We start from the raw sequence: 205,909 nt of genomic DNA, 5'->3' as shown, positions 1-205,909 counted from the left end.
AGTAACAAGAAGGCAAGGGAACAAATTGTTTTTTCATTAAAAATAATTGGATAAGTATCGTACCAGCCGTGGGAACCTGAGAGGGGAATTGGACTCACATTCCTCTGGACAGCACAAAAAATGCTCTGAAGTGGCTTTTTCCACAGTACAGGGAAGAGGTGTTTGGAGCAGGGGGCTGCCTTCAGCTGCCTGCAATTACCCCTGCCTACAGCTGCCTGCAGAGGAAGGGCACAGATCCTACTGCAGCCCAAGTCAGGAATAGGATTTTGACCCTACTGACTTGTGTTATAAAGCTGTAAAAATGTAGCCAGCCTGGTGGCAAAATGCTCACATCAATCACATCTCTAGCAACTGTGCAAGCATATGTTTGGTGCAAGATTCCTGAAACACAGACGTTTCTTCAGGCCTTTTTATGGGAGTTACATCCAACCGTTCAGAGCCTAGCACAGCCTCGTGAGTCTTCACGCGTCTCATCACCACGAACAGACCTCTGGGATCATCAGCTAAAGCAAGAAGTGCTGCCTCAGAATTGCTTGACATTGGTGTCTTCATGGAGTTCATCATCAAAATATCCAAATATCTCACTGGATAATTCACACACAGAAAGAGAGACTAAATTCATCAAATAAATTGTCTACAGGGGACAGTTTCCCCTGAGCACGGGTAGAAAAAGCTGCTGGAAACAGAGAACAAAGTGTCAGCATCTCACTTTGAGATGTGAAACCAGAGCTGACAACACTGTGATTTATGGAGAACTAAGGCCTATTTGGGGAGAAAGCAGTTTACAGGAGCTGTGCCAGCAGAGGTGAAAACATGGGACTCCGCTCTGCTCATCATACAATTGCAAGGGCTAATATTTTATAAGTGTAAGAGATAGGCAATGACCTTCCCCTTCAGAGTCTAAAATTGTTTCTGGGTTGAGCCTTTTACAAACAAAAAGGTATATATTTGTCTGAGTACAATATGTCTAAGACCTTATCTACAACCAAGTAATTCACTGGGAGAAGACTTGGGTGAAAAGATTTAAGAGCACCGCTCGCCTTGTATGAGCCTGCACTTACAGATACTCATTTAGGAGCTAAGGGTTCACCTTGACCTAGAATATACAACCACGATAACAAGAGATTAAATATAAGGCTGCTCCAGCGCACTACACAGCATGCTTTCCCCTTGGATGAGTGTGTTGAATAAAGATATTTTGAATCATGCCACTTGCATGACATATTCCTGAAAATTACGGCCGGTTCCCAAATTCACTAACATCTCCTCCAAGCTACGGCTGTGCCATCAACACGGCTCTGGTGAGGTCCAGCTAGAGTGTCCAGACTTTTCTGTGGTAGTCCTGGGGACAAAACTCCCATGAAGACGTTAGCATTGCAATTGCCTCATATTTTTTCTGCCAACTTGTTGTATTAACCAGCCGTTTCCTTTGCCGATGTGGTTTATTCCCAGCTGGGAACACAGTGCCTTGACATCACTGAGGCAAAGCAAGCCACGTTGAGACGTGACTTTAGTCCATCAGCACCAGGGGAGGACTTCAGGGTGAGGAAGTCACAAATCCCACCTGAGGCTTCTTCCAGCCATGGAGGTCCAGAGATTCATCTTGGCTGAGGTGGTCTGGGACATGAGGAACGTTGCCATGGACTTCACTGGAGGAAACTTATGATCCTGAGCCCCTACGTGGATGGACGTATCTGCACGGGACCGTGGATGCTGGACTAATACAAAAACGCTGTTCTGGCTGGCTAAAGCATGCTACTGCAGCAGATACAGGTGTCTCTGGGCCAGCTGGTGTCCTTGTAGGAAGGACGGAAAGGGGTATTTAAGCAGCCTCTGGCTCCTCAAGGGTGGGAGTCAAAAAGCCCATTGCTGGCTCTTTATGTTTGGCTGCTGCTGGAAAACTCACAGATAATGATTTTAAAACCTCAGGTTATACCCACGATTAGCTTGCTGTGGTGGCAGTTTCAGTCCCAACCTCCCTCCTGTCCTTCCTGTCCTGTTCTCTGCAGCTTCAGTTCTTGGGCAAAGAAAGTTGCCTATGAAACATCATAGTAGAAAAGGTGCAAGTCTTGTTCTGGCTCTGCAGAGGGGATTTCTGTTTGACCGAGCTGGGACATATCAAGCATTATGTCAGGGTGGAAGGCAAGATATCAATGCTGGGGGACTTTGTGGTGCAAGAGAGACGTAGGAGTTCACACGCCATCACACACCATGATGACTAAGGGCAGGGTAGTGCAAAATCCAAATATTCACAGACCGTGGAAAGTATATAGAAACCAAAGGATGTCATGGTGCTCCTGGTAAGATGGTGAGGATGGGCAACATCTCAAAATGTGGGGGGCAGGAAATGGATTTGGCCATAGCACGTTGTGCCACCAGGTAGGTAGGGTGCTGTGTGGCCCCACTAGCTGGTGGCAGGTTCCCAAGGTGGCCTGTTCATGGGGCATTTATGGGACATGCTTCAGCAAGGTGGCAGAGGGTTGTCTTTGTCCTGTCCAGACCCCAACTCTCCTTCTTTCGACCTCACTCTGAGAGGAGGATGGAAGATCTGGCACTTAGATATTTACAAACCAGCTGGGAAACAGTATCACTGTTTCTGGTTCCTTAATCACATAAGCAGTGAAAAGAGTTAATCGTCCCTGAAGCTTTCCCAGCAAATGTTCCTTGACATGCCATTTTCTGCACATCTCAGTGATAGATAGGGAGTGAGAAGTCACTTTATGACAAACCTTCTCAATTATTTAATAAGGCAGATTCTAATAACTTGGGGAAGTCCCCTAGAGAAATAAAAGAATAAATACAGTTTCCCTTTTATTCTCTGAATAGCTGGAGAGGAAAATGGATTGTCCCCTCTCCCGTTGCCTGTCAGGTTTGTTTCTGGGCCAGTGATTTTCTGTATTTCTGTCTCCATATTTCTGGCTCTTTGAACTGCAAGTGAAAACAGTAAATGAAAATAAGGGTGGTTTTTTTTCTATAAATGTGGTCAAGAAAAGTTGCTGTTGTATCGAGAGCAGGAAGAGGGCTGTGAATAAGGCAAAATGCTAGACTGTGAGGGAGGCGGGCTTAGCAAGTCTGATGGACATTTCCTTCCTTTTGGTGTCTCTCTCTTCAGATTATAACTTATTTTTGGACGAGGGTCACTGCCGAGGGTCTGTAAGGCTCTGAGCAAAAGACGACTTGCCAGGTGGAAGCTCTTCTGTCTATTGAATTATGCAGAACTGGATTAGCACTGTAACACTCAATAGCGTGCTCATGTAAAACCACTGAGTCAAAGGATTATATAAGGGACCCAGGGATTTGACTTCATGCCACAAACTTGCACCAGCGGCACAGCCTGCTTTCTGTCACACACTACGCTGCACCAAAAAACCACGCTGGATATGGTAGAAGAAGTACTCAGGCACCTCTGAAAGTCATGCGGGTCTTCATGCAGCTACATAACGAGAGATCTGCTCATTTGTGCTGGGAGCGGGGATCAGACTTGGGCCAGGGCAATTACACTGCTAGAATTGCATGTTTTGCTATCCTTTATTTCTCTTCTCATTCACTTTGGGGTGGGAGCCAATTTACAGCAGTAGCACGTCTACAGCAGAGTCACCACTTTTTGCATTGCAAACATACGTGCATATGCACGGTAGAGAAAGTAGACTATGCTATATGCTGGTCTCGGTCCAACATATCTGTAACATCCCTCTATATCTCTTGAAAGAAACACCAAGTTGGGCATGCCAAAAGCAGAGAACATAAATCTGAGTGTAACAGAAAGTCACTTGCATTAAGCCAAGGACACCTTCAGCCTGTTCCTGATGCCAGTCCAAAAGCCAGTTGCTGCCCAACCTTCCCCTGCCTATTTAGAAAATAGGAACAGGAGCCGGGACTGTTAAATGGTTAATCCAGACTGTTTGTTGAAGATATGTCTCCACAAATGTTATACCATCTGGTGCTCTGTGAAAGCTGGAGGAGTGGGTGCTGTATTTTCATAACAATACGCCCTTCTACTCTCACTGATTAATAACATGAAGCTATTTTTTCTTTGTTCTTTTGTATTTTAAAATATTTGTATAAAGGCTTTTCAATGTGAAATCCAGTAATTATCTTAAGAGCTGAGTCAATAGGTTCTTCGGGCAGAGAAATTACACATTAAAGTGAACAGTAAAAAGCTCAAAGAAAAGCATCTCTGTACCAGGCCCAAGATCACCAATGTCCTTTTTTTTGCCCCGGTACAATTATCCCCATGAGCCTTTTACCAGATGCCGTTTGGAAGCAAGAAGGCTGGATGCCATCATTGAGGAGCTGCTACAGAAAACTGGGTGCACGGTCAGCTCACGTCCACCCTAAATCATGGGAAGTTGGCTTACACCATCCCAATGCCCACACTGAGGCTGTGGCCACATCAAACCAAGGTGGGTACCTTGCCCTCAGCCTATACCTTTAACCTGCTCCAGGAGGGACAGAAGAGACCCGCTGCTCTGCACCGCTCCGCCTCCTGCCCGAGCACCCCCTCTCCCACTCCATGTTCTTCCCACAACAGCTGGGGGAGCTGCTGCAAAGCCTGGGGCCATGGGGCACGAAGGGACCTGCAAACATCTACCTTCAAGCCTCCTCCTTGGGCTGGTGGCTGCAGAGTTGCCCTCCCATGAAAGCAATGTTTCAGAAACGCCAGGGAAGGAAAAGCTAGAGAGTGAACAACGCACATCCCAAACCAGGAGGTGTCGGTGCTCCACCTACTTCCAGTGGTCCCCAGGCAACAAAGGAATGAAAACTCCTGAATTCAGTTATAATGCAAAAAAAGCAGAGGGGAAAAAAAGGTCATTCCTGATATTAACTGAACTGAGAGTCAATCTTCGTAATGCCCTGTGCTTGCAGGTGTATTAACACCAGCTCCCCTTTAGCTATTGATAAATGTAACGTGAGTGAGAGATTTAAACCTAACCACAGACGCTTCGGTGTCAAAGGTAAAAATCCCTCTTTAATTCAACATCTAGAAGACCCAGCTCATCGAGGCAGAGCCTTTTTAGTTCCAGCAGATGAACAGCTTATGAACAGGGAGCACAGCTAAAAATGTGCAACTGGAAGATGATTTAAATAGTGCAGTTTATAGTGGATACAATTAATAGGCAATTTCTCATAAAGTTGCCTAGAAAATGTAATTTTTTTTCCTGCAGGAAGCTCTTTTTCACCAAGGGGTTCCAGTTTTATGCTGAAAAACCAAATGAAATGCTTTCACCCCTCCAAACTTTTTTCAGCAGCTGTAAAAGGTAGAAGTTTAATTTCAATGAAAGCAGAGTTTACCCCACAATTGCCCCGTGCACCAGCAGAGCCTGGGAGGAGAAACATCAAATCCTGGGAAACCTGTGACAAAATTAACAGCCACCCCCCATCAGCGTAACTCAAAATATGTTTTCACCCCTTCACACATGGCACCAATTGGATTTAAAGCAGAGGGAGGAATTCGCGACAGAGCAGCACATCCAGCATCAAATTTGATCAATCCCTTGGTTTCCCGTAAAATATTCATCCACCTGCCCCTCCAGCAGCCGCCCACCATTTCCAGCCTCGGCAGAATTTCCCCTTTTCTTCAGAATTTTGTCTGCCTCTTCTACCTGTTTTGTCGTGACAAAGTTTCCAAGTACAAATGAAGTGACCCTCATCAAGCAATAAAGAAACAAATCCTCCAACAGCTATTTCCTATCTGACAGTTGGTACGCGAATGCTTCACTGGCTTTACTGTTTAGCCATGAAACCTTCATCATAAGTGTCATTTGGCTTTAACTTTGCAATAAGGTAATTATAGCACCGTGCTTATTAAAAACAGACTCCATCACAGCCGACGTTGACTGATGTTGGTTAGAGTTGGAACTTGACAGCCAAGTAGGATGAGCAAGTGCATCAGGGTGCTAACGACATTATATTGCAAATGCTGTTTATTTTCTGTCAGCTCTAAACTATGCAGTAAATAACACATTATAAAAAAAAAAGAGATCCAGAAATAACATTAGGTTAAAATGAAACCATCAATTATCCTCCTTTCTTCAGCTTTTGGAAGATTTTTCTCTTCTTTTTTAATTTTTTTTTTTTATCTTGAAGCATTTGTGCAGGTTTATTCATTAATTGCTTTATTCTGACTCCTCTGTTCTGCTTCAGTGCCCATAAATCAATGTAAAAAAGATAAAATACTACCATTATGAAATGAGTGTAAAACCATATTTAAATAAATTTCCTTTTGCACACATTTCCTCCCATCTTGGCTCCAAAAACATCCGCTCCCACTGAGATTGAGACCAGTTTTCCTACCCCAAAGCGTACCTGGCCTGTCCCCTGTTTCAAAACCCCCCCAGAGCAGCGTGCTGGAGGGCACGCCACAGTCCCACAAATCATTTTCTCCTAGCAGCCACAAAGGAGGCTCCAGCACCAACTTTCTCCAACATCGAATATCTGATGAATGGTGATGCCCACAGCATGACCACTTGCAACTGCAGCCGGAGACAGCCCTACGTATTCCTTACCAAAAAAGTGGTTGTTTCCAATCAGTTCTTTCCCAGAAGGACATTTGTTGTTGGAAATTTTTGTGTGATTTTAACTTACAAGGTGGTGGGGTTTTTTTTAACCTTTTAACATTTCCCCTGCGGGAGATGATGGGGCAGGAGCAGGGGGAACTGGGAAGGAAGCAATGATGCAGGTGAAACACCTTCCCTTCTCCCCAGACATACAGAAAGAGAAAATACAAATTGATTTTAGCTTAAAAGCCAAGAGGAAGAGGGTGGGGGTAGAATTTAGTATTTGTTTTTCTCAGAGTTTCATAAGAAAAAAAATTAAAGGCTTTGCAAATTAAACTGGGGGCAGCGTCCCTCCTTTTGGGCAGCAGGACGGAAGTTGCTTTTGGTGAAACTGAGCCAGAAGGTTTGCATTTTGCAGGACCAGGTGCTGGAAATGCGGGACCACTTGGAGAAGGAGATGTAAGAACAAGTACAACAGATTTCCCAGCTTTGAGAGACACCTGTGTTTTCTGGAGGAAGAAAAAGGGCGTTTTCACAGGACTGTGGCTCTCCAGGGCAGGAGCCATCGGCTACACAGTACCTGATGGTGCAGACACAGACTCCTGAACAGACAGGCAAAACTGGCTTTTGGTTAGGAAAAGCTCCACCTTACAGCTTGCAACCCCAATATCAGACCTGGGGAAAGAGATCTGTGGATGTCAGGATGTAAACTGAATTAATGCTTTGGCATAATTTGTGAAAAGGCAGAAAGGACAGAAGTTGCTTTTGCATGGAGACCTGCAGTTTGAGAGGACCTTTGAAGATCAACATCCACATCACAGATGGGGAAACCAAGTATTGTGGACTATCTTAACGCAAACTGGAGCACTTTATATGCCTCCCTCAACTGCAATTAAAGGATTGAGACACTCACAGAAACAAATCAGGAAAAATGCACTTGTCACTTGAACTACCTCTGCCTGGAAATTTTTTGAAGTGCTAGGATCAACAGTGAGCATTTTTGTCCAAGTCTAGTAAGGTTTTGAAAACATTCAATGTCAGTAATATTTTATCTAGGCAAAAGCACTCCAATAACATTGATATGCCTATTCCACCATTTTCAAAATGATTCGATTTCTCTTACGAAAATTTTTAGAATCATAGAATCATTGAGGTTGGAAAAGACCTCTAAGATCATCGAGTCCAACCGTCAACCCAACACCACCATGTCCACTAAACCATGTCCCTAAGTGCCTCATCTACTCATCTTTTAAATACCTCCAGGGATGGGGACTCAACCACTGCCCTGGGCAGCCTGTTCCAATGTTTAACCACTCTTTCAGTGAAGACATTTTTCCAATTATCCAATCTAAACCTCCCCTGGAGCAACTTGAGGCAACTTTTTTTAAAAGTTACATGCATTTCCTAAGGAAAAAAAAAAATAAAATTCCAATTTGAAATAAAGCTGTTCGGTCCTTCTAAAGCAAATGTGTTCCTGGAATTTGTGTCACAAAATGTCACTTTTACTCCCTTTTGTTTCAGAATGGAAATATTTGAAGCAGCAAAATTTCTTGGAAATTAGTTTTCTGATTGCCACCCAAGTGTAAATTAAATGCCAGCTGATCACATTGCCATTAATACACCTGATCACTGCCCCGTGGAGATCTTCTGTTCATAGTTCCATCAGGATTCCCTTCCTGGGTGCAGGAGAGGTCAGGAAGGGAAGCATTCCTGCTCTCACACCTGAAATAAAATTGCAGCTTTGATAATTGAAAGGTGAACATATTCTTCCCCTGCTAAGTGGTCTCCCAGGAATCTACCATTTCTGTAGCAAGGTGCCCTAAGGAGGTTTGCAGAGACTTTGATGGGGTTGACCCAGCCCTAGCAGCTTCTCCATCCAGTTGTACCTGTCCAGGGCAAGTCTGTCCTGAAGGGAGGAGAAAAATGGTGTTTAAAAATACACCTCACTTGCTGCATAGGTGCCGGGAAGCATCCTCCTTTGCGCATCCATTCATGGTGAGAAGATGCCGACGCCGAGGTGCTCCTCTCTGCGGAGGCCCGCAGGGCACAGCTCCCCACTGCTTGCTTCTCTCCTCTAATGATCAAGATCAAAAGGTCGAGGATGCTAAATATTCATCACAAATTGGGTTTGTTTGCACAGAAAATACAGCCCAGTGTGTTTTCAACATTACCTGACAGCTTTCTTCAGACTAAAATGATGGGGGGGACCTCTTTGCTGTTAACAATACAGGGCAAAAAGGTCAAAGAGAAATCCAGCTGCAAATTACCCAAGTGACCACAAAATAGACCTTCTTCAAGTCCCCGTTCCTATGAATGGCTCATCAGCCTCCCCCTCCTTCTATGTTATTTAAGATGAATCCAGGAGGAGTTACGGTCAAGCTCTCTGACCTTTTGGGGCAGAAGACAGGGAATAGTTAGGCTGGTGTTTGACAAGCAGCCAGCACTAATCAGAGTAAATATTACTACTTCTCATCTGAAGAGTCTTTTCTGCAGCTTCTAAGGGTCAGTTACTATTTTAACTTGGCTTATTCTGCCATGAACAGAATTTGGGATGAGATACATGCCGGTTCATCTCAAAACTCAGGGGTTTCATGGGCCCAGAAGCGCTGCAACAGGCAGAAGGCTTGGTCCCAAGAAGTGCAAAATAGTTTTTGTTGAAAATCTCTTTTAGAAAAACTGTTGTTGTTTCTTGTGAAATTGTCAACTTTCAAGCATACTTCTTACAAAAGGGCTTTTGAAGCTACATTTTTCTTCATTTTAGAAACATTTCCAGGTGTTAACTGATGGAGGAACTTATTTTGAAATTAATTTTTATCCCATAAAAGTAGATCAAGTTAAGACTTGGCAACCAAACACAGCTGCTCCTAAATTGTCTCTGTATTGATTCCAACATGAAATACTTAAACACAAAATATGGAAGATATTCTGGAAGGTACGTTGTTTCAATGCATCTCAGATAGCAGCCAGAACGGCTGGGCTGAGTTTTCTTCATTCTTGATCATCCCCCCTCTTTTTTTTTCCATTTCTCTTTTTCCTTTTTTTTTTTCCTTTTTTTTTTTTTTCTCCAATCTCTGACAGCCAAAACCTTAGATAGGTCTGGAAATCACCAGCCCAGCACCCAAAGATGGGATCCATCACATCATCTCTTCATCCTCTTTATGCAAAGTTGCTTAGACATTTTCCTCAGTTTTTCGTATAGAGAAATGATAAAATACCAAGCGATGAAAGCAGCATGTGCAATTGTGCAATCTATTTCTCATCTTCAGAGACATTTAACTTCTCTGAATTCTTAACCAAGAGCTAACTCTTCATTCATCAAATTCAGCAGTCATTTCAGTTGATGCAAAAATATCTTACACAAGTATATTTCCTTATTTTCTGTGGTTGAATTCTTGAAAAAAAAAATCTTTGAGGTACCTACTGATGCCTTTCTTTTAAGTAAGAAAATCCCAACACTTGTAAGGAAAATCTCTTTCATGAATTGCACATCATTGTGGACTATTTCTGGAGTTGCACTGCTGAAGGGGATGCACTCTGTCCAGTCAGGAGTCAGAGATTCACATAGATGCTAACAGAGAGACATACTCAAAGGCACACGTGTCTGCATCCTACCCATTTGGAGATCACGTATTAAGTGTCTCCAGCCAGCTGGGAGACTCCTTTCCACAGTCCTGTTACATACCCTTACAGAGCTGTTACGATTATTTCCCAGCTTGGGACAAAAGTCTGTGTGAGTTCTTATGCAAACAGTCTGTGTCTCCTACAGACCATTAGCTTCTGTATATCTAACTTGAAAAGCATCCCTATCATTTGGATCTCATTCAGTTCATTAAAATCTCATTTCACCTTCAAAACTGCCAAAACTCCTTGCAGTGGAGACCTGGGAATCTCCTCCTGCATCCTTCCCATCATTGAACAAAACTGCAGAAGTACTGCAATACCTTATGCTATTAGAGTTGTAAAGTAGTAATTCAGTATTTTTTCCCCGACTTGCATTTAAAAATATGGAGGCAACTGAGAATACTTCCAAATATTTAAAGCAGGAGTTTGAAAACTATACTCATAGATCATCACTCTATTCTGCCATGCAACTATGTTAGCACTGTCTGGGGAATAGTCTTGGTCTATCGTATTTTTGATCATGAGCTTTTCTATATAACTATGGCTGTTTGCATTTATTCATCAAAAGAATAGATAAAGAGTTCAGAAAATGTTTATATTTTCTCCTTGTTGACTCTGGTCTTAAAGAACACATCTGAAATTCCTTTTTCTGCAGGCAATAATGCCACATATCTTCCACTGTCCCTATCACCTGTCTGCTCTGTAAGGTGATTAACTCTATGATCACTATAAAAATGTTTTATTTAGCGGATAATTGTAAGTACTGGTATCTACTGTTTCCAAATCTCTTGCTTTATTATCCTTGTTCAAGAAGGTCTTAATATTTAAGTGATTTACTGATCACTTAAAACGCCAGCCTAGCCATTAGGAGGTACATTTCACTATGCATTGCCTAATTTTATAGTACATTATTTCTTTATAAACAGACACATTACTCTGAAGCATTAATTAAACCTCTCTGCCCATTATGAACTCCATTTGGAAGACAACAACATAACCAACTGCTTGCCTTGATGGATGGGTCTGCAACTCCACGTTTTGGCTCACACCAAAGAGCTTCCCAAAGAGCGGTGCTACCGGGAACGGGGAACATTATGCCATGGAGAGAAGTGATTTGTGGAAAGAAAGCATCTAATGAATAATACATGGCATTTGCACTTCAGCAACCCAGTTTGCTAAACTATTTTGCATCAATAACCTGGTACTAAAAAGCTCTGTTTATTATTGCAAGCCTCTAAGGCTTTTTGAAATAGAATTACATCAGCCGCATTTATAATACTTAAGGTTTGGAGCAAACTGCAGCTTGCTACATCACTGGAGAGGGTCCTCTCCCAGCAACTTCTCTTGAACACATGCCTGGAGTGACTTTGGAGCTTTTCACATTTCCGCCACAAACACATGACATTTAGAGCAAACATAGAACAGCCCATCCACCACCCCCTTACTTTTTGCCAGTGCCCCTGGTCAGGAAGCCCTCAGGGCACAAGCATTCAAGATCCAGGCAGACTACCCCAAAAAGCCCTCAGTAAGCAGAGGCTGTCTCCTCGTCAGGCTTTCTACACAAGAGAGATTAATTCAGCCTTCCCATCCCCTCCTAGCACCGTCACCACCGACACTCTTGAAGGCTGCTTGCTTCTTGCAACATGGGTACCCAACCCACAGTCTCTGCACCAGGGTCACTCCCCAGTTTCCAACATTTATGGACTCCCAAGGCTGGAAAAAGCCCCAGCCTCTGTGCCTGACCACTCCCAAGTGATGTGATGATGTGTTGCTCTGGAGCATACCCCCCCCCGCTTCTGATTTTCACTCCAAGCTAGTCATATTTAGAAGATGGCCTGCAAAGAAATAAAACTCCAGTTCTCATTACTAACTCTACTGAGTCTTTCGGTCTTCACATATTTTGTTCTCAGGTTGAGTTGTCTCAGCCAGCTCCCTCCTGCATTGCTTTGGAGGCCACGACAGCCACTCCACATATTTCAAGAGTTCAGGACAGCATCGTGCCCTGCTGTGTCTTAACATCCCCATTAAGAAGTCAACATTTACCGACAGTAACCCTGCAGACGTATGCACAGATGTTCCCTGTATTTAGGATGGGAAGTAACGGTGGTTTCTCAGGTACCACTGTGTGGAGCTGACTGGGAAATGTTTTAATAGTGCCCGTTATTGCTGAAAAAGCAAAAAAGCTATTAAAGGTTGCAGAAGTGCTGTCACAGTTGGAGGACTCTTGGCTGAGCTGAACCAAAGGCCATCTCATGGGGATTCGATTTATGATGAGCACAGACAATGCCAGGAGCAGCAGCACACATGCCAGCCAACAGAGGTCGGTGCTACGCGTCGGAGACAAAGCAAATCTTGAAATCCACTTGTTGGAAACTCCACAGCAACACAGAGCACCCTCATCCTCTGCCCGCAGAAAGCAGCCCAGATGATTCCCAGTTACCAGAGCTGCGCCACATCTCAGCGACACCCAGAGCTCCACGCAGACCTGGAAGAAACACAAAATGCATTAAAACACAAAGGCAATGCAAGAGAGCTGGCAGCTCATGTTGCTTTCCAGCTATCTGCAGGCACCAGAAGAAATGAGCTGACAGAGAAGGATGCACCGGCAGGGCTTGATGCAGACCTTAAAGGAGGAGGCTGAACTTTTTCCTCTCACAGCACACAGACAGCAGGCACTGAAACGTGTGCATGGAGCACACAAAAGCCATCCCACCACCTTCCTCACCATCCTCATTTCCTTGGGTCCCAGGTGCAAGATCACTGGCTGAAGTGTATTCACAAACAAACCCTAAGCACGGCAATCTCCCCAGACGTGAAGGGAGCTCATTTGGATTCAGCAGGACAGCTACAAAAACGGCTGCAGGAAGTGATAGTTCAGGAGTTGGAGGCTTGGAACAGAGATAACACTGTGGGGACATTCATCTTCTGGCGACGGAGGAAAACACAAGGGAGGAAAGCCAAACTGCCGCAGAGGCGGACAGAGCTGCTCCGCTGCTTCCCGCACTCACCCCAACTGTTCAGACCCACACCAACAACTGATAATCCCACCAGCATCCCGAATCTTCCTCCAACCCCTCTAGAATGTATGATGTACCACATCAAAACAACGTAAGTGGAATAAAACTACACTCCCCGTTTTCGGGGTTTTTGAGCTCTATGCTTATGATGCAAAAAGCCTTCAAATCATAAATTGCAGTCCTCTTTCATCAGTTACATAATTACTCTGCTACCACTAATTAGCAGCTGACTTTAAACATAACTTTTATCCCAGAAGACATCCCCTGTTCGAAGCACAGCTGAAAATGCAAGTCAGGCACCGCTCTGGCTCTCAGTTCCAGTGTGCTTAATAATCCTCAGGACTGGTCTTCCTATATTCAGAAGCTGTTATAGCGGCAAGCCAAGAAAAACCCAGAGCAACATTCAATCTGAAATTAAGAGGAAAAGCAAATGCTTAGGGAAAATATTCTCAGCTGGACAAAAAAAGCTTACCTGGGCCAAACAGTGACAAATTGCTCCCACTGCTGTCAGACTTGGAGAGACCTTTTTAGCAGCAGTAGAGGAATGCACTCGAGAAATGCCACATTATACTCAGCAGAAAGATCTGAGATTGATGCAATTAAATCCCTAAAGGTCTAAGGGTAAATGCAGCCGCAGAAATGAAAGCAGAGGGTGATCTGACTCCAGATAATTAAATGTCCCTTTTGATGCCAATAAGATCAGAGTCCAAAAGTGGAAACCTGGATCCCACCTGCAGCCAGCAAATGGAAGGACGGTGGGGAAGGCAGCAAGGCAACAGCGGGGATGGGACCAGCCTTTCGCAAAGACAGCCTCACCCCCAAACCATCCCCTTCCATGAGGCCCCACACCGAGTACAGGAGGGGGGCCAGGTGGGAGGAGGTCTGCAGGGATCTCGCACCATGGAGAAGGAGCAATGTTTGAGTGACAACGGCAGAGATCTCACAAAAGCCATGCAGCTTCATACCTCCAGCCAACACACAGAAGAGCGTAACTCTCCGCAACACACTGTGAATGACTGCAGAGCAAATGGTCAACGTGGAGAAGCTATTTCATCCCGAGAGACAGATGTTAGAGTGTTCTCATCAAGCCAAGACAGAGACCTCATGAGCAGGGCCTGTGGCAATGCCTGCAAGGTGGGTGGACAGCTTAGAAAGGCGTTTAGCAGAGGTGAGGGACAGGACTATCTTTCTAATCAGATATTTCAATCACAAGTGCATAATTCCAAAATTTCCTGCTGGAATATTCCCTGTAAAGTTCAACATAACTGCAAAAGGTAGGTATCGTTTGCTACACAAAAATGAAAATGATACTTTAGCTTAGCACCGCTGTCAAGAGAAAAACAGCATGGTTAGAGTCCTGGTAGCTGGATGGTGGCATTGCTTGAACATCCGGAATTAACCATTTCCTTAGGCCCAATCAAGCAAATTATTCAAGCATGCATCTGTCTTTAAAAAACAGGAGTATTAGAGTTGAACTTCCCAAGTAACTTGCTGAACAACAGCCACTGTAACTTGAGTTTCAAAACGAGCTCCAAAGCACAGAGACTCATGTTCATCTCCATCAAAAGCTGGAAGCCTTCTTCATTGTGCAAAAAAGACCGTCTATGAATAGAGCAACTGTAATTTCATTTCAATGAAAGAACAGGTTAATCAGCATTGCTGGATTCAGCACAAGTTTCCAGGAGAGCTTTTTTTTGTCACTGCGTGGAGGGGCTTGGGCAGCCCTTGCCCACAGCACCTGAGCCCAGAGCACGTCCTGGTACCCTTGATAGCATCTCATCCCCAGATGCAAAGGTCAACCAGTTTCCAAGAACTGCAGTGTGTTTCAAGAACACCTACTTCTCCCGGAGAGTCCTTATTCTGGACTTGCACTCCAAAGTTGATTTCTAGGCTAAATTTCAGAAACATTTAAAGTAATGCCAGTAAAAATTAAGATACTAATAAGAGAGGATTGCTTCCACTGCAAAAAAAGGCATTTTCATTGAACTAATGAAAAACAGAGGGAAAATCCTTTCTCTACCTGAGTCAAAGTTTTCAGCCAAACTGCAAGTGGACTATAAGGAAAGTCACTGAGGATTAGTCATTAGTGACCATTTCAAGGAAAGCAAGTCATACAAATCGCCCCTTTCTTCCCCAAATAATGCAGTCCCGGGCAAATGGGGTCTTCCCTCCCCTCCTGACAGAAACACGAGGTCACGGAGCCGAATGCAGCAGCGTTTCGTACGGGGAGGTCTGAAACGCCCGGGGAGACCCACACAAGCCCCAGACCAGACCTGCCCCTCACCAGGCTCCTCTGCGGGGGCTGCAAACCCCTGCGGCAGGCTGAGCCAGGATCTGCAGTTACCTCCCAAACACCCTCCGACATCCCCGAGCGTGGGGAGCGGATCCTGCATTACAATTCTCTGCCGTTCCCTGAGCACGGCTCCTGAAGCCACAGCTCCAAGAAGGGCAGTCGTCACCGTTGGACAGCGTTTTGAATATCAAAGGTGCTCGAGAGACCAGCCGAGCGCAGACCAAAGAGGGTGGACGCCTCCAGCCAGAGCACTGATCTCTTTTTTTTTTTTCCCCCTCTCTTTCTTTTTAATGATTAAAAATGATTAATGAAACAACTTTGCCGCCTGCTACAGCCTCCTCTCAGAAGATGTGTGATCACAAGATGGAGCTTTCCCAGTCAGCTCTGAGGTCAAAAATGAAACATCCTGAAATACCAGTAAAAAACAGTTTTCTCTCCCCTTCAAGAATTCAATATCTAGAAATATGCACAGTAAAGGATTGTCCACAGCAAGGCTCGAAGTCTATACTTAGACTAATTATTTGCACCTTAACTACTTTGCAAACCTACAGAGAGAACCAACTTAACTATTTCCCCATCTGAGGTTTTATTTTATTAATGAAAGCGCTACCAGAAGAATGACATGTTTATTTTAATGATTCCGTTCCCCTAATTTATACAGCGCAGTCGCTTAGGCACCGTGTAGATCTGCAGATCAGCAAGTGAACCTTGTTAGTGTGTATATGCAATTCATACATACAGGCAAAAGCACTAACTAGCTTGATTTGCTGATCGGCAGATTTGTAAGTTATTTAAATGACTGTACAGCTCTAATTCATTAAAACAAATTTAATGATTTTTCCCATCAGCGTTTTCATACAACCCCTCACTCCCCTACAGAAACAATGGCTGTAGGGAGAGGTAACTCAATAGCATTAAACCTCTGCCAACAGGGAGCCATGGGATAAAGATTCCAAATTGCAGGAAAGAAGTAATCCCTGAACCAACTGTACCCAGCCAGAAGCACCGACAGGCAAACGTGGACCCTGCAGGCAGCTCAGCTCCACCACCATCTGCCAGCTGCTGCGGGAAAGCTGAGTACCTGCTTTCAAAGATGCATCTCCCAGCTCATACACTGCTTTATATTCTTCTCTATCCCTTGCATGCCCTGCTCAAACCTCTTTGCAATCTTATTCTCCTCCATCAAACCCCTGAACTTGTATATTTTGAGTGTGCAGCTCCCTTCAAATATACAATTCCAGGTGGTAATCTCAGCCCTCAACAGTTTACCACAGGTATATAAAGTAGCTATCACTTATATTGTGTGAGCGATATGTGGCGGGGGCACAGAGCCTCACAGAGCTCTGACGACCTCGCATCAAAAGGCAGAAGATGATGAAAAGGGTAAAAGCTCCATAAGGGAAAGCTACAGCTTCCCAAACAGGCAGGCGGCAAGTCTGCAATGAGGGAAGCGGTGCCACTTGCAGCGGCTGTCAGGAAGGGGGTTTTTCTTCCCCAGGAAAAAAAAAAAATAAATAAAAATGCAGACACTGAAGATAATGGTAACAAATGGGAAGACATTTTCCTTAAATTGTGATTACATTTGCTTCTGCTGTGGTTTGTCTCCCTCACTTCTCCAGATTTATTCCCCCCCCCAAAGAAAAAGGTCAAAAGTTCTGAACAAGGAAAAAACTTTTATCACATCTGAAGCTTTCCTCAGAAAACTTCGCTTTTTAGCCAATGAGAACTAAAAATAGCAAAGCGGTCTCATTTTCTTAAACATCTTCACATTAGCTCTGCCTGAGGCTGCTCAGCATGGCAGCACCTTCCAAGAGCTGCCCCCAGCAGAGCTCTCCTTGGGAAACTCGCAGTGTTTCAGGCCAGACGGGGGCTGCTTCACCCATTTCACAACCACGAGGTCAGCAGGACCGCTCCAGGCCACCTCTGCACAATGTATATTCCCACGGGAACCAGCACCTTCACCTACGGCCACAGTTACCCCAAGCACAGCTCAGCCACTGCCTCCACCCCGACACAAGCAACATTTTTCCCTCTTAAAAGCCGAGAGCTGCAGTCAATGCAATTCCCGCCTGGATCCCATCACCAATAATCACCCTGAAAGCCGTGGTTTGCAAGAGGACCATGCACTTGGTGAGCACAGGTACATCTCATCCCTCCCACAGCTCACTCACAAGCTCACCTGCCCCATCCAGGCTGCCTCTACCTGTCTGATGCTCAGGCTCCCCGGGCTCATCACGTCCTCCCCAAAGGACTCGTGGCTGGGGTACGGCCAGGTCTCACGCTCACATTGGGCATTTCCTCGGGCTGCTCTGGAGTCTTTGGAGAAACCAAAGCCAATGCCTAACTCTCTCCCCAGCCCATACACCCAGGCTGCCTGGCCACAGCTTCCCACCAAAGTCACCCCAAGGTGGGCAGCGGGTGCTCAGCCCCCTCCCTTTCTCCAGCTGAAGCCCATAGTTCCACCCTGTCATCCTCCCCCTCACAGCTCCTGCTGCCACTCAGGTGATGTCCACAGGGAAGGACACATCCACACATGCCTTTCACTTGTCTCAACCCAGCTGGGATATGCAGTAGGTTGTGCCTGGCCCGTACCCACCACATGGGCTTCAGCTGTCACCTTCAAACCATCACTCACAGACACAGGTCATGGTTGGGTCTCCCATTGTGAGACTCTTCTCCTGTGTTCTTCAGCCAGCTCCTGCCTTCAGCCTTGCTCTGAATTACAGGATCAGGGGGTTTTTCCCAGATTCTCCCCAGCCTCACGCATCTCCCACTGATTTTTCCTTAATCGCTCCAGAAAAAGCTTCACCTGCCACTGCACAAGTGGAGCAAAGAGCCAACATTACATTTATACACCAAGAGAAAGGTGCATTTTGGCCATCCCAGAAATAACAAACCTGACCTGTGGTCACCAGGGAAGGAGGAAGGGCAGGGAGGTGCCTGTCCAGCACTGATGCATTTGGGAACTGGCCACACGGGAGATGCTGAAGCAGGAGGTGAGGATGAGCAGAGGCAGCAGAGGCTGGTTGGGGTGAGCTCCTGGGACTGAGAGGTCCCAGAGAGGCAGGATGGGATAGAAGAGGGGAGGGTGGTTTGTGAGATGGACTCCTCAGCGTTGAGTTGGAATTGCCACGTAAGAAAAACACCCTGCAGAGGCAGAAAACCACCCATCCCCATGGGAGCACAGCCCCAGCCCACGTAGCCAGCGGGGACTCACCATAAAGAGGGAAGGGTATCGTGGGCTGGAGGAGTGCAGGGATGCAGCAAGCTCCCTGGTAGGACAGGGGAGAGGACCTGGCCAGCACAGGGGGAATCAGCACGGACAAAGAAAGCATTTCTATTGGTTTACAACCAGTCCAATTTTTAAAGTAAGGGAAGAAAATTCAATGCTCTGACCCATCATATTAGAGCAGCCTGCAAAGGTTTCTCTGCAGCTATACCTTGCGTGCAGATGGCATTTAAGTTGGCTTATTCACAGTGCTCCAGCCCATAGTGGGAAAACCGCGAGGGAAGCAGGTCTTGCATTGAGCAGGTGGGGTCTTGGGGACCCACCAAACCCACGAGTTAAACCTGAGCCCCAGGCTGATGTACACCTTGGCACAAATATATTGCAACAAGATTTTGGCCAGCTATTTTAGTGCCTTCAGATGGTCTGAATGCCCATCTGTGCCCTGCCTCCTTCCCTGCTTCACCCCTTACCTACAACTATAAGGCTGCAGAGTCTCTCCCTTCCCTTCAATTTAATTTAATAACCAATTTAATTTATTAGATGACATCAGCCGTCCTCACAGACATCTCCTCTACAAACCTTACCCAAATGCATGCAAAGTCAGGATGGGAAACAGGTTTGCAACTCCCAAGAAGGAAGAGAAAGTTTCCCAGTTCCCAGCCAGATCAGGGAGAATATTCATGCACTAAAAATGTGCGAAGTGTTCTGATAACTACTGAGGGATTCATCAGCGCAGAACGTGATGTATCAGCACAGACGGTGGTGTGGACACTGCTCAGAGACTCATTTCACGGTTCCCTGTGCCCTCTTTGATTTGCTAAAAAAGGGAGTAGGCACCTTGCAGAAATTAATTTATACAGAGTATAAAAAGAGGGGGAAATACCCACTAGAAGGCAACAGAGCAGCAAACACTGCCTCTCCAGATACAGACACTGCAGCAAGAAGGTGCGAGGCAGGGAAGACCCACACGTTTTGCTCAGGGTTGAGCCCCAGCAAGCACAGCTCAGGAAGAGAGTTTCCATGTGCAGAGCATCACCAGGCTTTAGGGTCCAACCCAAGCCACCAGCACTTCTTTTGCACTTGTTTTAAAACAAGCCTTCAAGTGAGCAGAAGCAATATAGCTGGTTGCGCGTCGCTGCTGTGAAATGCATTAAGCCATTTGATTTAATAAATGATGCAATTACAATTATACATATTAAACATGACAGCCCGGTGTACCGCGAACTACCAAACAGTGTGTTTCAGAAAAGCTGCTGTCAGCTTACGCTGGGCTAGATGAATTAACCAGGCACACCGAGCATTTCTAAGGGGAATCACAGATGTGGTACGTTCAAGTGTCCATCTCTATTAATTCAGCCTGTGCTTTGATTTCCACCTTCATGCCAGAAAATGGGATTCCCGCAAGGGAAGGCACAGAGCACATTGGCAGAGACAAACCTCTGTCGTGGTTTAATCTCAGTCGGCAACTAAGCACCACGCAGCCGCTCGCTCACTCCATCCCATGCGGTGGGATGGGGGAGAGAATTGGAAGAGCACAAGTGAGAAAAACTCGTGGGTTGAGATAAAAACAGTTTAATAATTGAAATAAAATGATAATAATAATATGATAATAATAATAATACACAAAACAAGTGATGCACAGTACAATTGCTCACCACCCGCCGACCGATGCCCAGCCAGTCCCCGAGCAGCGGCCCCCCCGACCAGCTTTCCCCCAGTTTCTGTACTGAGCATGACGTCCCATGGTATGGAATGTCCCTTTGGCCAGTTTGGCTGTGCCCCCTCCCGGCTTCTTGTGCACCTCCAGCCTTCTCAGTCGGTAGAGCATGGGAAGCTGAAAAGTCCTTGGCTAGTGTAAGCACTGCTCAGCAACAACTAAAACATCGGTGTGTTATCAACATTGTTCTCATCCTAAATCCAAAACACAGCACTGTACCAGCTACTAGAAAGGAAATTAACTCTATCCCTGCCGAAACCAGGACAACCTCCCAGCACATACACATCCCTCGTACAAGACACACTGCTAGTGATGAGCGTGGCAAGTCTCATGGCAACCCTGCAACGTCACTTCACTCCATCCTTTTTAGGTACTGATGTGCAAGAGACATCAGTGGGATACAGAGAAATGAAAAAAAAAAGTAACTGAAGACACATTCTCCTTCTGCCCCAAATATCATATCAGATATGAGCAAGAGCAAGTTTTTTCCAATGTTCTGAACTTTGCAGAGATGCATATATACAGTACAAACTCCCATGAACTAATGCACCAGCTTCCTGCAGAATAAAACCAGAAAAAAAAATTGTACTAGATATTTATACTAGACTCTTGCTACCTGTTTGCTGTTGTTGGGCAAGGGAATGTTGTCCCAGCAGTCAGAACAGGTTAAGCCACTTACAAACTTTTGGGATGCTCTTCTCAGCCCCAAAGCAGTCTATTCCCACACTGATAAAATGTACATGCAACTGCCGCACGACGCTTTGCAGACAAGTGCTCTCTGAATTAGTCGGGAGCGGCGCTCAGAGCTTGTCCATTCCTCCTTGCAAGGACGGGAACAGGCATGGCCACGAGTGCAGAGGAAAGATCCTCTTAAATTTGCTTTTAAAAGTGTTTGTCAGGTTTCATAGTCATCTAAATGAATGAATCTGATTTTAGCAAAGTAACAGAGTGATGAGGACTGGTGGATTCAGGCATTTTCGTCCTCGGGAGTCCTTGATGAGAACAGTTTTTCTTAGCAATTTTGTTTGCTTCAGCCTCACCCATAGCCCCTTTCCTCCATCAGACAGTGACAGTCCCAGCCAGGGGCGTCCCAGGACCTGGGACCAGGGGGATTCTTCAAATTCCCCCTTCAACGTAAAAATACATTTCCTGAATAGTTCAGCTGTCTCCAAACAAGCCGCTGACACCGCGAGCATGGAGAAAGCAAGAGCCACTGCAGGGCCCATTAATCAGGGGCTCCAGCACTGCAAGGGCTGTAATCAGAGAAGAAAACGCCAGATGAGAGTTTCTCATTGCTTTTGATAGTCAGCGGAAAATGGCCAAAAAGCCAAATGAACCAGCTCATTTTCATTTCTTCCACAGGCGATTTCTTCCTCTGGCAGAACTGCTCTTCTTGCTCCATTCAATAATTTCAACATTTTTGAGACAGATGACTAATAAATAAGGAAAGCCCAGAGTTTACCTCTTCCTGTAGTACAGGATAATTGTACCGCAGCCTTCCCTGCATCGGTACCTATGGAAACCTCTCCCAAAACCAAGGCCAACAAACTCTTCATGAGATCATTTGCAAAGTGCAAATGAAACGGGGCATCTGCTTTTCACCATTTCTGCCACAAAAAGGGCACGCAGCATTTACTTCAACCGGGTGGTTAGAGCAGAGCAAGTGCGAAACACCAGGCTTCCCGCAAAACGTCTGCCCTCCTGTTTCTGCAACACAGGGATCTCAAACCAAAAACTCTCCAGAATTCCCTCCTCGGACACCGTGATCCCACACACGCTTGCACGAGTCCTGGGCAAAACCAACCGTGTCATTTTTGTGAGTCACCGTAAGCCTCCAAGGGCGCATTTCTGAGCAGCCTTAGAAATAAATAGCAATAAAATGCCAGCAGCTTTTGTTGTCCTGTTTGTTTAGGGTTTTATTTTGCCTTGTGCTCCATCTGTGTCACTTTCCTATTGCACCACTCCCAAGTGGCAGCATGTCAGCGTGTTATATTTTGGGGGGGGGAGGGAGGAGGGAAGGGGCAATGAGCAGCCTCTCTGGAACGCTTTCATTTGCCATTTTATTATCATTGAGAGCACCTACTTCCAGATGGAAATGCAGATTGGCATGAACTGCAAGCCTTCGCCGCTACCTTCTGTTCATTCCTGCTTTGCCAGGAAAGATTATGTCCCCAGACAAGCTGGAACTTCACGCCAACGGCAGATAGTCCCATTGAATTAGTCCTTCCCAGGTTCATCTTAGCAATTTGCATTAAGTTTTGCTGTTTGTTTACACAGCCCATGGTCTGGGTCTTCAGATCTATAAATACCATCCTGCACTGGGATGTTGTAAGACTACTTTTTTTTTTTAATGGAGAAATAGGATATTAAGATTCTTTTTAAACAAGTGCCTTGACAAAAAAAATATCGCCACACTTCTTTTCTGCAAGGCACTTCATGTGTCATTCCCTCGTGGCAACAGCGGAACGAGAGTGCTTTGCAAAGTTTAGTTGAACTCAACTAAACCCGCCCTGATTTCAGCCTGGTACTCCAAATCCCAGTAATTACCGCCACATATTTCACCGTCCTCCAGTGCATTGCACAAATTGAAAAATATATTTCCGTCTCCCAGCTCCAAGTATCCTCACTAATAGCCAACAGTGAAAATAATCATCATAGCGTGGCGGCAAAACCAACATGCAGGCAGCGCTTCAACATCGTGTGCAAACGAGTGGAGCATCCAACTCAACCTTAAAGCGACTGGACTGAGAAACGCAAATCTAAAAAAAGGTAAAATAGACAGAGAAGTATAGCCAGTTGCCACGGCAACAGCAAGATATGAAAGCAAGAACTGATGGAACCTTTACAGTTATTTAAATGCTTATTATAACATTATGCAAAATGGCTGAGTAAAGAAAGCAGAGAGGTTAACGTACTTATAAGAAAAACAGTCATTGCGGGATGAGCAAGGTAACAATTTATAAGTCAGAAGTAAGGCCTTGTTTAAATTGAGCCATTTGAAATAATGACATAATTATGCCCTCCTAAATTAACAAGGGAAATTTGTTTTGAAGAGCGGAGAAAGGAGGGAACTCTCGTTGGGCCACAGTGCTGGGTGCGGAATCATTTCTCACCAAGAGCTGCACAAGTCCTCCTCCAGCATCTCATCTTCATACCCCTCAGCCCCAGCCATCCCTGGGCTCCAGGGAAACGCCTCAGGGGCAAGACCTGAGCCATACCAGAGTCTCACTGCGGTCCTTTGGCTTTTCAGCATCTCCCATTTGGATCCCTCCCACTTTCCCTTCCAGTAGCCGCTCTGCTCTGAGCAGTGGGATGACATGAGGTGAGCACGGCCATACATAAGGATGAAGCAGAGATTTGGAGCCAGGACTTCCCCTGAAACTCAGGTTTGGTGCAGAAACAAGTTATCGTCACCCATGGACGACAGCAAATCCAGGCACATCAGAGAGCAAGTTCAGCATCCAGAATGACCTACCATGTCCCCCGGTTCCAAAATGTTTACCCACCCCCTGCACAAGCTACATGGTGCTCTGCCTCCACCTCTCTCATCGGGCCAGAAGGATTTATTATCCTTCTTCCTGTGAAAAAAGGAAAAAAATTGGGACTTACCTCTTCTTGCCCTGTAATTCACCCCAAGCCTGGAGCAGGGCTGCCTGGTGTGGACTTTTCTCCAGAGAGGCTGATGGGAGTCGAGCAGAGTAAATCCCATTACGGTCACGCTCAGGCCTTTGGGCTCGGCTCCTTCCTATAGTCATTTGTCAAGTACTTTTCATCTGAAACATGATTCTCGGATTCAATTACTTTATAAAGTCAATATTTTAGGTCACAGCTTATGCATCAACAAAGACATCTACAGGGATTAGAGTTTAACATGGTGGAGCTCTAAGTAATGTTCCCTGCACTGCTCCAGTTAAAAAAGTCAGTAAGGTAGGTTTGTTTCCCCCACATTTCACTCTCAGAGGCTGCAAAATTATTGTTCACTTTTGTAAATTTAAACCATCGAGAAGGAGCAAACGTTCCTGGCTTCATTATTTCCAGAGAGATAAGACAGGATTGCTCCACTGCCTCCTCTCCACGTTCTTGGCAATACTTTCCTCCCGCGGAGATAACAAACAGGCACAGGTCAAGCAATTTGCTCAGGATGGGTTTTGCTCATGCAAAGGGCCAGCACAAGGTCTAGAGCATCACTTAACCCCCTGTGCAGAGGTGGATTTCTGGTATCAGAGATGGATTTTTGGTATTGGAGAGTCCTCCAGTCTGTGTCAATTTTCTAAACCTCCCAACAAGGTGGTGCTCGAGCCGTACTGTTAGTACCAGCAGTGTATTTCTAAACCCAGTGAGAATGAGTCCTAAACCCAGTGTCTAAACCCTCTGCAGGAGGCTGCATGTGCACCTAATAAAACAGAAAGCAGTGCATTTTGGGGTAGATTCTGCAGTTAGCTGAGGTCTCACAGGTACCTGCTAGAGGGGCCAAAGATAACCCAAAGTCAGAGACTTACAAAAACCTGAAGCGTTTTGGCACAGGGGGGAGAAAGGAGTCATGCTGAAGACCAAACCTTACACAAAAAACCAGAGCACGGGCGCAAGGCAGCCCAGGTGAAAGGTAAATGCTTTCATGAGCTGGTCTGGGAGAGAGACTTCCAACAGCCCTCGTGGAACAGGGCATCGTACAAAGCGCTGGTAAGAGCTGACCTGGGATGCTGCACGATCCAGACCACGCAGCCAAAAAGAGATGCACGTGACCTGGAGCACGAGGGAGGGTTAGGAGGAAGGCTGGGACCCAGACGGGAGCCTCAGAGTTTGGTTCCTCTACCCTTGGAGAGGGCAGCCAGCAAAGGAAGAGGGCAAAAGAACAACTATTTAGGCTGAAAGACAATGTTATCGGGGGAAAATATCAGGATAAGCTGATCACAAACACAACCAGGCTGGAAACTGAGAAAGTTTCTAATGATCAAAAGGAGAAAGTCTAGAAGAGCTTTGTAGAGAGGGACAGGAGAGAAGGAGGACGTCTGCCTAGTTTTTGGGTGGCTCTCAGTGGGTTAAGGAAAAGCGGTGAATGCAGCTGTGCTGCAATAGCAGAGAACAGGAGCTGGAGCCTCCCACCCTCTGCTCCAATATTTCAGGCTTTTTTACTAAGCAGTACAAATATAATTCTTCAGGGATTTAATTAAAGGCTTCAGGCAATCTAAGGGAAAAAAAAAGTTTCACATTTCATTTGGGATGGGGGCTTTCTCCCTCCTTATTATGAAACTTAGCTCAATACTAAATTAAATATTTCAAATTCTTTTTTCCCCTGAAATCATCTGAACAGTAAATTTTGAGTCTTTGTTTAACAGGCTGTCTATTGATTTTTGCCAAGGCCACAGTACTTCATAAATCTCCACTGAAGCCAGAAAAGCATCCAAATAAAAAAAAAAAAAAAAAGATTAAAAGTTAATACAACTCAGATCACTTTCCAAGAAAAACTTCCAAGTCCAGAAGTGTGTTTTCAGCAAACAGACCCTGCAGAAGCCAGCCTGCTCAGCGCTCACCAAGGCACAACAGGGCCACGGTGCTCAGGATGGTCCAGGAGCAGTTGTCTTGGTGCACAAATGCATCCATTGCAAACCCAGCTGCAATGCCCGGACTCTCCCACAGCATTATCGGGGCTTTGCAAGAACTGCAATACCTTCCACATCAAAGCCAGCAGCTCAAATCTCTGCAACACCCACCGTGCACAACATCTACAAACAAACAGAGCCTCAAGTCTTGTTTCTGCTCCATCAGGACATACGCAAGACCTAATCCCAGGGTGCTGAGCCACAACTTGCCCCAGGCAGCCAGGAGGTGCTTTCGTCCCATGCCTACTGGGCCAGCATTGCTGGATTTTGGCTAGCATCACCAACCCCTCCTCTCCTCCCTTGCAGATCAATGAGGAGGAAGAAGAGGGATGAAGGTGCCTTTATGCCTTCAGCAAAAGGAGGAAAAGCTACACCAAGAGAACCCGTCAAGTGTATTTAATTTAGGCTCATTAGAAAGGGAAAACAAGTCTGGCCAGTTAGCTGAGCAGCTAATCAGGATAACACACCATGGGCACCTTAATGGGATGGCTTCAGCTGTGGTTAGGGCTAAATCACCTCCTGGGGCTGGGCATAGCATCGCAGGCACGACTGAGGGCAGGCAGTTGGCCATCCAGGCCACCCACCCAAAGCGTAAAACCGGCTCGGGCAAGAAGAGACGGAAATCCTCAGCCCCTGCAGTGGGTCTCTGTGTCTGTTTTCAGGAGTGCTTTAGCAGCTTGTTATCACCGAACACTCAGGGAAGACTGTTCAATTAACAGAAGTCAGTAAAATTAGAAGATTTAACAGCAGCAGCAACACCCTCCTTTGACACTCTTTACCCATTGATAAGGTTTGATAAAGCTGTAAGCTTCACAGGCATTTTCTGGCAAATGAGCCATAAAATAGGATAGTTTAAGTATTATCCCTAAATAGTAAACCTTCCAATTATGCTTGAAGAAAAATTACTATATCCTGCTAATTATAGCATCCATAGCTTGGATTTGTTTGAAGACAAGCTCACTTCATTTAAAATAAATACCAACTTTGAAGGCAAAATAGGGGGTGAAAAAGGAAGGAAAATGAGAAATGAAAGACTCGGAGCATGCAGAGCGACTGAGCACCCGTGTGCCATGGGTACGTGCTGCAGCCAGCGCATACCACCACTTCCACCCAGCTGTGGCTGCCCCCCATCTCCAGCAGCCCCCTCCAGCCAGGACCAGCCTGGTCCAGATCCAGCTGCCAGCAGCGTCGTCCCACCTGCCTCCCAAATTACCGCCGGCATGCACGCACATCACACCCCAGCTCCATCTGCATCTGTCGTGGTTTAATCTCAGTCGGCAACTAAGCACCACGCAGCCGCTCGCTCACTCCATCCCATGCGGTGGGATGGGGGAGAGAATTGGAAGAGCACAAGTGAGAAAAACTCGTGGGCTGAGATAAAAAACAGTTTAATAATTGAAATAAAATGATAATAATATGATGATAATAATAATAATACACAAAACAAGTGATGTACAGTACAATTGCTCACCACCCGCCGACCGATGCCCAGCCAGTCCCCGAGCAGCGGCCCCCCCGGCCAGCTTTCCCCAGTTTATGTACTGAGCATGACGTCCCATGGTATGGAATGTCCCTTTGGCCAGTTTGGCTGTGCCCCCTCCCAGCTTCTTGAGCACCTCCAGCCTTCTCAGTCGGTAGAGCGTGGGAAACTAAAAAGTCCTTGGCTAGTGTAAGCATTACCTAGCAACAACTAAAACATCGGTGCGTTATCAACTTTGTTCTCACCCTAAATCCAAAACACTGTACCAGCTACTAGAAAGGAAATTAACTCTATCCCTGCCGAAACCAGGACAATCCAAAACAGGACCCCATCCCGAGGCTCTCTGCCAGTTGCATCTCCAAGCTGGGACCTGCAGCTGCCACGGAGGCAGCTGCTGCAGCAGCAGGACGCCCTGCACGTGTCAGGATCTGTCCCAGTTTGGGTGACTCTTCTTCTCCTGCCCTTTGGCTCCTGCCATCGTTGGTAAGACGAGAAGCCCAAGTGGAAAGCAGAAGGAGGAGCTGTGCATCTGCAGAGAGCAAATGGCTCTTGGCAGCATTGCAGACCTGGTTTAGGGGTTCCCCAGGACAAGGATGGGCTCTCTCCTACGTGAGATGATAAAGGCAGCAGGATTAAATAATGGGGTTAATTCTCGTTAAAAGAAGAAACCATTTAATAATAAAACTGGTTTTTAGAAAATGCCCAAGCCTAGCTTCTGTAGCTGCTCAGGAGGGAGACCCCAGCAACACAATCAGTGCGTTACGGGTGACCAGGACCCAGAACAGAGCCAGGCTCAAAATACCCGCAAAAATACATTTATTCATCGCAAACTCTATTTTTAAGGCCATTTCCTCCCAGACAGATCAGCAGGAGGTTTGAGAGCCGCTATCGGCTCTATTTACAGCAAGCTGGAATTAACCTCGGGACCTTCTCTGCTCTCCAGAAGGCATCACCGTGCCCAGGCAATGGATCAAAATAAGCCCCACGCTGAAATGCTGCCTGCGGTAGCTGAATTATGGGGACAGCCAGGGCCACCGCAAGCCGCCCAGACACAGGCATAAATAGGTCAAAAACAAAAATGCTATTGCCTTGGTTCATTAAATCTGAGTGGACAATAGCCAGTGTTAGACTGGGGACAAAGGGCTTTTCGAGCACTTTGGGTGTGCTGCTCTGAGGTTTGCTGGTTGTCACCTGCAAAATTTGTTGTACCACGTCACATTTAATTTTCCAGCAGGATTTGGTGTCCTTGAGCAAAAGCAGCCAGAGGGGTAAAGAGCAGTAGGCACAGGTGAGAGACCCATCACCGCCGATAGAAGAATTAAAGCTGTGACCATGCCTGGATGAACCAAGACAGATATTTTGATTTCTCTCATTGAAACATCACCTCTGTGTCCTGCACCCACTTTAGTCGGGGTTACAGGGAAGCAGATAACATAATTTCATTTACTGGATGGGCAAATCTAGACTCAGCGCTTTCTTTTCCAGAATGAGCAACACCAAGGTCTTTGACCCTTCATTGCTGCTTTCTCACAAATTTAATGGAGAGCTGGTGAGGCCCGAGGTGTCAGGTACCGGCTGCAGGTTTGACGTAGGAAAAGCGATCTAAGCGTGGTCAAAAAGAGCTAGTTTTCATGAAACGTACAAAAACATTACTTTGGGCTCCACATACTGGTCCTTTTGAGTTAAAAATTGTTATGGGAGGTCACAGAAGAAATGGTAATGGGTTTTACCCCGTGTCTCCTTTTACTCTTTCGCGGGGCACAGGGACCAGGCACGCTGGGGAGAGAAAGGGGAACTGATGCAGAAAAAGGCAACAAACAGAGAAAAGCAAAAATAAAACACAAGCAAGCCAGACTTTTTCCCCTTTCAGGTTATTTTTAAATAAAAAGCTTAAAAAGAAACTTTTAACCTCTTTCATTGTTCCACTTCAACCTGAAATGTAACTACAAAACTGACTCCTCTGCTTATAAGCACTAATACTGTAGTAGTTACGAAGGAGAGCAAAGCTACTGGGCTGACAGATACAGCTCACAGGATTAGGGGGCCAAAGGCTCAGCACCCGTAACCACAGTCAATAGCCCCCTACTACTGCAGGGACATTTCCATCCATGCACATTTTCAGGAGCACAGATATCCCCACCCACCCAGCTCGTACCCATCTCCACTGGTGGCTCTCAGAGCAAATTTCTGGGCATTTTTACCTTGGCTGTGAAAACAACAAAAAAAAATTGCTTTCTGCAAGAATTCTGCAGAAGGCTCTGTTTTGACTGACAATCCTGTCCACAAACTCAGTTGCCCAAAACCAAAACAAGCGAGGTGTGCAAATGGAGCCAAGGAGAAATTGTTCCAAAACAAGAAAGGGTTGAATATTCATGGAAACATTTTGGTTGCATCTAATCTATCTTTATAACAGACATTTCACTCCAGCACGCCAAGGCTGGAGCTCTAAACAGCAACAGCAAGAAGAAACATAATTAGCATAAGGGATAGTAATTAAGGATGCAAATACAGTAGACACTGCGCGGTAATTTCATCAGGAGGGTGGGAGAGCACCAACGCTCCCCGGGGAGCGGGTGATGTGCTCCCCTTGCCTGTTAAACACCATTGCACGGTCACGCACACTACACGTACAGGCGTAGTAAGTGTTTCACTCTGCTTGCACAAATAGAAACACAGCCCAGCACACATAACGAGCTGGGAGATTTCATCACGCAGGGAAGGAGGGAGGCTGAACTTCATATTCCCAAAGCATGTTTCCTCTGAATTGCTGTGGTCCAAGAGGTGACAGTGACGGCTTCATACTGCACTGAGCGCAGCTCAGACGAAGCCCTGCAACGGTACACGAGGTTCCCCCAGCTCATCTTTTCTGCAGAGCTAGCTGCCTGGCTCAAGCCACATGCAACGTACATCCTTGTGGTACCTTAATCCTGATATGGATGCATTTTTCTGGCAGCCAGCCCGTGCCATTAAGTCATCAGGTTACGTGGCATCACACGTTGAAAGTGTCTGATCCCTTCAGTGATGTTCAGAAGCGATTACCTAAACAGCATGTACAAATCCCTCATTTGGATGCATAATTAACTGGTGGGTACATAAATGCCAGGTTTATGTGCTTGCACGGGGAGCAGAGCGTATAAATGTGGGCTTCGGCTGGGCTGTTAAGGCAGCCAGGTCCAGAAACGGAGCTCGTTACAGGAGGAAACAAGCAGGGAATGAATGGCACGTGCCAACGGAGACTTTTTAAAACAAAAACACAAAAAACCCAACCTGCCCTAAAATTCAAGGTGGCTCAGCACACTGCAAAACCAGGCGGTTCGTGGGAATGGCTTGTTTTTATTGACTCTTGCTGCAAAACAGTGTAAAGTGTGAAACCAGGAGGAAACCATCTCTTGCAAAGATTTATTCTGCAGTGCAAAACAGCAATATCCAGAGACGGCAGAGATCCTCTCCACACCCAGGCTCAAACACTGCCAGTGCCCTTAAACTCTTTGGGATCTTCCCAATGGGCAAAATATTGGCTGAACAGGACAGGAAGCTAAATTCTGCTAAAAAGAGCTCTACGTTTTTTAATATCCACCCAACCCTCCGAGCCAAGCGACAGCCCTCCCGTAGAAATGAATTGCCCTCATCATAAAAGTGCTCGTACTTTCTTCTAGGATTTTCAGAACCTTCTTGCACGTATACATCACATGAAGACCGGCTATTTTGAACGCACTGAAAGTGCGGACTGCTGATTTTTAATATGCATTGCATTTTATGGCTCAGCTACCAGGTTAATGTGCAGTGTCAAGGATTTCAATGGGACTATATTTATAAGCATCATTAATTCATATGAGTTCATAATAATCCCATAATAAGGAATTAGCAGCATTCTGCTTTATCCAAGGTGCTATTAAGATATATATCATGCAAAGAGTAAGGCTATTCCACAAAGCAAAAATACAAAGGCAAAACAACTTCAATAGCATGTTATTATTAGATACTGAACAGTTAGAGAAGAAGAAAAGCTTGTTGAACAGAGGTGGAAGCTGTATTTTATGTGCTTTCCAGTATCACCGCTGCTGCACAAGGAGGGATAAAAAAACAGCCTTTAAAAGCCAAGGGCACAGGAGGAACATCGAGTCTTCACGGGTTGCTGGAGGGGAGCCCTGCGATGGGGATGCCCCGGCGAGCAAGGCATGGCACCTCCAGCCCCTCTGTTATCGACACCAAGCCCAAGCAGTCCTCACCCATCCCCACGCCACCCAGCCGCAACCCCAAGCAGCACGTATCGAGCAACAGGAGAGTTCGGCACCTTCCCAAAAAGTTCGTCCAACTCTGAAAAATAGGCTCCAGCCCTGCTGGGGATCACATTAGTTATGCAACATTATTCAGCCAGGAGCAAAAAACCCTCCAGTATGCATTATTTCTTAACTGCCACTACGTACTCTAAGAGGGAAGCGTTCAGGAGGAATTAGGAAAAAAGCAGATAAATGAGCAGGGAATTTAGGACTGGGCTCCTGGGAGTGGAAGTGAAAAAACCCCGCAGCATTCACCATAAAACCCACCTTTCAGGCTGAAGATGACAGCAGTCAGCTTTGCTTTTCCAACTCTGGGAAAGGGATTTCCTTGGATTGTTTCGCGGTTGTTCAGTTTGGGAGAAACTGAAGAAAGGACGCCCAGCACTGCTCCAGTTCCTACCGATGATGCTGAGCACCGTCAAGCAAGAAGACTCCTGCAAACATCAGCATTCACAAATCACTGTTATGTTCTGTTCAAAACATTGCTAAATAAAAACCAGAAAGGGGAAGTGAAATATTTCACCTACAAAATCTCAGCAAAAGCTCCGTGGGGATAAACCTGCATCCATATGTCTGAGATCTCCTAAAGGGGGTGGCCGCAGGAATTGTTTTAGCAATGTACCAAAATAGGCATCGGAGTCGCAGCACCCGGGGCTGTTCCCTGGGTCTGGCTAATTCGCTAAATCAGACATAAGCACTGAGTCAGAGAGCAAATTTACCTCCAGCTTTGCAACAAATTAGCAGCATGCAGATCAAAACCACGCTCTTGTTATTCAGCTTTCGGGAAATGGATGGAAAAGTCATTTTCTTTGACAGACATAGGGACCGGTGAGCTCAGGCACGGTTTCTCCAAAGCCCCGTGCCACACCGCTCACTGTCCCAGGCAATTCGCTGCAACCCCCATGCTGAGCCCCCCCAGGCCATCTTGGACACCCGGGCAACTCTCCCCTCCTAAAAACTTCCTCTCCACCTTGTTTTTTGGCTTCTTTTTTTTTTTTTTATCTCCAAACAAGTTGCTACAGCAACCCCAGCATTTTATCGGCGCTCAGGGGAATATTCATCTCCAGTTCAGCTGCTCCATGGAAACACATCTCAGCAGCCCCTCTCTCCATCCCTGCTCGGAGGGGGAGAAGCTGACTCCACCACTCCGTGCCCACTGGAGCACGGGGTCCACACCAGCTGGGCAAAGACAGGGGGGTGGGAGGTGATGTGGAAGGACCCTCTCAGCTTGGGGGAGCACCCAAAAAAACCCTTGCAATGACCAGCCCAGCGCTCACAGCCTCTGCAACGCGGCTGCGATGCCCACTGGGAGCGGGCAGGAGTGGGGGCCCCACACTGGCACTCCGTGCCCATCGTAGGAGGGATCCTGTTAGAAATAATTCCACAGTTGGCTGAAATTTTAATACTTGGTCCATAACCCGCTGAATGCAGCAGGACACGTATCGTCTAGCATTTCCCAAGACTTCATCCTGCAGTGTGCGCTGCACATCTGCCACGTGTTTGGAGCAATCTCTTTGGGGACCAGCCCATTCACGGGGCCATTGGAATGACGCTTGCACTGATGTTACACAGCAAAACCACATCATCATTTTCCACGGGGTCTTTGAATACTCAAGTGATGGAAACGAGATGTCAGTTCTGCATCCAGCCATGCCCAGTGGTGCACAAAAAGAGACTCGTACATGCATGCACACACCAGCACAGCTGTTGCAGATGCAGCCCCACAGCTCGCTACCACAACCGTCTGCAGGACAGCCAGCATGACACAGGCAAAATGGCAAAAATTGCCATTTCCAAGAAAATTAATGCGGTCCCTTCATGTGTATTCTGCAGCACCCACATCTCTCCCTTGCACCACAGTCACGATGCTTTCCAGCAAAAACAAACCTGGTGGCTCTAAAGGGCTCTCCAGTGCTTGGTTGGAAAAGACAATCCCAAAATAATCCAAACGTGCCTCTAAACTGGGAAAGCTCCTTTGTCTTAAGGTGCCATTGCCCTTTCTGACTGCAGAGCGGGCGCGAGACCGGGTCGCCCACCACCAGCACATCACACCGGAGAGCCCTCTGCCTCCGACCCACCGCAGAGCAACTCGGTCGTGGGACTTAGCTAACCCATATAACATTATGTTAGACCATAACATCAAGCAGATATGTAAGTAATTACTTAATATAAAATTATTAACATGAAGTATACTTCTTCAGACTCTAAAGGCAACTTTATAGCATCACGCAAAGCTCTCCCCGTGGTGGTGCTCCCCGTCACTGCCAGCACGGCACCAGCAGTCTCAGGGTCACCCTTAGGCTCTGCAGTTTCCATGACATTTTTTTGTATATTTAAATTCAAGACACTGTTAAGGTTTCCTTGGCCAGGGCCAAAGTTTATTAATATTCCAAGCAAAATACTCAAGCGCTTAAAAATAAGCAGAAATGAAGTGCTGTGCTGGCCTGCAGATAATAAAATAATATATCTGATCATGCAAAAGTAAAAGCAGAGTTCTTCCTCTTGATTTTGCGTAAGTTTGGGGGGGGGGGGGGGGGGTATCATCTAAGGTTTCGCTCTCCCAGTTTCCCAACTTTCTGCTTTTTTCACAGAATAAATGAGTTCTATCCACAAGACGTCAGTGAAGGCAGGAGGACAGGAGAGGTACCTCCTTCCAGCCCAACTAGAATGGGTTTTCCTCTGTTGTTTCCCAGCCGCCTTACTCATATCTCAACATACTTCTTCTCTATGTTACTAAGAAGTGGATTTTCAGCCTGTTGGAATTTAAGATAAAATTAATATATTGGCAGATATCCACAGCAGCCTCTCAGGTGTTCATATTGAAAATTATTATTTTCAGCAGTTCATGGCTCATTTCTTTAATATTAAATATTAAAATTAGTGTTGTGGCAGCTGGGGATAATTTCCCAGCACAGAGGAGAGCACAGACCTGGAAGATGTGAGGAATGAGGCTCTGCTGCCATCGGACGTGTCCAACCTTGGGGCGTCCCGTGTCTGTACCACTGAAGATGACTTTGAACGGGGCCCCCCGACCCAGAGACCAGTTGCAGATGAAGCAGAGGTGGGGATGCTCTTCTTCACTTCCCCTGATTGTCCGTGTTCAGCTGCCATCGGAGCAAGATGCTGAGCATCGGAGCAAGACTCTGGGCAAGATGCATGGTCTGAACCAGCACCACTGGTTTCACATCTTCATGCTATACCCTTGAAGTCAAGCCAATTTCTCTCTTAAGCACTTAAATCTCACCATCCCATTGAACTCCAGACAATGATTTGCCTTAAAAGCTGCACTAGAACACTAGAAAAGTGAGATCTGGCAGAAAATGTTATAAAGGACAGGACTGGAAACAGCACGTGCATGGACCATCTCCCAGTTACCCATGCTCATGGCTCATGACATGAGCCGGCAATGTGCGCTCGCAGCCCAGAAGGCCAATCGTCTCCTGGGCTGCATCCAAAGCAGCGTGGCCAGCAGGTCGAGGGAGGGGATTCTGCCCCTCTACTCTGCTCTGGTGAGACCCCACCTGCAGCACTGCGTCCAGCTCTGGAGCCCTCAGCCTAAGAAAGACACGGACCTGTTGGAGCGGGTCCAGAGGAGGATCACAAAAATGATCAGGGGAATGGAACACCTCTGCTATGAAGAAAGGCTGAGAGAGTTGGGGTTGTTCAGCCTGGAGAAGAGAAGGCTTCGGGGAGACCTTATTGCAGCCTATCAGTACTTAAAGGGGGCTTCTAAAAAAGATGGGGGCAGACTTCTTATCAGGGCCTGTTGCGACAGGACAAGGGGGAATGGCTTTAAACTAAAAGAGGGGAGATTCAGACTAGATCTAAGGAAGACATTTTTTATGCTGAGGGTGGTGAAACACTGGCCCAGGTTGCCCAGAGAGGTGGTGGATGCCCCATCCCTGGAAACATTCGAGGTCAGGTTAGACGGGGCTCTGAGCAACCTGATCTAGTTGAAGATGTCCCTGCCCACAGCAGGGAGTTGGACTAGATGACCTTTAAAGGTCCTTTCCTACCCAAACTATTCTATGATTCTATGATTCTGTGCTGGAGGGTATTTAAGGGAAGTACGTGGGTGCATGGAGCGGCACGCTTCAGACAAGTGTTTGGATTTGTTTGGATTTGGGGTGGCATCCTCCTGGGTGACCTGGCAGCAGGGAGGAGGACAGCCGCCATCTCCTCTAGTTACTGGGGAGAAAACAAGTATTACGGTGGCCACAGCCCTCTGAGAGGCAAGAGAGAGGTGGCATTTTGCTTTAATTCACTCCATCTTCATCCCACCATGCTGCACAGCCACCATGTCATGCCACCTCCTGCCACGGCGTGGGGACCCATGGTCTTCAGCGGGATGAAGCACCAGGTGCTGCACAGAGCTGCTTGCTTTTAACTGTGGTCGCGATGGAGGGTTGATGCCACAGCTGTCCCTATGGTGCATCTCTGGGACACCCAACTGCTGCGTCCATCTCAGGTGTTCCCACAGGGAAGGTCCTGCTCCTGGCCACCCGCCCAGCCTTCACAGCAGAGGCAAATAATCTGCTTTCCTGGGAAGTTGGGCAGGGAGGCACAGCCTTTGCCCCATGCTCCTGACGGCCCCCATGCAGCACGGTGAAACAGGGACGGGACGGGCACCCTTCCCAAAGGCCATAAATGCCTGCAGCCTTCACGCAGCACCGAAGCATCCTTCTGCACTGTAAATCACTGGGAAACATTAATAAACAGCTCCATCTACTGACATCCTCACCTCCGAAATCCAGAGCCCCATGGCAGCCCAGATGCATTATCCGGAGGCACCTGTGGAGTCGACTGCATCCTGCTCGGGCCAAGCAGGTGCCGGCTTTCATCCCAGGCACAGCCCAGGTACAACCCATCACAGCCCCATGGGTCCCTTGCAGGGGAGCAAATCTCCCAGAGCAGCTCAGTACCGCCTCCTGACCCAGCTCTATTAGAATTCCCTTTGAATTTCAATTAATTGACATTAATTAAACCTATTTTCATCTCGTTGAGCGAAATGTAATATCTCTTTCATATTGTATTTCAGCCAAGGAGATGAATATACATGTGATTAAAAAAAGCTCACAAGCCAAGGAGCTGAAAAGCAGCATCTGAGAATGAGCAGCCTCATTACACCTGTGTAGCACTGGGACATAAAAAGACGTAGCCCAGCCTTCGCAGCCCAGAAGCCACCCTTTTCTTCAACACCGAGCACTGTGGTCCCTATGCAGCCCCCGTTGGAGGACCAGAAATGGCCCAACAAACCTCTCTCTCACATAGCATCTTCCTCCAGGGGCTTTCACACCTCTGAGAAATGAGGCCAAAATCACAAAACCGCAGTCGGAGGCACCCAGAGACATCGCTTCCTCCCCAAAGCTCATTCAGTAACACAGCACAGAGGCAGCTCTCCCTCACCTCCGAAGCAACTGGCCCTCCACGCCCATTTTTCCCTATGCCTTAAGGTTAAAAAAAAAAAAAAAGAAAAAAGGAAAAAAATCGTGTAAAGCAATGCAGACAAAGAGGACAGACAGATTTGGGTTCAGAGAATTTGATGGAATTGCGACAGTGCATTCAGACTGTGCATTTATTTTATAGACCATTTATTTTCACATTTGTCGCAGGTCCTTGGGTTACCCTAAAAGCATCCCTAAAACCCCAAGCCCCTTCCCTGCCCCAGGGAGACATAAACGAATAATCCAGGCAGGACATCTGGATTTCTGCAGTTTCCCCTGTCCTTGAGGGACATATCCTGCTCTCTCCTCTAGCGCAGAGCAGGATTTAGCTGTGTCAGATGCCCAGGAGCATCACGGTGATCAGTTCACACAGGGATACAGTGACTCCAAGTCCGCTTTGCCACCACATCCACCCTTCGTGGCTTTTTATTTTTCATTGATCAAGCCCAACCCATCTCAGATCCCACATTTGCAGCCAGGCTCAATGCAGAGGGGAGGGGTTTGGTCACTAAATCCCACGGGCAGCATCCCCAGGACACATCTACGTCTCCCAAAACCCTGGGCACCCGCAGGCTTTCTGCTCTCCATCAGCCAAAATGAAAACCATGGCTTCTTTCTTCCACATCGCTGCTACCAAGCAGCAATCGCAAAGCACCCGTGGGAGTAACGAGCTGCACTCTGCACGCACGCTCTGCCAGGGGGAAAGCGTTATTTACAGCCAACAATGGGTTGAAAGCTTCAAACCGCTTTTAAATTTGGAAGAAGAGGCTTGCACTTGGGCAACTCAAGTGTGGAGAAGTCGCTCACGTGGAGGAGGAAGGAGGTGACTCGGAGCCATTCGGATTGAGCATCAGGGCGGTTGCAGGGATGGGAAACACAGGGGTGGAAAATTAAGATTGAAGAGGAGGACATCGACAGGACCACAGGTCACTCACAAAAAAAAAAATAGCCTGTAAAAATCTGTCTTTAGGGTAAATAGCAAAGTGGTTGGAATAAAAGTGTCTGAGCGTCCGTCCTTCCCCACGCAACTGCAAGGATATTTGGGTGGCGGCAGCCGTGCGGGGACTTGCGTTTTTCTCTTGCAAAGGGGTGTGTTTAAAAATCCCAGCCCAATATATAGCTTGATGCAGTTGAATGTATCCTTATAGCTAGTTCTGATTTATTTATTAAAGCATTTGTGGCTTTTCCAAGCAGCTCAGGGGTCCAAAACTCCATCTGCCAACAGGCGCGGGCTGGGCGGTGGCTGCTGCAGAGTGGAAATGGCATCCGCTCAGTCGCGCTCGCTCTTTCCAGAAAGGCTTTTGCCCAAAATCTTCAGCCAAACCAAGAAATGCCTGCAGAGCAGATGGCGAGTACCGTCTGGGGGATTTCCAGACTGTCTTTCCCCACTGTGCTGAGCAGCATAAGCTCTTCAATAGGTCTGTTGGCATCCACCATATCTCCTGCCTCCTCAGGAACCCCCTTCCCACGTGTCTGCAGGATTAAACTAATTCAAAAACCCTTCAAAAAAGGCCCAAAACCCTTAGGAAAAGACCCAACGGTGACCTGCCATCCGAGGAGATGCCCAGCGCTCCCTGGCTGCAGAAGACACCTTGCGTAGGCACAGCGGGCTCATCGCCCTTGTCACCAATGTCACTGACGGCAGCTGCGCCGCCAGCCCAAATGCATTTCCCACTTCGGCTATTTATGGCAGAATATAGAGAAACGTGTCAGAGCCGCTAAAACCCCGGCAGAAGCATTTTGACCTAATTATCACCCTATAATCTCCACCAAAAGACCTGCAGGGACAGGGTTGTGTTAATGCAGGTGAGATATTAAAAGCAGAGGCAAGCAGCTCGGTGTCCCCGATGGGCATCGCTACCCCCCCGGGGAGGCGGGGTCCCCCCCGGCTCCTGCCACAGGGGCAGCTCACGTGTGTGCCTCCACTTCACAAAGCTTCACCAAAATATTTGGGCCCAGGGAGATAATCATATTGGGGAAACACCCATGTCCCCAAGCTTGAGAGAGAGAGAAAAACTGCTGGAAGACGGGGAGAGAGGAAAGCTGGATCCCACGTTGCGGCAGAAATCCTCCCAGCAGTGCTGTCGTGAAAACATGCTTTGAGCATATTTTCTCAGGTGAGGTGTCAGTGTCTGCACTGAAGAATAAAAATCCTGAAACTGCGCGATTTTCCAAAACAAGCTTCAACTCGCACCACCTTTGCTTGGAGTGGCATGAGGGGCAGGTGACTGACGGAGGATGCTCTTCCTCAAACCAAAAATCCCTCTAAACTGAGATGCCAGGGCTGTATCAAAGCTGTCCAGGTTCCTATCCAGGGCTTAAGTGTTTAATCCGGGTTTCATCCACACACGAGCGATGTGTAGCAGGAGCTGGGGGGCCATGCAGCAGTGCAGGGCTGGCGCACGCCCGAGGACCGCCGGGACACCCGCACCCGGGATGGATTTTCAGCCCAGCAGAGATCACAGCAAACACAGAGCAAGAAAATGTTCCTTATGCAATTTTAACTCCATTTCACAAACTTAGTTTCATTTACTTGTTAAAGTTTAATATGTTCCTGGGAGATGGGGGTAGGGAGCTGTCGGCGCTGCTTTAACTCTCCCCATGGCTCAGCTAGCATTTTTTATTTGTGTTTCCACTCTCAACAGATAAATCTGCTTTTATCTCCTTCCTAGTTATCCAACAGCCTAAAAAAAATGCAGAGGCAGGAGGAGGGGACAGACATCGTGTAGGAAACTCGATGGCAAATTTACTGCAAGGAAACAGAAAATATCAGGAGGTGATTCTGCATCTTTGCTGAGCGTGAATTGTGCATCGCAGGTCGTTAGAAATATTAATTAAAGTGAACTGAAAGTTAGCATTAAGAAACCCTCAAGGGATTTGACCCCCGGTAACACCCAAACGTAAGTTTAGGCTACAAAAAGCAAGGGAGGCCCCCAGCTCCCAGGGCCACCACAGAAGAGCCGGGCTCTAGCAGTACAGCCGATGAGCTAAAATGCAGAAAAATAGGGAAAAGATGTGCAGCGAAGTGGTAATGGATCTTTTCAGTAAGGGCTGTCATGGACCACCTGAAATTCCCTTTGCCATTTCTCTCTATAAATGTCATCCTCGGGCAGATACTTCGCTATAAAGGAATGATTTTTTTTTTTTTTTTTTTACTTCTGCATAGAGTAGCTGTTTGTTTGAATGTATAAATAGTCACAGCCTATGTCAGGGCTCCCGAGACGGCTCAGCTGCTAACTTCTGCTCCCTTGCTAGCGGCCTGCCTCGATTTTCTCCACAGATCACCCCTTCCCATCCTCCATCCCCCTCTCCTGCTGAAGCGCAATGAGTTTCGCTGAAAAAATTTAGCTTTGACCTATGCCTATATCAGGAGTTATTGCTTTTTGGATCCAAAGGGGTTTTTTAGGGCACTAATCCTCCCGTTGGCAAGGGGGTGCTTGGCGTGCCGGTCCAGGCTGCAAAAGGCTCATCAGGATTCACTGCACGGGGCTGGGGCTTTTCAGGAGGGAGAGTTTAGGAAGCGAGGGAAAGAGCAAGGCAATAAACACCTCTCTAATGGGCACGTTTGCGACGGCAGCGGAGAAACGCACCAGAGGCATTTTCTTGTCCCCAAGACGGCAGCCGGAGTTTACCCTGTACGATGAGCCCCTGCAGCCGTTAATGACTGAAAGAGCCACTTCTTATAATTAGATTTTCATAGGTGAAATGAATTTAGGCAGGCTGCGGTGAGTGATTACGAGAGTTAATGATGGTCTCTTTCCATGCCTGCAAGGATGCTCGGGGAAAGCTGCATCCCAGTTATCTTCACCAGAGGCAGGCGCGGCGTAATTCAATATATTTTTATGCAGTGAGGAGAATGGACTTCTGGTAGGCTTAACATACCTACAGCCCCTTACGGGCACAAGTGGTGAGAGACGGCTGCGACTGGGGAGTAAGATACAACACGGAGAAATCTCTGCCATCCCAGCGCGTACACATACGTCATCCTCCACCACCGCCCGGGCAGGCAATAGCAATTATTTACCCTCATTAACATCAGCTTGCTTAGCACCAGCCTTATCCCTTGTCCACCTGGGGTGCGAGATGCTGTTTCCTTAGCCCCCGCCAACACTCCTGCTCTTAGAAATACCCTTTATTGGAGCAGATTTGGCGTCTGTTCCGCACACTGCATTTCCGATGGGGCGGTAGGAGCTCCCTGGGAAGCCGCACCAGGACCCATCAGAGTTTTCTCCCCCACAAAGTGCAGGCTGGGTCAGGGCAGTTTTCATCTGTCCATGGGAAGATGTAGTTGATGGAGCATCATTTTTTTAGTCTCCCTCCCTGAGCGGCTCTTAGGAAGAAATAAAGCAGAATCGCAGTCGCTCCCACTCTGACTCCTTCCACAACTGCAGACCCAGTGTTTTATGGATGTTACAGCTCTAATATTCCTTTCAAAACAGGCTGTGGACATAAAAGGCCAGTTTGTCAATCCATCAATCGCCCGGGGCTAAGCTGCTAATTCTGCTGTGTTGTTGTGGTTTGCATTGAACAAGCTGGCTTTCCAAGATCAAAAAATCTTCTACATCAGCACAGGGTTGCAGCCGCAGCCCTCCCCGATGCCAGGACTCCCCCCCTTCCCTGGGAGCGGGACAAGAGGGTGACAAACTCAAGGATTTAGCATGCTTAAATACCCCCATTTTCCTTATTTCTTCTGGAGCTTGTAGTCTCCTTTGCCAGCATCACGTCACCCAGCATAACACTGGGATAGTGTTATCGGACATGCCAAAACCCCTTCTGCCAAAATCCATCCTCCGGGTCCGATTCATCCAGTGCAGGACAGGAGAACGGCTCTGCAATGTGGATTTTGAACTGGGGGGTTTTGTATCGCTCACTGCATCCCTGTGCCCCCAGCTCCAGCTTGGGGACCTGTGCCCAGGCTGGCACCACACTGCTCCCGTTTGCTGGAGGGACCCTCCCCTGGGGACGCTGTAACGTGACGGTCGATGCCAGGTTTCCCATGGCTTTAGTAGCCTGGAGCTGTTAAACCACCCACCCTGCTCCCAGCACAGCGCTGCTTTGGGCTGGTTTTGTGCTCCCTGGTACCAGCTTCAAGCACAGCTCAGGAGATTTCCAAACTGCCAAGCAGAAAATGAGAAATAATCAACTCTCAGACCTAGTAACATACAAAAATTACCATTTTTCTTTCAGATCCCATTCTTGCTCCTTCTGTCTGAAGGCCACCTCCAGCGGGATGCTCCCGAGGTGCTCCCTCGCCTTTCCCCGCTCTCCCACCACCTCGTACTTCCCATGAGTTTCTATCCCAGAGTAACTCTTTCAGGAGGCTGTAAAAAGCAGTTTTATATTAACTCGCTTAAATAGCTGCCCAGACTCCATCTTCGAGCGAATACAGCATTGTAGGGCTCCTGCTGGAAACATAACGAGCACTTGTGGGGAAGTTCATGTCTTGGGGAGAAGGGGGCTTTAAAAGAAAAAGAGAAAGAAAGAAAGAAAGAAACTCTCTTTCTGCAGTGGTAGTTGAATTAGACCCCGTCGAATGCCAGCCTCAAAGCATGGAAACCGGCACTGAATAACCGCAACAATCATCCGCACCTGTCTGCTGACCACTAACTTTTAAGAGAGAGCTATTTAAAAGCAAATTGTTGGATATTCCTTCACCGGCAGCAGCTAGCCGGCATTTAGATGAAATGGCTGCCCTCCAAGAAAATAACAAAATAATGACAGAAAAGCAGCCGGCTCTAAATACAACAAAGCACAAGAAGACAAAGTCAAGATTAAAACTGCTCTCACGCTGGGGGCGCAGGCTAGGTTCATTGAAGTGATGTATTGCTGTTCCTTCTCTTGCCCAGAGCAGCTGCTGAAGCTATAACGGGCCAGGTACAAATCTTGCAAGCCATGTCCTAGCAAAACATCTGTAATAACTGGGCTTTTAGATATAGGAGATGCATGAAACGGAGCACCCCAGGCTCTGCGGAGAGCAAAGGGCTCCGTTAGTCGACAGCAATGCACAAAACTTGGAGGAGACCTTACCAGGCTGTTTACTCCAAAAAAGCACATGAAGGCAACCAACCAGGTTTCCACTAATCCCAGGGGTGATTCCTGCAGGCATGGGCGTGGGAGAGCACCGCGGCCTTGTTGGAGGTGTCCGTCCCCAAAAAGCCTTGAGGAGGAGAAGTTTCCCCACTTGGCTGCTGCCATTTTTTTGTCAGCATTGGCTGAGCTCATCCCTTGCATATCTTTGAGTTGCAAAATATTAAAAAACTAGTATTTTCTCTGTTTGTGGTGGCCCTTGCTCTTCTGTGCAGTTTCTCTGTCTAATAAGGGCTTTGCACACACTTCATCCTTTGCCGCAGAGGAGTGTTATTAAAAGGTGTCTCTCCTCTGCTCAGCCAGCTGTCCTCATAAAATGTGGAAATTTAATACCTCTGATGAGCTCCACTCTTCTGTCAAATAGGGTAGGAATTGGCCAGCAAGTTAGAGAATTAAGGAAAAACTCAGCAATTGCATTCGTTTCATTTTCTTAGGAATCCAAGCTGGAAAACACGGTCCAACCTACTAAAGAGAGAGCAAATATCTGTCCTCACAGTCAGCTCCCAGACCTGGGAGGACAGGGAGACACCCCGAAGTGCCGTCCCATGCACACACACACTGCCCTGCACACATATTTCGTGGGTGACCGTCTCAAATGAGGCTGAAACACCCAGGATCATCATGAACGTGTGTGTGTTTGCAATGAACTCACATTTTTGAGCTTATCAATTTTCACGTGAACAGTTCTTTTGGGTTTTGCGTGGAAATCACTGGTCGTGCAGAACCAGCATAGACCCCAGGTGGCTTTAATCCACCAGCCAAAGCTCTGCTCTGACATTCACACTTTTACACCATTTGCGCTAGAAAATAAAATTATTCCTGTCCTAAACCAGCTGAAAAGAAGGGCATGATCACTGGCAAAGCCCCTCCTGGTCTCTGATGGTCGGTAGCACGAGCGTTAAACCAGCCAAAAGCATATCCACATGAAATACATCACCCACTTCTGACTTCTGAGGGTTCAGATCCAAAGCCGACCCCAAACCATGGCGAGTTTAATGCCAGCTCACAGACACACTTGGAAGCAGCCCCAATACATCAGCTGTGAAGGAAAGGTGTGATTTTCCCTCTGCCAAAGAACTTTGAACAAAAATAGAGGTAAACGAGTCCTCGGTGAGCACTGAAAACAGCTTTGGTTCCAGAAGCATCCAGCTCACAGATGGGCCACCTTAAAAAAAGAGCATTACCACCGAGGTATAATGAAAAACGGTGCCGTTTTATTTGGTATATCACGAGCTGCATCTCCCTGCTGTACCCGCTGTAACTGGAGTGCTGGTTGTAGCAGGTACAGCCATATCTGTAAAATCTTCAAATGTTGCCTCCAGGCAAGCAGTTAATCTTCTTTCCCTTTGTTGATAATATTTTTTCTGTAGGTTACATCTGTTAAAATGCAATTTGCACTCCCCAAATCGGAGGACAGGCTTCATGACAAGGAGTAGACTCACGCCGAGATGCTGATGTGCTTTTTCCGTCTCCCAGCCCCGCGACGGCGGCCGACGGTACCATGTATTACATCTCTAACACAATAAAGTTTCATTGTTCATTAGGACGGCTGCAATGAGGCGTTGGCGGAGCGATCAAATAATTGTTTCTAAAAGCACATCTTTACGATACCTTAACGTGATGCTTTAAAGCATTGCTGGAAATTGAATGCAGGGGGTAGGGGATTTCAGCCTGTGAACAGCATTATGCTATAAATGTTGAAAAAAAACTAGAGAGATCCATAGGGCTGAAGGTGATCAAGAAGTTACTGAGCTCATCCACTTCCCCAGCCAGAATCAACTTCATCGAGTCATTCCCATGAGATCCTTGTCTGACCTGTCTTAAAAACCTTCTATGACGAAAAGGGCACAGTCTCCCTGGCCATCTATCCCAGGTCCATCCTTCCTGCCTGCCTTCCTGCCCTCCTGCCTGCCTCCCTTCCTCCCTCCCTCCCTCCTTTCCTTCCTTCCTTCCTGCCTTCCTGCCTTCCTTTGTTCCTTCCTCTCTCCCTTCCTCCCTTCCTCCCTCCCTCCTTCCTTCTTTCCTTCCTTCCTTCTTTTCTTCCTTCCTTCCTTCCTTCCTTCCTTCCTTCCTTCCTTCCTTCCTTCCTCCTTTCCTCCCTTCCTCCCTTCCTCCCTTCCTCCCTTCCTCCCTGCCTGCCTTCTCTTCCTCCCTTCTTTCCTTCCTTCCTTCCTTCTTTCCTTCCTTCCTTCCTGCCTTCCTGCCTTCCTTTGTTCCTTCCTCTCTCCCTTCCTCCCTTCCTCCCTTCCTCCTTCCTTCTTTCCTTCCTTCCTTCCTTCCTTCCTGCCTTCTTTCCTTCCTTCCTCCCTGCCTGCCTTCTCTTCCTCCCTTCCTTCCTTCCTTCCTTCCTTCCTTCCTTCCTTCCTTCCTGCCTTCTCTTCCTCCCTTCTTTCCTTCCTTCCTTCCTTCTTTCCTTCCTTCCTTCCTTCATTCCCTCCTTCCTTCCTTCCTTCCTTCCTTCCTGCCTTCCTGCCTTCCCTCCTTCCTTTGTTCCTTCCTCTCTCCCTTCCTCCCTTCCTTCCTTCCTTCCTTCCTTCCTTCCTTCCTTCCTTCCTTCCTTCCTTCCTTCCTCCCTCCCTCCCTCCCTCCCTCCCTCCCTTCTGTTAGTACAAATGCACAAACAAAACCAGCACTGCTGAGCAAACTTAAAGCCTGAATTGCTGTTTCTGCACCCGGTACGGCACGTGGGTCTTCCACCGGAGCCTGGCACAGGCGACCCACTCCTGTTAGGGGACTCACCCCCCACCCTCTTCCCCAGCTCTGCTCCCCGGTCCTTCCCCACCCTGCATTTCTGCTGCCGATCGCTCCTGCTGGACGGTAAAACCAGGTGCTTCCCTCGCTGACGGCCATTCTGGATTCCTCAGACCATTCTGTTAGAGAGTTTAGTTCCGCGTTAGTTTTCTGGTCTGGTTTCCCTGCACCTCCCAGGCCGACGCCAGCGTGGCGGGGCCATCCCCAACCTATGTTGCTTCCAGTGCACCTGGTGACCACTTCCCCCGGTGTCCCTTGGTTTGTGTTTCAGCTTTTCAAATTTTGTCGCCATTTGTTTTCATCATTCTTTTCTGCTGATTTTTAGTAATCAGGCCTATTGTCTACTTCATATACGGCTCTTTTTTGACTAAGACCAACAAAGATTTCTTTGAGGAGTTGCCCATACTCCTTAGCACCTTCCCCAGAAGGTCCCACCTGCCATTCCCCACAGCCACTGTGCTTTGTCTCCTGGAAATACATCATTTTCGGTTTGGGCTCTTCTTTCTTTCATTCCACAGTGACTTTCAGCCAATTGGCTTTTCACCTTCATTAAGCCAACTCACCCTCCCCTTTCAGCTAGGCCAAGTCTAGAAGCTCCCCTTTCCCAATCACTTATTCCACCTTCTATTATACCTATGAAAATAAAAAATTCCAGCTTCTAATCACTTGCAGTTCTTGTATTTCTCAGCTGACGTCCTGCCAGATGGGGGTTTGCACCCGCTGGACACGAAATGGTCTGTTAATTGTGTTTCCCCAACACACTAAGACAGAGCAACTCCCGAACCAGCACATGTCCATCAGCTATGTGGGTTACGTGTAACATGATAAGAAGAGAACCGAAGCTACTGCTTGTTCAGAGAGAAGAAAAAAGCTTAATGGCACGGGATTTGTCATAGGTGACCAGCAACTCAAGTTCACGGCCACCACTCCAGCACCGTGCTAGTTACCTTGGCCAAAAGATCACAGCACTGGGGCCACCTCAGTCTGGTTTAGGAGGCACCACTGTCTGCTCAAGGAGTTTGAGCAGTAAACCTTCTCGGACACATTTGTCCTGGCAGCAGCTGAAAGCAGCGGTACCTCAGAGGACAGGTGGATCCCGGAGCCCGTCATTCACAACCAAGAACAGCTTTCAATACCACCTTCATGGAAGAGCTCAATTTTGAAACCAACAGCCGGGCTTTAAATCAGAGGCATGTCCTTTTGGATTATTATCATGCTTCAAATACTGCCAGGGTCACACGTACCCAACTTTAACATTTAGTTTGGAAGATGACTTCTGCTCAGCTTGGGTTATTTTGGATGCTGCATTTTGGGCAATGAGCTACCTTGCGTTCTCTTTGCTCGCGACGGGGATGAGATAGCCCAAGCATGCAGCCAACACGGACATACACCAGCATCACACACGAGCAAGCCTTGACATCTGCCTGGAAGGGACAGTGCCATCCAGTTGACGTGAGCTCTCGTTTTGGTATTCACAGGAGCCGAGTGTCCATCTCAGGTCTGTGTGTGCTTCTCACAGCAGGAGATACGAAGACTTAACATCTCTTCTCCGAGAGCCTGCCACCTGAGAGCATGGGAAAAGGAAAAAGCAGCCAGCTCAAAGTCCAACAAAATAACCAGCTAGAGAGACAACTAAGTGGACAACTTTAAGATGTATAAATTATCACCACTTGCCTCAGTATAGTTAAAAAAAAAAAAAAATCAATCTTTATAGTTGGAAAATGACAGTAGCTTATTTAATTTATGACAAAAGCAAAGACAAGAGGAGAATAGCATTGAAGATTACACTTGCCGAGTGCGATGCTCTCCTGTAATGTAATGAAATGAGTTAAGAGCAAAGTGAATTAGTGTTACAGGCTGACCTCATCCCGCTAATCCTGGAGAGCAATAAGAAATGGAAGGTTGTATTCGCCAGCTTGGCTTTCAAGGTCAGTGAGGACCAAAGTGGCCACTCTCCTCTCCCTGTGATTTTAGCATTAACTGAGCGCCTGGCTGTGATCCTCATATTTTATTCTAACAAGGAGAATTACTCCAGTGCCTTTGGCAGGTGGGTAACTCCTTCGGGAGCAAGGAGAGCATGAGAATGAGGGGCTGCAGGTATCAAACCAGCTCCCACGCTCAGGTACCTGGTCATCTCGGTATTTGGTACTTTGCACCGAGCAGATTGATAGGACTGCAGCAAGTGGTGGCTCACCTCGGCGCATCCTGGCCGCGTCGCTCGTGGACTGATCCTGAGGTGGTCACCATCCATCCCGCTCTTGGCTCCTAAACGATTCCTATCTCCCTCGTGTGCCTTCGCTCAGAGAAGTTATGGATACTTTGAGTTTTGTTTCAGAACTGTATTTCTCATGCCCTGACAAGAACTTACCCCTGAGCAAACTACATACAAAGTTTTGATGGTGGTAATTAGCCACCTGCTGAGCTGGATGTTTCTGCTGGTAAGATCGTCCGCCGCAGGGAGGAGCAGCTCGAGACCCTGGTACGAGACACTGACCGATGAGGCGCTTTGCAGATTTATGTACTCTGGCTGCAGCTCCAGCTGTGGCTCGGGGCTGAATTTCACGGTGTGCAGAACGCTGTACGCCACCGATCCACCACCCAGCCTGGGGACAAGCAGGCGCTGGTTACACCCGGAGAGCTGTTCCTCCCGCACACGGCTCCGTGAGATTGCCCCGTAATCAGGAGCTAAAGGCTGTCAGAGGATGGGGGTCTGGCAGGAGGGTTTGTTCAGGGGAGGGTGCTGCTGGAGCATACCTGGTCTTCTGCATTATCCAACAGATAGAGAAGAAAGGTGCATGAGGATGGGCGCTGCGACGCGTTTGGGGACCGATAAATTTACCGGCTCAGACTGCCAACGGCTGTGATGGAGCCAGTGTCAGAGCAGCTTTCTTGCGGAGAAAGGCTGAAGTACGCGGCACTGTCTCTTAAGATGGACACCTGGGCTCGAAGCTGAGCTGCAGGAAATAGAGCAAATGCAGCATTTCTCTCTGTGATGCACACAGAGGATCCATCCTTCTCTCATTTTCATGACCGTAACTATTGATCTCACTGAGTTATGCCTGAGCCGTGATTGAAGAGGAAGGGAAAAGGGGGGGATCATTTCAAAGTCAGTGAGAACGCTGCTTTTGAGAGGCAAAATCACCGGACCCACCGAACAGAGCCGTGTCTCTGTATGCAACAGGGTGAGGTCCAAAATAGGAAAAGGCAGGATAAATCACCGATGCATATTGTCCTGTTTACAGCTGGGAGGGATCAGGCACAGATGACTCTACACGATGCTGTATGAGGAATAAAACCATTGCAAACAACCAGGGAAGCTGCAAATGTACCTGCAGGAGCTCAGCACCTGCAAAGCAGCAAGTCTCATCAAGCTGGTTTTTAAGCACTCAGGTTTTCACTTGTACTCATGGTTCCTTAGCTTGCATGCGCAAAAGCAGTGATGACCTACCTCAAGGACAACCCATATCGCCTTGCACATGTGACATTGTCAGAAATGGCAGAAAGCGAGCATTTCCAGCCGTCCTTCAACCCCTGTTTCTGAGCATTCCCCGTTCATCCCATAGATTCAAAGAAATGTCCACCATCCAGCTGATATCACTGCAAAAACCTGATGGGAGCAGAGTCTAGGACAAGCGTTCTTGCAGGACAGGAGCATCTCGCTCTCAGAGCCTGCATCTGAGAGACTTTTACACAGGACACAGGGTCAGATTTGGGCAGGAGCCTTGCCACAGCTGCCAGCACGCCACCCCAAAGAAAGGCCACCAAAGTCCTTGGATCTGGCTGCAGGCACTGGGTTTGGGGGCCCTTGAGGAAGGGCATGGGTGGCTGGCCGAATTCCCAGTAGGAAACGTGGCTTCAGTGCAGCTAAGATTTAATTTAATTGCAAAACTCATTATGTGCAGGAGCCTAGAGTCCTGGGTAGCCATCATATTAAATATGAAGTGCAAATAAATTTTACTACCAGGGGTTTTGCTTGGTTTGGGTGAGCACTCAAGCCTATATACCTTTTGGAAACTTCTTAAATCCCCAGATCTCCGCAGCTAATCCTGTGAGATCACCAACATGACTTTTCCAAGCCTGAGGCAATGGAGACTGTTAATCCCTGAGCGTGCCTGGAGAAATTTGGAGGCTTCACGGCAAAGCCTCACAAGGAGCATAACTAATCCGTACACATCTGTGTGAGCTGGCACAGGCAGGACGCAGGAACAACCACAAAACCACGGATGAAATGCAAAGAGTAAATTTATTTTCGTTACCTCGCCAGCCGGGGGATCCCCGAAGCAGCACCCGGGCAGAGGCACACAAGCAGGGACGCGGGCACCGTGCAGCTCGGTCCATGCTGGAGGATCAGCGAACCTGCTGGTTTCGCCTGTTTGTCAGGGATTCGCGCAGGCGTAGTTTACCACTGCGCTTTGACCTTTCCCACAGCAGGGCAGGAATCTCAAGCACGTTCGATAGGGTGCCTCGAAGTCTATCACAGGCCCGTGTTATCTAAACACAGATGTTCTATTTGTCCAACACACAAGGCTAAACAACAATTAGTATGATATATGTGTTTTTCGACACCCCAGCTGCAAGTCACTTGAGCGTGTTTACCATCCTCCTCGCCAATCTTCCGTTATTTTCCCACTTTCCACCCCCTCGCTCAAGGGACCACTTCCTCTGGGGCTGGCGACGCTGGAGGTGTCCATTTGGGCTTGCAGGGTGTAGGGCAGGGTAATTTACAGAGGCACGTAATAAACACATATAGAAAAAGGAATAAACATATCTCTACAACAATTCTTTGAATCAGGTGTCCCACCCACCCTGTCAGGGAATTAAACCACTCAGCCAGCCAGGCACCACCAGCAGACTGTTTCATTTGATGCATTAAGTCCTGGAGATGCTGACTGTTGTCCTCTACACTGTCTGATTCAACAGTTATGTTGAAGCAACACATGCCTTCAAAATCGGAGCAGCGTTTATGGTCTCAAAGGAGATAGTACACCGCCAATCAATTTTGTAATGTTCCTTGACGTAGAGCCGTTACCTACTCAGAAAAAATAGCAATGAGAAACATTAATATCAAAAGCATTTAGCATAGGACAATTCTGTAATACAGCTACTGGGGTTGGCACGCCAAGGAAACACGTTCTCAAAAGATCGGCAGCTGTTAATCCTCCCTCAATACAAGAGGCAGATGAGTTAGTGATAGTAGAGGCCAACCAGATCCAAGTATTTACATGTTGATCTCTCGTAAACGTATCCAGGGCATGTGCCTGTAGTACAAGACTACAAAGCACGATGAGCCAAGCTGTGATAAGGGAGGAAAACAGGAGTATCATCTCCTTCCAATAATACATACACCATTGCTCCAGCTCCTTCAGCTAATATCACTCTGGGTTTGATAACCTGATGTGGGGTAATTGCCCACACAGACTGAAGAGCTATGGCTTGTGCTTTTTCAGACTGAACTTCAAGTCGATGTTGGGTTCGCAACACCAATAACACCATTCCAATGCCATCTCCTCTAGATAAGGCACAGGTATTTGTCGAAGATACCTGAAATACAAGAACTTGAGAATCTGATATCAATAGAGGATGTAAAATAAGAGGAGAAGTTGGGGTACAGAACTATATGGCATTCTCAGGTGTTATTATATGAATCTTCACGTCTAGACTAATAGGTCGCGGTCCCACCACGCAGTCCGTCGGTGTAAACAATTCCATTTCTCCAGTAGTTACTATTTTGGGAGAGATACCATCTGGAAGAATCTCAGTCCTCACCATGTTTTGTACTGGAGGTGGTGCAATACGATCATAGGGTGTTTGATTACGAATATTCCGGCTGTTTAACAAAAAAACCTGCTTTAGTAAGATGTGAGCTCCAATGTCGTAAAGTTTTAGTACTGGTTAGCTTTTTTAATTGTTCTTTCAACATCCCATTCATTCTTTCAACCAAGCCATTAGCTTGGGGATGGTAGGCAATGTGGAATATCCAATCTATCCCTAGCCCTTGAGCCCAATCTTGGACATTAGGTCCACTAAAATGTGTTCCTTGGTCACTCTGTATTTGGTGAGGAGGTGCGTATTGATGACTGAGTTGTTCTAATGCTTCAATTGTGTTATGTTGATTAACATATTTGGTGGGTTTAGCAAAAAACAGTCCTGACACTGTATCCACAGCAGTGAATACATATCACCACCCCCTCGACAGGGGCAGGGGGCCCATGTAATCGACCTGCCAGGTATTCAAGGCCCATTGACCCCGTTTTGTCTTTCCCCATGGCCTATATAATGCCCTTAAATGTAGCTGCGTACAAATAGTACAATTATGTGCACATGCTTTATACATAGCCATGTAATGGCTATCGAAAAGAAAGCATTAGCAAGGTCTATCACCACCTTCCAGGGTTGTAAATTTTTGCTGATTTCTTTCTATAAGAGTAACCATGTCTGGTACCGCAACTGCAAGTGGGGGGGAGTGAATTTATTCAATTCTCTACAATCTGCAGGCTTTCTCCAAGTGCCGTCTGGTTTTCAAACAGGCCAAATAGGATTATTAAAAGCAGTCACAGTTTCCTTAACAATTCCCACTTGTTCAAGTGCCTGAATGGTTTGAGTAATTTCCTCCTCCCCCCCCAGAATACAGTATTGTTTTACAGTTACCACCTGGGCAGGCATGGGCAGGACAACAGGATCCCACGTCGGGAATCCACGCAAGACGGTTGTAGTTCAAACAGCAAATCCCGCTTGCGAAGTCCCAAAGCAGAAGCGACGATTTAAAGTTTCAACTGTTCGTCCTGCCAACACATCAATACCCAAGATATAGTCTTTAACTGGGGCAATTGACACTGTCATGGTAAATGGAGTGGCATTTCCTATTGTTAAGGTAACCTTAGCTCAGAGGGCAGGGGTTGGATTTCCCCCTAATCCACAGATCTGTGATGTGGCTTCTTTATTATTAATATTACCCTGCAATTACAGCAACCCCAGCTCCAGTATCCACCGGAGCTAACACATGTAAAATCACCCCCAGAGCGCCACTCTATAGTTAAAGGAACACAGGGGCATCGGTCCCCCTCACGGTAAGAGGCTACAGTGGCGGCAATTTTGGGGGTCCTGCCAAACCTTCATTTCTGCTGTTTTGGCATTTGCCAGGTAGTGCCTTGCCTTGAGGTGGCAGGCGGGGGGTGGAGGGTGGGCGCGGAGTTGGCGGTGGGGCCAGGGGCGATCGGCTTTCTTCCGTAGACGTTAACTTTGGCCATCGGTGAAACATTTCTGACGTCGTGATCCCATCTATTTCTGATTGTGGGAGAGCGACTTGTGCAAGATTATTCCACATTTGTTTCCTCGTCACCCGTGATGTGACTCCTTTCGGTTTTGCCAGCTTTCCTTTATCCATCACCCACACAGATGGTCCCGAAGTTACAGCCCCAGTTTCCCTCAAGGTATTTGCTAGGGTGCCTACATTACCCATAGCATTTGTGACTGCTGGTATAATCAAGGGTTTTAGTGAGGCAGGCACTCCTCTCAAAAGCTGCATTTTGATCCTTCTCGTTACTGCTACCCTGTCCGGATTGAACCCCGTAATCAACGCATGAGCCATGGCTGTTATCAAAACGTTCCCAGGCACAGCAGAGTAAGATGATAAGCAGTACAGCAAGCAGCGAAAGCAAAAAGCAGTGACTAAGGAGCACTAGACTCTAACACACAGTAAGGCAAGCAAGCCCCATGGCAAGCACAGAAGCCTGCCGATTAATAGCTAAACAGCAATAACAGCTGTAAATTTGATCTAGCACATTCCAATCAAATCTGTCATTATCTCCAACCCTTCGAGCCCCACGTTGGGCACCGAAAAGGACTGTCGTGGTTTAACCCCAGCCAGCAACTAAGCACCACACAGCCGCCCGCTCACACCCCCTCCCCATTTATTAGCAATACACGTTATCAACCATTCTACAGTATCTTGCAGCCCATGGCACTGCTCTGCTTGAACAGTAATTACTTCTTGCGCGATTGCCTTTGCATCTTGTAAAGTCCCGACTTCCTTTTCCAATTCTCTCATTTTACTCCGTAATGCAACAACTTCATGGTCAAGAGCTCTAAGACTGGTGTTGTGGTTTAACCCCAGCCAGCAACTAAGCCCCACCCAGCCGCTCGCTCGCTCCCCCCAAAATGGGATGGGGGAGAGAATCGGAAGGGTAAAAGTGAGAAAACTCGTGGGTTGAGATGAAGACAGTTTAATAGGTAAAGCAAAAGCCGCACACGCACGCAAAGCAAAACAAGGAATTCATTCACTCCTTCCCATGGGCAGGCGGGTGTTCAGCCATCCCCAGGACAGCAGGGCTCCATCACGCCTAACGGTGACTTGGGAAGACAAACACCATCACTCCAAACGTCCCCCCCTTCCTCCTTCTTCCCCCAGCTTTATATACTGAGCATGACGTCATATGGTGTGGAATATCCCTTGGGTCAGTTGGGGTCAGCTGTCCCGGCCGTGTCCCCTCCCAACTTCTCGTGCCCCCCCCAGCCTGCTCGCTGGTGGGGTGGGGTGAGAGGCAGAAAAGGCCTTGACTGTGTGTCAGCACTGCTCAGCAGTAACGAAAACATCCCTGTGATATCAACACCGTTTCCAGCACAAATCCAAAACACAGCCCCATACCAGCTACTGGGAAGAAAATTAACTCTATCCCAGCCAAAACTAGCACAACCAGTAACTAGTAACGATCTTAATTTCCCCGCTAACTTGCAAGAAGAATCTGATGCTACTTTCCATGGCAGCCCGCACATAGCTGTTTCAATTGTCTTGGGTGTAACCACCGCCCCGTCATCTATTTCAGGCCATGCTTCCAGCAGAGCCCACATAGCCAGGGAAGTGGCCACGGGGGTCCAGTGCCCAGTACTGGGCCATCCCGGAATATGAGGAGTCACCGTCATGACCTCCCCAGTCCCCGACTATTTAGCCAGCCATGGGCATGGCTGTTCCTGGATCCTGCCGACTACACCAATGTGTGAGCCGGCACAGGCAGGACACAGGAACAACCACAAAACCACGGATGAAATGCAAAGAGTAAATTTATTTTCGTTACCTCACCAGCCGGGGGATCCCCGAAGCAGCACCCGGGCAGAGGCACACAAGCGGGGACGCGGGCACCGTGCAGCTCGGTCCATGCTGGAGGATCAGCGAACCTGCTGTTTTTGCCTGTTTGTCAGGGATTCGCGCAGGCGTAGTTTACCACTGCACTTTGACCTTTCCCACAGCAGGGCAGGAATCTCAAGCACGTTCGATAGGGTGCCTCGAAGTCTATCACAGGCCCGTGTTATCTAAACACAGATGTTCTATTTGTCCAACGCACAAAGCTAAACAACAATTAGTACGATATATGTGTTTTTCAACACCCCAGCTGCAAGTCACTTGAGCGTGTGTTTACAATCCTTGCCAATCTTCCGCTATTTTCCCACACCATCTCCTTTCAGTGGGTCCAAAAGATGTGGAGATTTGCAATAAGACGTCCTGGCATATTTGCACCATTGCAAGAGTTCAGGCCATGGAAGGAGGTTAATTTGGCATAGCTGCTTTGTGCGTGTACCTCCCAGACCACAGGGAAACGTCCAGAGATGCCTTGTGTCGTGAAGACCCAGGGCAATGCAATGTCAAACCACACTGGGCAAAGCATGGCACGCATCCTGGCCAGAGGCAAGGCAGAGAAGTGCGGATGCAATTTTCCCCTAAAATAAAAGGTTTTGAGCCTGATCTTCACCCTACAACACAGCCGCCTTGTGCAGACAAGCAGAAAGCGGGGTTTGGAAAACTCCTGGGGAAGCATCAGCCGAGTGGGAGGCAACCCCATCAACACCACCCCGCACAGCCGTTTTAAGGCATATTCCATCAGAATGACAATTAATGCACGGGTAAGGCGAGGAAGCAGCCTGGTGGGACGGCACGACTGCCGACACGGCTTTTAACACACTCAGCCCTGGCTGGGCTGGTCCCGGAGGCACACGGACGTCTTTTGCCCCAAAAACACCGCTTTTCTGGTGCCAAGGTTCACTACCTGCTCACGCGGCTCTGACCTTTGGCAGCATGCGATTTCAGGCTGCAGCTCTAGAAATGTCACTGCTGCTTCTCATTTACATGTTTCTATTAATCATTTTCTCCCTTCACACGCAGCCTAATCAATGGGGACAAGTGCGCAGTCCCTCAAACCGACTCCTATTATTCCTCATTACGCTCTTTGTTCCAACCCTCTGCTTCCCCATCTGGTATTAAACCCTGAGACGCCCCATCCAAGCTGTCCTTTGACTGTCTCTGAATGGACAACTATGCTTTAGTTGTGTAATCAATTAGCCAGGAACCGGACCACTGGCTCGGATACCTTCTTAGAGCAGCCTTAATTTTGATTAATATCTCTTCATGACTTTAAAACCGTATAGGCATGATTCCCTATCCAACCATGCTTGTTAAAATCATAAATCAATCTATTCCATTCCCTCCAGACGCACCAAGACCTTTCCAGCTGCAGCCATCCAGCTACCGCCGCCGCAGAGCGTTATTTACTGGGTTTGCTTCATCCCTCTGCAGAGAAAAAATCCACTCACCGAAGCCAAAAAAGCCAGAAATATGTGTCTATTTTAAAGTAATTAAAAGTTATCTCCTGCGGGCAGTACACTTTTGAACACCTCTATCCGTGCTGAAGAGGCTGGGAGCAAACGCTTTGCTGCTCACCCAGAGGGTCACCCCAGCCACTGTCACCCAGAGATTTTGCCTGTCATCATCTCCTTAGCACCTGCCTAGAGGGGAGGCGGAGGAAAAATACACACACATGCATGTGCTCACATACCTATATATAAAAAAGTGTCTCAGCTTTAGACACCAGCCAGTTTAGGTCCTCAAAAGCCATGTGTCGCAGCTCAAGGTCCCATTTCAGAGCCCCAAACCCGCCCATTTTATGCCTTCTTGATGCTCAAAGCCCTTCCCATCCCAATTACACTCAGCCTGCTGGAAGAAAAACACCAAAGAAATAATGTTTCCTTTTACATTTTCTGTCTTTTATTCCCTTTTCTTGGTCTGGGCTACCAAGGCACGGGTTTTGGGGGTCTGGTCTTCACAGTGCAACCCAGGGCACTGTCACTGGTAAAGAAGGAAAGTAAATGGGAAACCCCGAGGGTGGCCACGCTATAAAAGTGCTCTGCGGGGCTTTCAGACCCACGGTCCCCCAGAAGGAAAGGGGACACCCCTTAAGGTGGAAAACTGCAAGTGGGAGAGACACGTCATCTTTTTGATGTATATTTTGAAATATGGCACTGGCAGGGATAAGACAAAACGATGCTGCTCTGTAATAAAAGACTCAAGGGTTATTTGTCAGTTCTCCATTCCTTACCCCAGAAACTGAGTTTTCAGCCAATGCTTTGATCAGTTCTCAAGCCAGAAAAGGTAAGTTTTTTGTGTTGCAGGTTGGACAGCCACAGCTTTAGTCAGCCCTCCGGGGAGGGGGGCGTTGCTCCATCCCTTTCACCCACCCCCCTGGTACTTTTGGGACCGCCCCTCTGCAAACAAGCCTGCTCACTTAAAGTATCTTTTCCCCTTGATTGCAAAGATATAACTGTCAAAGGTCTAAATATCAAATTGCAAAGACACATCGGGGCTGGTGTGGGTGCAGCAGGGACCATGGCCAAGTTCTGGGGCAGGATGGATGGATGGAGGACCTCAGCTGAAGACTGAGGCTGGCCTCAAAATATCCCAAGGGGGCTGGGGGACAGAGCAAGGTGCTAATTTTAGTTTTTGAGCCCATATCCATCCAGCAATCTGATTTATAGCCGGGCTGCAGCAGCTGTGCCAGGGGCCAGTGAAATGCAGCGTGCCCCAGAGGGACCCGAAGGCAAACTGAGACGGGAGGTTTCCCTGGAGCACCTGGACCACGATGCTGGAGCAGGTGTCTGCAGGTGGGAGAAGACCCAAAGCACCAGCAAAACCATTTCATCTTCCAGTTTTCCTCCAGGGAGGGAAAGTCTCTCCAGCACAGGGACGGCAAAAGGCACAGCCAGAGGGAAAGTCTGCTGAGGCTCCTCCAGAGAGGACTACGTCTGGGTAGCTGAAAGGAAGAACACTGCAAACCCACCTAGCAGCCACATTTCAGTCTGGCTGCGGAGAAACACAAGGGGTTTAACCATCACCTGAGAACAAAGTCTGAGCCTCTCGCCAGGGACAAGCGACCCAGCAGAAAGCGCCTTAAGGTTCGTATGAGTAATGGTCCGTTTTCGCACCATCCCCACGAGAATCCCACATCCCAAGTCTGCTTAAAACAAATCCCTGTGTTTTTTGCCACGGCAGAAGGGACGCACGGGACCAGCCGCCCAGCAGCGCAGATGGGACTTTGTGAGCCACATAAAACTCTGTGCCTATAAGACTTCTCTGCAGTAATTTGTTTTAAATGCCAGAATATGCTTCAGGAGCTCTGACATTTGGGGAATAAAAGCAAGCGGTGACCAACTCCCCTCTCTTCGTTTGCTCCTGTAATCGGCGTTACCGGCAGAAGGAAGCACGGCCATCGTGCAGGGACCAGACCCTGCAAGCGCTGGAGGAGAAAAGGTCCATTCGAGATCGGTTCGGTCGCCGATGGGTGCAGCATCTCACCCCGCTCTCCATTCCCTCCAGCAACAGCAGCCCCTCGCTTCTCCCCTGGGAAGTCCTGCCTGCGGCGCGCTAACATATATATTAAAAAACTCCCCATCCAGCTCTCAGATAATAATAATGTGCTTTGCTGCATTTATCACTGCTACTGAACTACGCCTACTAATCACCATTTAGCGTGCCCCACACGGCTCCGTTTTAGCTGGTGTCTCAGCAAGCGCCGCCTCACTGCGGAGGGATAATGGATCTTCGTAAGCGGAAGCTGAACCTTCAACCACGTGTTTGCACCAACCATCCCAGGTGGGATCCAAACCCCTCCACCAGCTAAAAAGGGGAGGGACACATTTCTGGATGTGGGTGATCCTAAAATACCATCTCCCTTCCCGCTACTAAATCTGCTTGTATCAGAGGAAACATTGATTAGCCATAACTTCATGTATCACCTCGCATAGCGGGAACGTCAGCATCTGCTCATGATCATTCAAGTCCAACCCAAACGCTCCCAAAAAATGTGGAAATGGCCCATATCCCTACAAAATTCATCATGAGCTCTACGAGTGGTGCACAGTCGGACCTGAAAATTTTTTGCCTGAGAATACCCAGACTTGTGGGACCCACTTTGTCCCACAAAGTCTTTAGAAGGGCGAGCCATCAGAGGTAGCCCAAATCCTGCGAGCCCGGCACCGCCCCGAGCCCCCGGCCCCAGCCCTGCCACACGCTGGGATGAGAACCTGGGAGAACCGAGCTGGGCATCGATTTTGTGCCGCCGGCTGCCGTGACACCTTACATCAAACACTCGGAAAGAGCAGGGGAAACATAACCGAGTTTTACGGCTCGTGCGAGCACACCAGTGTCGCAGACAAGATGCCATAAACTCAGGGCATAACTCCAGAGGATTTTCTGCTCTTTTAAGCCACAGACCATCTATTTGCCAGGGTTTGTATAGCGCTTACCCAGGGTATACGCAATCAAAGCGGTGATAAACAATGTCTGCACGCTCACAAAAAAGTATATATCTGTGTTCCTAGATCTTCAAAAATCAACTAAACAAAAAGTGGTCCTGAGCAAAGCTAAGTCCCCAGGCAGGAACCGGCTGCTGGGTTTCATCTGCTGTTCTGAGCAAGGTAATGTTTTTCCCATCATTGCAGGGGAGTTAACGGAGAAGCAAAAAGTAATTAAGCCATCAGAAGGCACTGCAGACACATTAGGATCCCAGGTGCTTGGTTAGGAGGGGATTTCTACAGCATATGTGAAATCCTAGTTAAAATTCTCACGTTTTCTGTATGAAATCCCAGTTCTGCAGAGTTACTGCAGACACAGGAGGAGGGGGATGGAGAAGAGCACGGCAAGGAGGCCGTGCTGAATTAGCAAAGTCTCCACTGCAAAGCGTGAGGCTTTAACTGGAGGCAGAACTTCAGCTATGCTTTGTCAGATGGCATCCAAGAAATCTCAGGCTTTGGCACCAATTTCCCCTTGCAGAGCTCACCTACGGGCCCCTCCTGGCAGAGGGCTTGGGGGAAGCATCGCACCAGTGTTTTTGGAGGTGTTTTATTCAACGCAAGCACGAGCTGTCAGTGCAGCAAAAAGGGCCCCTCGCTCCCACGTGCCTTTAGTCTGATGAAATATTAACTTTAAGCCACCGTCACCGCCCAACAGGCTTCTTTCGGTCTGGCGCCAGAAGAAATCCTCAGGCTGCGAAGGCACGACTTGACACAGCTGTGGGATAAAGCCGAGCAGCTGAAGCTGCACAGAGGGAGAGGACGGGCAGCTTCAGCCTCTCAAGTGATGCAAGATTAGGAATAACTCATTTTGTATGCTACAAGTAATTAAATCGCTCGGTCCTGCTCAGCAATGCGGGTATCGGCATTTGGCTTTCAACCCCTCTCTGTGCAGAGCCTGTCAACAGCCCGCGGTGGCCGTGTCCTGGGGACCCCTGGCTGGGGTGGGACAGGCAGGACTCCACGGTCAGGCAGCGGTGGCCGATGGCCCAACGTGGCCGCTGCCTCCATCCCGGGGGGGACACAGCTCTGGCTGCGCACTGGGCTGAGCCACCACCACTCTGTCCCCTGTCCCTGCAGGACCCCTCACCGCGGTCGGGAAGCGGCCCGAGTTATTTTTCCCCGTGACAGAGCCCAGGTGGTCACCCCTGCACCCCTCAGTATTTCAGCTCCTCTTCTGCCCCTCTCAAAGCCTTTTTTTGGGGTTGGTTTTTTTTTTTCCCCCGAAAAATCACAGACCTGAGCTGGATGCAACTCCTCTGCAAATGCAGCAGACCTGATTTCTGTCCCTGCCGCCACCTACTTCCCCTGCTGCTCAAAAAAGCAAGGAGAAACACGGTGCATATCGCAAAACAGCCCCAGCAGGTCCCAACAAGGCCTTCACAGCCTGACAAGAGCTCACCTGGAAAATCACAGGTGGGGGCACACAGATACACAGGCAAGTGCAGGGCGATGCTCTACCTCCGGGCGATTTTCAGCCACCGTGTGATTAACGGCACAACGTGCCACAGTGGCCGCGGCTCACCGACCGACCCCGGTGCCGCCTGTCCCATGGGAAGCACGCATGGAAACCACGCAGGTTTCCCTTCAAGGCGTATAAAATCGTCTGCTTCACAAGCTGCAAATACAACACGCTCCCTCGGGGCATAAATACATTTTCTAAACTCTCACGCTTCTGGATTCATCCTAATTACGAGAGTCTCCTGGACTCCACTATCAACAGCGAGGCAGCGACCTGGAGTTTACTCAGCACAATATTATTTAAGACTTAACGCTGAGCATTTGGTGCAATAAAGTGCTGTTCTAACTGGTCTGGCCTCGTAAGACCAAGGTATTTGAGAACGGCAGCAGCCCTGTTGCAAGTCTAGTCAGCACTCTGAGCATCAGTGCCATTACAGGGTATAAATATACAGAGGCTATCTGAGCTGAAATTATAATAAAATATTATACATTGCTCAGCAAGTCGATGCCTAGAATACAGTGGAAATCCTGCTAACAGAGAAGACATCAATTTGATTTTTAAGTTTGTTTAAAGCAGTTTTAACACTAAGCAAGTAAACATTTATAACTGAATAAATAGTTTTCAGTTTAGTCAAGGAGCATTCAGTGGATGTTGGCATAAATATTCAGTTATGGAAATTATTTGATTGAAATAGATTTTACATGCCATAAATAAACATTGTCTGTGATGAACACACACTCCCAACAAGCGGCACGAATTAGAGAGCCACTGATGCCTAATGCCAGTCTTTGAAAATGTTTTATTTAGAAGCACTTCTGCTCACCACACAGCCAGCCAAACCCCATCTGCCTGGGGTTTTCTACATGTTCATCTCGCCACGTTATTAAACGCGCGGGGCAGAAGCGCGGCTGCATGGGCAGCGCGGCGGGTGCTGCACCCCTGTGCCCGGGGCGGGGGGGGCTCACCCAGGCGCTGGGATGGGGCAGGTTTAGCAGAGGACTGTGCCAAAGGAGCAAACAAAATTGTAAACCGGGAGCCTGCGATATGTCAGCATCGCTGCGGAGCCGGCCTGTTCGGTGTTGGCCACCTGCAGAAATCAGGGGTGAGAAATCTGTGTGTTTTACCAAAAATCTGCTGTGGCTTCAGCGCTAGCAGAGCTACGGCTGGATGCGGGCGCAGGAGCGATGCTCTCCCCCGGGCAGAGAGCATCGTCCTAGCACTCAGCACAGCTTTTAGCCACGTGAAGTGACACACAGATGCGAGGTAGACTTTTCTAAAATATATTTATGAATAAATGCCCTCAAGTTCAGGAGTATATGTGGTGCCGGACTGGATGGGGATAGCTCTGCACAACCTTGTAAAGAAGCAGATGAGCTCAGCGTTAAGTTGGAGCAAGTCAGGGGTGACCTGACCAGGGACAAACAGCACTTTCCTGTTTTGGCTATGTTTTTAAGCTTTCTCTCCAAAATGACAGCATGTGCAGGACCAGAGCACGAAGCTGGCAGTGAAGCTGAGCCCAAAGCCGAAAAAAAGAAAAACCAAACCAAAGAGTAGGAAAGGAGAAGCAAGAACTGGAATTTCGGTTCTGATGTCACACCTGCGACACCACCACGGTCACACAGGACCTGAGCAGGAGCAAGGAGAGGGGCAGAGCCGTGGGCTGTGCCCCAATCCTGCCGTCCAGTGCTGGTGCAGTAGCAAGGATACAAACACAGAGATTTCTCGAAAGAAAGCAAGCGCAGGGCACCCACAAGACAAACTCCCTGCACGCTACGGCTTATCGAGAAAAGCCGCGTATTTCTGGACACAGCCGTTCAGGCACACCACGCTGCAGGACTGTGTCTCGCCCAAGCCCTCACGACGGCGGCGAAACCACGGGCGGACTGTGCCATCTAGCTTCTACACTCAGACACGGACTGCTACACTGGGTTTTCTTGCACGCACCGCTCAGCCCTACACGCTGAAGCCGCACGTGTCCGGTGATGGCAGAAACCCCCGTACCTTTGGAGTTGGAGATCTGTACTCTGCCGCAAGCCTCTCCCCGGCACAGACCGCGGGGTGGGTGGATGGAGAGTCTGGGTAAGACCCTGCCCAGAGCCACTCTTGGAGAAAGCCTGCCCGGCATTACACCTGAGCATCACCAAGTGCCATCACCGGTGATCTGCAGAGCCGGCGTGGGGTGACCCACTGGCATACCGCAGAGGAACGCGTCCACAGCACCTTCACGTGGGCAGTAACTGGACCTCATCCCACGCCTGGACCATACACCCCCTTGCATCTCTCCTGGTTGACCCTCGTGCCACCTGACCGACGTCTGGCAGACAGGAGAGCCCGGGGCACTCAGAAAGCTGCATTTGGAGCAGCAGCTCCTACCCTGCGCCTGCTCAAAGCAACCATGGCCAAACACCCCGTTTCTTCACAAGACTCCCAGGTCCCGTTCCCTCAGCCTGGGGCTGGAGCGATGAACAGCTTTAAGCTCAGTGTACTCCGCTCCGAGCATCGCCTGCGGCTGACACATGTTGGAGCAGCCTCCAAGCCGCCCCAGGTGGAGCTCGCTCCTTGCAGAAATTCAGTAACATCAATATTGGGAACATCCACGTCCCCGGACAAGCTGCTGTCCCTGCTTCAACACATCTCACGGTGCAGAAAGTGTTATCCCAGTTCCACAGCTGGGGAACTGAACCCCGTGGCAGAGGAGCAGCTTGCAGAAGTGCAAGGAGCCAGAACCTGATCCAGGTGACGGGGATCCACCTTGCTGGGCCTGGCGCTCACCTCGAGACGCTGCAAGTAGGAAAACAGCCTGAAGATCACCCCCAGCCTGGTCCCACAAGCCACTTGCTGCAATAAACCAGATCTGAGCGAGTCAAAGACCCCCTCTGCACGCAGGAGGGTCATCATGAGGCACAGGCTTTCACGGCACCCGTGCTGCCACAGCTTACCTGAAGGAATTACGCTTTTTTCCTATCCGAGGATGTCAGACAGCTTCATTTTTCTAGCCTAAGTATGAGTTTAAAAGCCAGTGTTTTACCCAAAGCCTTGCAAATTCCTCCTGGAGACTCTGACAACCGTAGATTTTATCTTGTGCATAATTCAATGCAATTTAGTGTTTTTCCAACAGTCCAAATCCCCTCTAAACTCTATTTCAGCAATTAGAGGTTCATCTCTTTGAGAGCTAAGACATCGCTATCTTTTACTTGGCTCCAAGTAGGCAACGTTATTTCCCTACAGGAAAACATGTATTAGTTGTTCGCTATTAATGCAAAGTCCTTGAAGAGTATTTTGATTTTACCTGTTCTTTAGGGGAATCAGCAGCTCTTTATAAATCATTTTGCTTCCAAATAAGTTTGAGCTTCACAGCTGTGCACCTTCAGAGTCTGTAACCATCAGCTTTAGGAAGAAACAAAATGCAATTTTCACGATGAGCTCAGGAAATTCAAGGTTTTGGCACCTAGTCTTCATTGTATATTGGGCAATAAATACCTAGTTAAGACAGCAATAAGGTAAAAAGGCATTACAGTTTGTGCTACACCACCTTCACACTAGACTTAAAAGATGGGAGCAGTAGAATAGGAAAAAGGCAAGAACATTTAAAGCGTTTACAAAATTACAGGGTGACAATTCAGGTATTTTAATGTGTACAAAGTAATTGAAAAACATATTTTAGCTTTGCTTTCAGACAGGAAGCTGCTTTTTCAATTGCTATTTGGTACAGAGGGGGTTTTTATTGTTATTGTTTTCCACCACGTAGATAACACAGATGCTCTGGCACTTAGCTCTCGGGACCAGATCCTCAGCTGCTTTAGAGCAGCACAATTCACTGCCCTGCAACAGCACTCGGACGGGGCAGAGAAAGACGGTGCCCCCAAAGCCGTTTCACCATCAAAGGAGCTTTGCTCAGGAAAGAGGGACAGATATCTACAACTCCCTACCGGACTTGAATGCCTCTTGCAGCTCCGAGTGCCCAAATAATAATTCTGATACTGCTGCCACTTTCAAAGCTCTCAGGCTGGTACCCAGCATGGGGGCATCCTCCTGTCACCAGCACGTTGGTGGGGACAGGAACACACAGACGTTCCACACTGGGAAGTGCCACAAGCACAGCTGTGCACCTCTAACAGGTAGCAGGAGGCAAGCTGAACACAGCTCTGTGCAGACTCCAGCAGTGGGAACTGCGAAGACCCTCCCCTCCCATTTTGCATCTTTACTGATTTTGCATTTCACTGAAATTTTACACTACGCACATTAAGAGGCACGCGAAAAGAGCACGGAGTAAAAATGAGAAGCATCTTTCATAGTAAGAAGAGGCGTGACTGGTGTTACCAGGTTCGGGTGTTGGCGATCGCAGTGACCTACCGTCTTCAACACAAGCCCTCGGGGCAAGTCCTCCGATTTCTCCCTGGTGTCAGGACACTGCCCCAGACAGCACGGCTCAGCACACAGAGGGAATTCGCTTCTCTGGACACAGCCAGGTTATTAACACACTCGCAACTGCTCCCCCGCGCAGGCAGGGGCTCCACACGATTGCAGCGTGCGCATCACACCCTCCTTGCCGGAGGATAAGAAGCTCAAAGCTCTCAAATACAAGGCTGGCGTCACATCCACCCCTTGCATTTCATGCTTCTGCCCAGTTATCCTTGTCCATAGGGCCCGAGCGACAGCTTAACCGAGTGCTGCCAGCTCCTCCGCCTCTGCAGCTCCCCAGCAGCGTTCATGGCGATTCGCATCAGCTGCTGAGAAAGCAGCTCTCGCACCACAGCTCCCCATTCTCCGCTGGGGATCGGGAGCAGCCAGCAGCAGACAAAGCTGACCGGTTTACTCACTTCCTTGAAGAACAACAAACCTTTCTGACTGTAGCGTGGGTTAAAAGAATGCTTAAGAACAAAAGGCTTACTCTTCTCCAGTAAGAATCCCCCTAAGATAAGAAATTCAGTAATTGGTTAGAAAGGCGATTAGTGTTTTCTGATTTTTCAGTCACACTGAAGCCAAACAACTGCACCCCATAGGATTTAACTCTGTGTATCAGCAGAAATTGGAAAAAAAAAAAAATAATCACCAGAGGAACCAAATCTTTTATTTATTTATTTGGTGTAGAAGCTCACCTTTACACTGAAGAGTTTCCAGATGGGAACCAGGGATTTAACCATTTCTCATTCAAAAGAGAGACAGGCCCAACAGCATCCTCCAGCTGCAACGAAGCTGACCCTTCCCCAGTCCAGCGCCAAACCTGGATCAGCACCAGCCAGAGCTCCCCACGTGACCCCAAATCTGCACCCCTACGTGCCACACAGGGCTGCCTGCGGTCGCAGGAGCAGCAAAAAGGAACTGCTTGCTCATCATCCTCCTCCCCGGCTACAGCAGGCACGTCACAGCTGGCCAGCGCTTTCATGCACGATGGTCTGCATGGCATTTTGAGAACGTTACTAAAACGTAGAAACCCTTGCAGGAATCTGTTCAGTCTAACGCTACTGCCTCAAGGCAAAGGGAAGATGGAAATCCTCTGAGCAAGCCAGCCCCATACAGTTACCTTTTAACTTTTGTATCAGGCTTTAACTATTAATTTATCTTATTTAGTATCCCAGGATTAGCTGTTCTTTCCCAGCAGCTGCCTGCGGGTTTGGTCCCCTCGCAATGAAGCCATGGCAGCAGCTCTCAGGATAACACATTTTCCCCCCGGAGGTAGGTACTAACCCAGCTAGCTGCTTTAACTCACATTTTCACACTTGTTTTGTGTTACTTAGCAAGTATTTTTCCAAGTTTCATTACATTTAGCTTCAGATAATTCCTAAACCACTGTCGCCAACTGACTGACCACAGCAGCACGCAGCTCAGCGCAAGTTTATCCAGCCAGCTGGGGAAAAAGCGGCTCGCCGAGCTCCGTGCTGCTGCTGTCAACCCGCGGCATTATCCCCACAGCCCTTCAGCTTTTGCTGTAAACACGCCTCAAACCCCTGCTCAGCTGCTGCACGTCCCCAGAGGCCCCTCGCGGGAGGTTTGACATTAAAGCTCACTGAAGACCAAAAGCTGTGGTGCCAGGCATGCCTGCCTGCTTCTGGCAGCTCAGTGCTGAGCTCTCGCCCCCAGGATCCATTAGATCTCTGCTTCCATCAACACAGAAACCAGAACAGGCTCCGCGATAATGGCCTCAAGTTGCGCCAGGGGAGGTTTAGATTGGACGCGAGGAAAAATGTCTTTACTGAAAGAGTGGTTAAACATTGGAAGAGGCTGCCCAGGGAAGTGGTGGAGTCCCCATCCCTGGAGGTATTTAAAAGATGAGTAGATGAGGCACTTAGGGACATGGTTTAGTGGACATGGTGGTGTTGGGTTGACGGCTGGACTCGATGATCTTAGAGGTCTTTTCCAACCTCAATGATTCTATGATTCTATTCTATGATTCTATGACAGGAAGGCACGGCCGCGCTTCGGTTCAGTGAAGTACTCACAGAGGGCAAGGATGAGGGGGCAGTGCCCTCCCTGCCTCAGGAGGGAGGCTTTACCACCGCAGAGGAGAAACACTCCAGCCACCAGGCCAGTGTCTGGGTTTGTTCCCATCCCCTCGCCACCCCACCTTGTTCAGTTTAATTTAATCAACAGTGGGACAAAAAAAAAAAGAAAAAGGCTATTAGGGATTCCCAAACCAGACACAGAGCACTCAGCCAGAAGGGATCAGCCCATTTGCCATTCCAGGCAGGATCAAAACATTCATCTAGTCAGTCGTCTCACGCAGAGCGGTGTAGCTTCGGCAGAGATGCTCCAAAACCAGCCTGAACAGCAGCACAGCACCCTGATGCTTTTAATCCTCTCAGAGGGAACTAGAAGGCCCAACTCCAGGCCTTCGGCACACCTGGCAAGTGTTTCTTCGCCCAACTCTCTTCAGTCTTATCATACCGGAACCTTTAAGTGGCTGGAAACCTCAGAAAATGCCAGATGAAGTGGAAGCGGTGTGGCTCCAACCCTATGAATTCACTTTCTTCAGAGGGAGGGAGGAGGTTCGGACTGCACAGCACATCACACATGGGCTCCAGCAGACACCCGCCCTGCCCGAAGGCTGCCACTAGCTCGGGATGCTGTTACCCTGTCTGGTTTTGCTATCAGTCGTAGCTTTCCCCACAGCTTCTCACCCCCCAAAAGCACTAGACCTCCTAACAAGCGAGGAAGGCTCGGGCAGAGTTTGAGGCACAGCTCTGCACCACAGACACGCTGTAACGTCACCATTTTCCACATTAGGAAGAGCAGCGCTTGCCAGTGTCTAAGCCGCTTGTCTAAGTCCGGCATTACTGGCAGCTGCACTCCAGTCCAGCCCGGCCGTTCACCTCCCAGTCGTTTTCAGTGGACCATTCTACTGCCCTGCTTGCAAACCCGAAGGCTCAGTGGCATCACGCAAGCATCAGCGCTCGTGAGATCTCCTGGTTTTGCGTGGGAAAGCCGAGGACACCAGGGCAGGCTCGTTCAGACCTGTCCCCAGCGCAGCACCCACCCCTCCGGGAGGACCACTGTGAGGGAGCGGAAGCCCCGTAGCCACCAAAACCTTTACAAAAGGCAAATGCACACAGGCCAGTCGGGCAGGGAGACTATTTATTAAGTAGGGCCGTGCCGAGATGCTGTAGGTGTGTCGGGGAGGCCCGGGGAAACCCCGGGAACTTCTGGCGACAGCCTCATCCTCCCGGCGCTCAGTCCAGCTGCAAGAGAGCGAGAAAGGCGAGAGGCGTCAGCGGGAAGCGGCACACCCGCCCCTCCCGCAGAGCCCCGGTGCCGGCGCTCACCTTAATGAAGCCGATGTCCTTGGCGTACTGGCGGAAGCACTGCCGGCACATGTTCAGGCCGTACTTGCGGATGAGGCCGTGGCGGTTGGAGCACACGCGGCTGCGAGGGGAGAAGAGAGCAAGGCCGGTCAGGGCGGGTAATGGCGGCGCGGAGGAAGCGGGGAGGGGCGGGGGGAAAGGGGACGGAGCGAGGCAGCTGCCGCAACCCAGGGAGCCCAACGGGCACCCGGACGGCCCCGGGGCGCGCACTGACCAGGAGCGGGAGCCCTGGCCGAACTTCCTGGGGTGGCTCCAGTAGAGCTGCTGGTGGCCCATGCCGCCTGCCGCGCGTCTGGCTCCGAAAGGAAGATGGCGGCCCGCGCATGCGCTAATCAACCCTGCCCCGCGTCCCGGCCTGCACCGCGGCGCGCCCGCCCGACAGGGCGAGGAAGCGGGCGCGGGGGTGAGGGGCGGCGCCTGCGCAGAGCGGCCCCGCTCCCCCCCACACCCCCGCCCCTCCGCGGCGTGACGTCGGCGGCCTGACGGCAGTAGAGGCGGCAGCGCGGGGCGATCGGCGCCGGGCGCGGTGGCGCGCGCCTGTAGTCCCAGCTACTCGGGAGGCCGAGCCCGCCGGATCGCTTGAGCCCAGGAGTTCTGGGCTGCAGTGCGCTATGCCGAGCGGGCGTCCGCGCTAAGGCCGGCATCAATATGGTGAGCCCCGGGGAGCCGGGGGACACCAGGTTGACTAAGGAGGGGTGAACCGGCCCAGGTCGGAGACGGAGCAGGTCAAAGCTCCCGTGCCGGTCAGTAGCGGGATCGCGCCTGTGAATAGCCACTGCAGCGTAGCCTGGGCAACACAGAGAGACGCGGGCTCCTTTTGCGCCGACCCCCGCCCGCCTTTTGCCCCCCGCCCACCCCGCGCCCTACCGCCTCCTGCCGGCGCCCTACCGCCTCCTGCCGGCGCCCTACCGCCTCCTGCCGGCCCGCGGCGGCGGCGACGCGGGGCCTGCGGGCACCGCGCCGCCCCCTGCTGGCCGCCGACGGCAACCGCGGACCCTGCGCGCACCGCCCCCTGCCGGCGGCCGCCGGCACCCGTGCTGTGTGCGCATGCTCCGAGTCCGGGGGGGGGGGGGGGGGGGGGGGGGGGGGAGAATTGGGTTTTAAAAATCGGATTACAGAGCAAATTTTAAAGCCCAAGTCCCCTCCTTAAAAAACAAACGTGGAAAGCCGGTACTGAAGGGACTCACTGATTTTTTTTTTTTTCCCCTCCTAACCTAATTCTGGTTAATGCGGTGAAAACTGACTCCCCGGGCAGGGGCGAGGCGAGGCCGCTGCCGGCGGCAGCGAGGGCAGCCACGTCCCCACCCGCCGTGAACGCCCTGTTGGCACCGGGGGGCTGGTGTCCGCCCGGCTCGTGCCCTCGAGACAGCAGTTCCGTTAAATTCAGTGGTATTACTCCAATTTCTACCGCACCCAAGCTTAAAGCACCTCTTCCCAGATGCTGAAACGTCACTGTCGGAGATTCCCAACCTGCCCTGTCTCTCTACCTTTTACCTGTCTCCACTTTTACATCCTTACAATGTGAAGAATGTAATTAAGAATACAAAATTCTTTAATTTTTCAAATTTTTCACTTTACTGAATTTCTCCCGGTTATTTTGGTGATGAGTTTTTCCATAAGGCCCCACGTTCTCCTGTTGTTTAGAAAGTTTGAGCTACCGTTATCAGTGGAGGATGACGGGCGGCACCGCCATCATAGAATCATAGAATCATTAAGGCTGGAAAAGACCTCTAAGATCATCGAGTCCAACCGTCGACCCAACACCACCATGTCCACTAAACCATGTCCCTAAGTGCCGCATCTACTCGTCTTTTAAATACCTCCAGGGATGGGGACTCCACCACTGCCCTGGGCAGCCTGGTCCAATGTTTAACCACTCTTTCAGTAAAGAAATTTTTCCTCACGTCCAATCTAAACCTCCCCTGGCACAACTTGAGGCCGTTTCCTCTCGTCCTATCGCTTGTTACTTGGGAGAAGAGACCAACACCCACCTCGCTACAACCTCCTTCCAGGGAGTTGTAGAGAGCGATGAGGTCTCCCCTCAGCCTCCTTTTCTCCAGGCTAAACAACCCCAGTTCCCTCAGCCGCTCCTCATAAGACTTGTTCTCCAGACCCCTCACCAGCCTCGTTGCCCTTCTCTGGACACGCTCCAGCACCTCGACGTCCTTCTTGTAGTGAGGGGCCCAAAACTGAACACAGTATTCGAGGTGCGGCCTCACCAGTGCCGAGTACAGGGGCACGATCACTTCCCTGCTCCTGCTGGCCACACTATTTCTGGTACAGGCCAGGATGCCATGGGCCTTCTTGGCCGCCTGGGCACACTGCCGGCTCATGTTCAGCCGGCTGTCGACCAACACCCCCAGGTCCTTTTCCGCCAGGCAGCTTTCCAGCCACTCTTCCCCAAGCCTGTAGCGCTGCATGGGGTTGTTGTGGCCGAAGTGCAGGACCCAGCATCGAAACCAACCAAACGGCAACCGCACGTCACAGCGGAGGAACGCGGCTTTTTAGCCAAGCTCGGTTTCCCAACGCCCACGACCGTCGTTTCTGGTGGTGTTACCCGAGCCTCTTCTAGCAGCAAACCCACCCTTCAGCTGACCCAGCCCCACCACGCTGGGGACAGGAGGCCATCCCTGAGGCGACGCTCTCTCACCGGCAGTCGTTTCTGCTGCCGCTGCACCGGGCAGAACCCCAGAGGGAGCGCCGGGAGCGCTGGTACCTTTGCAAACGAACACGCAGAAGCATTTCTTGTAAAACTTGTATTCCTCTGTTACATACATTGTAGAAATTGTCCAAAAGGTTCGCCTGCGGTGCCGGACCTGCGGCACAGAGCCGCTCGCCCCGGTGAGCAGCCGTGTCCCGCCGCCGAGGCCGAGCAACCCGCCTGCCCCGTTCCGTGTTCCTCACACCCCGGCCTGGGCTCCTCGCTGCTGCCAGCGCGGGCGGTGTGCCGCACCTGGTGCCAACCCCCGCTCACCGAGCCCGGGGGCCATCGGGGACCACAGCGCGCCCACAGGGGTGCTCCGCCGCGACCCCTCGCACCCGCCGTCCCCTCAGCTCGCCCATGCCCCCTCACACCCGCCGTCCCCTCAGTGTCCCCTCACGCCCGCCGCTGCCCTCGACCCTTGCCGCCGAGCCGAGCCGAGCCGAGCCGGCCGCCTCCTCCAGGGGGCGCCGGCGCACAGCCCCGCACTGAGGGCCCCTCGCTCGGGCTGCCCGGCGGCTGCCGGTGCTGCCGGTACCGCCGCCCTCCCTTCCCGCCCTGTGACCGCTTCCGCCGGGCGGCTCCGCGCCCCCTGGCCGGCGGCGGCGGGGCGGGAGTCACGGGAACCCGGCATCGCGGCGGGCGCCTGTGCGCGGAGAGCGCGGGAGGCCCCCGGGCGGCGCCGCGGCGCCCGCCCGCCCCTGAGCGGGCCGTTGGTCGGTGGCGGGGCGGGCGGCGATGCGGCTGCAGTGCGAGGTGGAGGTGGTCAGCCGGCTCCTGCCCACCTGCGGGCTGCGGGGCCGCGGCCGCGGCACCAGGGCGCTCCTCTCGCTCGGCCGCCCGCCTGGACGGGCGCGGGGCGGCGGCGTTTACCTCATGGTGTGCACGGCGCGGGACCGGGTCGGTGCTCGCTACAAGGTGGGGACGGCGGCGCCGGGGGGAGGGGGGGGGGACCGGGACCGGGGCGGGTACCCTCGTCCCGCCGCGGCTGCTGAGCGTCCTCTGTGCCCCGTAGGTGCAGGAGAACATCGAACGGTTCTTCACCCGGTTCGTGGAGGAGGGCAAGGCCACCGTGCGCCTCCGGGAGCCCGCCGTGGACGTCTGCCTCAGCAAGGTGGGTGCGGGGGTCGCGGCTGGCGGCCCAGGACACCGCCGAGGTCTCGGTGCTCTGCCCGTGCTCGAAACCGAGCGGCGTGTGGAGGCGGCAGGGCGGCTCGCCGGGGTGCTGGACGGGCCCCAGTGGGTCCCCAGGCTGCCTGCTCGGGGGTCCGTCTGACAAGTGCCACGCTGCGACCAAGTCTCGTCTTAACAGTCGTCTTTGCCCTGCCGCAGCGTTGGCACAGGGGACGTGAGCGAGGCAGCGTGAAGGAGCTTGGCTTTGTATGTCCTCAACAGGCTACAGCAGGAAGGGAAACATAAGGGAGCTCGCTCATTTTGTGCCAGGAAGGCTGAGCCCAGCTTCTTTGCTGGGCTGTGTTCTGATTCTCCTTTCTGCTCCCTCTGGAGAAACAGCAGGAGCGGAAAAGTCCATTTTTCATGTTGTTCTTCATCTCCTGTTTAGAGAGAAACAACTTTTTTCATCTCTCTGTACAATATCTTGCTCTTTGGCCGTAAATTCTGTGAAACGGTTATTGCTTGCAGTCTTTCTAATGAAAAAAAAAATGGAGAATACTCTTGTCTTGGTGGACAAGCAGCGTGCCCACTGTGGTTTTCAAAGCTGGAGACACGTGGTATGGATCAGCGGTACAGGCACCATCTCGCCTTAATGCTTAGCTGATAGTAGGGCTCACCGATGTATTTATTTACAGTTCGTGGAATATTTGGAAGCTGTAAAGTGTTTTTAATAACACTAAACTCACCAAAAATATCACATATATGTTCAATTTTTATGTTGTTAAGTTTTTCTTCTGTGCCCGTTCCAGTAATCTGTTGTAGCCTTGTAGAAGAGGAAGGCAGGACAGCTTTTCTAAAACCTTGGAGTTAGGATGTGTAAATAAAAGCAAATAATATCGATTGCTTATTTGGAAAATCATTTTGACTTTCTGTTGCAACTGTGATTCTTTGGCCTGAAGGAGAATCCTTTAAGAATTTTGGTGATGTCAGACTGAGCAGCTGTAATCATGAGTGGTGAAGCTTACTCCTTCACAAGCAGTACGCTTTCTCAAAGGGCCTAAGGAGAAATGCACAGGGTGTGTTTAAACTGCAGCTGCAACGGGCACTGACAACAGTCTCGCCCCAGTGGAGTGGAGCTCGGGGCAGGCTGCGAGGTCTGCTTGAGAAACAAGGTGAATGAATCTGTACTCGGGACAGTGACTTACTGAAAAGAAAACGAGTATGTCCCAGAAAGAAAGAAAAAGCACTTATTTTATTGGGAATAAGACCGATAACGGAATATAGCTGTGGTAGCCCAAGATTTTGCAGAACGTGGCACAGTGCTATGGTGATCTGGAAATACCTTGTCTGTGCAAGAGTGAAGGCTGTGGTGGTAAGGAAAGCAGCCTTAATTTGATGAAGAGAGCAGTTCGCCTTACAGGGTTAAATAGAAAAGCAGCAGTGTGTGTCCAAATCCAATTAAAATAAGTTTTTCTTGTCAGAAGCAAATGTGCTATGTATCTTGCAAACAAGAAAACTCATGCACGTTGCATTAGATCCAGAATAACTTCTGGTTCTACATCCTTTACTCTGAACATTTCTGCTGATGTGTAAGAAGTCAAAAAGTTTTTATCTCGGAACAAAGGTACAAAAAGCAGGCCTGTTGTAAGAGGATCTACTAGTAGTATAAAATTAGAGAGCAAAGGTCTGTGTCTTAGTGCTACAAGATCTGATTTAGACCACTTACAGGGCCTGTAAGGAAACTGTGTGACAGACATTCTTTCAGTGTGGGTAGTAATTTAGTTAAGAACTACATCTGTTGTTTTCTGTATGAGAAGATGGTCCATGATGTTGTCAGACTGAAAAGAAGGTCTCGACTGAATCTAATTAAACAGGAGTTAGAATAATGACCAGAGTTGCTCTAAGGAGGCTAGATTCTCGCTCCCCATTTTTAGCATAAGGCTTGCCCTCATACTGTCAAGCTTTGGGAACAAATCCACTGAATTCTTCCAAAGCCAGTGATACTATATGTTCCTCTTAAATGCTCCAAATCCGGAAACCCAATTTAAAATTACTTTTCTGTAGTGTTTCTGCTAGTCTTTCATAATTTCATTAGAGAAAGGCTTCTTAACTCTCAAAGGTGGACAAAAGCTTTGTGGGAAAGAGATTTCCAGGTATGACTATACCGATTGCGTGCAACTACTGTGCAAAACCCCACTCTTTGTACTCTGCCAGGCGGTGCGATTTGCTGCATTCAGCCACATCAGAAATTAAGTTGAGAAACGTCAGTCTGGAGCATTCAACCCTGGAGCAAAAATACTAAAGTCACTGTGCGTTTGTTTTTTTTTGTTTTTTTTTCCCCTTCAGCAAGCCTGTGCCTGCTGCATTGCACGCAAGGTCGGAAATCCATGTAATCTCTGATTGCCTTGTCATCATTCATTTAGTTCTGAAACAAGGGATGTGTAAGGCATCAACGCAGATTAACCTCTTTTCCCGACATCTTTTCTGCCATTGAGACTTCAGACTTGGGGCAGAAAATTGCATCCTGAGCTCTTCCAACTAATTCTTTGCTTTTTTTCTTAGATGTGTCTTAGTATTTTTCTCAACATACTCGAGGTTTCTCAACAGCAGGGTTTACAGATACTACATTGCCTTTACAAAGCTATTGTGGAGGAAATGTGTCTCAAGGATCCAAAACAGAAAGTACTCTTATTTTGAAGGCATGTGAACAGCCCATAAACTTATTCTTAACAACCTAGAGCTTTTGGCTACAAGAAACAGGTATCTGTTGCCTCTCATGCTTTGAGATCAAAGAAATATTGCCTGTAACTCAATTCTAATGTATAGTTATGTATTTTACTTGATCTTTACAGATCGGGAGGACTTTTTCTCCTTAATTCCAAATTTAGTTAGCTATTTATTACCCTCGGAAACATGACAAATCTGCCTGTAGTTACGGGGAGTCCCATAGCTAAATGTTTTAGTTAGATTGGCTGAGATAATGAATGTTGGTGGTCTTGGATACAAAGGTGTTTGGCATGCAGCTGCCCCGTGTCTGGAGGGTATCACATCGGGAGTTGAAAGAATAGATGTGCATGGGATGCTTAAGGAGAACAGTCATTTTAGGTTACTGATGCAGTCAAATATGTTTGACCTTTATTGTCTTTATTTATATCACATTTAGCATCCAGAAGTCTCCAAGATCATTGCTCTGTTGTGCTAGATGCTTAATAGCGTATTATGTAATCTAGTTCTGGATGCTGTAGAATTTGGTATAAACAAATACATTTAGGAGCAAAATTGTCTTTCAGGTGCAGAAATGGGTGTCACTAGGCTTTGGCAAGTTACAGCTGGGAACAGAGTGCAAACCTCTCGACTCTCAGAGCCATGCCAAAACTCCAAGTTTGTTCTTTCCTGCAGTGAGAGATGACTTTTAGTTGTATGGATGCACCGTGCTTTTTATTCTATAATTCACTTTATAGCTTAGTGTCTGTCAGCTGCACGTCAGCTTGAGTAGAGACTTGCTGGGAAATTTCAAAGAGAAACATGTGGTCACCCTGTTATTCATAAAACTTAATTATATCAGTACAACAAATGTATCACAGCTTTCTTGACCTTTATTTAAAATACAGGTCATCTGATATCCCATTAATTTGAGACTCTATCCTTACTGCCATTATATTATACCCCACCTAAAACAAAATTAGTCAGTTGTTTGCAGGACTGCAAATAACTATCCTCTTGTTTGATGCTGGCACAACCAAACAGAGCTCTGTGTGACCAGAAGCACTTACTTAACCTGCCTTGAAGCTTTCCACCTTCCTTTATGTTAAATTTAACCTCAGCTTCCATCCGTTTCCTTCCTCGCAACTTTCAGAAATGATTGCCCCAAGTTTTAGATCTCCGATTTCCCTGTCTGTGTTTTTATAAACTGTCCCTTCATCATGTTGCAGGTTAGGAAGATCACAGTGCATCAGGCTTTTTTTCTGTACTTTATTTTCAGCTGTGAATTCAGTGCTTTGTTCCTTTTCTGAGTAATGCAACGCAGTTCGTTTGATCTAGATTATTCAGAGGTCGTAACTTCTCATTCAAATTGCATGCCATTTGTTCTTAAATACTGTAAACAGCACGTCAACCTAATAAGCCCGAGTTGTTTCCCTTTCCCATTTCATTGCCCTGCTGAGTTAGTATCTCCTGATACATGTACAAAATAGTTCAGAAAGTGTTAGTACAAATGAGCACAAGAATAATGAACTTTTAATTCCACATTTGTGTTTTCCTGTAGGCAAATGCCAGCAATTTAAAGAATTTCCTTTCAGCTGTGAGACTGGCTCACCAAGGGACCGACACAGGAGCTCTCCCGCTCTCAGCTCTGGTACCAGCAAAGACCTCGGAAGTTGAAAAACCTAAGACAAAAATGATCATAACTTCAAGAAGGGACTATCCTCTCACCAAAAACTTTCCTTACTCTCTCGAACATCTCCAAGCCTCGTACTGCAAACTCGCTCGGATCGACACACGTGTGCTTTGTTTGAAGAAACTGCGAAAACTAGACCTAAGTCATAATCATATTAAGCAGCTGCCAGCTACTATTGGTGACCTGATCTGTCTTCAAGAGCTTAATTTGCACGACAATCACCTGGAGTCCTTCAGTGGGGCTCTGTGCAACTCCACCCTTCAGAAATCTCTTCAGTTCTTGGACCTCAGCCAAAACAAAATTAAAGCACTTCCAATTCAGTTCTGCCAGCTGCGAGAACTCGTTAATTTAAAACTCGATGACAATGAGTTGATTAGGTTGCCATTCAAGATTGGCCAGTTAGATCATCTACGCTTTCTGTCAGCAGCTCGAAACAAACTTCCTTTCTTGCCCAGTGACTTTAGGAAACTCTGTCTTGAGAACTTGGATCTCTTTGGAAATCCTTTTGAACAGCCGAATCCGCTTGTTCCCAACATACAACTGAAAATACCATTGACTTTATTAGAGTGTGCTGCAAGAGCAACCGTAAATTACAGGTAAGAGTAGCATGGTGGGTAACACATTGCACCTACTCCGTTTCAAACCTGTCGAGTCTAAACTTTCCTGACTTGGTTTTTTTTCCTGTCAGTGGCTATTGCTCCTCACCTATTAAAAATCACATGGTTAAAGTTGCTTTGAATTCTACTTGTGAAATAGTTCCTTTGTTATACAGGATAATGCCGTAAATTAGTGACTTGGAAGCATTTAGAGAAAGCTATAGGTTGAAATGTTTTTATCCACAAAATGGGGGTACCGTAACAGAGTATTCTTGCCCAAGCATGGGAAAAGAGAATCAGTTCTACAACCCTGAACCACTTCTGGCATTTTGTATTGAGGAGCTTACATTACAGTGGGTTTTGTGGCACTGATCGTACTTTGTGTCGGGCTCTAGCTTGGAAATGGCTTTCAAACATGGTTGCCCTTCATCTTGCGCTCACATTAAAGTACACTAAAACTGTGTGTGATACCCATTAGCCTGTCGCTGTCCCTTCCCGTGTGAGGATAGCGTGCTGGCAAAAGGTTACCTTCTACCATACAGCTCCTAGTTACAGACATGGGTCGGCCTGCCTCTGCTTGAGATGGGACCTTACGCAAGCCGAGTAGTGTTAGAAAGGTACCGCGAGGTGGCATCTCAGAGGGGAAGCGTCACGCTGTAGTTGGCATGACCTGCTGCAGGCTTCTCCCTACCTTAGGTTTTCCTTGAGCTGTTAATTTCCTTTGGTGTTGGAGCGAGGGTGTTCTGGCCTATGCGGAGAAGCCCAGTTCTGAGGTAATTTTAAAATTATTATTTCACCAAGTAATCATCATCCTTGCCAGGCTGCTGTTTGTCATCAGTTTTCTCCCCTTCCCTCACACCGCTTACACAGCTCTGCCTGCGTGCCGCTGCCTGTGATCCTTCCAGTACCAGCTGCTGCTACTCCCACCCCGTTCTGGGTGGAAAGGGAGCAAGAAGACGGAATAGAGTCATGGGTACAGAAAGGGGTCGAGAGACAGACTTGAAGTGTTCCTAATCTACGTTCTGTGCCCGTTCCTGCCTTGGGGGTGGGGAGCGCCCCGTAAACCTGGGTTAATTGCTCGGAAGTCTGTGCTAAAGGTGTCCACAGGCATGCAGGGCACACCCTGGAAATGAGCTGAGCAACCAAATGTTCTGGTTCAAATCTTATCTGCTTCTGACCTTGCTGGTTTTATTAGAGTAATTAAACTCCACGTGTCTCCTTTCCCAACTTTATATAAATTGCAGTGGTTTTGATATAAATATTATTAAGGCATGTTTTTTTTTCTAGCGAACAGAATCCCTCAACTGGTTAGATTTTGGTGCTCAGTTACATTACCGGAGTACCTAAGGATACCTAGTCGTTAACCCAGCCCCTGGCCCCCATGCAGCAGGCTTTAAAAAAACCGGCACCACACAGAACAAAAAAGGCTTTCTGCTCCAGGAGTCTCAGTGAGACAAGGGGCAATGGAAACAGTCCCCTTGCCCACGGGTCTGTGATTATTAGGAGACAGCGTTGGTCAGAGCAGTCCTGATTATCTTAAATGGAAAAGAAAAAAATCTAACAAGTGGGCAACAGGCATTCCGTCTGACATTCACTGGAGGTGAGAATTAACAAAGAATGGGAAACAGGAGTGATGATGGGCTATAAAAACTTCGAGAAAGGAAGAAAAACAGAAGGAGGAAAGACAGGAAAGCAAATGTTTGGAAATCAGTCTTCACAGTGGCATGCTGGGCAAGTACCAGAGCTGTGATTATGCTTGTCCTGACCGGAAAAAAGGATGTCCCAAAATTGAAGTGGTGAAAAAAAAAAAAACCACAGGAGTCTTAGCTATGTGAATGATGGTGTGTAGAAAGAATTGGGAATATGTAGGTGTAGTCGGGATGTGAGTCAGTGAGACCTATTCTGGGAGTCTCGAGTGACAGCTGGGCACCGGCGATACCCACACTTTGAAGTTAACTTGACAAAGTACTTCAGGGAAATTATTTGTTTTGTACCCCAAACACAATGCCACTCTGCTGCGAATTTAAAAAGAAGCAATTCTTGTTCCTGTCACTGAATGTCATTATTGACGTGATGGACGCAGAGAGCGGTGTATCAAGAGAACCCTAATTTATTGTCTGCAAGGTTAGTACTACTGTAAAAAGGCTCATTTTATCTCCCGTTTCCTCTGGATACAGTGTTTTTACGCTGCTACCACTTCTTCATGTTAGAGAGCGAGGAATAAATTGTGGGTGCCTTATCAGGCCAGGATGAAATACGGTGATCATCCTGGATAATGTGAGGGAAGAGCAGATATGTACCCAGTTGTCTCATTATTCTTGATCTTCTTTGTAATTCTCTATCTCTAATTCTCTACGGCTGTGATACAGGCTGTTACAATTTGTGTGAACTCCCTAGTTCTTACTGCAGTGTCTTCTGGAGTTCAGGGCCTCGCTACTTCGGGGTCAGTAACACGGCTGCATGTTTTTAGTGACTGTCTTGGAAAGTGGCGTTTAATTCCTAACCAGGCCAACATTGCAAGTGGCAAAATTTCAGATTTGCGTTGTCTATGATCCCAGAAGGACGTTTCTTCCACCTGGTGCATATGGCGTGTCACTGCGTTTGAGTGACATTGGTTAATTTTGTAGTGAATTCACACGTACTCCTCTTGTTCAACAGAATCCCTTATGGTTGTCATCTCCTTCCTTCTCACCTTTGTGAAGATCTGGAAGTGGCTAAAACATGCCAGTGTAGAAGTGCCTGTCTGAGCAGCTTCATTCAAATCACGGTGACCATGAATCTCCATCACGTAGCTCACACCGTGGTCCTCGTGGATAACATGGGAGGTACGGAAGCACCCATCATCTGCTACTTCTGTTCTCTAGACTGCTATTCCCAGTTCCTGGATAGGTACCTGCAGAGTAACGGGTGACCATTCACGGGCGCAAAAGCTCTGCCTGAAGTTCTGTCCGGTGACGGAGGAGCCTGAAATTGTTTTCTGCTTGTTACCCACACGTGCTGTCATTGGGCATTTGCTGCAGATAGCAAATGTCAGCCTTGAGGTGAGGGGGCACTGTCAGCCTGATCCGGCGGCCTGACTCTGTTCCTCCACCACTAGAATCTCCCTTTGGTTGGAATAAAAAGCGATGCTTAGCTCGAACGAATCTTCCTTAGAATGTATTTTGCTTTCTTTTTCCTATTACTGTGACTTTGTTTGGAGTATCATGACAATTTTCTTTGTTTCGTGGTGTAAGTGGTTTCTTCTTGTCAGGAGAAGGAAGGTGAGCGTATATCAAACTGCTTTGCTTACTTACACTTGAGGCTCTGAACTCTGCCTACAGGAGACAACTGTGTTGACTTTATCACTGGACTGGACTCTTCCTGACTTGTTTACTGTAGAGCAACTTGGTAGGCTGCTGTGAGAAGAAATGACGGTGTGAGCAGTTCAAAACCGGTCGTGTAATTCCAGGTGCTTCTTTTTAAAAAGTTCTGTTACAGCGTTCTCACTTCAAGCAGGGACCAGCATTGCTGGATTTTACCAGAGCAAATGTGTTTGGTTTTCTCTCTTTGTTATACAAGAAATGTCTTTTTCTAAATGTGTGACCTAAACTTTGTTTCTTAACTCTCACATTTTAAAGATTCTTGAATTGTTCACTGTGTCGACTTATTAAATTTTGAAACCCTTCTATGTACATGTGAATTGTGTTTTCTCTAATGGTTTTTTCACCCAGTGTATTCTAGGGATTAGCTCCCGGCCTTTTTCCCGGTGAAGGTACCGAAATACTTGAGAGTACCCGCACCCTTATTTCATGTCTCGTCAGCTGGTCCCCGGCTGGGGAATTGAAACAGCATGGAACGAAAGTCCCTTGAGAAGTCTTTAGGTGTCCCATGCCCTGGAACACGTGATGGCTTGGAGGGAGTATGTTACGCTGTTATTTTTGAAGCGGTATTGACTGCCCGGGAGCGAATTACACACTTTGCATCTCTTCAGGTCATAGAAAAACACGCCACTGTGGCAAGTATATGTAGTTTCAATGGGAAAACAAGACATCTGTAGTTACCGAGTGTAGAACTGATCTAGGCTGGGCTTTAAGTGACAGCTAGATGTGATGTACAGCGTGAGGAGCAGCCTGAAAGGCGGCAGCAGGCTTTGGAAGAAGGTACTGGCTTGCAGGTATCATTTAACGTCTCCTACGCGAGCACAGCCTTCATCCACGTTTTAAAAATCATCAGTTTCAAACTCTTCACTAATCCGAGACATTCACAGCAGAAGTAAATATTGAAGCACTCCTGCTGAAGGGCTTTGCTCTGACAAGGCCAAGAGATGCATTTTCCTGAGGAAGAGGAACCTTTATTCTAGAAATAGAGTGTCATTGAAACTTTGCGCGAACGTCAAAATGACTGTGTTCTCTTCGTACAGTATTTGTAAAGCAGTAACTTTTAAGCAACTACAGGAAGATTTGGATGAATCATTCCTTCTATGTTGCTCTTCAACTACAGAGAACTTGTGAAGGAGGAAGCTAAGTGTGCCTGTTTACCTCAATACCGATCTTTGGAAAGCACTGCAGATCTAACCCCGGGAGGTTTTAAATAGTCATATGCTAATGCTGTTGTAAAGGGAGAGAGATCCCGTCCCGATTGCAGCAGCCTGAAGATTACTCATTTGGAAAAACACCTTTTAGGTGGAGTGCGTAATTAAGAGGAGGGAAGTGGAGTAGACACAGAAATTTGGCCACCAGTGGGACTTCTCAGGAATTTTAGATGGAGGTGCAGATGTGTGGGTGTCTGTGCAGCGGCTGAGAGCCTTCCAGGGGAGCCAGCTGTGCTGGGCAGAGGAGGAAACCGCACCTGCGTGGCCCAGGACGCGAGCAGCCTGCTAGCGAGGGGTGGGTAGGCTGTGAAGTCCTGTCCAAGCCCTGCTGTGCTGGGAGAAGGGATCAGCTGGGGGGTTAAAGGCCAACGTGAAGAGGAGTGCAGCCTCCCTTGGCATGAAAGGGAGGCTCTGAACTGTGGGAAAGGGCTTTTTGTATGGGAATATTTTGCTGCCAGCTCTGCACGTACCGCTGGGGTTTTTTTAAATCCCATCTGTGCACACTGGGCTGCCATTACCTCTGAAGCGAATGTCATCCCCAAAACTGACTTGGCTTCCCTTAATCCTCTGAAACTACAGCAGCTGACACAGCATCGAGGAGGGCGGTAGGGTGCCGGAGCCCTGTCCTGCAGAGGTTCTTCCCCAGCCATCGCTGCGTTAGTACCAGAGCGCACCTTCTACCAACGCAGCGACATCCCCAGCATGCTGTCATCTTGCTGTCTCCACAGAGGTCAAACGTGCGGAGGAGCTTTCTAAACTCCCTGCTTTCCCACCTTCCAACAAAAGATGAAGGGAAGTCTTGTGCAGCCAAGCAGAGGGGTCGGAGGGGTGTACAATATCCCCAGGTTCCCTTGGGAATCTGTTCCAGCCGACTTAACATTCTCAGTGTCTTGCAATCCCCCCAAACAAGCTCCCTCCGTGCTGCAAAGCATTTGTCTCAGCAGGGTGAAGTTCTCCCATTGCAGCTTCATCCCAGAGACGGCAAGGCGCTTGATGAGTTAGTTGGGGTTTGAGTCTTGCTGGCTGCAGAGGGATGAGCAGCCGGGGCAGCGGCGGCGGCATTGCCGGGGCGGCTGCTGCAGCGCTCCGTGCCTGCGCTCTGCCGAGCCGGGGCTGCCTGCTGTCAGCCAGCCAGGAGGTGGCGAAGGAGCCCAGAGCCAAAGCCGTTCTTCAGAGTTAGGTAAAGCCAAAGCAGAAATCGCTCCTTTCAGGAGCGTCTTCTCCAGCGGTTTTCCTTGCCTGCCAGCAAGACAACTGCGGTGTCTCTTAGATCTCCTTCAGCTCGCTTCTCATCGGCGCGCGGGGCTCATTTGGGGAAAAAGCCAGCTAGCAGGTGTGGACGCCATTGTAGGCACAGGCACAGTTCCGTCGTCTGATGCTGCAAGCGCAGGAGCGTGCGTGACCCAAGTGCTGTGTCTAGGGCTTTTCGTAGAGAAAACGGGACCGGGCAAAAATTGTTCTCCCAAGAAACTATTCTACCTCATTTATCATACTTGCGAGGAACTCTGTAGGGCCATTTACATGGCATTTCCTATTTGTAGCAACGCGATCGGATTGAATCAAACCGACTTTGTGGCAGAGACCAGCCTCCCTCTTTTAAGGAGTGCTCTTTTTTAATGCCTCGCTTGAAAACCACCAGTTGTGCCCAGGTGATTGGGAGAAACTTGCTGGGTTATGCAAACCTCAGCTGTAGTCAGCAAAGGTCAAGCTGTGAAACCCTCAGTAAAACCATGTCCCGAACGGAAGCATCGCCCTGGTCCCTTCTGTTAATGTTGTGCCCGAGACGTCTGGCGTTTGCCTCAGACGTTGCAGAGTCGAGTGCTGCGGGGCTTAGTCTCATCAGGTTAAAGCCACGGATGGCTCTCACCCAGAATTTGAGGACGCTGTCTAATGTGAGATGCTTTTAAATGCAATTGAAACCTGTACTTACCCGTCTCGTCTGGGGGAAAAAGCCTTGACGGCCGATCTCGATTCAATACTCCCGAATGCTGCTGCAAGCTGGGCTAGCGGCAGATTGGATCATTCTTTAATTGGCCGGACTGTGCTTTGCCAATGCCACTTTGCGTTATCCGAGTGCTTTGCGATCTTTAATGTGTTTATCCGTATGCTGCCTGGGTGAGAGGGAAGCTCTGTTATCCCAACTGGACGGTAATTCGGTTGCCGGAGTTTTACCCACGGCTGTGCAAGACGTTAAATCTGGCTCTGCGGAGGCCGCCTTCTTGGGGCAAGAAATACTTAAAATTGTGGAAATGAATATTGATGTTAACCCAGACTGAAAAATAAAACAACCCCCAAACCTGCACATATCGGTACCACCCTGCGCAGGAGGAGGAGGAGGTGGTAGCAGCCTCCTGAAAACCGCGGTTTAGAGCTAGTAAGGGATGAGGCGCAGCGGAGACCCTCGGAAACGTCGCAAAACCCGTGGCAGGGTGCTCGTGAAACACGGGGCCGCTGCCGCAGGCAGGCAGAGACGGTCACAAACTCCTGCTAGACACGGCTGGGACGTGCCAGCGCTGCCATTCGCTCCGCAGCCGTGACGGGTCCAGGGCCTCCTGGAAACCCGCGCTGGGGCTGCCAGCCGCCACCGCCCCCAAACTCGGCTCGGGGACGGCCGTCAGGTTTGTGAAGCTTTTCGAAGCAAAACTGGCACAATTTCTGTGAGCACAAAGTGGAGCCGCGGGGGGTAGAACTCTCCTGCTCCTGCAGGTCCCAAGGACCTGCGTGGGTGACGGTACCGGAGCCTCAGGAGCACGCCACGCCGTGGGACATTGCACAAAATGGTCACCAAAGTTCACAACTGGCCCGTGCCCACCGAGGAGAGGGGCTGGGACACAAAGTATAGAATTACAAGAGTAATTATTGCAATTTTTTGTAATTGTAGAATTATTTTATTATATTCTTGTAATTCTAGAATGATTGTCTTATTATGGAATGATTGTCTTGTATTCTTGTAATTCTAGAATTATGTAGTATTCTTGTAATTGTAGAATTGTTATGTATTACTCTTGCAATTCTAGAATTATTTTCTTGCATTCTTGCAATTCTAGAATTATTTTCTTCTTATGCGTTATTCTTGCAAATCTAGAATAAATTTATTCTTGCCATCCTAGAATCAATTTCTCATTCTTGCATTCTTAGAATCCTAGAATCACAGAATGGTTTGGGTTGGAAGGGACCTCTCAAGGCCATCTAGTCCAACCCCCCTGCCGTGGGCAGGGACATCTTCAACTAGATCAGGGTGCTCAGAGCCCCGTCCAGCCTGACCTGGAATGTTTCCAGGGATGGGGCATCCACCACCTCTCTGGGCAACCTGGGCCAGTGTCTCACCACCCTCAGCGTAAACAATTTCTCCCTTAGATCTAGTCTTATTCTTGCCATTCTTATTCTTATATCTAGTCTTATTTCTTATTCTTGCCATTCTGAAGTTGTATTATTCTTTCAAGTCTAGAATGGTTCTGTCTTATTCTTGCAATCCTAGGATCATTTTCTTTTCTTATCCTTGCAATTTGCAAAGAAATTTCTTCTCTTATTCTTTGCAATTCGTGCGAAAGCGTTGATTTTCTTGGGTGTTACTCTTGCAGATCTCGAATTATTTTCTCTTCCGTCATTCCCGCAAACCTGGGGTGGTTTTCTTCCCTTGTTCTCGCGGTTCTAGGATTGTTTTCTCTCACTCCTCCAAATTTAGAGGGATTTTCTTCCCGTGGCCCCGCCGTTCCGCAACGGTTCCCCAACCCGCCGGCTTGGGGCACGCTTTGGCTAATCACTAACCCCCCCCCCCCACACACACACACAATTAACGCTGACCAATCAATCTGCAGGGCAGCCCTCGGGGGAGAGGGGGGCCGGGGCCGGGAGGCGGGCGGCGCTGCGGGACGGGCTCGGCCGAGCCCGTCCCGCAGCGCCGCCCGCCTCCCGGCTGAGGCGATGGCGGACGGGCGGCTGCGCGGCCCCCGCCGGCGGAAGCGGCGGCGAGTGACGGCGCCGGCGACCAATAGGGAGGCGGCGGCGGCGCGCGCGCGCGTGGGGCGGCGGCGGCGGCGGCGGCGGCGGCGCGCGCGCGCGGGCGCGCTCTGCCTGAGGGAGCGGCGGCGGCGGCGACGACGACGGCGGCGGCGGCGGCGGGAGGGCGGCGGCGAGCGGCGGCCGCCGCCGCCGGGAAGGATGCGGCTGCGGATCTACAAGCGGAAGGTGTTGCTGCTGGCGCTGGCGCTGGCCGTCTGCGCGCTGGCGCTGTGGGGAAGCGGTGGCGGAGGCGGCGGGCGGAGGCGGCAGCAGCAGCAGCAGCAGCAGCAGCGGGGCGGTACCGGTACCACCGGGGAGCCGCCGCGGGTCAGCGAGCCGCCGCCGCCGCCGCGCCGGCCCGCCGCTAACGCCTCGGCTGCGTCTCCAGCACCGCCGCTGCTCGCCGAGAACGGGACGCTGAGTTACCGCTCGCTCGTTTACCGGCTGAACTTCGACCAACCGGTGCGGAACGCCGGGCGCTTCCCGGCGCGGTCCGCCGCCGCCGCCGACGTGGTGCTGGTGGTGCAGGTGCACGATCGAGCCGAGCACCTGCGGTTGCTGCTGGAGTCGCTGCGGCGGGCGGCGGGAGTGGAGAACGTGCTGCTGGTGCTGAGCCACGACCTGTGGGCCGAGGAGCTCAACCGGCTGGCGGCACGCGTGGACTTCTGCCCCGTCCTGCAGGTCTTCTTCCCCTTCAGCATCCAGCTCTACCCCCGCGAGTTCCCCGGCCACGACCCCCGCGACTGCCCCCGCGACGTGGGCAAGGCGGCGGCCCTGCGCCTGGGCTGCATCAACGCCGAGTACCCCGACTCCTTCGGGCACTACCGCGAAGCTCGCTTCTCCCAGACCAAGCACCACTGGTGGTGGAAGCTGCACTTCGTCTGGGAGCGGGTGCGGGCGCTGCGGGAGCACGCCGGGCCCGTCCTCTTCCTGGAGGAGGACCACTACCTGGCGCCCGACTTCTACCACGTCCTCAAAAAGCTCTGGGCCCTGCGCGAGCGGGAGTGCCCCGAGTGCCAGATCGTCTCCTTGGGCACCTACAGCCCCGTCCGCGGTGGCTTCGCCGGCCGCGCCGACAAGGTGGAGATGAAGACGTGGAAGTCCACCGAGCACAACATGGGCATGGCCTTCGGCAGAGACACCTACCAGAAGCTCATCGAGTGCACGGACGCCTTCTGCACCTACGATGACTACAACTGGGACTGGACTCTGCAGCACTTGACTGTCTCTTGTCTTCCAAAGTTCTGGAAAGTGCTGGTTCCCGAAATCCCCAGGATCTTTCACACGGGGGACTGTGGCATGCACCACAAGAAATCCTGCAGACCATCCACCCAGAGTGCCAAAATCGACTCTCTCTTGAACAGCAACCAACAGTACCTGTTTCCCGAAACGATGAGTGTCAGTAAAAGGTACTCCATGGCACCCCTTTCCCCTCATGTGAAAAACGGAGGGTGGGGAGATATTAGGGACCACGAACTCTGTAAAAGTTACCGCCGACTTCAGTGAGGATCGTTCTCGCAGCCTTTTTCTTTTTGAGTTGTCCCATACTGTCTTTTACAGGCACACACGTGTATAAAAAGCATTTATGAGTTGGTTTCTGCTTTAATATGAATAAACATTCTTGTAAAAGGTGTCCCAAAATAGTAATCTTTCATGTTCGGCAACCAGGTTTTGCAAACAGGTTACTTGCTGCTGCCGGGCCGCTCGGAGCAGCGTCGCAGCCCCTGGGCAAAAAGTGACGGCTGCCGTCTTTACTGGGAGGAGGAGGAGAAAACTTGTATTTAAGTGCATCTTTTCTGGTGCTTACAGTGCTCTGGCGTGAGGTTTTTTCCCCCATCAGAGCGGTGCTGCCCGCAGCGCCGTGCTGGGGGTGGTGAGGAGCGGGCGAGGGGACCAAGCCCTCCCGAGCTCCGGCCCCGGTGGGAGCCGGGCTTCGCACGCCGCCTCCGCCGGCGGTACCGGCACCTCCCACCATCCCGCCCGGGGTTGCTTCATGCCCGATACCTGTGTCCTGGTTTGGTTGCGATGAATATATGAAGGAAAAAAAAAATTTCATTGTTTTTATTACAATGTAGATAAATACATGATTTTTTTAGTTCTGCCGAAATAAAATTCAGTTGTTTTGTAATACCAGAGAAGTTCTTGATTCTCACAAAAAGATGATGTCATCTCGTCTTGCTAGAAATAAAGTCAGGACTGGGGGGGTGGGAGGTGTCTTGTCTTTAATCCGGAGGGCTGAACACATGCCGTCACCCGTTTGAGTAGCGTGCATTTAACTTCATTAAATTTTTAATGAACTCACTAATTGAGGCAGAATAGAGTAACAAATGGGTGGCACGACACCTCTTTTGTTTGGATCAAAAAAAAGTTCGCTTTCAAATTAGTCAGCTGCGTAAAACGACCAGTAAAAAATACTGCTGTGTAATGGAAACACGCTGAACTGGAGCTGAAAGCCGTGAACGGGGGAGAGCAGAGCCGTTCGTTAACATCGAACACTTCCTCGCCTGTTCCGAGTCTAGCGGCACGGCTGCTTTAATGGCACTCCACTTTGAAGCACAACTGGTAGCAGTAGCACACGAGCAGCTTTTTGTAGAACAGAGGAGCACGTTAAAGGAAACGCTACGCTAAGGTGACAGGCGTGTGATATTTAGAGGTAGATTTTATGCTGAGAGATTTGGAGAGGAAAAAAAAAAAGCAGCTTTTTTTTTTTTTTTTAATTAGAGAAAATGGGGTTGGTGCCCTTAGGACTCCGGCTACAGCAGTTACTTACGAATGGAAGGGCATGCAGCAAGGCTTTTCTTTTACCACCATTTGTCACCTGCTTTACAGGTTGCGAATATATCGGTTAAACGTTCATTTGAGAGAACGCCCAGTTTTGTGAAATACTGCCAGTAGTATACGGATGCTTATTGTGACCACGATAAGATGCTCTTTTTTTTTCCAGGGGTAATTTAACTGCCAGGATTTTGTACCAGCTTTGGTACTTGCTCCATTTTCATAGTTTCACCGAGTCAGAGCTGATGCTGCAAAAGCCAGGCCTGTGCCTCAGCCCGTCGACACCTCCCACAAGGAGCTGCGCGACTGTGTGACAGAGCTGATCGGGGTGAAACTTAACCCAGCAAACCACTTACCCTCCTTCAGCTGGGTCAGTGTTGTGCTGCCGTAGAGGGCAGGGCAGGTGCTTTTGGCCGCTGTGGCTTCCGCTGAACTTACTTAGAATAGAGCTTACACCATGTACCCCCACTGCACGCACTCGCATTTAACGTAGAAATGGAAGAGTAATTCCAGAGCAGCTGTGAAAGAAGTCAAAGTTAACTTTCTTCTAAAGCACATCTGTGTCTCGTACAACTCAAAAGGAAACAGAAGTTATTTCAGAAGCAGTGAGAAAGGGAACTGAAAGTTTATTATTATTAAATATGTTCTTTCGGTTATCGCACCTTAGAGAGACGGACCAGCAAACAGCACGCTGAAGCTCGTGGGGAACTTTCTGAAAAGTAAAGCTAATCTGGATAAAGTGAATCCAATTTACAAACTGTACATACTTAGTAGCAGACGTGCAACAAGAGAGGATGTTTTTATTGTGCAATTGAATTCGTTCGGTTGACAGATTGGGGTATGTTTGGATGCCGTGTTCTGAAGTAATGTGCTAGGATGGAATACATGGTGTAAGTGTTGATTATTTCTGGGAGACTAATTAGAACTTCTCCGTGTAATTAGAAATTTCATTTGATTGCTAAAAATCAGTGCAAGTCTAATCTTGCAGTTATCACAAAATGAAAGGTTTGAAAAATGATGAATACTGCTCATTTCTAGGTGGACTAAACACAGCAATTCCCGAGGGAGCCATTAGAAAAAGGATATATACAAATAATCCCTGTAATGTAGCAAGAGACTAAGAAAGTTATGTAAACAATAAATATAAGATTCCCCTTCAACTGCATCTTTCTTGTAAGTAAAACTATTTCAGCCTATACATGTGATTAGAAGATTCAGACCTATTAACTTCAGAAATTGTTAACAACGTAAGTATTCTATGTTGACGTGTGAACAAAACAGTTTCAGTAGGAACCTGTGTTCTACTCTTAGCCCTGAAGTCATAAACCAGCACGTGGAAGTCGCAGTAAGCCTCGAACAACAGAAGGAAATCCCAAAATAATTAAACTAGTCCAATTCATACAGCAAAGAATTCTGAAACACGACCGGGCAGTGCGTTACGTGATCCCTAACGATCTGCACGCTCCCATCCTGCGTGCTCACTTCTTGGAGAACTGGGGAGGCTGGCCTGCTCTCCGAGCTGCGTTGGTTCCCCTGTGCCAACCCTGTGGGCGCAGCCGCTTCATCCCCTTCTGCTTTCGCCCACCCCTCCAGCAGAAGGCCTGCTTGTTTTTCAGAGTCTGCGGCCACGGCCATTTCGCCTACTGCAACGGCACTTTCTAAATCTGGTTCCTTTCTCCTAGATTCGCCAGGAATCGCTGAACTGGTGTCAGAAGGTTCATGCTGCAAACAATGGTGTGAACTACAACCTACTTTTCCTATTGTTTCAGCTGTTGCAAAAGATGTGGAAGTTTTGTTGGTTTCTGCAGCACGTTCTTCTTCAGCTGTGTCAGCTGCAGTACAGTTTGTTTCTGCCTTTGCTTGGGGGTAGTCGCCATTCGTCTTTTCAGCGAGATCCCCTCCTGAGCTGCTAAGCGTTTGTTGTTTTCCGTCACGTTCAGAATGGACTGCTTCCTGCGGCTGTCGAGAAAAGAAATGAATTGTTTTATAGTCGAAACGGACTGGGCACACAAAACTGCTGTAAAGACAGGCCAAGACACCTGTTTCTCCAACATCTACTTCCAGAAAGCGGAGTCAGTGCGGTGCTGAGGTTTTCCTGATCTTGTACCGCGCGCGTGGGAATGAGTGGCAGGGAGGTTGTTTGCCTCCCAAGGGTTTCCTCTGCAATAGGAAATGCTGCTGGGCAGCTGCCAAGTGGCCACAGCCTCTGTCGCAATTAACAGCAGGGAAGACTGGCAACTCACCACACCCTGGCTGTTGTTTTCTAGAACTCAGGGGCCACAAAATCAGCCAAGGGATCTTAAACTCTCATTGCAAGAAGTGTGCTTTAACCTTGCGATTAGGGAAATCACCGTCCTGTCGTATGTGAAAGGTGTAACTGGTAAGTGAGCTGTCTTTCTCAATCGGCCTAAGCGAGTTAATCCAGGAATTGCTACGGTTTGCCTCAGGAGAGTATGAACTGGGAGACCCGGTGCCGTCTAAATAGCAGCTACCCACTTTCACCATTAGCTATTGGCTGCTTTAGCAAAAACCAGCTGGTAACTCATATGTCCCTATCAGTGGACAGTCAGGATCAGGCAGGCATCTGTCCAGGAGCAGCTGGATTCATGGATTCAAAGATTGAGTCGCTCTCTCACACACCCAGCCCTCTCTGACCCTAAAACCAGTGCTCACTCCAGCAAGAAACAAAAGAAACACTAATAAGTCCTTCTCAGCACTGGATGATTCTCCTACATGAATGTCCAAGGGATTTAAGATATCTTAGCTTCCCTTTCTCGGGTACCAAAACATCCACATTTGCTCTCCAACAACCTGAATTTTAAATTTTTATGTACAGTCCACACCAGCTACAAAAGTTAAGCCTGTCAAGTAATGCTGGAGCCACTATCTTTAGGCTAAACTCCTCGGTCCTCCACCAGCATAGTTCCAGAGGTCACATGCTTCATCTGAACTTGCTTTCCAAGAAGCTGTCTACTCATTAACTATATCTGCAGTCTCCAGTTTATGGCCACAGAAGTAACCTGATCATCCCTGCATATTATCTTTCCGTGTTTCCTTTAAGAAAAGTTTTAAATGAATTTCTGATGCAGTGTCTGCCAAGAAACCCCAATCGATTTGGGGGCTTTACCTCACATTTTCCTCTTCACAAAACTAACTTTTTGTTCTCTTCATCTGTCCATCTCCTATGTTGCAAAGGGAGGTCATTTTAATCCCGTGGCAGACCTCAGAAACAGACTACCTTGTATCCTTTAAGTAGACAGGGTGACTGAGAAAGAAGGGTAGCCTGAATGAGACGGCATGCTTTAACTGCGGGCTCCAGTACATGAACCCAAACTTTTGGGTATTTGAAGGACGTGGATTATTCACTGCTTTATTCTGGTTTTGTTCTGATGACATCTGCCCTGAGTTGTTTGCAGCACGTTGTCATCAGCTCTGACCTGAAAGCGCTTGGAGTCCCTCTGAATGAGGGATACTAGGTAGTTACTTAGTGATTTTTTTCTTTTAATACCAGCGAGAGATTTAGCGTGTGCGTGCCATGCTGTATTCCTGCAAGGAGAAAGCACTGTCTTTAACGATTGTATCGCAGTTCTCCATCTTCCCAATGAAGTATAGGAGGTTTCAATCCCTTGGTCACATTAAATGGCACAAACGTGAACGCATGTTTCTCAAAACTGACATATATACTTGCAAATATACCCTACTCCACGGTTTTCCCTGCTGTATCAAGACAAAACAGGAACAAAGGTGTTTCGGTCAGATTTGATACGATCTTGCTGAAGTACATAAATCAGTCAGCAATACGTACTACTGCCAGAGAGATCCTTACCTTCAGCCTGATTTGAATTCTGTCCTCAGTAACATCAAGCACTTCAATTAACGGCTGACTTTCCAGCGCTGATTGGGAGCAAAAGGAAGGGCATAAAACAGTGCCTAGAAATCCATCAACGTTTTCTTCACTGACAAACAATCTTTCCTAAAGAAAAGAAAGAGCAGGTTATGTTCTTTTCGTACTACACCTCAGCGGTACTGGAGCAAGAAACTCAGTCCAAACAAAGCCAGGACACTGATTCACAATACAAGTTTCACAGCACACTCATGTCTCGATAGAGAAATTCTAAGTCGGATGTTCAGAAGTAATGAGGTGAAATGAATTGGAGACCAGTGCTTAGCTCATTTCAAGTACGGATCTGCATCATACACAAAGATAAAAGAAGCATATGTTTTCTCTCTTTCGATACGTGACAAATATATAGATTTAGACTCCCTCTGAGGAATGATTTGCACCAACATTGTTCTACTGTCCTCACCTGTCTTAACACCAGGAAGGTGATGTTAAGGATCCATAAAATCCACCTTTTATGGATTTGTTTCAGTGTCTGTCTTTAGGAAAACGCAAACACCTCCTTGGACTGTCACTGCAGGATCTTTGAACCCTCAGGCTTCAAGATCAGACCTTCTAAAGCAAAGGCTATGAAACATGCATGGCTATATCCATTTCACATCCATCCACGGAGGCTCCTCAGATCTCCATTTAGGCAAGTGTAAACACCAGTTGGAAGAAACAGAGAGGTATCCACAGTTAAAGACGACAGTCTGGGACATGTTTTGAGGCTGTTAATATGCAGTTCACAAACGATGTGAAACATGTTGCTACAGGTTTAAGGATTTGAATCAGTTACAGGTAATTAAAGGTCCTAAAATATATCCTGGAGGGGCTGTTTCATAAGAACTGCAGAGCTTTCCCTGTCCTCAAATTCTTCCTAAATCATCTACTGTAGGCCGCGGGTAAGGACAGACATTGGCACAATAAAAATTGTCTAACCTAGAGGACTATTCTTATGTTCTGTGAATTACCTTTCCCGTTTAACAATGAACTGTTTAATTGGAAATAGCAGGAAAAAGTTGCAAGCCTTCTACTTTAAGTCATACTTTTAAATTTCTCAGTCCATTTTTGCCCTCTTGTCAACGCGATGAAAGTTAAATTCAATTATCACTGACATCTTGCGGACTGAGAAGCAAAAAGGCAATTCTGCACATTTTTGGCCCCCTGTGGATGTAGCCTTATGCACAGCCAGATGCCGCACAGTATCTAAGGTACAAAATTTAACTGTCATCTTAAAAAAAAAATTCTGTATGGGAAAAATAAAACAGAGTAGTATTTTTTCACTATTTAAATTAGAAATCACAATATGGAAAGTCATAACATACCTATTGCTGGTTTTCAAAACCAGAGGACTGAATTCATTTTCTATCCGGAAAGATTACAAAAGGCAAACATCCAACATCGGATGCTGAGACAGTTTGTGGAAAGATTAAACTACAGCAGGGCTGCCCTGACAGAAAACCCTCTAGTAACGTACCTACTGCTTGCATTTTTGTATAGAAAGCCTAAGCATCCTTTCTTGTCTGCCAGAGAGGGACCCTGCCAGTGCTTCAGGCTTGCAGAAATATTCTGCAGAGTTCAAGAGAAGCTGTCGGAGTAAAGGAACAAGGCAGGGAGTACAGACGCAAAATCCGTGCAGCACCGAAACTCCCCCAAGCTCATGAACTAGATCACTGGCAAGGCCTTGGGCAGCTCAAGAGATACATTTCCACCTCCGCAAGCATCGCTTTGCCCACACATCACAGACAGAACAGCTCAACTTCCCTTCCGCGGGGTTTTCGGCACGCTGCCAAGCGCGATGGCGGTTCAGCCCGTCCTGGTATCCTGCCTTCGCTTAGAAGGAAAGTGCAGCAAAGCACCCTCTGCTCCAGCACGACGACTCTCCTCACCCAGCCGAGAAACTTAAGTCACCTGCCAGTAATTCACCTTTAGCTGACACCTCCACTCCTTCACACTCCGTGTTTTCATTTTAAGAGCGAGAACGTTTTCCTAAAAGCTGGAGACTTGCCATTTGAGTGAGGATTAAAAAAAAAAAAAAAAAAAAAAAAAAGGCCAGTGTTTGTTACTGTTTTTCCTCCAAAATAACTGCTACAAGATCTCCACATCTCAACACCCTGCTTGGGGAAAGAACGACCGTGGGTTTTGCAGTCAGCAATCTTCCTTCGATTCTCTCTCCTGGACTACTGTGACTGTGAGCAAGTCTCTTTGCCTCCATTTTTCCTATATAAAATGAGGAAAACAGTATTTTTTTCCCTCTGAACCTGCATTTGTTTTGTCTAGCTAGAGCATAAGCCTTTTGTGAAAGGACTCTCTTACTGTGCATTTGTGCTCTTAACAAAGTTGGTCCCCGACCTTGCTCATGTCCATAAGCAGCGTAACAATAAAAAGAAATCACAGGCACAGGAATCGGGAGAGGAGATGCTTGAAAAGCCAACAGGTAATGAAATGTTTTCTGTTAGGTCTAAATATTGCAAATCACATCCTTAGATCGCTTTGTCTGAAGCAACTTTAACCACAGGGTCACTTGCAGACGCTGCAGAGCCGTTGCCTCCGAAGCCAGCGCCGTGGTGAAACAGCAGCAGTGGCAAAGGGAGCGCTCTGCGGTGGGGCTCAGCACCCAGTGTCCCATGAAACGCAGGAACGGCTTCATGGAGGTATTTCTGAAACAGCAGGAGACAGTTTATGCACACCAAAGCAGAGATACAATGAAGAAAACCGGGCGGACCCTTAGGAGAGAACGTGAGGCTGAGAGCTCCGTATAGAAACTGCCTCCGCAGGTCAGGGGTGCGAGTGCCAGCGCTGCGTGTCAACCATGGCTACCAGAAAAGAGCGACAGCCTTTCATCCTCAACGCAAAGACGACTTTGCACTTTGGCAACCAACCCAATAAATCTTTCTGACGGTTTTTTCCCTGATTAAAAGCAAAATAATTTCTCTTCTTCACAGAAAATACTGTTAAAAAAGAAAAAATGAATGGAAAGTCTATTGATCAGTCCTTTACAGGAGGATAAAAAGTAACTGCTGTGACGATGTTCCTATCATTTTGACTAATTACTATAAACCAATTTGACCAGGTTTCGTACCAGCTCGACACCGTATTCCCAGAGTACTACACTTCCATTTCAAGTAAGTATTTAAAACTTTATCACAGCATTACCCAGTGGCCTGCCATAAATCACAGTACCTTGTGCTGTATGAACAAGCAATGCTGTTTGTTATCAATATAATGATTATCATTAGCCTGTTCAGACAGCCAGCAACTGTTAATTCAGACTTTGCATTCACGGTGAGTATACGCTGAAGCGTTTATATTACTGCAGATGTTATCAAAGCACAGACCTTGGCAAAAAATGATTCAGGAATTTATTTTAAAGCCTGTTTGCTCTGGCTTGGAAGAGCAGCAAAGGACAACCATCTGCAGATGATTTCAGTGACCCTGTAAAATAATTCTTCAGTTTAAACAGTTTATTTTCTGATATTTATGATACTCTCTTAGCAACTTAGAATTAAATTTGTTTTTCCCTGCACATACTGTCATCTGCTGTTTGGTACACATTCGTTTTTCCCTGTGACTAAACTGAGACCAAATTAACATAAACGTTAGCAGGAATGACTTTGGTTTCTAGAACACTTCATCATTCAAAACCGTCCTCGTATCGCACAGCACTGACAGCGCGTAGCAGCAACGGCTGCAACACCAGCAGCCACAGAGCAAAGCCGGTCCCCCCACAGCTGCCCTTTAACACTCAAAGAGTTTGTTCTGCATTACTTTATCCAAACTCGTAGCCAGTTACCATCCAGAGTTACCTCCCACACAGGCTGCAACAGTTTTAAAAGCGGGACAGATTTCAGGATTTGCACGTCTTCTGTAATGAGAAGCCGATGCCAATATGAAAAGGGACTTGGATCTAGGGATCTCCCAGCCTCTCAGTTTGCAGGGTCCCATTGCAAACCAGCTCAGCACGAGAATCTGAAGCTCTTAAGTTTTGGTGAATGAAAGTACCTGTACTCGGGGTGAAAACTTTTATAAGGTATTCATGACTGCAAAGATTAAACAGCTCAAAAGAAGCTTTCATGAGCTTAATCAGTAGGTTAATAATGTTTCCTGACATAACTGTTTTGTGTAAGTATGTTATTCCCATAATGCATCTACCAATTAAAGGGCTGCAACAAAGCAGCGTGGCCAGCAGGTCAAAGGAGGGGATTCTGCCCCTCTACTCCACTCTCGTGAGACCCCACCTGCAGCACTGCGTCCGGCTCTGGGGCCCCCAACGTAAGACAGACACGGACCTGTTGGAGCGGGTCCAGAGGAGGGTCACAAAAATGATCAGGGGGATGGAACACCTCTCCCATGAAGAAAGGTGGAGAGAGTTGGGGTTGTTCAGCCTGGAGAAGAGAAGGCTTCGGGGAGACCCTATAGCAGCCTTCCAGTACCTGAAGGGGCCTACAGGAAAGCTGGAGAGGGACTTTTTACAAAGGCCTGTAGTGATAGGACAAGGGGCAATGGCTTTCAACTGAAAGAGGGGAGATTTAGATTAGCTATAAGGAAGAAATTCTTCGCTCTGAGGGTGGTGAGGCACAGGAACAGGTTGCCCAGAGAAGTTGTGGATGCCCCATCCCTGGAAGTGTTCAAGGTCAGGTTGGACGGGGCTTTGAGCAACCTGGGCTAGTGGAAGGTGTCCCTGCCCATGGCAGGGGGGTTGGAAGTAGATGATCTTTAAGGTCCCTTCCAACTCAAATCATTCTATGATTCTATTCAGAAATTAGTTTGGTTTATAGCAAAAGCAAACTAATTATGTTTCTTAATGCAGTTTGGGAAAGAGTTTACTTTGGAAAAAATCAAACAATAAGTTTGTTCTGTTCTCCTTTTCTGTCCTCTTCTGACCTCCCAAAAAACTTGCCAAGAGTCCTGAAACACTGAGCACAGAATTAGCTGAACCAAAATAAACTGTCGTAGGATTAAGCACAACAGTCCTAGTTTCTAGCATCATCTTCTAAGAAGTAACCCCTAACTATTATATTAACTCTTTATAGTAGCTTGGAAGTTGAAAATTATAAGCCTGACTTTCAAAGAAAGCATGTAACACAACTCAAAATAGCTTGGAAATAAGGGCAAAACCTAGACGCAGCAGTACAGCTAGCCAGACTGCCCCAGCCAGCTGAGACCCAGCACCTTTGTTTGACCTTGTGAGCATACTGCAGCTCTCCGGTACAGATTTCTCCCTGAAAGGTGGCATAGGCTTAAAACGTCTTATACTTCCCAACACAGCTCTCTAGGTTTCACGCTTGGTTGACTCTCAAACCAAGAAATACATTTATCCGCAAAAGCCCCAATTCTGAGATCACCGAGCACGAGGACAGCCCCAGCGTGGCCCCAGGCAGCGTGCCCATGGCAGCACATCTAGTCCACAGCCCTTTCCGCATGCTCTCAGTGCCGGGAGCAATGCAGCCCTGCCACCCACAGATGACTTCTTTTCCCGGGAATACGTGGCCTCTTGGCAGCCCCATGCCAGGCGCATGTCCAGCATGGCTGGAGAGCGCGGGATCTGTCTGGGTGCAATAGACCTGACAGCGCATACAAGACAAATACCGTGTTCAATGAGATAACGAGAGGATTAATTACAAAGACCGAAAGTCCCTCTGTTGTAAAGACAACTAAAAATAATATTGTTCCCACGGGGTTTTTTGTGTAAACAGGTCATAGCGGGTGTTTGTCTTGGAGGAGCTGCCCCACAGCAGACCTGTTGCCAAAGCAGAAGACTTAAGTCCAGGGGTTAGAAAACAACACGTGACAGTCGGTGCATGCAGCAAGCAGAGGTCACAGGGCTTCAGCGTTATTTACCGGCTGCTTTCTGAAGGAAAAAGCAAGAAGAGCTTCAAAAGGATCTCCTTCACAAGGCGCTGGTGGCTGTGCCAAGCAGAAAAATCACACATCTTTTTTTATGCTCAGTAACACACTCGTCTAAAACATTCTCCATGAAGGCATCAACACTCACACAGAAGTTAAACAAAGCTTTTGTTATGGCTATGCAATTCCCTTTTAGATACCTATGTTAAGTAAACCTCACAAACAGCATAACTCATGCTTAGTTCAAACCATGAACTAATCAGGAATGCTTAGTATAATATTTTTCAACTGTAAACGTTAAAAAACCCCCATAATCTCAATGCATAGTAACGCAGAGGAAACACTGCTCCCTGCTGTTCTCTGGAGCCCTGTGGGGGTTTACGTGAGTTAAATCTTAATATTCTCCATAACAGAACATGGGCTTTTATTATAAAAGGGATGGGCTGACTGCAGTGATTCCCTGCCCAGCGAGGGGGACTCCAGGAGGGAAGCACTGACCAGGAGAGTGAGTGCACACATCCTCTGAACAAAGTCATTTCAGTCCACTGAGAAGGGCGGGAAGGGTGTGGATCAGCATGAAAGGGAATTATTACTTTAACCAATCTTTTTCTAATCACGTGAAAATGAGCACACATGACCCAAAAACTGCAGGCAGAATTAATTATCTACCAAACGTGTTTCACATGCTAGTATAACTGAGCCTCCAAGTCTCAGTAGCTCAGATACACCCACCAGAAAACTGGCTTTTATTTCTGTTAAGAACTGAGCATTTAACCCCAGGAGACCAAACATTAAAAGACGGTGCTTTACAAAGACATGATTTCATTAATTGCCCAACTCCAGCTCTGCCATAAACCAGGACATTCTGGGACATGTTGTTCTCGGAATCCTTGCCTGGCAGGCTTACAAATTTTATTAACGGTTATTTAACTCTCAACCATTCTTTTTCATCATTTACTCCCCGGGCTCTGTCATCTTAAAATGAAGGGGGAACTCTCCAATGCAGGAGTTTCCTAGGCCTGAGCTCCCAGGATTTGAACAAATGGAAGTGAGAAATGTAGAAGGCGTTAGTGGATGAACTGCAATAAAGAGTAATGGCGGGAGCACAGCCCACAGCTGGTACTTCGAGGCAAAGAGCAGACAGTGAAGGCAACTTCCTCAGGTCATGGGTCTCTATTCCCCTGGAAAAACAGGGCCTGGAGTGAGCCCTGCAGAAAGATCAGCGCTGTGTGGTCTCTGGTGCAGCGATTAAGCACAAGGCCAGTGACAAAAGGTAACTTTTAAACCCCTGAAATATGTGACCCTGGTCCACGAAGTCCAAAGTTACAGGATCTTTGTTTTTATAGGACTTCTGCTCACCGTAACAAGTGTGTGGATGTTACGGTTTAGCCAAGGAGCGAAACTACTCAGAGAGAAAGAGAAGCAACGGCTGCAACCGCTGACAAGAAGTTAGGGCTCAGAGTCAGCAGAGAGCTATCTATTGTATGGGAAAGCAGTAAAACCAAAGCAACATCAAGAGCTACCAAACGAAGGAATACTTGCAATGACACAGTTAAAGTCCAGGGAGGACTGTTGCGCTGTAAAGACTTGCTCAAAATAAGCACTTGCTGGGGTGGGAATTCAGACTGCTCAGCATCTATGGAAACTGAGCTCTAAATATATCATCTTTCAGCACAGGGATTCAAACATATCTGACTACAAAAGGAAAACCAGTCCTTGAAATTCTGTTTCAAGAATGGTGTCCTAAGGACAAGCTCAACTCATTCTTCTACCAATATCTGTATCAGACCAATTTCCAACAAGAAAAGAGGCCAGTGCGATAACAGGAACATCACAAACACGCAAGGCAGGACTGTGCAATTACCGGCACCATTATCGTACGTGTTGATCTGGGCAGAGGCGCACAGGCAATCAAAATCAAGCAATACGCGCTGCACTACATCATAGTCCAGGGACGAGGCTGCCGACGAGATGCATTCTGCTCACGCGGTGAAGAATTACCACAACACATTTTCCTGGCTGTTTGGCAAGTTAATGGGAGACAATTACACAGGCAGCCTAACAGGGTACTGTAACAGCCGCTGTGGCACGAGCTATCACCGAGTTGGGCAGATTTCTGAAGTAACTAACTCAGTGAGGAACCTGTTCCATGAAACAACACAGAAACCCTTGGTCTCCAGTAAGAACCAATTTCCCAGAAGACAGCGGAGTGGGAATGTCATACCCGTAAAAAACACTGGCCTCTTCTTTCGCCACGCACTATCCTCTGGCGATGCTACTGTGGGAGAAGAGATTACAAACAAGCAGACAGGAACGCAACTGGGAGGTGCAGGATCAAATGCCTGCTCGCCTTGGCCACTGAAAGCTCCCTGAAGTGGGAGCTTAAACAGGGCACTGCTACTGCATGCATTCCTAAAACACTCTTCTATGACTGATGCAACTCCTTGCAGATCTCAATGCAAGAACCGTAGCTCTGATTTATAGAAAGAGAGTCAAAGCAGAAAAACACCAGAGATGACAGCAGACAAATTGAAGAAATCAACATAAGTAGCAGAGAAGCTACCACAAGCAAATAGTTAATGGGCAGAAGACAGCATATAATAGTAGCTCTAATTAAATATTAATTTTTCTCACTTCACTCTGAGTGAATGCAGCTATCAGCGCTGGCACAGGCACTTTTGGGAAATAGCACAGTTAAAAAAAAGCAAACAGAACAAATGACTTCTGACTATTTCAGCTGCTTCAATTTGCAGGCCCGGTATCCAAAAGGACCCCAGAAGAAATCAATCTTTTTTAGCCTGCTACATGAATGAATGGCTGGGAGGCCTATGACTAATGCCAAATCTCCTACTACTACTACTCCACCCAAAACATTTTGCAATATATAATAAATTCAGCACATTCAAAGATTTTTTAACTCCCAAAAATGTGATATTGACAAAAATTCCATCACTGCATCCCCATTTAACAACTTTCAATTAAAAGATGTTCCCCTAATCATAATAATGAACATACCAAACACTTTCCAATCATTAGACTGAGATCAAAGCATGCAGAAACGTCCATCAATCACAGTACTAAAGAGATACTGCAGCAGAATTTCCTGTTCCCAAACTGAATTTTCAGCTGTATCTCCACACAGAGTCACAGAAAGCTGTTGTTTTCCCTTAAAACCTGCATTTAGGCCTCCACGCCATAAAACAACAAGCAAGCGCACGGACACACACCACGGTACGTGATGAAAGAGATGGATATTCAGACTCTCTGAAAAGGCAGATAAAATGCCTGTAGTTCCTACCCCGTGCCTTCTGTACCTACACAGAAAACAGGCCGTGGTTTGCACAATGGCTTACTTGACGTCGCATTGGCACCCAGCACTTGATCACACCAATTAACAGTAGTGCCGAATGTTTCGTGGCCCCACTTGCACAGACTTGCAGGTTCCTGATCCAGTAAAAGCAAAGGAAATGCACTGCAAACAGTTCGGTGTAGGCGGTTCTCAATAAATTCATCATCTTTGATACTTACCCGAAACAATCAGCTCCTCCTTCAGAGGAGTTGCTGTTACAGAAAAGGTATGCTGTCTGCTAAATGGGAACTAAAACGTGAAGATTCAGCTGCACATACACTAATTGGATAAATATCTTTCAGAATCCTGAAGTATTTTCTAATTTCAGGGATGGAGCAACTAAGATACTCCAAGCCACCATCCTAGCGGATATACTTTAAGCCTGCCAGTTTTCTGGACTTGCACTCCCATGGTACATGATCCAACCTGCAAAGGATTTTATTGTTCTAAAATAAAGACAAACTCAAAATCACATGGCTGAAAGGTTACACAAGAATTGTGCAGACTTAATCCCTGCTCATGATAAGTCATTTGAAACTCTGAGCTTACAGAATAATGTAGTTCTCCACAAAACTTGTGTTTCTTGATGGCAAGAGTGCTGAGCATCCCCTTGCGGGGACACTGCCAGTTCTCAGCAGGCATGCCAACCTCCTCCCGCCACAGGGAGCATCGCTGCCTAACGACCCATAAAATAATAAAACATCTAAACTAGAATCATATTCAGACTGGTAAGAAGAGAAGATGAAGAACTCGCCCGGTAAAATGGCAATCGACAGCAGTTCACAGCTGCTGTTTGCTGTACTACTCTGGTTGAACTAATGTTCCTGGGGCTGTAAATGGGAGTTCTGTCCTCAAACACAGACACAGTACACTCACTCCACACACACCTGCATTTCATGACACTGTATGCATGGGTGTGTACACCTGGTGTATTATAAACATCTCCTTTCTTCATGTGAATAGGCTGCATGAGCAATTTACATGGCCTTGAAGGCTAACACTAAGGACGTAGGACAGGCTCCATTTTCACTCATCATCAGAATTTCCCTTAGAAAAAAATCAGTGCGGGAGGCAGACATCATTTCAATTCAATTCAAGGACGAAGATGTCAGCTCCGTGACATGACCTTCGTACTGCTCGTACAAGACTAGCACTAATTAGGTCGTTCCACTTACATCCGGTAACAGCCCTCTGAGGGAAGCAGTTTCCGTCACTACCAACTTCTTCTGAACTCAGACCGATAACCTAACAGCTCCCTGCGACATCAGTCGTAAATGAATCCAAACAGCAGAAGTCACACACTGCAGCGAAGCGGTGGCACTCTGGGGAGCATGATGCACCAACCCTGCCATTTTGAAGCCATTACCTGCAGACCAGAGGCGTCAAGGCCGAAGCAGAACTTCTCCCAGGGCCCGGTGCTCCCGGGGGCTTTGGCGAGCCCGATAGCAGCGTTGTAGGCAGACACGCTAACGCTGGTCTCGCGTGATGCCAGCCTGTTTGCGGGAGGAAACTGTAGGAAGAGGGCATAGGTGCCTGTGTCACTGGAGAAGCGGAGGCTGTAGTGGTTCGTGCCCATGTCCTCGCTGAGGCTCTGGGGCTGGATGCCGGGCACATGCAGGAGCAGGGTGAGGGAGGCCTCATCCTGCCGGCACTGGAAGGGAGGGCACGCGGCGGCCTCGGGGCTGCCGGAGCCCTGGGCAAAAGCCATCTCACCGGGGCTGCTCTCTGCCGCCGGCGGGGCCGGCCTCTCGGGAGGGCACGGAGTGGCGTCCCCGCCGGGGCCGCGGGGCGCGGCCAGCTCGGGGCTGGCGCTCGGAGCGGGGGAAGCGGCGCGGGAGTAGGGCGGCGGCGGCGGCGGGTCACCGCCCGCGGGTGGCTGCGCGGGGCGCTCGGCGAGCTCCCCGCCGCCGCACGTGCTCCGGGCCGCGCCGCCGGGGCCCGGGGGAGGCACGGCCCCGCCGCCCGCCTCAGCCGCCGGCGGCTCGCCCCGCCCCTCCGCACCGGGCTCGGCCTCCTCCAGCCGCTCCCCGCCCGGGCCTAGCGGTTCCTGCGGGCCGAGCTGCGGCACCACGGGCAGCGTGACCAGGAGCTGCCGCTGGGCCTTGTCGAAGGCGGCCCGCCCGCGGTTCTCGTCCACGTCGTAGGGGAGGCGGAGGCGCAGGCGGTAGGCGGGACGCTGCGAGTCGAGGCGCAGCTCCCGGCCGCGGATCTCCAGCGCGGCCTGGGTGGCGGAGCGCAGTAGCGGCAGCTCCACCGTCACCACCAGCTCCCGCGGCACCGGGCTGGGCGCCGAGTCGCGGCAGCACCGGTAGTCTTGCAGGTCCACGTAGGAGCGGTGGCGGATGCTCCAGCGCGGCGTGGTGGGGCCGGCGGGCCGGGCCGGCGGGGGGGCGGCGGGCGGCGGCGGGGCTGCGGCGGGCGGGAAGGGGAAGGGCGGCAGCGGGGACTCGCCGGCGGCGGGCGGTGGCGGGGCGCCGCCGGGCAGCGGGGTGCGGATGACGGGCGCCTGCGGGACGCCCTTGTACTTGGTGCCGCGGAGGACGGCGGCGTTGGCGCGGTCCAGCTGCACGGCGCAGTGGCGCTCCACGGCCTCCAGCGCCGTGTCGCTGAGCAGGCGGCGGAAGCGGGCGCTGCGGGCGGCCAGGCGGAGCGCCGCCGGGTGGAAGACCACGTCGTAGACCAGGCGGCGGCGGCCGCCGCGGCCCAGCTCCTCGCGGCCCGGCGCCAGGCTGTAGGGCAGGGCCCAGCGGTGGCCGCCGGGCTCGGCGCGGGCCTGCGGCGCCCCGACGTGCGGGTTGCTGCAGACGTTGAGGTAGCAGCGGCGGGAGCCGGCCTGGCTAGTGCGCAGCACGTAGCCCGCTTCGGGGTGGACGAAGCGCACCTCCACGCCGCGTTCCCGCTCCAGGGCCGCCACCTCCTCCTCGTACAGCCGCCTCTGCTCCGGGTCGGCCAGCTCCGCCGCGTAGTCGGCGAACAGCGCCCGGAACTGCTCGTCGCGGAAGGCCCGTTGGAGCCGCTCCGCCTCCTCGGCGCTGAGCTCCAGGTCCTCCAGCCGCCCCGCGCCCGCCATGGCTCCGGCCCGGCCGTTCTCGTTGCTGTGGAGACGCCAAACAAGATGGCGCCTCCGGGCCGGCCGTGGTCGTTGCTATGGTGACAGTAAACGAGATGGAGGTGCCGGACCCTCCGGCCAGTTGCTATGGAGACGCCAAACAATATGGCGGGCCCTCCCCCAGTGGTCTTCCTGAGTCCGATTCCTCTCTGCTTGTGAGCCCGCCGTTCTGGCCTCGCTGAGCCTTTCCCCTCCTTTCACCTCAGTGGCTTCGTGCTGGCTCTCGGCCCTCACCCCGGTCTTCCACAGGGGTGGCTCTCCACTGTCTCCCGCTCATCCCTCTGCAAGGCTCGTGTTCCCTGCCTGCCCCACGTCCCTGAGCTAGCACTGCCTTCCCCTCCTGGCTGAGGGTCGGGGAGCACATTCAGAAGTGCTGGCGCAGTCTCTCCTGTGGTTTGGGTTTAGATCCTCGGCAGTTCAGCTTCCACCTCTTGTACCCAGCTTCCACCCACACCCCAATGGCCCCTCCAGAGCCCGTACCCCGCTGTCCTCCTCCCCCTCCTGCCCCCTGAGCCACGCTCATGTCGATGCCAGCACAGCAGGAAAGGGTCTGTGAAACAAAACAGCCGGCGCTGAGGGTCCCCTGTCTGCTCTACACCTGATTTGGGCACTTTGGGGTAGCACCAGTCTGGTCCCACGGTCTTGATGCCCGCGAGTGGCTGGAGCAGGTTTTTGCTTAGTTCCGTTGAAAAGGGACCAGGTCCACGTCCCGACAGGCTGCTCTCCGCTGTAAGCTAAACCGACTGCTGATGCAGAAGTTAGCGCTGCCAGGCCCTGACTCTTTCCCACCTTCCTGATTGCTCCTTCAGCAAGATTTCCTCCTCCCTGCCTTCTGCAGACGTTTCAAAGGACCACGTCCTTGTTCCTCTTACCTCTCCCCGCCCTGCCTGCATAACATTAGCCGCAAACAGATTATATACTGCCATTAGTAAATAACGCCTCGCAATCTTCTCCAGACCTTTCCTGTCCAAAGAAAAACCCCAGCCCGCATTTCCAGTATCTCCTGTAGATAACTAGCTATCAGTTCAACTCAGCGTGGTGAAAGACAAAGTTCTCCCTATCTTTAACTTCTTTTTTTAAAAGCTAGATATTTCCTGTTTGATATACGTGCTTCTGGTTCCTCCAGTTGCCTTCTTTTATTATGCTTTGCCAATTAATCTTCACCGTGACTCTACATTTCACTAAATTAACACCAGTATCGTTTCCTGTAAAAGTTTATTTGTGTACAAAATACACCATTTTTGGCTTTGACATTTATTATAAACAGTCCGTGATACATCATAAAAATCAATCCATCTCAAATGAGTGCTAGTTGGCTTTACAAAGGCTCACTCCCTTTTTGCAGTCTCGCAGAAATTCAGAGACCCTGAAGCTTGCTGAAAATACCAAACAAAAACAGTATGTAGTTTTTAAAAAGCAACTTCACAATAAATAACGTATTATTCTATTCCTTGATTTATGAAAGACTTGATAAAGTTCTGAACTATTTAAAGACCTAAAGCATCTCATGGTGCGATATTTTCTATATTCAAGTAAAGGTTACATGGGTCGATGTAGTAGCAATTCCCTTGGGAGGGTGGGGGGTGTTACACGCCCCCGTTTGAGACAAACGCAACCTCTGCCACGAGGCATGACACTGAATCAGGCAAGGCAACTGCGCTTTTCCCATTGGGTTCTGCCATCGTTATTTCAAACAGGCAACTTTTCATCACAGTCGTAAGCCCTTTCATACTTTTTGCTGTTGCAGCTGGCCTTTCTTCCAGGCATTGGAAGACCACAGTCGGAATGAGTAAGTACAGGTTTAAAATACATTAAATCAAAGCATGAAAGTGGCTTCCGGGCTTGACGATGATCACAAAATGAAGCAAGAATTGTTCCTAAGTGTAATTAACCTATGTAACAAGCATCATCTCCAGAAACGAATCTGTTTCCCAATTGGGTCTCAATTATTGAAAATCATATAGTACAGTCTATCTTTCCTTTTACTTTTGGATCATGCTTCTCATCATTGTTATTTGACTAATTTCTAAATTTATTATTTTAGTTCTGGGCGTTTGGATTTCTTACACTGCTAAGTATGAAGCGTAAGTCTATGTTAAACTGCTAGAACATTCACTCTGTTTATATAACCGATTTTCTGTGTTCTCCTGATAATCAGAAAGTCAGCAAATAAGAAGGTACTTCCTTTTAAATGAGAAACTGAATATATTTACCTGTCTTCAACTGTCTTGTTGGAGGGGTAGAATACCTTGAATGAAAATCCACTTCTTGGAAATGAACCCTGTAAAGAAAAATGAATATACCACGCTTGTCTAAGTAAAATACTGTACAAATAGTAAGAGACACACCTGGATGTGACTGCACCCCCTTCTTATTTTGGTAAAGCATAAGGAAATCTTACAGGATTTATGCAAAGACAGTCAGTGTTGGTGACAGTGAATGGGTCGTATTTATCTGCAATGACGAGCATATCTGGCACAGGATACACCCTCAGGGAGTAGTCATAGGCCCAGTACACAGGGCTAACGTACAGCGGAAGTGGCGTCAGATGTCCTTGTGATAATACAGTCTTTACAAACTGCAAAATAAACATAAATAGTTTGAGCCATTTTCTACAAGTCAAACTCGTTCCTGCAGATGCTGATGCCCTGTTAATAGAGAAGCTTTGAACCTGGAAATATTTTTTGTGTATTTCCGATTATTAGCGATTTCTAGAGTAAAGCAGCAACTCCCCTAGAACAGTCAGCTGCTGTGTGGTTTGTTGTGTTGGGTTTTTTTTAAATACACAAAGTCCTTTCTAAAACATATCAGCCAATATTTGAAGATGTCAAAACTATTTCATCGATCAGACTCTCCAGCAAACTGTAGAATCTGCTTACCTGTTCCTCCAGGAAGTACCAACACTGCCATAACTTCTGTGGGTTTTTTTTCCCCTCGTGGCTTTCCTCGCAGTGCCGGTTAACCACATGACCCACACTTAAACAGAGTCTTTTCCCTGAACTGGGGAAATCATTCGATTCCCAAATGATTTCAATTCCTTTGGCTGTTCTCAGAGCTGCCCTGCTCCAGACACCAGCTGCCCCCTTTCATTTGCTTTTTCACTTGGTAAATTCCATCCAGGGTATTTTGGTTCCTGAAACTCTCTCCTCAAGCCCCTCGAAAGCTTTTATTATCTCTAATCCACCACGTAGGTGCCATTAGGCTCCGTTTTCCCCAAAGGGCCAAAACCACTACAGCAACTTGGTGGAAGGGTCTGCTGTTGAAAGAAAATGATGTACCAAGCAAAGGCCCAGTTATTCCACTAATACTGTCCGAGGCCTAAAGCCACTATTAATTCAATCTCATGTTAGTAACAAAATTTCCCTCTTTCATTCATCTTTTTACGCCGATGGCTGAATTAAAAAGCTAATGACAGGCAGAAAAGGCAGAGAAAAATTGAAGTATGCAAAAGCAACCCAATACTCTTACCTGCAGAAAGTGTTGCAATACATAATTCTACATTTCCTTCATGATTCTTTCCCTTCCAAGCATGAGAAAGCCGTGTATGAGTACAGGGAAGTGGTGGCCGGCAGCGTACACATACGTGTATGCAAACGTGCACACCAAAAGCAAGGTGCATCAGTGTCCACAATGGCTTCCCTATGTTCACAAGGAAACTGAGCACTGTCGTGATGGAGCAAAGGAAGAAAGAGCTAAAAGAAGTTTCTGAGTCAAACAAACAAACAAAACCCTATAAAATAAATAGAAACAGACTCCATCCATCACTGCAATGAGCCAGTGCTGCCTGGATCATTCTCATTCAATTATATCAGTAAGTCACATCAACTGCTGCTGTGCATTCATTAACTAGAATCATAACTCAGAGCGCTGTGGCCATGTCTCAAAAGCAGGATTAAGACTTCAAGTGAAAAGGCAGAAGCAGCAGATGACCTTTCGGAAAAGTGACATGCTGCTTTACTGCAAATGTCACTGGTTAATTGATCAAATCTTAAAAAAAAGGTAATTTGTATTAAACTTTGCCTTTAGGAATCAATGTTTCTTGGTACGACATTCATTGCTGGTGCACATACACCAAGAGTCAGCTGTTACGAAGTTCTGCGTTCAAGGGCACCTGCAGCAGGACAGTCAGAATGACTCAATGCCATCAATCAGCATCATGGTTTCAGTTATTTTACTGTCAAGACGGAAACGAAGGTACTAATGCTAAATGTATAGATCCTTCTTACAATCCCTCTTGGTTACTCTTGCAACATGTCGTGAGAATGCAGATCAGAGCACCCTAAATGCAGACCTGCTGATTAAAAAAAAGAAGTCAAGGAGATCTTAGCAAGAAGTGCTGAACACAACTCACTCACGTGGTTGGGAATATCCATGTTGCTGCTAGGGAAGCGGACACAGTTTCTGCACATTTTGTTTACCAAATCTTCACGAAAGATAATTATCTCTTGGGTGCAATATTGAATCCTAAATGGAAAACATTAATGAAATTAAATAAATTGAGATGAAACTAAAAGATAGGGAGCTGCATTATAAAGTTGATCTCCCTCTAATATAGCAAAATGAAAAAGCACATTTCAATTAAAAGAATACTTTCCCATCTTCCCTTCTTTCTCCCCAGATTCAGAAAAAACATGATGCTTTTGATACTCGCTATCAAACTTTTAGCACTACTTCCTTTCATCACTAATTTATTTATGTATTAATGTATTTAAAACTAGTTACAATTAATGCAAGTGAGGAATTCTAATAATTTGAAAAATTTAAGACAAATTTTTCCAAAATTTGTAATTTTTGAAAATTACATCTGCACATAAATTAGTCATTCAGTTAAAAAAAAAACAACAACATGGAAAATAGCAGTAAGTTACACTGTCACCTGCAGGGATTTGTGGTGAAAACTGAAAATGGCACCAGCTGTCTGAATTCCTCAGTAATATTTTCAGCCAGGGGAGGTCTAAAATAAATAGCAACAGATGTATCAACCAAGACTCTTACCTTCTTTAACTATTTAACGCAAAATTCCAAAATTTGAAAAAGCGAAGCAAACTGACCTTGGTAAAATAGAACCAGGACCAGGGTCTTCGGGGCCAGGAACAAACACAAATCGACTACTGTAAAAAGTTCAACGTATCACTTTTATACAAAATGATCCTAGAATTATCTAAACATTGGTTACATACTGCCGTTACCCCACAGATGCATGCAAATAAATAACCTATTCTGGGGCAGAGATGACAGCTCTTCCTGGCCTTATGAACCACATAAATCACGGCTAAGGCATAAGATACATATCCACTCCTCACTAAAGTGGAAGAAACCTTAAAAACCGTTCACTGTGCAAGGGGGACTGACTGACCAGGTTGTGCAGCCTGGCTCAGGACTCGGTGGTAATGGGCTCCAGGATCTCATGCAGGGACCCCAGATAATCTGGCAGCGGCACACCAAGAAAGCCCCACCGGGACACAGGACGGAGGATCAGTACAGGAGATGATACCTTTGCTTACATCTCACACAGAGCTCAAGAGCTGCAGGCTGTGGCCTTTCCCGCTTTTGGGGCCCATTCTAGGAATTAGCTCTACTTAGGGGCTACTGTTAGGAATTCGAAGATCGGAAGCCAGAAGGGATAAGCCTGGCTGTCTCCCTGTTTCACTTCCCTTTGTATATTCAAATCTCTGTAAAAGGGACTTAGTCCTCCAGGCCTGGAATGGGGCTCCCACAGAGCAGGGACACAAGAGGGGATAAATAAAAGATTGCTTTGCAGGACTGCGTTGCTTTGGTTAGTTCTCAAACGAACAGCCGTGGAGAACTGTGTATGCAAGAATGGACAAGATAGAAATGAGATGCCTCCACGTAGGCAGCAGTCAGTGTTTCAGATGACACTTTCTGGGGCTGGTACAGAAAGCCTGTAGGTGCTCGTAGCAGCATCAAGACTTCAATGTCAGTTTATAAAGCAGCACTGCTTGGGCAGAACCCTGCTGATTTCAAGGGAATTCCAGGGAGAAAAAGGGCTCACTCAAATAGCACTTTTGGGGAATCATGGGCCATGTTTCATCCATGTGGAAAATGTTCCCAGGAGAGGCAGTTTCACTTTTGTTCACTCTAGCAGCTTCCATGACCAAGCTATTTTAGATAAAATCAAAACCTTACACCGCTCCCAAAACAAACTTACAGGCCTGTTGCAAGACCAGCTTTCTATCTGATCATAGCTGGCTCACAATAATGAGAAAACATGGTATCTGTTAGTTTCTTAAAGTAATTAAAGCAAAGGTTTCACAAAATAAACACATTTCCCTTTTCATAGCACTTTGCTGTGTACCTTTTATGAATGCTGGGATATTCACAAATAATATCTGCAAGAGCCTTCAAAGAACCTAGAGTCAGGGAAAAAAAAAATCTATGATACAACACCTGGTTAGACAATAAACACAGATTATATGAATCACCCCTATACTTCAATACATTAAAAAATGTCTCACTTAGAAAATAAGGGTATTTTTTCTGCTCTCTTAATTTGTTTTGCCACCATTATTTTAATTTAATATACATGTCCAACTGTATACAAAGACTTCCCCACCTTTCAGTGACTGAATCTGATTTTTTCCATATGGTGCAGATGAAAAATTTCCACAAAAGAAAAAGCAGGTTGGAGGTGCAGAGGAATAACCTGGGAAAACAGAGTATCTGTGAGTATAACATCCATTCACTTCAGTATCTGTCATCATTCAGCCTCCAGTCCAGTCCACGAAAGGCAGAAACTGAAACAGCACTTCAGGCTCTGCTGCTATTAATACACCTGAACTATTTTCTTGATACAGGCTTTTGTTAGCTTAAAAAGGATGATGGCAATGTACAAATGTCACTTCAAGGGAGCCCTCTGTTATTTACAGGCGCAGTTCCAGCAATATTGTTTCTGTGTATCCAACTGACTACTGACCCAGTCATATAATTACACAAAGTATAATTATAATAAATAATACAATTTAAAAAATGCACTCTTTCCTTAAAGAGAATAATAGCAAGTAGGTAGCAATGGATTACTGTTAACCTCCATGCACCATTCCATTTCAAGGGCTCTACCAACGTTTAATTTGCTCTTTGGCATTATAAAGGAACAGTAACTGGAATTGCCTGAGCATTTTAAGAATCTGATGAATCCTCACAATTATCACTAATCACCCAGAAACACATGCTTTATAAAAAAAAGAGTGAAAAAAGAAACCCGATTCCCATCCCTAAAAGAAAAATAAAAACATCTACTCAGGCATTCATCTCATGCTCCAGGTTACTCTCCATTTTCCTAACATGCAGTACCAGACTTGGATTTACTTCACTATTTTTCAATCCAGTTGGTAAGTAGGACAGAATTGTTTATACCAGAGAAATGGCTCATCAATGTTTTTTCCTTGCTATTCCACTCAGCTATTATTTTTAGTTTATAACTATGAAGCTTATTACTTGCCTATTAAAAAAAGTCTCAAAATAGTAAATGCAATGTATGCGTCTTTGCCAGCTGAGTTCAGTATATTAACCTCACTGACTGAAGTCCCTTTATTACTTCAGCAGACACTATCTTAGGTCAAGTTCAGTTTGCTTCAAGAATCTTGCCAACTTTGATCAAGATAGCGAATTGGTTTCATAACTTCTGGATGAGTGTGGTAATTTGTGTCCAATTTTCTTTAAGGGAGTAGCAGTTTCCCACCCTTAATTTTATGTTGCTTGTTTTTAAAGCAGCCACCCTCTCACACTTCCATTCTACCTAAGACAGACAGGACAAGCTGTTCCAAAAGTGCTCTGGAATACAAAGAAGCAATTCACAGATCTCACAGATGCTTGCTATCCAAATGTTGTCAACATTACTAATGTAATGATGCGTGGAAGAAACAGTTCATATTTTAAGAGTAACTGACATTTTTTCACTGGTAGAACCAGAAAGCATTCGAGGGACTGCTCATCTCCAATGAAGTAAGAAGTTTTCTTTAAACTAAGCCTAGGAAGAACTTTCACGAGCAAGGAAAACATTCTTGTCACAGCACATAAAATGGCTACTGTCCAAAACAATATTAGTACGAAGTGATTTATGAACCGGAAGTATCAGCTTGCAAAAATATAATACAATCCAATTTTTAAAACTGTTAGAGAAAGATCCAAAAGAAATATAATAGCAACCATGAAATGCAAATAGCTGTCACTAAAATTAGAGTGAGACTTCACTGGCTTTGGGCTTGGATTCAATGGGATCCTACCAAAAAAAAAAAAAAAGCAACAGTTGGGCTTATTCTAGCTTTCTCAAAATGGAAGTTCATCAAAAATGCACAATACACGAATAACAAGACTCTCGAAAATCGTTGCCTAACTTTTTCGTTTAAAAGTATACTTCCGAAAAAAAGGTAACCAAACCACTATTTCACAAAAGAGCACATTTAGATCACATTTTGGCAATAAAGTTGGCCTAACACTTAGCAGATCCTAGAAAAGATCCAAAAAACTGACAGTCTTGCTGTCACGTTGTACGCTGTCCAGCTTCCCCTGCCTGGACAGGGATGCTCACGTGAGCAACCACACGATGAAGAGTTCACAAAGCTACACCAGCATAAAAGTAATTCTCCAACAAAGGCAATCAGTTTTCTGCTGGGCTATTCCCTGAATTAGCTCACCATGGGGTCAGACTTCCCAGCCCATGCCAAGGAGGGGACACAGCTGGGGATCAAGGACTAGCTAGCCATCAGACTGCCTTGCTGCACTTGCCAACTCCACCCGTAAATGCTGCTAAGGACTAAGGAGTATGGTAAAAATTCTTTAAAACAAGGCTCAGAGTCAAAGCAGTTCTCACCTACCCAAAAACATTGTGTGAAGCTTTTCCAGTACTTCTGCTTGGTCCAGCCATACATCAGAAAGAAATACAAACATGGCATCTTCATTTTCATCCTCCAGCTGCTTTAGTTTTGCAGAAGCCTTTACTGAAGCTGAAGAAGGCCCTCCAAAGAAGTTTACATTCCCATAGAAGGCTCTACATCATTAAAATATTCAAGTTAGTTCTGTTTTCTTCCCAAATAGTTAGTAGTTTTGATTATGACTCACTTAAGCCATTTTAATTATTATTATTATTATGATAGATAGCTCAGATGGCATCAATAATCATCTAGTACTTCACAGAGAAACCAAGGAAGAGAAATGGCAGTCACCTGGATATAAAGCAGGGGCGCTGCCCTGCCATAATTTAACAGATCATCTCAGGGTAATATTTATCCTCGGTTCTCCCCCCCATCCATTCCCTGAGCAACAAGGAATTTCTTACTCTCACGTAATAGTTATCTAGTTCTGCAATTGAGAAGGGCTTAGATCCCAATTGTTATTATATGCAGAACCCAACGGCCTTTGGAAGGGTTTTTCTGCTAACGCTACAGGCTTTAGTACTGGTCCAAGTAGACCAGCAAGTCCCAGAATTGCTTCCTTAAAATTGTATTTATTTTGAAGTATTTGGGGAGGGGGAAGAATAGCACACTTTAATGTCACAGAAATTATAAAATAATAATGCGCTTACTTAGAAACCCATAACAAAATACGGAGTGAGGCTGCTGAAAGTCAGTTTTATACCTAGTGGTAGCAGAAGGCTCAGTAGGCGGAAATCCAAAAGCATTCACATGAAAAACTTCATCTTCATACCAACCTAAGAGATTTTTGAACAACAAAATAACCTTTAGCTTTTCTAACAACATCATGTCCTAGACATTAGTCAGACAGTTGGCAGCTGTGCTGCGTAGCTAGTCCCAGCCTCCATCAATCCCTCTCTTGTGATAGCACCAGTCCCTGTGCTTTTTAGTGGTGAACCAGACCAGGGAACTAACTGGCTGAAAAAAAGGCTGAGAAAGAAACCCAACTATTTTTTTACCCCAGACACTTCTTTGAATGGATTTGCTGCACAGCCACATAAACAACCTTCTCAACCCAACCAAGTAAGAATGTAGGGGAACAGGAATCATTTTTGCCGGCCCTGCCCCAGAAGAGTCTCCATCAAACGGCACCCATTCTCGAGAACTGTCCCACCTGTTAGAGGGACAGAAGTAATAGGGTGATACTTGTCCCCACTATCATTCTTGGTCTTGACTTCTATTTAGTTTATTTTACAAATTTTAAACATAAAATACATTATTAGAAAATAGACTGGGATTACGTATATTGCACAGAGTAATATCCTACAAACAGAAATGACCGTAATTTTGCTAAAACATGTCCAAGGCTTCAAAACTGCAAGCCCTTGCATCGTCTTAATGAGAAGACTCACCAAAGCCTCTGAAGGACCAAAGCTTTGCCAACAGAAAGCAGCATTTTCAGATTGTTAAATCATACTGTTTGGTTATTCTAGCCTGTCTTCCTAATCTAGTCATATGTCCTCCAAGCATGTTGGAGCCAGGCTAACTAAGGCCAATCCTCAAAGCTGCTACAGATGCTCACATCCCACCGACATCGCTGAAAACCACAAATTTCGCAGAGCTCCGTTCTCTGCCTCCAGAGCCCACGAAGTAACCGGAAAGGCTTATGGCCAAAAATCGCAGTCACAAACTCAGCTTATGGTCAAGCCTCATCAATATGAGACTTGTCTGTTCAGCCACATCTGGCAGACATGTAACTGCAGCAACAGCCATTAACAGAGTAATTTATTACAAGCTAAAAAAAATAGTCTGCTTTACCTTCTGCCAAAACAAAGCATGATTCAGTATATAAACCACTGTGGAACTGGTACAGAAAGGTTAAGAAATATATTTTTCTTACATCAGGACTCTTAAACTAGTTCTTTAGCCAAAGTTTGCTTTCCAGGTGGTGTGATACATTTGGACACTACTGACAGTTCACAGGCTGCCTTAAGAGCTAGGCAATCACCTGGTAGCTGAGCAGGTAAGCTCATCAACAGCCCACAAACAGGAACACATGCTAGGAGGAATACTAACCTAGTCCTAACAGTCTCTGTGAAAGGGCCCTGAGCTGCAGCAACCAAGTGATTTGAAAAGAAGGAAAAAGTCAGAGCTGCAATTCTCAACGCGTAATTTTTAATGGTCAGTATTGATTTATTATTCCATCTGAAATTCTCCAGGTCTATAGGAAATTTCTTCAACTCTTACATCACAGAAAAAGGATATTGCTTTACTAAGGTCTAGCTGGACGACTCCTGTAGGGTCTTCTAGGAAAAATTTCCCCTAAAAAACAGGATTAATTAATAAAGCAAAATATACCCAAACACATAAATGCTTCAATCAAAGCATCTATCAATCAGCACTTAGAAATAATTTAGCCAGTTTTAATATTGTAAGCTTAGAACACACTGACAGAACTGAAAACAGCGTAGTTTATAGTAAGTGTATCTTAGCACCTTCCCTTTCAGCTGCTGCAGTTTGGATTGCTGGTGCACACACACCCCCAGTCACAGTCCAATGCAATGGCAAGTCCAAACACAGTCATTGGAAGCTCCAGCATTTCAAGAAGGGGCATGCCTAGAAAATGTAACTGGTTCTGGTTGCTGACATAAAGCGTTAGAAAATTCTGTATTGAGAAGAGAAAGACATCTTCCCTCACACACTAGCATCAGCTGCTTGTGGAAAAGCCTCTTCTTAGGGAATGCATCTTGCGCCACTGACATTGATGTGAGTTCTGCCACTGACTTATATGACAGGATAAAGTGGTGATATATTTAAGCCTTCTCACTTTCTAATATAACACTGAATGAATGGCGACCTAGATACTCCACGATAAAAAGCAACCTACCTCCTTGAGCTGAGTTATCATCCCAAGCACAATCACTTCTCCCACTTTAGCTGCATTGCCCAATAGAGTTTCTATTGTTTTAAGCTGTAACCAAAGGCAAAAAATCACATAAAAATTAAATCAAACTCTCCATATACCTATTCTTAAGCAACCAAGGCAAAGCACCACACAGCACGTGTTTACATAAATACACAAATGAGCTATGAGAGAATTCAGGCTCATTACAAAAATCAGGGACACATTTCTGAATGTCAAATGTAGCACAGTTTAGGAAAATATTTCCAATAATGGCTGCTAGCATAAAGAACTGCTTAGCAAGTAAATATTTATTGTAATTATTTTCCTTACAAGTGCATTAAAACTGAAAAGAACAAGGAGCAATTTCTGCTCTTGCCTAAGAATGTCAGTTGTAGTAATTGGATCCTCAGCATGATCCAATCTGAACCACAGGGCCAGCCTGCACCCATACAGCAACACTAATTATTTCAATCGAAGAACCTGAGATGGATGACAGAGAACACTCCAGAGTAATGCAGGTGACATCACATAGCATGCTGTCTGCGGTTTCTGCACAAACTTAGTTTGGTCTGTCAAGCTGCAGTTAAGAGAGAGAATCCTCCCACAACACCAGCATAAGCAATGCATTTGCCACTGCTGACAAGGGAGGATAGGAAGCAGTCAAGGGAGAAAGATGCCTATAAAGCCTGGATGGAGATGCAGGCCCGACTCAGCTAAGGTCAGCTGCTTTTTTCTACATGATGGCATGCTCTGAACAGGGAGAAACAGGAAAGTTGAGCAAAGCAAGAGCTGTTATTTGGTACCCAGTGATACACACACACGTTCATCTTTTTTTAAAAATACGTGCGAGACCATTTAATATGAGAAAGCTGAGATTGGAACAGAACAGACTAAAGTTATGACCTTACTCAATTGTAGGTTAGTGAATTTAGTGCTTATGAAAGAAAGCAGCAGGGAAAGTATCCCCAAGCAGTGGGAAGCAAAGTGTAATAAGCTGACCAGCTAATGCCCTTCCACCTCAGGAAGCCACTTTTCTCTTGCACTTCATAGCTGCTTTTGAGTGGCTGGTCATCATGCTGATCTGAGCCAAATAACTGCATTTTTGACACATAGGCTAAAAATGATGGAAAATAACTCATTTCCACTGATTACCCATATTGGAAGTAAAACTAAAATGTCACTGGAGAACTATTACTGCATTAAAGTGTAACACAAGTACAGTTCCCTTTGCAAGAAAAAAACCCAGATTTTTTACCTGGAATTTGCTCCTACTATCATCAGGATGAGCAGCAACTGCTGAAGGAGTAAACAACTCATGCCTGTGAGTCCTCTGCAGAAACCAAAATTGAAGTAATCCAGTTTAAAAACAAATGAGCACTGTCAAAAAGCCAGTTCATTACAACCACTATACAAAATACTTTTTAAAGTTCTCTATTTTATCCAGCAACGTTTAATTTGTCGAGCATAATCAGTTCTTTTGACAAGAATTTGCTTCTAAGAAATAGATGATCAATAATACTGGACAATAAAACTAAGCCCAAAAAGTAACAGCAAAGCACCTGTAATGCTTTTAAAAGAAGTTATTTCTGACTACCTGGAAGGAAGGGGTGAGAGAGCAAGGGAAGGTAAACTGTATTAAATGCTCACTATGTGGAAAAGAGCAGGTTATCTCTTCAGGGCAGGGCCTATTAAAAGTAAGCAATTTTTTTTTTTTTTTAATAACCGGAGCAAGCTACACTAACAGATAAACTGCAGAGAGCGTGAAGAAAATACATTGTAGAAATTTCCGCCTCTTTCACTGTTTTTCATGCAGTCTGAAAGCCTCCCCTTGAAACAAACCCATCGCTACCAGCCCATGTAACACACGCAGTAATTCCTATCAGCAGCCCTCACCCACATAGTGACCTGAACCTTCACTTTTCTGGAGGTCGGAAAGGAGTATGTATGACAACCAAACACAAAACCTGTACAACAGAGAGTCTATGTGAAACCATCAGGCAAAGAGATGCAATAGCACAATACAGTCTAGGAAAAGGAGGCTTCAGGATATACCCTATGGAAACCTTCTGCTGCTGTTTTGTGTGAGTATGCCAATTCCAGCAGGTTTCACCAATCCTGATCACTGTTTGTATGAACTAAAGCTTCTTCAGTTAATGGTTAACTGGTCTTCCAGAGCAGAGGTTCCCAAATTGCAGTACACATACTCCTAGTGGCAGCAAATCCCCTGGTTGATAAGAGAGTTGTTGCTGCTCTGGGGTATCTGACCCTGTGCGTGCAACTGCCACACGGTCCAAAGGACAAGCAGTTTACGCAGGCAGCTGGGTGCCTCCCGGCTGCCTGTGGGGCAGCACAGGCAAAAAGCCGTGCTCACTGTCTGCCTGTGTCCAGGCACTTTGCTCACACTTCAGGCCAGGGTTGCGCACGGGCAGTTAGGTTTGTGCAGTACCTGCCAGCACCGAGCGGGATCTGTGCGGTGGATCAGTCCACTGCAGTTAGTGCAGACACCCGAAAAACAGCTACCAAGTCATCTGATCAGCAACTCACTCCCCATCCCATCACTGCTCCCGCTGGGCTGCACGACAGAGGCAGGGCAGAGCACAGCACGCAGTAAGCAGGCAGGTGACATGGGGCTGGATCCCAACTTACTGGGTGAGTGGAAGAAAGGAAAGAACAGGGTTGTGACCCTGTTCTGAGGGATAATCAGACAGCGAGTGCTGAGAGACTGACTCTTTCTGGCTGTGTGCACAGCCTGGTCCAGAGCCACTACCTACAGCTGCTGTCAGTACCTGCAGCTACTGTCATGGTGGTGCAGAGCAAGTCGTGTTGGGGAATCCTGTTCTGAAGTTGCTCACAACACAAGACAAGATGCATGTGCCACCAAGAGGTGGCAAGGGGTGGCTGGCTCTCTCTGGGCATTTTGAAAACTGGAAAAATAATAAATTAACTAAACCGGAAGCGAGTTTCAATGCTTCAAGGAGAGCCTGAATGAGAGCTTCCCGGGGCTTCGGGTTTGTATTATCTCAATAAACACCACATACAATGACATACTAATCAAACATAGCACAGAGCCAGACTACAGGAGGGAAAAGAGAAAGACACATGTAAAAAACCATAATCCCTTCTTACAACATGATGCTAAAATGCAGAAACACACGAATCCATCATGCTGTATGGTGACAGTTGAGAAGACTGCTAAACCTTAGTACAGATCCTGTTCTTATTCAGATTTTATTTAAACTGTACTTCACAAAAGCACCTCAATGCAAAGCACTGTTGTACATGTAAGAATATCAAAACCAACATTTTGTGTATTTTGTTAAACAAAGCAAAACTTTTTCTGACCTGTTGTAAGATGCAGTAGCGTTCACGAAACAACTCCGCCTTATCTCTGGCAGTTCCAAATAAATTTGGTACAGGGAAGTTGGTCATTGACAGACTGCAAGAAGTTTAACACAATCAAGATTAAAAAAGGTACATTCCACACACAAAAATGACCTATTGATCTAAAAGTTGTAGGAGGCTGCAAAAGCTATAACACTACTGCATAATTTATTTACTCAATGAGGAAGATTTCTGCTAGGGATCCTGTGTTTCTGCATTTTGAAGGCTACATCCATTTAATTTCCCTCTAACTCACAGGCCTTGAGATTTATCTTTCCACCTGAATGGGACTCTGCAGGAATCAGTTTTTAAAAAAGCAGTCTTTTAAGTGGTCATGAACAAGAGTATTTTCTTCCTCTTGCTTAGCAGATTGTCTTCGTGGAGTTCTCTGCTGCCAATAGCCTGGAAAGCTAGAAAGCGGCACTGGAATTAAACTCCTACTGCAAACACACGGACTGCTTTTGCTGGACTGGCAGAATCATGGACCAAGGCTAGAATATGAATTGCACATTACATGGAGGTCGCTGCAACCCCTCACAATGTACACCACTATCCATTCCTCAGCTAACATCACTTCAAGCTTTTTAAAAGCACGGCCTTTTTTTGGCTCAGCAGTCTGGGCTGCTTGCTGTTAAAGGTAAATTCTTTAGCTAGCAAAATATTTACAACCAATTCCTCCAATTATTTCTTCCTTTCTCCAACCGCTGGAATCAGCAGTTGCTCCTAATTTTTCTTTTTTAGCTTTTGTAGCTCTCCTTAGAAATCCCCCAGGGCTTCAGGGAGTTACAAACTACAGTCTAAGAAATAAATACATACAACAGACAGACCAAATTTATTTAAAAAAAAAGTAAACAGCCAAATGTGGAAAAAAAACCCATCAAACTACATTTAGTGACATATGTCCTTAGCCTTACTGTCTCTTTTATTCATTAGATGGCATAAACATGGTTGGACATTTTACTATCTGATAGCCACCAAAGTTTCAGAGCCAGTAACCTCATAGGCAGCACAGAATACACTGCCACAGGAGATACAGGTCCCCATTTCAGTTTCATCCTACCAGCCTAGGAAAAACCCAATGGCACATTTATTTATGAGCCAGCATTTATCATAGAGTCTGACTAGCTCTTTAGAGACTAAGAAACAAAATCATCTCACTTTCTCACTCAGGCTTGAAATGAGCAGACCCGAGAGGGAAAGATTAGAAAACAGACTTTCAACCATATAGAAATGAGGCTTTTTTCTTAAAACAAGAAGTGGTTGAAGCTTAAAATATGCAAGACTTACGGTAGAAACTTCTTTCTTTCTGAATTATAAATATAACGTGGAATATCAAAGGCTCCAATAATGTTGAAAACATTTTCTCTGAAATAAGAATACATTTACAACATTATCTGAAGTGGATGAAACAAACAGTAACAAAACATGTTGAATAAAATTATATTCATTTTATTCACTATCACGCTGCGTTATCACCGTTTCTCCTGCATCACTCTACCTATTGGATACTACTGCATCTTCTAATTCAAAAAAGGAAACTCTTCAAAGTTCATTTTGAAATGAGAGAGGGGTGCATCTCCTTCCCTTACCATCCTCTGCTATCTTTTTTGATAGGAGAACAGCCTTGGCACGGTTAATGTGAATAGGTTCAAACAATGGACACGCACAACTCTTCAGACTATTAACCGAGTTGATACATCCCATTATATTCACTGGTTCAGCTCTCTCTTCTGATGCCTCTCGCTTCCCTCTTACTGTAAGTGGATCAAATTCATCAGAGTAGATAAAATTATCCCGTGAACCTTCACTAAGGCTTACAAGCACAGGACAACCATCACTGCCTGTCAGACACTGATGTCTTAGGCTTCAGAGTTCATTTCTTACAAAACTTTGCCTTCAAGCTTTCTGCAACATAATTCAAGAGAGTTGTACAGGTGGGCCCTGTGATCTGTAGAGCTTTTCCCTTCAGGACTCTGTACTGAGAATCTGTGCATACAGATTTCTCTTCACTTCTGGAGCAAAAAATACATTAAGTATATAAAGCGACACAAAGAAAAGTCACACTCAAACCATCTGCATCATAAAGATTCCAACGACAAGGAGAAAAGTATAAAACAAATTTGCTTCATACTGAGAAACTGTGGGATCACAGTATCTAACTGACATGCCTAGCAAACCATTTATTTGCATGCTTTGCATTACGATGTCAATACACAATGTAAACACTAAAGGAAACACATTCATCATAATCACAAATAAAGTTCTCAGAAACTCAAGCAATTGCTCGCCACTTTGTTATCAGAGAGTGAAATCAATCACGCTTTTCAAAAAACAGCCCTGCTATACAAAAAAGCAGAAACAAGCACCATGGAGAAAAACTTTTCCAAGTGCTTTCAGAAAAGAAGTAGCTTATGAAAGGCACAAAAATAATCTTAGATAATTTTGAACTAGAGAAAAAGGAAATAAAGAAATTAACAGAAGTAACAAGTTCTCTCTGCATTGTAACTATTGGTTTATTTTATTGGTTAATATTCAACCTGTATCGCACGTAACACATAACCATAGCATTTTAATTCCAGAATGTCAGCATTATATTTAGAATCCCCCGGAGGCCTATCCATGAGAACAAATTTTCTAAGAAGGAACATTACTAACCTTCAAAGGCAGTACCAGGAAGACAAAAGCACAAAGCAATTACTGCATGTGTAGCACTGCAGAAAATGCCTGACATTTATTTCCCAAGAAGAAATAAAGCAATGCATACCAACTCCCATAAACCTCAAATTAAAAAAAATTGTCACCGTACATAGTTTCATCTGATGCCTGGCTACATTCTTGGACGGCTGCTTCCACTGTAGATTGTTCAATCATATTAGATGACACTGAAAAGAAGATTTCAAAGGATTAAAACTGCAGCCTATGGAAAGTAGTGAGTAAGAAAGTAAGTAGGTCTCAAATATTTTACAAAAAATGGTTCGGTCTTCTCAGAGGAATATATTAAACAAATAAGCATATTTTCAGTAAGCTAATGACGCGCTGTTTTCTCTTTACAAATGGATCACTTAATATTCTTACCAGAAGGCTACGTCTCTAGTGAAAAAATAACCCACACACATACTGTGCCCACCATTAATTCACTAAACATGGAGAACAAGACAATTATAGTTTATGCAAAGCTGCCAAATATACTACAAATGTGTTAGATCTGAGCTTTCACATTCTGGAGGTTAATTTTGTTCCAGAACATTATCACACAGATTGCTGTTATAAATAAGTATTCAAACAGTTTAACACAATTCTGGAGATAGGCACATTGTTGTCTTCATGGATTTAAACTGATAATTGAAATTAAAAAATATTTCTGAACACTGATGTTTTGGTGAATTTAAAGGGAAGACCAATCAATGCAGATTCACAAAAGGACTTGGTCAGCATTTCCAAGCCTAACTGCTGGGCTCCTGGAACAGAAACCAGTACCTGAAAACCTGCCCCTGAGCTCCCTATTCAGGGCAGGGGACGTAAAATCACAACTCCTGTAAGACAGTGATGAATAGCAGAGCAAAAGGGGCACAAAGAGAGCTAGCAGGAATCACAGAAGAGACCAGCATGTCTGAATTGCATCTCTACCCCTAACCTCAAACAACTCACGGGCGTTAGCTGGACAATATGGGAATTTACAGCACAAAATTCCACCCTGGACAAAGACCGGTGTTGGCGAGTACACTGACGGCATGTACTACAGTGGCTTCTTGTACAGACTCAAATTTGTTCAAAATGTGGATGTGTTAATTTGCACCAGCAGGCTTTATGCTAGATGAGGACCAGTTCTTCAAACTGCTTTTACTCCCTGTTTGATCAGCTATGATCTGTTATCCCATGGCTAGAGTAAGAACATAAAGCCGTAACTTCTGTAGTCTGTGCTCTAGTAAAACTACAAAGCAAGCATGTGCCCACCTTTGATTTAATTCAGTTTAAATAGGATAGGCTGGGAAGGTTTCCTGAACTCATCTAAGGCCTAGTATTTATTTTAGATCACATTTATATGGATTTGAATCTCCTCGGCCAAAAACTGGAATTGAGCCCGTTTCCTAGTTCTCATGAGCTCTGATCAGTAAACACACATATGTCAGGCATCAGTGCCACCTCCATCAGTCACATTCTTTAACTAAAGGTGATACAACTCCTATGTTTTGTGCTGTCAGATTGTGTCAGGTGTATTTTGAGCTACTACCCCATGCCTTTCATGGCGCTTAGGAGCAGTGACACTGGATCTGTGTACCTCAGGACATAGTGTCCCAATTAAGCAGGAGGTAGTCCCCAGACAAAATACTCCCTGCCAAGATCATGGAGTTTCAGGCATGCTCAGAACCAAATGGGTCGCAAGAACTTTACCAGGAAAAGCTCAGCTCTTTGAGTGTCACATGTTTTTATGGGATTTTCCAGGAGTTTTCTGGATTGCACTTTTGGACCCAGTAATTCATGGAATTTGATGTACTTTCACATGCCAAGCAGGTACAGCTTCTCCACTGCTACAGTGCCCCAACTGTTATCAGCACCTTCTGCCCAATGTTACTATCACGAGATCAGGTTGGCATAACAGAACATCAGCATCTGCCTTGCCGCTTCAGAGAACATCCAGGTGATGGCTAAATTCCATCCACAGCTGGTTTAAGTTAATATGCTGGACCACTATACTGGTGCACTTGCATCTCCCACTCCACTTGGATGCGAGGGCAGTGATCTCTGAATGAAGGAATGCAACTGTTTCTTTCCTGCAGTCACGGCTAGGCTCCTCAGATTATAGCTGCCAACAACCCTAACCCTTTCCCGGACCTGGACTACTGAATAACAAGTTAATTCATTTCTCATTACTTCTTTGGTTTATTTTAAGATTTAAAATTATAGTTTCAGATGCAAAGATGTCCACACAAACTCAGCTAGGTGCTTTTAGTAACTGGCATGGAAAAATTTCACTACTCTTGGAAAAGTCAGGAGGTACCAGGCTGCCAACTTTTTAAATGGCAAAATTATACTATCTTTTGCTGACATTACAAACTTCAGCATTTAACAAAACAAAATGTCAACAAATACATTTATCTTTATCAACCCAGTAGACTAGAATGACACCTTAGTGCATACGCCGCCAGTAACTCTGTCTTTGTCTAACTAACATTGTGAGCGCAAGGTAAACTTAGCAAGCTTAAGAAAAAGAAATTGTTTACTTACAAGGCTGTTTTTCAACGGCATCAATGACATTTTCAATTACATCGTCAAGTTCTACTTCATCGATGGACTGAAGAGCTTCGGTAAGATACTTTAGAGCATCCCTAATTCCAATGAAGAAAGTCAGCTCAAAAAGGAATTAATATTCAATACAGTGTATATAAACTATACCAATTTTGGCAGATGTGCACATAATCACTAAACGGCTTGTGATTAAAAAAGTAGAAATAATTAGTACTGCCTAATACTGCACTAGTTTAAGTCAAAGAAAAAAAATCATCAGGATTGAAAACATCGAGGATAGATTTTCAATCAAGAAGCAGGTACAGAGAACCTCATCTTCATGCAATCATAGAAAGACACATGTCAGAAGGGACCTCTAAGGTCTCCTGGTCCAGCTTTCTGCTCTAATAGGCCAGTCACATTGCTCACAGCACTGTTCAGTCAAATTGTGAACATCTCCAAGGATGGAGATCTCTCAGCCTCTCGTGGCCCTGTCCTGGTGCGTAACTACTCCCCTTGTGAACAACTTTTTCATAGGATTATAGGAAAGTCCACATTAGAAGGGACCTCTGGAGACCATCGGGTCCAACCTCCTACTGAAACCAGGGACTTAGATTACGCCATCCAGGGCCCCATCGAGCCAAGTCTTGAGTATTTCCAGTGAGGGAGATCCCATCACTCTCTAGTCAACCTACTCCAAAGTTTAATTGTTCTGACAGCGAAGATTTTATTTTAAGCTTGTGCCCATTGCCTCTTGCCCTGTCACTGTGCATCCCTAAGAAAGTACCTCTGTCTTCTCTATAACCACCTTTTAGGAAGATTGGGATTAGATCCTCCCGAGCCTTCCCTTCCTGAGGCTGAATAAACCCAAATCCTTTGCATTTTTTCCACATCAAGTCTAATCATCTTGGTGGTCCTCCGCTAGACCCTCTCCATTTTTTTAATGGCTCTCTTGAACCAAGGTGACTAGAACTGGACAAGTGGGATTTCTTCTGTCACAATCTGTGCCTGCTGCCTCTCACCCCTTCTCTGTGCATTGACTCCTTCTCGCTAAGTCCCTGTTGGCTCCTTCTCGCTAAGTCCCCATTAGGCAGTTGGATCATCTTTACCCTCTTTTCTGCAGACTGAGCAAACCCAGCTCTTCCTGCTTCCCTTACACACCACGAGCTCCAGCCCATGACCACCTTAACAGCCCTCTGCAGGACCCGCTCCAGTTTATCAGTATCTCTGAGATTGGAGTTATTTTAATGCTAAATAATATGAGAATTAGAAATCCACTTCTTCCTTGCACTGCAGTCTTGCAGTTAAAGATAACAACTTTATTATTAATGTCATATGTCGGCCAATCAAAACTGGCATTTTGGTTAACAGCCTGACCTTCAAAATGTCTCAGTTCATTTAACTGTGGGAGTTGGGAGCTCTGAACTTGGACTTCTCACTAATGAAATTGCCAGGACATTGTCCAAAATAATCACATCCCATCCACACCAGAAACAAAATGGAACTAATATTAACGCATGATCTTGAAAGGAAAAATATGAGCAACGGAGCCCCAGGCACTCTTATAAATCATGACACCTTCAATCATGACACACTGCAAGCAGAAATCACTTTTCTTTGACCTTGCGATCTCTAATACACGTTATTATGTACCTTTGGAAATGCCATTTCTTCCTCTAGTAAGAAATGGTGAACACAGAACTGCCAAGTGCAACTCAGGAAAGAGAGCCCAGAGTTGTCAGAGACAGCGGCAGACAAAAAAAAACCCAACAAAACATCCAGCACCACCATCGGGGAGGGTACCAAGGGGCGACCAAGGGCGGCTTTTGGCGCTACCTAAACCCGCGGCAGGCGCTGCAGTGGGTCGGGTCACGGGTGGAGACGGATGGAAGAGGCCCACAGCAGCACGACAGGCGAAACAACAGGGCTTCGGAGGAGAGACTCCGAAGGCCTCTCAGTGCGGGGGCGAGGAAGAGGAGGGAAAGGCGTTACCACATCCCCGAGAAGGCGATGCGGGGGGGTGCGGGCCCGTCCCTGACCAAATCCCACAACGCGAGACCCTGGGGCGCGCCCCGAAAGCGGGAAGTGGCCTTGAGGGAAAGTATGAGAAGACCCCCCCGGGCGGAGCGGGGACCGGCCCGGGGGGCCCGGCCCGGGCAGCTTGTCCCGGCGGGCCGGCCCCGGGCGGGCCGATCCGCCGCGCCCCCCGCCACTCTCCCGGCGCTACTCACGCCCGCAGCAGGAGCCCCCGCAGCCGGAACGCGGAGCCCAGGCGGCGCCGAAGCCGCTCCGGCTCCATGGCGGGAGGTTGGCGCCAAACGGCGGCCGCGCCGCCCCCGCCGCCCTGGCCCTGCCCCGCGGCGGGCGGAGGCTCCGGGACGGCCCCGCCGCGCCCCTCGGGCCTCCGCGTGGAGAACCGTGGGGCTGAGGTACGCCCATTCGGGAGCGCGGGCCGGCTGGCGGCCCCCCGGCGGCCTTGCTGTGTGCCCGCGGGAGCAGGAGAGATCCCCAGGCTCAGGGCGGGCGGTGTCGGTGCCTCGTGTTTTCCGACGTCGTGGAAGAAGGGATGGCTGCCACGTCGCCCGCCCCGGGAGCGGCACCGTTTTGTGCCATGCTGCCCACCTGAGTTAAGGCACAGTTGTTCTTTAGTGAATTTCACAACAAAAAAGGAAGATAACGCTAAAGACGCCAAACACACTTGCCGCGGTTGACACGAGTTACCCAATACAATTACCCACGGTATTGTTTTGTTGCCTTACAGGCAATGTAGCTCACGATACTTCTGCCTCCTTTTCTTTCCTCGTAGGCCCTGGCGCAGGCAGCACTGCACCTCCAGTAGTCCGGAGTCTCTCCAGCTTCAGTTTTACCCACCATAAAACGTCCATCAAATATGGCCGGCTGTGAATCAGTCTTGCTTGTACTCCTGTGACTGAGCCTTGTTTTCACCCGTTGATGTCTTTAGTCTGTTAGATGGCATGGGATGTTTCTCTCCCATTCTTCATCTCACTCGTTTGATCGGTCTCTCCTAAGGTTCACCAGCCCTCGTCGGGGCTGTTGGCAGCCCGCTGTAGTTCTGCAGTCGGTTGCTTCGTTGTGAATACCTTTCGTAACTCTGCCTTTCCTTTAACTACTACTTTGTAGGGCTCTTTCCTAGCTGGAAGGGTGCACGGGGACCCTGGTCCTTTCTCTTACGCTCTTACACGCTGACAGTAACTGTCCTACCCGGGTGCCAAGTTTCCTAGGACAGCTCTCAGTTGCCTGAGAGTTTCGTATACGGTAAACTCTTAGTTCTTCTGTTCATCACTACTCGTGTGCCAGGACTGTCAAGACGGGCATCCCTTCCAGTTGGTTCTGTCTTGGCCAACAAGCACACGATGGTCTCCATGGTGGTTTTTACACATAACCAGGGAACCACTGTTGTACACAATTTTTCCTTTGGCCCTGAGCAGCTGAAGTCTGTTGCAACATACCCAGTCCCGGATAGAGCATGATAAATAAATACACTGCACCTCATACAGTTCCAGTCTTGTGGGGCAGCTGCCGTCTCTCCAGACGAAAAATTATTGATATTTCATTCAAACACTCTGAGCCCCATCTCTCAAAGTACAGCTTTATTCCACGGAAGGCTCACAAAGCGACTCTGAAAGAAAGTTCCTTGATCAAAAGACTGCAGGGGTATAAAGCCGGATAAAAAATGTCAGCCTATTTTCTATAGTCCATTCTCAACTGCATAATTTGCAATCACTCCTCCTCATCTGGGAGCAAGCTCATGGGTGAAGCTGCATCTACTCTCTTTAGATGAAAAGCTACCATCTGACAGGTCTCAGCTATTTTGGCAGGAAATACCCATTCTTCCTCTCAGGCATGCAGCTAGGTGCAAATTATGAACCCAATCCTTACGTAAGTTCTTCTATTTGCTAAGATTACCGCTTATTATCCTTTAAAGAAAATGTGATTTTGACATTCAGTTCATGTCTCACCTGAAGAAGGAAGGTACACCTGGAGAAGAAAGGTACCCCTCATCTGAAAAGAAACTAATTTTCTTTTAAGAGATGACCAAACTGGGAATATAAAGCATATTCCTGCAGCATCCTGCTGTATTTGGGGTTCTGTTAGGTTGCCTGGAGCCTCCCACCAGAGATATAAAAGTATTCCAGCATGAGCTGTAGACTTCTGTTCCACCGAGCCATCTGTCTTGAGCTCTGGAAGCCATGCCCAGCTCTTCGTCTCCGCCGTCTGCCGTGGCTTTGTTGGACATCACAGCGCTACAGTCTCAGCACATGTGGCTTGAGAACGGAGAGCCAGCTGCGACAGCTAATGGTTTATGATCAGACAGCACATCTACCTCATGCCAAAGGTGAATCGATGGAATTGTTTTGTTACACCGAGCACAAATATCTCATTTTCATGTCTGTCACTGCTCCACTGGCAAAAGCCACGGGCTGCTGACTTTGCACTGCTCCTAAGCCTCTTTCTGAGGCACCACATTGTAGCTCTGCATGACCTTTAGATCTATAGATAGAGTTTGCCTGTTACCCATGTTTTTTCTTAACTCTTCCAATTCCTGTGTTTTAACCATCATCCCAATGCATCATCATTACATTTCTTCATTTTAATATTAGCAGTTACTGACAGGAATAGTTAATACCTTCCCTCCTAGATCCAACAGAGGAAGTATATGTCCCACTTTCACAAGAAAATCTTTACAATTACTTTTTGGTGTCCTTTTACAAGATGCGATAGGACAAGAGGAAGCGGCCTCAAGTTGCGCCAGGGAAGGTTTAGATTGGATATTAGGAAAAATTTCTTCACCAAAAGGGTTGTCAAACATTGGAACAGGCTGCCCAGGGAAGCGGTTGAGTCACCATCCCTGGAGGTATTTAAAAGACGTGTAGATGTGGCACTTAGGGACATGGTTTAGTGGTGGGCTTGGCAGAATTAGGTTTACAGTTGGACTCGATGATCTTAAAGGCCTTTTCCAACCTAAGCGATTCTATGCTTCTATGCTAGAGTGCTCGTTTCTCACAAGCTCTACTCTACTACTCTTTTAAAGAGCTGTACCTGTTTTATTTTGAATTCCATTCATTCCGGCTGGATCCACAGTTCAGCTGGAACTCACTGGGTTGTTGATCTAACAGTGTAAGAGCTGGAAGGGCAGCGTAAGAGGCTATTGCTTTTCCCAGCCTGCTGTTTAAGGGCAAGCCAACATATAGGAAAGACTATATAATGGTGGGGATAACAGGGATCGGAAATTCCTCAAATAATGAAAAGTGTGTACTTTGGGACATGATGGGAGATGACCCACTGAGATCCCAACATCAGCTTTATTCTATTAGTTACCTCTAGCTCAGCAGCGGCCCCCATACACAGGTCCCGTGCAGCACCCCTGGCATTCTGAAGCACTCTACCACACTGCGGTATGTAGCTTCTTGCTTCCTCTGCTTCCAGGCTGCAGGTCAGAGGCCAGCATTCACAGGATGTTTCTCTCTGGGGTCAACAGTTTGAACTCCTACGCAATTGTTTTAATTAATATCAGTTACTATTTCATAGCTGCTATTTCTGGCAGGAGCGTAACTTGTCTCACCTTCAGAGAGCGAGCGAGTTCTGCTGCGGTTGTCTGAAACCACCTCCCACGTTGAGACCCAACTCCTTCCATTCTTGCACTGGATTTGTGTTTAGGGATCCTATTCTCGGTGCTTTTTTCCTCCCCTCATGCTCTTCATTCACAGGCTTCTGCCTGGTTTATTAGGCCTTAAATCTCACACCGTAACGTTCAGCATGCCTCACTGGGCAGACGATGTGCTCTGGCCCATGGCAGGAGTCTGTACCCACATTGACAGTGCCCCTTCCAGGAGCTCTGCAAGGACAAATCTAACAAAGTGCATCCACGTGGCCACCTCCGTGCCCCCCCACAGGCTGCACCCGGCAGCCTGCGGCCTGCTCCGGCTGCAGCGCCGAGGGAGCCGGGGTCAACGGGAAGGCCGTGGCCCGCCTTTAACCCCTGCCCGGCGGCTCCGGCCGCGGAGCTACCCCCGGCTCCGCACTCGGCCGCGGCGGCAGAGCCCGCTATGGCCCCTGCGCTGAGGGGAGGGTGACGCCCCACACTTTGGACCCTCCTCGCTTCCCGTCCGCCTGAGGGGAGCGACCGGCAGAGAGCCGCAGCCTCTCCCGGAGGAGGCGGTGGCGGGACGCGAACACTGAGGCAGGCGAGCTGCTTCCTCCTCCTCCTCCTAAGATGGCGGCAGACTCCGCGGAGCAGTTCTGCGTGGCCGAGGAGCGGAGCGGCCACTGCGCCGTGGTGGACGGGAACTTTCTCTATGTGTGGGGGGGATACGTGGTAAGGCGGGAGGAGGCGGCCGGAGGGCGCTGGGGGGCGAGGACGAGCCGGGGAGGGAAGCCGAGGGGGGGGGGACGCGGGAAGCCGCGCGGCGGGGCGGCGCGCCGCCGCACGGGGGGAGCCGGGCTGAGGAGCCCCGGGGCGGGAAGCGGAGCGGAGGGGGCTCCCCCGCCGCCCTGCCTTGCCCCGCGTCGCCCCCAACCGCCCCCTCAGCCGGTGCAGCCCCTCGGCGAGCCGGGAGCCGAGCGCTGTTTACCTCAGCGCGGGCGCTGATTGGCTGCCGGGGCAGCACGTCCCGCAGGGGCGGGCGTTTTAAATGGCGGCGGCCCCGCACGAGGCGGGCTGGGGGAGCGGCAGCGGCGGCTGCTCTGAGGAGAGAGGCGCGGGCGGGAAGGGGGTTCCTTCGTGTGCTTCTCCCTTCTCATCTGTTTGTCCTGTTCTCTAAGCATGGGTGCCCCTGGCCGGTGCCCATGGCTGTCCGCTGTTCCGTTTTCAGCTGCCTCTATCACGGAGCACGTGCTGGGGAAGGGCCGGTGGAGCCGGTTTGCTTCCCCTGTCCTACAAACGTGTGGTTCCTATGTGCTCTGGGAGTGCTTCTCTAGTCTCCCTCTGTGGGGTGACGGCTATAATTTGGGGCTCTGTTTTTCAGCGTGTGATTCCTGTTCCTGAGTCCCTGCATTTTTTACGTGTTAGTAGTTGTGTGTTACGTACAGTGCATTTTCTCCCTCAGAATGCAGTTCTGTCACTTCAAAAACAAGCTGGTAACAGGCTAAATACACATCTGCTTTTCTTCCATTGAAAGATCAGTACCAGTTCTGGCATAAGTAAATCCTTGTGACTCTTAGGTCTGGATGAATTCAGTCCAAAAGAGAACTATGAATGATACTATATTATATACAGCCAGTTCATTTTATCCACAGTGTCTGTGTATGTTGGCCCTAAAATGTGAAAGTAGCTGTGCTTGGTATTATTTGTGGTCTTGATCAGGTTGAAAACATGTTTCTATTAACATATTCTGTATTTTTCTATCTATGTTTTTCATGGGCTAAGGTAAGCTTTCAAATGTGCAAAGCTTGTCCTTCTGTACTCAAGCAAAGAATTCTAGTTGGGGACTCCTGGGTTTAAATTTGAAAATCCATTATGTATTATGAGTGTGTGCAATACAGGGGGAAGGACATTTCTAGGGCTCTCAGGTACTAGTGGCTAGTTGTCTCTTCTTGAAGCACATTGTAGTTCACTTTCTGGAAATTGGAGTGTTCTTTTTTTAATAACTAAAAACGTTGTACTTAAAGGCAGAGTAGAGCTGGGCAGCTCATGGAATTTGAGGAGTTGCTCTGCTCTTGAGCTCAATTAATTTGACCTGGAAAGGGGTTGTGCTGCTGGTGACTGCTGAAATACTGAAAATACTAACAAGTGCTGTGCACTGAAATACAAACCCTCAGCTGTGGTAGGAAGCCAGGCGGCCGGCTTTCACCGTCTGGGTTACCCTGGCAGGCCTTCTCTAGCCTATTGCGTGGCCAGGCTTGCCCAGTACCAAACTGTAATGAAATTGAGGAATCCTCAGGAGCCTGTAAACTATTTCCACAGCTTTTCTTCCCTTTGGGGGTCTTCGGTAGATAGTGTTTCTTGTGACTGCAAGTCATGTAAGGATTTGAATACATATTTTGTAGTGTCAAGAAGTTAGAATAAGCATATATTTAAATAATGTGAGTCATCTGTGATGTACAGGAAGATTTAGTGTCCTTTTCTGGCCTTAAACTCCATAATACTCTGTATAACTATGCAACACCTAAATCACTGGTAATACTCAGTAGTTCTCTTATGCTTTGGTCTTTAGAAACTAAGGTTGGACTGGCTAGTGCAGTGTTCTCAAAGGTTTTCTAATAAAGGATCCTGGGTTCATGGCACAGTCAAAATGGACAATGTGTGTTAAGTTTAGCAGATAAACTTTGCAAATGTTTTTAGTAGTTTTACGTATTTATTTGTGGAGGGTATTATGAAAATCATTGTTATTCTCTAAGCAGCACTTTACACAGCTAAATCATTTTACATTTTTACATTTTACATGTTGATGGTGGACTACTGCCCAGCTAACTTATTTTTGGCATCAGTGTATTTGCTCAGAGCTGGTTCTGTAGCAAATGCTTAGCCTCTGGCCACTGACGTATCTAGATTAAATTGAGTAGACTTCTGCACTTTGTGAAAGCTGCAAGCTGCATGTAACAGCAGAGCCTACCTTATGAAAGGTACCTGGCAGGATAAACTGTACCAAACATAGTGCGTACGTGCCTGGTTGGCACCTTTCAAACTGAGAAGGTAATAATAAAGTATCATTTAAAGGCAAGTAATCAATATCAGTAACTAAATTGTTAATAACTAAATTTCAGGTTTGTATTTCACTTCTTTTCCTCACATTCATTTAATTTTGATCTATTTTTTTTTTTTATTTACTGACTCTGGCTGCTTATTCCCTCAGTCTTTCATTTCTTTCTAATGCTAAGACAATAATTAATGGTGTAATTGTTACTCAGCCTGAGTGCTGCAATTGCATTCTTTTGGGCTTCCTTCTCCTGTTTGTTATTCTTCATCATCATTATTTCCCAAATTATTTTTCTTTGTTACATGGCGTCTGTTTGGGAGTCTTCATAGATCTGTTTTCCACAGAGGAATTAATTTTCTCCTTCATGTTACGGCATAGGTTAAGCTCTTTTATATTTGTCATTTTGTTCTTTCAAGTTCCTTCCTTCGCTTGCTGCAAGCAGCTGTTCTTTTTGTGCTTTTCAGTTACAGTTTTCTGTATTTTATATTTTTCCATTATGCCAAGAATTGCCTCCTAATTAAAAGTATCTCCCAAAACAAAGATGATGAGTTTTAATTCAGGAGCTTCAAATCTGGCCTGGTTTATGTTGTTACACATCTTTCTTGGCAAAACATTAAGCTGGTCAATGAGTGGGCCTGAGGAATTAAGTTCCTTATTTTTAAAATGAGTACTTTTTTCGGACTTTCTGTTTAGTTGTTGGGTTCTTTACCCATCTACACAGCCTGGCAAAGTCTCAGTTTCTGGAAAAGATAAAAAGGGGTTGTGGAATGATGAAAAAAATCTCTCAGATGAAGGAGAACCCTCTTTTCCTTAAAGATGCAAAAAGCCCCAAAGAACAGCATTCATACTTTGATGCTCGTCTTTGATGTTCTGTATTTGGAGGTACGAAGGCTAACAGTACAGCAAAATTTGCTCAGAGTGATCACATCAGTGACTGAAAAAATACTTCCTTTAGTAACAGCATTTTAATAGAGGAGGGAAGCATCTTTGACAGTCTCTCAAGATTTTTTTTTTTTAAAATCCATGGTCATGTTATGGTACTGTTGTGCTACTTGTTAGTAGCAGTTGTGTATGTTTCCTAATGACTTAATTGTTCGCCTGTGCTATTTTCTTATTTCTACAAATTGGCTATTGTATTATATTCATATTGCTTTTTTAATATTGAAATACTTCTCTCCCTACCTCTCATACCAAACTTATTTTTTTATAATCTTCACACCTTAAAACGAGTGATGAAAGATGCTATTAACAATCAACAAAGCTCAATGACATCAGGAAATGCCTACCACAGTATTTTTAATAGCTTCAAAAAATGAAAAACATCTTTTTTGAACTTCTAGTATAAAATGTAAAATATTAGCATTATTGAGCTGCCTGTTTAAAACTGTAATGATCAGAGCAATAATGTTGGGGTATGACTTACGCTGTGGTAGATTATCTCCTTAAGATTATTCCGTGTTGCTAAGTAACATGATTTGGTATTTCATTTTGAAACGTATGGTGTATAATGCATAATTGATTTAACATTTGCAATTTTTTTTCCGTTTTAGTCAATTGAAGAAAATGAAGTTTATCTGCCTAATGATGAGCTCTGGATCTATGAAATGGATAGCGGGTTATGGTAAGTGGCATAATTTATATTTAATTAATATAAAAAGGTGATCTTTGCATAAATTACAATTAGCTGCAGTGAAAAGACTAACTTCAGTTACATGAGTTATTGATCATGTTCCCTGGAGTTTAAACAGCAGATGTTTAATGTGAAGACTGAAGAACAGACACATGTACTTGCAAATTGCTCTAGGAAACACATTCATTCCTTGAGTATCATTATTTTTTTCAAGAGGATGTTTGAAATGGTCAGCTTAAGGCTCTGTTGTTAAAACAGGTGCATTTTATTTGTGCATTTATTTTTGGCTTAGTTCTCCATACATTAACTTTTATGTTAAAAGGAGTATTTAAACACTGGATATTTGGGTTCTTGATCTGTTTACAGTTACATACTTGCTGTTATTACTTAATTGTGTTATGAGTGTATTTGCATAAATAACTTATAACTAACCAGATCTTGCACATCAGTAGCAATTTAATCTTTACATTTTATATTCGTTGTGGTTACATATTGTACGTGGGGAGAGATAACAATGCCTCTTTTTAAAGTTTTCCAGTGGTTTCTATTGCAATAATCGCATTTAGTCTGGTAAAGGGTCCATTTGGGCTTATATGTGTTTTCTGCCAGCTGTCTTTCTAGTCTTCCACCTGTTTATATATTTCTTGCATACCCATATTCAAGAGATTCATTCCATACCCATCTTCAAAGCAACAATTTGAAATGGAGGGAAAAGGGGAGGAGAGCTACATCAGGAAGGTGTCTTATAGTATGTATGAAATTTCACATGTGTGGTGTGGAAAACGGTTTGCGTAGGGTTAGCTGTGAAGTTCTAGCAAGTCTTTTTTCTTTTCTCTCTTTTTTTTTTTTTTTAAGATTGTACCCTCACTGAGACTGTGGTTTGCTGTCTGTTTCTTTTGGTGAAAGGGTTGGCTAAAGCAACCTCATACTCTCTCTTGTTTTTCACCCCTGATGTCCCCATATTGGTTGCACTGGTACAGCTGTTTATATGGTCACGTGGGAAATAGGATCAGGAAAGTGATCTGGGTTAAATACAACGTTTCTTTTTTCAGGGTTATTTTTAACCTGAATGGGTTCTTGATCTCATTCAGTGTACAGCACAGACAGTTGTACACGTACAGCTGAGTGCACCGCATGACACAGGAACAAGCAGGAATGAGAGAGCAAGAGCAGAGAAGGGGAAGGTGGGCTGGCCCGTGGCAGTGCTGGTGCCAGAACAAAGGTATTTGGAAGCAGTGCCCTGAGCAGCTGTTAGTGAGCGCAGTTTTCGGTAGGGACAGGTTACACGTGCATCGTTCACAGCTGGTGATTTAGCACATAAAAAGCTTTTCCTTTTAATGGCTGCCTCCAGTTCTTTTAGGTTGAGGTAAGGTCAAGCATCAGAACTCAAAGCTGTAACAATCCTTTTTTTCTGTGTAGCCACCAGTGATAGACAATGAAGGCATCTGATGTAGATGTGGATGTATCGAAGAAGGGAATGAATGGAATTGACTGGGTCAACAAGTGTGGTGATATTAGACTTAGCAGAGAGAAGAAAAAGTGGAATCAGGCTTTGAAGGTGGGAGACCATGACTGAGGAGGGAGACTGGGCTAAGGACCCAGTTGGAAGGCACAGAGTCAGGTAGAGAGCTGAGAAAAATGAATGGAAACGGCGGGCGAAGGAAGCTTCAACCAGAAATCATGGAGTGAAAGCAACTGAGATGTCAACAGCAAAGCTGGGGCAAGGAGTTGGACTGCCAGCACAGAGAGGCTGGGATTTGGCTGCTAAATCTACAGACACTGAAGGTGTGGCAACAAGGTGGAAATCCTAAACAAATCACGTCCTCTCCGTATGTACGTGTGAGGGAAATGCAGGTCCCCATCTTCTGTAGAAATTTGAGATCCTAGGAAAGCTGTTTTCAATGTGGAGTAATGATTCTAAGCAGTCTTGGCCTAATGCTCAGCCTCGTGAGTTCAGCAGAAATTGAGTTTCGTCAGGTAGTTGTGTAGTGCTTGAGACTGTGTGATGTTAGAATTTGCATCACAGGAAGTTACTGGTTTGTAAGTGAGACTAGCAAGGAAAAGGCTAGGAACTGCTGCTGAAGAACAGAGAACTCATTGCTAAAATTGGCATTACTGAAGATTTCTTATTATGCTAAATACAGTGCAAAATGCAGTTTTAGGAGTGGCATATTGAGTACCAAAATTAGTGAGTACTTCTGACCTTTATTTCCACTTCTGCCTCAGTTTTCCATTTGTAAAATAACAGCAATACCATGTTCTCATTCCAGGAGGTTTTGGAGTTAACAGTATTTCCAGGTTTTGAATAATTAAAGTTTCAGCTGTACTAATGGTCTTTTAATATGGGCTTCACCTTCAGAAAAATTGAGATGCTTCATAAACATATGCACAATATTCATATGGCAGTCCTCTTACACCACAGGAGCCTGACTTTATATATCAGCTATAGTTTCTAGTGCTAGTTATGGCCAAAACGTTGCAACTGTGTTTTTAGGTTTAAGTATAAAAATTATTAATACATCTGGTTTGGGTTTGTTAATTTTAGCAGGTTTGAAAGCAGCATTATGAGACTTAATGTATGTGCTAAATTGCAGGACAATGCACCTAATGGAAGGAGAGTTACCTACCTCCATGTCAGGAAGCTGTGGGGCAAGCATTAATGGGAAGCTGTACATTTTTGGTGGATTTGATGATAAAGGCTACAGTAATCGGGTATTGTATTCTTTTCTTTCATAACGTATTGTATTTGAATGAATAATAATGCTGACCTTACTGTTTTGTCTGGTGTACTTTGTAATTGCATTAAGGAAAAATTTAAGTAAAAGCTTTATTTTTGTAGAAAAAGTATACTTTTAAACTGACAAAAAACTTTAGTTTTTGTTTTAGTGTTCACCTCCATATATTTTTCTGGGATTTTTCAATAAATCATAGCTTCAGAATGAGACCCATTACGTGAAACTTTCTGTATTTATTTCTGAAAACTGCCAGTGCTTTCCCAATTGCCTTTTTTTTTAAATATGTTGGCAGCCATAATTGAAATTGATCTCAGAATATCACTTTTATTTTTGTTCTTTGATAGTGATTACCTTTCTTATATAATCAGATAACAATTAAGATAGAGCTACCAGTTTTCCTTGTAACTGAAGACCGGAGTAGCAAAGCAGATGAAAAGAGCTGGTTTATCATTTAGTGTAAATGAAGTCAGAGTTCAGTCCTGACTAGAAAATAACTGAAACGGATCTCAGTTTAGTACTTGGTTCACAAGCCTTGTTGATTTTCGTGCAGTTACCTAGTTAGGTTAGGCAGAACTACTGGCAGTTCTGCTAGTAGAATTGAACTGAGAGCTATTTGTCTTGCAGAAGTTTTTTGCAAGGCTTCAGTTGACTCTGGAAGGAGCAGGATATTACTGTTCTGGTCTGGCTGAGTGAAGGCAAGGAAACTGGCTGCTAATTCTCACACTTTAACTGTGCTCTTGTGGGGTACTGGACTCTTCCTATATGTTGCTACATATTGTAAACTTCACTACCAGTTCCTTTTTTTTTTTTTCCTTCCCCCAAAGGAAGTCGTGTGTTCTGGGGGGGGGGGGGTGGGTTGTTCTTTTTGTTGGTGATTTGTGCTGGATTCTTCGACATCATTTATACTGAAAATATTGTAATTTTTTTCTTTTAAGCTGTATTATGTTAATTTGCGAACAAAAAATGGAACCTATAGGTGGAAAAAAATTACAAATTTTAAAGGTCAACCTCCTACACCACGTGACAAGCTTTCCTGCTGGGTGTATAAGGACAGGTAACACATTAAGAATATTTAATATGTGTTAATTGCAGAGAGGAAGTACTATAAAGTGAAGAGCACACAGGTTTGGGATTCATGAAACTCTAATTCTTAGCTTGACTTGCTATGGGATTTTGTGTAACTCTCCTAACAACTTTCTACCAGAGTTTTCTCACATGTGAGCTGAATCAATGGTAAGTATAAACCCACTTTAGGAGAGGGTTGGGAAATTTAGTGAAAGTTTGTGGAATGTTTTGAGACTTTAGATAAAAATCATTATGCATCTATTACTTACGGTTTTTAATTTTAACACGTTAAAAAATCAATATAAAAGTTACTTTTTTTGTTACGTTATGTAAGCATCAAATTATTACTTGCAATAAACTATATTTAGTATATTTTCAAGGATTTTAATAGCATACAAATGCTGAGAATTGCAAAGGCATTTCAGTGATTATTTTATAAGAACCAAGTCAGCCTAGATATTTGTGTTGTAAAAGTTACTGAGTGTATTTAGAAAAAATACTTAGCCAAAAATAAATACTTCAGATTTTGTGTTTATTATGGAAAGTGTCTGGATATTGTGGCATGTGTGGGCACGAGAAAGTGACATGTCAGTGATTTGTTATAAAAGTTACTGTAAACAAGAATATGCTATACAGTGAACACTACAAAATGTAAATGATTTGTCTGTTTCTGGACCCCACATCTAAAGAGGTTTTTCATAAACTGTATAATGCCTCTCAGTACTGTATCTTGGTTTTGTAGCTCTAATTTAACTGAAAGATATATGAAATTACATATATTTGAACGACTTCTCCTTAGCTGTTAATACAAGATCATTCAAAACTAAATTATTCTATTCAGAGTATCATGTAATCTGCATACTGAGCAAATTACCTATTTTAGGTGGCAGAGTGTAACCTTTAAATTTAACAAAAGTATTTGGGGACAAGCTACGCACCTTTTCAGAAGTACACCTTAAAATTTCACAAGAGGTGAATTTGCAGATCAGGATGTCTTGGTGTATTGCACAATGCTTTCAGTAACTCTGTTTCCCTAGGAATGTCAGTCTGGAATGACCTCCACCATCCCATCATTTCCTAAATTGCCTTCTCCCAAGATCACTAACAACTATACCAAATATCCTCAAATGTTGAAGTTAAACAAAACTTTAGGAACCATTACTTATGGATGGCCATTTCATGGGTGGAATATTAGGCTGGGAGGTGTGTAACAATACTTGCAATGCGATATGTTCAGTAGTGCTTAGTTGAAAGAATCTCTTTGTAAGCTAGAGAAAGACTTTGTGGGTCACAGGCAGTCTGTGGGCTGAACCTTGGGAACATTTGTTGTGAAAAGATGTATACAGAAGACTAACAAATACAGCAGGAGCACAGGAATTTCAACAGAAAAGGGTAGGAATTCTAGCAGAAGCATAGGCATTTCACTGTCTTGTGTGTTATGTGTCATTTTGAGACTCGTGTCTGAAAATGTGACTGTGATAAGCTTGTGGATGGAGGAATAAGGAATAGGGACTTTTGAGGTATCTTGAACCTCCTTCCTTGCTTCTGTGGATTTTTGTCAGGCTTGTTGAGGAGTGTAATAATATTACCTTTATTGCAGTAAGGTTTTCTGTGTAATTAGGTGCAATATGAAATATTTTAATTTGTTTATATTATTAATAGTACAATAGGTAAACCAAAATTTGAAATGAATTATTACAGCTTATTCATTTGAATGTTATTTACAAAACATCTAACTGAACTTATTTTTTGTTGTTATTCTTTTAGGCTAGTATATTTTGGTGGCTATGGCTGTAGGAAGCATAATGAACTGAGTGATTGTTTTGATGTCCATGATGCATTTTGGGTAAGAGATTTGTCACAATTCAGAGTGATTTGTCCTTTCTGATTGTCAAAATGTGATCTGTTATACTATACTCAGTGAGTATAAAAATCTGTCTGATTTTTCTTTTATTTGTAGCATCAGCAGAAATGCAAATTAGAATCTTCTACTTGGATTTGAAATTTCAGATACTGCATGTTGGGAGCGGTGGGTGTTCAGTGTATTTCAAGTACCCAGTGCTAGGCTTTGAGTGCAATGAAACAAAATGCTGTCAGAGCAGGAACAAAGGCAGTATTTCAACTCTGAAGACATATTTTAAATATGAAACTCCCAGAAAATGTTAGAATTTATTTTCTTGAAGTAACGATAGCGAATTTATAGCTTCACAAGTCTAACTGACAAATACTTTCAGTTAATTTCTTTAATTTGTTATCCAGAGTAAATGCCATTACTTGAAGATGCCGGGATTAGCTAGTTTCCTATAATGATTTCTTACAGCTAATAGAAAGAAGGAGACTGGTTAGAGTATTTAGTGACAGGAATTAATAAGGAATAGATATGCATTCAAGAGAGCATAGGTCCTTACATCAAATGTTAAATATTGACTTACAGAAATGTATTACTTTGTACAATCTATTTATTTTTCAGTATGTTACACTCAGAATTAGAAGGCAGAATTTGTCTACTGCAGTGACTGATGTTGGAGCCCAAAGCCCATTTTCAAAAGTGTCATCAGCCCTAACATTCCTGAATGCTGTTGACCTTCAACTAGACCTGAGCTGCTGCATCATTATTAAAAATCTTAGCAATATGTTTCTTTTAATAAAATTCTGTATTTTAGTTTATTTTCTGTTTTGATAGTTCACTTCTGGGTTTGTATCCTTTAATAAGCACAAAGATTTTAAAATAGAATAAACTTAATTTTTTAACTTCTTTTTTAGGAAGGACAGATATTCTGGGGATGGCATAATGATGTTCATGTTTTTGATACAACCACACAAACTTGGTCTCAACCAGCAATTAGAGTGAGTGCTTTTTAGTTTTGTCTTTTGACACAATTGTGATTTTACTGCATTTTGAGTAGTTATTGTGCTCTAGAAATTGATGTTGGGAAAAGTAATTTGAATATGCTTAGTATTGCTCAGGCTTATAACATTAAACAGGAGGGCACTCAATGCATCTGAAATGTGGAAAATTCAGAACTGATACGAATTTTTTTCTCACAGGATGTTACTAGACTGTTTTTTTTTCCTATAATGTGGTTCTGATGCAAAAAATATTGTAAGCTTCAGAGAGGTATTAGAAATCTGGATACATTAGAAGATGATACAGTAATCATAGAATCATAGAATCGTTTGGGTTGGAAGGGACCTCTCAAGGCCATCTAGTCCAACCCCCCTGCCCTGGGCAGGGACATCTTCAACTAGATCAGGTTGCTCAGAGCCCCGTCCAGCCTGACCTTGAATGTTTCCAGGGATGGGGCATCCACCACCTCTCTGGGCAACCTGGGCCAGGGTTTCACCACCCTCAACGTAAAAAATTTCTTTCTTATATCTAGTCTAAATCTACCCCCCTTTAGTTTAAAGCTATTCCCCCTTGTCCTGTCGCAACAGGCCCTGCTAAAAAGTCTGTCCCCATCTTTTTTATAAGCCCCCTTTAAGTACTGATAGGCTGCAAGAAGGTCTCCCCGAAGCCTTCTCTTCTCCAGGCTGAACAACCCCAACTCTCTCAGCCTTTCTTCATAGCAGAGGTGTTCCATCCCCCCGATCATTTTCGTGGCCCTCTTCTGGACACGCTCCAACAGGTCTGTGTCTTCCTTATGCCGAGGGCTCCAGAGCTGGACGCAGTGCTGCAGGTGGGGTCTCCCCAGAGCAGAGTAGAGGGGCAGAATCCCCTCCCTCAACCTGCTGGCCACGCTGCTTTGGATGCAGCCCAGGAGACGATTGGCCTTCTGGGCTGCGAGCGCACATTGCTGGCTCATGTCCAGCTTTTCATCCACCAGTACCCCCAAGTCCTTCTCGGCAGGGCTGCTCTCCACCCCTTCATCCCCCAGCCTGGATTGATACCGGGGGTTGCCCCGACCCAGGGGCAGGACCTTGCACTTGGCCTTGTTAAACCTCACGAGGTTCACACGGGCCCACTTCTCCAGCTTGTCCAGGTCCCTCTGGATGGCATCCCGTCCCTCTGGCATGTCGACCGCGCCACTCAGCTTGGTGTCATCTGCAAACTTGCTGAGGGTGCACTCGATCCCACTGTCTATGTCATTGATGAAGATATTAAACAGTACCAGTCCCAATACGGACCCCTGCGGGACGCCACTTGTCACCAATCTCCATCTGGACATTGAGCCGTCGACCACTACCCTCTGGATGCGACCATCTAACCAATTCCTCACCCACCAGACAGTCCACCCATCCAATCCATACCTCTCCAGTTTAGAGAGAAGGGTGTTGTGGGGGACCATGTCAAAGGCCTTACAGAGGTCCAGATAGATGACTTCTGTAGCCCTTCCCGTGTCCCCTGATGTAGTCACTCCATCCTAGAAGGCCACTAGGTTAGTCAGGCAGGACTTGCCCTTGGTGAAGCCATGCTGGCTGTCTCAAATCACCTCCCTGTCCTCCATGTGCCTTAGCATAGCTTCCAGGAGGATCTGTTCCATCATCTTCCCAGGCACAGAGGTGAGGTATTCTGTATCTAGGGGATAGTTTTGAGATAAAGCTTTTTATTCAAGCTTTAAGACAACTGTTGGGAATATAAAATTACTGTCAGTAATCCGTTACTGGAAAGACAAGGCACTGGAATACTCCAGAAAACCATTTAGTAGGAATACCAGAGTGCTCCTGAGGAACAGGGTGTGGAGGTGGTTTGGTGGCTCCTCACAAAGTAAGCTTGGGTCCTCTGGAATAGATTATGGTGATTATACCGACTTTGGGTATCCTTGTAGGCCCTGCCAGGGCTTTGGATATGGAACAGTTTCATGGCTGGAGCACAGCTATTAACCCAGGCCAGCTCCATATTCATCCTGTGTAACACCTAGCAAAGGCCTTCTGGAATGAAGCGAAGGTCTTTGGGGAGTGCATGGTAGAAACACATGAAAGGTTTTAATGGTGCCAAACTGAGGTGAACAAACCTCGTTTATCTGAACTGTTTTGATATGAAGCCTTTTGGTTGACCGTATCTGTGTATAATTAATCTGCAATATGGATAACCTATCACAGATAACTGAGGGTTGACCACATGAGAGATTAAGGTCTGCCTGAGGATTTCTTCCTTTCCCCTGCCTCCCCCTCTTCATAAAGCTGATAGGTCGGTGTGAAGGATAGTATGTTGGGCTGAAAGAACAATAGTAGTCTTGAAATCTAGTCTCTCTTGATTCACTATTCAGCTTTCACAGACTTAAAGAAGGCAAGGGGAGAGAGAGTAAACTCGCTGTATTGCTAATTCAGGTCTCCAGTTTTTCTTTGTGAAGTAAAGATAGATGTTTAGTATGCGAGGAGTTGCTGTATTCCCTTCAAGAGTTAATGCTGAAAAATCTTTTGAACAAGTATCTCCCAGTCATGCTGTATCGTTAGAATAAACAGATGAGATATTCTTCAGCAAATATGTTATTTTAATAGTCTTCCAAAGGAGCATGTATACTTACTTTCCCAGCAAAGTACTAATGCACACATTTCCATTTATTGATATTAATATGATAGTATACTATAAAGGTTCATAAAATCCTGGTGAGTTTACGTAAGAACTCAGTAGAAGAAGTATATGGTAATGAGTATCTGACACTATTTTATGGTCTCTATAGGATGTTTGAAAATTCCTATAAAACTAAATGCAAAAAATGAAATCGCCATTGAAAAGTAAAATCCAGTTTTGCTATCTTTATTTCTGATTTACACAGGGAATACTTTTTGGCATGTGGCTATTGGACGTAACATCAAATTTTAAGATCTGATTTCCAGAGATTTTTGTACCAGTTCCTGATGGTTTGCGCTTTGGAAAAATAAAGCTGTAGAGGACATACCAACAATAACTGATGTGTTACTGTAATTTTATGCTTAGGAATTAAAGATAAATTAATTGAATTTTACTTAAGTAAAGTAATGATAAATCAGACCAAGAGGGAATATATTAAACATTAGCTACTGAGGGAACTCAATTAAAGCTGTCCTTGGCAAATATGTATAATTTCTAATGTCTGTGGAGTCTTGGACATGACTACAAATTATTTCCTTTTAAAGTTGCAGTTCTGTCAGCATATTGATGCACGTTGGCCTTACTTTTGCAATCTCTGTGATACTGACTTGCCAATATCCTCGGCTGGTGCTTTGATGATGTTCTGAAGGATCTAATTTTGTTTTTTTCCAGGGTGGAGATCCACCTCAGCCTCGAGCAGCTCATACATGTGCTGTGCTGGGAAATAAAGGTTACATCTTTGGAGGACGAGTGCTGGTTAGTGTTTAATTAAAACATTTTATTGGCAGTAATATTATTTTCTTAGCAGTTTTTTTTTTTATAGCAAATTATTTTTGTAGTAGAAAAAAATCCAAAATGTCTTTGGCCTAACCTGTATGTTAGGGGTGTTGAATCCAGGATGTTTCTTTTCATCCCCCTCTACCTTACAAAAAGAAGAGTCTGTCTTTGTAGTATTAATGATGAAGCATACATTGTCCCAAAAAGTGAAAAAACAGATGACTGTATGGTAAATGCAAATGTTTATAAATCAACAAAAATGGTTGATGTGTGCGTAACCTCTGTAGGAGATGGTTCTTTGAGAGTGGAGCAAAAGCAAGCCTGATGATAGACCAGGTTTAAATAAATGATGAGATGCTAGCACTCTGTGCTTGCTACAGCTAGGCAGATTTATACATCAAACCTGCTGGCCTTTTTTCCCCCATTTCACTCAATGAAATGCTAGCAAGTAGTAAATATAACTGGGATTTTAGCTTGTGCTTACCTCCCCCCCCTCCACTAAAGAAAGAGGAAATGTGTAAGAGCAGTCAATTATTCACATGTACATCTCTCATACCCTGATGTTTACCTTCTGGGAAAGTGAAGTTCAGAATAGCTGTTGGGATACAGTATTTTATATTTACAGTTGCAACATGTGGTTCTGAATGGTAGGAAAGAACAGATTGCAGTTGGCTTTATAATTTAAACTTTTGTCATTTTTTGCACATAAGTGACTGAAATACAGATGTCTGGAAGAGCAGCATGTGATTATAATGTCTGGATACAAAGGTATCAGTCTCCCTACGTTCAAGCTGGTACAGGATGCTGCAGCATGTTACCTGATAGCACAGGCCACTGCAGGCACAGGTCATTCCAGTCCTGTTAAGCCTCTCCTCTGCTCTCTGAATGTCAGTTTTGCAGTCTCAGTCTTTACCTTTAGCATGCTCTGTGCCCTTGATCCAAAATATGTGAAGCACACCATAGAGATTGCTGTTAACAGCTTTATTCTGTGCATCCACTCTAAGCTCTTTACTGCAAGAGTAAGGCTTGTATTTGCTTTCTTGATAGTTGATCCAAGACTGTCCATTTAATACACTGTGGGAGGATCTTAAATCTGTTGTCCCCTAGGTAATTGTCAAAGGCAGCCTAAGAGCTGTCTGTATAGGATGCAATCAGTGCATATTTAAATCAAGGCTAGATTCTTGCTATATAATCTTAACTCTTCCTAGCTCTTTTTAACTTAAAAAATAAAAGAAAAGTCATAGGTATCATCCCCCTGGTTATCTGCACCTAACAAACTTGAAGCTACCACTGGTAAGCAAAGAGATACCAAAACCTCTCAGCAACACAATTTTTCTAGTACTAGTTAGAGGAGATTTTCTCTTCAGTAGTTCTCTGCTGAAGCATTAATGTAAGAATTTAAGCCTGAGGCAGCAATCCAATACAAAAAACATATTCCTGTCTTATGTCTGAAAATAAGGATGGTAGTAGGTAGTCTTAACTAATGCAGGCTCCCCTATCGTTTGTAAATTTTTTGCAAGGATAGTTTCTTTATGGGCTGGGAAGTGTACCAACTCTTTTTAGAACTGTTGCAAAAGCATAGGGAAGATAGTATTTTTAAAGGTCTCAGTATGAGCTGGAGTTTATCAGGAATGTGAGAAACAGATTCTGTAAGGCAAGTGAAAAAACCTAATTTAAGTTACTGTGTACTCTTCCATGTTTTTTTTAAAATTTAAGTGTTTAGCTCATTTTACCTACAGCTAATTTAGAGCCTTTAATCATATTCAGCTAAAGGATGAGACTTGATGCTTTCTATCTCTACTACTATGAAAAGTAACAGTGAAGAAGCTTTTGAAAGCCCTCAGTGCTGTGTTTCTCTAGTTTTGTTATATGAGAGAGAAGGAATTAACTGTTGGTTGGAAATGCCCTACAATGAACATAAGTCAGCTTCATCTTGGAAAGCTGCTCTAACCTAAACCCTGTATTCTCAACTACTTCCAAATAAAAGAGTGTAAAATTGCACTTTGTTCCCTATCCCCTGTTTTTCATGCTGTAAAAGCTGTACTCTAATGCTGTGTTCTTCTCGGGGAAAGTCTACAGTTCTGTTACAAAATGGCTTACTCCTGCTTGCTCAGACAGAAACCAGACATAGAGATCAAGGGAGGTTCAGAATGGCCACACAATGTCCAGCCAGTTTTTCAGTTCGAATCGCCTCCCACGGCTGCAGGAAGTTTTTACCCAAGTACCTTTTCAGAGCAATAAGAAAAGAAAGTAAATTGATCCTGTTTATTCTTACCATTCTGCATTACGTGTTACGTGGCCTTTCATACAGGCTTACGATCTCTGGAATTGTTGCTAAAGCCCCACCTCTTGACTGAGAGAGAACTGCATGCAGTAGCTTCCAGAGCTGTAGGTTTAGACAAACTTGATTTGCAAATAACTAAGGAAATAAAGGGATATTAGAAGAGATTGAAAAAGTATCTAGTCTTACTTGAATCTCGTGTGTCAGGGTTAGCCATGCCAGGCTAAGTGAGTGCTGTGCCTCTGCTATGAACTTGCTCTTTCTTGTCTGCTGTATAAATGAACTCTTGCTAACCACAGCTGAACTGAATCCTGCTCCTCATTTAGCAAGCCTGCAGACATGAGAGGGAAAGAAACCTAGATGTGAAGAAGTAAACATGCAGCTCAAGACCTTCTGGCCTACCATTTATTTCTGAACACTTCCTCAGCCTTCAAAGCCTTGCTCCCTCTGGCTTTTTGTTAGCAAGGGCTATCTCTGTGCGCTGCAGAGGTCTTCACACCAGAAACAGAATAGCATTGAGTGTCGTGTCTGAGCTAGTTAGGGTTGCTGTGCTGTGCCTGTTGCAACTGAGCTGCTTTGTAACTCAAGCTAGGATTCTCATGCAGCCTCTGCAAGTGAAATTATTGGTAAACTGGAGCTCACCTGTCATTTCTCCACTGTGCTGTTGCATGGTTAGATATGCCCTAAGAGGACATGCCCTCTGGCTTCTATTTAACTCTGACTATTTGACTACAGGATTCAGAAATACAAGGCGGCTCTGATCTGAAAAGGTTTTTCTCTTCCTCAGGTAGCATCAGCTTCCTTAATAACCATTTGCTAAATTTCATTGTTTGGGAACAATGTCAGAGAAGACTGAAATTTTGGAAAGCTATATTTAATTTTGTAGGAGAGCAGCAAGTGTAATTTTCACCTTAGTGATACTCTATTATTGATTCACTTTCTATCCTAGAAATAAATGGAAGGAAACTTACAGAGGTTAGGGAACATTCAGTGGGGCTTGAGGAATTAATATAAGTCATGAAACAGGAAGGGAAAGCTAAAGACATCAGAAAAACACTACATTTCCTGATAACAGGAGTAGCTCCTCCCCAAAGGATGAAGTCTTGCATTTCTCCATAAATTAAGGAGCAAATACGGGGTTGCTCTGCTCCTCCTTCTCCTCCTAGTTCACCATAATACAAATCTTCCCAGGGAAAAGGCTCTACAAGGAACCAGAAAGGGCCAGGAAGTGTCATGAGGCTTCTCCTATTCATCTTTCTGGGAGGAAAGGGCACCTTTTTCCAAACTTGGAGCTAGAACTGGTAAAAGAAGATGATGATGATGATGATCAAAATCAATTGTACCAGGAATCATTTGAAAACAGGCTCAGAAGTATTATGTGGACTCTGTTCCTCCAGGTAAGCCCCCGAAAAAACAGAAATGGGAGAAAGTGGGAAAGAAGGAGAGTTAGTCCAAAAGTTGATGCAAGTCTCATGTTTGATTAAAGTAGAAAGTTTTCATGTAAAGAATGATGAAGTAATAAAACAAAGTCTTTCCAGCAGCTCTTCACACATCTGATGCCTTAATGTATGCATGTTTATATTTCCTGTTATCCTTTCTGTCACTGAAGATCAGAAGATACATTGAACTGCAGTCCTTCTCTTCCAAAGATTTGAGCTGTAATAGCTGTTTGATTGTAAATCTCAGAATGGAGACCTGCACAGAGTTTACTGTAACAGCAGTGAGCTGTAAATATGTCGCCCCTAATGCCTTTCGTCACGCTAGAAAGCTAATCCTGAGACAAAGCAGATCCTGGTTAATGTTTACTAGGCTGCAAATAAATGAACATGCCATAGATAAGTAGGATGTCTAAGGAGTCCTTGTAGCTCAAAGGGAAATGCAAACCCTCTTATGAGGCTTGATGCTTTTAAGCCAATTAAGAATCACTTTAGGATTATCAGCTAAATGATTAAATATAGTAGGGAGCACTTAAAAATACATGAGAAACTGCAAGAAAACTTTGCATATGGCAAGTGACAATACTATAACCTGACTGTGTGCTTTACAGTTTCCCAAATAAGGATCGGGTAGAAAGGCATTTTCATTTGTTAAAGCTATGTTAAAGGACTGAATCTTAGACATAAATGTCCAACTGATGCTGTGTTTTGAATTCAAAATGAGGTTGATGTAATTATGCATCTGTCAATCTGTTGAATCATGAGAATGTAAAGATCATAATACATTGATTTCCCAGGGACCAAGAAACTGAAAACTACTCCGTCTTCTGCCTAATGCCTAGGAAAGGAAAGTCAGCGAGGAGGTCTTGAACAGGATCTTCTTGAAACCTTAATTTCCAAGACAACAGCAACTTTCTTTCTTCCCTTTCTTTAATAGATGTGCTCCGTATCAAACTGTGTTATTCCAAGATGATTAAATATTTTTAGTTCTAGAGGCCAGGATGTTGCTTTTTCCCCACCCTACCCCCAAGTGTCTAGCTGTGTACAGGTACAGCAGAAGATACTCAGTAATTGCATTTTGCTTTCTGCTTGTATAATTTGTTCCTCATCTCCTTCAAAGTCATCTGAAGGAGCAGGAGACTGAATAGACTTGTCATGGAAGACAGATCTGTTCCACTAGCTGTCAGTTGGACCACACTTTATTGTTACATTCGCCCTCTTGCAGGGATAAAGTTTCTCAGGCAATGCGCAAAAGCCCTCACATTCTGCTTTCCTTTAGCCTATTGGCCTCTCTGAAGGCGTTTTCAAAATGCTAGTTAACGTCCTCTTCCCTTGGACAGAAAAGGGCTAGCATGTACTTGATCAGAGGAGGCCATAGCTATCCTGAAAACCTTGCTGTTTCCTGAAATACCCTGAGAGACTTTCCATAGCTCTGATGGACAGCTTTGCAAGTCTCTCAAACTCACTAACTGGCTGAGTTCTCAGGGGCAAAACTACTCCTATTCTGACTTAAATGACAAGTCTAGTTTCTGCCTCAAAGGATCTGCAAGCTGGAGAAAGGCTTATTCTAATAGATCTATGGACTACCCTAGGAGAAAAGAAATTGTAAGGTAAGGCAAGATACATTTCCCTACTTCTCAGATATTGTTTTGTAGTACCTAGGGGAATCACAAATATCAGTCAAGTGTATTGCGAGCCATTGAAAATACTGCTGCAATCTAAAGCAAAGAAATTCTTTCTTATATTCTCCCTGACCCGTTATGTGTCTAAGGTAGTTACTTTCTTCATCTCAAAACACAGGCAGATACGCAAGTGTATTGATTTCCCATTGTTCTTATTGACACATTCTGTTATTTTTATGGCAAATGTTAAAGGGTCATAAAACCTTGTTGTTGCTAGTAGTAACTTTGTGAAAGGGCTTGCCTTCCGGAAAAGAGAGAAAAACACAAGATGTGATGAACTTTCTGTGGGATGTCATGTACTGAGTACAGTACCTACTAGAATACTTCAAGGAATAAGTGACCAGGCAGGAGGATGCATAGTTCTGATCAGAATGCAAAGAAAAATAGTGAGAGGAAACTCTGTGTAGAGTATTACACCTGCAGTTACGTGCCACGAATTCTGTGGATGAAAATTTAATACATTTGCAGGAACTGAATATCACATAGTTCTTCACTATTAAACCTAAAATTGGCCCCATACTGCCATTGCATTACTGTAAATATTCCTGACAGGTGGTTTTCTGAGAGTTGCATGGGGTTTTTGAGAAGAAATGCTTTTCATCTGCCACATAATAGAGTTGTTTTAAGGCACGTGGGTACAGTTTTCTTCAAAATACTGTTACTTGGAATATTCTGTCCTGGGAAGGCCTCGCTGAAATACTTCGCTCATTGTTTGCTTAATATAACACCACTGGGATTTTATTTATTTGTTTTAGCAAACTAGAATGAATGATTTGCACTGCCTGAATTTAGACACTTGGACTTGGTCTGGAAGGTAGGTTTCTCTCTATAACACTTAAAGTTGAATGTAGCAGATTGAAACATATTGTTAAATAGTTCCAGTGCTAATTTTGTAGCTTTTCCAAGAGGAGAATGGGAGTTTGGGGACTATTTTAACAGCTGTTATATTGTGATTTCAATTTAATTTAATTTGATAGTAGTTACTAAGCTTTTTCTGTTCTGCACCAAAGCATTGATGATGCTATTTTAAGCACAGCATGTAGTGATTTGACATCCTCATTTTCAAGACGGGTACATTCATCCATATGGAATTTTAGTTTTGATGTCTTTTTGAATACTGTTTTTACTATCTATATTTGGCTCATTATGGTACAGAATGGGGAAAGATCTCCCCCCTCCAAGATAAGCATCTTAACTTGATTTTTAAAAAAATGGTTAAAAGCATGACCTAAATATTTCAATTTTAAACTAAATCAGGTATCAGTATGCTTCCTAAGATTTGTTTGTTTGCATGTAGCATTTCTGATAGTGCCTACTAAACATGTAAAATCAGTGGATATATTGTTAGCTGACAGACAAACCAGGAGATAAACAGTAACTGATGGGTGATAACCACTGTTGCGTTCCTATTCTCAACTTAACCTCATAGTAATTTCATAAAAGACCATGAAATACACCTTTCCTGAGCATGTATCAGTACTGATCCTGCTCCAGGGCTCTGTGTGCTTCATGCACCTATGATGGGCATCTTTAATCACCTGTGACTGCTGATTTGATCCTGCACCAAGTGTGTTCCTCTGCCCTCTGAGCTGAGAGCAAAGCGAGGGAGTAGACACAATCCTCCATCCATTCTTTCTTGCTGCTGGTGGCAGCAGGACAAAGAAGTCCCACAGTGTCCTTTGAGAAAAACCTCTTTGAAGATTGCTTTAATTAGCACTTACGATTGACTAATCAGTTTAATTCCCCTTTTTCTTTGCTGGTTGTTTTAAAATTAAGAGTGTTCTACCTAAATGAGAGCATTGTCCCTCTTAGACTCTGAACTTCACCTCTGAGTGGATTGATTATTCAGATTCTTGCTTTAGCTGCTTGCTTTTTTGTTGTTGCACGAGCAGTTGCTGTTTGGCTTGCTTTATATTGCTTTAAAGAAAGGAAACCTGTGACAGCTGAGTGACAAGTCAATGAGAGGAACTTCAAGCTCTGAAGGAGGAGCGTCAATGTCAAAGTTCTGTCTTAGTCCTCATCAGCCAGTGTTCCCTTTTGTTTGGCATATGAAAGCTAGACTAAGTATGGTAATACTAAATGCAGCCATTCCTAAAAACTCAAGGTTGTTCCGGTACCCGATTATTTCTATATTGTGATCCAAGAATAGCTCACAAGACTTACCCGTGATTTAGTATAGACTCTGATCGTTACAAATTTAGGAGCCTACTATCCAGCCATTCTGTAGCACCTCTGCAAAGAGTCTTTGAGAGACTGAAAAGAGAGATTTAAGAGGGACTGAAAAAAGAGATTTAAGATATTAGAAAAAAAGGTGTGGCACCTCGCAGGAGGTAAAGCGTTCATATTTATTCGTATCTAGAGAGGTAACTAATCAAAGGCTGGCCTTGTAGGAAGCTTCACAGGCCTGAGCCCTGTTCTTTCCTTGCTAAAGTGACTGATCTTACGGAAACCTGAGAAATATAATTCAGACTATCACAGATGGCAGAATTCAGATTAGCCATTGTCAACTGCAAATCCGGGGGGAAAAAAAGGGTACTTTCCTAGGGCTAGATGATGTTTTCTCCAAATAATTTATTTGTGGCTATTAATTATCTACTCTGGTAAAATCATCTCATACAACCAGGCCACCTATTAGCATGCATAAACACACAATACCTCTTGGCGTGATTTCATCTCCTAATTGCAAGAGGAGCTAAAATCAGTGTATTTTTCAGGACAATATCAAATTAGTATTTACATTTTGACTCCAGTTTACAGTATGCCTTTGCACGAATTGTTTGGAAAATTATTTCTGGCTACACGCTTCCTTTCATAAAATCAGTACTGGTGGCTGTATTAGAAATTGGGCATTTGTAGGGATCATCTCCAGTATAAAGAACTTGGTAGCAAAAGTCCCATGATTCAACACACAAACATTGTAAAATAAGACAGAATAGATAAACAGGCCAGGTTGTTTTTTCTCGCCTTTTTTTTTGTGTGTGTGTGTGTGTGTCTGAAATTTATATAGCAAAGAAATGCTTGCTGAGACCAATAAAGTTATGTATTAAGAGTGTGAAGTACAGAAAGTCACTCTATATCCTTTGAGTACCAGCAATAGTTTTGAATAGTTCTAATCAGACAATCTATTTCCAGCTGAAAACTGCCTCTAAAAAGCCCTAGTGTCATTCCAGTATTTTACAGGTGGGGAAATTCCTTCAGAATTGTTTGCTGTCGCTGTGAGTATTTTCTCCTCGAGGTGTTTCTTGCAAGGAACTTTTCCTTCCTTATGCTATAGCTTCAAATTCCTTTCTGCTGAAATTTCTGATCCGATGATGAGTTAAAAGCTGGGCAGGACACAACCTTTCTGATCTTGATAACAGAATTATCTCAGCCATTCTGCAGCTGCAGAGAGATTGCCTTTGATTGCCCATGTGAATTAATCACCAAAAGAGACTCGGGGATTTAATACAGATTAGAAAGTTCGGCTGTCTGGATGCTGCTGACCAAGACAAGTTGGCTGCAGGTGTTTGGGGTTCTTCTGTAAAGTACAGATCTCCCAGTGAGGAGGGCTTGGTTTGTACAGTCCAACATTCAAATTCACGTGTTGGACATCCTCTCCTAAAGGAAAAATTCCAAATGCAGTGATGATTTTATTTAAAGCCCCGTGGCTTTTCATTAACCAGTCATGTCAAGTTTTTTTCTTATTCAACTCTATGCAGGTTTCTTAAGGAATTGCATAATGTTAACCTATTAATCCTGGAATATCTTCCAGCATGAGATTGCAATATTTATTTTAGTTGCCACCACTCAGAAGTTACCTTACCTTCCCTGAGCTCCACTGACCTGTTATTCAAAATGTTCAATATTATGTTATTTCTGTTACTGTGATAATTTTTTTGGATCAGTAGCGTGAAAGATTGAAACGTTATCACCCATCAGTATCTGGTATATATTTTTCTAAACGTCAAAGCCTGTTGTGTCTCAGCACAGTCTGCCTCTTTTGCCAATTTTAGAAGCATCTTATACAAGAGTTGTGCAAAGCAGGCACTTAAACATTGTGACTTCGCTTCAACTTCAGTGCCAGATTTAGTAGGACAGTTTTGCAATCACTGTTTAATTAGCTATGATTCTTCAGCCTTTGCTTCCAGATGGAGAACTGTTTAGCAGTCACCAGTAGTGAAATTTCTCTAACTGAACTGCAGATGCCTGTATTACTCACCCTAGGCTTCCTCTGTGCTCAGTTAAGAGAAATAGGCACTTCTTGGGCATAAGACAACTGCTGCTAAGGTAGACATCTAAAATAAATCACAAGCTGTGCTTTTCAAGGACCTGTTTCTCTTCATTGATTATAAAGGAAATACAGATGACTGTCTCTGCACTGTTCATATTGTAGATTGAGCACACATCTGTGTATATTACACTCGCCTCACTTTAGCAAAGGGGAGGAAAAAAAAAGTAACTGGTTCTTTGAGATACAGTCCACCTGGATTGAACGTCCCTTTCTTACCAGCTCTGGACAGTCTCCGGCTAAGATTCTGACCCCACAGGAGAACTTACAGGTGTTTGCACCTGCTTTTTTCATCATCTTTCCAAAATGAAGACATACTGAGGGTGCGGTGGCCTAGATTCTTTGTGTCTAACTTTAGGTACTTCACAACAGAAGTTGCCTCTTTGCTTAGTATCAAGACAGTAGGTGAGCTGATGCCCTCTGGAGGTCCTTACTCTTCTCTGCTGGATCCTCCTGAGACAACTGTACACCTAAGTGCCTAAACTAAGATGATGTGAATTCAGGCCACCCACTCTAGGTAATCCCTTATGTTCAGGTTCTTTGCTGTTCAGATTCTCATCTCATCTCAAACATACCTAATTGTGCAGGTAAAATGAAATCCATAGCTAAAATGTGGAAGAACTATATTTTTGTAACATGACCAGATTTTTAGAATAGTAAACCTACATCTGTTTTGTACTTAGGTATTTCACTTTTTACTAAAAATTATCTCAAAGCTTGGGTGACTCACCATTGTGTTAAAAGGCACAATGGTTGAAGAGGTAGTTGCTCCTGGATAAAAGGTAAAGCCACAATCCTTGTATCATTTAAGACCATTTTCCTAGGAGTGGAGAGACTGTAGCCCCTTGGGATTCATGAAATTTTATCTCAGATAACTGAGTCTGTTTACCTAGATGTACTGTGCAGTTTATTTGAATATATAGGCCTTCCTTTGCTGTCCTAAGTGCCTTCAGTTGTGTGTTAAGGAGTGGCTTTAGTGATCTTAAGAAAACAAACAAACAAAATAACAATCAATGCTTTTGTCCTTACATTTGCTATTTACATAACCGATTGTTCAGAGAACAATTACTCCAGGAAATTACTTGGTTTAGATTTGAACACCGTTCTTCTCCAGAGTGAATTCAGATTGCGTAAGTGCAGCTCTTTCAGTGGGAAAATAGCCAAGCTTGTTGTAGGACAAATTAATTAACTATTAAATTTTCTGGCAGGTTACTTTTCAGCATTCTTTGAAAAATTGTTTTTGTTTATTTGTTTCACCAAGAATTAATATCAGTGGAGAGAAACCAAAAGATCGATCCTGGCACACGTTGACTCCAATAGGAGATGACAGACTTTTTCTTTTTGGTGGACTAAGTTCTGATAATGTTCCTTTAAGTAAGTAATTTAGAGATTATAATTCTATTGTACACTTTAGTACTAACCTTGTATAGTATGCACATTTGTTGTCTTTCTCAAACTTCTTAGACCTAAATCTTGTTACAGAATTTTCATGGCGCTTGAATATTTCTCTAGCTATCTTACTATTTTTATAGAAATGTAGGAGCACATTGTGTAGTACAGTGAGAACGTATGATAATAAATCTTCATCAAACTGTCTGTCATCTAAAAGAATAAAGGCAAGAGTCTCACGCATTCCGATATGAACAAGGGGTAACTTCTGATATCAGTAGCAACTGCAGTAAGAAGATACAAATAATAATGTCAACATAATGTAGATTTGTGGATGAATAACAAATCACAGCTACAAAATGTTAACTAGGAAGTAGCATAGTCTTACACAGAGTTCCTTTTCTAGAAGAGGCAACTTCTTTTCATGACAAAATTTGACATTAGTGAAAACAGCTTTAAGTGTCACAGATATATTCCACTGGGAGGGGGTGATTTTCAAAGGGACATTGACCTGTTTTTTCAATATATCTAAAAGAAAAAAAAGTAAGTGCATTTTAATTCCAGATTTCAATGCAGTGAGCGTTCTGTGACTGAATGGTTAAGTTAAATTACAAAAAAATGAAAAGGTGCAAGTTCATGTAGTATGTTACTGTTATCTTAATATAACGTCCTCTTAGAACACAGAGCTTTTTGTATAAATAAATAAAAATGGCAATACTTTGTCCCAAGAAGAGTACTAATGTATGTTCTTATTTGTAGGTGATGGCTGGATTCACAGCATTACAACAAACGGATGGAAACAACTTACCCATTTGCCTAAGAGTAGGCCTAGGTATACAAAAATAGATAACGTTTGCTGACATGTAGGCATTTTAAAAAAAAAAGTAATTTTACATTATTGAACAGTCTTTTAAAACTACATTATAAGAATATTTTAGAAAATTAATGCAGTGTGATTAAATAGTTTGCTTTACTGACTTACCTTCCTTCATACCTGATACAGCATTATCACTTTCTATATTTGTTACAGTTGATGCTTGCATTATGATGCTTGCTTGCATTAAGAGATTTTTTGTGATGAAGGATCTGGGTGTCCAACTAACCTGGTATTCTATGTCCAAATTATTTTTATATAAGAAAATGTATATCACTTAACTTTTGAGGAATTAATAACCTATGAGAATAATAAAAGTTGATTAATGTTGATACATTATTAGAAACATGGGAGAGACAACTATCAAAATGTTGATGCACCTTTCAGGATTCAAAAGTATTATAAAATACCTTGGTTGGTTTGTTTGAGTTTTTTTCCCTGAGCAGAAGCAGCTAATTATGATTACAGTTTTGCAAAACTGAATTTAGTACTAAACAGCACAGTAAATGACTGTGGAGGTTTGTTATTTCGAGGACTTAACTGCCAACCAAAAAGGACCTGGTTCTAGAATGTGTATCGGTCATACTGGCAACCATACTGTCTCTTCTAGACCCTGTTCCCCTTCCCTCTCTAGGTTAAGACTACAGAGAGAGACTGATTCTTTCTGACTAAAGAAAGCAAGTTTCATGTTCTGAACCTGGAGGTTATTTAGAATCTGCCACTGAAAACGGGTGCTTGCTGTATCAAAGCACAGACTTTTTTTTTTAAACACAGTGTTTAAAGCATTCTCTGTGTTTACAATGTAAATACTATTGAATTGATTTGCTGTAGATAGTAAATACTCAGTTTTTCATTAAACTCATTCTATACGTTCACCCAGGTACTCTCAGCACAAATTTATATCATTCTTTTAGCATAGCGTACAATTCTGGTCTGGCATTTGCATGCTTCCTGCCTTACGTTCTGTTTTCTGTTACTGAAATATCTTTACCTCAATTAATTTTCTTCCTGTTTTATCCTCTTCTAGGCTATCTTTTAAATGTAACAGCACTGTTAGACCAAGTTTTCTGCTTTCTTACATTTCAGACTCTTCCAAGCCGAAATAAACTTATCCCTTAGCTTCATAGAATATTTTCTTTTTACGATCTGTGAACTGATATATGAAGGGACTGATGACTGCCTTAAATAACAAAGCACATCATTAGCAGTCAAGGATCATGTTTGTCTTCGTGTTCAGTTCTTTACATGGATGGTCTCATAAAAGTTAACTGCTGAAGTGGACTGCCTCGCCTTGTGTAATTATTTTTACTGGTGCATCATGAAAAAGGATCAGGAAGGGACAGAATGTGCTCTTTCTACAGGCAGCAGCCCAGGGAGCTGCAGCTCAGCCTTTACTCTGCAATTAAGCTGGAATAACGTTTGTGCCTCAGGTGGCAGTAGGGCTGGATGTTAGGGACCTGTGACTCTTGAGCTCCAGGTGGCCTTCAGGCAATTCAAGGGCAGATCCCATACTGGGGTAGAAAGTGGAACTGTCACTTGGCTGTGTTGGTAGAGAGGCTGTTGAGCAAGCCACCTTCCTTGCTGCAGCGGAAGCGCCAAAGAGGGTTCCTGAGATTGACACTGCTAAATTTGCTGAGGACTCTGCCGCACACACAGCCCAGACCCTCCTAAAAGCTTTTGGGTCACATGCTGACCAGTCTCAGAGCTCCTTCAAGTCCAAACGTGTCCTATGGTTCTCCACCATCTGAAGATTTTGGTATGCAGTTTGCAGGCTGAGGACAGTTGCGTTTCATTGACCTAGTTCTTTAATGGAGTAAATGGCACCCCCCTGTTTGGTTTTGGGTTTTTTTTAAAGATGCTTCAATAACCTTTTTCAGGAAGTCCTGGAAACATAGATAAAAGGAGCCATACCAAAAGCCTGTCTATACATTGAACTAGTTTGAGTGTGAAGTACTTGTACCATAATTGTATCCCTGTTCTTACACAGGATTACTGCAGGATCTCTGCAGTAGTTTACTGAGTAATCTCTCAAAAAGGTTTAAGTCAGTTCTGTTGCTCATATGACTTTACAGCAGGACTTAAAATGCACTGCCAATAATACATACATGGGTACTTCTTTTATATATTTCTATTATTTTATAATAATACACGGTATATCACACATGCATTAGTGTATTTTCCTGATGCTTCTGCAGATTTGATTCCCTCCTTAAATTCTGTAAAGAACAATTTCCTTCAACCTTCATTTTTAGTAATTTCTGAAACATTGTCTTCCAGGTTATATATCTGTGATTCTGTATTGGTAGAAAATATATTTCTTCTTTCTGTCCATCAATTGTACTTCAGCTAACATTTTGCATGCCAGGTTAAAATACAGAACAAATTGTATATTTAACTTAGATTCCCAGTGTTTTCATTACAATGTAATTCTGTTATTCTAGTTAGAAGAGCTGTGTAAAAAGGTTACATCAATTCAGCATCTGTATAATTTAAATAACATGCTTTATTAGAATGTTTAGGTGATAAGTTAGAGGAGCTGTGAGAGGACATAAACTCTGTCAGTCTGTAGAAAAAGCATCAGGTTGCGAGCTAGGATGTCAACAAAGTCAAGGCAGGAAAGGCTTCCCAGTGTTCTTCGGTGATGAAGTCCAGGCCAGAGTTTTCCTAATGCAGATAAGGCAGAGACAGATCTATCTACAGGTATGAGGAAGAGAAAAGGTGGGATACAGTTTAGCCTAAGGAGAGCGGTGAATAATTACTGATATGAATGGAGTAAGAAAGTGAGAACGTTTACTCTTGCGTGAAAGTTCTAGTGGTGCATCTTATTTTGGTTAAGTAGACTTAAAGGGCCAGAGCTCTGTGGTGATAATCATCTTGTGATATTTGCTTCAGTGGTGATACACCAATAGAAAAATTACAGAGTTTGATCTGCTAATAATAAAAAGTAAATCTAGCAAGGTATAGCTGCTGAAGTAGCAGAATCTTTGTTAAAGCAAGATTATGCAAGTCAGGTTTTGTTTTGGTTTTTGGTTTTTTTGTTTTGTTTTTTTTTAATACCATGTGCTTTTATATGCACAACACAAAACTTAACCTGTGGGAGTGATGTAAGTAATTGACACACAGAAAATGATCCCCAGGAATCTTTGGGGGAAGCGTAAAACTGAAACAGGATAACTTGTGTTCAGGGATAAGAGTCAGTACTGAAAACCCCACAGTCTTATGAATTATGAATTTATGAATTAAAGAAATAGCGGAAAATTTAAAAAGAAAAAAGGAAAAGAAAATCTGTTCTTGGCAAAAGCTTGTTTTGTATAGTTATTTTGTTTTCTAAAAATTTTCCACTGTAACGTTTTGTTGAAGTAGTGATACCTAAGACAAAGTATATATAACTAAAGTACAGAAAAGTCAAATAATGACAAAAATATATTGGTCTGTAGGAAATGTAATCACTCAGCAAAACTCTCATGAGATGGATAGTCACATTGCTCTCTCCTTTTATATTGTTAAAGAAATGAGTAATACCGTATTTTAAGGTATTGGTTTTTACCTCTGAAGACTGTTGAAGTAATGTCTTTGTCTTGGTTTCCTAAGAAGTAAGGGTTACGTTACCGTGCTCTGTGCACGTATGACTGCCTCTCCTGCCCGTGTGCGTTTTGAATCAATTGACCCATTTCAGTAATACTTGACAAAGAAGTAGGAAGCTCAGAGATACTAAGTCCCAACATACTCTGTGCAAATAAATGGCCAAACAGAAAAGAGAGGCTCTCGTAATCGCTTCGCTCCAGTGAGCGCTCGGTGCTTATTCTCCATTCTTCTGTAAGAACGGAAGGTCTGCCTCGAGACACGGGTTGATAAAGAACAGGCTTTATTGTTTCTGCAGCTCACAGAGCAACTTGTAAAATACATTACTTAAAATTTTAAAATTCTTCTGGGTAAGTAGTGAGGCCAGTAAGACTTTAAGGCTCTGTGCATAAATAGTGGAATCACAGGATTAGAAAAGTGACCTTTCCGTTTTAGTTAAAAGGAACTTCTGTCCTTATAGCAAAAGAGCCTTTTGAAAAGAAACTTGAATATGAAGAATGGAGGAGAGTCTATGTGAGGTGAAGAGGTTACTATGCAAGTAAACTTACGGCTTCTCTGAAACCCTTAAAAACATTTAGTTTTTAGATTTGTTTTGCTGGTAACACATGACTGCTTGGTCACTAATCCTATTTATAATTTTATTTCTAGATTGTGGCATACAGCCTGCCTCGGAAAAGAAGGAGAAGTGATGGTGTTTGGTGGAAGCAAAGATGACTTGCATTTCATGGACACAGTCAGTAAACTGAATAATGAAATCCTAGCACTATAATAATTAAAATTGAAATAAAATAAAGTTGATACAATTGCTGACACTATTGGGTTCATTCATATCTTATGGTGTTGTGAGATGTGACCTTAGGTGTTCTTGGAAAGTAATTTATGAGGGTGTTTTCCTGCCCTTGTTAGGCTCATAAAAAGGAATTTGTTACTCAGATTTTTTATAAATATTTAAGTATTCTCACTTTTAAATTATGCATGTGGTAATAAAAGTTACCTTAATCTAGAAAATAGCAGTATTTCTGAGATAAGCTGTTTGTCACTTTAATGGTGTTTTTTTTTCTGTTGGTCAGGGTCACTGCAGTGACTTGTTGATATTTCAGACTCAACCGTATTCACTCCTGAGGTGAGTTGAGGTTATTGGCACAAAGAGTCTGGTGTAAATCGTGATGGCACTGTGGTCTTTAGGTTATAGACCATTTACTTAAATCTTTTTTTTTTTTTTCTTTTTTCCCCTCCTTCTTCAGGTTGTGTCTCGACTGCATTGGTAAAAATGCAGCTCTCTTAAAGAATCAAATACCATGCTTGCCGTCGAAACTTTTGCAGCAAGTGCTGAAAAAAATAACCTTCTGGGCTGCAGTTAACCACCGGCAAGAGAAGAAAGCTGAAACTGAAAGGCAAAGTCAACTAAACACCACATGAACAATGGCAGCAAAACTGTTGAACGCTTTGGTTTATTTACGGCGTACAGCAAAGTCTTTTGTTAGTGAACTTTACTAATGCTACAGAACAACTGTATGTTAAGCTGAGTTTCTAAGTGAAGTTTGAGAACAAAGAAATCCTTTTTATGGAAGTCTCTTTTGTTTTCTGCATTATAGAAAACTGATGAAACTTCATTTGTATATATTGTTAACTTCTGCTGTTGTGGTCTTAATGAGACGGTCCATACAACTTGTTCTTTTTGAAGGCGACAGATGATACAAAATGTTTTCTCTTGGATAAAATACGGCTTAAGTCTAAAATCTTACTACAGCCTTATCACATCAGCCTTTCTGAAAAGGTAAAATTAGTTCAACGCGGTATCTTTGGAAGATTCACACTTGTCAGTCTTGAGAAAGGTAACTCATTTGCTAACACCACCGAATCAGATTATTTGATTCCACCAGACTCTGTCATCTGGCCATCTCGTCAAATGATGGAGCCAGGCGTCTTAACTCCAAGTAGGAAAATCACTAAGCTAACCGTGGAACTTGCAGAAAAAGCTGCAACGGGCAGCATTACCGTTTGTATAGGAAAGCTTACACGCAGTTCATAATATGGTTTTACTATGTTTCTGTAATCAATGAGTCCTTTTCGAAATAGGTTGTATATTGTATTTTGGATGTGTAAAGTTTATATTTAATTCTTGTTTAAAAAAATGCTTATTTATTGTTTAAAAAGAGCATATGTAGTACTTGCTATTTTTCTGTTTCAAATATTTAGTTAACAGGAGCGCAGTCATTAAAATTTTATAGAGAGTTGAATCGAGACCCATTTTGACTAGTTTTTGACATTTTTACAATCTGCAAAACGTATTTAATCGGGGAAGGGAGCTTTTGGAGCAAATTTACATCACAAAGGCAAGTTTTGTGACTGGGTATTGTAGCAGAGCCGTAATTTTTTGTGTTAAACGTAAGCATTCAGTATTAGCTTGGTGGCTTTTTTTTAACCGCGAAGTTGTGATCCCTCGGTTAACGTGGTTTTCTCTTGACAGAGAAATACCCCAGCTCTCTTGTTGGTCCCACAGTTTTCTTTCGGGGGGCGGGAGGTTCAGGTAACGGGCCGCAGCGTTGCCGTCTTCCATCCCGGACTGGCAGTCCCCCGCCCGCCGGCAAGCAAGCCTCGCCCCCCCCCCCCCGACGGTGCTGTCCCTGCGGGTGATGCGCTGTGGCTCTGCTCTGCAGGCAGCGCGCCTGACTCCTGTGCTGGGGTTACTCCTGTCAGCAACCCCAGCGGGGAGCCCCCTTCCCCGGCGGCGGCGGCACCGGCACCGGCACCGGCCGCCGCCTCTTCCCCGGGCAGCGGCGGGGCGGGACGGCGCCTGCGCGGCGCTGGCGGAAGCGGCCGCCCGCGACGGATGTTGACGCTGCGCGGCCCGCTGAGGTGAGGGAGGGAAGGAGGGGGCGGCCGCGCCGTCCGGCCCGCAGCTCCCCCCCACCCACCCCGCGGTAGGGCCCGGGCCCAGGGGGGCGGGACTGGACCCCGGGGATCGGAGGGGAGGCGGCTCGGCAGGGCGCCGGGGGACTCCGGAGCGCGGGTCTGGGGGCCGAGGCGGCGCGGGGGAACTGAGCCGCGGGGCGGGGGGGGGGGGGGGGGGGGATCAAACCTTGACAGGAGGCGGGTAGGGCCGGGGGGTTGTTAACGGGTCTGGTAAGTGCGGTGATGGCGCATTGCTCAGCGCGGTGCGGCTGCTGCTCGGGTTGGGTCGTGTGTTACGGCTGTGTCCCGACAGATAAAATTTATCGGGCCTGCCTCAGCGCAGGAGGAGACCACGTCTGGCCAGTCGCGGTGTCGTGAGGGATGTGGACAGCCAAGGCAGAGCCACAGGGGGCTTGGGAATTGCAGTGACTTGTGGGAAGTGTTTCAGTCCGGGACTGAAAAAAACGCTAAAGGGGGACAGAAGTTGTCCAGTGTGTCTTAGGTTGTTAAAAAAAAAAAAGAATGGTGATCACTGGGGAGAGGTCAGTAAAAATCTGGTGAACTTGAAGCAGACAGGTTTCACTGAGGTGTGAGTAAGGCTTTCTAATTTAAAGCATAATTAATGCTCAGAAATAAACTGCCGAGGGTGGTGTAGTGTCTCCATCATTGGAGCAATTCAAATCAAACGAAAATCTGTCAGGAGTGGTGTAGGTGTCGAGGATTTTCTGTGAGTGCAGGGATTGATAGTCTCATTCAGGTCCTTTTCACTTCTCTCGCTTTGCCTGGTTGCACAAAACCATCGCTTGGACTGTCTGACTTTCCTGGCCTTTTGATCTGTGTCTGCAAATCTTTGTGTGGTGACAGTTTCAACGCATAGTTGTAGGAAAGCTAAAAGCAGAAGGGGACTTGGGAGTGGCTCCTAAGTGGAAGGTGACTTTGGCTTTTCAGGGGTCCCCCTGCTCCATTACAGGCTGGGGCAGAGCGTACAGACAGCTTCCCGGATGACCTGGCAGGGCTGGCTTCAGCGTCTCCTCCTGATTTGATTCCTCCCACAGCTGGGGCTTTGAATTACCAGTGATCCCAGTGACAGCGTGGCCCTGGGGCTCCTCACGCACCAAAGCCCTGGCGTGGAGGCTGCTCTTACCCCTGAGCTGCACGGTGCTCAGGAGCTGTAGGCTGGGTGCGCATAGCTGTTGTCTTTCCAGGACGCACTGGGGTTTGGCCTTGTGCATGCCAGCATGATTTGGGACAAGGGGCTTTGGTTTGTGGGGGTTTTTTTAGCATAGGTAACATCTCCTGCATTTAACAGCTATGGGAAGGTTTGTGTGTGGGAGACTTGGCTTTGGCAGCCCAAAGGGTCTTTGCCTGAAAAGCTGCAGGAGTTTTCACTTTTGTGAAAATGATACTGTAGGCAAAGCTTTCAAATTCATTCTGTTGTGGGTTGCTTTTTGGTCATCAATTAATGTATTTATAGGTAAGTGTGATTTTTTAAAAAAGATAGAGACCTTGGCTTAAATTGTCAATTGAAACCATTATAAATTTCACACAACTGAGGAATCCCATCTGAAACTTTCTTGACTGATGGGATAACTTCTTCCACTGAAACATCATTGCGAAAGAAACACCAGTGTGTAGTTTCTTTTTTTTCCCTCTGGTGATTTCCCCTGGTGGTTTTCAAAGCTCCATACTATGTGTTATTCTCTGCATGTAGCACTGTATCGAAATGGCCGATGACAACGAAGACCTGCAGGCAGATGAAGAGCTCCCAGCTCCAGCTGAGGACAGCTTTGAGCAGCTGGAGAATGATAGCCCTGCTGAGCGCAGCGGGCACGTGGCAGTCACTGATGGACGCTGCATGTATGTCTGGGGAGGCTATAAGGTACGCTGTTCTCCTTGTTAAGTAAGCCCTTCTGCCACCCGTGGTGCTGGTAATTATGTCCCATTAGTTTGGGAGTGACTCTGTAAAATTATCCCTCCCCTGGAAAAGGAAAGCTCCAGTTAACTAATTAGAATATGACATTTAAGAGTTTTGAAATATTGAAATAAATCATGAGTGTTAAGTGCAGATCTTGGCAAACGGATGACTTTTGTGGGATGCAGGGTGTTGTTTGCCTTTGTCAATTCACGTGTCTGTTGGAAGAGAAAGAAATACTGTCTGATTTGAAATGCACACTGTGCGAAATGGTGCTTTTATTTACAGCATTATCAGCACAACTATATATTGGACATTAATGATCACAGGTTGGTTATTTATCACACTTGGGTGTGCGTGTGCTTCAAGCAGAACCAGGTCATTTTACAATTTTGACAGGAATGAGGATGAATTGTCAATGAACTCCGTAAATAAATTGGTAGCTCAAGACAAAGCTTTGGTGTATTGTTCTGGTGGTGTCATGCAGGGGGTGGGGGAACTAAAAAGGAAATTTTGGCTCATTTATGCACCTACCTAGATAACCTGCTTGGGCTATGAAAAGGAGGTTTAACTTCCATTTACCCCAGTCTCTGGCTCTGCTGGGAGCTTGTCTGGTCCCCCGCAGAAGCTAAAATAGGCTAATACCTGCTCTCCGAGGGGTGCCGTGCAGATGAGAGGTACAGGAGTGCAGCAGGCACGGGTCCTGCTGTTTTCTGTTCTGTGATTAGATCTCTGAGGGGGTGTAAACATTCATAGGAGTCTAATTCAATATGTCAAGCATCCTTCTGATGTTGCTTTTTCTTTTCTGACCTGTTCTACAGAATGCCCAAGTTAGGGGATTTTATGACTTCTATCTGCCTAGAGATGAAATATGGATCTACAACATGGAAACTGGAAGATGGTACAGTAAATAATTAACTTAATTGTTGGTTTTGGGGGAAAAGAAAAAGATAAATTCTTAAATTCATATAGAAAGCATGCTGAGGGTCTGTGAACAGAGAGAGAATTCCCTGATCTCTTTGTTCCCACCTATCAAACTGTTGCATAAATGTGTAAAATCTTTCCAAATGTTTATTTTTTTCTGTGAAAACAACAAATATGTTTTCAGAGGGTGAAGTAGGGAAGGCAGCTCGGACAGGCAGCTTATACAGGAGTATGTGATCAACAGTGTGAAGTGTTTTGGGATGCCTGGTATAGGATATAGCACCTGAAAATTGTATTTGTACCACTTTTGATTACAGTGGTACACTGGTGAGGGAACCCGTACTGAGTGTTTTATTTGTTGTCCTTTTAAGAAGTTGTTTTTAAATGTTGATGCAGCCAAAGAAACTACTGTGTCATCTTAGATCGTTGGGAGCCTGGAAGTTGTGTGAAACCTGCATGTCTGATAGTGCAAGAGAAGGGAATCCAGTGCTCCAATTCAGTAGCTGGCTAGGGCCTTGCACTGCGAAGCCAAGTCCCCTCAGCGTTTTGCAGAAAGTGCAATTTCAGCAGTGCTTCCAGTCCTCGTTGTCGTTAGGGAGAGCCTTGGACATGGGCTGGAAGCTCATCTGTGTGGTTGTAATGTTTACAAACATTAAAAATCCAGTAGCACAATAGAAACCTGCAGTTCAGACAGGTGCATCCTCTTTGCCTGAGGATCTTTCTGGGATTTTGAATGTGAAAGGCATACCAAAGTCCTGAACTGGGCAGACGGGATTCCTCCCCCACAAAACATGTATTAATTAAGTTGCCTTTTCCCCACCCGCCTCCGTCATACCAGGTTAGTGTTGTAAATTAAGGTTAAACCTGCAAGGATGTGAAGAACTCATAACTGAATGGTCCACAATGACCTATTGTAATTAAAAACATACTGGTAGCGTTAGAAAATTCCACTCCAGATAAAATCATTGCTGTTCGTTTTTATCAGATAAAATATTTTAAACTGTGCTTCTAGGAAGAAGAGTAAAACAGAGGGAGATGTTCCACCTTCCATGTCTGGAAGTTGTGCCGTGTGTGTAGACAGAGTGGTGTACCTCTTTGGAGGACATCATGCACGTGGCAATACAAACAAGGTTAGTAATTTAAAGGTAAACCCCTCCTCACAAATAAGTTTCTCCTCATTAGCTTTTGTTCCCATTTTTTATAAACTAGAGGTGGCCTTTTCGGTTAATTAAAATCCATCCAAAGCAAGAAATGTATAATCTTAACAAATCAAGGAAACACTTTCTTCTGAATGACTGGACAAGTTGGATCTTGTTACAGAGCTTAAATGTTAATAACGGGACGCTGAACGTGTGTCCAGTCACTGTGTCCTCCATGGCTTCTGCAGCACAGTATTTTCATCTACTGGCTCTCTCTCTAGTTCTTGGAAGCAGATAACCAGCTTTCTCATCCTGTCAGCGGCTTCCCCAGATGTGAACTAATTGAAGCCGTGTTCTTTTTGTGCTTGTCTAAGAGGTTTTGACTAACAAAATATGGTGCTTAGCGCTTGGGGTTTTTTTTCCATGCAGGTGATTAGCTGGCTGACTTTTACCAGTTCAGTGTATTAATTTCTCCGCAACAGGTCAGGTAACGTGACATTTGTAACAGAGATCGGCCTTCAGCTCTGCATCATTTCACATGATGATTGTACTCTGGTAGCTTTACACCACTGAAGAAACACCGTGACCTATTACTTGTTTTGGTTGCAATTGTTCTTGAGCAATTCAACCTATGAATTGTATTGCATTGGTGCTTTTGAGTTTGCTTCTTTTGAAAGATGGGAATTTCCAGAGCTCACTGAAATAATACGGAAGGTGATTTGTAACTGCTCTGTAGTTGTTTGAAATGTTATTCTTCTCTGGGGTCTCTGATAATATTTTCTGATGTTCTGGAAGTGTAGTTTAATTTAAACACTTATTTTGGCCTCACTCTTAAATATAAAATGGAAGTAGCTTGATGCAATGCTTGCAAATAGTCTGCAACAAAATGCATTTATAAAGTATGACTTGCTTCCTTCCTGCTGTGGTATTCTTACATTTCAGTTAGTTTATATATGTGTATCAGCTATTTCTCTCCATGTAAAATGATGTAACACGCAGAGAAGGGATGATACTGTAAAAAACCCACCTTTTTTTTTTTAAACAGATTTTTTCTTTATTGTAAGACAATTGCTACTTTGTACACACCTTCATTGTATCCCATTTCAGCTTTTGGATGGTACAACCCGATGTCCATAGTCCTGTTACTTTTGTAAAAAAGTGTTTGGGGCTTGAGTCTGCAACAAGATAAGGATCTTTGGATCCATATTTTGTTCCAAATGTTGTCAGTGCTCTGTGCAGCTGGGAAAAGAACTTTTAATTTATTTCTATACCAATACATGCTAATTAAAAGTTAGTATTTTAACATCAGTCAGACTTAAGCTTTAAGCTAACTGTGTGGGTAAAAAAAATCTTTTTATTTTCTACAGTTCTACATGTTAAATTCCAGATCCACGGACAAAGTGCTGCAGTGGGTCAGAGTAGAGTGTCAGGGGGTACCCCCTTCATCAAAGGACAAACTTGGCGTTTGGGTTTACAAAAACAAGTAAGGCTCCAGCAACGAAGTCAGCACAGCTATCCTTGCGCGTGTGTTTGCTTTTAATCACTCTTAGTCTTGTCATTGTTGTGTCTTTTTGTTTGAACAAGAGCTGCAGAAGGACTTCCTGACTGCAGCACATACGTGCTTCAGGAAAATGCTGGATTTCTTCCGCAGCCGGCCTTTTGAAACTGTTCCGTCTTTTAACAGTTGATAAGCGAAAAACCTCACTCCCGATTTGGGTATATGTAAGCTGCAAAGTATCTGTGTGAGTCACAATCCAAAATGTAGGCTCATTACAGGCAAATCTTCCACGGTGCCTTCTCAGTACATCGCTTTAAAGACGCCGCATCGTGGTTACTTGTATCAGCGTCATTCCTCTTGGCAATTGCATCGGGAATTATTCTTCACAGAAGCCTGTTCTAGGATTCCCCCTATCATGCAAAATGCAGTCTTTTGGTCATGTCTTGTGGGACAGCTTGCGTTTCTTTGATAGCTGAAGAGCAGGACGGCATTTTAATCTTAAAATTGCGTGTGGCTTTTTCAGCGATGCACATGCTTAATTCAGTGTGTTTTGTGCTGGTTGCACAAAACAAGGAATGTGTTAGATGAACTGCTGTTGTTGTTATCTGATTTAATGTGTTGGGATAGTGTCCCAGAGATGCCAGAAGGCCTTTTGGGATTGCAAACCTTGGAAAAGATGAGGAAGACAAGGAGAAGGTGCTGAGGCCAGATGAGCTGACGTGCAAAACATTGTTGTTGCCTTGCACCCTCCTCCCCCATTCAGTTAGTGTAGTGCTAGTCCCCGAAGCGAGAGCTGTGTGATGAGATTGTTCCAGCCTTCTGGCACTGGAGGATAGACTGAGGAAAGCCCCTGTTGTAGGTAGGTAGTTTCCTGCTTCCAGAGGCTTGCTGTATCCCAGCTGCTCGGGAGGTTGGGGACAGAAGTGAATTATCTCAGGGGAGGTCAGGGGCTTTTGGCTCTCTCCTTGGAGCATCTACCCAGGGCTGGTTTCTCAGAGGGTTCCTGGCTTCCACAGGACAGAACTCCAAAATGCTCTGGCACAGGTGACAGCTCACGTGGCCAGAATTGTCCCCTTGCAGGAGAAGCTGGATGGGCTGATCCCCGCAGGAGCAGGGCTCTCTCCGCAGGCTGTGGGCAGGCGCCCGGCGTGGGCCGTGCTGCTGGGGTACGTGATGCCAGGGGCTGAGGAGGTCTGATGCAAATATGAGGTGATGGTCAGGGACCTCTAGTTCTTCTTTAGTCACAGCTGGCAAGGGTTACAGGTCTTACTGTCTTGTCGTGTCAGGGTAGGGGTTTAAGCTGTTACCTACAAAACCTTACCGGGACAGCACAGCCATCTTCTGCCTGTTAGCACAACTGGTCTTGGCTGTATCGTCTCTGGCTCTACTGAGGCAGAGGAAGAATCAGGGATGCCGTATGTCCTTGTGTTTGAGCCACGTATGGTGATTTTGGTGTATAACACTACAGGTGGCTGTGCTGCTTTGTCCATTATGTGGAGGGGAAGCTCACTGTTACGGTATTTGCTGTGGGACTTGCTGCAGAGACTCATGAAAAATAGGAAATTCCCTGTGGTGCTAGTTTTCAGATTCTTGACCTGGAGAGAAAGCTTACTGTTGTGATACTTGATGTGATCAGTTTAGATGTAAATCTGTGCAAGACTGGAGTTGTGGGTGTTTAGTTAGGTGGTTCTGTGCAAGACTGGAGTTGTGGGTGTTTAGTTAGATGGTGTAGATTGTTTTCTGTTACTTCATAATTCAATAAGAACTTCTGGCAAAACTATGCCATTAGTTTCTAATGTGTGCTAAAACCCAAACATAAAACTTAAATTACATTTTAAAAACCAAAAAGAACAGTAAAATCAGGTGAGTGACTGCTCACAGTAACTGTTCTTCAGGCTTTGAAACAAAATGCAGCAAGTACAAAGGAAAACGTCTTCCTCCCCCAAAACTAAAAACTTCCCAGGCAGCTTCATTGGTAGAGGGTCTGCCGCATGTAGCATCCCTTGGTGTCCTCCTGCCCTGCCTCGCCTAGCACACAACTCCACAGCGATCGTGCCCAGGTTGTAGTGCTTTCCCTTTGCTTCTTACAGGGGTGTCTGTGAACATTTTGGGCTCAGGGAAAATGGGCAGAGGGCTTGGAAAGGGTGGAGGCAGGAAACTGCAGGAATAAACACCTGTAGCTGCTGTGTGGGAGCTCCGATAGCAAAGGCTCAAGCGCAGCAATCAGGCAGCAGGCCTGGTAGCCTCACACATTTGGAACCGGAGCAAAGCTTGGAAGCCTGAGGCCTGGGAAACAGCTACAGAGGGATTTAATGTGGGTGGTAGGGTCGATTAGGCAAGAAACAGGGCCCCACACCTGGAAAACTTGCATTGTAGACGTATTGGAAGTAATGAAGCCAAAGGAGCTTCCCTGGTTTTCCTGTCTTCCGTTTGAGCACAGCCTTTACAGAACTTTAATTGGTAGCAACAGATGTGCTAGCATTTCTAATAGCTCTCGATGCATGTTTTGTTCCAGGCTAATATTTTTTGGAGGCTATGGTTATTTTCCTGAAGGGAAACAACGGGGAACTTTTGAATTTGATGAAACCTCTTTTTGGGTAAGTAAACCTGGAAGTAATTTCTATTTAAACTTTAATATTTAATTAGTGCCTATTAAAAACTGTTGCTTATTTAATATTTTTAAAGAATTCAGGTCTTCCTAGAGGGTGGAATGACCACGTGCATGTTCTGGACACTGAAACTTTTACTTGGAGCCAGCCTGTAACTACGGTAATTATTAGTCTTACGTCAGTTGTTTTAAGTTACAGCTCTTAAGAAATATGTGCACTGTGTGCCATATCTCTTGTAGCATTCTGTGAAAATAAGCATGACTCTGCTAGGCCTGGGTTCACTGCTTTAATTTGTGTCAAGGCAGAAGGTGGTGCTGATAAAATGGCCTCCTTGCGTGGCTGTGCAGGTTAGTAGTGGCCTGTCCCAGCAGCAGTGGCTTTGGGCTGCAGATGTTCTGAGTGCCTGGCTGTGTGCTTGGAGAACTTGCAGTGTGAAGCTGTCTTAACCTGTTGTATCTCATGGGGGGGTCCTATCTCTAGTCTGTATCTCCCTGGCGTTATTTTAGAAGATGTGGTTAACTGTTTGCAAGCAAGAAGCATGTTCACCCAAAATACATATTTCTCCTTTCCTGCTCCACCCTGCAGCCTTGTTCACATGTCACCGTGCCAAGTTAACTGCCAAGTGTTTAGTTGTCAGGTGCTCTGTGATCCTGCCTCTTTCGGGACATAAACCAGTCCCTGAATGCCAGGAGTTAGAAAAGGTGGAAGAGCTCTCTGAAATACCTAGTGCTAGCTAGCAGGAGGACGTGAGAAGTGCCTTGCAGGGTCACGAGACTGGGACTCCACCAACGGACCGTGTGGAGCTGATCTTGTCTCAGTGGTGCTCGCTAAGTTTGTTTTCTCCATGGGATGACTCACAGGCCGCTCGCCCTAGCTGTGGCTGGCGGGAAGCACTGCGTCTGCAGCACTGCTGCTTTCTGCTGTTCTGGCTTCCCTCCTGGGACACGCAGTCTGTCTGATCCGACCCGGGGAGGAAACCTGGCCAGGAGCTAAAGCTTAGGACTATGTGACCAGGGCTCTCTTCCCCTCTCGCGTTTCCTGAGCGAGCTGTCTTAATTCCCTGTACCTTGCTGTCTTGCCAGCGAAGGGGGACTGTTAATTTCTCTCCTATATATGGACTCCGTGAGGTGTCATTAGCTTGTGTTTGCAGTCTTACCCACAACATGCTTGTAGGGGAAGGACCATTAAGAGAGGGGTTTGAAACACTGTTGGTAGAACTAGCCTTGGAAACATCCCCTCAAAATAAAAATTGCCTGCTGCCTGTTCAGTAGCGTTCTTGAGGCCATTTAAACTGAATTTAAACCATTCATTTACCTAGGTCCTCTCTCCTCTCCAAAAACGGGAAGCTTGCCTTTTATTTTGATCTGTCTTTCTCTCTTCATCTTTTTTCCCGTTGACTTGCTTTCTTTCATGCTTCAGTGGCATTGTGCTCATGGGGAGCTCAGGAAAACGAAATGTATGGTTTCCTGTCATCCTCACTGTAATGTGATGGTTTGGAATGTTTCACTTGGGTGCTGAATTGTGGTCAAAACAAAACGAAACACTCTGTAATTGCAAATATACACCATTTGAAGTGTTCCAGAAGTACTCAGGAACAGGCAAATGGAGTGATACTGCCACAGAATTGGAGGAAATGAAATCTGAGATAAGTAACTCCGTATTCAGATTACCAAAGAGTTGCTTTGTCTTACTGCATACAGATCTCAGATATTTCAGAAGTAACTCAAGAAAAATACTGTTTAATGATTTATTACGTCATTGTCTCATTTGCAGTCTGAAGTCTTCTGTCACTGTCTGGACCCTCTTCTAAAAGCAAAATTTATACCTTGACACTTAAAGAGGGGGGAAAAAAAATCCTGTTTTTAATGAGTTTTCCGATCTTCCATCCATCAAAAAAAGCAAGTTCCTGCACACAGAATGACTCACTGGATGTTTTTTCACTCTCTGTTCCTTGTTGGCCTTAAATCTGACTTTAGTTCAGCCTTTCATCTTGGGTGACTGATTTGTGGAACTGAGGCCTTGCTTTGCCTTGAGTGCGGCGTCCAGGTGAGCTCTCCTGGGAGGCCTGAGAGGGGCCCGGCCCCTGCCCCACCGTGTCTGCGGTCCCACCGCGCCTCCCAGGGTGCCTGGTGTGGCCACAGCCGTGCTGCTTCCTGTGTGTGATGGGCGTCTTCAGCCCAGCTCCTCTTTGCTTGATCTACTGCAGGTTTCTGGTGAAGTGGCATTTTCTTTCTTTTGTTAATGTATCAGATAAACTTACCTTCTTATTTCGCATTGTCTTTTCCCAGGGTAAAACTCCGTCACCACGAGCAGCTCACGCCTGTGCTACAGTTGGGAACAGAGGCTACGTGTTCGGTGGCAGATACAGAGTAAGCCCCAGCCCAGTTTAACGATGTGTTACTGAAACCTAAACGGAGTGTTTCAACCACGGTCTGCTTTATTGTAGGAGTCCAGAATGAACGATCTTTACTATCTGAATTTGGATACGTGGGAGTGGAATGAAATGTAGGTACTAAAACTTGAGTTCTTTTGTTTGTAAAGCAATACGAAGATGCCGGTTTTATTCACTTCTGATCATTCTAGTGAAACTTGGTAAACTCCAGCAAGTAAGTAAACTCGAGTAGAACTGATCCTCCTGATCAGTTGCTGACTCTTGCTGTCAGGCTTTTTTAAGTATTGACACGAGTAAAACTCTCTTACTGTGTTTAAAGAAACTAAACTTGCTGTTGGGTCGTGAGCCGTGCGCAGTATGAAGCTGCATCCTTCAAATATCTGAAAAAAAATCAGAGCAGAAAAGAGCAGCGGTATTTTATTGTAGCGCGTGTGTAATTTACGGTGCTTTTATTGAAATACAGAATCACGCAAGGCATTTGCCCAGTTGGCCGATCGTGGCATTCTTTAACACCAATTTCCTCAGATCACCTCTTTCTCTTTGGAGGATTCACCACTGACAAGCAGCCATTAAGTAAGTCATTCCGAAAGGATTTTGTGTTGTCTTTATGTTCTTGAACAGTTGTGCACAGAAGCTTGAATTATTGCCTAGTCACCTTAAATTATTTCTAAATTCCTTCCATGCACTTGTGATCCAACTCCTTATGGTCAACAGCTAATTTCACAGAGTAGGAGTCGCCGAGTGTGTTGAGAGACGACTATTTACAGAAATTAATCTGCTCTAAAAATGTATCTAATGCAAATTGCAATTGGGAAGAGCTTTACAGTTCTCCATCTTTCCCTTCTGACTTCACTCCTATAAACCATTGTTAAACGCCTGTCTTCAAATAGACAGCCCAAAGTTTCATAGGGTTTTTCCTGAAAAAAATTGATTTATTTAAGAACAAAAATGGACTGTGCTACACGAGAGTACATGTGTATTGCAGCAAATGTGAAAGAACTAACAGAATACTGTTTGTATTTGGGGTTTTGCTTGTTTTCAGGTGATGCTTGGATTTATTGTATCAGCAAGAATGAGTGGATACAGTTTGAGCATAACTATTCTGAAAAACCAAGGTATGGTAGACACTTTCCTGGAAACTTATAAAAAAGAGCGAGGAGGCTTTTCACGTTGGCTGTCGGAGAGAGGACACGCCTTCCTCTTTACAGCGCTCATTTTTCTTAACAATACAATACAAATGCTAGCTTCTACCCCAGAAGTGCAGACGCGTTGAACGTGCGCACAAAATGCAGTTTGAATACCACTGTAGGACTGGCGCTGGAGGTAGCGTAGAGCTCAGCGTTTGCGAAACAGCAGGAGACACGGGGATTTAGGGTCTGAGCTCCTGGCTGCAGAGGTGTCTGAGCTGCGAGTGCCAGCACAAGAGCTAACTGGAACCTGTGAGTTCTTGCTCTGCCGGCAAACTGGACACAGGCAGGTGTCACCGTTCTGAGCATCCTCGCCAGTGGCTAATCCTGTGCACACCCAGGATATTTTTGTCTTCCTGCTGAGTAAATTAGAGATGATGACCTGCAATTTAAAGGCATCAAAACTACCGTGATGCATGTATATGGCATTGAAAACACTCGTGTCATGTGAGTTACTGTCATCCCTCTTGTTTCGGGGAGTGTTCTGGTCCGAGGTTAAATGAGTTAAAGCAGCGATGCTTCCTGGCCTGCCCCCTTTGGCCTGGCTCTTGCTGCTGGTGGGGATGAGGAGGGGTTTGTTTTCCTGGAGCAGCGACAAGGCTGAGCTGCTGCCCCCCACCCGCTTTTCCCCCCTTTGGAGCAGCAGGACGGTGACGCGTTGTTGCACATGTGAGATCGGTTGTTTCCCCGAGTCTGAGGAGAGCAATACAAAATCTGACTGACTGACTGTTAAGTCTTTTGACTCAAGTGGGGCATGAAAATAAAGTTTGTGCAAGCAGATGATGACAGCCATCCTCCAGAAGTGACAGGACTGTGGGTTTCACACATGCCTGCGCTGGCAGGCAGCGTGCCGCTGAGCCCCGCAGCCCTGCTCTAACCAGGAGACCTTACGCAGCCTGTGGTTTGCTGACCAGTTTTCTTTCTCTGAACGTAAATGGCTGTTGAATTAGTCACGTCTACAGCGTCCTGGTGGAAGGGCAAACTTGCGTGTGTTAACTTTAAATACAAATCCTAAACCTGCGTTATTGGGCGGGGTGTTTTTCTGGTTTAACGCAGTGCTGACTTCTGTTTCTAGGTTGTGGCATACCGCTTGTGCAAGCGAAGAGGGAGAGGTGATCGTCTTTGGGGGCTGTGCCAACAACTTACTTGCCCATTCTAAAGCTGTAAGTTTATTTCGAGCTTTCCCTTCCTGTGCAGCCCGGCCCTTCCCGCAGGAGCTGTGGCATCTTATCACTCCAGCAAGTGTGAAATGCTTGTGGTTGGCAGCGTGACCTCGTGATGACTGACAAAGGTGCAGAAACAAAGTTTGAAGGGGAAATGTTTTGATGCTTTTCTGGAAACCAGGTCATTATTCATTATTTAAACAAACTATGACTTACGTTCCCTCAAACATGTTTCACTTGGAGCCCCTTATCTCCCAACGACTTCTTTAGCTTTGCCCTGTGCTTCTGATGGGGGTGCTTCCAGGGAGCCCCTCCCAAAGTAATTTCTTCACTGTGATGCCCAGAGAAGGCTGGTGAGAAGGGGCTGAACAGAGAGGGGCTCTCCAGCCAGGACGGGGGTGTCCTCAGGTCTGTAAAAACACCAGTAGGCTGGAAAGAGTGACCGGGAACAAGCACCTTCTAGTGTAAGAACCAGTGGGCGTCAGCTGGAACGGGCGAGTGGCAAACAGGAGTGGGGCAACACTTCTGTATGCACCAGCAGCTCAGCTCTGGCACATAATATGTTTAGGTGCATTCAAGGAGCAGGCGTAACCATTTAACAAAACCCCAAAAACATTGACTGCCGAGCCTGTCACGGTCCCCGTGTCCACAGTCCCTCGGTGCAGAGCCGTGGAAACTCTGCCCGCAGGTGGTGGTCCTGTTCTCTCCCCCTGAGCACGGGTGTTGGCCAGGGTCAGAGCTGGGCCACGGGGCTCACGGGGCCCTTCCCTTACGCGCTCGTGCCGACTGTGGCTTCTAGCCCTCCCGGGCCAGGCCCGGGCTCCACCCAGCCCAGTCCCCTGTCCGACAGCAACAGGAGGTGCTGCACAGGGAGAGCCTGTGAGCCTGGCCACTGCACGCCCGTTCCCCTCCAGCAGTGTGTATGAAGTGGCACTAGGCCTGTTTTTTGGTTCATCTGTAGTTCCCCGAGTGCCCATAACTTCCCGTAGTGTAAGATTCAGAGAGCAATTCCGCGTTCGGCTTGTCTGCTGCCTTTGTGATTTACGTGAAGTCCAGTCTACTCCCCACCGTCAGCCTCTCTTCTCCAGCCCCCAGGGCCGTGCCGTTTGCTTTCCTTTCCAAGGTCTGTTGGTGTGACCCTCGGCTGGTTTGGCTCCTGCTGTAATAATGTGACTCCACATAACCAAACTGCTTCTCTCTCTCCCTCCTTTTGCCCCCCCAGGCTCACAGTAACGAAATACTTGTGTTTTCTCTACAACCAAGATCTCTTGTAAGGTAAGAAAGCAAGACTTCAACATTAAACTGTCGTGTCTCCATCTAAGACAAGTAGTGCAGGGTTACCGCCAGACCGTTTGTTATGTTCCTAAAACACTGGAAAACATTTCTTCCCCTAAAGAATGCTGAAAGAACAGCAGGCACTTAGGAGAGGATAGAGCGCGATTCCTTTCAGAAGCACCCATTTGGCACTGACGATGGGAACGAGCCCTCACTAAATAGTTGTAAAGAATGAGGTTACCTTGCAGCCCTTGTTCAAAACGGTGCTAACACCGGCCGTGTTTCCCTCTCCCCAAGGCTGTGCCTCGAAGCAGTCATTTGCTTTAAGGAGATGCTGGCCAGTTCCTGGAATTGCCTCCCCAAGCACTTGCTGCACAGCGTCAATCAGCGGTTTGGAAGCAACAACACGTCGGGCTCCTGAGCCCTCTGCAGACATCTCTGCACGAGCTGTGCGTGGATGAGCAGTTTTAAGAAGATGTAATAATTTTACCAAGTGTGGCAAACATTAAACTTGTATAGGTTACATATCTGTATCGTCGTAGGTAGTTGCTTCTTGCCTTTAAGTTGCATGTGAATGGCCTAGAGAGAACCTATTTTTGTGTAAAGATGTTTGCAATAAATGTATTTAATGCAAGTGGAGATGTATCCTGTGCTTAAGCTAAAACTAGTTCTGGGTTTGTCCACCTTGAAGTACGTGCGAGGGCCAGCCCCGAGCAAGAAGCTGGGGTGTGCATGTGTGGAAATACTTGTTACGGAGTCCCTAGTCAAGGACCTGAGGACTTCAGTGGTTGTGCACGCCCCGACTATTGAAGAGGAGTGTTGCTTTAGTCTAGGCTGAAGATTGCTGTGACGGGTGAGCAGTCCTGTTCTAGTCTACAGCGTTAGGAAACTGTCTGCTTAACGCTTTGCCACAAATGCTTAAGGTCAGAGAAATGGGATTTTGGAAATTGTGTGTTGTCAGAGCTGATAAACTGTCGTGAACCTTCAGATGTTAAAGCTCCACTACTCTCTGCTTGTTTGTAGTTTGATTTTTTGGAACTCTGTGTTGTGGAACTTCAATTGTGAACCTTAGGTAGCAGATACTCTGCCCTGAGAAGTGTAACTGAAAGTGCTTGAGCCTGTTACCAGCTGTGTCGGTAACCTGTGGAGCTCACCCCCAGCTGGAACAGCCTGCAGGACTTCAGCTTGGTGGAGGTACACCGAAAGCGGCTGTGGGATGGGTCAGTGCCTGCCTTCGCTGACTCAGCTCCATCTGTCAGCAGGTGACATCGGGGACAAGGAACAGGCTGTGCTGCTGTGGGGAAGGGGTGAAATCATGTTGGAGCTGTCCTCAAAAAAAAAAAAAAATTAAAAAAACCTTTGACTTCTAGAACAAAATAATTCCTGTATTGAAATTCCTGCGCCGGTTTCTTTTGTAAGCTTTAGCTATGGCTTGAGTAAGCGCTCAGGGTGGTGCAGACCATCGGAGCCGAGCTGTGGGTTCACGTCTCCCTCTGGGGTGTGCTGATACAGCACAGGGGGGGTTATTCTGACTCGAGCTCCCGCTCTTCTTCCCTGCGCGTTCCTCACCTCCACGGGGGTAAAAATTACGCAGCCACAGTTTGGCTGTGCTGGTGGGAGCAGGTGCTCCGGAGGGCTGGAGCGGCACCTTCCATCTCCTGGCAGCCGATGGTGTATTTGGGGAAAAAGAAAATCCTGCCTTTTCTCAAGTGAAGCATTTTGCACTGAAACTCTCCCGCTTCTACTAGAAACTCCGGTCCCCTTCAGAGGAAAGCGGCAGGTGTTGGGAAGAAACACCGCCGCAGAGTTCTGCTGCAGCAACGCCAGGCAGGCCTTTGCCCAGCAGCGTGGGGAAGGAGCGCTCGGCTCCAGTGTTCAAAGCATTAGAGAACGAACAGCACGAGATCACATCACTGACCAAATGCCAGCAGTTTACTTGCGTATCTTTATGCTAGTTGTATCGAGTTGTTGGAGTCCATCTAAACCACGATGCAGGAACTGGCCCTCGTCTGCCAGCTACCGTGGAAGCTAAATTCAGTCACGTTAACAGCGGTCCGGGTAGGTCGGTCGGTCCGTCCCACCTGCAGGTGCTGTTGCAGCGGCAGTTTGGCGGTGAGAAACCCAAGTACGGAATCACTTCTTTTTCCGGTTCAGGAGATGAGGTGCAGACACTTTCACTTTACCGGGAATATTTCTTGACAAATCGGTATCCTGCAAAACATTAAAATGAGAAATTGAACACAGCAGCAAAGCACTCGGGAACATCTTCCTCACCCCCACTAGCGCTTCTGCGGCTGCTGGCAGGAGCTGATGTGCCCGTTTCTGCCAGCTTTCCCCCAAAAGAAAATAAGGCTGATGTCAGGCTTCTGCTCTCGCACCGTGTTTCATTAATGAAAGACTTAATGGTTTCCTGTGCAGCTCCCACACATCGGCTCCCCTCGGATCTGGCTGGGCCAGCAATTCCCTGGGCACTACCTGCTTCAAGGTCATTAACCATTAATTGTGTTTTTCTAGCAGAGTGCCACAAAAAGTCAACATTAAGGCTGCTGCTATTCAATGTTTCCCATCAGTGAACTGTTACAGGCCAACAAGGACCTGTCACAGAGCAGTCTGGGCTGCCTGATAAACGGGGATCGCCGACGTGAAATGGGAAATAAACGCCTGAGGACTGAAAGTCACAACAGGCAGCGCGGGAGGAGCGAGGGGACTGTGGCGCAAACGGCTGACGGAGCCACGGGAGAAGAGCACGGCAAGGAACCAGCCCTCTCCCCGGCGGCAGGCACCGGAGCGCACAGACTGATGGTGCCAATTTGAAAAGGAAATGGAGGAAACGGCAAGAGAGCAGAAGAAAACTGCATCGGGCGGGCTAAGACCTGCCTGAGCAGGGAGACGATGCGCTCACCCGGCCCGCGGTAAGCACCTTGCCGGGGGAGAGGGGCAGGCAAAAGCCCACCGTGAGCAGCGCAGCAGGACGCTGCCTCCAGCCCGAGCCCAGCTGAACTCCCAGTGCAGGTACCTGCTCCTTCCACACACCGCCAGCGGGAGCGGGAGCTTCCCCTCCCAAAACCAGAGGATTTTTTGGAAGATGATGCTTTTGTCAGATAACGTTACTTAAGATCAAGAGAGAGACAATACGGAAACCTAAGGCCCAATGTTGTAGGTGAGGCTCAATTTCTAATGATTCTTTCCAGCCGAAGCAGTACATCCTCCCCAGCAGTACTGACAAACACAACACTGCTATTAAAAAAAAAAAAAAAAAAGCAATAGCACGCTTGGTTTTGGAAGTATTTACCCCCAGAATGGCACTAGTGGACACTCTGCTGCTGCTGTTACATTTGTACAAGAGAAACTGTGTAGAAAAACTAGTCACCTTTACACTGCGGAACAGGTCTTTTTCTCTTGCACTAGCTTCTTTGGATTGCATAAAATTATGCAAGGCAATCTTTGCAGCTGTAAAAACACAGGGAAGATTTAAACAGGACGTAAAAACGCGCTGGCTTCAATAAGTAGAGCACTGAAAAGGATTCAAGTGCTTTAATACAGTACCTTTTCCCTTCTTTTGGGTGCCCGGAGTGAGCTTGACTTTATACCTTTTAAAAGAGAAGGTTTCTGTAAGTAGCACGCCGGCTCCCCTCGGCCAGGGCAGGCTGCCGCCAAACCCTTCCCGCAGAAAGTGCTGCAACTTACTTATAGTTTGTCATCGCCGTGTAGGGAGCACAGATGGGAACAGCAAAGAGCAGAATATCCTCGGGGTGTGGCTGGCCAGTCAGGGAGTCCAGCAAGGCCTCGCCTTCCTGAACGGGCAAAGGAGCTTCACTGTGAAACCAGACGGCGTCTCTCCAGCCCCTGACTACCGGTTTCACTGGGGGCAGCGGCTGAAGGGTCTCCCCTTCCGGCTGAGCTACAGCAGCAGCTGCAATCCCACAGGTACCCTGTGTCAGATCTCGTCACGGGGTTACCGAAACGTACTCAATCCCACAGGTACCCTGTGTCAGATCTCGTCACGGGGTTACCGAAACGTACTCGGTTTCGCTTTTATCACTCACTTCACTGGCATTGAACTACCAAGCCACGATTCATTACTGACCATCTTTGATCACTAAAATCACATCATTTGAAACAGGACGGACCTTGGTTTTAAATGACCCAAACGGGAGCCCCAAATGTAGTTACATCTTCGCAGGGTCACCAAAAGCTTCCCCCCCCCCCCCCCAACCATTATCTTCCTTCATTAAAGAATTCAAAGAAATCGACTTATTTCCAGCCTTGGGCAGCACCCACAGCCTGTAATTATAGAAAAATTTGAGGCGATTTTATATGTAAATAAACTTGTAAACTAAAGAACAACTTGCAGTGCGTGGAATTGTGCCGTCCTCCAGCCCAGAGCCACCGTTACCGGGGGGTGCAAAGGCCTCCAGAGGGAAAGGCAAGGGACAAACTTCAATTTAGCCAGCCCCTCGTTTCTACAGGGGATGTACGCGATAAGCAGGGTAGGAAGAATAAAGAGGTTACGTTTTTTTTAAAAAATACAAGAAAGCTGGGTCCGAACAGCCACGGGCAAGAAGGGGACTTGAACAGCAGAGCCGTACCCTTCTGGAGGGCTCGCACGTGAACCAGCCCCAGCCTGCTGCAAGCCTGTGCCTCTGGTCCTGCTCACAGGGAGCTGCCTGCTGCAGCGGGGCCTGCCAGCTTCGAGCAGGAATAAAGCCCTCTGTCCTCAGCACTTACCGGAGTTTCAAAGACGAGCATTTACCTCAACTCCCGGCTGATCCTGGTCTTGCTCCTCCTGCACACACAAGCAAAGGAGACATCAGAGCTGAAATGAGCACACGGCCGCTTTCTTCTCCCCCAGCCCCTGGAGAAGATCAATTCTTTTATCCGCAGTACCTAGAAAGCCACATTCTCACTGCAAAAAGAATTTAACTTATTTCAAAGCAAAGGTAAGAAGAGCACTTTTATGTGGGTGAGGGGAGGAATATTTCTTTCAAAACTCTAATTTGCTTGGCACACGCCAAGCTGGGAGGAGGGAGATGGGCTGTGATACAGATACTGACTCACAACAACAGATCTGGAGAGCGCTCAGTTACATTTCAGCTGCACCGAGTGGGAGGTATTGACTTCACTGGATCCTCGGCAGCCTGGCAAGGCTCGGTACTCCTCCGAGCCCTCGTTCTGGCTGTGCTGGGAACGCAGTGTGCACGTAGATTGCTGCAGGGTTTTTTGCTGCTTCTTGAAACCCACAGGCTCCCAGAGTCATGGCATTAGGCACAGTGTTCTCCACAGTGCCCCAAAACCAGCAAGAGCTGCTCAGCCTCCCTGGCAGAACAGAGCTACGCAGTGCCAGGAGAGCCATGGTAGAGGGTGAGAAGGGACAGACGCGTGGACAGGAGAGGAGAGGCGAGCGTGCTGCTCACCTTCTCATCCTGCTGCTCCTCCAGGGCTGGGTCCTGCGACTCGTGCAGCAGGACTCCTGCTGGGAGCGTCTCCTTGCCCCCTCCAGCACCACGACGCACAGCCTTGGGTTTCTGCTGTTGCTTCTTTGCTGGCTCTTCTTTTGTCTTCCCCTTTTTCCCTTTTTTCCCTTTCTCCTCCTTGTTTGACCCTGCAGACTGTGGTTACACACAGAGGTGGTCAGAGCCAACGACCCAAGCGACTGCGTCACAGGGGGAGGCAGAACTCCTCTCACTCACCCCCAGCAGCTTCATGATGAGCTCCCGGTCCTCCTCGTCCTGGTCCTTGTACTTCTCCTTCATCTTCTTCATTTTACTCTGCAGAAGAAAACACACCAACAGCTTTAGAAACAATGACTTTTGCAGAGTTTTGCATCCACAAACACCTAGATGCTGACCCCACATGTGCTTTCCTTCCAGGTCTCCTGAACCTCTTTCAGAGCAGCTCACCAGTAACCAAGAGGCTGTGGTTTCAGTGAGGAAAGCACAGCGTGCTCAATGCTAACAGACCAGCACCATCATCCTGAAACCACCAAGAGCACCACCAAGAGTCTAAAACTATCAGGCAGCCACGGACGTCTGACAGAAACCTGGTATTTCTGTCCACACTTCACGTGGCAACGGCTCAACCCATGGGTAAACCTGGTCCCTGCCTACCTTTTGGCCCCGCTTGATGGGCTGAGGGGCCGGCACACCCTTATTGGTGTTGGGAGCAGGGGGAGGCTGTGTCTCCGTCTCTCTCTGCTTCTCTTCGGGTGGCTCCAAGTTCTCAGAGTCGTTTTGCTGCTTCTTTTTCTTCATTTCTCTAAGGAAAACAATCACTTGACACACTGCCTCTTGTTGCGACAAGAGAGGCTGCTGCTCTCCTGCCAGCATTACCACCCTGCTTCCATGCCACGGGGCTACGGCCAAACCACGTACACTGCAAATAACCCCTCCTCAGTCAAACCCCTCGAGCCCACGAGTACACAAGAAACTGTTTGTTCACAACCAGCACTCCCGACGGACAGGAAGGAGCAGCCGCCATCCCACAGGCAGGACCCAAATGCAGGACGGACAATCGACATGGACCAGCCCAGACCGGGAGGTGCGAGACATGTCCTGCGCCCAGGTCCTGCAGAGGGAATGGGGAGGAGGCGTTCACCTCACCGCAAACACAAAGAGGCTCTCACCTCCTCTCCTTGGCAGACAGATGCCTTCGCCCCTGGGACTTGCTGTCACTCTAAGAAGTGAAACGCAGTTAGAGCACACCATGTCCAGCAGCAGTTCGCACTGCTCTTTGCCAAACATCTGAGCTGGGACCTTACCAAGTTGGGTTCTTCCTCTTTGGGGATGATTTTCTGCACGGATCTGTGGGGAGATCACATTGGAGCTCATCAACGGACGAAGAGCAGCTCAACCACGGACGCATCACCACGGCCCAGACATTGGCTAACTGGGCTGCACCGCTTTCAGCTTTCTAGTTCTTGAAAATCCCAGCTTTGGTGAATGGAAAAGGGCAGCAATACCGGGATTCAGTTTACAAAACAAGCCTTCAGATCTCTGCCAGCTTGTCTCATGCACACACACAAACAAGCAACAAAGACAGCCTGGGTACAGTATGCGCTAAAGGAAGCCCCGATGTTCAGCTTCCCATGCGCACAGCCCCGCTCAGCTGTGGTATTCCCTGCAGACCTGTTTCCACCCACTCAATCCTGTCTCCTTGCACCTTCTAAGGAGTGCCATTTCCAGGGAGAACGGGGAGATGAGCTCATCTCGCAGCCACATGCAGAGCAGTAACTCAGCACCAGCTTGGCAGAGCAGGAACAACTCATGACTCAGTTTCTCAGGTCTGAACAGCTCTGAAAAGAAAATGGGGGCAGCCATCTCCTGAGGAGCAAAATCAGTGCGTGGTGGTCAAGGGATGCTCAGGCCAAAACAGGGAATAGCAGCGATGAAAGAGCCAGACACCCCTGTGTGCACGTGTGTGTGTACTTCAGGAGGGGGGGTCCAAAGCAAGCAGCCCACAAAGAAGAGCCGTGCAGGGAAATGGCAGGGAATGGTACACAGCGTGGCAGTATTCCCGCAGTACAGGCTTGCTGCCCTGCACTCTGGCAGCCTGCAGAGCTGAGCATCGAAAGAAGTGATGGCAACTCATCACGGCCCTCGTCTTGGCAGCGTTTTAACAGTACGGAGATTCTCAGAAGTGCCCACATTGCTGATAAGCGCAGCTGCTTCTTTGCTTACCTTTGAGACTGAAGATGCGACAGGTCGATTGTTGTATCTGGGTAATTTACCTCTTCCTCCTTCACTTCGCTCTTTGACTCCGGATGGTCCACTTCATCTTCAGATTCTCCATCATCCTCTTCGGAGTCACGCTCTGGTGCAGGAGGTGTGTTTACTCTGCCCTGGTCAAGGTCAGCAATGCCCTCATCACGATTACTCTCAGACATGGCTTCCACATCCTCTGGTGCTTCCTGACACTCTGCTTTTTCCTCTTCGCTGCTGCTGTCTCCTCCTTCTGGGGCACACAGGTGAGGAAAACACAGTTCACGTTAGAAACGCCAAACTGACCCATAACACGGTGCAGGGAACTAAATGCCAAATCCCGAAGAGTCCCGCCTGTCAGCAGGGCACACAGCACCCCAGTTACATCCACTGTACCTAATAGCTCCACTTCTTCGGACACCAGTTCACTGGCACTGCTGGAAACCATTTCCAGATCCTCATCCTGTACTTTGATCTTCCTTTCTTCTCGGTGTCTCCAAACACAGCTTTCATCCACCTAACAACAGAAGCGCCTTTACGTTAGGCCAGTACCAGCTCCAGTGATGTTCGCTAGCCCATTCAGAGAACACCTGACTCGGCTTTATTCTTTCCCTTTCATCACTTTTTGCCATTCAAAAGGCAGGAAAACTAAACCAGCACATTTAAACCCAAGTCTGACAACCTAGAAAGTACAACTAGTGAGGAGACACACGTAGCTGCACAACCAGCAGACTCCCTAAGCATGCATACGCTTCAAACAGAGCTGGTATGAAAATCTAGCAGAGGTAGTCATGTTCACAGTGTCTGTTTGTTTTAAATGAAGACAGTGCAAACTGGGGAAAAATGGGAATGAAAGCAGAGTAATTTTCAGGAAGTAGCATTTTATGGGATTTGTCCCAGTGGGAAAAGAAGTAATTGGGAAGCAAGAACAAGAAAATAAGCCTCCTACAGCTCAAACCAAATTAGAAAAGCCAGCAGAAGCCGCACAGAGAAAGCAGTACCTTAAACAAGAAGCTAAAGCCCATCATCAGATATGAAGGTGGAAGAAAATTCTTCTTCCCTGAAAAACAAAGGCAGATTCTCATGAGGAGATTTAACAGCTATGATACATGACATATTTTGAAAATTCATTTTATTAGAGGCTTTAGGCTACCAAAAAATTACACTGCGGCTTGTTCTATCTCTTGGATGACACCAGAACAGGAGGAACTCAAAAGCAGCTTAGCTAACGATCTTCTGCCCCAGGCCTCAGCTAGAAATGCTGCTGCAGCTGCCCGATACTCAGTCTAAACCACTCAGAACAGATTTTCAGGAGAAGAGCGGAATCTGTCGGCTGCCACGCTGAGGGGGGCAGCTCAGGTGGCTGCCACCGCAGGACAGCACGGCATAGCATCTTCAGACAAAATGCCTACCGTCAAATTCACACTGTTCCTTTGTGTCTCACCTCGGATCATGAAGCTTCCAGTAGTGAGGTATTCTCCTGTAGGTGCAGTTTTAGAAACCTAAAAAAACCATGATACACTATAAAGAGCATCTCTCGCAGAAGGCCAGCACTGTGTAATAACGGCACTAACAAAAGCAACATTCAAGCAAGCTGCATTTTTGACTCATGGGAACAGTTTGCAGAAGGACTCCATTTCCGAGGGGTTCTTCCTGTCCTTTGTAGGGTATTTTCCTAAGAGATGTTTCAATTCAATCACACACCACTGGCACTACGTTTTAGAAGTCCCGGGCGAGTAACTGTGTTATTCAGGAAATAAAAACACTAAAGGCACTGCGACCTTCAGTTTCATGTAATCTCTCCACCCTCACACTTGAGTTGATCGGAAGCACAGCAAGACTGCGGTTCATACACAAGCTAGAAGCCCAACTGAAAAACAGTGAAAACTTCATTTTTAATATAAGCCCTTCCCCTCTGTTAATAAGAAGCCAAGCCTGCAGCGTTTCCTCTGTCATGTGCATGTCATATCAGAGGCTACCCCTCCACCCCTGGCCCTAAGTGCGGCAGAGCCAGGGAGAACCCGCAAGGAACGGTATCAGAGAACAAAAGTTTCACCCACATCCATCAGTTCCCACACAGAGACACTTCGTCTGCAGTCACACACCAGTTCCTTCAGATGTTCTGTCTGCAAAGCTCATGCACGAGTGTCCTTACCTGGTTGTGGGAGACCCACCAAGCGCTGGTGACAACACGGGCATCCCAGGCAGCGCTGTAACACAAGGCCATTGTGCCTGCCTCCGTCAGGGTTCGTGGAGGGATCGGTTCACCTACAAAGTAACACCCAACACATCAGTGAAAGCGATCCATGCACAACAGATTAAATTCTCCAACTTCCACACGTGCCCTAATCCAGCGTGTGAGCTTTCCAGGGGCCCCGGGCAGAGACAATACGGCCTGGCTAAGCTTGAAGGCAGTACGGACAGAGCAGAAGCAGCGTCAGCAGCTGCTCTTCACAGCTCCCCAACAGAGGCTGAAGCCAGCTGTGCTACTGCTCCTTCCTCAGCTCAGCTCCACAAGGGAGCAGTAACTGTGCTCCTCACAACACAAGGCCAACTTCCACTACCTCCCAGGAACGGGGCACAGACAGGGTTTGCACAGCTGGTCTCCCATGAGATCCATCCCACCGCGTTAACACTTCTCTGCTGAGATCAGCACCCTCTGTCAGCACCCAAACTGCTTATGCCACTAATCAGTCCCAGCAGGACTCCAGTCCCTGCGGCCAGCAGCAAGCACTTGCACCACCGCCTCTGCCGGTGACTAACGCTTGTCTCTGTGAGCACACCTCCATTGCTCCTTCCCACCAGGAGCTCAACTGAGCAATTGCAAGCAGCCAGTCATGGCTGGGAAGCAGCAACAGTCAGTGACAACCTGATCTTGGAAGGACCGATGCCTCTCGCATCCTAAGGGAAACGTCTGCTGGAGGTGGGTACCAGTGCAAGGAGGGAAGGCAGCTCGCCGGGCTGGGCTCAGACATGCAATGCAGAGACTGCCAGTTCACAGTGCCCCCAGGCTTCTACGAGTCCCTGCATCAGCCCCACACAAGGTACCTGACGGATTCTTGATCACGCAGCTTGTGGCTCCATGGAGATCGGCATGCACGTATATGTCCCCTGGAAAAGAAGGGACTCGAATCAGTCACACGCATGGTAACTACACAGATCACTCGAACTAAGGTGAAGGTTTCTGATGTTAGCTGGAAACAGCTATTTTTGCTGCAAGGAGCAGGATGGGAGAAGGATACAGAAGCCTTTTAGTCCATCCCAGTTGCTCTAGGGAGATTCAGCTCCTTTGCTCCTGACGGGAGTCCGTCCAACCTACTCTCATCCCACGGTGCTGGAGGGTCCAGTCTCCCACAGCAGACCCCCCCCAGCACTCCAGGGACAACACACACGCAGTCCCTAGGACTCACCATCACCAAAGACCCCTTTTACCTAAGACCCAACTTAAGAACAAACCAGACAGACCTTCCCGTGTCGTTCTTTTACATTTACAAAACCGGAAAATAAGAGAGAAACCGATATACTCCACTTAATCAGACTCTCACCTGGTTTAAGATACCGCTTTACAATCAGCTCATTCTGCTGTTGATCTCTTCCAGCGATAATAAGGTAATTCTCAGAACTAATGAACCACAGGAACTTCTCAAACCTGCCAAATTACATCAATCCATTGTGTGAAAAACACCTGGAACTAACAGAACATTGCAAAGGTATTTTTTATACCAAACTCTAAGAATCTTGGCATCTACTCCTTACAAAAGACGCTGCGAATAGTTTCACATCCATCCATATGCCTGGGGCATAAAAACAAGGCACGGTACAAATATAACATCACTGCCAACAATATTTTGAGATGAAACAACAGGTACCATCACCACAAAGTCCAGCTGCCGCCTATTTATTTTTATTTTAATAATTCAAGTTATTAGACTATAAAAAGCTTCGGGTTTTTGTTTTGGTTTTTGTTCTTGTTTTTTTTTTTTAAATCTACTGTTAGTATTTCACAGAGCTGCCAGAAAGTGACGGTGAAGTTCCCTATTTTACTAAGCCCATATTTGTAGCTCTGTTAAAAGCAAAAAAGTCCATGTCCACTGAAAGGAACTTTCCCAGGCAAAGGCACTAACAGGATCAGGCCAGCACCTTCAAGGAGCAACTGTAAGAAGACTCAATACAAAGTCTAGTGCTTAGAAATCGTAATTAGCTCCGCTTCTAAGCTAGTGAAAACTCAGCCTGACACGGTTGTTCTAAATTTGCGCACATTCACAATACATTAGATAACAACAATGAAACTGTACTTGCCAATAGACCTTTCTCGCTTTCTGAATGGTGGTAACTGTCTGAACTTCCCTCAATGTCTGCTTCGTCTTCTTCTCAGCCGATTTAAATGCCTGTTTAGACAGAAAGCATGATTGCAATCCGCCAGCACAGGAATCACAAAACTGGTAACCGAACAGTAGGAAAGTTGATAGGAAATGTCTCTGAACTTTTTCAGAGCGCAGGCTCCACATACTGCTATTCACAGGCCTGCATTCCCCTCACGCACATGTAAGACAGCTGTCCTAAAACCTTCCTAAATCTCCACCCTGGATAGCTGCCCCCTGTGAAGATTACCAGCTCTTTGATCGTAAGGATTCCCACTGATTTTCCACTCCTGCCTCCATAAGTACCGGCCCGTCAATATCTCCACCTAGCACCTGTCTACGTGTTCACAATGCTGCTGGTGGAAGCCAGATGATCCAGCAGGGACCTGCAATCCTCTGTTCAGTCAGCTTAAAAGCTCAGGAATGAAACAACCCTGGTTAGCTGTTTTTATCTTTCATGTCTCAGTAGGACTACCTAGACCAAGTTAGGATTTTCCACTGATCAGTGACAGGGACTTTGCTTTTAAACATCTTCCAAAAACAAAGAAAAAATACCTTTTCTGCAGCTTCTACTGTCTTCTGAGTTTTCTTAGCTGCATGTCTTTTGTGATCATAGTACCTGCGAAACACAAGTTTGTTTGTATCTGAAATCCCAGCAGATTCACTCATTTTTAGAATGTACTTATCACAGTCCTCTACGTTTGCCATTAGCGTTCAGTTTTGAGAAGATTTTTTTTTTAGCCCAGATCTTCAGCTTAGTCTTCACCTGAGAAAAGCAGCCAGATGAAGTAAGTCCCCTCCTCAGACAGACAGAGCACTGCGTTTGGGGTAACGTGCGGCAAAAGTAGCCATTTTGTTCCATGCATCACTGTGCAGAATTGTACTCAAAATTAATTTAATGTGATAGCTAGAGACTAGCTGCTATGCAACAGTGAGATACTGGTTTTGGACCGAGCAAACACACGTCCTAGAGCTCAGGGCAAGCTACCCATTTCAATTTCTAACTTTTATTTTTAACAAGATATACACAGAGCCCTTCCTATGATGTTATCGCTAACAACTGCAGGCATACAGAAACTTCTACCACCAAAGCACACGTTTACTGTAAACCTTACTTTTTGGCATTGGCATACGCAGACAAGCTGAGATCAACATCAACTAATGACGGTTTGTTTTTCTGAGGTTTCTTCATCTGTTTGTTTTTATTCTTTTTCTTTTTTCCCTTTGGTTCTTCCGTTTCCTCCTTCTCTAAATCAGCATCCTCCTCCTCCTCTTCCTCTTCAGATAACACATATGGGTTCCTAAAAACACATGACATCATATGATTAAGGTAAGAGAACTGGTTATTTTTTACCCTTAGTGCAATGCACTCTTACTTCTATTCTCTCATGAAGACTGGAAATGGCCTTTTCTTTTATAAAGTAAAAGAAACACAAGACATTCTATGCGTGATCGCCGCTTGAAAAGAGAACAGTTGCATCATCATACTGACTCACTGAACAGGACAGCAACGCGCTGGTTTAAAACCTCAAAAAAATATTTGCTCCACTGTTTTCAAAGAGGTATGCTGAGCACACACTAGCTGGATTTGTATTTGCTTCTCACCAGGACGTTAAATCCTGCTCGATACAGCTGTACTAAGTCTGTGTAGCAAAAGGCGGTGGAGCAGCATAAAATAACGTTCTTCATAAAGGAAAATATATCTCCATAGTCCTCTGTACTAAGGATGCATGACTCAACACTTGGTGGACTGACTGAGCGGTTTGATCAGCGAAGTGATCACTACTCACTACTAAAACAGACGGAGAAAAGAGGCTGATGACACAGTTGCCAACACAGAACTCACTCCTGAAAACACGTTTATTCTATACACTAACACTTCTGAAAATGAGGTAACTAAAAATTCATAAATTAACTTTGCCACATTACAGCTTTCATACCAAAAATTCTAGCTATAAAAAAGAAAGTCTCACTTTTTTAGCTCCAACATCCCGATACGCTGTCAGCTCAGGTTTTTAAGGACACTCCAAATACTGCCTCACTGCCAGTTCTCTCATCAGGACTTCTACAAGAACCAGCATCAAAACTTGCAGCTCACAACAGCTGCAATCTTGAACCATCAGCCTTTCACTGGACTGCCGTTAGCAGTCAGCAGCGTCGAAAGGGGGGGGATCTCATGTGAACTTTAGATCAAAGAAGAGTAAATCAGAGGGAGTTAACTGCTGACCAACAGACTGGAGCTTTGGACCCATACGGCTTTAGGACACCTTCCAATGGCTCAGAATATAGTCAGACAGACTCTGAAAATACTAACCCAAAAGCTATTACAGTAACCAAATTACTATTATTTTTGAAAGCAAAAAAGAAGGCATCCCACTTTGCTCACAGAACTATGTTCTCTTCGTGCTGCTGTAAGAAAAACTGAACCATTTAAATACCAATACACAAGCTAAAAAGATACCTGTCTCCTGTGCACCTCACAGTCGTCCTACTCGCATTTGGTACAGGGGATCTGCAATGTACTTACCTCAGCAGCATTGTGATATGATTTGTCTGAAGCTTTAATTCTTTGATTGCACTTGCAACGGGGTCTCCCTGTGCTTGAGCTTCTTTAACAATCGCTCCGATCTCTGTCCAGTCTATCTGGTTGGCTAACGCACTACGGACCACCTGGATGGCTCGGTCGACGATCTCCAAGTTCATTTCTATAAGTTCTCCTTTTATCTTATCAGCTTCCTTAAGGAAAGAAAAAAGTTTCTACCCACTGAAGCTAAACACACGCTCAGCAACAGTTTAAAAGAAATAAAAGTAGTAATTAATATTGAGCTGAAATCCAAGAACGGCACTGAAGTGATCACATAGCACAACGGCCAATTCGACTCCCGCAAGCAGAGCAGCACAAGCAAATTTTGGCAAGAGAGGTACAAAGCACTCGTAAGGGAGCAGAGCTCCACTGGGCAGGCCTAGGCTCCCTGAGGGGCTACAGGGTGCTCAGTGACAACGGAAGGCTTCACGTTGGGATCTAATGCTGACCGTAGCAATGCAGACCGGCAGGTGTAACTCTTGAAGAAGCATTACGTTATCTTCTTAGTTAAAAAAAAAAAAATCTCAGTCTTACCTGAGCTTGCTGAAGAGCTTCTAGTCTGTGCTCATGATCCCTACGGACATTTTCAAGTTTCTTCAATGCTTGTTTTTCCTTTCAAAAATAAGAAAGATGGAAAAATATATATACAGAAATGGCACCTTATCACTTAATCACTGCAAGACATTCAATAGAGCATTCCAGCACAGAAAAATACAGCAGCAGAAGAGATGCAGAGTCTCCAAAATATTGTTGTTAACGCTATTACTTGTATTCCAAGCAGAACCAACTGCTACATTATACAACTTGAAATCCACTCCCTGACCACCACTGACTGACTCAGCATTTCCATAGCAAAAGGAATGAATGACACCTCCCTCACCCCAGGCTACAAGAACCAAACGAGGCATTTGAAGCTCAGAGCCACCTCAGCTGCCCCACTCTTGGATGAGAGCATACCTGCTGCAATGCTTTCAGATCAATTTTCTGTCCCTCTAGCTTGGAGTAGAACTCGTCTGCTGCCTGCAAGGGAAAATCAGTTTTAAGAATCTCCAAGGTGCACTAACTTATACCAGCAACAAGCAGGCAGAGGAGGTTCCGCTCAAGAGAGGTGGCTGCAAAGCACTAAAAGAGGAGACAGATGCCAAAACAGGGTTCAGTAACTTCCTCCATTTTACCTTCGCATGAGATGAGTTCAGCAAGACACCCGAGGATACGTCTCACTGCAAACCAGGGGCTATGCACAAGTAAGTAAGTGGCCAAACTATGGCCCACATTTTTTGCTAAGAAATGATGAAAAGGAAGCTGCTGTTTGACACAGTGTGCTCATCAGATTAAATGATTGCAATGATAGACCTGTCTGCCCTGAATTCCTGCTGCTTCATAGGTCAGTTAAAAAAACAAAAAAACAAAACCACAAAAAACCTAGAAGTATGCCTAAGAACTGCTCCTGGTGTTCCAGTTGCCAGACACTGTGCTTAAAACAAAAGAAGAGGAAGGTTTTAGGCTGCTTAGATCATCGGTGCCGCGAAGGAGATGACAGAACTTCAGCCAAGAAGCAGGGCAGGAAAGTGAAACGGGCATTCTGGAGATCAAGGTCAGGAACAACATGCAGGTAATGATTTCAGATGTTAATGAGTCAAGGACCAGGAAAGACAACACTCAAGGAAATACTAAATCAGGTGCCTGAAGCTTTCAAAGTAGTAACCAGAAAAGTACAAATGTGATGACTGTGACGACTGTTCGTCCCCAGCAATAACTCAGCGTCTGAACTCTCCACTAACAAAACGTTTGACCAGGACTGATAACAGGTTCAATACACACCTCCATTCAGTGCCACATGCCGTATTGCAGCTACAGGATCTAAATGAGTTAAGAAAGACAACACTGCTCAGCAGTAGCCTAAAGGCCCCGTTTTAGTTGGCCTTTCCTGCATAAAACATTTATCCATAAAATTAATCATCTCTTCCAAGGTCTATGTTTTCATTAACAACTTCTGCACTATATTTTAATTACTCTTTTTAGCATCAGTCAATTAAAGCACTTAAGTACAGTATCAGCAAAAGCACTGTACCTTATTGAATGAGTCAAATTCCAAGTACGGACATTTTGAATGTTGAGAAAACAAGAAAGGATGAAATTCCTCATATCTGTAAAATACACATTTGATATTATCACCTGAAAACTAATTTATGTTATGCAGACTAGTAGAAAAAGAAATAAATACTTCAAATATTTACGTGTAGATATCTTCTGCTGGTTTATCTGGTTCCAGGCTTGGCTTTTTCTCCTTTTTCTGGATAATATAACCCTAAAAGAATACATAAATATGTCATCAGCATTTGTCTTTAAAGGATCCCCCTTATCTTGGCAAGGCAGCAAGTTTTAGGTGCTAACTGACTGATCAGCATGAGACAATAATTCATTCTAACAGGAAGACCTTGTGGCAGAAGCGATGTGATTGACTGAGTAAAGCCCCGACCGCTTGCTTGTCTTGACTCCAACTTATTCCAGAAAAACAGGTGAACTTCTCTTACGAACCTCAGGGCTATCCTATAGCTCACCACACAAATGCACGGTTTCCATGCGGAACAGTGTTACCTGCTATGAAAGCACAAGGGCAATTCTCATAGGACCTACATAATCTGCTTGTAAATTATTTAATTGCTGCACATCCAGTGCAAGGAAGCAATTTTTTTTCCCCATCACTGCCTGGAGCCCGAGCTCACAGAGTAAAATCTGTAGCTGATAACACCAGGAACAAGCACGTGCTGAACAATAGCTGCCTAACAGTTTAATTCTGTAATTCCTGCATAACTGATAACCAAGGTGCCCAACTGAGACCCACCTTTCCACTGAAGTTGTCAGTTAGTGTCATATATTCTTCTGCTTTCTCTAAAGCAGTAAGCACTTTTTCAATATTTTCTAAAGAGAGGGGGGGGAGAGGAGAGGAATATTTTAAAACACCTAGAACAGAAAGATATTTTTATGTAACATAGCACAAAAGCAAATCAACAAAAGACCCAGGCGACTGCTCTTCCAGTTAAGTGCCTGAAGCAACCTGTCCAACCTAACCACGTTAAGTAGGATTCTAGCATGTCTCAAAAATAAAATCGCAGATATCCTTTACCCCTGGTGCTTCACTACAGCAATTACTGTTCATTTTAATCAGAAGCCTTAGTACGCCTTTTACATTTGGGGAATTTTTAATTAAAAAAATCTATATGGGTACTTCTAAGACATAATTATTCAAGTTTCATGGAAAAAAAAAAAAAAGACCACACAAATGCTAGCACTTTATAAAAATAAACTGCAGAGGCAAAGCATAAACCAGTAGCTGTGAGAAGTTATTTACTTGTTACAAAGTTGATTTATTAAACACCATAATGCAGTAGGAAGTAACAAATCCTTTTGATTTATGGCAAATATAAAACACACAAGAAAAATAAGACAACAGAAAAATCTATTCTGACTTTACAACCAAATTCATAATTTCCCAATAAATGTAAAGCTGCTACTTTATCAAATCCCCACCATGTTTGCAATCGATAAAGGAAGACTTTGATGCTAACTCTTCTATACAGGATTCTTGTAAAATATCCCTTTACACAGCCAGAGTTCACCTGATGTTTAAGGTAGTATCTCATTATAAAATCATTTAGACTATAGGAGGAGTCCGATGTTTTAATTCCGATATATGCACAATTCAAGAGTTTTAATGTGAACAAGGTTGGTCCCCAACCTAAAAATATTACAGTATATAACCATACGGTCAGAACTACAGGTTTAAGGATTACTTATCTCTTTGGAAAAAAATACTACATAGACATAAAAATTAACCATATCGGTGGTACAGCCTTTAAAATATTATTTCCTACATACCTTTACTTTCCATATGCTGATCTATTTTGACATAACCCGAAAATCCAGCTTCTATAAGGCAATGCTCAATGAGAGTGGCTCCATAAGCTGTTAAACAAAAAAAATGAAGAATCATCTGTAGAAAACATTCACAATGAAATCTGTATCCACATTAAAATCATGGTAAGTGTTTCAACAAGCTATGGCCGCGAAACTACAGTCAATCCTTAGAGAGGCAGGGGAGAGCGAGGGAGTTGTGGTCCCAATTTCAGGAGGCAGAGCCCAGAGAGAGCAGGTGATCAGGACTCCCACGCTGGCCCTCTCAGAAATGCTCACTGGCCGGGCAGAGCACCTGCGTCTCCGCTCACAGCTGATGAGTTCTTACAAACTTAAGGATGCTCAGGTTCATCTGGAACTGGGAAAGGTCTAGGACAGAGTGAGGATATACAGGAAGGATGGGCTTCATGTTGGCCAAAATGGAATGAAACCTTTACTTTTAAAAGGGGGTAGGAAAGTTTCTGAACTGAAGAGTGTAGGAAACCCAGCAAGGGTGGCAAACTGCCCGGCTTGGGATAAGGCATTACAAAGGGTGAAGACATACAAACTCTGTAGCTTCAAATAAAGAACTAGGAAAAAGCTGGCAAAGCCAAATGTGAAACACGAGTGACAAAAGAAACAGATGCGGCCCCATTTGAACAGGGTACAGAGAAGGAGCAAATGAAAAAAGATATATAAGCTCCTACAAAGATGCTTAAAGACTAAGAAACAAGATGGGGCCATGGAAAACCAGGTTTAACTAAGAACACTGAGAACGAGCAAAGCAGAAACATGGAGGAAGGAAGACAACCACTGGGACAGTGCAGCATCGAGCTTAGAATGATGTAGGTGACCTTAGAGTAGGCAAACAGGATGTTAGAGTCCAAACAAATTAACAAGATAACCACTCGAAAAAAACCAGCACAATCCCATGGGAATGAAAACCCAGGCCTACATCTGGGTCATGAGGTATTAGGGCTACAATATGAACTGCCTGAGCAGAGCTGCTGGTCACCCTAATGTGCAGAGGGACAGCCAAGAGATTGTGAAAGCAGGACACAGAACAGCTAAATCAGGTTTCAATCATCCCAGCCTGGCTGGATAGATGTCATGTCATGGTACAAGGCTGACACTAAAATTTACCTGGATCCATGACAGCACAACAAAAGCCCAAGAAATCTCCTACAGGCATTCGCAGCTCAAAAGGGAAAATTACATAAAAAGCAAGGAAGCTTCTTAGAAGGAAAGAAATTAAGACAATCAATAAAAGGCAATGTCTGCAAACAGCCTGCAGGCTATTTAAAGATGCTATTTTGGAGGTTCAGAATAAATGCATATCACTTATTAAACAGTGTTTCAGAAAAATTCAAGGAAGGCTGGCATGACTAAACATCAGGTTAAGAGAAACTGTTAAAAGCAAAAAGTTATCTGAAGTTGTGTCCCTTGTGGAAAATGGGAGACAAAACTCTGGCAGGTGAATGTAAAACACAGCAACACTGGCCAAAATTAATCTTGAGAAAATCTGATAAAAAAACCCCATTCAGATTAATAACAAAGCCTTTTCCAGATACATCATAAGCAGGAAGGCTGCTAGAATCAGTAGGTTCAAGAAGCGATCAAGGTGCAAAAGGAACACTCCGCTACGACAAGAGCAGGAAAATTAAATTAATGTCTTGAGTTTCATTCATAGTGTAGGGGCACAGGGAAGCTCTGGCTGGAACATTTCTCTGCAGGCAGTATGTCAGAAAATCTGCCTCAAATCCAGTGATGACAAAGAGGTGATTGATCCAACAGACAAAACAAGCAGCAGTAAATCCTCAGGATCATGCGGTACTCAGCCAGGCATTTGAAGGAACTCAAGGACGGAGATGCCAAACTGTTAACTGTAGCTTGCAACATCTCTCTTGCCTTAGCAGCAGAGGCACAAGGAGGTTAATGCACTGGCAATTTCAAAAAGGGACTAGAAAACTATCAACTCTTTTTAGCCTAAAGACTAAAACTAGCAGAGAGCTTTGGACTAGATACAGAAGAGCCAGCAGTTTTGTATTTCGCATCATAACTCTACAAGACAGTTAAAAAGCACAGAGAAGGGAGGTCAAATAGATATGGTCTACTTGGATTTCCAGAAAGCATTTAGCAAAGCTCACCCCAAAGCTCTCAGAGAAAACAAGCTGCCACTGGATAACAGGATAGCCCATCCGGATTAGACAGTGGCTGAAAAACAGGAAACAGGGAGGATGTATAAACTGTCAGCATGGAGGGAGGGGAGGAAAGCTGAGCTCTACGGGGACCTACTCTAGGGCCTGCACTGATCAACATACACCTAACTGACCTGGGAAGGGGGAACAAAGGGCAAGGGGCAAAGCCTACTGATGAAACACAATTCGTCTAAGCAAGAAAGACAACAGCCAGCTGTGAAGAACTGGAGTAGAACAAGCAATAGTGAGTGATTAGATAAAGAACTGACACATAAACTCACTGTAAAACAATATAAAATGATCTACATGAGGAAAGACTATCCTACTTACGCATATGCCCAACTGATCATGTCTATTTGGGAGCAAGACCTAACAACAGATAGTCCTGTGGAAACATAAGCTCAATTGTCAGTGAACACAAAAGAGTCAAGCCGTGTGTTGGGAATTATTAGGAAAGGAATAGTGAACAGAACAAGGGAAATCATGCCACAGTATAAATCCATGGTGCACTTCCACTGTGAATGTTATGTACACTTTTACTTACCCTGTTTCAAAACAGGCAGGGCTAGAAAAGGCACGGAGAAGGGCAACAAGGATCATCACAGGCTTGGAGCAGATTCTGTACAAGGAAAGACTACGTAGGCTATGCAGTAGGCTGGTCAGCCTAGAAATGACTGAGACTTATAAAATGAGTGGTGCGGAGTTGATAAATAGGCAGCAACTGTTCATCTTCTCCTCAAATCCAATACTAGGGCACCAAGTAAAACTGGTGAGATGAGTTTCAGAACAGAAAAAGGAGGTGACTTTTCACGTGACATGGAAGCAAGCGGAACTCCTCACCACAAAAACACCGTGGATGCCAGAAGTTCGTACAGGTTCAAAAAGAGATACGGTAAATACACGGAAGGAAAATCCAACCCAAGCTATTAAATACAAAGATGCCTGCTGATCAGTCATGGGAAGTCTCTAAAACATAAGACTGCTGGGATTGAGACTCTTCCAGGAAAGTATCAGTGTGCCTGTTAGGGCTGCAGGCTAACGACAGGGCTAGTGACCAGGCACTGGCCCGAGGTTAAGCTAACTGGATGTGAGGAACTACAGGACACGACGTGAGAAACTGCTGGACACGATGGTTACCAGCGTGAGAAGTGGCAAAAATTAGAGAAGCGGCAGGAGGGATGGCCGGGTTTCACAAGTGGTTAAGGAGGAGTCGGGTGAGAAACAGCCAAACTCAGACGGTAACTGAAGGGAAGAATTGTGGACCTTTCAGAGAGTGGAGCCTTGCCAGGCCAGCTGTGCCTGGGTAATCAGATCAGTCACACTATATAAGGCCAAAGTTACCTAGATAACAGTATCAGAAATACCAAATTCGGGTATGGATATAGCGAAACTGGGACCAATGGGGTAAAGTAATTCGCAGCGGGTTGTTTATTTAGGAGGAGACCGGGGTGGAGAAAGAGAGGGACAAGGGTGGTGAAAAAGAGAATCAAGAAATGGGGTAAGTAATACTTAGGTCTGCAAATCATGTGATCTGAGCTGTTCAGGGGTACCTGCCAGGCAATCCTCTGCTTGATCAACACTGCCGGATCAGGAGGATAAACCAAACTTGTTCTGACCATGTCACACAAGTCAAATTTGCTTCTGTGGTCAGGAAAACCGGGGCACAGGGTGCTTTGCCTGGCTACCAGAGGTCATCCACATGGACACATCAAGCATCCTGGTATTACCACATCGGTACTTGCTCCAGGACTGGCAGCACTGGCATACTCCAATCACTTCCTAACAACATCCTCACCCTGACTGTACGCTTACATCTCCTATTCGGTACCACTAAAGGCAAGACACTGGACAAAATGCATCAAGTCAGAGCTCCAACAGAGCTACTCTCAGGTCCTCATCACTGCAGGATCACGGCAAGGCTCATCTCCTTGTGCAGTTGGCTTGGAATCAAAAATACCTACTCTTGTTTTCAAAGGCTTAGGGTTTTTGTTGTTTTTCAAACATACGTAATAGCAGACTGTCATGAACAACATCCAAAAAAAAGACTGCTTGAAGTTGTTCAAATTTTCAGCATCATCTAAACGTAACACGTACTGACCCCATTTCATTTTCTAATGAAACACAATTACTTACGAAGATGCGGGTTAAGAACCCTCTTCAGTTGTTCCCCTTTGGGTGCATTTGATATTATTTCAGTTAACCTACAAAAGATAATGGAGAGTTGTCATTCCAAAGAACAATGGGGTTTAAGACTACATTGTATTGCTTAGAAGCTACAAAACACTTTCAGTTTTAAAAAAAAGAAGTGCAAAATGGCCTGTAATTTGCGAAAAGACTACCCAAAGACACGCTACCTTTCACAGTTCCAAGTAACTTGGGTTTATTCCAATACATACACCACCTAAAAGCAATTACCTTTCCAAGGTTGGCAGAGGTGCAGGTGCTTTTGCACTGTCGACTGGGTATCGTTCCCGAACCGCAAACCTGACATCATCCGCTTCGTCCGTTCGAAACCTCAGAATGTTTAAAATCACATATTCGTGGTCTGTCAGGACAATGTTACCCTGCGAGCACACCACAGGGGACCATCAGCAAAGGCCACACTCACGGGCTTGCTTACAGAGGACACGCTTGGAGCTTTGCACTCACCCTGTCGTACAGCTCAATGATCAGGTGATAAGCAGCTTCATCGCTTCCAAACTGGAAGTCCACAATTCTGTCTATACCCAGCTGTTTTACACTGACAAGCCTTCTGGTCTTTAAATGCTTACGGCACTGTCAATAATGGAGAAAATGTCTGCGAGATGATGCAAACAGACGTGCTTGTGACATTTTATACTGAAATACATTCTTAGCTGTAGATCCCTCCTGTGACACTGACCACTTCTTACTTAACACAAATACCGTAAGGGTAAAAATGCCGATCTTGGTAATACTGAGACAAGACAGCCCTTAGCAAAATAATACCTTGATATTTATAGGTAATATAATTGTTCCAGATTCCTAACGTTAAGCCGTTACTGCCATTAAAAACTGCTATTTGTTTAGCTCAACAAGTGTGCAGCTAGTTAAAATTCAAAGGGTTTATTTTACAAAGAGAACCGGGATTATCCCTGCATCCATATATGACGTGGAAAGCCACCCTGGAGAATCTTTGCTGAGTCATTTCAACGAGGCCGCATCCAGAGGTGGTGGGCTAAGCAGACCCGTGTGAGTCAGCACTCAGGTTCCATCCCTGCACATCTACCTGCAGGAACACAGCCTAGCAGCGTGCAGCAAGATCTGAACCCTCGAAGCCCAGCAGACTGAACAGCAGGACTCTATTAACATAGGGTGCTGCATCCAGGGCCTAAAAATTTGGACAATCCAACTGGAATGACAAGGACTTTGCTGGAGTAAAATTCCAAAAGGTCTTGGTGGCCCAGAAAATGTTCAGCAGCTTAATATTAGTCTTCATAAATTGAAATTTTCATTGTTTCAGGCACTGAACAACAACGGTGGGACCCCAGGTCCACATTTGCTCTTCCCTTGTCTTCAGTCACCCGCTCGATCAGGATCCGCCAAGCAAATCCTTTCGTTATTTTCTTCTGCCTCCAAGGACAGAAGATGAACGTTGCTTTCTGATATCCAGTCATCTTATTAAAAAGAAGTTGTAGGTTAGTTTACCTTCATTGCAAAGCCAGATGGCATCACGTTTTTCGGCCACTCGAACTCCGTCACGTGAATGCGTATACCAGATTCAATCAGCAGTGTGGCCTTGCAGTCTGGTCTGTTAACAAAATACAGACTCACCACTCGGCACACGAGCAGCCACCCCTTACCACACACCAGTTTGCACTGGAATGAGACCAAAGGACCACAAACCAGCGGCACGTTATCTGCAGAAAACACTGTTGCCAAAACTGGTAATGCCCGTCAAACAGTGCCGCCGACAGCGAAAGGACATCCACTTTTTAAGCTTACAGATAATTTGGCCAAGCAAAACGCTTGGCAGGCAATGGAGTTAAAAATTCTCTCCAACACAACTGGAGGCAAGCGGATGAGCAAGGGCCCATCTCAGACACCACTGGAGTGGACAGGTTAGTGACATGACACGAGCCCTGCCTCCCATTTGGCCTGGGCACCAGTATCACTGACCAAGTGTTGCTCTTCATTCCTCCAACCCCTCTCTTCCCTCCCCACAAAAAGCAACAATGACAATTATGTGTTTTTACACTAACACCTTTGGCCTTTTGTATATTTTCTGCAGCATTTCACACTTCATATCCTATCTCCCAAGAACTTCCTGGGTAAAAATTACTGCATTTTACCAAAGAACAATAGAATTTCACTGAAAACTAGTCAGAAAAGCCACACACCTGTCAACAGAAATTACATACATACAAAAAAATCTCGTTCTCATATGTACAGTAATAGCATAAAGAAATTTAAAGAAGTTCTTACTTTTGAAGGCGAATAAGATACGTCTTATTATCCACATCGTAAACATTGTTTACTCTCATTCCCAATAAGCTGTCAAAAACAAAATACATGCTTTGGAGAATACGATACACAAACCACACAAGAGGCTGAAAAAATCCCAGCGATAATTAAAATACACAGAAGTGCAAGTTATGATAAATTACCAAGCAGTAACTGAAGAGGCAGCAAAGGAAGATTAATGGAATGAGGTGGAAGCCAAACAACCAAAAGATGGAGAAATTGCTATTAATGGATGAAGTGCAAAAAGCTAAACAACTTGAAGCAAGAACAGCCACTGCGGACACCCCAGCTGCAACCAGACGGCTTCTGGATCTCCAGCACAGGATGGAGGCCAGGCTGCCGGCTCCTGCAAGCGCTCCTCTTTGTGGCAGGGATGCAAAATTTACTGGTTATACTGGAGCACTTTGCTCCTCCGGGCTAACTTCTGCGTCACTTGGGTAGCCCTTTGCCAGCATGGGGCACTAGTATTCCCAGTAAAAGCACAGAAATGGCCTGGGGGGGGGGGTCGATCTCGTCGTCATTTTGTTCAGTGTGGGGCTGAATATGCAGTTTGCCCTGTACACCAGGAGGGTATGAGAGCTCCATGGGGCATGGATGTGAGGAGCATTAGAGTTTCCCAGCTGGATGGGAGAGAATATGACAGACCATAGGACCTTCCCCACGCAAATAGGAAAGGGGGAGCGCTCAATCGCTCCCCAGGGAGAGGCTGGGGGACAGAAGCAGGACAACGAGGGGGTGATCAAGAACACCAGGCCTTCCCTGATGGTGTGACAGGGAAGGCAGAGAGGACTCAGTGCTCTGTGGCAGGAAGACGTGCTGGGGGCCACCCAGGCAGGCCCTGTGCTGCAGCACATGGCAGAGAGGGGCAGCCCACCACCCAGCAAAGCGTGGGGCTGGGCTCTCCAGAGGGGTCATGCAGTCCGCGGCGTAGAGACGGTGGAATCACCCCAGAAGAGGACAGTGCAGAACTGCGTCGTCCACTGGGGAAGGGCTGCGCTCCCTGCGACGGCAATACTGAGCAGGGCAGAGCGGAGATGCAGCGGAGCGCCAAGCAGCAGCGCACTACACACGGCACGGGGGGGGGGCACGGCAGTACGGTGCGGGGCAAAGCGGGGAGGGGGGCGGGGGGGGCACGCAGAACTATGTCACACAGGACAGTGCAGAGGAGCGGGGCCGGGCAGAGGAGACACGGGGGGCAGACCAGGGGTGAGGCAGGGCTATGCAGGGAGGGCGGCGGGGCGGAGCGGGACAGGACACCGCGGAGGGACAGAGCGGGGGGATGTGCGCGGAGCCCTCACAGCTCAGCGCCGTGAGAAGCCGGGCTGCCGGCGGGGGGGGGGGGGGGGGGGGGGCAGAGCCGCCCCACACAGCCCCGGTGCCATGGCGGGGCGGGAGCGGCCGGGCCAGGGCCGGGGCCCCGCAAACGGGAGAGAGGCGCTACCGACCGGGCCGGGCCGGGCCGGGCGCCGCTCCTCGCGGCCGCACCGGGCGGGAGCGGGCCCCGCGCCAGGTGGCAGCCCGGGCGGGGGGGGAGCGGTACCTCTGCCGGAGCTCGGCGAGCACCGCGCGGATGTCGACGGTGCTGAAGCGGGACTTCATGGCTCCGACCGACGGCGCTCCCCGCCGCGCGCCCCGCGCCTGCGCCCGCTACGGGTCGCGCCCCGCGCCAATTCTCTCCGCTCCGCCGCCGCGCGCCCGCCGCCTACCCGCGCATGCGCCGAGCCGCGGGGCCGGGCTTGGGGGGGGGGGAGGCTGCGGGCTAAGCGGCCGCGTCGCCGCCGCCGCGGGCCGGCAGGAGGCGGTAGGGCGCCGGCAGGAGGCGGTAGGGCGCGGGGTGGGCGGGGGGCAAAAGGCGGGCGGGGGTCGGCGCAAAAGGAGCCCGCGTCTCTCTGTGTTGCCCAGGCTACGCTGCAGTGGCTATTCACAGGCGCGATCCCGCTACTGACCGGCACGGGAGCTTTGACCTGCTCCGTCTCCGACCTGGGCCGGTTCACCCCTCCTTAGTCAACCTGGTGTCCCCCGGCTCCCCGGGGCTCACCATATTGATGCCGGCCTTAGCGCGGACGCCCGCTCGGCATAGCGCACTGCAGCCCAGAACTCCTGGGCTCAAGCGATCCGGCGGGCTCGGCCTCCCGAGTAGCTGGGACTACAGGCGCGCGCCACCGCGCCCGGCGCCGATCGCCCCGCGCTGCCGCCTCTAC

The 205,909-nt window shown here is 46.2% G+C and overlaps 8 protein-coding genes across 9 annotated transcripts; 4 read left to right on the top strand and 4 right to left on the bottom strand.

The window, feature by feature from the left end:
* Nucleotides 1–68,644: 68,644 nt before the first annotated feature.
* On the bottom strand, nucleotides 68,645–69,219 carry RPS29 (ribosomal protein S29). The gene is made up of 3 exons (XM_076343466.1): nucleotides 69,103–69,219; nucleotides 68,850–68,949; nucleotides 68,645–68,765 (listed from the first exon to the last, which is right to left on the bottom strand). The coding sequence occupies exons 1-3, from the start codon at nucleotides 69,162–69,164 to the stop codon at nucleotides 68,757–68,759; spliced, it is 171 nt and encodes a 56-aa protein (XP_076199581.1). The 5' UTR covers nucleotides 69,165–69,219; the 3' UTR covers nucleotides 68,645–68,756.
* A 3,099-nt stretch (nucleotides 69,220–72,318) lies between these two features.
* On the top strand, nucleotides 72,319–81,361 carry LRR1 (leucine rich repeat protein 1). Its single transcript, XM_076345812.1, has 4 exons — nucleotides 72,319–72,507; nucleotides 72,605–72,703; nucleotides 76,967–77,694; nucleotides 80,353–81,361. The coding sequence occupies exons 1-4, from the start codon at nucleotides 72,328–72,330 to the stop codon at nucleotides 80,603–80,605; spliced, it is 1,260 nt and encodes a 419-aa protein (XP_076201927.1). The 5' UTR covers nucleotides 72,319–72,327; the 3' UTR covers nucleotides 80,606–81,361.
* A 5,041-nt stretch (nucleotides 81,362–86,402) lies between these two features.
* MGAT2 (alpha-1,6-mannosyl-glycoprotein 2-beta-N-acetylglucosaminyltransferase) lies at nucleotides 86,403–87,899 on the top strand. The gene has a single exon (XM_076345810.1). The coding sequence runs from the start codon at nucleotides 86,426–86,428 to the stop codon at nucleotides 87,770–87,772; it is 1,347 nt and encodes a 448-aa protein (XP_076201925.1). The 5' UTR covers nucleotides 86,403–86,425; the 3' UTR covers nucleotides 87,773–87,899.
* Nucleotides 87,900–89,650: 1,751 nt separating this feature from the next.
* DNAAF2 (dynein axonemal assembly factor 2) lies at nucleotides 89,651–105,199 on the bottom strand. The gene is made up of 3 exons (XM_076345807.1): nucleotides 103,487–105,199; nucleotides 92,868–93,014; nucleotides 89,651–91,000 (listed from the first exon to the last, which is right to left on the bottom strand). Exons 1-3 carry the CDS (start codon nucleotides 105,188–105,190, stop codon nucleotides 90,428–90,430), a joined length of 2,424 nt encoding a protein of 807 aa, XP_076201922.1. The 5' UTR covers nucleotides 105,191–105,199; the 3' UTR covers nucleotides 89,651–90,427.
* Nucleotides 105,200–106,425: 1,226 nt separating this feature from the next.
* On the bottom strand, nucleotides 106,426–127,923 carry POLE2 (DNA polymerase epsilon 2, accessory subunit). Its single transcript, XM_076345808.1, has 19 exons — nucleotides 127,843–127,923; nucleotides 125,612–125,712; nucleotides 123,192–123,267; nucleotides 121,673–121,750; nucleotides 120,347–120,440; nucleotides 118,260–118,334; nucleotides 116,987–117,070; nucleotides 116,365–116,421; nucleotides 115,918–115,966; nucleotides 114,824–114,896; nucleotides 114,064–114,236; nucleotides 111,804–111,893; nucleotides 111,546–111,600; nucleotides 110,281–110,340; nucleotides 110,106–110,183; nucleotides 109,585–109,693; nucleotides 107,631–107,807; nucleotides 107,443–107,510; nucleotides 106,426–106,605 (listed from the first exon to the last, which is right to left on the bottom strand). The coding sequence occupies exons 1-19, from the start codon at nucleotides 127,908–127,910 to the stop codon at nucleotides 106,587–106,589; spliced, it is 1,584 nt and encodes a 527-aa protein (XP_076201923.1). The 5' UTR covers nucleotides 127,911–127,923; the 3' UTR covers nucleotides 106,426–106,586.
* Nucleotides 127,924–131,638: 3,715 nt separating this feature from the next.
* Nucleotides 131,639–163,738, top strand: KLHDC1 (kelch domain containing 1). The gene is made up of 13 exons (XM_076345811.1): nucleotides 131,639–131,948; nucleotides 135,819–135,889; nucleotides 138,493–138,610; nucleotides 139,569–139,687; nucleotides 141,466–141,544; nucleotides 142,462–142,545; nucleotides 145,883–145,966; nucleotides 152,142–152,200; nucleotides 156,915–157,027; nucleotides 157,802–157,874; nucleotides 162,147–162,231; nucleotides 162,569–162,621; nucleotides 162,743–163,738. The coding sequence occupies exons 1-13, from the start codon at nucleotides 131,847–131,849 to the stop codon at nucleotides 162,915–162,917; spliced, it is 1,215 nt and encodes a 404-aa protein (XP_076201926.1). The 5' UTR covers nucleotides 131,639–131,846; the 3' UTR covers nucleotides 162,918–163,738.
* Nucleotides 163,739–164,298: 560 nt separating this feature from the next.
* On the top strand, nucleotides 164,299–179,126 carry KLHDC2 (kelch domain containing 2). 2 transcript variants are annotated; one of them, XM_076345805.1, is made up of 14 exons: nucleotides 164,299–164,357; nucleotides 166,105–166,272; nucleotides 167,127–167,206; nucleotides 168,242–168,359; nucleotides 169,736–169,851; nucleotides 172,382–172,463; nucleotides 172,552–172,635; nucleotides 174,764–174,844; nucleotides 174,922–174,980; nucleotides 175,331–175,440; nucleotides 175,910–175,982; nucleotides 177,130–177,217; nucleotides 178,440–178,492; nucleotides 178,790–179,126. In XM_076345805.1, exons 2-14 carry the CDS (start codon nucleotides 166,117–166,119, stop codon nucleotides 178,911–178,913), a joined length of 1,224 nt encoding a protein of 407 aa, XP_076201920.1. In that variant the 5' UTR covers nucleotides 164,299–164,357; nucleotides 166,105–166,116; the 3' UTR covers nucleotides 178,914–179,126. The 2 variants fall into 2 exon arrangements, with proteins under 2 accessions (XP_076201920.1, XP_076201921.1); XM_076345806.1 differs by lacking the exon at nucleotides 164,299–164,357 and adding an exon at nucleotides 164,379–164,422.
* A 1,269-nt stretch (nucleotides 179,127–180,395) lies between these two features.
* Nucleotides 180,396–205,348, bottom strand: NEMF (nuclear export mediator factor). The gene is made up of 33 exons (XM_076345804.1): nucleotides 205,249–205,348; nucleotides 203,670–203,738; nucleotides 202,893–202,995; nucleotides 201,876–202,001; nucleotides 201,642–201,790; nucleotides 201,360–201,427; nucleotides 197,014–197,100; nucleotides 195,980–196,056; nucleotides 195,372–195,442; nucleotides 195,206–195,281; nucleotides 194,092–194,154; nucleotides 193,669–193,746; nucleotides 193,078–193,286; nucleotides 191,666–191,851; nucleotides 191,106–191,169; nucleotides 190,489–190,577; nucleotides 189,735–189,838; nucleotides 189,238–189,300; nucleotides 188,345–188,457; nucleotides 187,634–187,691; nucleotides 187,191–187,249; nucleotides 186,586–186,706; nucleotides 186,169–186,442; nucleotides 185,250–185,292; nucleotides 185,115–185,164; nucleotides 184,600–184,747; nucleotides 184,183–184,260; nucleotides 183,907–184,101; nucleotides 183,246–183,278; nucleotides 182,180–182,286; nucleotides 182,039–182,082; nucleotides 181,863–181,942; nucleotides 180,396–180,703 (listed from the first exon to the last, which is right to left on the bottom strand). Exons 1-33 carry the CDS (start codon nucleotides 205,305–205,307, stop codon nucleotides 180,626–180,628), a joined length of 3,222 nt encoding a protein of 1,073 aa, XP_076201919.1. The 5' UTR covers nucleotides 205,308–205,348; the 3' UTR covers nucleotides 180,396–180,625.
* Between the last annotated feature and the right edge of the window lie 561 nt (nucleotides 205,349–205,909).

This window comes from Aptenodytes patagonicus, chromosome 7 (assembly GCF_965638725.1).
Source record: "Aptenodytes patagonicus chromosome 7, bAptPat1.pri.cur, whole genome shotgun sequence".
Classification (NCBI taxonomy): Eukaryota; Metazoa; Chordata; class Aves; order Sphenisciformes; family Spheniscidae; genus Aptenodytes; species Aptenodytes patagonicus.
This window is presented reverse-complemented; position numbering and strand designations above follow the sequence as displayed.

Excerpts from the sequence above, each read along its gene's own strand:
- RPS29 (XM_076343466.1), bottom strand. The coding sequence starts at position 69,164 with ATGGGCCACCAGCAGCTCTACTGGAGCCACCCCAGGAAGTTCGGCCAG. Across the intron at positions 68,950-69,102 it reads GGCCAGGGCTCCCGCTCCTG|CCGCGTGTGCTCCAACCGCC; the intron begins GTCAGTGCGCGC and ends CTCCCCTCGCAG.
- LRR1 (XM_076345812.1), top strand. The coding sequence starts at position 72,328 with ATGCGGCTGCAGTGCGAGGTGGAGGTGGTCAGCCGGCTCCTGCCCACC. Across the intron at positions 72,508-72,604 it reads GGGTCGGTGCTCGCTACAAG|GTGCAGGAGAACATCGAACG; the intron begins GTGGGGACGGCG and ends TGTGCCCCGTAG. Across the intron at positions 72,704-76,966 it reads TGGACGTCTGCCTCAGCAAG|GCAAATGCCAGCAATTTAAA; the intron begins GTGGGTGCGGGG and ends GTTTTCCTGTAG.
- MGAT2 (XM_076345810.1), top strand. The coding sequence starts at position 86,426 with ATGCGGCTGCGGATCTACAAGCGGAAGGTGTTGCTGCTGGCGCTGGCG.
- DNAAF2 (XM_076345807.1), bottom strand. The coding sequence starts at position 105,190 with ATGGCGGGCGCGGGGCGGCTGGAGGACCTGGAGCTCAGCGCCGAGGAG. Across the intron at positions 93,015-103,486 it reads TTGACGCCTCTGGTCTGCAG|GAAAGATTGTTTGTCAGTGA; the intron begins GTAATGGCTTCA and ends TCTTTTCTTTAG. Across the intron at positions 91,001-92,867 it reads GAATTCAAATCAGGCTGAAG|CCGCAGGAAGCAGTCCATTC; the intron begins GTAAGGATCTCT and ends TTTTCTCGACAG.
- POLE2 (XM_076345808.1), bottom strand. The coding sequence starts at position 127,910 with ATGGAGCCGGAGCGGCTTCGGCGCCGCCTGGGCTCCGCGTTCCGGCTG. Across the intron at positions 123,268-125,611 it reads TGCCGTTGAAAAACAGCCTT|TGTCATCTAATATGATTGAA; the intron begins GTAAGTAAACAA and ends TCTTCTTTTCAG. Across the intron at positions 115,967-116,364 it reads AGCTAGACCTTAGTAAAGCA|CAGTTCCACAGTGGTTTATA; the intron begins ATATCCTTTTTC and ends ACCTTTCTGTAC.
- KLHDC1 (XM_076345811.1), top strand. The coding sequence starts at position 131,847 with ATGGCGGCAGACTCCGCGGAGCAGTTCTGCGTGGCCGAGGAGCGGAGC. Across the intron at positions 141,545-142,461 it reads ATGTCCATGATGCATTTTGG|GAAGGACAGATATTCTGGGG; the intron begins GTAAGAGATTTG and ends CTTCTTTTTTAG. Across the intron at positions 162,622-162,742 it reads CAACCGTATTCACTCCTGAG|GTTGTGTCTCGACTGCATTG; the intron begins GTGAGTTGAGGT and ends CTCCTTCTTCAG.
- KLHDC2 (XM_076345805.1), top strand. The coding sequence starts at position 166,117 with ATGGCCGATGACAACGAAGACCTGCAGGCAGATGAAGAGCTCCCAGCT. Across the intron at positions 166,273-167,126 it reads ATGTCTGGGGAGGCTATAAG|AATGCCCAAGTTAGGGGATT; the intron begins GTACGCTGTTCT and ends CCTGTTCTACAG. Across the intron at positions 172,636-174,763 it reads GGAGCCAGCCTGTAACTACG|GGTAAAACTCCGTCACCACG; the intron begins GTAATTATTAGT and ends GTCTTTTCCCAG.
- NEMF (XM_076345804.1), bottom strand. The coding sequence starts at position 205,307 with ATGAAGTCCCGCTTCAGCACCGTCGACATCCGCGCGGTGCTCGCCGAG. Across the intron at positions 202,996-203,669 it reads TATCTTATTCGCCTTCAAAA|ACCAGACTGCAAGGCCACAC; the intron begins GTAAGAACTTCT and ends TTTTGTTAACAG. Across the intron at positions 193,747-194,091 it reads ATCTGAAAGCATTGCAGCAG|GAAAAACAAGCATTGAAGAA; the intron begins GTATGCTCTCAT and ends TATTTTTGAAAG.